This window comes from Mauremys mutica, chromosome 8 (genome assembly GCF_020497125.1).
Source record: "Mauremys mutica isolate MM-2020 ecotype Southern chromosome 8, ASM2049712v1, whole genome shotgun sequence".
Taxonomy (NCBI): domain Eukaryota; kingdom Metazoa; phylum Chordata; order Testudines; family Geoemydidae; genus Mauremys; species Mauremys mutica.
The window spans coordinates 30,455,549-30,743,906 of record NC_059079.1 but is presented as its reverse complement, the minus strand read 5'-3'; the positions used below and the strand labels follow the sequence as shown (position 1 = coordinate 30,743,906).

Below are 288,358 nucleotides of genomic sequence, written 5' to 3'. Positions count from 1 at the left end.
ATAGAAGGGGCATGTTGGAGGGCCCCTCTGGGAGAAACTGTTGGAGTCTTTTGCCTTTCTGTACAGGCACCCCAAGTGCTTCCTGGGTTCCAAGCACCGGGCCAGAGTGCATTCAATGCTGCCTCCTCCAGGCTGGGAAATTTCTCAGTACAGGTGAATGCTCCTGCTGCTCTGGGAGAAGTCTTAGAGAATGGTGTGCTCCGACTACGCATTGCTCACCACCCAGGTGTGGTCGATAGGCCAAGCAGCTGCTTTCGGAACATGAGTCATGTTCACCTGTATTGCTCAAAAGAGTGCAGCACAAAGTCGTTCTGATGTGCTCAGCACAGCTCGCTTCTACCGGTGAAAACAGGGGGACAGGGACCTTTATAGACTAGGTAAGGCTCAGGGTTCAATGCATTGTGGGAATGGGGGGTGAAGAACTATTGAAACTTGAGAACTGGTGCATACCCTTTATCCTTGTCCACACTGCACGCTGGTACAAGTTTGACTCAGGCTGTAGCATGGCCCCATGTACTTATGCATTCCCTTCAGGCGTGCTAGCTTACTCACCCTCTACTCACCTTCAGATACATGCTTCTGGGGGATGCTGTGGACAATAGGGGGGTACTGGCACACCCATTTGCGTGGACATGTAGACATAACCTAAGTAATTGTCGGTAGAAACAGAAAATTTGTGAATGGAGAGCCCTCTTATCTACAAAGTCCACCTCATGTCACCTGAGAAGACAAACAGAACCTCGCTATGGGTCAAATGCATGCAGGGGACGAGCATGAGGCCTATGCACCACATAAGCCCCACTTACAGCCCCAGAATAGAACTTAAATGAGCCTTATGTAACCCAATGGAAGGTATGTGATCTGTGTGTGTCCCCCACCACACTCCTGATTCTGAGGAAAGGAGTATGTTACAGCCTCCACCTACGGCACTTGGCCCTTTAGCTCACACTCTAGTCTAGACTCATAACTTTAGGCTCTGGAAGTCTCCAGTTCAGTCTCTGATGGTGGCTGTCAGACCTAGGCTTTATGCTGGTCCTCTGTATCTGTCTTCCCCTGACCTCATTTCCCACTTCATTAGTTGCCAGGTTGTTCCAATGACCATCTAGTGGAAGAACCTGTTCCTGATTTCTTTCCTTCAATGTCTTCCAACTTTCACTGTGTGTGTTGAGCCAGTTCCCCATTATTTCTTCCCTCTGGGGTTACATCTACATTGCAGCTGGGAGCATGCATCCCAGCTTGAGCAGGGGGACAGACCTAGCTCCGTAGGAGCTAGCGTACTACAAATAGCAGTGCAGCCGGGGGTAGCATGGGCAAGGCTCAGATCTGGGAGGGCTTGTGCTCAGGTGGCTATCATGAGCTGCCAACTGTGCTATCCCTGGCTACACTGCTATTTTTAATGCACCAGTTTGAGAGAGTGAGTATGTCTTTCTACTCGAGCTGGGAAGCACGCTCCTAGCTACAATGTAGACATACCTTAAGAAAAAACAGGTTTGCTGCTGGGTTCATGGGTGTCCTATATATTTTGCAAGGGTGGGAAGGTATTTTCAAAGGCACAAATGGGACTTATGGGCCCAACCCCCATGACTTTGTGCCTTTGAAAAAAATTTTTAAGAGTCCATTCATATGAAATAGAGACAGGCCTGAGCCAAGCCACAAAGTTCAGGTTTTGGTCTTAATTCTCCCAGAGTTTGGGACTGTTCAAATCCAGGTAATTGGTTCAGGCTCATCACGAATATAAAACTTTTGAATGAAAAATCCATTCTTTAGACTCTTTCAAAACTTCATTCATAGCGTCTCTGCTTGTGCAACTCACATTATTTGTTGTAATCCCTCCTGCCATGACTATGGTATGCACTATATAGTTGATTACACAGATGTTGTCTGATGGCCACTGGTAAAGGAGGGCAACATTCATTTACTGGGCCATTACTGAAAAGTTGCAGATCACATTCATTCAATGCAAATTAATATTCAGTGTTACCCTATGGAAGAGCCAAGATACAGTTTGCAACATCCCCCCCACCCAAAAGAAATGCTTGATGAGTAACTGAAATGTTGTTTTTTAATCGATTTCCTCTGCCTTTTGTTTGTTTTTTTAATGGCTATCATGTATGCCAGTTCGGATTCCATTTTTTCACAATGGTGATGTCGTTTGTACAATAAGAATTAGACACTACATCTAAGGCTAATCACATATCTTATTTATTCTATAGTCTATTTTTTTAAAAAAATGCTGTATTAAAATTGGGTTTGTGACTATTACTTATAAGAATTTCACAGAGTCCTACATTTAAAATAATTGGTTTACAAGCATTAGAATTTTAGGGCAAAATTCAGTACCAGCATAAGCAGGTGCCGTTTCATTAACGCTAATAGAGTTGTGCCCACTTATGTCCACGTGGAATTTAGCCCTTGGTCCTTTTGTGTTTACACACAGACCTAATCATTCAAAAACATTTGAGTAAGTGGTACTGATGGAGGTATTTATAGCTAAAAATGTAGGAAAACCTTTATATTTTGGCTCCCCTCCCCCAACATTTTGTTAAACAAGCAGAACATATAGGGCCAGAATGTGTTATCTTTACTTAAACAGGCCTGATCCACTTACTCTATTAAGCAGCAAAGAATCCTGTGGCACCTTATAGACTAACAGACGTTTTGCAGCATGAGCTTTCGTGGGTGAATACCCACTTCTTCGGATGCAAGTGGTGGAAATTTCCAGGGGCAGGTTTATATATGCAAGCAAGAAGCAAGCTAGAGATAACGAGGTTAGATCAATCAGGGAGGATGAGGCCCTGTTCTAGCAGTTGAAGTGTGAAAACCAAGGGAGGAGAAACTGGTTCTGTAATTGACAAGCCATTCACAGTCTTTGTTTAATCCTGAGCTGATGGTGTCAAATTTGCAGATGAACTGGAGCTCAGCAGTTTCTCTTTGAAGTCTGGTCCTAAAGTTTCATCCTCCCTGATTGATCTAACCTCGTTATCTCTAGCTTGCTTCTTGCTTTCTTATATATACCTGCCCCTGGAAATTTCCACTACTTGCATCCGAAGAAGTGGGTATTCACCCATGAAAGCTCATGCTGCAAAACGTCTGTTAGTCTATAAGGTGCCACAGGATTCTTTGCTGCTTCTACAGAACCAGACTAACACGGCTACCCCTCTGATACTTTACTCTATTAAGCAAGCCTGAGCCAAAGCCTTCTGAAGTCAGTAGGAATCTTTCCATTGATCTCAGTGAGCTTTGGATCAGGCCCAACATGAGTGAGCCTATCACAATCTGGCCCAGGGTAAGGTAAGTGTGATTTGTATTAACTGTTGTGTGTATCTAGATTTTAGTACTAATTAATTAAGGAACAGACTTAATTTTTTAATCATTCTAGTTTAAAAAAAAAAAACAGCTATTTTAGAACACATGCAGATGGTCAAATGATCAAGTTACCTGAGACCCTGTTAAGACTATCTGGGTTGTGTCACTTCAGTTCACATCTTCCATGCGTAGGTTTGTGGACATTAGAAAAGAGCCATGTTAGCCTTCATAGCATCTTGCTTAAGGTGACCATTTAAACTGTTGCATGTTTTCAAGCATGGGTGTTTTGAAAGGTATCAAATGTCGTATCCTCCCTCTCCAATTTTTCTCCTGGAAGAGATGGAAGTTTGTAGTTCCATTGGACCAAACTGCCAAAAGAACAGGGAAACTGATCCCATTTGGCTACATCCCTCAACTTTGTAGATAAGCCTCCATGTGAACGAAACTCCCTTCTTAATAAAGAAGGGACAGGGAAATGAACTCTATATCATCACACCCCAGCAAAACAGCCAGAAGCGAGCAACAATTGAGGGTTCAAGTTTCTGCTTATAGAGACAATGCTGACTTACACAGATCTCTCTGGGCATCATGTTTGAGCTAATTCGAGTTGGTCTGGCAGCTCCAAGAGCTGTGGCAGTCCCGGCTTTCTTCCATCCTGCCACTGAAGCTAGAACAGCAAATGCCAGACAGACTCAGCCCACTCAGACATGTGGCCTGACACACCTTCCCCACATCCATGGAGCTTCTCTTACCTCTATGGATTCTGCTTCTTCCATGCTCCTTCTTTGTCCTTTATAGGGATGTTTGGATATGACCTTTGACCCCTACACAGTATTGCTAACTAGAGCTAGTCAAAACATTGTAACAAAACTTTTTATTTGGTTGAAACTGAAATGTTTTGCCAGTAGGGGAAGAGCCCAACCACTGCAGAACACCCACAGCCCAGTGGCTAGGACACACTCCTGGGATGTTTGAGACCCAATTTCAAGTCCTTGCTGTGTAGTAGGTGAGAGTCCTAACCACCAGGTTGTTAGCTATTTCAGGGTGGGGGTGTCTCTCTCATGAAAAAAATCTCAAAAGGCCTCAGTTTTGTTCCTCATCAGAATAAAAATAAACCTCCAACATTTTCATGAAACAGAATTGCTGACGGGTCTCTTGATAACCCTATCCCCATGGAATGCCGTCTCAGGAACTCTGGGTTTTCCACTTATCCCTGGCCCTTTTCCTTTATACATGGGAGAACATGACTGGGACTCAGACTGTTTTGGATTGAAGTTTTATCTTTCTAGTTCAGGTAATGCTATGGATTATACGTCACTTATTCCTAAATGCGCAAGGAACTGAGTATTTTCACTATACCGTCAAAAAAAAAACCCCACTGCAGATAAACAACCGATACTCTATTACTGAATAAAAAGAAATAATAGTTAAGGTACAATAAAACAAGAAGAATGGAAATCATCTACCTAGTCAGTGTTGTCTCTAACCATGGCATGGAATAAATCAGACATGTCTGGTATACTATGATGGCTGACAACCAGACCATGCCTGTCTTTGAAATGTTCGATTTACTTCCACTCTTTTGGATCATACATTTCAACCAGTGGTGGATTAATTTCCTTCCCATATGCAGCACAATAAAAGCTAGGTATTGTTTTATTCATGCACAGGACAATGGCATACAGGTGTTTGTTAAATTATAAAAGTAAATGGGGAGAGGATGTCAGGGGGTAGGGTGGTGTTTTGTTTTAAGAAGGGATAGATATTTAACAGTCAGGAAAGTGTTTAGTTTTGAAATTAATGTCTCCGATGCACTGATACGGCAAAGGCAAAACAGTGGAGAACTATCATAATCGTAGAAATGTAGGGCTGGAAGGTTCCTCAAGAGGTCTTCTACTCTCTAGCCTCCTGTGCTGAGGCAGGACCAAGTATATCTAGAGTATCCTGACAGGTGTTTGTGCAACTTGTTTTTAAAAACCTCCAAGGATGGAGATTCCACTGTCTCTCTGGGGGAAGCCTATGCCAGTGTTTAACTATCCTTATATTTAAAAAGATTTTCTGAATATCTAACCTAAATCTCCCTTGCTGCAGATTAAGCCCATTATTTCTTGTCATACCTTCGGTGGGCATGGAGAACAATTGATCACTGTCTTCTTTATAACAGCCCTTGATATACCTGAAGACTTATCTGGTTCCCTTTCAGTCTTCTTTTCTCAAGATTAATTTGTCCAGTTTTTTACCCTTTCCTCGTAGGTCAGGCTTTCTAAATCTTTTATCATTTTGTTGCTCTCTGGACTCTTTCCAATTTGTCCACATCTTTTCTGAAGTGTGGGGCCCAGAACCAGGCACAGTACTGCAGGTGAGACCTCATCAGTGTTGAGTAGGGCAGGAGAATTACCTTCCATGTCTCACATACAACACTCCTGTTAATATACCCCAGAATTATATTAACCTTTTTTGGAACTGCACCACACTGTTGGCTCATATTCAATTTGTGATCCACTCTAGTCCCCAGATCCTTTTCAGCAGCACTACCACCTGGCCAGTTATTCCTCATTTTGTAGTTGTGCATTTGATTTTTTCCTTCCTAAATGTAGTATTTTACCCTTGTCTTTATTGAATTTCATCTTGTTGATTTCAGACCAATTCAGAATATCTGCTCTCCTTTTTGCAGCCTGCCCTGACTTTAGCATTTCCAGTGAGGGCTACGCCAGGCACCCTAGGTCACATAGTAAACAAAATATTAACTCAACGTGCAGAGGATGTTAAGGCTGGAGGTATTGGGACCACTATAAAGGACAGAGAAATAATACTAAGGCACCTCTTTTTTTCATCTCTAATTTCTATGATTCTAACAAATGTTCTGGTGGAGTGGTGTAGCAGAGAAGCTTTTGCCCCTTTTTCTACTGGATTCCATTTAAAAAAAACATTTCCTACACTTTTTCACACCAGTAATGGGGTCACAGCACATCTGGTCATAGAAGCACAAATCCCCTTAACAAACATGAGGAACTGTGAGAGTAACACCTTGAACACTGCTTTGAAAAAGTGACCCAACAGATTAGTATCTGTAAAGCTGGCTCACAAATATATGAAAACCTAGATAGAAATGTGTCACTCCAACTAGCATAAAGATTACAAACTGCAAAAGTAAAAGTATTAAAGGAATAGTTTGAATGGATGCGGAATGCACCATCCACATGCATTTCATAAGAGTGTAGAGACTCTTACGGCCTGATTTATATTTAAACTAAAGCCTCTTTACCCTGCCCTGATACAAAGTGGGCATCAGTTACATTTACAGCCACGTGAATGCCTTTTTACACTGTCAGGCTGAATCTGACCCTAAGTATTTGGATCGAGCTGATTCTATGCTCCTTGGAATGCAACTTCCCCCCTCCTTTCTTTACCCCCTCATCAGAGATCTTATAATTTGAAGTTTATATATCTCATTCCCATTATGATCTGACTAAATTTGGTGGAGTGGTAATTCACAAGATTCCTAAATTTAGTTAGTCCATCTGATGGTATCATTTTACTTTGTGATGCATTCTATCACAAGATATCATGGCATATCAAACACTTAACTCTGTGTTCATCTAGCAATGAATTCTATCGTCATTATAGCTTTGCGAGTTCACAAAATGGCCCAATTTTGAGGAGAAAAAATGAAAATGTTCATGTTGTTCACCAAAAAAAAAAAAGACCATCATTAAAGTGAAATTAGACACATTTTTTTTCCAAGCAAAAATCTGTAACATTTCAATTTTCCTATTAAAGCAAATAGAACATTCAAATGTTCACACATTCACATATGAGAAAAAAGCCAGATTTCACAGTTGGAAATCAACTTGGACTGAATTTTCAAAACTTTTTAGATAACTTTCCTACACCACTTGTTGTCATTATACCTCAGTTCTGCTTCAGATTGAAATAATATATTATGAGACAATAAACTATATTCAAAATTACTGAGTGGCAGTAACAGCTGTAAAGGAGAAGAAACAGCTTGGGAGGAAATTGTTATTGTTGGAAATTGAAGCTTGCACATAGTATCAAAATGGAAGAAAGAGGCTGTGTGTGTGTGGATGGATGGATGGATGGATAGATAGATATAACAACCAGAGTCAAGACTTTGGGATCTTTCATCACTGACGGAAATGTAGAAAGTCATGAGCCCCCATGAAAACTGAGGTAGCAATATTTTTGGGGGAGGATTTATTCGTTTTCGAATGTTTTGAAAGGGAGGGATATAGTCTCACTTTATCCTGACCAGTGGCGGCTCCAGGCACCAGCGCTCCAAGCGCGTGCTTGGGGCAGCAAGCTGCAGGGGGCGCCCTGCCGATCCTGCGAGGGTGGCAGTCAGGCAGCCTTCAGCGGCTTGCCTGCGGGAGGTCCGCCGGTTCCGCAGATTTGGCAGCAGTTCAGAGGCAGGTACACCGAAGCCGCGGGACTGGTGGACCTTCCGCGGGCGCACTGCCGAAGGGAGCCTGTCTGCTGTGCTTGGGGCGGCAAAAAAGCTAGAGCCGCCCGTGGCCCTGACTCACACTTCTTATAATTCTGCTCTGAAGCAAACTGAACTGAGGTAATCTAGATCCTGGTCTTTTTTACCAATAAGCTTCCACAGGAAAGAGGAAATAAAATGAGGAAAAAAATTGTCAAAAATCAGCATGAGAACATTAAAAGGTTTATTCTGAACATACAAGTCCAACAAAAAGCACCAAAACAAGGCTGCCCAGGGATCATTCACAGCTAAACTGTATAAAGTATTAAACAGAGATTCTTCTGACAGAATCAAGGCCAGATTTGGCCCTTAAGCTGTAATTTGGACACTTTTGGAGTCTCCTTTATCCTAGATACACTGAGCTATTTTGTCCATATTTTTGTGAATATATGCATTTTTCTAATTGAACAATGACATCTTTATTAAAAAAATGAGGAACTAATAAGTGTCTGAAGTTGTATCTTAATCTTTCCTGTTGTGCCTCATGAGACATTCTCATAAGCAAACTAGGGAAACGTGGTCTAGATGAAAATTATTATATGGTGGGTGCAAAACTGGCTGACAGATCATACTGAAAGAGTAGTTACTGAGGGTTTGCTGTCAAACTGGAGGGAAGTGGGGTCCTGAAAGGGTCTGTCCTAGATCTGGTATTATTCAATATCTTCATTAATCACTTGGATAACAGACTGAAGAGAATGCTTGTAAAATTTGCAGATCACACCAAGGTGGGAGTCTTGGGCTGGCCTTGCCAGGCAATCTGAAAGCCTAGCAGCCAAGTTACAGTCCACTATCCCCTGGTGCTCCCTGGGTTCCCCTGGTCAGACAGAGGGGTGGGGGGAGAGGAGGGAAGTGCCCAGACTCTCCCTCTCCACCAGGTCCCAGCCAGGGCCCAAGGGGGATCTGAGTCTCAGTCCCCTCTAACTGGTATAACAGACCAGCCTCCCCTGGGCCACTTCTGACCTCCCCATGTTCTCTTTTCAATTTGGGGTGTGGTTGTGTGCCTCTCAGCAGAGGATTGCTCCCATGGTCACAATAGTTCAAACAGTCAGTTGCATCTTTCCAGTGTACAGTTGCTCCTCCTTGTCAGGAAGAAGCAATGGGGAGGGTGAGATGAGAGAGAAAAGAAGGGGTCAGGCCCTTGACCTCCTGATTGGGTTTTACCCATAGTCTGACTCTTCCCCTGTAGATCCTTCTGTCCCAGTGGCTGCTGCCTGCCTGCAGCCAGTCTCCTCCTCTCTCTCCCTGCCTGTCAGAGTCTCTTTATAAGCAAGCCCTCCATTTAGTTAGAGTGCACTCTAGCTGCTGAAGGGAGGGTCCTTCTTGGCCCGATACTGCTCTACATCTCCCTTGGTCTTAGGGTGGGTCTGTAACCCTCATCACAGAAGGGTTGCTAGCACTTTGTGGAGGATAGGATTAGAATTCAAAGCGACCTTGGTCTGAAAGCTTCTCTGCTAGTTAACACCAGAACATTGGTTAGAATCACAGAAATTAGAGATGAAAAAAGGTGCCCTTGTATTATTTCTTTGTCCTTTATAGTGCTCCCAATACCTCCAGCCTTAACATCATCTGCAAATTTAGTTAATATTTTGTTTACTATGTGACCCAGGGTGCCTGGTGTAGCCCTCACTGGAAATGCTAAGGTCAGGGCAGGCTGCAAAAAGGAGAGCAGATATTCCCAAAACTGATGGGTAACACTGTAGTTAAGCTCCCCAAAAAGTCACAAACTGGGCTTCTGATCCCCCACACTGGTTACCAAGAAGCAAAAAAGAAATCTCACAGCCCCCTTTATTGTATTCCAGTTCTCTGGCTCCCCGTCAGCACATAGGTCCAGTACAGTGAGAAGTTATTTAAAAACTCTGTTCACATATATACAATGTTCTTGTTCTGACCCCAAAATATCAAGCTGCCAGCCAATCCTTTAGTGTCTAAAACAAAAGGTTTATTATAAAGAAAAAAGAAAGAACAAGACGACAGCTGGTAAATGGTAAAGCCATTTGGTACATAAATCAGACTACAAAGTCCATATATCAGGTTCTTAGCAGTATTGGTGAGTTTGCTGGCTTGAGAGTCCCTCTGGAACACGTCCACAGCTTGGATGGGTCATTCAGTCCTTTGTTCAGAGCTTCAGTTTGTAGCAAAGTTCCTCCAGAGGTAAGAAGAAGCAGGATTGAAGACAAAATGGAGATGATGCAGCAGCTGCCCTTTATAGTCCTTTTGCCATGTGTCAGGTACTTCCTTTGTTTCAAACACAAACAAACAAACTCATAGTGCATGGCATTGAAAAAGTAGAGTTCTCTCCATATGCATGTCCCTGCATGCCTTGCTGAGTCATAAGGTATAGTCCCTGATCCTTTCAATGGGTTTATTGTACATTTAATGTCCCTTGATGGGCCATCAAGCAGGCTAGATAGTGCTGATGCCAATCTGTCTGGGGGGGTGTCACCCAGGTGTTTGGAAATACAGATATACCCTACATATCTATAACTTACAATACAAAGGCCTTGGCTACACTGGAGAGTTGCAGCACTGGAGAGTTTACAGCGCTGCAACTCACTCACCGTCCACACTTGCAAGGCACATACAGCGCTGTATCTCCCTGGCTACAGCGCTGGCTGTACTCCACCTCGGCCTGGAGAATAATGACTGCAGCGCTGGTGATGCAGCGCTGCTCCGCCAGTGTGGCCACCAAAAGCGCTGTTATTGGCCTTCAGAGGTATTCGGAGGTATCCCCGAATGCCTGTTCAGCCACTCTGCTCATCAGTTCGAACTCTACTGCCCTGGCCTCAGGTGACCCGCACTTTAAATACCCTGGGAATTTTAAAAATCCCCTTCCTGTTTGCTCAGCCAGGTGTGGAGTGCAAGCAGTGAATCTTTCCAGGTGACCATGCCTCCACGCGCCAAACGAGCCCCAGCATGGAGCAATGGCGAGTTGCTGGACCTCATCAGTGTTTGGGGGGAGGAAGCTGTGCAGTCCGACCTGCGCTTCAGCAGTAGGAATTATGATACCTTTGGGCAGATATCAAGGGCCATGCTGGAAAGAGGCCATGATCGGGACGCACTGCAGTGCAGGGTTAAAGTGAAGGGGCTGCGGAGTGCCTATTGCAAAGCTCGCGAGGGAAACCGCTGCTCCGGTGCTGTCCCCACGACCTGCTGTTTTTACAAAGAGCTGGACGCGATACTTGGGGGTGACCCCACCACCAATCCGAGGACCACAATGGACACTTCAGAGCGGGGTGGGGGGAGGAGGAGGAGGGGGAGGAGGAAACAGAGAGTGAGGGTACTGGGGTGGGGGGAGACACCCCGGAGTCCCTGGAGGCATGCAGCCAGGAGCTCTTCTCAAGCCAGGAGGAAGATAGCCAGTCGCAGCAGCCAGTACTTGATGGAGGACAAACAGAGTAGCGGGTTCCCGGTAAGCGGCTTTTATTTTCAGGATGGAAATTTTCAGGCGAGGAGGGAGGGTTAGGGCTGCATGCATGCATGCCTAGATGTGGAATAGCGCATTGATGTGGTCTATCATGTCGCGGTAATCAGCCTCGGTAATCTCTTCAAAAGTTTCAGCCAGAACGTGGGCAATGCGCTTGTGCAAGTTTATTGGGAGAGCCACTGTGGTCCTTGTCCCAGTCAGGCTAACGTGTCCGCGCCACTGTGCCGCGAGGGGTGGGGGGACCATTGCAAGACACAGGCAAGCTGCATAGGGGCCAGGGCGGATCCGCATTGCTGTAGAAGACCCTCCCGCTCTTCTCAGGTGACCCGCAGCAGCGAGATATATTCCAAGATCAACTCCTGTGGAAAATGTTGGGAGAGTGTTCAGTGTAGGTGCCCCCTGCAGCTGTTTGCTTTCCCCAATGCACAGAAACCCCCCGAGGACAGTACAGCCCTGAAGCAATCAGTCCCCCTTACTCATCATTTTGGGGCTCCTGTGGGTTATGTGCGCTCTCTTTGGTATGGGAAAATTATGCTATTGTGAAGAATGTTACTCCTTCACTGTGTGGGAATAACTGTCTGATATAAACAATGCTGCCTCTGTTAAGTCTTGTCTTTTTTGCCTTTCCACAAGCAACCTTGAGATCTCGGCTGCCCGTGTTATCAACAGCTCAAAGACTCCAAAACCTCCGGAAGAAGCCGCGAAAAAGCAAAGAAGACCTGCTGCAAGCAGTTATGGATCACTCTGCCAGAGAGAATCAAAAAGTGCAGGACTGGAGGCAAAGGGAAAGCAGGATCCACCAGAGAAACGCAGCGGCCAGGAAGAAAAGCACAAAGCAGCTGATAAGCATCCTGGCGCGCCAAGCGGACTCTATCCAGGCGCTCGTAGCCATGCAGGCAGAGCACTACCGCGCCGGCCTCTGCCCCGTCCCAAAGCTCTTTCCCTTGTGCCCCAATGTCAGCTCAAAACCCCCTTCCCCAGCATCCAGGTTCTTACCACCACCAGCTGCCTCCAACACCTGTACGTTCACCAACCAGCCCTGAGAACTACAACCCTTACCCTCTGCACTCAACCCCCATCACCATGCAGTATAGGCATCCTGAAGTGCAGCAGTCATTGCACAGCACTCCAGACAGGACATATTCAAACCTGTGACTGCACAGTTCCCCACCCCACCCCCCTGCCCTTTTAGGTTCCCAAAATGTTGTGTGTCTGTCAATAAAGTTATTTTCTTTTCAATAAATGAATTCTTGGCTTTGAAAACAGTCTTTATTATTGCAGAAAGTCAAAGATACCTTAGCCCAAGAAAGAAACAGGCACTGCAAATCAGCTTAGGAAACACAGAACCACTGCACTTCACTCCCGTGCAAGGCACCAAACATTACTATTGGTTTTCAGCCTCAAATTCCTCCCTCAAGGCATCCCTAATCCTTGCAGCCCTGTGCTGGGCCTCTCTAGTAGCCCTGCTCTCTGGCAGTGCAAATTCAGCCTCCAGGCGTTGAACCTCAGAGGTTCATGCCTGACTGAATCTTTCACCCTTCCCTTCACAAATATTATGGAGGGTACAGCACACGGATATAACCGCGGGGATGCTGCTTTCCCCCAAGTCTAGCTTCCCATACAGATATCGCCAGCGCCCCTTTAAATGGCCAAAAGCACACTCCACAGTCATTTGGCACCGGCTCAGCCTGTAGTTGAACCAGTCCTTGCTCCTGTCAAGCTTCCCTGTATACAGTTTCATGAGGTAAGCAGGGTCTCCAAGGATCACAACGGACATTTCGACGTCCCCTACTGTGATCTTCCGGTCTGGGAAAAAAGTCCCTGCCTGCAGCTTCCTGAACAGGCCAGTGTTCCGAAAGATGCGTGCATCATGCACCTTTCCAGGCCAGCACGGTGATCCATAAGTGCCTGGAGAACCATAGAGAAATACCCCTTCTGATTAACGTACTCGGATGCTAGGTGGGGTGGTGCCAGAATAGGAATATGCGTCCCATCTATCGCCCCTCCACAGTTAGGGAAACCCATTTGTGCAAAGCCATCCACAATGTCCTGCATATTCCCCAGAGTCACGGTTCTTCTTAGCAGGATGCGATTAATGGCCCTGCAAACTTGCATCAACACGATTCCAACGGTCGACTTTCCCTCTCCAAACTGGTTCCTGACCGATCGGTAGCTGTCTGGAGTTGCCAGCTTCCAGATTGCAATAGCCACCCGCTTCTCCACTGGCAGGGCAGCTCTCAATCTCGTGTCGGGGGGCAAGCTCCTCACACAGTCCCATGAAAGTGGCTTTTCTCATCCAAAAGTTCTGCAGCCACTGCTTGTCATCCCAGACTTCCATGACGATGTGATCCCACCACTCAGTGCTTGTTTCCCGAGCCCAAAAGCGGCGTTCCACGGTGCTGAGCATTTCCGTGAATGCCAGAAGCAATTTAGTGTCATACGCGTCAGGCGACTCGCTATCATCGTCGGACTCCTCATCACTTTGGATCTTAAGGAATAGCTCAACTGCCAAACGTGATGTGCTGGTGAGACTCGTCAGCATACTACTCAGCAGTTCGGGCTCCATTTCCCACAGAAATCGCGCTGCACAGAAACCGTTGAGAGAGTCAAGATGTGGACGGAAAAACAGGGATTGCTTGGATGTGAAGCGATGCATCACGGGGCGTTGGGACAGGAAGCAGAATGACCCACACCTTCCGCCCCCTTCCCACAACCCACGGTGCCAAAATGGCAGGAGGTGCTCTGTGGGATAGCTGCCCATAATGCACCACTCCCAACACCACTGCAAATGTGGCCACACTGCAGCGCTGGTAGCTGTCAGTGTGGCCACACTGCAGCGCTTTCCCTACACAGCTGTACGAAGACAGCTTTAACTCCCAGCGCTGCACACCTGCAAGTGTAGCCAAACCCAAAGGTGATATAAACATATAAACAAGATCATCATACTTGGCAAATTACATCATTTTCGCAGGTACCTTACACAGCATATCTGGTACAACTCATTGCAATTTTACAACATTGGTATTCATAATCCCCCAGATTCCATACAGCATCACAGATCACCCAGTTATGGATCAATAATAAAGATGCTACATAACCTAACCAAACTAGGTCCAAGCCTAACACTGATCCCTGCCTCAGTCTACTGGACACCTCCCACTAACTCTATACAGTGCCCATTATGGTTATAGTTGGGCCCAACTCAGTTGCCATAGAAGGCAATGGAATTTTTGTCATTTAGATCAGTAGGAGGGAGAAGCCCTCTACAGTTAAGATCATACTGAATCATTACAAACCAGTGTTGATCCACCTTCTAACTTGGCCAAATGTAATCTGCCTGAAATTTTTTGTGGGGTTTTTTTTTGCAAGAGGCATTTTTTATTTGGGCGGGGGGATGTATCTGGGGGTGTCTGGGCAGACTGACTCTGAACATACGCTGGCTTTTTTCCATTAGGATCAACCCTTTAACTCTTTTTCAAATGGCAGCCCTAAAAAACAGCTTGGCCTAGAAACTCCCAATTTTCTTTATCATCTACCCCAGGGAAAAATCAGACCTAGCATCCTTTGAATTGTTTTGGAAAGATGTGACGCCCAATTTTTGGAGTTGTACTATCTGCTAGGGACTTCTGAAACTTCTAATATAGTGCATAAAAAGTAAGTAGGAGAATACAATAATTGTAAACATCTACATGCACTATATGAAATGATTTACTGAAGTCCAGATATTACAGTCCAGATCCTCTGCTGGTGTACACAGGCACAGCAGCAGAGGAAGATCTGTCCTGCAACCATTACATTTCTTTCCTCTCCTAATTTTGTAATTGTATAAAAATTAAACCTAATTAGTGTAATATACCTTACCTTGGTTCCTCCTTAGTGCCAACTCCTCCACTGATTCTGGTCGCTTGCTAGTTTTGGTACTTCTTCCTGAGTGATGCCAGCACATTCAATATCCTCTGTCACTGTCTTCTGCTTCCAGTAGCCAAGGTAATTCAGTGCTTGCTTAGCTGAGCCTTCTGTCTTTGATGATATTTTCTGACATGTCCTGTTCTGTCAGCTCCTTACTCTCACATTTGTTATTTTATCTTTCCATGAAATGTGTAATATCTTCCTCAGCCATCTGTGATGGGCAGCCTCCAATCTCTTTTGTTGTTAACCACTGTCATCAGCTAAGTCTCTGATCCTTACAGTAGCATGCTCTGTAAAATCACATGATATAACCTGACCTTTAGTTTGGTGTGGAGATTTCTGTTTGACCAGATGTTCTTCGTCCTTCCAAAAGTAGTGTTTGCTTTTCCTAATCTCACATGAATATTCTTATCACACCCATCGTCAAATGTCATCACACTCCCCAGACAGCAGAACTCTTCTACTTATTCAATTTCTTTTCCATCAACCTTTGCATCTGTTGTCCAGTTTCCTACCTTCAAAATCTTGGTTTTCTCTGCATTTACTTTTAATCCAATTTTTGCTGCTTCCTATTCTATCTCTGAAGTAAAGTCAATCATCCCATTCCACATCACACTTAGGGCTTGTCTACACTTAAAATGCTGTAGCGCTTTAGTGAAGATGCTATCTACACCAGTGGGACAGGTTCTCCTGTTGGTGTAGGTACTCCACTACCCCCAGAGGCAGTAGCTAGGCAACAGGAGAATTCTCCCATCGACTTAGTGCTGTCTACACCAGGGCTGAGGTTGGTTTGACTGTGTCACTCAGGGGTGTGGATTTTTCACACCGCTGAACAACAGTTATATTGACTTAATATCCTAGTGCAGATTAGGCCTTAGTAAAGGAATGTAACTCATCTCTGCTAACCCATTTTGGGGGAAAACAACAACAGAAAATGTGGAAATGGCAGAAATGCTAAATGATTTTTGTTTCAGTTTTCACCAAAAAGTTTAGTTGTGATTGGACATCTAATTTAATGAATGCCAGTGAAAATTAGCTAGGCTCAAAGGCTAAAAGAGGGAAAGAACAAGTTGAAAATTACTTAGACAAGTTAGATATGTTCAAGTCACCATGTCCTGATGAAATACATCCTAGAATACTCAAGGAGCTGACTGAGGAGATATCTAAACCATTAGCAATTATCTTCAAAAACTCATGGAAGACGGGATAGATTCCAGAGGACTGGAAAAGGGCTAATATAGTGCCAATCTATAAAAAGGGGAATAAGAACAACCCAGGGAATTACATACCAGTCAGCTTAACTTCAGTACCCAGGAAGATAATGGAGCAAATAATTAAGCAATCAATTTGCAAACACTTAGAAGATAATAAGGTGATAAGTAACAGTCAGCATGATCCACCTTCTAACTTAGCCAAGGGTATGTCTTCACTACCAATGTTAAAGCGCTGCTGCATGGCTTTAACGTGGCTGCGTAGTCACAGCACCAGTGCTAGGAGAGAGCTCTCCCAGCGCTGTGAAAAAACCACCCCCACGAGGGGAGTAGCTACCAGCACAGAGAGCATGACTCCCAGTGCTGGTGCACTGTCTACACTGCCACTTTACAGTGCTGAAACTTGCATCGTGCAGGGTGTGTTTTTCACGCCCCTGAGCGAGAAAGTTGCAGTGCTGTAAAGAGGCAGTGTAGACAAGGCCCAAATGTAATCTGCCTGAAATTTCTTATGTGTGGTTTTTTGCAAGTAGTATTTTTTACTGTGTGGGGGGGAAGGAAGGGGGCTTAATATCAACCTAATAAGCTTTCTTTGACAGGGTACTGATTCCCCCCTTGTGGATGGGGGAAAGTGGTAGATGTGGTATATCTTGACTTTAGTAAGGCTTTTGATACTGTCTCGCATGACCTTCTCATAAACAAACTAGGAAAATACAACCTAGGTGGAGCTACTATAAGATGGGTGCATAACTGGTTGGAAACCCATTCCCAGAGAGTAGTAAATAGGGCCAATGGGAGCTTCAGGGGCGGCGCCTGTGAAAAGGGCAGCATACAGAACCACCTGGCCTCGAGTCCGCGTAGGCGCCAGAGGCGGGACATGCCGCTGCTTCCTGGACCTGCTTGAGGTAAGTGCCTCCCGGAGCCTGCACCCCTGACCCTCTCCTGTGCCCCAACCTCTTGCCCCAGCCCTGATTCATCTCCTGTACTCTGAACTCCTCATTTCTGGCCCCACCCCAGAGCCCGCAACTCCAGCCAGAGCCCTCACCCCCTCCCACACCCCAACCCCCAATTTCATAAGCATTCATGGCCCACCACACAATTTCCATACCCAGATGTGGCCCTCGAGCCAAAAAGTTTGCCCACCTCTAGTCTAGATAATATTTGGTCCTGCCATGAGTGCAGGGGATTGGACTAAAAGACCCCTTAAGGTCCCTTCCAGTCCTACGATTCCATGATTTTACACCCTTTTGTTGCCCACTTCTTCAACCAGTCTATTGCTAATACAAAGGGGATTGGCGATTACACACACTCTCATCTAACTCCAGTCACAATATCGAAACATTCATCCAAGCCTATATCCAATCTTACTGCGCACCTACTTCCATCATATCAACTCCCTATGTTGATCAGTTTGTCTGGTATCCCATATATTCTAGAATATCCCACAGGGTCTCTCTGTGGACAAAATTGAATGCTTTCTTAAAGTCAATAAGACGGGGGGGTTGCCGAGCAGTACCTTTTTCAATTATGTGTAACATAGTTTGTTTTTTATAAACCCATAGTATTGATCATAGTTTCATTACCATATACAGCACACAGATTTTATTTCCTTTTAACGTTATTTCCCCATTTCATTATAGCACTTACTGGACAGTAATTACCAGGATCTATTATTTGAAGATCAGTACCACACTTGCTTATTTTGAATTTTCTGATATAGTACCTCCCCACGTCTCCTTGATTTTTCCAAACTAACTGTAAACAGTTAATTAGCTTAGCACTCTTAAGACCCTAAGATTTTATTGTTCAGATTGTGCTCATTTGCATATATTCATGTTTTCCAAGTTTTCTCCAACCTGCTTTTTAGTCAAACAGCTGTTTTTGCAAGGACTCCATTTCTTCATAATTGTCAGTCCTTATTATTTTTGTTAAAGACTGATTTTTTTCCTTTAAGAAAGCAGCTCTATTGCTCATCCATTTGAAAATCATATTTAACTTCATTGCCTTCCTTGTTTGCTAATGGGTCTATTTTCTCTGCAGTATTTCTTTTCCCCATAATAGACTTACAAAACCATCTCTTATTTCTCGTACCCCCTTTAGCTAGCATTAACCCATTCGGTGGGGGTGGGAGGGAATTCATAACATAACACTTAGCATTTGCACAGCATTTTATACTTTCAAAGTGTTTTACAGACATCAACTAATTACCTCTGAAAACATGCCAATAAGGTGGATGAGTATTATCATCAGCTTCATTTTGCAGATGGGGAAACTGAAGCAGAGAGCTTGAATGACCTACCCAAGACCCTCAGGAGTTGCTCTCAGATCCAAAATAATTCAAGAATTCCTAGCTCCCAGTCATGTGCTCCGACTACTACGCAATTCCTTTCTTTCGTGTACCAAAGTTATTGTGTCCATTCCCATATTATCTAAAAAGTCAGAAACAGAATCAGAGTATAAGGCAAAATCTCTCTCTCTATCTCACTTTTTTAACCAAATCCCTTAGGAGGCTACATACTTATATTGTTGTCTTTAGATCCACCACTAGATATCCCAACAATACAAGGAGATGCTCCCCTCTTCGTATTATCAAATCTGGTCGAAAAAACTTGGTGGGTGAAGTCATTAAGGCAGTGACCTTATTTGTCTTTTGAATTGCCTCTGCTGAGGACTCTTGTTCTGGTGTGAGTAAGGATGCAGGCACTCACCTGACAAATGTCTCACGTGAAAACATAGAAGGTCATTAGTCTTTGAAATATAATTTCAAAACCATAAGCTCAAGCAATGTGACCTTAGATTTAGCTAACTCCATGTTACGCATGTGATCCAAGTGTCAATCTACATTTTCTTGTTGTTTTTGTTAGCTTTGTGTGTGTGTATTATATAGGGGGAGACACACACACACACACACACAGCAATGTGTTTTTATGCTCTTTACAACTATATGCAATTAAGTGGCAGTTTATACATGTCATTCCTTTATAGTGTCTTCATGTAACTCTTCCTCTCCCAAGTTTCTCTCCAAAGGGTCTTCATCATTACTGGTAGAGCTCTGAAGATACTTCCCTTTCTCCTATTTTAACCCTCAATGCGTCATAACCAAGGGATGCCGATCAGGACCCCGTAAAAAGCCTGTCCATGTTGTTGTTGTAAATTTACATGTTCACATTTATTTGCCACAGAGGACACTATTTTGCTACATTAAGAACTATTCCCAACCAATACAGACACACCCAGCTGTGCTTATGAGGCCTGATTCTCCTCTCACTCACACTGGCATAAAGCAGACTAACTCCACAATAGCCAATGAAGTTACACTGATTCAAGGGACAGGAGACTCCAGCCCATGATTTATGGGGCGAAAGACTGTGAGAATAGGAACTCTGGGACGTTATTTTCTTGCTCCTGTGGTCCCTTGACAGAGGAAGGAAGGTGAGATTTAGTGGTAAGTTTCCTCCCTCTCCAATATCCATTGCCACAGAGAGATCAAATTAGTTCATGAGGTACAGAGCTTGTGGGAGACTTGGTTTGGTTATGTGAAGCAACAGAGGCTGAGTGTATATAGACTGTTTAGTGCTTCCAAGCTTTCCTGGCCAACTACCCAATTCAGATGTTTACAGAATGTTCTTTCCGAGGAATGAAAGCTTGCATCTGTGCTTCTAGTTCAAGTTCTTTGGACACAAAGCTTGTAAACTGTAGCATCTCCCAAATTACCCCATCTATGTCACTATTGAAACCATATCCAAATGGTTCTACACATGCACACCCCCATACCTTCCACATAAATGACCTAAACTTTGTCAGGTTCACATGTCCCCAGAGATGATCTCATTTCACTGCTTCAAAAGAGCTTTGGTCTGCACAGCCTGTAGCAGCAAATTTACACTTCAAAAAGCAGACAGCTTTTTCCACATCTTATTCACTTAATGGGTGAGAATGTAAAATTAGTTCCGTTGCTGATGGGGACCTTGAGCCAAATGAAAAGTGTTCATTTGTCAGCACAGACTTACAGCCTGAAACATGATTATAGAGCTAATCCAATAATGGGGTTTGATGCTGAGCATTTATTTATATACACACTGTCTTGTTATCTGTTGATAATCAGACTCTACAATTTACTTTTTTGTGTGTGGTTAGAAATAGCAACATCTTCCAGACATATTATAGATGCCTATCAACATACAAACACACACACACAATCGCAGTGACTAAAATACTGCATTTGCTTATTTGTTCTGATTTTAATGAATCAATGTATGCATTTGAGCTTTTTTATCGTTTAAAATATTAATGGTGAATAAATCATTTTAGGCTTAAGAGCCTCTTCATATCTTAAAAATGGTAATGGATTAAAATTTAAAAACACAAATTTTATTTAACTTCAACTGTTTTATGAACTGATTTATTCTTTGTTACCTTCCCTGAATACTAATATTTGATTATCTTAGGTATAGTTTATATAAATGTAGCAACCTAAGCCTAGAAATATGAATTTTAATACCAGACAGTATCTTAGACTTGCCCAAATTCACTAATAATGCTGATGGCTCAAAAATTTTAATTTTGTTTACAGCATAGCAAATAGAGATCTCTTGTTACTATTGATACTAAACAACTCTCTTACATCCAGTATATTAAAATACAATCTAAAAAGGAAAAATGCTTTTTCAAACTTTTGTGAATAACTTGCACAGCTACTTTATATTTCTCCAGCCTCGTGGATGAATGTAAATGTCTATCACTGAAATACAAGGACAGTTAACTTCTAATACAAACATAAAATCCAACGTTTAAAACAGGCAAGCACTTTAACGGCTATTGTAGAGTACGGTACATTGTAATGTATTCCAGATATAATAAAGCCTATGGGAAAGGAAAATAACTACAGTATTAAAAGCTGAGTTAATTGCAAATGTGGGGCACACCTGCAAACTCTGTGAAAAATCCCGCAACACTATTGGAAAATCAACACAACTTGATTTCAGTGCTGGAGGATAGATCTGCCTTTCACAAAATCCCTCTGAGGTTTGGGTGAAGCCTCATCTAAATTTGCCAGTTAGAAACCTTTTAAAAGTAAAAACTAGCAACTAAAATGAACCTTAAAGGACAGAGCAGATCCAGGATCTATGTATGAAACCAGAGGTGTCTGGGCCTGATCCCACACCACTGACTTCACTGTGAGACCATTAATTAACTTCATTGTGATGATCAAGCCCCTCTAGGAACTTCTGTTTTGGGGGAGTCTATTCTACCATAAATGCTTAAATATGGTTGCAACGTGATGTTTCTTTGGGCTGCACTAGTTTACTAAAAACAGCATGTTGGTAACAGCAATGCTTGTGGCTTAGTCTGTAATTCATTTGTGCATGTTAATGTATTGGGAAAGATGGGATATGAGATAATCAGGCAAATTAAGAAATGACTGTATTCTGTATCTGCACATATATGGTATACTATGGCCCTGTTCAGACAAGCAGGTTCGAGTATTTTTACTTACTGGGTAATTCATTAGATATTCACTTGGGTAAAGAATAAATGAATATAGCATACATTACATTCTAACTTTAGTTGCAGAAACAAATCTTTCTTGTACCAGCCAATGTAATCTTCAGAGTTTTAGTTCTATAAAACACCTCAAGAAAAATGCACCTTGGTAAGATTTACACTTTATTACTCTAATGATTCCACAAACACTGCCACAATGTGATGAAAGGCAAAGCAGTCCTGATCTGATTGAGAGCTAATAAAAATCAGTACTGAAAACTGAAAATAGCACCCTTATCATCTTTCTTTCATTTAGACCTGATTACTAGGGGATTATAATGCAATCACAGCTATGTGTGAGAGGTAGCTATGGGAACCAGTTTTAACTGTTTATCTAGCCAAAGATCTTAATTTAAGTTTGAACACTCTGATTCATTTATATGTAAGACACCAAGGAGACAAAATGCAGAAGAAACAGATGCTCACTTGTTCTTTCCATTTAACTTCATAAGCTACCAGCCAATTTGTCTTTCAGGGACAAAATTAATTTCTGATGACAATGTGAGCGAGTAATAAACTAGGAGTTCCTGTCCTGGGAAACTTGTTAAGGCTGTGTAATGTTCTGGAGTTATTTAGAAAAAAACACAATTTGCTCATAGACTTGCAGGGACATCTGTAACAGAGTTTTCTTTGTCCCTGTGCTGTTATTCATTTCTGGGGAGTTTATGACACCTTTTCCAGAGGTTGATTTGAAAAAGTTCAAAAGGAAACATATTGCCCATTATTTCTTTCCCGTGGGGTATTTTTTAAGCTGCTCCTTTTTTCTTCATATTCAGAAATCATGCAAACCTCAGCCCAGTTGCTTTCCTACTTTGACTTCAAGAGATAGTTGCCAAAAACAAGAAAAACAACCACAAATTATCTAATGAAACCATTTTGTCTGCAACAAAATGGCAAGCAGACACCTGAAAACATCGTAGACACAACACAAAGGAGTCTGTTATCCATTTAGTGTGTGGGAGCTTTACCCATTAGTGCAGTTAGTTGTGTTAATCAACCACCATCAGTGGGAGAAAAGATGCCAAAACCCTGTAATATGCATGACGCACCTTGGATTCTTCATTATTGTACCCCAAAGAACAACTAAAACAGCACGTACATGTTCACTTACTTAACTGACACAATTTACAGTTTCCTTTACCTCAGTTGATATGACCCTATCTCAATATTTACTCCATGGGTACAGTATTTCACGACTCTGGTAATATTCTTCTATCACTTGGCTAGGCTAGATTTATTCAACAGGTTATCGTTTGTCCCTCTACCCTTCTCCAGCTGTGTCTTTCGCTCATGTAACTTCCTACAATATAATGTCCATTAGTGTGTTTAAAAACGTTGCTATCTGTGCTTAACACTCGTTTACAGTTTTATATGCTTCATATGCATGTTCCTTTTTCAGCAGCTCTTTTGAAGAAAGTTTCAAGTAAGTTGCAAAGTGTTTCATTTTCATCTAAACAGGGAAATGAATTTAAGAAAGGAATAGAAGAGCCTGAAGGCTTAGCTCTTTCAACTTTCAACAGAATTCAAAACACTGTTGGAACACACATCACAGAAAGCAACAGAGCACCTGCATTTAAACAGTGACATTAACTTCCTCCTTGATAAAGGCTTACATTAGCAGCATTTTTAATCCAGATCAATCCCAAAGCACTTTCCCTCTATACTGTAATCATTTCACTTACCACTGAAATGCATTTGCTTCTGGAACGAAACTTGGCAACTGTTTAGCAGCACACTGCACAACAATTTAAAACAAGGAGTGATTAAAACTTTAGTCAACTGAAACTACAAGCCAGGGCGATTGTAAGCAGGCACAATATAACTACCCAACTGGAGTTTATCTGGCATATGGAGTTTAACAACCCAAACTCTTGGGGAAAATGTCATGAGGTCTTAAATGTAAGTACGAGAGATGAGTAAGTAGGTATTTATTTATTTATTATTTATATGTTGATAGCACCTAGGAGCCTTAGTCATGGACCAGGATCCCACTGTGCTAGGGGCTGTACAAACACAGCATGAAAAGACAGTGCCTGCCCCAAAGAGCTTTGGGAGAAAGACAAAGAATTTGATACCATGTAACTTTACCAATAATAGCAGGAATATTTCCGTTGCTATTTAAATAACAGAACCATACAATGAAAACTTGACTGTGTCTCAGTGTTCAATATGCATCATGAATTCATATCTTTACAAATATATTTCTTCTGTGGTTAAACTGACTGATTATTCCCCACCACTGTACATTTACTTCAGCTATTTTTCACTGATTGAGTTAGTATTGCATCCCACTGGGCATTCCTATACAATTATGGTGATTTAACTTTAAAGTAGACACCAATAGAAAAATATCATATGCAACAAACATGGGGACATTTTACCTGTGGAACTTACTTACATTTGTAAGGTTTCCTAAAATTCCTTTTAGCACAATCCTGTCTATGCTCTTTTGAAGGCTAATGCCCATAAACAATCTATGACCTCTCCAAACAAAACAGAAAATTAATTCACACATCAAGAAAGGATTCTAAGAAAAAAACCTCATCTGTATCTTTATGTACATTACATAACCTTCTAAAAGAAATTTAGTGCTCATAAGAATGGTTAGCTCAACAGCTCAAGAGAGTAAAGTGCTCTGATCAAACCAGTAGGTCATAGGTATACCATAGAGATGAGAGAAAAACAATCCAGATTAGTTTTTTTAAGGGGGCAGGATTGGTGAAATTTCCCACTTGAAACATTGTGTGTGTTTTGGGTATATTGTTTTTTGAGGGAAATTTCTCTTTAATCAAAAAAAAAAAAGTAAGGAGGTAAGTGAAACAACTTGATGAGGTGTTTTGTGAAGGACTGCAACAAGATGGTGAAATTTAATTTTGGACCAGAAGTAGCATAAGTGTCATGTTGAAAAATAGCCTTTTCTGGGTTGTTGGGTAGGAGGTGGTGGTGGTTGTTTGGGCAGGCTTATATCTTTTACATTATATTAATTTTCCCCCAGGCAAAAAGTTAGTTAACTTGTACTTAAGGTAGAAAGTATCCATTACTTACTCTCCCCCAAATTCCCTACGGTAACACTATAAGCTAATCAGAAAACAGAAATTTTAGAAAAGCTGAAAATCCAAAGGAAAGAATTCATGTTACAAAACACACACCACCTCTGGAAAGTGTGCAAAATGCATCCGGGGAGGAGCTTGAGGGTTGGGAGATAGTTAAAATGCAAGTTCCTAAGACCTACAGGAGGGACTGAGGATAATGGTTAGCTCCTACTGATTTTAGGATTCACAGAAGCACAGCTCCTACCTAATTCCTCTCTTACTAGGGTATAAGATAGGCAGGAACGTTACAGCGCACACAACTGTGATACATGTTTTCCAAATTTCTATCAACCTGGTGATTTGCTCTTAAAGCACATTTAGCCAGGCAGACACTATTATAAATGTGAAAACTGATGTTTACATCTAAATAATGCCATAGCCAGTTTTGAAAGACAGGCAGTCACCTCATTCTGCCACAAAAATGAACAGAGCAAAGCAGTTTAGGCTTTTCTAGATACAAATATTAAAAGTTACGATCATTTAAAAAAAAATTAAAGGATAGGTCAATTTTTAACTTCCACAGATAGGACATTTCATGTGATTTGCCCCAAACTTTCCAAAAATTACATCCTGAGGCAAGATTTGGCAGTAGAAATGTCAGATTTGGCTTGGTTTTGATAACAGGGGTAAAAATAATGGGTTTTATAGTAGGAAGGTCTCTTCAACTATAGCTTCTTTAGATCTACATACCCACATACCGTACACAGACACTCTGGAGGGAGTAACATAGCCAGAAAAAGAAGTGGATTATCATAGAAAAAGGTGTGGAAAGGAAGGATGCCGAGTTCACTGCAAGGGAGGCTTTATCATGAACGTGGCACAAGGTAGGTGCAGTGCACACATTGTACAAAGACGGTCAGCAATGGACCTGAGACACATGCAGCAATGGTGGCAATAAGCACCCACAAAGAGGTATACTTGGACTTATACCCAAAAGCTCATTAAATATTCCAAGAAAGGAAAGCCACCAGTGTCACAGGGGCAGCAGCTGAGTCTTCTAAAGGAGTGGTGCTAGATGTGGTAACACATCCAAGCAATGGCTGACCAGTCAGTAACATTACAGTGAGTAGAAGGGAGCATGAGCTCTGTCAACACTAGTCATAACAGTGGCAGGGAATGTGGGACCACTTCTCTCGATGCTGCTACTGAAAAGTGTCTACATTTTCTGAACAGCATCTGCAGTTGAAGTCAATGTCAATGAAATTAGGGCAATATTGAATAATAAATCAGTAATAACAGATAATTCCAGACAATAGGACTACTAGTCTTGGAGCGTAGACATCTACTAGGCCAGGAATACCCAGGCAGCAGGCGCTAGTCCCTTCTACGATGCCTCAGTAGAACTGATCTCTCTCAGGAAGGGAATATGTTCATTTGTGAAATGGAAAGAATAGAAATAATGAGTTTAGAAATCTCAGAGACTATACAGTATATCAATTCCTGTGCTGATATAGTACAGGGAATTCCAGAGGGAATACTAAAGCAGGGAAATGCAGCCCTTTGCCAGAAATACATACAACTGACAGTACTATAATGCAAATTCCAGTTGAAGTTTTTCAGCTGGTTACTATTGGTTTCCCTGCTAATAACTAGATTTTGGATTACAGCATTGAGTCTATTGATCTATCCAATCCTGATCTTCAGTAGAAATTACAGAGACTAGCTGAGGATTCTAAAGGAATCTACGGGATTGCCACTGGGACATGCCTTGGACTTCTCTGTTAAACTACAGATAGCTCTTATACAAGGATAACTATTTTGAATGGGCTCATGGAGATGCAGAAAGACTGTCTGCAGCCTCTCCCTTTGAGAAAAGTTAGTGAAAATAATAGCTCCCCTGCTCTTCCGGTTCATATTGGGGAGGCTCAATGTCACTTCAACCAAGTAGTCAACACAGCTTGAAATTAGTCAATATGCATCATGAAAAGTGCTCTTAAATTCTTGCCTGTGACCAGTAAGGTTGCCAGTTAGTGCTAACTGAGGTAGATATGTATCCACTAGGAACTAGACTAGTAAGACCACCAATTCATCTTCCATAGCCAGACACAACCCGTAAAAGTAATTACTGTCAGTCACTACAATTCTGGGGTTTGCACCGGTATAAATCAAGAGTAGTCCCCCTCCATTGAAGTTAGTGGAGTTACACTGGCATAAAGCCAGTGTTACTGAGATCAAGAATCAGGCCCCAGGCCAAGAATCCCATTGTCAATCCCCTGCTTCAACCAGTCCCTGCTAACTTTCCTCTAACAAACAGGTAGCAAAATGCAGAAAAGAATGCAAAGTTATGGCCTGGGCAGGCCTTTCTGAAGGATTGTAAAGCACAGTAAGTTATTCACTAACTTCAAACAGTCTTGGCCTTACCATGGCTGAGACTCAGGTAGTGTATGCTAATGAATCTATGCTAAAAGATCCTATTATTTTCTTTATCCTTTCCTTCCCTCCTCCAACCCACTTGGTTGTCTCATGAATCTGTTATGTCTTGTGTTTTCGATTGCAAGTTCTTGGAAACAGTGACTCTCATTTGCCAGGGGGCTGAGGTGTCTAGGTGCTACCACACTATAAATGTTAAATAACTAATAATGAATTATTATGGAATCCCCTTTTTCATTGCAGGATTCTTTCCATCAGCTAATCAAAACCTAACAAAATTATAAAATCCATTGTGGAAGCATGCAAGCTTGAGTAGCCAAATAAATCAAGGAGGACAGGAAAGCTAGGGCAAATATTTTGATGAACATTATGGAGAAGCTTGCAATGCCATTTTCCATACCATAACTGTTCCGTGGTTAAAGACAGTACTTACTTCTCCAGTGTTGTCAATCCAGTACCTTCCACAGGCATTAAACTTGCTTTAAAAATTATTATATGAAAAAGTATACTCTGATTATAGCATTTCTGTTGGCCAGTTATTTAATATGAATCTGATACCCAGCTTCCTGCTGTATGGATTTGTATCATGACTATTTAATACCAATTTTGATATTACACACAAAAAGGACCTAAAACATAACACACAATTTAGCTAACTGTATAACATTAATGCAAGGCATGATTGTAAAAGTAGCAAGGAAATTGAAGGAGTAGAAGCTATGTTAGGCTTCCAAATGAAGTGTGGATTGGAACTAGTCACTTTGGCATTTCTGGTTCCTAAAATACTGTTTGCTTGGCATAAAAATTCCAAAGTTCAACCAATTTGAATAGGATGGTCTTTGTCTCTCATTTCAAAATGAGATCCAAATATTCTTTAATTATAAAAACATTGGCTTTGAGGGAAGCTTAAAACAATCTAGTTGCCATGCTGGACTGGAATAATATTTTGAATATATATAGCAATACAGGAACTTCTAGCAATAAATGGATATTTATTTTCCTTTTCATAGAGTAACTCACTGTCCTCTTTAGCTTCTCCTTCCTCTACAGTGCAATAGAATTTAACTAATAGAAATAGACAATCATTAATTTTCTATTATTCACATTAGATGTTGAGAACTCTCATTTTCTATTTCTCTCATTTTCTCTATTTCTTCAGCTTTCTTTCGTCTAAAGTTTTAAAATTCCAGAAAGTTTCTGACTTCAAACATTCTTTTCCTAGTTGTCTTCCTTTTGCAGAGAATTTTTTCCCATTATCTTTAAACCTCAATAAAGATATTTGATGTTGCATTTAAGTCACATGATTGCTTGGGGGTACATGGATTCAGTTGCACAAAATATCACTCTTGCGATCTATGATGCTATTTTCCACCTATTCTTTTTTACCCGTCACCTTCCTGAAACTTTTGCTGTCATACATAGCTTTTACATGTGTCAGACCAGAGGGTTTATCATTAGAGTTTTGGAATTGACACTACTTTATCCAATACATTTAGCACTTTTTTCTGTTTCCAAGTTATTTGCAAATGAGCTGTGAATTTTATGACTATTTAAGTTTTTCTTCATTGTTTGATGAAAATTCATGCAAACACGTTTTGGCCTGTCTTGTTCATGAACTAGTAGCCATGACCATTTGCAGTTTGCGATGTGATTGGTCACCTAGCTGCACTGATATTGTGAAAGACCTAAGCTTTACAAAGAGGAAGAGTCCCACATTCTGGCCATGAATTATCCACAAGCAGGTTATGATTTTTGGAATTTCTCTGCTGCTTGTAACTGTTCAGCAAACATACCTGTTAAAGCTGAAGGGCCAGAAATCTGGAAATTTTACATAAATAATATAATTGCTCAGTTTACATAGTCAATGAATATACATTACCTTATTTGCATAAATGACAGCAAATGTTCTGATTACCAGAACTTAAATTGCCAGAACTGCAGCATGGAACGAGCTTTAGGAACACAGGGATTGCTGTGCTCCTGGCTGGCCCTGGCATCTCCCTGGGAGGGTGTCTAATCAACTCTGGTGGCTCCTGAGTGTTCTGCCCTTGGTTACTTCTTGTCCTGGATGGGAGTTAGATTCTGGTTGGTATACTAGCTCCTGCTGCTAGTCTTGGGCTGGGAGTGGGTTATGGCTGCTTCTCACCTTCCGCTGGGATGCTCTAGCTGAGCTGTTGGCCATGACTAGCTGGGTGCCCAGCTCTGGCTGCTCCTTGCCCTCTTGGCTGTGGGACAGCTCTAGCTCTGGCTGTTGCTTGTTGATAACTGCATAGAAGGCCCTGTGTCCAGGGACATTACTAGAGCAGTGTCCAGTATCACTCTAGCCATAGCTCCATGGACTACATCTGGATCTCATAGCTACAGTCCTTGGGTACTGTAAACATAAAGGTCCTAGGTCTTGCCTAGAGCAGCCCTTCCCACAGAGATGCAGCTGGGAGCGTCTTCTCAGCTCTCCAAAAAGGGAAATAGTAGTTCCTGGTTGTGAGTGGGGGAAAACATAGCTGAAAGCAGGAGTCTCCCAGCCAAAACAGAGCATCCAACAGTTGTGTGAGGGAATCATAGAATCACAGAAGATTAGGGTCAGAAGAGGCCTCAGGAGGTCATCTAGTCCAAACCCCTGCTCAAAGCAGGACCAACCCCAACTCTAGTATGAGCTCTAGTATGAGTTGAAAGGGCCTTCCCCTAAGGCTTTCAGCGCTCTGACAGTGCCAGTGCTCTCTGCTTGCTCCAGCAGCTGCTTTTCGTCCCTCTGAATGTTCTTGTGGCTGAAAACTCATGCACCTGAGTGCCCACAAACAGCAAAAAAAGAGGCCAGAGATACTAGCTAGTGCCTTTGGCATTCATAAATACATGTTTTGCTGAATTGGCACCGCTCTAGTTATTGAGAAGTGTTGCTTGATTTAACAAACTATGGGATTTCTCATGCAGGAGAAAAAAACATGGATTAATGAATTATCTCTAGCAATTTTTACCAAGATCTGAACCAGTTTGTCACATCTGTCAGTTGTATAGACAAAAACAATGCGATAATTGGTGACTCCTTATTGGCCGCACTATAGAAGACAGTAACTACCAAAAGAGAGCAGAGCATAGAGCAGGGGTTCTCAAACTGGAGGTTATTACACCGGGGGTCACAAGCTGTTAGCATCCACCCGAAGCCCGGCTTTGCATCCAGCATTTATAATGGTGTTAAATATATTAAAAAGTGTTTTTAATTTATAAGGGGTGGTGGTGGCAGTTAGAGGCTTGCTATGTGAAAGGGGTCACCAGTACAAAACTTTGAGAACCACTGGCATAGAGCATCTTATTTGTGTGTACTGAAGTGTCTCTGTAGCTTGTGCTACATTAGAAAAACTTCCCAAGAACTTGCGAGTGCTATAAAAAGAGGTGAATTGGATTTATCAATTAGAAGGCAAAGCACATACACACTTAACTTTAAGCATGAGTCCCATGCAAGCCAATAATCATGTGCTTAAAGCTGGGTAAATTCATAAGCATTTACAGGATTAGAGCCGTAGTCACCTAAATATCACTTGTTCTGTATGGAATATGCAGCCATTTAAAAAAAAAGTAATATATTTCATATTTTAAATATTGAATGACTAAGGGTATATGAAAAAGCAAGGGACTTAAAAACAGGGTTGATCACAGTGAAATTAAAATATGTTTTGCAAGGGATACCGCAGACTAAGACATGTCCATGCTGCTGAAGAATTTCACAAATGTGTTTGTGCTTGGAGACTTTAAATAGCATATCACTGATTGCTGTATAGCAAAACTGAAACTGATGCTCCTAGACAATGTTTTCATTTGGCCAAGCTTCACGTGGGCAGAGTATTTCACAATGCAATGAAGATCCTATCAAGACAATGGGACATTAGGAACAGCATGTAAAGAAGACAGATATGAATCTGGAGAGAGACCCTTTCCCCACAAACAGGGTCTGCACATAGGTGTTACTTTTTTTGAGATTAAAAATGTGCAGCTTCCTCAAAATGAAGGGCGATTCAAAACTGCACATCTTCCAGAGGCAAGTGCAAACCTTTTAACATAGCTACCCCACCAGTAGCCCAGCAAGAGTAACTTTCACAACTTGGCAGCTGGACATTGAGATAATCCTGCGGATATGGCCACTGATCTCCCTGCAAGAACAGATAACAGAACAGAAAAGAGGCAGATGCCAAGAAGATATTTGATTTTTTTTTTTTTGCTAAATTGTGACTTGCAATTTATCACATTAAAATTGAGCACCAACAGGTTTTGTTCTCTTTTGGTGTGAATTCTGAAGGAAAATCGATAACATCAGCACTCAGCTGTCTCCTGTTACCACTGTCCTGTCTCCTGACACAACAGCATCTTATCACTTAGACCTCATGGAAGCCTACTGATCTTGATGGGTGAAGGGCTGTGGTTACACAAAATGATTGCAACAGAAAGAATGACTGACCGGAAGGTGCTATAAACCACAGGACTAACGTTATGTATAACCCACAGCACATTATAGATATGGTATCATGCTTGGCATCATGTATCTTGCCTTGATCTGTAACTGACCAGGCTATTGGGGAGGTGCCTAGGGTATAGGAACACTTCTAATATAACACTGGTCTTTACTCTCTCTTCTGCAGCTGGGAGAGTTTCTCCTTCTAATAAAGAGTGAAGTGGCTACATCATTAAGAGACCTTGACTGTCCTCAAGCAATCTCTTAGATTTCCACCCTATTACCAATCCACATTTTTAGCAGAGGTTATAGAATGGGCAGCATCTTTATAATGTCTTCTTTATGATGCATCATTTGAAACATTTCAATTAAGCTTCAGATCAGGCCACAGTGCTGAAACCGCTTTAACGAGGGTGAGTAATGACCTTGTGTTGCAGGTGGTTTCTGGCACACCATCAGTTTTAATTCTTCTTGATCTTACTGTAACCCTTTGATACTTTGGATCAAGAGTGCTCTTGGAATGCTTCAAGCACATCGTAGGACTTTCAGGGTCTGTTCTGACATGGTTTCATTCCTACTTGTCTCAGCAGAGCCAAACTGTCATCTGGAAGTTCTCCAGTAAATTCAAATTACCAAAGATTAAAAGCTGCCTGGAAATCTGGTCTGTGTGCAGAACAGTGGGTATCTACAAGTGTCCCTGAAGCAAGTGAATTTAAGGAAGATTCTGCACTAAGAGTAAGGTAACTCCTTTGATGTTTGATGCCCAACCGGAATATATGATGATTAAAGGCAGCAAGCTAGCGAATAGTAGAGTACTAAATTTAATAAGACATACTAAGAGATGGACTTTCAGAAGTTTTGATCTAAACTTCGTATTTGGTCCCTATCTGTATATCTTATGGGCCAAACCAAAACCTGAGATCTAAAAACACTTGTCGTGAAATCCTGGGCCCATTGAAGTCAATAGCAAAACTCCCATTGACTTCATTAGAGTCAGGATTTCACCCTTGAACTTAGAGGATACTTGGATCTGGCATACTTGGCAGCTTGAACTAATATCTAGATAGGCTGAATGTCTATGAACTGGATACTCTGAAGTTTGCAGACTCTTTCCACAATCAGTACTGCTTTTGATGGACTCTGATTCACCTCTGGGGTAAATGATGCAGTAATTTAGTCCCCTAACTGAAGCATTCATCTCACATGCATCTTGGAAAAAGTTTCCCAGAGTCCTCAAAGTCTCGACCTATTTTGTGGTATATTTATTTCCCAAGGTGAGAAAAAAGGGGTCTTACTTGTGGTCTTCCTAACACTGACACCCAGGATCTGGGACCAATACATAAGACCATTCAATAGGTAAAGACACTCACCAAATCCTGTAGTAGATTTTAGGTATGAACATTGAAAATGTTTCAGCATATGAGTTTCTCAGTGTAAAAGATGTATAGAGTCATGCCCAAAACAGTGCAATTCCCATTAATGACTTCAGTTTATTATTCCTGGCTGTCTCCGTGCCCATACACACGGAAAATGGGTACAATGAGCTTTTCCTGTGCCAAGCACAGGCTGTAGGTACAACCTCTCTGCTTGTCCTGCTGCACAAGTCAGGGGACTCCAGTACCAACAGGGATGCTAGAAACCTCATTAAGATGGGAGAAAGGCAGGGCAATAACTCCGCCTCTCTCCTTGACAGTGGAGGTATGCCAAAGCAAGGGGAACACACACTGCATCTTGTGTCATGGTATAGCAGTGCATACCCCACACCAGCCCATTACTAGCTGTAGCTTAAAGCCAGAATCTCATCCTCAGTCTTCCCAGAAGAGCCTTTTCTCATTCACACTGGATTCGGATTGTGTCACTGAGCACAGTGATTTACTCCACATCGATGTAGACTCAGATGTGTTCCAAAAAACCAGAGCAAAGCAACAAGTTTAACAGTTCCACTACTACTATCATCTACAGATTGTCACCCCTAAAAGCAATGGGCTGAGCCATTTACAAATAGCAGCTTCCTAAGCCTTTTTATTCTCGGAGCTCTTTTTCCATGCAACATGAGGAGGGTTTATCTGGAAGGGTATCGGAGAATTCTATGTTTTACTGCAGTTAGACGGCACTAGCAGACAATTGAAAAAGCCTTAAAAATTGCTATCAATCATTTGATATATATATAGGCTGTGATCTATACTGATATGGCTCCAGTCACCATCTGAAATGGTTTGTCTTTCATTTTACCCTTTATGTGAGGGTTACTACAGTGCAATCCACTTATACCAGCTATGGCTATTATGGACAATTGGTTATAATGGACAAAACTGATTTCCCAAACCAAACATATTAGATACAATACATTTTTCATGGGATAATGAAGAGACGTATGTTTCAGCTGACATTTTCTTGGGGAATAGTGGGTAGTTATAAGCAAGGCTACAGTGCTCTAAGCTGGCAGGTGCAGAAATGAGACAAGGAAACTCCAGACATTAAGCAGCACAACTTATTTTGCTCAGTGGAATTTGACAAGTAATATTTTGTACTTACACTGCCCCTTCCAACTGAGATGCTCATCGTGCTTTACACACACTGATGTATTTAGTCTAACAACTATGTGAAGTAGGGTGTAGTATCATCCCATTTTGCTGATGAAGGAATCATAGAAAGGCTAAGTCGCTTACCTGGCACCCAGGAAGTCTCTGTGGTAGAGCTGGGATTATAACCTAAATCATCAGATTGCAATTCTGTGCCTTAGCCATAAAACCAACCTTCCACCTCTGTACATTCTCCCTCATTGGGAAGTGAATGAGACACCTGAGCACAACTGGAAGTGCCTGTCTCTAGTGGAGCTCCTAAAGGGTTAGGAGGGTCTAGTGGGTAGGGCATTAGACTAGGAAGGTGGGCCTGCTTCCTGCTCTGCCACTAACTTGCTGCATGACATTGGGCCACATCATTCTGTGCCTCTATTTCCCCTCTGGCCCTTTGTCTTGTAATAGTAAGTAATAAGTAATAATTGGAGATATACCAATCTCCTAGAACTGGAAGGGACCTCGAAAGGTCATCAAGTCCAGCCCCCTGCCTTCACTAGCAGGACCAATTTTTGCCCCAGATCCCTAAGTGGCCTCCTCAAGGATTGAACTCACAATCCTGGGTTTAGCAGGCCAATGCTCAAACCACTGAGCTATCCCTCCCCCCTGTCTAAATAGATGGTAAATTCTTTAGGGTAGAGACTGTGTGTTTGTATAGCACCTAACACAATGGTGTCCTGATCTCAGTCAGGATCTCTAGGTGCTACCATAGTATAAATAATAATAGGTTGCACTCCATGTTCATTCTGGCCAACCAGCCTGAGACAGGTATACATTTACTTCCCCATCAGTTCTCTTTCTTCTGCATCCAATAATCACCTTGAACAGTACATGAAACACAGTGGCCATAGAAAACAAAGGGAACAGAGCTACCTATCATACAACAACGCTGACATCCTAAATGCCTTTGAGCAATGGAAGAAGCAGACATTTCCCCAGGGAGTGTTTCACATTAGTGCTGTGGTATCTACTGTGAACCCCAGAAAATGTAAACTAGGAGAAGTGGTTGAAATGGATGTACCCATGTTTACCAGGAACCATCAGGCTTTTCACACAGGCACTGTGGTTGAGGTAGGCAACCTTAAGACCCCTCTTGACTCAGTTGTAATCAAGATACTATCTACTTAAATAAGCATTTTTACTCCAAGAGACCTTAGAAGATGATCCCATTACCATGGTAAATATTCCTGAGACAATGCATAGGCCTAGACAAAGTTACTTTCCATTGGTACAGTACCTGTATCCAGGGGAACCTTAGGAATTTCTTGCCCAGTGGATACTAATAAAAAGCCTTACTTAGGTCTAAGTTTGCCAGAAAACCACCTTTGCAAACAGGGACTTTTAAATCTTAGACACTGTTCATGGGAAACAGCTTGCCAATCAAGAAAATATTTAAGATGTTTAGATTTGCTGGGTGTCCAGAGGGGTTGAACCAGCTCCTGTATATCAGGCCTACCAGTGGGGAAAACAGATTCACATGGGTCACTACAGAAACTAAAAACTAATTTCCCCAGGCTAATTTCCCCCTACTGTTACTCAGACCTTCTTGTCAACTGTTTGAAATGAGTCACCCTGATTACCACTACATTTTTTTCTCCTGTTGATAATGGCCCACTTTAATTGAATTGTCTTATTAAAACTGACCCCCCACTGGGTAAGGCAACTCCCATCTTTTCATGTACTGCTATATATATACATCTTCCTACTGTATTTTCCACTCCATGCATCTGATGAAGTGGGTTTTAGCCCATGAAAGCTTATGCCCAAATACATTTGTTAGTCGCTAAGGTGCCACAAGGACTCCTTGTTGTTTTTGCTGATACAGACTAACACGGCTACCTCTCTGAAAAGATGCACAGGTGACATAACTCAATAAGACAAAGTGGGGAAGGTGTTCAGCTACTATAATGATGGAAGAAATATGAAAAGCTGGCAAGATTAGCTAAACCAATAGAAGGAACACATGTCCGTGTGTGTCCTAGCTCATCTTTAGGACTACAGGTGCTGTATTAGGTCAGAAGAGTCTTCCTTGGAAGGGAAGGGCAGTCAAAAGTTATGCAGTCCCCTTTTCCTGAGAGGAGTTGGTCTCCAGTCACTGCCCAGAACAGGGAGTCAGTGCATCACAGAAAGTTCAGGCAGTGGGCGTGGCTCCACTTCAAGCATTTTACCACCCTCTTCTATCCATCGCTGAACCATCTGGCCAGCAGGAAACATCCATGAAATGGTAGGGTCTGCCAGGCTCCATTCTTCTCAGGCATAATGGAGATGAGTGGAACTGGCTCAGGCCACTGCATAGGAAGCCATATTTGAACGTAGGAGCAAATTCTTCATTTGGTAGCAGATAAGAAAAATGGGCAAGGAACTAAGTGAGCCCTACAGTTTTGGGATAAACTAAATGGCTAACTAGAGGAAGACCACCATAAAGTTTTAGACATGAGGGAAGCCTCCACCTGACAAGTGCTTAAAGGGACAGGGGACACCTGATAATGAAAAATATTGTTGCATTATTCCTCTCTGTTTGAATAAAGGCTGTTACTGATAGTAACACCATGTTCCTTTTGCCCTCTAGGAACCATGTGACTATAGAAACACTATGTATCACAGGAGCTCTGCATATATTCTGCCTCAGAGGACTTATTTAAAAACCAAGGGCCAAATTCTTCATTCAGTCATGCACCGCTGTTGAAGTCAGGAGGGATGCACAAGTGCAACTCAAGGCAGATGTTGATCCATATTAACTAAACAATTAATTTTCCTCTGCCCTCTGAAGTCCTGTCCCACTTCCTCTACCTTATATGTATCTAAAGTTCATAGATACTGAACCAGCTGCTGACTGTTTACAAGTTTCCAGGCCACCTACTCCTTTATGTCTTCTATGCTGCTTCTACCACGTGACTTTATTTGACAAATGTTAAGTGAATATTTTAATGATTTTAACATTAAGGACAGAGGAATTGCCTTTATCCATTTTTATCTGTTACTCTTTTTGATGAAGGGGTGAAAAAATTGCAAAATTGCAACCGAGCGACACAAGTAAACAAGGCTCTCTCTATACTACAGAGGTTACAGTACCATAGGTGTGTTGGTGTAACTATGCACCCTATTGCAGAGACAGCCGACACGGACAGAAGTTGTTCTGCCAGCATAGCAACACCATTTCCCCAAACAGCGTTAGCTACAACAGAAGCACTCTCCTTTGACTTAGCTATATCTACATTGGGCGGTTTGTTGGCATAGCTATGTCAGTCAGGAGTGTGGGGGGTTTTCCATGCCCCTGACTGACACAGTTATGCTGATATTAGCGTTAAGTCTTCAGACTGAAGGCTAAGTGAGGCAGTAGATTAATTTACCAATCTTTTACCTCAAGAAACCTGTATTGAAAGAATAAGAATGAAAGTGGCTTTGATGGTCTCAGACTAGACCCTAGTGGATGTTTGGCCACACGACAAAATCACTGCACAAATTGACAATGGGCAGACTTTCTCTCAGGAGGCCCAGAGTTGTGCTAGAGAATTGTTGTAGGAAGAAGTGTGTGTGGAAGTTTGCACAGCACACCCCTGCACTATACTTTGTACTAACCAGTAACCTCTGTCCCATACTCTCCTGGGCACTGAATACACCCATATTTGGAAATAATAAAATGAGCTGCAAAATAATTGTATTTAATCGTGTGCTTGGTCACTGGAAAGGAAAAGGGGATATTTTCGCCCAGGCTTGTAATTTCTCTGTGTACAGTGAGCCTGATTATCTACTTCATGACACCAGCGTTAAGCCAGTGTAATGCCATTGATTTTGGATCTCATTACCAAGTAGGGAATGAGGCCCAGCACTGTGTGTCTGTGCTTTTCTAATCCCACCCATTTTGTGGTGCCCATTCTATAAAACCAGCTTGCTTTTTTTGAATCATGTTTAAATATCAGTACCATAAATTGTACTAAAAAAAATAGTCTGTAGAAAAGGTCTTACCTGAACGCAAAAGAATTTTTTCAATGAATGGAGTCCTTAATATTTAGTGTTACCTAATGAAGCAAGGCATGAATGTAAAATGATTGCTATTCCCTTAATGTTCAATCCACACACAAAAAGTGTAATTCATGGAACCTGGCTTTAATTTTGTATATATAAATAATTAATGCTGCATTTAAAACATGTTAAAATGTTTTATTTCTTAATCAGCTAATTTGACTGCCAAACAAAGCTGCCTTTATTTCCATTTTCCTTGACTAGAGTTACTGTAGTAAAAGCTCCCCTCCAGCTTTGGCCTTCACTCATGCGTTTGCTGCTGCCAATTAGTTTTCTAAAGTCACTATTTTACAGAATGCTTTTCACTTTCTACAAACCGTCATTGAATGTCTGTACATCACAGAGTTTCTTGTGTTGAGACACAGGGTGTTAAACATTCTTCGGCTTGACTTGGGTCAGCTTTGAAAAATCTCAGCCCCTGAAACTTGAGAAGCAGTCGTGTGCTGTAGTGTTTTCTCCACATCCTGTTAAGTATTAAGTGGTTATTTAAAATGGAGTTGTTATACTCAGCAACTGACTTAAAGGGCTCTATATAGTTTACAAGATGATTAATTAAATGAGAGTATTGCATGTGATGCACATGTATTTCCATAATCATTCACATTGGCCTATAGTTGCCCTTTAATTTTCATACTAATTAAAGTAGCACATTGAACTGCAAATTGTAAATGGCTGCATTTCTCAGTAGATGTTAATACTGATGTAAGCTGAATGGTGAATTAAAAAAAGCAACACAAAAACCAAGAATTAAGCAGAGTGCTTTTTGACTCTGATCCACTCAAGTTTCCCTACTCATTCCATTACTAACCAAGTCAATATTTTAACAAGACTGCATTTTTCTGAGTTTTCAGCCCCATATTTTTCTGGGGTGCTATGTGCTTATTTTACTACTATTATTTCTAGTTCGTTAGTTTCTATTTTAATACAATAGAATGGTTGTGTAGGGTTAGTTTGTTTAAGCAGTGGGGTGGGACTGAGGTTTTGTAATCTGATGGGCAGAGTAAAATAAAACAAATGTGCAGCTATTTTGCCAGTAGTTTTGCCTGTTAATTACATTTGACCCATTATCCTCCTTGATTCTAGTTCAAATTCTGACACGGCTGACTTGGAACTTGAAATGTAAACTGAAGGGCTATATTTTCAGGTCAGATCATGCTACGGGAAGTTACTCCCTAGAACATTTACTAAGTCCTGGAAAAGAAAAGAAATAGATATGTACAATTATCCCATGGCTCATGGAGCTGCTGGCATTTGGGCTTGGCACAAACATTGACAGGAATCACTCCATCTACCTCGGACAGTGTCTAACACGTAATGGACATATGGTAATCACTACTGACTGAGGAGTAATCTTGAACTACAGGTATGTGAAAGACACCTAAAAAAAGGAACACTGTCAGAGTCAATAGGCTCAAAATTTAACAACTAATCCCTCCTTTCAGCATGTCTTCCATCTAATGGCTTCCATTATGAGGGTTTTTTCCTTTCAGCAATGAGCATTATAAAAGATTTCTTTTTAATTTAAAAAGAAAAATTCCTCCATTCCCAGGTGACCCATCCCAGAGAAATAATAATAAGCACGCCATTGCTCAGAGAGCATCAGCCCGCACACACATTACAAGGGCGAGCGTTCATACTCAGTTACAACCCCTCCCCCAGCTCCTTTCCTGCTGTGTGTCCTATCTCCGGATCCCAACTTGGCTCAGGCTATGGGGTTATTTGTTAAAATTAACTTTCAGATCAGGCTGGAGACAGTGTTCTTGGCAAGAAGGGGAGGAATGAGAAATGAAAGGAAGGGAACAGCTCTTGGAGGCAGAGAGGGGAAAGCAAAGGAGGAATTTGGAGTGGGGATTTTCAGCTAGGCAGGATCTAGCAACTGAGAGGAAGTGATCGGGCCACAGCTGCTGCACTTCTCTGTGGCGACAGAAACAGTATCTAGGCTAAGGGAAATGAAAGAAGGTGGTTTGCTGCATCTTTGTGCCTATCAGCAACTAGCAGCAACAATAGTGGGGCAGGGAGAGGCCTAGCCAAGACACTTACCCCTTAGTGTGGCAGATTCAGCTTCACCTGGCATCTCTCTACACAGGCTCCCATCCCACCTAGTGTCCCAAGCACACAGACAAGGGGGAAGAAACAGCAGGACCTTACAAGGTGCAGTCAGTGCCCAGAAACAGCAGCTACTTCCTCAGCAAGTCAGTGGGGCAGGGTGAGGCCCAAATGAGGGTCTAACTCTGCCCCACTGACTTGCTGAGGAAGTACCTGCTATTTAATATCATCATAGAACTGGAAGGGACCTCGAGAGGTCATCTAGTCCAGTCCCTTGCACTCAAGGCAGGACTAAGTATTATCTAGACCAGGGGTCGACAACCTTTCAGAAGTGGTGTGCTGAGTCTTCATTTATTCACTCTAATTTAAGGTTTTGCGTGCCAGTAATACATTTTAACCTTTTTAGAAGGTCTCTTTCTATAAGTCTATAATATATAACTAAACTATTGTTGTATGTAAGGTAAATAAGGTTGCTCTTCTCTGGACTTTCTCCAGTTTGTCCACATCTTTCCTGAAATGTGGTGCCCAGAACTGGACACAATAGTCCAGTTGAGGCCTAATCAGTGTGGAATAGAGCGGAAGAATTACTTCTTGTGTCTTGCTTACAACACTCCTGCCAATACATCCCAGAACAATGTACGCGATTTTTTGCAACAGTATTACACCATTCACTCATATTTAGCTTGTGATCCACTATGACCCCCAGATCCCTTTCCGCAGTACTCCTTCCTAGGCAGTCATTTCCCATTTTGTATGTGTGCAACTGATTGTTCCTTCCCAAGTGGAGTACTTTGCATTTGTCCTTATTGAATATCAGACCATTTCTCCAGTTTGTCCAGATCATTTTGAATTTTAATCCTATCCTCAAGCACTTGCAACCCCTCCCAGCTTGGTATCGTCTGCAAACTTTATAAGTGTACTCTCTATGCTATTATCTAAATCATTGATGAAGATATTGAACAGAACTGGACCCAGACCGATCCTGCAGGATGCCACTCATTATGCCCTTCCAGCATGACTGTGAACTACTATAACTACTCTCCGGGAACGATTTTCCAACCAGTTATGCACCCACCTTATAATAGCTCCATCTAGGTTGTATTTCCCTAGGTTTTTTTTTTATGAGAAGGTCATGCAAGACAGTATCAAAAGCCTTAGTAGAGTCAAAAGATATACCACATCGACCCCTTCCCCCCTATCCACAAGGCTTGTTACCCTGTCAAAGAAAGCTATCAGGTTGGTTTGACATGATTTGTTCTTGACAAATCCATGCTGACTTATTTATGACCTTATTATCATCTAGGTGTTTGCTAATTGATTGCTTAAGTATTTGCTCCATTATCTTTCCGGGTACAGAAGTGAAGCTGACTGGCCTGTAATTCCCCAGGTTGTCCTTATTTCCCTTTTTATAGATAGACACTGTATTTGCCCTTTACCAGTCTTCTGGAATCTCTCCTGTCTTCCATGACTTTTTAAAGATAATCGCCAATGGCTCAGATATCTCCTAAGTCAGCTCCTTGAGTATGCTAGGATGCATTTCATCAGAAGATTTGAAGATATTTAACTTGTCAAAGTAATTTTTGACTTGTTCTTTCCCTTTTTTAAAACTCTGATTCTACCTCATTTTCACTGGCATTCGCTATGGTAGACATCCAATATCCCACCCCTGAAACCTTGGCAGGCTCTGGATGCAGGACCGTCCCTAGCCATTTTGGTGCCCTACGTGTCTCTCACCCCCTACCCCACGGAGGGGCTATGTGGGGCCCCAGACCTCCATGGGGGAGGCGCTGGGGAGCAGGGGAGAAACTGCCCCCCCAGTCCTAGCCCGCTCCACTCCCCTGGCTCCCAGGTTTGGGGGGAGGGGGGAACCACCCCCCAGCACTTGCCGTGGCACAGCTGGGAGCCAGGGGAGCAGAACAGGCCACTTTTTTATAACCCCACTGTTCTGAACCCCTGCCTTTGATGCGGGGCATCACCAGCTGTTTTTAATGCTTCTGTGATAACTTGCTGTTGCTCTAAGACAGGCAGTAAACAAAAGCTGAAGGAGTGATAAATACAATCAATGATTTAAAAAAAAAGTCATAAAAATCCACAACTTCAGCCCCTTTAAAAAATATTAAAGACACTTCTCATCAAGCTCCACAAAATAAAACACGTGCAGTTTCTAGGCCCTAGCATTTTACTAGTCTTCATTCCCCCCTTCTGTCATCTCCCCCCCCCACCCCAAAAAAGGCAGAACATTTTTCAAAAGTGAATTACAGGTCAATCTTCAAATATCACGTGCCTGATTCACTACTTCATTGCTCCAATTTTACTCCATTAAAAGTCCATTTTTGCCAACCCAAGCAGTCAAAGGTACAGCTGAGTAAAATTTTGCAACCAAAACGTCTTTGGCTGAAAAATGCCGATTCTGGCTGGATGAAATGTGTCAATTTTGACAAATTGTTTCAGTCAAAACAAGAGTTTCAGGCTATAGGACAGGGGTCAGCAACCTTTCAGAAGTGGTGTGCAGAGTCTTCATTTATTCACTCTAATTTAAGGTTTCGCGTGCCAGTCATACATTTTAACATTTTAGAAGGTCTCTTTCTATAAGTATATAATATATAACTAAACTATTGTTGTATGCAAAGTAAATAAGGTTTTTAAAATGTTTAAGAAGCTTCATTTAAAATTAAATTAAAATGCAGAGACCCTCGGACTGGTGGCCAAGACCCAGACACTGTGAGTGCCACTGAAAATCAGCTCGTGTGCCGCCTTTGGCACCTGTGCCATAGGTTGCCTACCCTGCTATAGGGTATTCTAGGGGATGGGTCTTCTCAGTCTCACCTGTTGAAGCTATTCCACTTTGTGAAAGTAGTTAAATATTCACTGGGCCAGAGGGAGAGAATGACTTTATAGCACAGTGCTTAGGGCACCTACCCGGAAGGGGGCATATCCAGATTTCGGTCCTTGCTCCAATGACTATCTATACAAAGTGGAACAGCTTCAAGAGGAGTGACTGAGCATAACTCACTCCAGAATACCACAAAGCCTAGTGGTTAGAGAGCACTCCTCTGGGATATGGGATATCTGGGGTCAAGCCCCTGCTCCAGAGCAGGGATTCAAACCTGGGTCTCCTACATCCCCAGTGAGTGCCTTAACCCCTGGGGCCATGGCTATGGGAGGGGCAGCAGCACTCCTTCCTCCTCTGACTTCATGTGGTAATGATGCAGAATACACAACCTTATGCCTTTTACTGATTGGTTTTTAACCAAGTTATGAAGAAAACCTCTCCTCTGGGAAAAGATATGCCTGGCAAAATTTCAGGAAGATTGAGTTGTCTTGAGGGAAATTTAGGGTGAGAGGTGGGAAATAAGGCTTATTACGTGAAACTAGCTTCAACTTTAACTAAGGGGCTGCTCCATTATATGTACACCTCTACCTCGATATAACGCTGTCCTCAGGAGCCAAAAAATCTTACTGCGTTATAGGTGAAACCGCGTTATATCCAACTTGCTTTGATCCACCGGAGTGCGCAGCCCCACCCCCCCGGAGCACTGCTATACCGTGTTATATCCGAATTCGTGTTATATCGGGGTAGAGGTGTATGTATATAAAATTACATAAACATTAGATTAATTGCCATAATGATACTACATAAGAGTTTCCACATAATGGTTTAATTACAAGTGCACTATTTCCAAAGGCTACACAACATTTGTCAGCAGCTGACAGTTTAACCAAATACCTGATCAAAAATGTAGATTCCTGGATACACCCATTCTTGCCCAGGAAAGCACATTCCTGTTTATGAATGACTGCAAACGTGCAAACACACACACACCCAACAAAACAGTAATAGATTGGGGTTGTTTGGATTTATTTTTCTTGAGGCTAGTAACTATGTAGTGTAGTTGTGAGTTTATTGTCATTGCTAGGCTAATTAATTTTGAAAGTGCTTTGTAAGAACCAGTTACAAAGAAAACACTATTGAAAAAGAAATCCCTCTAAGGCTTCTAACTGCTTGCGTAACAGATGAACTTGATGCTTGATCCAGTTCAGCCAGTTTCATGTTTCCACAGGAAGCCCTCTGCCCTGCCCCTTTCTCCCCTAACTTCCCTTTGCATGCACCTACTAAATATAGTGCACGCGCTCTTCCTCTTTGTTGTAGCTTGCAAGTATTAGTTCAAACAGGATACAGCTTGTTAAAGCAAAGTCAGGCTATTTCACATACCGGCAGAGCAAAGTGGTGTTCACTTTGCAAATTGTCTCTGCTTCTAATGGAAACAAGGTGAGAAAGGAAATGCATCTGTAGAAATCCGCTTATAATGGAAACCTGAATTAAATTAAATTAAAAGGTGCTGTGTAGGGTGGGTTAGGTGCTGAGCATCAAGGAAAGGTAGTGACAGTAAAAACAAAGGGTCTTTGAAGTATCAGTTCTTTCACCAGTTTGAAAATCAGAAACTTTTCACACAGATGGACGACACCTGATTACCATTTACTGATGGAAATTATTTTTTTTAAGTTACTCTTGGGCACAGATATAACACTCTGATTCAGGAAAACATCCAGACTTCCATAGGAAGTCAATGGGTTTAATGCACCAGCTTAAATAATGTCCTGCATAGAGATGGACTTTGATACACACCCAAATGTTCTCCTGAATCAGGCCTAAACCAGGTGCTTCACTATTCAACCACCTGTTTCCAAAATAGTGACACTGTATTTTGGATTTCTGCAGGACATGGTGGTTCTAGACTAGTTAACTAAGGTTGACAGGGATACTGTTCTGAGAACATGCTGCATCCATACCATGCTACAGATTATCCTGCTGGGCAGTCTGAAGTAGGATATTCTGTAGTACAGTGTTTATAATCAAGGTCAACCAAATCGCAGTCAAAAATCATTTTTTTTTATAGCAAAGTTCTTCTATCAACACAAGAACGGGGCCTAAGAAACACTTTCTTCAGCCTGTAGTTAGGACTTATTGCCTTTTAACACTATCTCCAATTCTTGTGAAGGCCTTTGTGCATTCATAGTGTACCCCCTATCTGCTTAGTTGGTGATGAATCTGATACAATAAATTAGAATTCACTTATACTAGAAACAGAGGGACATAGGGCCAGATCTAACAGAACATATTTATGACATTCCATACTGTACAAGACAGAGGATCCTGTCTCCAAGGCAAGCCAGAGTGATCAGAGAAAAAGTTAGCATGCTGGGGAAAGCCAACCTGGGTTTAGAGAGGTAAATTGCAAAGAGCTCAGAGAAATACCATTTTCTTCTCCCACTACGCTACTCTGATGATCCTCAGTCTGTTGAAACGTCCAGATCTATAGAGGAGTTACTACAGCTTTAAGGTTAGTAGGGGGATGGAGAAGTTCCAGCCTCTGGTCTCATCCTCTGCTGAACATGCTCCATGCAAGATCTATCTCCAGAAAAGATTTTTGGCAGTTTCCTTTCTCTCAATGGCATTAGATTTTGAGGGAGAGCGGCAGGAAAGGACTCCTGGAATTCTGAAATACTAGCGGTGGGTGGCTCTTTCCCACTCTCCTTAGGGAAAAGGTTAACTTTCAAGCCACACTGCTCGTTTCTTGCTCTCCTTGGCTGACATCAGCGTGGCAATATGGGAGGAGATCCTTGGAGAGTAGCATGGCTGAGAAGTGTAACAGTAGGAGGAAGCGCAGCCAAGACGTTCAACAGGAGGTAGCATGGAAGCTGAGCCTTTTTGGTGAGAAGCCCCCTAAACTTAAGCATGATGTTGCAGTAAGTGATCGAACAGTGTGGTCCAACCAGAAAGGTCAGATTAAGAGGAGCTTCTGATCGCGGGGGGGGGGAAATAGGGGAGCTGGACAACATCATTATTGTTAAATATTTGTTAAGCAATAACCGTGTCCTGTGCAAGAAGCAAAAATAAAGAATAGGACAGGCTGGAAAATGCTTAAATATTTTCCATGAAAAATTTCCAACAAAACAAATATATTTCCACTGTTTATCTTGGTTTTTCAATTAATTAAAATTAAAAGGTTTTTTTTGGGGGGGGAACTTGAGGGAGGGAGAGAGGAGAGAAAGAAAGCGGGGAGAGAAACAGGGGGATGGAAACCACTGACTGTTATAGGTTTTCATTGAAAAAATGAATTTTTTTTAAAACCAAAACAGTTCTTCCATGAAAATTTTTATTTAAGTAAAAAAAACATTTTTCCATTGGAAAAGTTTTTGATCAGCTCTAATGAAGACAGTCCTTGTCCTGAAAATCTTACAACCTAAAGGACACAAACAGAAGACAAAATGCACTAGAAGACCCACTGGGTGTGTTACAAAGTTTTCTTAAAAAAACAGTTAAAAACCAGTCCTCTCTTTATTACCCTTAATTAAATGGAGGGGCCAAGGCAGAAGATCCAGACAGAAGGACCTGTTTGACTATGTACTACAGCCTTACCTCAAAATGATTTGAGGGAGATCTGTTTAGCCAGGTATTAAGTTTGAGACAATCGTCGTTCTACATAACATAAGCATTGTTATCTAATCATTAAAAATATATTGTATTAAAGTCTGAATATTTTTGCTGTAACATTTCTTCCAAAAATGACTATTGTGAATATCTCCCTATCAGCTTACTTTGTATGACAAGTTAGTTTGATTTTGACCAATTGGCCAGTTTGAATAAAGAAAACCATATGTTTGTTTCAGGTTCTGACTTATCAGCATTAGTTATGCACCATGTATTGTGAACTTTAGAGAACACACTGTTGAACCAAAGCACAAGCTACTGGTGCCATTAATTATGAAATGTATATTAACCATAATGGGCTTGGACAATGAAAGCACAGTGCTGACCATTTCTGAGCGCTCCATTATCCTAACGGTAACTTTGCTTTTGCATTAACTGCATCTTGATATTAAATTTAAAGGCCATGGCTACACTATAAACTTACACCAGCATAACTACATCGCTCAGGGGTGTGAAAAATTCACACCCCCGAGCGATGCCGTTATACCGACCTAACCCCTGGCATAGACAGCGCTATATCGACAGGAGAGCTTCTCCCATCAACATAGCTACCGCCTCTTGCGGAGGTAGATTAACTATGCTGACAGAAGCATCTCTCCTGTTGGGGCAGTAGCATCTTCACTAAAGCACTACAGTGTGGCCGCTGCAGTGTTTTAAGTGTAGACTCGCCCTAAGAACTCCAAAATCTCTCCCAGATTCTGTCCTTATTTAAATGGGATAAGAAAGATCATGGGATAAACTCTCTGCTTATTTACAGTGAACCAATCTCATTAAAATTAGTAAGGCTGAAGGGTCCGATCCTCCAAACAATGCCAGGCATAGTCCCTACTTCCATAAGCACCATTAATGTCAATAGCAGAAGATTATGTCTGATGGTAAATGTTAGTGATACTGAGCCCCAGTAGCCGAATGTGGCCCCAAATCAGCAGCTGTTTGAGGTATATGAGCTCGTTATTGCTTTCCTAAAACAAACACACAGATAAAGAGTAGGTAGGAATGACATTTCAGAAGGACACAGAGAAGAGTTAAAGTACCCTGCTTTGAAGATGGAAATCACTATGTATCTGCTTATTACGAAAACATTCACACCCTACAGAAGTGCTATCACTGCTGTTCACAATATTAATCCTTTACGTTTCCAGTCTTGCCCAACCCTAAATGAAAGCTTGAACTTTGTGGCTCAGCCCTGCATATGGAGCAGCTTTGAGTTGTGCCACCCCAGGAGGAAACATGGGAAGGAATTGTGACTCATAATTCCTCCCCTGCTTCCTTCTTGGACTGGGGAAGTAAGTTGCAACATCCCTGTTTGGGGTTCAGTTTAATTCCCCATTTCTGCCTGGGCAGCTCTGCTGGCTGGTGCATAGTGACAGTGAGGATCCATGTCTCCACTCATTCCCAGTCCCCTCTCAGCATATTAGCTTCAAACGGGGCAGTATTGGGTGTGTGCTCTTGCTCTTTCCCCTGCACACAGACCCAAGATCCGGGAAGGTCCACAGAAGAGAACGAGGGAAGTCTTACTCCCTTGTTGGTCTGGGAAGGAGCAGGGAACAACCTTGTCCTAAAGCTGAATGGTTAAATTTTGACCTGTGTAAGTACCTGTCACCAAAGTATTAGAAGTTATGAGGCAACGCACAGCCATCAACTGTGAACAAAATCAGGCTCCTAATGTTTAGCATATAAGTAACATATAACATCCTAAATATGCTGTTCGTGATTGTAAACCTGCTGTTAGAGTACTGTCTGACTCATTTCCTTTCATCACTGGGCCTATCACATTGTTAAGTGAAGTACTGTATCTCTTCTCTGAAGAGCTGGAGACGAATTGCTCTTAGACACAGCACTGACAGCATTGTACCAGCCGTTTAGCCAAAGGAGAATGATAAACTCCCAAAACATCCTTAATGACTTTGTGCAATTTTCATGTTAGGCTTTTGCAAAGAAATAAATATTACTGAGTTACTCTTTAATACCTTTCCTTATTATTATTTTTTGTCTCTACTGCTTAAACCACTGTTGCGTGTGAAAGTTAATATTGCCAAGGCACTGGGTGGGATTCCTTTCCCAGAAAGCGAGTTCTCAACGGGAAACCAAAATAGTGCTGGAGAGTTATCTTAAGTAGATTTAAATAATTAAATTCAAAATTCTCAACCCACTTGCTGTTTCAGATTTATTTCTTTAATAACAATCTCGTTTCAGCAACACACTGGATTAGGGTTTCATTTATTTGAAATGTAAGGTCTGTCCCACTCTGAGTGTTATTTTAAGTATTTAGGGGAATTTTTGTGCTTATGAAAATGAAGAGATTGTTGCATTATAAATTCATTTCCTCTGTTATTGCACAGGCCATGCATGCTGCAGCTGTGAAAGCGCCGTAAGAGCCCCAACAGTGTCCTCAAGCTAAACCCTTAAGGGCTACACCTTTTGTTTTCATACAAGGGGTGAGTTAGCCCCTGCTAGGAGTGTGTTCTAAACAGCGACTGTCAACAGGGCTCAAACCTGAATCATTAAGGAGCGTTTAATGATGTTGAAGACTCTCCAGTAGGGACTCAGGCTAAAATAGTCATCCTGGACCTCCAAAATGAACTCCAGCTATGTCACTAGAGTTGGTCAAAGGCCTCTGCTGCATGAGTCAAGCTAGTCAGCCCCACCAATAACATGTTATATTAAATTCAGTAAGTGGAGCTGTTCAGCTAACAGGTGTTGCATTGTAAGTAATAGCTCAGTGGTAGTTACTATTCACACTAACAATTTTACAAACAAGTGAGTTTCTTATACATTCTTCATCACCTCCAGGCATTCGTATTCTTTTTAAGTACAGGAACATTAATTAGATTTTGACCACAGACCCTGGATTTGACTTACCCTGACAGGGTTTCCATTAGTGTAATCTGTGGGGGAATTCACTGTTTTAACATCTGTGCGCCTGAGGCCTATCTCACATTTACTGCCGTAGTCTGAAAAGCCTCCCTTGTATGGTTGTATGTTTCTTCATGCTCCCAATTTCACAGAAGTCATTTCAGCACCAAACGGTAATTAGCAAAGGGATGGGCCTCGGCTGACATGAATGCAATTTATTGTTTTCCACAAGGCCCTGAACCGAGCAAACAAAGAACACAGTCTTGCTGTCTGGCATTTTATTAACTTGTATTGTGCTAGGTACCTTACTGAAGGGAGAGCTCCAAGTAAACTCAGCAGCTAATATGCAGTAACGTGCATGCTTCTGAAGAATATTAATTTCAGTTCAATTAGGCAAGTTTTGTGGGACCTCAGCCTCTAATATAGGACAGCCACTTTTATAATTATCTTCGGTATTAACTTTATCATCACCAGACTTTTTACAGAAATGCAACCTTTCATCTTTAAAATGCCAACACTTCGTCAATTTTGGCAACAGTACAGCATTGCTAATTATTTGCTCATTATGTGTGGTTAACTGATGAATCATTAATAAATGAATGAATGGCTAATATATTTTTATGGTAATTGGAGATATAACTGATTGCAGACTTCCTTCGGTTCTCAAAACTGCACTGAATGAGCAGTAACTGCTTAATTGTTTACAGATGATATTTATGCCACTGACAAGCTTTTCTCACAGTTGTGGTTTATCACTGGTGAATTATCTTACCAGGACGTGTTCTATACCAATAATCACTAAGTGCAAAGGGCAGTAGGCAGAAGAATGACCCGCACTATTTTATTATGTTTCTATCACCTAATTTGTTTTATAGCTGACAAATAATCATGTACACGATTCATATGGCTTTCCTAGCAATTCCAAGTGTTCACATGAAATCCATGTGCAATGGCATTGGCAGTAACACATTTAGGCCTTGTAAAATAAAATCAAGCCATCTTTTGGAGTGTTCTTCATCAGTGCCAATCTCTGCAGCCAGTAATACAGCTAAAGCAGAAAAATCAGGTTTCAGTGACATTTTATTTTAACTCCACATAGTGTGTTACAGTAAACGATTTATATAACCTCCGTCTGCCAGTGCATAGTTAATGAATTCAGTGATAATTGCTGGGTTTATTTATTTATTTAAAATAATCTCTCCTTCCATAAATCATTCTTAGGATATATAGCTGCAAAATACAGCATTTAAATCTGCTTGGCAATTCAAATAAAAATGAAAAGGTAGCATGATGGCTAAACAAGGCGTGTTTAGTTTTATGCACACATCCTGAAGATCAAGTTAAAAATGCAAAGGAGATTACCAATTCTTAATTATAATTATTTAACCAGGTGGGTAGTTTCTCTAATGAACATTTCTATGAAAACAGAATAACTAATGATGGTCTTAAAGAAGTCTTTGTCTTTCCATGTACTAATGATCACATTTATAAATATGCAGGAAGGCCCCCGTGTACATTGCTAATGATAAGTAATTAAGCACCGGGCATGGAAAGCTATAGAAAAGGGTCATGTTAATGAAGGAGAAAATTAAAAACACAATAAAATAAGTTGTCGGTAAAAGATTAAACTTCTGACTTCCTCAGCTCTTGATATGAAAGAAATTTCTTCCCCCACAGTACAAACCAAGGCTGGTGGTAGGAATCAAAGCAAAATGCTCAATGTATTTTCACTTGCTTTTAGTTACTTCTGTACTTGGTACTCAATTTTTAAAAAAGTAAAACCACCAGCCATTTAAAACACACACCTTATTCAGTCAAATTGCAGTTTCTCACAATGTTTGTAAAAGATCACTACAGCCAAGTTTGTCATTAGTAATAATCTCTTCTGTAGAAGCAGTTCAGAACTTCTGGCAAAAGAAAACAGGGACATATTGAGATTAAAATCTTAATTTTTATCTCTCAATTTATCCATAATGATGCTGTGATTCCATACTCAGTGGAATTGCCACCAAAGAATACTCTCAATTTGAGTCTTTAACAAAAATCCAGCTCAAGGTTAAGTCTTTGGTTTAGAAGTGAATTGAAATCACAGGCTGTTATTGAGCATTAAAGGCAATTTTGAAATGAAAAAGTGGATCTTCTTGGGTAGCACAGAGAGACTTGTGTTTGTCTCTCTAAAGCCTTTAAATATGGATAATACTGAAGCCACTTTTTAAGAGTCTTAGAAATCTGTGACAGTGAAGATTTTTTTTTCCAGACATTTCCGAGCCATTATTCTAAAAAGTCTCTTAGATTTCCACATTCCAAAACTCTTCATTGCAGTTAATCCCTATGTGAGGAAAACTAATTATCTGCTGCCGTAGTTCAGAGTTCAACAGGATGACAATCTTGGTCTGAGGGAAATAATTTACTCTTTCTTTTTTTTTAAACTGAAAGCAAAATTATTTTTTTTTAAATCATGTTGAGAAAATAGTAAATCTCAAATGGCAGGAGATACAGAGCAACAGAAATGTAAATGAACGACTTCGTTTTTACATGTAACCCATGAAAAGGCCATGTTTCTTTTGTTACTAAAGTACTGTCATCTCTAAGTCTTCTTGACTGTTTTAAAGGCAATTTAATACCACAGAGTTATAACAACTGAGCACAAGACTTAAATTTGCATTACAAATAATGACAGGCAATTGAACTCTGAGACAGGACAGGCATTAAGTACCTGGCAATACTTGAAGGTGAATCTCCCATCAATAATTCAGCCTGTTCAATTTGTTTAGTGTGGCTATGTTTTACAACTGCCTTATTTTATTGGAAAAATTCAGAACAGTGGCATATTGCATTATACTATGGTTATCCTGACGCCCAGTGGCTGGACACATCATGCTGCTCTACATACTCCTGTCTCTACAATTTACAGAGATAAGGTGGGTAAGGTAACATCTTGTATTGGACTAACTTCTGCTGGTGAGAGAGACAAGCTTCTAAGCTACACAGAGCTCTTCTTCAGGTCACCCGCCATGTCTCTCTAATATCCCGGGACTGACACAGCTACACTGTCTACAGCCCAGAGATCACCAGAACTTTTGTTTTGCCTCTAGAGATTTACTGGGCCAATCCCAAATTACAATGTAACCAATCTATTAATTTCAAAACCACACATTCCCCTCACGTTAAGAGCTGGAGCAAAAGTTAGTATTATTTACAATTATTGCCATGTCATTTCTTTAAGGTGAAACCAGTAAATTTTACCTCGTCCTAGCCTAACTTTTTTTTGGGGGGGGGGGGGGAGGAGGGGAAGGAGACACCTTAATAGTAAGTTTCCAAACTGGCTTTTAATTACTTTACTGGCTATTTCTACCACCATACATTGGTTCGGTCTCAGAATCTAATATGAAGCACGATAAATAGTACACTGTGTAAGCTTTAACGGGCAATGCAGTGCACATTGACAAGTCAGCTTGGTTTTAGTTTTTATGGGCTATGTAGCCCAGGCTGCCTGTTCAAGCTGTTTCATTTTGTCTGTGACCAAAAATCAAATAACCTGAAATAAAGCCCTGATGGCTAGTCGCTATGGTGCAAGCAAGTAGGCTTGGGCCTGCGACAGAGGAATACATGTTGTTGAGACATGCACACAATATGCTGCCAAACTCCATGGTGAGGTAGGAACTTAAATCCACCCTCAGGATTTGCGTTTGGATTTAAACATTCCATACAAAAGTACGAATACGGGCTCCTTGATCCTCTAATATTTCATGATACCCCTAATGCTGTCACCTCCTTCCCTCCAGCCTGCCACACACACATACACTTCTCTTCTGCCTGTCTGATTTCATAGGACAGTGTCCAAAAAGAGCACAATTCAGCCAACCCCTTTTGCAGCTTGATCTTACATTCTGAGTTTGCCATGGCCATCTACAGGCAGATGGCAAAGAGAAAGCCAGAACTCTTCTATTGAGGGAAATAATGAATTCAGTTGCAGCTGGTGTTTAAAGGGACAGAAGACTAATTTCTGCATTGCTGTTCATAACCACTAAAATATAAAAAAGGGTCAGAAGGGCAAGTTTTGAATTACAGATATCTTCAATTAAATTTTTTTTTTCATTTTTGGGAATACGTATCTGTTACTGACAAGCTCTGAAAACCACCACTCCAAGCTTGTCAGTAAAACCAAATGTTAAATGGAAAATATTTGCCAGGATTTAAAATTAGACCCACACATTACTTACAGATGTTTCCGTGAAAAACACTTGAAACTCAACCACCCCAAGTAATAAACCCCACAATGGTGTGTGTGTGTGTGTGTGTGTGTGTTATACTCCAAGTTAATTTTTATTGTATAAGTAGCCATACGAAGAAGCCATTGCATATTGCTTAAATTAAATGTGGAGGAATGAAATCAGCAGTATCCCTTTACAGCATATGGTCCAGCAAATCAAATTACAAAGCTTTCCACATCTCATTAACTGCAATGAGTACAGTGAGTTTTCTAATAAGTCACTTCTTTTTCATGTGAGTGGTGAGCAGTGACTTATTGTAAGTATTCTCACAGGATGACCCTTGTGCTGAAATTAAGAACTAATCTAAAATGGGAAAGGTCATTTGGTCAAGTCTGATCATAACATTTCCTCATTATTGTTTTACTTGGCATTGAAGCATATGCTTTCCCGGTGCACCAACTGAAAAATGCCTTTGATAATCTCACTGACAGCGAGTAACCCACACACTGCCATTAAATGAGTTTGGGCAGGATTAGTTGACAATAAAGAGTACAATATAAATGTTTTTAGAGAATGAATTTTTCAGCTGTAAAGTTTCATGCAGACATCCTCAGCTAATTTATTTTCGTTTACTATTGAGATGTCAGTCCAAATAATTCTCAAGGTGAAAATGTAAGGTCCCCAGTTAGACTACCTAATCGTCAATCTCAATATTGCAAATGGGAGGGGAGATGCACACACTTTCCACTTGGAAACTCAGCTTCAGTTAGCTGCATGGGCAAGGGAAAGACAACCTCTGAAAATCGACACCCTTCTCTGAGACACACACAAAAAATATTTTACAATTGCTCATCATGTGGCTTTCATTTCATATGGATTCCTGACTTAGTGGCAAAGCTGGGACTGAAACTTCAGGAGTTCTTGGCTCCTAGACCTGTTCTCAGATCACTAAGCTGAATCCACTCTCTCTTTCATTGTAAGCTTAAAACTATGTGCTATAGAATACACAGACCATAAAAATACAGCACAGTGCACATTGAGAGAAACATCTGAAGATACTGGATAAAAGAGTAAAGCTCCACCATGCCAGCTGAACCATATGGGTTAGGGGAGAGGAGGAAAGTCAGAATGTTTTTTTTGTTTGTTTTTTGTTTTTTAAGCAGTTACAAAGTTTCTGGCTAATCTGATGTAGTTGGGCAGGAAATTCTGCAGTTTTTGGAAGCCATTGACACAAATGTTCTGGCATTTGCGCTCTCTGGTTCGTATTTCAAGAAGAGTTAATGTGCTGTACCCAGGACATTCAAAGGGCAAAGTAAAATGGAGGCAGAGGAAAGTTTAAACCAATAAATAGGGACATGTAAAGTCTCTCGTGTTAAAAGAAAAATATTGCAATTTATTCAAAACTTCCTGTGATGCCATAATAGTGCTTGTAGAGCATCAGTGATATGATCATTCAAGCCAGGATATTTCCACATTACCCTTGTGGTAAAATTCTAGATTATTGAAAATGGATCCTCTACATTTGGATTTATTAGTTTAAAAACATTCCTTCACTTTTGTGCAACTGCCACTTAGAAGCTTGAAACCAAGCTATTGTTTAGATCAAGCTGTTATTGTGGGGTTGCTCGTGTTGAGTTACTAGCATTTCTTGTTAGAAAATTTAACAACAAAGCATTGGTTTTGAGAATATATTTATCTGTAAAAAGTGACATGGACTCTGCAGAAAGAGAAGGAAAGAGGCAGACCGAATTTTGAAGATTACGCGTAGCTCTATCAATGTCGGTGTTTCAGCTCTCTGAAAACACTTTGGTCAGTCAGGACTCACAACTGCTGTACATTTCTAAAGCAGAAAGTTGGCCTATGGCCAGGATACAAATCATACAGCAAGGGACAGATTCAAGCAGTGGTCAAAGGCCTGGCTCTGGGCTGAGTTAAGCTTGCTTGAGATATTTATCTGGTGCCCTTGACAAATTCAGACTCTACAGAAGCAAAACGTTATTTTATTTTATTTTATTTTTTAAAGGCAACATTTTTAGCCCATGTAGCTGCTGTTGTATTTTTCGGAGGATTGAGTTAAAAAGAATTAGGGGACCTCTTAAAAAGTCTAAGCCTCAGGTCAGCCAATCAGGTTCATGCACTCCTCCCTGCCTTAGAGTTCCATGGGAATGTCATAGCTAACAAGTCACAGCAGCAGACTCAGGGCCAGACCTGAGCAAAGATATTGTTTTCCAAACACTGAACTCGAACTTGAACTGTTTACCTGTAACAGCCACTCAGCCTCCCGTTAGCAGAAAATTATATGCATATACTATACTATACTACTACCTATATGCATATACTTTTTGTGTGTCCGCATATATTTACTTTAACATATCTCATGCATGTGTAATATGGACACATACAAAAGTTCCTGGACAATTGTTCTTTTAGGAGTAACAACACACAAATACATAAGATGATTCAACAGTGGACCACGCATTTGATGTATTTGGCATGATGCAAGCTATTAGTATCTGTGGAGTCATCATCTGAATTAGTTCCTGGCTGGCTCATGTTGTTTCTCCAGTTGAACGTTAGTCAAAATGTTCCTATCACCTCAGCAGCAATTTAATATGTGCTATTTTCTCTTAGCAGAAGTAAATGATATTGCAGACTTGTGATTATATGTTATTTGAAGCTGGCAGCGTTAAGGCCCTGTGTGATAATAAAAGGTAATTGTTTATCTTTGAAGGTGGTATCAGTGGCCTTCTCTGCATTACAGGCAATTGAGCTTGCCAACCACAATGTGGTCCCCTAGCATACTGTAACACACATCACAGACACACCCAAATGTACTCTCAACGGGGCATAAATATCACAAGCATGAGAACCATGCTGGTGCACTGATTCAGAACTGAGTCGGAAGAAAGAGTGTCATCTACTGAATCACCAATACCACCACAGCAAATAGGTTTTCTTTGAAATCGCATACTCAAGCACTAATCCAACTCAGCTAAGGAGAACACAATCCAACATGGTATTTCTTGTGTTTATAGAGCAATAGTTCATTCATTAAGCAAAAGGGCGGAACAAAGCTTCACACATCTAAGTGATTTGAACAGCCAATGCCAAAAGCCGCAGCCCCAAGGTCCCTAATGACAAACTTTTGAAAACAACAAGATATGCCAATAAAATAAAACATTCTCAAATCAATAATGAATTCCATTATCTAAGAGGCATATTAGAATATGGACAAAGATATACTGGAACACTAGTATCACCCTTGTGACACCATTAACATTTTGTCAGCTCTCATAACCCAGTATTTTAAGGAATTTAAAATTATGCAACCAAAATCCCCCTGGAGATAAGAGGAGAGATGTCAGCATGGATTTTTTTGTTTTGTTAAATTCTTCCCTCCTAAACTCCATAAAAATCCATATATTCAATTCTTAAATAGAGGCATATTCGGGTTTTGTGAGGCTTTGGATCCGTTATTCTTCATCTTTTGGGGGGACGAGAGGGGGAATGGCATATTTTCTAGACACACATGCCTGGATATTTAATAATAATATAACCAAGAAATAGTGGCTTCTTGTGAAACAACTGATTTTAACTGAGCACATTTTGGTTGAGCTGCTCTGTTGGACACACTGCCAGATGCAACAAAAACAAGCCCCATTGAAACCAACTGAGGAAGTGTCTCATATTCTGATTAGTAACAGCCTTACAGATTATTTCAGGGGGGAAAAAAGGACATTTATTAAAAACCCAACTGACAGACTATTGCATTAAGGTTCAAATTTAAACCCACTGAAACGTTAATCCTTACCAAGGAAGAGCCATAAGTGAAAGCAGATCTTCAGCACTGGCCACAGAAGATGTCACAACAAAACAAGAGGAAGCCACTTACTGTAACTCCTGTTCATGGTCAAAGAATGCAAAGAAACTGTGGCCCAACGGGATGTCTAGAAAAAGAAAAGATTATATTTGGATTGAAATAAACTTTAAGAGATTACACCATGACTCCCACCCACAGGGAGTGGGACGGTATGAGGCTAGAGTGAATGCAAGTCCCGGGTAGCCTCCATTGCTACTCTCCAGAGCACTAGGAAGGAATTTCAGCCCATTATCTCAAGGCCCTTGGAACAGTTTAGCCCTTGTGTGTCTGGCCTGCAAAGTGACACTGAACTCAGCTGACTTGGAACACTGTTGGTTTGTACGTCTTCATCCCATCAGACAGAATTCTTCACAGTGGAACTATCAGAAAACATGGCAACATGGAGTCTAGGAAACAGGAGAAAGGCAATTCCTTGTGGAGCAGAAAGCATGCTTTCAATATGTTCTGTCCTGCTGCTAAGTTATGGATGAGTAATCTAAACTGGAAAGAAAATAAATGCAAACACATGGCAGTCAAAATGGATTTCACAGAAAAGAAAATATTCTGTTGTAGTCAATATAGGGGACCAGGCATCCTCCCTTGTGTGTGTAGGGCACATTCTATTATTTGTTTTTGTATAATCTTCTGCAGTGTTATGGGGACATATTAATGTTATGTTCTCAATGTACACACAGAGAAGTTAGATAAAAAACAAACTACTCTTGCTGGAAAGTTGCAACGTACACTACTTTAATTTCTCAGAATTCAGAACAACACCACACAAGAACCCCAAACAGACACACAAAACAGGCTGATCCTTAAATCAGAGAGGGTCCAACTCACCCCACCTTACTCTAGGCTGGCTGGCTGCAGACCTAATGCTGGTAGGCGGGGATGGGGTAAGAAACTCATTTTGAAACTGCTCCGATATCTTGGTTTTGAAAGTTTGTCTTGTATGTTATTGTTCCACCAGGGAGAGTGTGTTAAAAAAAAACCCACACAAAACTAATGAGAAGCAAAGCAGGGAAGAAAAGGAGACAATCAAATGAAACTAGGATAATAACAGGGGGCAGAGGGGAAAAAATCTAATGGAAAAAAACATCCATTCTATCTACAGCATTACATACAAAAAACTATCTAAACAACTGGATTAGGCTGCAAAGTCAAGCAGAAATGCTAGTACTAAGGTTGCCTGTGAAACCTTATTTCAGCTCCCTTGTTAATTACATTATTATATACTTATTTTTCCACAGGATCCCTGCCTCATTCTCTGCAAAGGATGGATGGTGCTCAGGGAATAAATTAGGATTGGGTAATGAATGAGGCTAATGAATCACTGCCTCATTTGCTCTAGAAGGAGCTTTTGGGGATGTGGCAGGTGTTCCTCTTTTGGAATGCCACATTGAAATAATATTTAGGAGAGGAAAAAAGAGCGCTAGGAATTGGAGCAATTCTTTATTCAGGCAATAATTATACAAATTAGATCTATGAAAGCCAGAGAATGTCTGTGCCTTGAACCCTGTCTGTGTGCATAGAACAATGGAGAAATTAATAATTAAATCCATTACATATGCTCATAACTCAGCACAAAAACATACCTCACTAGTTCAAACACTTCTGCATTTTCATTTGAATAAAGCTTTCACACATTTTCCTCATTATATATGTATTATATTTTAAATCGAACAGCTTATTTTGTTGCCTTTATGCTTTGAATTAATAAGGCCACACTTTAATGCACTAATGTTGAATAGCATTAGCTTGCTTTATAGTTATTACTCTGGGGAAAGAATCCTTAGTTTCCCAAAGGTGAAATCAATTTACCCCATAAAAAACAGTTACTTACCTTTCTGTAACTGTTGTTCTTCGAGATGTGTTGCACATATCCATTCCACCGTAGGTCTGTGCACGCCTTGTACACAGTTGTTGGAGGACTTTTCCCCTCAACAATGCCCACTGGGGCAGCTCAAGCTTTAGTTTTTAGTGCTGGATAGACTCTATAGAGAGGGGAAGGAGGGCAGGTTGTGAAATGGGTATTTGCAATACACCTCAAGGAACAACAGTTACACAAAAGTAGGTAACCATTTTTTCTTTTTCAAGTGCTTGCATATGTCCATTCCACTGAGGTAACTCACAAGCAGACAAACATGGAAGTGGGCTCAGATTATACCTGAACAATGATTGTATGACAGCTTGTTCAAAATTGGCATTGTCCCCGGACTGATGGGATATGGCATAATGAGAAGCGAAAGTGTGGACTGATGATCAGGACACTGTGTTACAAATGGGTATTGGTGCCAAGAAAGTTGCTAAAAGGTGCATGTACTCTAGTAGAATGTGCCACTACTCTAGCTGGTTGGGTTATATTAGCCAATTGACAGCATAAACGCATGCACAAAGAGATCCAGGATGACATTATCCGAGTGGAAACTGGTTGACGCTTGGCTTTGTCCACAACCACAATCAACAACTGCATGGAGGATCTAAAGAACTTTGTACGATCCAGGTAGAAAGCTAAAGCTCTTCTCAGATCCAACAAATTACGTCTCACCTCATCTCTACGTGTATGTGATTTCGAGAAGAGAGTCAGCAAATAGATTGCCTGGTTAACATAAAATTAGATACTACCTTCATGAGAAATTTTGAGTGAGAGCAGATATAAACTTTATTCTTATGGAAAACGGGTTCGGGAGGCTCTGACACTAGAGCTCTCAACTCACCCACCATCGTGGCTGAGGTAATGGCAACTAAAAATGCTACCTTCACAGAGAGCTGGAGCAAAGAGCAAGTTGCAAGGGGTTCAAATGGCAGTCCAGTCAACTTTGCTAGGACCACATTCAGGTCCTAAGGATGGATAAGGTCTTGCACGTGTATTTACAATCTAACCAAGTCCTTTAGGAATTTGGTAACAATGAGGTTGGAGAAAAGAGATCTACTATCCACCCAGGAACTGGCTGTGATAGTTGCCAGATGAACTCTTATAGAGCTAATGGCCAAACTCTGATGTTTTAGGTATAGAAGATAGTCCAATATGAGGTTCAGGGATGCATGCCCTCGAGATAAGCCTTTCTGATGGGACCAAATGGAGAAGCCTTTCCATTTAGCCAGGTAAGTGTCCCTAGTTGAGTGTTTTCTACTATACAGAAGCACTTTCTGAACCTCCTTAAAACAGGATCTCTAAAGGTGTTAACTACAAAGCATCCACACTGGCAGGTGGAGGGCTTGCAGGTTGGGATGGAGCAAGCAGGCAAGCTCATGAGAACTCACATCTGGATCCACAGGGAGAGTGTGAAGGCTTGATTGACAAGATCAGTAGAATCAAGTATCAGTGTTGTTGGGGCTACAAGTATAAAACAAGCATGGTCTGATTTGACTTTGAACAATACTCTGGGCACAAGGCATACTGAAGGGGATCCCTTCCAAGATAGCAGAAAAGCATCTGTCAGTGAGCCTGGGCTGAGAATTCCCTGAGACCAAAACTGATGGCATTTTCTTTTTGGGCTTTGTTGCAAGCAGGTCCACTTGGGGAGGTCCCCCAGAGCTGGAAAATGGATCTGGCAATGTCTGGTCATAAAAACAGTCATGGTGATTGGAGAAGGTCCTGCTCAGTCAATCCACCAATGTGTTCTGCTTCCCTAGAAGGTAACCCTCCCTGAGATGAATTGAATTGGTTATGCAAAAGTCCTAGAGCCAAATTGCCTCCTGGCATAACTGGATTGGCCACACTCCTCTGTTTATGTAAAACAGTTTCTGAGTTGTCTCCTAGAATTAACAAGTTCTTTCCTACTACTTACAGGAGGAAAACTGAACAGGCTAATCACAAAGCTCTTGACTCCCTGACATTTATGAGCCATTCATGAAACAATCAGAAACCTTGAGTCTGCAGGGACCGCATATGAGTCCCCCAACCTAGGGCTGAAGTGTCTGTGACTAGAGTGAGGATAGGTAGCAGGAGGATAAAGGGCACCCCCCCTCCAGACTTCATAGATGTGCTGCCGCCACCACCATGCACTTTGTGAAAACCTGAGGAAAAGTTGAGAGACTGAATGGGAGCACCATGAACTAATAATGGGACCCATTTGCCACAAATCTGAGAAACTTCATATTGTGACATGGAAGTAAGCATCCTTTATGTCTCGACCAATGCATCAAAATGTCTGTTTGGATGAAGTGGCTGGATGGGAGGAGCTCACTGATGCTGAAAAGAAGGGCAGTGGATGTTGTCTCTCATAACTACTTTCTCTTCAATGGATATTGAGACCAGCAAGCAAAATCCTGGTGTCTTTATGGCAGCTGAGGATGGAGCTATTTCCTCTTTGATGCCAGAGTATAGATTCCAAGATATTTTAATGTCTCCCTGGAATCTTTTAGGCTATGGACCCTATCATCTGTCTTATCCAAAAAAACAAAAAGGGACCTTCAAAAGGCAAGTCCTGGACTTCTGGGGGAGCCCAGATGACTGTAACTACAAACATCTTCTCATAGAAATGGTTGATGCCCTGGTTAAAGCCACCACATCTGTGCCATCTAAACTGTTCTGGAGAGCAGTCCTGGTAACTAACTTGCCCTCCACCACCGTTACTGCCAAATCCTGCCTAAGTTCTCTGGTAACTTGTCTTTAAGTTTTATAATGTTTTCCCAGAGGGTGAAGTCATAGCAGCTCAGGAGTGCCTGTTGGTTTGCAAACCTTAGTTGCAGACTTGCTGTAGAATAAAGTTTGCATCCAAATAAGTCCAGCCTCTTTGTCTTTTGGTGTTGATGCTTAGTGTCCTTCTCTCTCCCGTTCATTAATAGCCACCACTACCAAGGAATCTGGGGAAGAGTGAGAGTTTAAATGCTCAACCTAATGATATTTTCCAGGCAAGAAATAATTTACCCTTAGAAATACAGATTGTTCCATTAGTCCTAATAAAGAATCATTTTCCTTTGGCCTTCTGGTAGAGTGGCAGAGACTTGTGGGACTGCCATGCAGGAAACATAGGTTCAGAATGGGAGCTGGAGCCTGTGGGTGTCTCAAGGGGGCTAGTGACTGAAGGAATTGGCCATATGCAAATGTTATAGAGGTGACCAAGTACCATCTCTGGCACAGCTGGAAAAAAAGATTTGCTGCAGGGCCTGAAGCATTTGGTGGGGGCAGAGGAGGCCCACTAGGAGAGATTTCTGATTTTAAAATTACAGAGAGCTGCTCCCAACTCCTACCTTCTAGATGAAGCCTGATTTCAGGCTCCTGCAATCTGCAGCTGACGCAGGCCCTCCAAAGAGTGCCAAGTCAACTAGTGCTAATTGCACTGCAGATTTTAGCATAATTAGTTGTTCTCAAAGTGATTTAACCAGATTGAAGCCTCTACTTCCATTTTGTTTTGGGATTGTAAGCAGTGAGCATATTTGATTACATTGACTTCAGGAGTCAAATCAAAGGGTGACAATGGCTTATTCAGAGACCTGGGGAATGTGCATTCAACTCTGACTGCCATGAAAACAAACAGAGATGGCAAGTAAATGAGCAGTAGGGAATTAACGAAGAGTGACTGCTATTGCAAAGCCACTGTGGACATAACTGCCCTTCCCTGCCTTTTATAATAGCTCAATTAATCTCTAAAGCTTTGATCCTGGAATCTGACCCTCATGACTGGACCTGTTTGGCTATACAGAGCACCACTGGCTTTAGTGGCAGTACCAGTACCTGAATTCAGTTTTCTTAAAGAATGCAGAGTTAGTGAAAGGTGCCTGGTTGACAACCCTGGAAAGCAAAGTCTGCCTGTTGTCACCAACCAGGTGCAGCATAAGCCATTACAGTTCAAGTTCCCCCACCTGTCATCTGGAAAACTCCAAGGAGAAAAGAACTCTACTTTCTGGAATGCCAATGGACAGAAATGCTAACAAACCCTCATATCATTCATATAAATTGTGAAAATTTCAGTCCCCTTGAATAGCTATTCAGGATGGCTATCGCCACCCCATCAGCTGCAATGTAATATACATTTGGCATTGTGGCATCCCTTTCCTTGGTATTTCAGCAGAAAAGAAATGTTATTCTGTCTCAGTTATCTAAGCAGAAAGGGCATTATCATTCCTTCATACTATATGAGAGCTCCCTAAAGGGGCAATATGGGGCTAAGCAATTTGCCGAAAAGGTTTGGGAAAATAAACAATGTTAGTTTGCCCCTTTAAATACTATCATGACAAATTTTCAAGGCATTTAGTGAGAAAATGCAGCTCTTTAAATGCCTAACTAATCAATATAGAGAACCAAGTGTGCAATCCGTTTTGTGAGAAAAGGCAACCTTTTCAGGTTAATTCTTCACTCTCAGAGACAACACCAGAGTCATTATATAACTTAAAACAGCCCTTTTAAAATATAAAAATAATTAGGTCCCATTTAGCACTAAGAGACCCTCTGAAACTGGCCACCAGAAGCAGACAACCCGATAAACACCCAGGGGAATGAGCCTGAAAAGAAAGAAAGAAAGAAAGAAAGAAAAAAAAACCCTATGCCTGTAATTAAAAAAAAAAAAAGAAAGAAAGAAAGGACACAATGCTATTGCATTCATCCAGAGTTAATAGCAATTCTAGCAATTCTGTGAATATGAAACACACCACCTTTCAGTTGCAGGAAAGCTGTTCGTTTATGTGAAATTAAGCTGGAATGAGGTTAGCAGCAAGAATCCTGACCCTTTGTAAAAGGCAAACTTGACAGCAAAACACAAGTATTCCATTAAACCCAGGGAGATGGCATCACGTGCTAGTGAAGCCTTTCAAAGTGCCAACATGCCTTCCTTCTTTGAGGTGTATATTCCTTTTGCACCACCTAGCGACTGAAATGCTACATTATCCACATTCTTTGTGGCTTACTGTAGAAGCATCAAATTCACAATGGGACTATTTTCTGGCTAACAAACTCAAAATTAGGTTGTTTCTTGCTTAATATTTAGGTATGCTTAAAAAAATAAAGTGTAGACAGTAGTTGAGGCAGAGGCAACAGACAGGGTAAAGCTATGAATGTGTCACTGCTTATCTATTACGGTCCCTAGTTGTGCAGCTAGATAATTGCCTCCTGATAATAGTTCAGAGCTTGATAATGACTGAAGTTAGGCAGCTAACAGTTTATCTGTGTCTAGGTGCAGGTCTGTGCAACTTTAGATTAAAGAGCAGGCACTTTGGCAATAGCTATAGTGATAAAATGTGCAGATGATCTTCCTGATTACTGGTCATGTTACAGCATAACTGCCATTTCCTAATAAGGAGGTAGATCAGAAGTGCAGCTGGACCCAAGAAGTGACTGGGCCTAGTGCAAAGGTTTATTTTCATATGGTACATTACATAGTATGCAGTCTAGCAGTCACATAGGTCTCTTCACATCCAGGGACCCTCTGCCCCACTGCCAAACAGCTGAGAGCTCCAGTTAAGAAGTGTTGATTGACCATCATGCTGTCAGAGCCCTGCAGCCCCTCCTCCATCCTCTGTTTCCTTCCAATCCAGCTATGTTCTGACAATACTGTTAGGAAGGGGCTGTTTAGAGATTTTATTCCTATTGTCTCCTATCCTCAATTTGTTTGTGTTGTGCTCCCTCTGCTGGCTGGCATACATGCCCAGATACCTCTGTCCTCATTAGGCAGCCAACTTCTAGGGCTGAAGGTTCCAGAGCTCACGAGGTGACAGGGAGAACACCTAGATAAAGCGTAGGGCCAGCTCTGGTGGCTTAACGCATGGCCTTTCTTTGCAAGGACTATTTCAGCTCTCCCACAAGCAAGCAATTGCTGGGACATATCAGTCAAGAAGAAAAACAGAAGCCCTCTATTTTAGTGTTTTCATTTCAGTGTGTGATGCAAGCCCTGTGTTAGTGTCTTATATTGCAGCACTGCTAACTGCCACATTGTTGCATACCTTGCATAACCCCATCTTCTAACATGTAACCTTACAGTCTATATAACGTCCACCTTGCACCTTCCGTAAGTACTGCTTTAAACCACTAAATAAGGACCCAATGTAATCGACTTTCTGTGCTGTCTGTTGCATACAGTAGGTACTAGAGTGTGTTAAGGAGAAAGAAGCAGCTCGTTAAGGCAACCTGCAAGTACTATGAAAGATCAAATACGATGTACTAAATGTCCCAAATGAAAAGGGGCATTAAACATATTAGGAATTTAAACCCAGGTTTGTATGGTCTTGTGGGTAAGGCACTAGGACTAAGGCTTTGGCACAGACTTCCTATATGACCTTGGGCAATTCACTTGATTTCCCTGTGCCTCAGTTTCCTATTGTACAATGAGGATACTACTACTTGCCCTGCCTCACAAGGGTGTTGTGAAGATTAATTAATGTTTCTGAGGCACTTAGAAGATGAGGGCCATACATTGCTGTCCCACCCACCACCAAAGAGCAGTGGAGCCTTCAAAGGCTGCCGGTGAAGAAGGATAAGTGCCATTAAACAATCATCACTGCACCACAGTTAGAAAACCTTTTTAAAATGCCTTCTTAAGTTCTGTCCCAAAAAGACACCTGGGGAGTGCAGGCACCAGCAGAGAGTACATGCTGGGGTGAAACACAGAGCAGGAAGAAATTAATAATCAGCTATATTTAGCGTTGTCTTATACAGGCCCTTGCATCCATGGCTCTCAAAGCATTTTCCAAAACATTAATGCATTAAGCCTCACAAAACAAATGAGTTAGGGAAATATTAATTGCATTTTGCAGATTGGGAAACTGAAGCACAGAGCATTTAATATGACTTATCTCCAGTCACACAGGAAGTCTGTAATAGAGCTGGCCGCATAACTCGGATCTCATCACTTCTAGTCCTGAACTTCAGCCACAATTCCATCCTCCCTAAGCCTATGCTCAGAAATGCATCTGCACGTCAGGACCTGTGAAAAGGAAGAAATGTGAGAGATCTGAATTCTCAGTGTGCTGAATTGCCCCTCTTTGCTGATTTGTGACATTTCTTATACTGAGATGGTTGGATTGTCCTTAAAGGTGAACTGCAAATGCACAAAACCAAGAGTTTCAACCTTAATATTACATTTCTTTGCCTTTTATAGTTTTTATCATGAGATTAGCATTATTTAAACCTAGCACATGTCTAGGAATTTCCTTGGTTTAATAAGTCACAATAAAAGTTTTTAAAAGCCACAAGCTTTCCTGTCAGGTTATAAAACCTAAAACTTATAAAATATACCTAAAAGATCAGTCTGAATTTTCTAAGCCAATACAAGGATTTTTTTAAATAAAAACAAGTGAAATATCTTCCTCCTCTTCCATTTTAGTCACTTGTGATGTATAGGCAAACAGAATCTGTTTATTAATCTAATTCATTAGAAGTAGGAACAAAAATAAACCCAAACTCTAGGGAAGAAAGGCAGCGAAGGAGTGTGGATCCATCCTAAATACTTGCTTTGGAAAACAGTTACAGGCAAGTGATTTACCACTTCTTCAAAGTTCAGTACATTAGCATAGATCCCTACTGTAGGAGATTTAGCACTTAGAGCAATCACATACCAAAGACATTCATCGGCTCCATACAAGGATGAACGGAAAATGCAGAACAACAGGATGTTGCTGTACAAGCAAAGAGTGAAACACCAAGAAGATTGCCTGACAGCTGTGCACTTCTCATGAATGGTTCAGATGTAATACACCGTGTACAGGAAGGGAACTCCACTCCTATATAAAAGAAAAAGCTTCTTTTGAAAAAACACCAAGCAGCGAGACATTGAGAAACCCGGGTTCAAACAAAGTTTTATGAGGAGAGTTAGAGTGCACTCAGCCTGTAAAATAGACTAACAATGATGACAGGCCATAGCTTGATGTGGAGTCTAGGCAATATCATCTCATAATAGTATATAATGATCCACTGTAGTTTTTATGAGATGGTTACCATTGCCAATAAGTGATTGAATGGCTTTTCATATGGCCATCAAGTGATGAATCTTGCTAGAGAATAGAAAGGAGAAAGGCAGTTAGAGGGCCATTTATTTTGACGTTTCTTTGACCCACGCCAATTTAACTGTGCGTGTCAAAAGAAAACGCAATGCATGGCTTTTGTCCATTTCAGATAAAAATCAGATGGATCTTTTCAGATCAGTCTTATCAAGTAGGCTCTTCTGCCAACATAAGCATGCAGAGAAGGGGTGAAATACAGGGTTTGTAGGTAAGGCGTTTGCCTAATTAGAGTGGACATGTAATACAAGCCTGCCCTTCTAAAACATGGTGCAGAGTCGATCCGTCTGATTTTTTAGTTCACTCATACTGCTACCCAGCCACAGGGCACCATAATAAGAGTTTAATGAGGGCCGGATTACATGACATTATGGGCTTTTCAATAGGTGGCTTTAGGTGCAACAAGCTCTTGCTACACCAGACTACTAGCAAATGCATGGAATCATTTCCCCAGTTATTAATGAACATATAATCTATAAATAAGCAAAATGATCACCCAAGAAAATGTACTCAGGTTTGCATATAGAAGAATTTGAGTTTCAGTACAAGGTATTATCTCAACCACCTTGTCTCTCATACTCTGGGAACAACATAGCTCCAACAACACTGCAATAAGATAAGTAAACCAATTTACTACACTTGCTCAGACATGACAGTCTCCTGATGTCACAAGTATAAATGTTGTGAGCAAAAACAGTTACACAAGATACATTGGGGGGAAAACAAGGTTCCCTTAGGTATTTTATTTTGGTTCCCAATACAAAAATCTTAAACAAAGAGCATCTTTTCCCATTGCTAAGGTTGTGCTAGCCTTCTATTGTATGATCAGTTTCACCCTGTCCTCTTAACACCCTCAAAACTAAACCAGTGTGCCATTCACAGAGCCCTAGAGCAAGCACTGTTACACAGAAATTCCATGAAATGAATTAAATAAGAGTGAAATGTATAATACTATGCCAGAACAGACTCTCTCTGTGTGAGAGGGGATTAGGGATAGTAAGACAATTTGACAAAAGGAAGAACCTTTGATATTTAAACCTGTTATTTAGGGGATTTTTGGAAAGTCAGACCCAAGATCATCTTGGCCAACTGTCAGGGTTCCCTCCCCACTCTGAACTCTGGGGTACAGATGTGGGGACCCACATGAAAGACCCCCCTAAGCTTATTTCTACCAGGTTAGGTTAAAAACTTCCCCAAGGCACAAATTCTTTCCTTGTCCTTGGATGGTATTGCTGCCACCACCAAGTGATTTAGACAAAAATTCAGGAGTCACTTGGAATCCCTATTTCCCTAAAATATTCCCCCAAGCTCCTTCACCTCCTTTCCAGGGGAGGCTTGAGAATAATATACTAACCAACTGGTTACAATGTGAGCACAGACCAAACCCCTTGGTTTTTAGGGCACTGAAAATCAATCAGGTTCTTAAAAGAAGAATTTTATTTATTAAAAAAAAGTAAGAGAATCACACCTGCAAAAATCAGGATAGACGGTAACTTTACAGGGTAAAAAAGATTTAAAACACAGATGATTCCCCTCTAGGCTCAGCTTCAAAGTTACAAAAATGGGAATAAAACTCTCTCTTAGCATAGGGAAAATTCACAAGCTAAAACAAAAGATAATCTAACACATTTCCTTGCCCTTACTTACAATTTTTGTAATCTTAGATGCTCATTTCAGGTATGTTTTCAGATGTTTTTTCTGCCTGGTCTCTCTCTCTCCATCCAGAGAGGGAACAAAAAAGAGAGCACAAACAAAACCTCCCCTCCCAGATTTGAAAGTATCTTCTTTCCTTATTTGTCCTTTTGGTCAGGTGCCAACCAGGTTAGTTGAGCTTCTTAACCCCTTTACAGGTAAAGTGATTCAGTACCTCTGGCCAGGCGGGATTTTATGTTATTGCATAGATAAAAAGTTACCCTTTCCTTTATATTTATGACACCAACACAAATACAAGTCTGGTTAATTCTGCCATCCACAATGAGGATTTCTGCCTTTGATATTTTGCAGCGGTATTTAAGACAATTTGGGGAAATCTCTGAGGCTCAACATATCTTATGCATGAACTGTGATTTCTATGGTCTCATTGTATAACAATGCCTGTGGGTGCTGCCTGTGGCTATTGTCATCCAGAAGTTCTGGCAGGTTAGAACAGTAGATAAGAAAAGGTGCAGTTAGAACCATGAGCAGCTGGAAGGAGGCAGGAGCGGCTGACCCAGAACAGGGGACCCACTTTGGTAAATTGAAGCTAAGCTAAACTCCTCAAAGAACATTATTATTTAAAACCCTACAATGCTTGGAAATGCCACATTAAGGTAAAAATGACCAAAAATGCACATACAATCCAAAATCTGGCACTATTTGGCTGGCCACCACTGGAATACCCTGTCCTATTTACCTGAGGAGGCAGGATCCCTTCTCCAGCATATCAGAGCCACTCCCTAGCTGCTGTGTTTCTGATGGACATCAGAGCAAGTCTCCCTTCTAAAAACCAAATCACTTATTTAGGCACCTAAATATGGATTTAGCACCATAACTTTAGACACCGATTTGTGAACATTTGACCTTTTCATTTGTTTTCTTGCTAAGAATGGCACATTTGGCTGCTTTAAATGCATAATGAAAATTCTGGTTACTGCAAATTGGAGGGGACCCCTAGGATTGAGAAAAGAATTTGATGGTACCAGCCTAAGGGCGGGCCTGTGACTTTTGTAAGGTGTGCAGGAGGGAAACTCTCTCTGACGCCCCTTAGGAATTGCACAGGTTGGGAGGGATGTGCTAGAGGGGCTCCCACCTGTAGGGCTCCTAAAGTGCCTAGCACAGGGTGTCTGGGTAAATGGGCCCAGATTATGGAATTTACATGCCTTGTTTGAAGTTTTTGGAAGCCAGGAAAATTTTAAAGTCCTAGAAAAAGAAGCCCCTTTTTTTCTTTACCCATCTTTCTTTTCATAAAATCCCAGAGAAACCCATAGAAAAGACAATGTTCAATTTGCATGCTGAAGTACCAAAATACTAAAGTTACAGCTGTGCGTGGAATGTTAACTCTGCCTCCATGTGCAAATGCATTATTATAGAGCTCTTAATTTACATGATTACATATCATACAGAGTATAGTACCATACAAGTCCAGGGTGTGGGAATAAGATTCATACTGTCAATGTTAGAGGTGCACACAGGGCACAAGCATACCGTTGCTTCATTTTTTGCTGAAAAGTGGGCAGGAATACCGGGAGCAGAGTTAAGGTTCATTTTGAGAAATCTTAGTCCAGCATCTTTATATTTTCCATATTTTAAAGGTTTTACCCTTTTTCTTGGCTTTCCACTTTTTTTTTTAATTTAAGAGACTAAAATATTCAAAGTCCCCCTCTTCATTATGTATTCACGGCTTTCATGTTTCTTGGCTGGGGTATTAGCAGACACACTTTTCTTAATACAATGTGACTTTTTTCTAAATTTTTTCCATTTCTTCCCATGGGTAGCATATTTTGCCACGTGGCTATCTTCAGCATTCACTATAGACGGCTCTGAAAAATGTTGTCCTTGCTGGCTCCAATACAGTTGTTTAAGAATGTCATATTGCCTTCCACTGCTTGCACTTTCTCAGGGTTTTTATATGGATATAGCAAACAAATAACTGTAATCATGGCAATTTTTTCCACCCCACAAAACCACAGAAGAATCAGATTTGGAAAAATTAGTGCAGTAAACCCTGCAGGCTAATTCCCTAATGCTAGTTGCTCACACATCTGTTGTAGCCTGACCCTTTTCCAAAGGGAGGGTCAAATTTGCTGGTTCCAACTTTCAGAAACTTGCTGCTCACTGCATTTTTATTCCCAGCCTAATTAGAGGTTTTGTGATTCAACCTGAAGCCCTAGGGAGCATATACAGTACCCAGATATGATTCCAGCAAGCTACAAATAAAAAAAATAAAAAAAATCCAGGGCATTAACCTTTTCATCATCAAAGAACATGGAGTTTGTGTCACCTACATCTTGCAGTGTTCCACAGGAACTCTCAGGTATCCTTTTACCATCATGCTTTAGGCAAATGAAAAAAAGAGCCAAGTACAAAGTTAGACTATATGAAGGCAAGGGGTACTATTAATTTTTTTAATCAAAAAAATTCAAAGCCATGATGTTTGTTCAGAATAAAGCTGATGCCAGAGGAGAGAGATGTTTGAGAGAAAAGATGGCTCAGTGGTTAGGGAGCTAACGTGGGTCTCAGGACACACATTTAATTTCCTGCTCCGCCACAGACTTCCTTGTGACTTGCCCATCGTCACACAGTCTCTCTGTTCCTGAGTTCCTCATCTGTAAAATGGGGATAAACAGCTCCGCCCTACCTCCCAGGAGTGTTGTGGGGATAAATACATTGAAAGGTTCTGAGGTGCTCAGCTACTATCGTAATGGGGATCACATAAGTGTTTAAGATAGATAGATGTCCTATTCCTGGTTAATAAAGGACATATCAATATTGCCTAGAACGATAAAATTTGGAAAATTAATGTTGTTTTTGACCCATAGTATTGTTTGTTTTAAGCACCAGCTGCCCTACTGAGCAAAGTGCAGAATCCTACAGGTTGTGTTGAACCAGAAACAGGAAATGGTAGTGGTAATGAACAGTCAGAGTTTCTCTTCTGTTAGAATGAGAAAAGATCCCAACACTAAGCCAACTGTCACCAAGACATCTAAAGGTAAACCAGAACCTACTGCACTCTATAGGGAAGACTGCTTGCCACATAGGAAGGCTTGCCTTAGTAGTGAACAGAAAAGCAGTCATCTGGAGAGGGGATGGATGTAGGAATTCATCTTCTTTCTCCATATACACGAATTAATCTGTTTCAAGTGCTCATCTCTAGCTAATGAATAATTGAGGAAAAGTAGCCTAAACTGTGATCCATCCTTGAATTATGCTACACATATGGTTCTAGACAAAATAGGGGTTAGGAAACATCCATTCTATCTTGAACAGCTACAAATTGATGGAAAGGATGGTGGCACCATCCCATTATTACTAAAACCCACATAAGAAGACTCACTATATAGTAGGAAGATTTTATGTTTATCCTTCATTCTAAATTATACAAAATACAAAGAATAATGTAGCATGCATTAAATGTATTGGTGTATGATTTGACCATATTCTGCCAGCCATCCTTTCTGAAAGTAGAAAGGAATGGCCTAATGGGCCATTGGTAAAGATGCATCAGCCAGAATCTTGTGTCTCAAGCTGATTTCAAGGCAGTAATAGACCTTTTAGGGTCACCACTTTGTTGTAGGTTTAGCATTTTAAAATAAGTAAAAGAATGCAATGATTGTTTTCTTTTGCATTGCAATTTGATGTTCCTGTTCAAATGCTCTGTGTAAATCAAACCTGTTTTGTGTGTGAATGAGGAATGTGTGTGTGTTAGAAGATAAGCATGAAGGCCATCACTGGACCAGATGTTCTAGGGAGGAATCAAGGACGGACAGGTAAGGGCACCAGGAAGATTGCCCCTATTAAGATGTCAGAGGAGGGCAGATTGATGACTTTAAAAGATGTGGCAGCCACCTATCAATGAGGACAAGATAGCTGTGATCAAAACCAGCATGGGGTAACTTTGAGAGACTAATGAAAAAAACAAAATAAAGAATAAAAAGAATAATTTAAGAAAACAAGCACTCGTCAAACGACAATTGATTACAGCAAGACCGTGCAAAACTCATTGGTCCCAATGAAGGAAAGTCACTATATAATCAGGGTGCTTTGCAATGAAACTTTGGGTTTATCCTTCCAAGACTTCCCCGGAGCATCGTGTTGCGACTGACAGAACCCAGCTCCTCTCTACCCACTAGATTGATCCGGACTCTGGACTGGTAACTATAACATCAACTGGAGGGACAGAGTGTGTGTGTGATTGAATGCATATGATAATTGTTATATTTCCAATAAACGCGGCGTCTTGCCTTTTCCCCTGAAAAAGATCCCATGTGCTTCTTATAAGCATAACAACTTTACCTCCACAGCACAAGTCTGTAACAACTATTTGGTTCTTCTCTTCACCTCTGTACATTTTTCTGATAAGAATTTATCAAAACAAAAAAATCTCAGTGGAAGTCAACACAACATTGCTAATAAAAACACAAACTTGATGTCTATATTATATAGATAATAGAGGTCTGGGGGAAGCCTAGGAAGGAGCAGTAAACATCTCAACACTATTCCAACTGACTTCTTACAGTGCTTCATTTGCAGACATACGTTTGGATAGTCGAGGATCTGGACTCAGAGTAGCATTTTTTTTTTAATTGGTATGGCCGAAGTTGGTTTGAGCATTTTTTTTAAACTTAAACGATATTTCCTGAAAGCCTGAGTTCTTTGAGTTTGGTTTGGTTTTGTTATGGCTGTGACATCATAGGGAAGGTAGTTAAGGTAGTTACTGCTCCTTGAAGGCGATTTTTTTTTTTTTTAAGATTTGGACATAACGACAGCAGTATGGTTTCTTGATTTATGTGGAAAGAAGAAAACACCTTAGGCAAAAAGTCTGGAATCAGCAGAAGCAGCACTTTGTCTTCAAAGAGTTAGATAGGAGGCTCTCAAATGATTAATGCTTCTAACTCACCTTTTTTTTTTTTGCAGATGTGATTGCAAGCAAGAAGATCCAGAGAAAATGATAAAAAAGTTTCAAAGTTTGAGAAGTGATTTTAATACCAAGTAGAGACTTAGTAGAAGAAGAAAGTTTTCTGGGTAATTTTTAGAGGCATAAGGCCAAAATTTTCAAACATAGATGCTTAACTACAGTCACTGAAATTGATATTTAGGCACCAAAATAAGTGGCATTGTTTTCATTGGCTTTGATAGGAGCTGTGGGTGCACACCACCTCGGAAAAGATCAGTTTATTTAGATAATTAAATATGAACATAGGGGCCTACCAATTAGGCTCCTAAGTTGAAAATTGTGGCCTAAATGTCTAAATTTTGAAAAATAAGCAAAAGATGAAATATTGTCACTGCCAGGTTCTCAAGTTAATCATAGTGCTCTCAAATATCTCACGTTAAATCATGGACAATGAGGAAGATTACAATATACATTTATATGGCTGTGATCCCCGATGGGAGATGGAGATTCCTTCCGATACTTTTGCACTACCTTTGGAATTGATCAGTAAGAATCCCAGCCACCTAAACTCCATGTCTGATGTCTTGGATCTGGATGAATGAAAAATCATCTTGGGAGGGGTGATCTTTTGAGAGCTGAGGAAAGATCAATTTAGGGTAAAAGGAGAAGTAAATCCGTGCCTCCTTTTGGATAAGATATTTGATCAGAACTGTTTCACACCCACAAGAAAACACATTTAAAAGAAAAACAATGGTTCAAGCGTATAACTCTGAGAAAGAAAAGCAATACAAAGAGACAGACCATTTAAATGGTAAACAAAAACACCTCTCCATCACACAAACATACTGGGTATGTCTAAACAGCGTGAAACAGGAGACTGTTCCAGCCCACGTCGATAGACTTGGGTTAACAAGGCTCATGTGATTGCTCTAAATATTGCAGTCTAGACAGCATTTTGCAGTTGCAGTTCAGGCTCTGACATCAGGGGAGGGTTCAGAGCACGAGCCGCAACTTCAAAGCGCTTCTACACAGTTACACAGCATGACCCCCGCTAGTCAAGTCTGTCGATCCAGGCTAGGAGGCTTGATGCCATGGGCTGTGTAGACAAACCCCTCAGACCTCATAAACCCTCACTAGAGCTCAACTGAGGTCCAGTTCTGTGACCTGTATCTATCCTAATTAGATTCTTCCACCATACCCACCACTCTTATAAGTGCCTCCCAGTGGGGTCTCAAGTGATGTAGCTACCCAGAGTGGAAATTACATGCAGATTTAAAACCAAATTAAATTTCTACTTATGTATGACGTGCTATGCATGATTACTAGCAGAGACAAAGTTGAAGAAATGTGCTTTGCGCTTGGAATGGAAAGTTGTGAGGTTTGTGGTCATTCTTAGCAGCTAGTCCAAGAATATGGAGCAAACTGCCACAGGAACAAATAGTGCTCTGTCTCCTGGAAAATTATTTTACATGTTGTGGATGAGGATTCCATTGTGCCAGAAAAGCATGGCCGGCTCACAGCATGAGGAGAGCTTTTAGGTACAGCTGGCCCAGATCACTGAAAGCTCTGAAGACAAGGACCGAGGTTTTGAACAAGGTGCACTATTATAATAGTATGCGGCAACAGATGTTCACAGAAGCAGTCCCACCGAAGTCTCGATAAAATAGAGAAAAATGTAGGAATTGCTGACAAAGGAAAAAATGTATACGAGACTTGAAAAATTTAGTGCTGGAATGTCACTCTTTCCATAAAGTCCATCTGATCCATAGGATAAGTATTTTGGTGATTTCACCCAGTTACTATGTGATCTGGTGAGGGTGGATATGGTCACTTGCATGCCTATGGAATTCCATGCTATACTGCAAAATCCAGAAAAAGTATGTGGAGGGAACATTGATCTAGTAGAAAGAGCAGGGCTTGGGGTGGTGTTTTGTTTCTGAACTTTTAGCAGAGATTTATTATTGCAAACAAAACTGACCAATTTCTACAGCAATCTAATAAAAAGTGGCAAATCTATATTTGGACCAGTGTTTGAGATAATTTCAACAGACCATTCATGAGATTAGAGTTTCTTCCTCTTCACAAGATCTTACAGGCTGCATCTAATTTAGAGAACTTTGTTCTTAAATTTATTGTTGGGCAAGCAATTTTCTAACTCTGAATCATAGAATAAAGTGGCTTCAGTGACGCTAGGACACTTAGAAATTATTGGGTTCCAACATCAAAACAGAAGTTAATACAAGAGATGCTCATTGGATCCAGACAAAAGGATTAGGTACATGGAGGAACCCGAGTTAATAGAGTATAATAGGCTCCTAATCAAATTTTTGTTCTCTAGGAATGTCAACATTTGACAGACCTAGTTTCTGATAGTCACAATCTAAGTTGCTTTCTTCTCATTAGTTGCATCTCCAGTGGTCTTCGTATGATTGGTTTTAGAAGTACATTGGTGTAGATCTTCTCCTGTGAGAGAGGACACTAGAGGAAGGACAGGTAATAAAATCTCTCAGACTTTGGAGATGTTTCAGCACTTTCACATACAGAGCTGAGCAATTAAGGTCTTTAACTTCTCTATTAGTTTGTAATTCCACTTACCCTCCTTAGAGGCAAAACATCTTTCTTCCTCTGACACTACAGGTGAGTCAATATGAGAAAAGAATGACTAGATATAGGAAGATATCATACAAAAAAAAAATCCATCTTGATAGATAATGCCAGGTGGGAAATATAGAGCCTGAGCCAGGTTGTGCAGAATAACGGCTGAGCTGGCTGAGATGCTTTTAGTGAAGAGGCTATAATTTTTATCACAGTTAAGATTCCTGTTTTCTGTTGCATGGACTCTGTAGAAAGATGAAACTTCACAAGGAGAAACTACATGTCTAAATAGGTTAAGTACGAGATGGATCACTTGATGATTACCTGTTCTGTTCATTCCCTCTGGGGCACCTGGCATTGGCCACTGTTGGAAGACAGGATACTGGGCTAGATGGATCTTTGGTCTGACCCAGTATGGCTGTTCTTATGTTCTTAAGTAACTGTCAAATATCTGAGGACATTATTCCAGATCTCATAGCAATGCCTAGGGAGATAGAATTTGTACATGGGCCTTAGTGAGAGATGGACTTGTCTCAGAGCATTGTATTAGGATACCTAGGATATCCTAAAGTAAGGAATAGAAACCCCTGCATCTTCTCTAGATTTGAACAAGGTAAGGCAAAGAGAACTAAAGCAAAAAAAAAATGGGTTTTGTACTGTTCAATAGTTTCATATAGGCCTTGAAAAATCATTAAATGTTAATGAGTTTTGATTACCAAAACTGAAGTCTGAAATGCCATCTTCTCCAAGAGAACAGACTATCGATTCTCCCTCCATCATCTTATTACTGATCATGATCATCTTCTCTGTTGAAGTGAACAGCCTGGATGAAGGGTACCAGACTATCCTAGCGTTGGTTATTTATTTTTATTTTTCCTTTCCATGATTGCAGTTTACTTGCTTCTCACAGCTCTGTTAGAGAGTTTTATTTGGGATTCAAAATGGAGGATGATCCATTTCTCACTTAAGCTAGAACTCATATTTTAATAGTATTGACCCTGATGGCTGCAGTCTGGAATTAGCTCTAGAAAAGGAAGTAGCTCAAGATACACAAACTGGGTAACTGAAGTTGAAGAAAGCCACCTTAGCTGTTGCCACTAGGAATCCCCCCAGTATAAATGTTAAATAATAATCTTTGTATAGAGACTGCATGCTTGGCTTGACATGAGTAACTAAACATGGGTGAGGCCTCATTTCTTGGGAGACAGGATTAGGGAGGTAAATGAATCAGAAGGTTGGCAACAAAATGTCTTTATTACTAAAATAAAGGGGGCGTACCCAATGAACAAGATAACAATGGATAAGATAAGTCTGGAATGTAAAATGAGGTAAAGAGTAAGTTGTGCATGGACAATGCGTGCTGTATAGAGATTGATTCCTACAAAAGTGACTAAGCCAATTCCAAAACCTGTGATGCAATGTACACTAAATGCAATGTAATGTGTAAATTTGTATAAAGGAAGAGGTTTGCTGTGTAACTTTGGATGTGATATTCTCTATACCCACCTGCGCTTAAGCATTCTCAAGTGTGCTTTAATTGTATGTTAATACAGAAACCTCAGTGATGAGTTCAAAGTTGAGCTAAGTTCTTGGGAACCAAGTGGATAAAGTCTTGGATGCTACTGAGAGAGGACAGGCTCTCAGAAGCTATCCCAACATACTCCTGAGTGGATAAGGTCTCAAAGGCAACCCCAAGAGAGACTTATGTCTTTGCTCGTACTTTATCTGTGTTCATTGCATATTGGCTTCACACATAGGACCACATATTTTGTGTTACACTCTGAACTGGATTACATAACTGAAGTTGCATTCTCTTTCCCTTCCCCACCACATATTGACTACACTGACAGTCCTGACCAAGCCGGGCAATAACTTAAAAAGCGTGTCAGTCATCTGAGCCATCCATCATTTTAAATTTTATTTTATTCTAAATAGGGAGGCAAAAGACTAATACTTTGTGCCAACAGACTCAACCAATGTTTATCAAGGTAAATTTATGGTTTTTAAGGCTGGGAAGGACAAGTATGATCATCTTCTCTGACTCTCTTGCACAACACAGGCCATGGAATTTCACTTAATTCCTGCATCAGGCTCAAAACTTCTAGTTAAGCTAGAGCATAGAAACTTCTGTACCAAATTTGCAACATTTGAGACTTCCTGGACTTACACAAAATAAACAATGAATTCTGTTTTGTTCCCAACATAGGAAAGTGGTTTTCCTTTATTATTTAAAATTGATATCAGCATTAGAAATAAGAACCACGATCAAGAAACATCATTTTAACTCAGAGGACAAATTCATATCAAATTGCAGGATGTTCCAATACATATAAAGGGTGTTTGAGCAGTCTACGGGTCAAATACATGCAAATCAAATATTTCTAAAATATCAAAGAAATATGATCCATACAAACTACAGCCACAATTCCCAAGCCTAATATTACTATTTTATGTGTGTGTGTGTTATATATATATATAATATATATATATACACACATACACACACACACTCACTCTATTTGGCTTGAAATTCTTATTATAGTTACTGAGACGTGTGGGTCATTCCTCATGCAGCCATATTTATATTTATATCTATTCTTATTATAAAAAGTTAATGCTTGAGTGTGCAGCAAGCCCAAGAGTGTAGTATCCAGAATAAATCTTGTAAGTGTCTAGAAAATGGACAGAGTCTATTTACCACAGTATTTTTCATTTGTTTGGGTGATACAGTGGGTCACTATGACAAGGTGAAAGGTCTTTAAGCCTTCATTTTTAAGCCACAGGTGTTCTTTGTAGATTTTTTTTTTAATAAAAGACTATTATTGGTCCTTTAAATTAGCTCTTATTGCAAGTTACCACATCTGTGCTATGTGGTAATGAAGCATGGAGAGAGGTCATAGCGGGGGACTTGTACTTGAAGAAAACATCTGGACATTGCTTTGAGATTCACTAGCAGCTTATATTTTATTAAGCAATAAGGAAATTTATACTAAATTCAACTGTAAGATTTAGACAGGTTAATAAAAGTAAAATGAAAAAGCAAGAAGTGGAAAAATTTAGCACAGTCTTTCCAATTAATTCCAATTCAAGAGATTAAATTAGCCATAAAATGGCAGCATTCATTTTATAAGATTGCTTGGGCAATTAATATGCTGATATATTATTGTGATATTTTCTCTTTTACAGTAGAGCTCACATTAATTACTAATATATTATGTAGTGAGCTATATGCCTCTTTTGGGGCAACAGTTATTTCTGTTACTACATCGTTCAGTTCGGGAAAAGATGCCTTTAGAGGATGAACTTGTATCCTTTTACAGGCCACAGTGTGTCTCTCTCTCTCAACTTCCCATTGGTTGATAAAAGGCAAAAGATATACAAGTCTGTATGCAACAATTGCACCTGTGAGGATAACAAAGATCAGTTTTAAGGCTCGATTTTGTCTATCTATCTAGAGAGATATACATATACATAGAGAGAGAGGGGAATTCGGGAAAAAAACTACTCATCAATGCAAGAGACATTTAACCTTCAATGGACTCCTCAGCGGAAAGTAGCACTAAACTTAAAGAGCTGAAATGCTATGTGACAGTTGGTTCTCAACTCGTAATGCTCTGGCTAAATATTTAAGAACTATCCTATTAAGTAATCAAAGCTAACACATTGGCTGGGTCAGCTGACTGACTATTCAGCTACTTGAGACAGCTGCTTCATGGAGCAGAAGGGCTAGAAATGTTTATAATACACCTTTAGCAAGTCCTACATTGAGAATACCACTGGATGGTGCGCTCATGAGACATCTCATTTGAAGATATTTACATTTGCAGCTGCCAATACTACATTTCTATTGTATATACCACACTCATCCACATAGTATCTGAGCACCTTCCGGTAAAGCATTAAGCAATGTGATCAACATCTCTCACATATATGTTCTCTCATGCTCACCTAATGGTGAGAGGCACGTGTATTTCAGTCCATTGCTTAAATGTCAACCTATTTCATTCTTACAAATCTTAATTTTTTATTACACAGAGCTTCTTTCCACTGACACTTCCATTATAACATACACCGTATATGCAATTTATTAATTTCCAATCAGAGATTCCAATGCAAGTGATACAGGGCTATATTTCAGTTTACTCACAGCAGTTTTAATAAAATAATCCCACAAACAAGTTATAAAAACTTTTATAGATCAACCACAATGGAAACTGCTCCAGCAACAATGGCTGCAAGTGAAGTTCATTATAATGTATATTGATGCCTGCTAGAAAAATATCAGTGCGAATGGTACATGAAAAATATTAAGACAGGACACAGGACTTTTTTTCCCCTTCCCACTGGGTGTTTTATTTTATAGCATTTGCATCAGTAATCAACACTTCAACAACAGAAGCTGGCATGATAGTGAGGAAAATTGAGTAAATTATCTCAAACAAATGTGACAAAATGATTTCACATTGGGATAATATTGCACAAATGAATCAATATATGGAGAGAGGAAAAAGAGCAGGAGTGAGCATCTTCAACATGGATTGTGAGGAAAAAAGGCACTATTTAGCTGTGTGTGTGTGTGTGTGTGTAGTTAAAAAGTAAAAGTAATGAGGCACAATCCATGTTTCTCAAAATTACATTCAGTACTGCTTTAGAGATGCTCACAAACCTAACTCTCTTAATACAGAAGCTACAGAAAATTTCTGATCTAGTATTAGACAGTACAAGTGTCTAAACACATTTATAAGTACTGTATGTGCTATCAAACTCTTCACAAAGAGGGCTCAATTTATAAATAGCGCTGCAAGGGTTACATAGCTGCATGGGCTTAAAGTACATAATATATCCCAACAACTAATCACCCATTACAATTTCTGCAAGTCTGATCTCCAGTAGTCTTAAAATAAGCTCCACTTTTAAAGAGCTAAGCTGGCAGTGCACTTTGAAACAGGTTTTTCATCTGGCTGCCTAAGCAGCATAGTTTAGACAGCATCACAAACATCTCTTTTTATACATACCTTTTCAATACCAGTGAAATTGATGCAAAAATGTAATAGCAATTGGACCTCCCTTGACATAAACAGCACTAATGTAAGGTTATAGTAGGCAAATGTATACTACTGGAACGCAGAAGCAGCTGAACATCTTAAGAAATGTGAAACATCTAGGAAAAGCATTCCAAACTCCCAGACGGACTGCTTCTCCTTTGCTACATTCTAAAAGTATAAACTGTGATTCCTGTTTTAAATTATCTCAGAGGAATTCATGATGTGTATAATAAACAGACTATTTGAACATAAATGCACGCACTGTACACAGCATTGATTTTGGGGCTTCCATTTCCTAAAATATTTTAAATATTGTGCATGAACACAAAGGGTGAAATCCTGGCAACATTAAAGTCAATGGCAGAGCTCCCACTGACTTTAAAGGGCCAGAATTTCACCCCAAATTGCTCCCATAAAGCAAATCTCTTCCTGCTACCTTTGCATACAGCCCCCATTGACTTCAATGTGAGATGTGCATGCAAAAGGCTGCATAATCAAGTCCAATGATCACACCATCTGCAAGTCACTAAATTTCACTGGACTCATTAGGGGAAAAGTATTGAGACAAATTGTCACTTATACACTGTAAATTACTTTTAATAACCAGTGATTTGGAGAATTACAGAATACAAGAATAGAGTAGGTTATTAAAAATGTGTAAAGTTGGTTATCCCTTTAAGAAGCAGAAGTTTGAGGTCAAAGGATTTTAAAATACTCTGACTGAATTATTTCATATGATATAAAAGTAGCCACAATTGTGATTCCTCCTCCACCCCAACATGTAATATGTTGAATTAATATTTTTAAATTAGTAAGTTTCTAAAGAGATGCATATTTCTGTATCACCACTCTCAATTTTATCAATTCACAGCAAGTAGGGGACAGGAGTTATATTATTATGTGAGGAAATAAAATATTTTTTCCATGATTTGAACTATGAAAAATAAATGTCTCCTTTAAAATGGAGACATTTAATCTATTTTTAAGATGACTATTGGCCGAAGAGGAGCAGAAGTTCAAAAACTATATTTATATGATTATATCCAGGCAAAACTTCCACTGATTTCAGCAGGGCCAGGATTTCACCCATAGTTTTCTTCTCAAACTAAGGCATTTGTTTGTATGTTTAAATGCCCTATTTCGTTAGCTACTTGGGTACTGTGTTTTCACTTTCTATCTTTGTTCAGAGATATTCTGAAAATTTTACAAAAGGATCAAGAAAATAAGGTGCTTTAAGCAAATAAAACCAAATTATATGGGGGACAAAATGTGATCTGCCCTAAAAATGTTCATTTTTTTTAATGATAAATATCCACTGTATTTCCAAAATTTACCAGTCTAAACAGAAAATTTCAGAACTGCAATAGCCACTCTATGATGACTCTCCAGTACTTCTTGTCCAGCTAGACAACCAGCTAGTAGAAGAAACATAAATCAAGTAGCAAATCCTGTTCTCCAGTGATGTGTTGGCATCATTAATGAAGCTGATACACAGGAAAGGAATCAAGCAAAATCCTGTCCGGGGCATGCTACATAAATCAGTAATGAGAAAGGAAAACACATCAGTACCTAATTGAGGAGAACAGCTATTAGAGAAAAGTGGGTATTTTTAAATCTCAAAAGAGGAAGGTCCAAAGGATAGTAAAGCAAATTTAAAATTAGTACTGGACAGTGTATCAATTAATCCTTTCATAATTGGATCATTGCATTTTTGGCAGCAAACATCCAATGTACACATGATTTTCAACTCCCAATCATTTTCATATTACAAAAAACAAATGCATTAAAGAAACTCCATCTTAATAACTTTACACTATTGTTTTAAGCACCATCCTTAGGGATTCAAATACATGTCACATTATCTCCTTCTCCCCACCCCAATCAAACCCAGAGAAACTAATTTTTATAAACTGAAGGTGAAAAAAGGGGCAATTACTGTGATTTTTTAAAAAGTTACATGTAGGTATTCACTGCAGTTTGTTAAAACACAGTGTCCCCAGTACCCAAACGCCTGTTCACTAATCTCAACTACATTTAATCTACCAGGTGTTTCAAGCTGCTAATAACGGCAAATCATACAAGTTTACAATAGTGATGTAAGGCGGTTACATAAACACATTTATGTCAAGTTCAACGTGTCTCAACCAAACTTTTGATTTTGTTAGTAAAGTTGTAGAGGTCATTGAAGTGCATTTCAGTGATGTCCAACAGTTAACTAAAATAGGAAGCCGAACATCAGATGAGATGGTTTTTACTTCACATGTAACAAAACTGGTGCAAAAACCACTTTCATCTAATTACTTGTAACCTTTTGGTCCAAATACATAAAATATGCAGTATTTACAGCATTTTACTCCTTTTGTAAATGCAATGCTTTAAAACACATTATAAAGCACCTTAGTAAAAATATTCTACAGGTAAAAGTATAGAAGAAGTAGGAAAACCCAAACCATATCACAGCTCATTAATGGAGTCATAATATGGATTCACCAATATCTCAGTTTACAGTCATTACAAAGAATCCATGGAGCAACTTGATATTGAATTTACTAGGTTTTTTTTTATACTGATGTATAAGCATTAACTAAAACTGCAGGCAATGCCAACTTTCTTTGCAGAATTTTCCCAACTTCAGTGGCAGTTGGGGTGAGGGAGGAAAAGGAAATACTGCCTTGATTCTCTTTTTACAATATTAATATGGAAATTATTTTTTAAAAACACTAAATGATTAGTTATAACTTTTCTTTTTAATAAAACCACATTTATATATATGGGCAAATCCAGCATCAGCATTTCTTAGCAGAACACGATTGATCATTCCAATGAATATCAGGTAACGTGACTCACAAAAACAAAGCACAGATGTCAACCAGTTATTAACACTATTAATAATTGTATACAACCAAAATCTCCATGTAGAAGCTGGTAAAACAAATTATTTCTTGTTTATAGAAGTTTAAATGAAAATAAATTGCTCTGAGAATCAACAACAGCATAAATAGAAGCATTTTTTGTTTGTATTTTCAACCAGAACCTCTGTGCAGTTAATATCTGTAAAGGAAAATGTAGGTTTCTTCAGGGAAAGGGTAGTAACTCCCACTGAAACTATTAGTTAGATAAAAGAACTGAAGCTTAAGTCAAGTATCCAACACCTTTGGTGTGATCCACAGCCCACTTTCCTCAGCTCTAGAGAGAAATGCCTCAGCGGTTTACCAGCAAACTATTTTCCAGGGCTGAGAACTAAGATGACAAAGTGACCAAAGGTTTAGTCCATTGATCTAACAGTATACCTCGTTCTTAGTTCGACTTAGGGTATATCTTTTCATAGAAAAAGTTTTGAGCCAGAATATACAATTCTCCATCTTTTTCCCGAACTGCATGTGCTCTGACAAACTGAAATTGCTCCAGTGCAAATTCATAGAACTCATTCTCCATTTTCCAAATTTCCGACTGCTGCAGCTTGGCAATGGTTTCTTTTGTTGGGAGCTTTTTCTCTGTTGTTTTCCTAAGATGAGACTTTTTTCCTAAATGGAAAATGAAAGAGGTTATAACTCTACTTGCACTTACAAGTTTAAATAATTCCAGAATTGTACCGTACAGGCTGAAGTTGTTTTATTTGCACAGTTTCTTCAATCCACATTTTGATAAACTGTATCAAAATTGATAGAACTTAATCCCGAATTTATTAATATAATCATGTGGGACCGGTAAATTGAAACCTCCGCCACTAAGCATTAATGCATTTTGCATTAGTGTTTTCTCAGAGAACCTGTTCCTCACTCCATGCAAAGGACTCAGTTAATAAAGCCCCAAACAGGAAATGATCAATTAGTGAATTGTGTTACCCCATATAATGGACCTGTAAGATCTTTATTTCAAACTTCATTAATATCTACTTGGAAATTACTATGGATACTAAATACTAAGATATTAAGAAAATTCAAAGCCAGAAGCATCTACTATCAGGAAAGCTGGTTCAGAGAACACACTTTCTTTAAGGTGCAGCTTTACTAATTTTAACACTCATAAGAGTGATAGTTGAATGATTAAAAAAACTGCATATAAAATGTTAATTTTGCATATTTAGGGGCTTCTAAAGAATAATCTTGTCCCTCTTCCTTTTCAGAGGCAGAAGTCCTGCCCAGAGTCCTACATCATCACATGCAGCAGGGCCAACTGAGGCATCAGCAGCTACCTAGAGAGGGTTCAGCTATTTCTAATGGCAGCAGTCTGTGATAACCAAAGGAGAGGAGAAACATGCATCTCTAAGTCCATAGCGCAAACAATCTGATGCAGGATGGGGACAAAAAGCCCTTGCAAAGGTAAAACAGCAGGGCAAATAGGTAGGAGCGTGCTAAAAACAAAACAAACCCCAGCAGCTAGGTGTCCAACTTGAAATAGACTTTGGGAGGCTGTAAGTCTCATGGGGTATGCCTTGGGTCAGAATGGAGCTCAGGCTCTGAAGCCTGGGGAAAAAGGTGGGCTTCAAAGACTGAGCTCCAGCCGAAGCATCTATCCAGCTGTTTTTAGCACCCAAGCACAAGCCTGGGTCTGTAGACCTGGGCTCTGAGACTTCCTGCCAGAGGTTTTAAAACACGGTGGAGACACACCCATCATGACTTTATGGGCCTCCAAATGTACAGGTACCTTCAGACACAGGTAAAATGGGCATTTCTCTAGACCTGCAAGAAGGGGATTTAGATTTAGAATAATCCAACGTCATGCTCTTTGGAGCTGTGAATGTTTCTTCATCTTGCTTTGGAAAGTGTTCGCCACTTGGGTGCTACAACAGTAGAAGTAATAAAAAATGGTTACTAGCCTTTCTGTAACTGTTGTTCTTTGAGATGTGTTGCTTATGTCCATTCCACATTAGGTGTGCATGCACTGTTGCCAGAGATTTTTCTCCCAGTGGTATCTGTCGGGTCGGCTCACACCCTTTGGTGCCACATACTTCTACACCAGTATAAGGGGCGTCATTGGCCCCGCACCCTCTCAGTTCCTTCTTGCCAGCTAACTCCAACAGAGGGGAAGGAGGGTGGGTTGTGGAATGTACATGAGCAACATATCTCAAAGAACAGTAGTTATGGAAAGGTTAGTAACCGTTTTTCCTTCTTCGAGTGCTTGCTCATGTCCATTCCACATTAGGTGATTCACAAGCAGTACCCAAGGAGGTAGGCTTGGAGTTCATGGGCATGCGGATTGTAACACTGCTCTCCCAAACCTGAAATCACCTCCTGCCTGATGGGTGATGGCATAGTGGGAGGAGAAGGCATGCACTTGAATCAGGACCTGCGCCAGAAATGCCGCCAATGAGCCCTGAGCTCTTGTCGAATGAGTAGTCAAGATAGCAGGAGGTGGAATATCTGCCTGCTCGTAGCACACTTGAATACAGGAGGTTATCCAAGATGAAATTCTCTGGGCTGAAACTGACAGGCCTTTCATCCTCTCTGCTACTGCCACAAAGAGTTGTATAGATCTACAGAATGCATCTGATGAAGTGGGTATTCACCCACGAAAGCTTATGCTCCAATACATCTGTTAGTCTATAAGGTGCCACAGGACTCTGTCGCTTTTTACAGATCCAGACTAACACAGGTACTCCTCTGATACTTGACAGAATGGATGTCAGATGTTCCCTAGCCTTTTACATTGAGAGGACTAAACCAATGATTGAAGCTGCCATTCTTCTGAATTTCTGTGTGGTTTCATGTAGAAAATTGGCAGGAAAATGGCCTGGTTACTATCGAACTGCAAAACCGTCTTTGGCAGGAATGCTAGGCGGGGGCACAGTTGAACTTTGTCCTTGATGAACACAGCGTATAGTGGTTCTGATGCAAGGGCCTTGATTTCTGAGACACTTCTGGCTGAGGTAATCACTATCACGAAGGCAGCCTTGCAGGAGAGAAACAGCAGAGAGCACGATGCTAGCGGCTCAAAGGGAGGGCCTATGAGTCTTGACAGGACCAGGTTTAAATCCCACAGGGAAATCAGCTCACAAATCTGAGAGTAAAGTCTCTCTAACCGCTGGAAGGCTGAGATTGCCGCTAGGCGTACCATGATAGATGCAACGGCCAGACCTTGCTGTTTTAGGTGGAGCAGGTATTCCAGTATAGATTTAAAGGAAGACTGAGTGAGTTGGAGACACACCTCGTTAGGAAGACAATATTGAAAAACGCATCTAATTGGCCACATAGGTAGCCCTAGTAGCTGGCTTCCTACTACCTAGCAAGACCTAGTGGACTTGTTCTGAACAGGTTTGTTCCTCCAGGCGCAACCATGGAGTTTCCACAAGATCAGGTAAAGGGCTCCGAGGTTTGGGTGGAGTAAACAGCCCTGGATCTTTTGAGATTAGGTGCATTACTGACAAGTCTAGCAGCATGCTGAACCAGTGTTGGCACAGCCATACCAGGGCTATTAAAATAATGCTCGCCTTGTCCTGCTTGATTTTCAGAAGGACCTTGTATACAAGAGGAACTGGAGGACATTCATAAAATAGGAGATCAGTCCATGGAAGCAGGAAGGTGTCTGAAAGGGAGCCCGGGCTATGACCGCGAAGCGAGCAAAACTGATGGTATTTCTTATTCTGCCTGGTTGCAAACAGATCTATCTGGGGAGATCCCCACCTTTGGAAGATGAACCTGGTGGCCTGGTGAGAGGAGAAAGATCAACTGAGATGATCTGCCAGGGCGTTCTGAGCTCCCAGAAGATGGATAGTCTCATGGTGAATGGAGTGCTTCATGCAGAAGTCCCATAGAGAGACGGCCTCCTGACACAGGACAGAGGAATATGCTCCTCCCTGCTTGTTGATGTAGAACATGACTCTGTTGTCCGTAAGTACTCATACTACTTTTCCTGTGATTTGGGGAAGAAATACTTGGTAAGCTAAGCGGACCGTTCTGAGCTCTCTGACATTTATGTGTAGGGAGAGCTCTTTCTGGGTCCACCGACCCTGTGGTCTTAGGAGGTCGAATGGGCTCCCAACCTAGATCAGAAGCATCTGAAATTAAGGACAGTGATGGCTGGGGGATGACAAAAGGAATGCCCGCCATAGCTGGCTGGGGTTCCTTCCACCAGTTGAGAGAGGCAAGGACTGGAGCTGGAACTGGAAGCACAAGAAGCTGAGACGCAGTCAAGTTGCTGAGCCCTGAAATGCTTCCTTGAAGCATGAGGAGCACAGAGGCCCAGGGACCTGAGGATAGCCCTGGAGTCGTTCAGGCAATGAAGCTGTGTGTCCGTTTGCTCTGAAAACAATGAGGTACCCTCGAATGGGAGGTCTTGGATTGACTGTTGGACCTTTTATGGTAGCCCTAAGGATTGCAGCCAAGCACTAGCCTCTTGCCCACTGTGGAAGCCATCGTTCTGGCTACTGGGTCAGCTACGTCCAGGGTTGCCTGGAGTGAGGCTCTGACTATGTTCTTTTCCTCCTCTGAGAAGGTAGAGAACTCTTGCATGAAGCCCTGAGGCAGCGAGTCCTTAAATTTTGTCAAAGAATCCCACATATTATAATTGTACCTCTCCAGCAGGGCTTGCTGGTTCAAGATACGAAGTTGCAATCTGCCTGTTGAATAAACGTTTCTGCCAAACAGATCTAGTTTCTTTAAGCCTTTCTGTTTGGGGGTAGTGCTTGTCTGGCTCTCTCATTGGGGACTCAGGAGGAGGATGAGAATATAAGTAGTGGTACCAATTGGTTGGCACATAGTATTTCTCCTCTGCCCTCTTCGAAGTGGGAGGAAGAGAAGATGGCATCTGCCACAGGGCTCTGATCAGACCCATAACAACCTTGTTGATGGGAGGGCCACCTCAGATGGTGATGCAGTGAGCCATTCAGTCAAGAAGGTCTCATTTGGGGAGGAAGAGGCCTGTACCGGAGGGGGAGCTTCCTCTGCTTCTTCTGCCCTGATTACATCCACTGAACACACATCTTGAGTGTTGGTACTGGAGTTGGTACTAGAGTCGGGGTCCGATGCTGAATGGAGCCATGCAGGAACCCACCTCTTGGACACCACTGAGTCGGACTGGTGGGATGTAGGATGGATAACAGCAACAGCTCTTGGGATGGGTGTAGGGCTCCACCTCAGACTGAAGAAACGTCCTCCTGAGGTGATCACAGGGGACCAGTACCCCTCATTTCTGCCAGTTGGTGCCGAGGGTCCAGGGACTGGTGCTGGACCAGGAACAACCTCACAGATGAAACATGGCCTGGCTTGCCTTTGGAAGGTACATGGGTCCCGGGTACCAGGAAAGGGCTTGGAGCCCCTTGCTCTTTTCTGCTCATGCTCATCAGAGCCGGAGGTTGTGGCACTGGAGTCGGCGGTACTAGGAGAGAGAAATCCCTGGCTGCTGCAAAGGCCTCTGGGGTAGAAGGCACTGTGATGACATCCTGGCAGCTCCGTGGGGGTGGGGCAGAGGTGGGGGGGAGGGGGGAAAGGGGGTGGGGTCTTGCACCAAAATCAATGGCCCTCAAGGCGGAGACAACAGTGCTGCCATTGGACTGGGGTGGAGCCCCTCTACACTAAAGGAGGGGGACTAATTACCTACACTAGTATTATTTACACTAGTGCTAACTGAAGACTAAAACTAAGCTGAAGAGAAAATACCACTGAAACACCTTGCCAAAGCAAGAGATGTTCCAGCAACTGTCACGGGCAGTAAGAAGGAACTGAGAGGATGCGGGGCTGGCAGCACCCCTTATACTGGCATATAAGCACACAGCATCAGAGAGCACAAGAGCCAGCCCAACAGAGATCGTTCAGGGAAAAATTTCCAGCAACGGTGCATGTGGCATGTGTGCACCTAACGTAGAATGAACATGAGCCAGCACTCGAAGAAGAAATAATCATATGTTTGTGTAGAAATAATTGTATACATAATACATATATAAACACACAAATCATTCAAATACCACCACTTCTAGAAGATTATATTTCTGAAAATTACACTGTGGCAAAGGAAGTGCCAATTTGCTTGTTCTGCAGTGACATTCCTTAAATAATTATTTGCTTTCCTGGGACAATACTTCTGGAAATGTCCAGAAATACTACTAAATATTTTTTGTCTAAAGTCAAAATGATACTTCTCGCTTTAAATATGTCAACATTTAAAAAAAAAATCACTTAAAAACAAAAGCGTAGCTTCAAGGAATCAGTCTGAAAGAAAAAAGTGCAAGCTTCCCCTTTTCTTGTTTAGGGCTGGCTCTCCCTCCTCCTTCCACCATCCCCTACTTTTCTATTGTTTTACGCCTCAGTTTTGCAAGCTGATCCATGCAGACAGACCTCCATGTTTGTGTAGATGCTCACTGACATACAGGAGTTTTATACTGATTAAAGGATCCTTTAGTGGGGCTCCACCTGGGTGCAGATATCTTCCAGTATAGAGCAGTTTGCAAGATCAAGGCCCTAGCGTGTCAGTTCCTCTTTGGGGCTTGGCCCATATTACTGCAGAACTGCTGCACAGACTAAATGCTCCACCCTGGTTGTGTGTAATGCACATAAGTGCTGAAGATTCTTGGCTTGCATGGTAAAACTGATAACAGAACTCTTTTGGAATGATTCTGCCTCCTGCATAGTATCATCAATCAATTGAGAAGCAACCCTGGCAGAGACTCAGGACTGCTCAGTCAGGTCTGAAGAGGTCATGTGAAAGCATAAATGAAAAAGGGGTGAGGAAGAAATGAAAACAGCTATTCAAATACCTGTCCGGTACAGTTCTGTAGCACCCCTAAAGAATCGGGGCAAAGTTGCCTCCAATAACATAATAAAGTCTTCAAGCTCTTCAGTGACTCCCACTAGGAAGTATTCATTAATCAGGTTGTACTTGGCTTGTTCCAAAGCCCATCTGCTCCCCACATTCCTAAAATGATAAAAAGTAATTACAGCAAGGTTCTGAAGTCAGCCAAGAATTCTTGATTCCTAGATGTAGTTTTCTTCACATCGGCAAGAGAGACTCATTTTAAAATCACACCCATCTCTAATTTCCTTTACCTAACTTCCCCTCCCCAATTGCTCTCACCTGTGACTATGTCAACACCAAACCCCAACGTCATGGATTATGACTTTACAAGGCTGCTCACAACAGTCTCTTGCTAATACTAACACCTCACCCACTAGGGTTTAGCAATTATATGGTTATTCCTTTAATTAATTAAATTTCTAAAATTTTACTTTTTCTGTGCCTCAAGAATTAAGTGGTCAGAACTACCATTTTTTGCCTACTCAAAAAATGATGTGTGGGGGGCACATGCCCATCCTCTGATAAATATCATCTCATGTAGCAAGTCTTATTCATTACCATAGTTAAATACCCACATAAAAGCAAAGCTGGCCTTACAAAGGAGAAAGAATAGAGCTGTCATCTCTCCCATTCTTATGGTTTCATTGCCAGAGAGGAAAGGTGGGATAGAGGGGCCCAAAGCTGCTGCTTCTTCAGGTCCCACTGTCAGACTGGGGTACATGGGGCTTGCCCACATTATACAGAGTTTGCACTTGAGTACAAGTCCCCAAGTGGCCACCTGCTTTGCCAGTGATTAAATCCAGCAAATTTAGGGATAATAGAACCTTTCAGTATATTTGTTTCCACTGATAGCAGCTAGAAACTTCTCTATCACTGAGTGTTAAAAGGATTTGAATGGAATTGTTGTACACGAATAAGCCACTTTCAAACTTATATTCCCTGGAGACTTCCTTAAAGTACACGGCTCTAATATAAGAAACAAAAATGCTTGATCCACATGTACAGTTAATCCTTATCAAATTTCATTTCACCTTCTAACAACTAAGCTGCATTTATTATTGAGAGTTTGGCAAACAGCTTAGCAAAACAGCATCTCAAACCAAGCTACTTATATCATTTTCCCTCCGTATAAAACTCAAATAGCTTGAACAGGAGAACACTTAGTTCAGACAAACATGTACACTAAGATTTAGCCTGATTCAACAAGAAATTGTCAATATTGAATCCGTAATACTGGAGTCTATAATGGAAATGCTGATTTTTAGTTATAGAATTGTTTGCACACTTCTATAACGTCTATTACAAAACAAATGTATTTTAAACTTATTCCTTGGAAAATAGTTGCACGAATCTTTTAAAGTCAAATACCTTTGGAAGGTAAACTCAAAAAGTACACACCAGTGAATTACATGCTGGTATACTCCAGATGCTCTCATTCTTTCTCAACATCTAACCCTGCACCATACATTCACTTATTAAATATAGATTAAAGTGATAATATACTTGATTAGCAGCTTAAGCCAATTTTATCTCCCTACCAGCATTCTGAGCTGTGGCCACAGAAGAATGGAATTTGAAGCCAAAGTTTCTCTGGAGCACAGTCTGATCCTCCAGCTGCTACACATTCATCAAAGGTCTGGAACAAAGACAAAATTGCATAGTGAGCTATAAACCCCAGCCTTACATATCAAACATCTTACCGTGGTTAGTTGTTAATGTGCTGGGGATAGAGGAATATAAGATGTGGGGGAAAAAGAGAAAAAATTTTTTTTCAAGCTTTGTTTTCAAAATACCTTATAAAAAGAATTTATTGGTCTTAACATTTTGTGATTGAAATTAACTGACTACTTTAAGTCCTACTTGTATCCTCTGCAGAAAAGTGGATTCTGTCAGAACCAGCAAGACTATATATGGTTAGTATTACAGATTTCCTTATTAAAAAAATCATAACAATGGTCCCAAATGCTGAAATAACATTACTGCAAAATGGAGTGGGGATTGGATAATAACTCTATAATACAGTGAATTTTTTTTTTTTTTTTTTATAAATGATAGGTTCAATAGTCTACCACTATTTTACCATACCAACAAATTACTGGTATCTCTTTTCAAATCTGAGTCCGTAAAAGACTGTTACTTACCTGCTTGCAACTGTTATTCTTTGAGATGTGTTGTTCACGTCCATTCCAGTCAGGTGTGTACACGCTGCGTGCACAGTCGTCGGAATCTTTTTCCCTTAGCAGCTTCCATCGGGTCAGCTAGGGAGCCCCTTGGAGTGGCGCCTTCATAGTGCTCAATATATGTCCCTGCCGACCCAACCCCCCCCCTTCAGTTCCTTCTTGCCAGCTACTCCAACAGAGGGGAAGGAGGGCAGGTATTGAAATGGATGTGAACAACACATCTTCAAGAACAACAGTGACAACAAGGTGAGTAACCATCTTTTCTTCTTTGAGTGCTTGTTCACGCCGATTCCCAATCAGGTGACTCCCAAGCTCTCCTCCGGGGGTAGGATTGGAGTTAAGGAATCACTGACTGGAGCACCGCTCTACCGAGAGTAGTGTCGTTTCTAGCATGCTGGGTGATGGCACAATAGGTGCTAAATGTGTGCACCGAAGACCAGGTTGCTGCTCTGCAGATTTCCTGGATAGGTACCTGGGTCAGGAAAGTGGAGGACGAGGCTTGAGCTTGTGTCGAGTGGGCTGTAATAGACGGGGTTGGGACCTTAGCGAGGTCGTAGCAGGTACAGATGCAGTCTGTGATCCAGGAAGAAATGTGTTGTGAGGAGACCGGAAGCCCCTTCATCTGGTCTGCCACTGCTACAAACAGTTGGTTTGACTTCCTGAAAAGCTTTGTGCGCTCAGTGTAGAATGCTAGCGCTCTATGAACACCTAGTGAGTGAAGCAGCAGCATGTGGCTTGGGATAGAAGACTGATAAAAAAATGTCTTGGCCAATGTGGAACTGGGATACCACCTTGCGCAGGAAGGCCGGGTGTGGCCTAAGCTGTACTTTGTCCTTATGGAAGACTGGGGGGGGAAGAGGGGAAGAGGGGTTGCAGGTTAACACTTTTAAATCTGAAACCATCCTGGTTGATGTGATGGCAACCAGGAATGCCACCTTCCATGAGAGATACAGAAGGGATCATGTAGCCAGTGGTTCGAATGGGGCCCCCATTAGCCTAACGAGGACCAGAATGAGATCCCAAGCAGGTACCAGTGGTCGGGACTGTGGATATGGTCTTTCCATAGCTTTCAGGAAACAGCCCACCATAGGGGTGGCAAATACCGAGCGCCTCATTCTCCTGGATAGAATGCCGAGATGGCTGCGAGGTGTACTCTGATGAATGGTCCTGCCAAACCTTGCTGCTTCCGATGCAGTAGATACTCCAGGATGAACGGTATAGATGCCTGAAGTGGAGGTACGCAACTATGCTCATACCAACACGAGAACCTTTTCCACTTAGCTAGGTAAATGGCCCTGGTGGAAGGTTTCCTGCCACCAAGCAGCACCTCCCTCAACGTGCATTGGACCTCCACTGGGTTTAACCATGGGTGGAGCGGTAGAGCAACTGGGGTGTCCACTGACAGCTCCAGAAGCGTGGTGTACCAATGTTGGGGTGGCCACACAGGAGCCAGCAGAATTGCCTTCGCCTTGTCTCTGCTGAACTTGAGCAGTACCTTGTGGACGAGATGGTCTCCCCAGGGTAGCATGAATGCGTCCGAGATAAGAGCCCGGACTGTGCTTTTGGAAAGAGCAAAATGTTGGACACTTTCCTGGTGATGAATAGGTCTACCCGGGGAAATCCCCACCTTTGGAAGATGGAACGTATGATGTCCGGACGGATGGACACCCATGGTTGCAGAATGACCTGCTGAGGTGGTCTGCAAGCTCGTTCCGTACTCCAGGGAGATAGCCCACTCCATTCACCTGGAAGCATCCTATACAACAATCCCACAGCTGGCGAGCCTCTCAACAGAGAGGAGAGTAGTGGGCTCCGCTCTGTTTGTTTGTGTAAAACATGGCCGTGGTGTTATTGTTAGCACTGCCACACACTGACCTTGTAATCGGTCCGGAAGGTCAAGCAAGCTAGTCTCACCACTGTAAGTTCCTTTATATTGATGTGGCTTGGGACTAGGACTGCGGCCACCGGCCCTGTGTCAGTAGATCTCCTGCGTGGGCCCCCCAGTCTGGGTCTGATGCACCCGTTACTAAGATCATGGACAGTTGACGGATGTTGAATGGGACTCCTTTGCAGACCATGCAAGGGTCCAGCCACCAGCATAGGGTATCTAAGACTTGCTCCAGCACTGTTACTACCAAGTCCAAATTGTCTCGACCTGGGTGATAAGCTGAGGTGAGACATGCTTGGAGTGGTCTGAGCTTCAGCCTGGCATGCCTGATCAAATAAGCACATGCCACCATGTGTCCAAGGAGACTGAGGCATGTCCTCGTAGTTGTGATGGGGTATTGCCTGAGAATCTGAATGATGCCTGTCAGTGCTTGAAATCTGGACTCTGGTAGTATCGCTCCTCCCTGAACTGAGTCCAGCACCGCCCCAATGAATTCTGTTCGTTGGGTCAGTGACCGCATTGACTAGTCCACACTGAGGAGGAGTCCTAGTCTCTGGAAGGTCTCTCTGATTAACTGGAATTGGGACTCCATCTGCTCCCTGGAGCGCCCCCGGAGCAGCCAGTCGTCGAGGTAGGGATAAACCTTTCTCTTGCAGAGAAAGGCTGCGACTACCAACATGCACTTGGTGAACACCCAGAGGGACCTTCGATGCACTGTGAACTGATAGTGTTTGTGGTTGACAACAAACCTCAGGAAATGTCTGTGGGCCAGCCAAATGGCTACATGAAAGTGCATCTTTCATGTGGAGGGCAGCGTACCAGTCCCCTGGATCCAGGGAAGGGATAATCATGCTCAGGGAGACCATGCAGAACTTCAACTTTACCATGAACTGACTGAGCCCTCGCAGGTCTAAAGTGGGTCTGAGATCCCCCTTTTGCCTTGGGGATTAGGAAATAGCTGGAGTAGAATCCCTTGCCCCTTAGCTCCTGAGGAACCTCCTCCGCTGCCCCTATGGTGAGGAGCGATGCACCTCCTGGATAAGAACTTGCTCATGAGAGGGGTCCCTGAAGAGGGATGGGGAATGGGGATGGGAGGGAGGGGAGGAGCAGAATTGGAGAGAATATCCCACTTCTACCATGCGAAGAACACAGTGGTCTGCTGTTATATGGGACCACGCACGGTAGAAGTGAGATAGATGGTTCAGAAGGGTAAGAACCCGGGATAATGGTGGGTATACCATCCTTGGGCATCCCTTCAAAACCCTTGTTTGGATCCCGACAGTGGCTTGGTTGGGCCTTGCCCCTGGCCTGAAGGTGGGTTAGAAGGTCTACGCCTATTGTTCCTGCCCCTACGGCGGTATGTGTCCTACGTTGGGTGAGGCTGATATTGTCTCTGAGTAATAAGAGTTGGCCTCCGAGTCTGAAGATCCTGAAGGCTATGACCACTGTAGTGCTGACAACTCCTGCACCAGCAGTAGGTGCCGTGAAGAGGTGGTCAGGGAACGGTGCTGTGACGATCACATCGAAGGCTGGTGCCGGCTATCCTGCGACCGAGACTGGTGCCACGTGTCCGGTGCCAGGGAAGGGCCGCTGTGCTCCGGGGCCACGTGTCGGTGCTGGCCCTGTGATGTCCTAGATCAGTGCTGACTCCTCGGTGCTGGAGATATAGATTGTCATGCTCCCAGTGCCATGCGATCTTGTACCGAGGCTGGTGCCGGGGAGTGTTGTGGCGATGGGGACCTGGAATGGTGCCGGGAACAGTGCCAGGCCAGCGATGAGGAGGAGAGAGCCTCATCATCCTGGGCTTGCCTCTAGATGGTACCTGTCTAGGAGGTGCTGGAGGCTTCTCTCTAACAGCCGATGGCTGAGGCACAGTTATTTCAATGAGCTCCTTAGCAGCTTCAAAAGTGTCCAGAGTGGAGGGGGGCTCCAACACCTCCACCAGGCACTGCCCCACTGGATAGTCACTAAGTGCAGTCTGGGGCACTGGAGTCAATGGTACAATCCTCTGGAGCAGCAAAGCCTCCCCTAATGGTGTTGCAGTTCTCTGAGGACAGAGCCCTCTGTCTTCCTTCTTATGGCGCTTGTGGGGCACCGGAGACGGGGAACAGTGCCAGGGCACTGCTCCTTGCTGTGGTGCCGGGGATCTTCTGTGCCAAGGGTCTATTGCATCAGAGTCCTTCCTTGGCAGTGCAGCTTCCATAAGTAACTGTAACAGAAGTCACGCTCCTTTCTAGTTCTAGGCTTGAAAGCCTTACAAATCTTGCAGTGCTCAGACTGATGCACCTCTCCTAGGCACCTCAGGCACAAGTTGTGGGGATCACTATTAGGCATAGGCTTTGGGCATATGCTGCAAGACAAACCCTTGGACTTGAGGCATGCCCCGAAGCCAAAGGCAGAGTGATGGGAGAGGAACAATTCCACGCACCAATTTCTATGCTAACTACTAAAACAAGAAACTGGGTAGAACTAGGTACTAGACTACGGGAACACTTGCAAGCAAGCGAAACGCAGTTCCAATGTTACCATGGATGGTAAGAAGGAACTGAAGGGGGAGGTTAGATGGGTCATGTATTGAGCTCCAGGAAGGCATCACTCCAGGGTGCTCCCTAGCCGACCCGATGGGAGCTGCTAAGGGAAAAAGTTTCCGACGACCGTGATGCAGCGCGTGCACACCTGATTGGAACTGACGTGAATAAGCACTCGAAGAAGAACTTAAAATACTATGGCTCCATGTCAGGGTACACATGAAAGTAAGATACTACATCCAACTTCACTTTGAAGGAAAAAAACTAGATACATGACATCATTCTACACACATGGATACCTGTAGTGAAGCATAGTGTTTAGTATTAAAATATTAGTATTAAAAACATGCTATCCATACAGTAGTCAAAAACGCAAGTATTTATGATTTCTCCAAGCCAGGTATAAGATACATATTTAGAGTACAGTACTGTTTTTATTCTGTGGAAGTATAATATTATACTTTGAAGACCGCTTTTTACAATATTTCTTGTGTTCTGTGCAATTAAAAACATTACTGTTTTGATAAGTTCATCAAACCTATAAAATGAAAATAAATTGGGGAAAAGATTTTAAAAAAAATATAAGACTTGTATTTGTTTAATTTTAACTGACTATAGACCAGGTAAGATTTAGGACTCTACCACTCTTGTAACTGTTGTTAGGAATCCAACCCAAGATGCAGACACTTACAAGCAGATTGCTTGAAATTGCGGCAGCTTGGTAAAATCATGCATTTCCAAATAAAGGTCTGCCCATACTTAAGTAAAATATATTTGCGCATTTTCACTGGTGCAGAACTTTAAGGTGTTCAGAATTCAGCACTGATAACAATGTGGCATCTCACTGAAATGATGCTTTTCTGAAAGATAAACATGTTTTAACCTGAGTCACAAAACAACTTAAGAATCTGCCCAGCTCAGAATGAGGAGGTTAGTATCTTAAAAGTTGCCAGAGAGAAAGATTTATGCTTGAAATGACAGAGGAAAAAGATGATTTTCTTTTTTCCTCTTTCATGAGTGCTATTTATCCACTCTACATATTTATACAGCATCTATCAACATATCTAAGCATTGACCTGTCCTGGGCACATTTCCCGACCTGTGCAGACATATGCCAAATATGAGTTGGAGTTTATCAGCCGATAAGATTTCTCCTGCACCACAGGTCACTTTGTAGTTAAAGCTAAAAACAGCGAAATAATTTCCTAAATAAAACAAAATGAAGACATCCACCTCCCATTCTCTCCTCTACCTACATCTTGACAGCTATATCAACAGAAATTCTAACATAGAAACTTTTGTACTTAAGAGATTCTGTTCTCATAGCCAAGGTATTCATTTTACTCTGGGATGTTCAACAGAAAGATAATAGTTCTTCCCTGTCCATGTAGCAAAATAAGAATGCCACTCAAATTACCGTACACTCTAAGTCCTCTATACTAGCTGAACCTCTATTATAATTCCCTTAAACCATGATGGGATATCAGTAAGAGGAACTGCCATGCAAAACACTTTTTTTTTTTTTTGGAAAATGGATAATGATGAACTCCATCTGCATACGTATAATGGTGGTGGTGATGGTTGTAAGGTACATAGAGACTAATTAAGGATATAACCAGCTTTCATTATAATGGTTATTTTTGTTCCTCAATAATTTTAGTTTGGAATTAGATTACATTTGTTTACCAAAACAACTGCACTATTTTATCAAATACTTCACATTGTTGTTCCTTGATAATAATGTTTTGTATGTTGTTTAATAAGAAAAGCATATAACATAGTCAGCTTATAATTACATTAGACATACACGTGGACCTACATTTGAGGTTGGTCAATATGTATGTAATTATAGGTGTCTTTTAAAAGGGTTTGTGCTTTCTGTGAGTTTACTGATAAAAGAGCAGTATTTATTTTGGGTCAGAGTTAAGGCTGTACTGTAATGAATATGCATTTGGAACTTGGTAAGAATTATTACTACTAGAAAGCCTGTGCTGTCACATGGGGGTAATTTGTAAAGTCATGTACGTAAGGAAAGTCAAATATGTCTGAGAACTTAAGTTGGGTGGTAACAGACTGTGAAATCCAGTGATGACTAAACCTGGTGATACTCTGAACTTGCTTGTAGATATTTCTATTGTTTTTGACTCAGATATTCTAGGCTTCAGAGTGACAAGCTTAGAAGCTTATTATACAGATATAGGCTGGGTAAAGTTATATCATCCTTAACTAGTTGCTTATTTACTTAAGAATTTTTAAGTAACGTGATTAATAGGAGAAAAACGTAACTCTTAGCAATCTTAACTGGTTTTCTAAATGTAAGTTTTTGGTTTTGGATTGTATCAAGAAAAATCATATCAAATAAGCAGCTAAACTGTCTTGCTGAAAGAAACATGCAGAAGATGCTATAGTACTGTTAATGCTTAAATTAGTGGCTCTTTGGAAGTTATCTAAAGTCATATGTACAACGACACAATTCAGATAGGATTCAGAGATATATTGTGAATGATTATGGTGATGGATACTCCGGTTGTGTTAGTCAGTTGTTGATCTTTCTGAATTTTATATCTGATGCAAGTAAAATTGTCATCCTCTTGTTAAGCAAAGCTTCCTCAAAACACTTTGAAAAGGTTGCATGGGCAGCATTATAATCCGAATTATTACAAAGAGTGAAAGAAATTAAAGCTTGGTGACAAAATTTTATCTGGGTAGAATAGGGTGCTTGTGGGACAACTCAAATGCGTATGGTAAAAACAGTAATATCTAAAATCAAAATACATTTATGTTAGCTAAAGTGACATGATAAAGATTGAAAACAAGAGCCTGAAGTACAAGAACAGAGAATTATTATGTAACACATTAGAAAGGTTTAAATTGAAACTAATGATAATAGCTCTAATCTCTGAAAGAAGTTACTTAAAGTGCATTCTATTCTGAAAAGAGATTCCATAGAAGTAGCATTGTGGGTTTTTGGCTTATTGGTTCTTAATAAATTACACCTAAAATGATGTTTTTATTTTTTGTTTTTTAATTAACTTCCAGTCCAGTAAACTTATCCTGGACTTGGAATCAGAGTTAGGCCTGGTCTACACTACAAGTTTAATTCGAATTTAGCAGCGTTAAATCGAATTAACCCTGCACCCGTCCACACAATGAAGCCATTTACTTCGACATAAAGGGCTCTTAAAATCGATTTCTGTACTCCTCCCCAATGAGGGGAGTAGTGCCGAAATCAACATTGCCATTTCGAATTAGGGTTAGTGTGGCTGCAATTCGACGGTATTGGCCTCCAGGAGCTATCCCACAGTGCACCACTGTGACGGCTCTGGACACCAATCTGAACTTGGATGCACTGGCCAGGTAGACAGGAAAAGCCCCGCGAACTTTTGAATTTCATTTCCTGTTTGTCCAGCGAGGAGAGCACAGGTGACTATGCAGAGCTCATCAGCACAGGTAACCATGCAGTCCGAGAATCGAAAAAGAGCACCAGCATGGATTGTATGCGAGGTACTGGATCTGATCGCTATATGGGGAGAGGATTCCGTGCTAGCAGAACTACGTTTCAAAAGACGAAATGCCAAAACATTTGAAAAAAATCTCCAAGGGCATGATGGAGAGAGGCCACAATAGGGACTCACTACAGTGCCGCGTGAAAGTTAAGTGAAAGCTCAGACAAGCCTATCAGAAAACCAAAGAAGCAAACGGAAGGTCCGGGGCAGAGCCGCAGACATGCTGCTTCTACGCTGAGCTGCATGCAATTCTAGGGGGGTCCGCCACCACTACCCCACCCCTGACCGTGGATTCCGAGGAGGGGGTAATGTCAGCCATGGCTGAGGATTCTGCGGACGGGGAAAAGGAGGAGGAGGGGGACGACGAGCTTGCGGAGAGCACACAGCACTCAGTTCTCTCCAACAGCCAGGATCTTTTTCTCAGCCTGACTGAAGTACCCTCCCAACTCTCCCAAGGCATTATCCCAGACCATGAAGCCATAGAAGGGACCTCTGGTGAGTTTACCTTTGTAAATATAAAACATGGTTTAAAAGCAAGCTTTTTTTAATGATTAATTTGCCCTGAGGACTTGGGATGCATTCACGTCCAGTACAGCTACTGGAAAAGTCTGTTAACGTGTCTGGGGATGGAGCGGAAATCCTCCAGGGACATCTACATGAAGCTCTCCTGGAGGTACTCCAAAAGCCTTTCCAGAAGGTTTCTGGGCAGTGCAGCCTTATTCCGTCCTCCATGGTAGGACACTTGACCATGCTATGCTAGTAGCAAGTAATCTGGTCCCCGTGTTTGCTGGCATTCAAGCAACATCCATTCTTTATCTCGCTGTGTTATCCTCAGGAGAGTGATATCGTTCATAGTAACCTGGTTGAAATACGGGAATTTAATTAAGGGGACAGAGGTGGCCGTTCCTACTGGGCTGTTTGCCTGTGGCTGAAAAGAAATCCTTCCCTGCAGCAAGCCAACCCAGACGTGTAAGAACGCGGGGGGGAGGGGGGGGGGAAGGGAAGAGGCTCTCCATGTCCAACTAATATATGCTATGCTAATATATGCATATTTTGTTTAATCTGAGTTCAATTGAATCAGTCATCCAAAAGAAAAGCCAAACATCCATGTATGAGAAGTTTTATAAAGTGAACATTTTTCTAGGTGGTCTTGAATAATGTTTTAAAAGTGAATGTCTTCATGATGTTATGTAAGACTATAAGACTGGCCACACAAGGGTCAGACCAAAAGGTCCATCTAGCTCAGTACCCTGTCTTCTAACAGTGGCCAATGTCAGGTGCTTCAGAGGGAATGAACAGAACAGGCAATCATCAAGTGATCCATCCTGCCGTCCACTCTCAGCTTCTGGCAATCAGACAAATCTATTCAGTCAATATTAATTTTTGTTTTTACTGCAAACGCAAGGGAAATATAAAACTGAGCCAATTTAATGCCTTAACTGATATGATTTTTTTTAAAGCAACCTTAAGATACCAAAGTATTCCTTTCATACCCAGGGTCTGATAGAAGACAAAATGGTATACTGTAAGTGGAACGGTTTTATTATACAATACTAGTTTTAATTCTGTCAGATACCTGTCCAGTGAAATAATAATAGTTCAGTATTTAATTTGCCAAATGACTTTTTTTCAAACCATTTCCAATCACTGTTTGGGGTTGAAAATAAAGAAAACCCTGGATCTAATATCTTCCTATATCACTTCAGGACAGATCATAGCAGAGAATGCACAGAGGTGGACTTAGTGCCCACAATCTGTATAAGGTGATGAGTTAGAACTTTTTAACCATCGGTGGAGTAAAAGCAGCTATACACAAAGGAACAGAGTAGGTTAGAAAGTCAAGACCTATACTCCTCCTTTTTAAAAAATAAATAAATCTGATATGTATCATACCATCACAATAGCGAGTCTACAAAAACACATTTTAAATCCTTATTTTTCAGTTACTGTTCTGTTTGAAGTTTTCATGCTTATTCTTTAACCTAGAAAAGATTTTCCCTAAGGAAAGATTATAGGAAAGTCATTAGGCATATTTTGAGTTAGTTAAGTGTTAAAAATGCTTTTCAACAGTAAAAGCACCTGAACAGTTTCTTGTACTCAGAAACACAAGCAATCTTCAAGTTATCTTCAAACTTAGCACATATGTTGTTACAATCAAGGCTTTGCAACATTTGAAGGTAACAAACTTGAAATAAAGTTCAGAATGTTCGAAAGCTTACGGGTAAAAATCCCACACTTAAAAACACAAATGTCTTTATTTGCAAAACCCTCTCTCTACTCACATGGTAGAGTCTGGTGAGTGGAGGTGGGATGCAGGGGCAGCAGATGGAGCCAAAGCCTTAGTAACAGAGGCAGAGCTACTTCTAACTAAGGAAGCAAGGAGGAGCAGCAGCTTCCAGATTAGTGGTTTTACAAAAAAAAAAAGCAAAAAAAAAGCTAATTTTAGAAAGTAAACACTTACTATGTCATTGTTTCTTTGCATTTGGCTCAGCTTGCATAATGAAAATAATCTATTTGGTTTGACTTTTGTTTAGTCAGTTTCACTTTCGGTTTTCCAAAGTATTAGCATAACGGTGCACTGTTTAGATTGCAAACTTTGCTGAAAAAGTTTTTTGTGTTTCCACTGAAATTGGAAAAAAAAAGAATGGAAAATTTTCAGTTCTTAAGTTTTGTAAAAAGCTTACTTTTACAAAACTTACATTTTGGGTCAAATTCAACCTCTTTAAAAACAGTGCATTCAGCAAATATATTGCATTACTTTGTTTACTTATATGCAAGTACTATCCAAAGTGAGGCATTCCAACAGTATATATATTATAGTAGATATATAAATGCATCCTGGGATAAATAAATTATGGAATTAACAGGAAGCTGTAACAATGCTTGAGCAAGTGAGGTCTTGCTGTTTGAATATGCTAAGTTAGGTCAATCCCGGTCAGTTCTAAAGAAGGGTACGAAAGCACAGAACATGTATCTCAAACACCACACTTTTCAAATAGTGCACTTTGCATATGTTAAAGCCCTATCACAATATTAAGTGTTCAAAATCAACAGCGTGATAGCATGTTCTTTTAGCATGACAGCTTTTGAGTGCAGGTTCAGTTCAGCTTCTTACAGGAATGGATTTCTGGATGCCTCTGATAGAATAGTCTTTTCATTTGATGCTTATAGTCTTGAATATTTACAACAATGACATTTAGGCTGAGATTTTTCAGACTTTTTAGCCCTAAATTAATTTGTTTGCAAAGTTTCAAGAAAATTCTTTCAATTTTTTTCAGAATTCAAACAAACAATTGTTGACAAGAAGTCAGAATCTTGGATTTACACTTCTTCAAAGGTCTAACAGCATATGGAGTTGTACACCTTGATTCAAAACCAACACGAAGTGGAGCATGCCACCTACCAAAATCACCAGCATCACCATTGTTGATCCAAGAACAGCTCTGATTTTCAAACTTAACACAAATTCAATGGTGTAATTTCAACCTTAAACCCACTAATATTTTGGAAAACTTTTTTTTTTTTTTAAAGAAATATGGCTTTTGCCAAACCATATATTAAAGCTATTTTCAGATCAACTTTAGTACAAATAAAATATGAAAGCAGAATCTAAAGCTTAGGTTACCTTTTTATCCCCCTGTTTTCGCCTTCGTAGCCCTGGTCTGTAATCATCTCCAAACCGCAAAAAGTAATAATAAGAAACTAGTCGTTCTATAGGATCTCTTATGACATTAATGTAAATTGGTTTCTTTTTAACACCAAATCTGAAATAGAAAATAAATAAATAAAAATGTCAAACCAACATTTTTCCTGCAGTATCTCAAAAATGTATTTACTGACATTAGGTAAAAGTGAAAGTGTATACATATTACAGACAGGAAATTTTAATCTTTAGTGCCAGGAAGTCAGTATTTCACAATAGGGCTACTTCTAGAGAGGGGTTTAAAGTCTACAAACCAAAAGATCTTTACCCTCTGAGGTCTTAGTTAATTGTCTGAGTGGAAAGGAGGAGGAACACAAGTGATGCGGAATATGGGCATGATCTTGCACCACTGAAGCCAATAAGAGTTTTATTACTGACTTCAGTGGGAGCAGGATTAAGCTCTACAAAGGGGAACATCATTCAGTGTATTTTCTATGTATTTTTTTAAAGATAGTATAGCACAAAAGTGACCGCTTTAATGTATTGGTACGTTATTAACTGAGGCATGTTAAAAACTAAATTTAAAGAAGTTTAAAAATGTATGGTGAACCACAAACTTCAAAGTAACCAAACTGAATACCAGTTATGTGGTGTTACTTATTAGATGTGGTGTGTTTGGGAACCGACTTCGTCTAAACTTCTCAGCCTGTGAAGCATATCACTAGGATGACACACTCATCCTAACGAGCTGAAATTCTCAGGCAAAGGCACTCCTCTTGCTCAACCAAGGAATAATATTGCTAACTTGTGGAGTCAGGTCCTAAACAATGAGTTAATTCTTTTTTTATCATGCAATAAACAGGTCAAAGTTATACTAAAAATCTAAAGGGAATATTGCTATTTTGAAGGACACTCAATGTTTGAATTTTTTTAAAAATGGCTGTCAGATTCTGATCACTAGAGGGCAGTAATATTTAAGATGGATCAACATAATCTACTTGAACTACTGGACTCCACAACTGAAAGATGGCAAAACTATCATGTTTCGGAAGGAAATATTTTATCCACTGTGTAGTTTTAAGAATATAAATAGTATCAACCATTGTAGATGAAACAAATCATTGGGTAACTTACTTTGCAAAATCCAAGTAAGATATATGTCCATGATAAAATCCTGGTTTCATTTCCTTCCAGGAAGTTACATTCTTCACAAATCGCACCTACAAAAGTAGAAAACAGTCAATAGTCCAATACTGTTTGGAATGGCTGATGCTTAGCCTACAATAATATGTTCCATTCAATAAGTAAAACTGAACGATGCATTATGATAAAAATCCATCACTATGAATATTACCAAAAGACACATGACTAACTGAAAAGGATACTTTATTTAGAAGCACATGGCAATTGACTCATCTTAGAGAGCCACAATTTAAAGCTAAAAAAAATATGAAGCACAAAGTAGCAATCAGAAAGGCAAAGAAAGCAAAGTCAGAAATATGATCAATACAAACAACTATTTAATTAGTACTTTTTGTTAGCCTGAAACATAGTTTGAAGGCACTCCCTCAGCAGTGAGCAACAGGGACCAAATCCATCAATCTGTATTCAGATTCCAACAGATTTTCCACAAGAAGGGAACGATTTTGTCTTCAAATGTGTTAGGTGAAACTTTCTTTTTTTTTAAATAGGATCTATTTCACAGGGACATGAAGGCATCAAACCTGGTGGACCATTTGCTCAAAAGGAACAAAATTCTAATTTTTGGATGGACCATCCGCCAGACTGCATTTCAGCACTATGTTTAGTTTAAGGTTCTGCATTCTTCTCTGGAGCTTATTACTAGGAAAAATTAATTTAAGCCCAAAAGCTCAACACAACAATCTAAATCTATTCAGGGATGGTGTCCCTAGCCTCTGTTTGCCAGAAGCTGGGAATGGGCGACAGGGGATGGATAACTTGATGATTACTTGTTCTGTTCATTCCGTCTGGGGCGCCTGGCATTGGCCACAGTTGGAAGACAGGTTACTGGGCTAGGTGCACCTTAAGTCTGACCCAGTATGGCCGTTCTTATGTTCTTAGATCATACCAAGGCATGAACTAGCCCTTAGACAAGAGCTGATCAAGATCTAAGCAGACTCCATAATAGATAGAAACAGACCTCACATCTGGAAGATGATCATGCAGTACAAAATAAGATACATGGCCCAAATTGCAAAGTATGATCACTTTAAGATAAAATAGGACAGCCAAATGCTGATAGCTTAGTTTTATTAGATGAAAAGAGTCTTAACACCCAGAACAATAAAATTATGAAGATTATTTAATAGCTGGTGCATTGGATTAATAAAGAAAAGTTGATAAATTTGAATCTCACCACCTGTAGGGCAGTGATATGCCATTTCTGAAGCTGAAAATCAGAGGGTAGATCACTCACATAATGAAAGGAAATAGTTAAGAATCACACTTGGATATTAACTGAAGTACCAGGAACTAGCCTTGTACTAAGCTCAGACAGAATGATGGCCTATACAACTAAACCACAGAAAAAAGTATCACAGAACACTTCACAGAGTACATATATACAAATAAAGTAGGGAGACTGCAAAATATTGTACATAAAGCATTTATAGATGTGGAAGGGAACAGCAAAGACCCGTTACTTAGCCAAGTTTCAAAATCAGTGGAAAATTGAGAAGCACAGGGAGGAGAAAATTGCTTGCAAATCCCCTCCTAAAGCCAACCACTTCTCACTAGGCCTGGTGACTCCTCTCTCCAATGTGTCAGTGAGGCAGACAGGTGCAGTGGTACTAAAGAGACACAAAGATTCAGAAAAGAAAAGTCTGGTATCTAAGGATAACCTTAGATCATTATCTGATGATAATCTGAACAAATGAGCCACTGATAAAATGAGCCACTGAGGAACATGTGCTGAATTCAGAAATGAAACAAAGCCAGTGAAGATTCTGTAAGGTTATGCTGCTATTTCTTGGAATGGATGGCATCAGTTGTCCATTGTCCTGAGGTTCCTTTGAACCACTGGCTCTTAAAATTCCCAGGTAGAAGTGGCTCATGCTACTCTGTCATATGCAGCTTTTCCTCCTTTGATGCAGAGCTTATGTATGGCATCTCCTAAATGGATTAAAATAATTTGTTGGGCTTAATGCTACCCTTGAAGTTAACTTTCATCAAGTCTGGTTGAGGACAGCAAGGTGTTATTATAATGCTGCAAAGCAAACTGCACTGGCTTCCCATTTGTTTCAGGATGCAACTCAAAGTTTTGATTCATATCTATAAAACCCTGTATTATTTAGAACCTGGCTAACTCAAGGACATTGTTTCTGTGTACTACTGTGATGAAACAATTTTGCTGACCATATGGAAGCACGTGCTTCAAGATCGCAAGTAAGTCATTTTCAGTGGAGGCTCCCTTGACAATGGGGCTCTCTTTGTCTGGTGCTCCATGGATCCAGAAATTTACTAAAGAAGTGTGTAGTGCAAGGCATATCTTTTTGCAATAAATAAGCATCAGTAAATTATGTATTATTGCACAGTGGGTGCATAAACATAAATGTGGGAGGCATGAATCTGAAGTCAACTCAAATACTTTTTTTTTAAAGGAACATACCAGTAGGGTAAGCAACTAGATAAGGGTTGGACACCTTAACATACCCCTTGTGTCCTTGGAGATTGGTCCATATGGGACTTCACCACTTTAGCAGATGTTCATGAATTTGGGAGCCACATTTTTGTGAGGGACGAAGGGGCTGCTACTTGGATTAGGTTTCTGAAGGAACATATTGTTCAAACACGCTCTATTTAGTAGGGTGGGTATTCCAAGGGCTAAGAATACCTTACTGGGCTATGACCTTTATACCCTGCCCTAAAGGACTCCTTATACAAGCCCAAACCTTTAGTGACTGGACCTCTTCAATGACCAATCTAAAAGATGGCCATATGGCTAATATAATGGTTGTGAGCTCAGTTTCTAACAAACCACGTCAGGGGATTGGGTTCTCAGATTCCAGTTGGGGAGAATAGGCAGGAAATGACCTTTTAAGTGTAGGTCTGGTAGTCAAATCTTTCTCTTTGGTCCCAGTGGTTTGGACTGGCATCTCATCTCAGAAGTTCAAGGCATTAGATAAGATGATGTTACTCACCTGGCACAGTAATGATGGTTCTTTGAGATGTGTCCCCCTATGGGTGCTCCACGGTAGGTGTGTCTGCATCCCTGTGCTGCTGATTGGAGAGCTTTGGTAGCAGTGTCCATTGGGCCTGCACATCTGCTGTATCTCCTTGTGCTGCACCATGAGGCTAGGCAGTGTGCCTGGGCTAACCATAGTCAATTCCTTCTCTACTGCAGAGTCATAGCAAGAACTCCGAAGCAGAGGGGAGCAGGGCAGGTAGTGGAGCACACATAGGGACACACATCTCAAAGAATCATCGTTACTGCACAAGGAGATAGCTTCCTCTTCTTTCTTTGAGTAGTGTCCCTATGGGTGCTCCACTGTAGGTGACTCCCAAGCAGTAACCCCCTTGGAGGACTGGGACTTTGGAGTCACGCTCATCACAGCTGACAGTACTATGTACGTGTACAGATAGAGTCCACAGAGGACATGTTACGAATCTGGTAGCACTGTCTGATGCAATTTGAGATGCACTTGGATAGTCTTTGGGCTGGTATCACGGAGCCCTTAGATCTTTCCGTCATAGAGAAAAATAGTCTAGGGAACTTCTTGAAGGCCTTTGTCCTAACGTCTAGGGCATGCAGTATGGCCTCCCTATTGTCTCAGTGAGGCTTGGGGTTGAAGGCAGGAAGGTGAATAGACTGATTCATGTGCAACAAGAAGGTTGCTTTAGGGATGAACCTTGAATATGTCTTAAGTGTAACCTTGTCAGGGAAGACTACAGTGTACGGGAATGTGCCATCAGACTTGCTATTTCCCCTATTCTTTTAGCCAAGGTAATTGAAACAAGACAGACAGTTTTCACTTGATAGATATACTAACAAATAGGTGGCCATAGGTTTGAAGGCAGGCCTATTCAGCCCTTTCAACACTAGGTTTAGGTCCCATGAGGGTGGCAGGAAGTCAAGGTTGAGGGAAGAAGTTTGTGACTTCCCTAAGGAACCTTTCAGTGGTTGGGTGCAATAGTACCGAATGCCCCTCTATGGGTTGGTGAAATGCTGTAACAGCTGCTAGGTAGACCCTAAGAGAGCTTAGGGATAACCCCCGATTTTTTAAGGGTCAGGGCATATTCCAGAATATGGGAAAGAGTTGCTGACGGGAGAGATTTGTTGGGACGTGCACCAAATCTGGAACCTGGACCATTTCTGCAGGTAAGTGCGTCTTGCGGAGGACTTTCTACTGCGTACACTGTGTCTACTTGCACTTCCTTTGAGCATGAGCTTTCTAGGTTCTGGAACACACAGGATCCATGCCTTGAGGTGGAAGATCCCCAAGCTGGAATGTATGATACACCCTGTGTCCTGAGAGAGGGAAGGTGCAGAGTGGCTGGAACGGAGATCAGTGGGCACATTGCGAGCTGCAGGTCTGTCTCGGCCATGTGGGAGCAATCAAAATTACATAAGCTCCGTCGCTCTTTATCTTTAGCAGGACCTTCAACAGAAGAGGAAATGGAAAGAAGGCATAAAGAAGGTCCTTGTCCCATGAGAGGAGAGAGCATTGCCCAGAGAGTGCCGTTCAATACCTGCCCTGGAACAGTCCGGTGGACACTTCCTGTTTTGGTAAGTGGTAAACAGATCCATGGACGGTGTTGCCCACCGTGCAAACAAGTCATGAAGTACTGATGGATGCATCTCCCACACGTGGTCATGCAAGAAAGGGCCACTGACTTATCTGCTACCACTTTCTGCATGGTAAGCCAGGATCAGGTGATGTTGTGAGAGTTCCACAGTTTCACCAGTTCCACCATTTCATTGACTCTGGGCATAGAAAGGGTGATCTGGCTCCTCTCTGGCAGTTGATATAATACATGCAGGCTATGTTGTCCATCAGGACCTTTATATGTGATCCTGATGTCAGTGGGAGGAAATTGGCACAGGAGATTGATGTGCAGGGACATCTCTGCAGGTGACCATTTGCCTTCTGTTGTGATATTGTTTAAATGCATGCCCCATCCTATGAGGGGATGTGTAGTGGTAAGGAGTTACGAAGGTGGTGCCTGTAAGAAGGGGATCCCTTTGCATGCATTGGCCGGGTTCTTCCACCAGTTCTTGATCCTGGTGGACAGTGACAGGGCTTTGCCCAGATTGTCCCTGTTTGGTCTGTAAACCGAGCTGAACCACAGCTGTAGGCATCGCATGTGAAGTCTGGTGCGTGGAATCACTGCTGTGCCAACTGCCATATGCCCCAAGAACTGGAGGGAGATTCTCATTGGCACTTGGGGACTGCATTGAGCCATGTCTATAAGCGACACCAGGGATAGAAATTTGTCCTGATGTAGGAAGGCTTTGGCCTATAGCTCATCAAGGTCGGCCCCTATGAATTCTAGGCATTGCCCTGGTGTGAGGGTCAACTTCTGGGAACTGATCTGCAGGCCCAGCTTTATGAACAAGCGTATCGTGTCTTCACTGGCTCGACGAGCCTCCTGAAGGCACTGGGTTCTGAGGAGACAATCGCACAGGTAAGGGTAGATCATTATCCCTTGAGATCGTAGATAGGTGGCCACCACTGAGAGAACTTTGGAAAATACTCTGGGTGCCGATGGAAGTCCAAAGGGGAGGAGTGAACCTGAGGAAACATCTGTGAGCCAGTAGTATTGAGATGTGAAAGTAGGCATCTTGTAGGTCGATGGCCGAAAACCAGTCTCCCTGTTCCAGTGATGGAATTATCGTCAATAGGGTGACCATCTTGAACTTTTGAGCTTTGACAAACTTGCTGAGAGCTCTGAAATCCTTTCCTGGTGGGAATGGGAAAGTAACAAGTAGAACCCCTTGCCCTGTAGATGCTGAGGTACTGGTTCTATGGTTCCTAACTGCAGAAGTCTATCTCCCACCATAGTAGACTCTTGTGAGAAGGGTCTCTGAAGAGGGATGGGGAAGAGTGTTGTGGAGGGGATAGGGAGGTGAAGTGGATGAAATATCTGGATCTGATGATCTCTGAAATTATGCACTCCCAGGCACTGTGGAATGTTGCCAAATCGATGTGTGGTCACAGGTAGTAGAGGGGAGTGATCTCGTGGTGTCACAACCTGCCCGTCAAAAGTGATGCTTAGGGGCAAGTGTTTGGGTCAAGGACTGGTAACCCAAAGACTTTCATTTTGAGAACTTTCCCTTTTTCCTCTGTGGCTCATAGTGCTGCTATGACGGGAACTCAGATGAATAAGGCCTTTGTTGGTATTGAGGGCTGAAGTGTCTTTTGCCCCAGTGTATAGATTCCCAGTGACCTGAGAGTGGCCCTGGAATCCTACAAGGAGTGGAGAGAGGCGTTGATCTTCTCGGCAATGAACCTCACCTCCTCCATGGAAACCCAAGAGGGGAAGCCACAATGCTCGTCTCATCATCACAGGCTTTTTTACTATCAGCTGCCATTTCTGGATAATGGCCTGGAAGGAATCCTGGGAGCTATCCAGCAGTTTATCAACAAAGTCTTGTAGTTTATTGCAACAAAGAGTCCTGTGACACCTTATAGACTAACAGATGTATTGGAGCATAAGCTTTCGTGGGTGAATATGCGTCTGACGAAGTGGGTATTCACCCATGAAAGTTTATGCTCCAATACATCTGTTAGTCTATAACAGGGGTCGGAAACCTACAGCACACGTGCCAAAGGTGGCACGTGAGCCGATTTTTGATGGCACACGGGGCGGACTGAGCCACTCAGCCTGCTGCTGCTCTGGGGTTTCCGCTGCTGGCCCCTTGTCAGCTGGGGTCCCGCCGCCAGTCCCACTCAGCATCCACTGCTGGCCTGGGTGAAGGAACCCCAGGCTGTCAGTGGGCTGAGATCCAGGCTGACAGGAGCCGGCGGCTGAAACCCCAGAGCGGGGGCGGGCGGAGACGCTCAGCCCACCTCCGAAACCCCAGAGCTGGGCGGGCTGACCCACTCAGCCCGCCCAGCTCTGGGGTTCCGGCTGCTGGCCCCTGGCAGGCTGCATGCGGCCCGTGGGCCGCGTGTTTGAGACCCCTGTTATAGACTTATAGAGAGACCTTCTAAAAAACGTTAAAATGTATTACCGGCACGCGAAGCCTTAAATTAGAGAGTGTATACATGAAGACTCGGCACACCACTGCTGAAAGGTTGCCAACCCCTGGTCTATAGGGTGCCACAGGACTCTTTGTTGCTTTTTACAGATCCAGACTAACACGGCTACCCCTCTGCTACTTGTAGTTTATTGTAATTTGTATACTCATACTTTGCCATGAGCGCCTGGTAATTGGAGATTCGAAATTGTAAGGTGGCTGAGGAGTATGCCTTCCTGCCAAAGAGATCAAGATGTTTCCAATCTCTGTCATAGGGCGCTGTCCTAAACCGGTGTTGTTCACCATGAGCGTTCACAGCATTCACCACAATGAAACTGAGCAATGGGTGAGTAAATAGCAACTCTCATTTCTTTGCGGAGACATAATTTTTTTTTGTCTGTCCACTTGCAATTCGAAGCTGGGATTTGCCACAACATCTTAGCTAGGTCTAGGATGGCCTCGTTAATTGGCAGAGTGATTTTGGAGGTAGATGAGGCACGGAAGATATCGATAAGCTAGTGGTGCATATCTTTAACCTCCTCCAATGGTATGTGGAGGGTGTCCGCCACTCTCTTCACCAGCTTGAGACATGTGGAAGTCATCCGCCATGGACGGTGGCAACAGCATGACTGCTTCATCCAGTGAGGAAGAGGATATGGCCGTGAGTGTGATCTCCTCCTCTGTGTCCACCTCTCGCTCCTCCACTTCCAAGGCATGCGATGATGTAGCCAAGGGGCATGCCTGGGAAGCTGTTGGGCAATGCTCGGTGTCTTGAGATGGGCTGGTGGTGCACCACCCAGGTGTCCTAGTATGGCCCCTGCGGGGGCATATGGCCTGGCAGAGGTGCCCACGGATGACCATACCAAGATGGTGGCGTGCCATCTGGTGGTACAGTCACAGACCCTGTTGATATCAGGTCCCATATAAAGCTTAGGAGGAAGAGAGAGAAACCCCATCTGGCTCACTGTCCGATCCCTCACTTGACATCAGAGAGGCATGGAATGATTGTGCGGAAATCCCTTTGGTTGGCCATGCTCTGTGCTGTGATCTCGATAGCGAGGGGCAGAGAGTCAGGAGCTTCCGACATAGCCAGGTCACTGGCCTGATGAAATTTTGCCCGTACTGAGCATCCCAGCATCAGTAGCGGTGCTGGGAGAGATGAGGACCTCACCCATACCGATCTTTCCAATGGCAGATGGGCCACTGCCGCTGATGGTACCAATGCATACCGAGAATGTCTTAGAGCATTTGACCTTGTGTCTCTCTACCGAAGATTCGATGCCCATGCCCAAAGGATCTGTGGGCTTGTCAACAGTACTGGACACCAACAGAAGAATCTCAGTAGGAGCTGCTGGCAGAGGGAACACTTTTTTTGGACGTGGCCCTTGCTAAGGCAGCAAATGCACTGGGAGTGCACCGGGACTGACTTGCTGCAAGTGCGACATTTCTTCAGGCCTGGAGAGCCAGGAATACCCTTTTCATGGGGTCTCCTCCCACCCACAAGGGGTCAACACAAGAACAAAATCTATTCTTTTTTCTAGTTTTTTTTTTAAAAAGTCAAGGCCAAATAAAAGTCAAAAGAAGGCTAAAGGGTTTCTAAAAGCTAAAAAAAAGGCTCCGTCTCTAACCATGGGCGTGTGAGAAGGAACTGAGGACGGCTAACCCATGCGCACTGGCTAGCCTCGTGCAACAGCACAAGGAAACATAGTGCATGTGCAGGCCCAGTGGACACTGCTACCAAAGTTCTCCGATCAGCGGCACAGGGATGCAGACACACTTACAGTGGAGCATCCATAGGGGCACCACTCAAAGAACCACCGTTAATTACTCTTTGTTTCATACTGGTCCAGGCAAAACCCATGGCTAAGAAGGTTTTATCAATCATAGCATACAGTCATCATGTATATCAGAGGCCTGCTTAGATGATTTAGCCAGGACTTTTCTTAGCTTATCTTTCAACAGATGATACTCAGTCCAGCACAAGCCAAGACAGGGTAAGTGAGCTGCTGTACACAACTGCATTTGGCTTAAGATGTGGACCTGTACTACAAAGAACTTCTGAAGTTTTATGACAACCCACAGCCATGCTGGAGGTAAATGATTTTTATTCTCATTGGGTCACTGATGACTATTTCTTACAATTCTCTGTCCCTCTCTCCTGTTGAATGGGGGTTGGCTTTTGTTTGCTTGTTTGTTTTATTTTAAAGGGTTTTGTAGCTACTGGGGCTCACAAAAGAGTGAATGATTAAAGTTTGTGTCCAAACTAAGTAAGATCTTTGAGGTTATTTTGGAAAATACAAGTAAGTGTGAATGAGTTTCTATTAAAGTGTTTTCCAGGTATTTTTAGAAAAATAAATCAAAGGCTATTTCAGAGCTCCTAATAGGTGTTAGCTCAGCTGAGCTTCACTGAATTGAAAACTGGATCAAATGTACTCAGAGGAGCTAAGAAGTACTGCAAGGTAAACAGGAATGAATGAAGAAGTTCAATTTTCTAGGTAACTGGAAGCTTAAAATGATTCCAGTGATCTAAAAGGAGGGGCTAAAAGGTCCTACATCAACTCAGCAAAATAAGCCGGGGAAAATTTACATTAAAAAAAACTGAATACAGCACAAAACTGGTGTCCTACTACACAATTTACTCCCAATCCACCAATTACCTCTCCTTGTCCCTAAATCCATCCTTCTTCCTCTCTGCAGTACTGACCAAATATGTAGCTTTTTTCCTATGACTGTCTGTCCCAGGAACTTCTTTTGAGACACCTGAATTGTTCCAGCTTTTCATTATGATGTTGGCTTTGTTTATAACTTCTAAATATTTGTTCAAGACATATTGCTATACTGAGTAGAATTAGCTGTGTGTTCACCAGGAACAAACAGTCCAGTAGAATGAATGCAGTATGGGGTGAAGAGAAAATTCTAAAGAAACTACCAAAACTGTCTTTTTGCTCAAGGTGAATGATGATGACATTTGTTCAGTGTTTCATGATGAACTTATTCAGAGCACTACGTTAGTGGAAAATATCCACTTTGGGAAATACAGTTACCTTAGTCTGAGGCCTCTTACTTCCCAGGCTGCATGCGTCTCTTGTCAACAGCAGCAGCTGCTCCACTGCTATGATCCTTTTCTCCCAATAGGCAGGGCTAATCATTTTGCTATTGCATTGCTGCTTCTTCCCACTGCCTTGCTGTTATACACCTCTCTTTCTCTGGCTGTATTTTTCCTGCTGGCTATTTTATTATTCCTTTTTCTGGAGATAATTTCCTCCCCCGCAGTGCCATCTGAGTTGCTTATTGGAGGAAGGGTGGAACAGATGACCGTGTAGGAGCCTTACTGGCTGGTTCTAAAGGGAATGGAGTCACAGCAACCAGCCCTTGACTGGCTGCCAAAAATCCAAAAATTTGCAGGAGACACAACAAGGGGTGGACAGAAAACCTGTGACTCCCCAGTTCTGGGAAGGACTTGAGGAAATCATGACAACTGACCACTCTGAATTTAGGAACACAGATTGCTACACTGAAGCAGAACAGTGATCCATCTAGTTTGGTACCGTGTTCAGGATCAAGAGGTAGAAATCCTACGTAGGCAGGAATGGCATAACCTGTCACCAAGAAAAGTTTCATCACCCCAAAAAGTTAGGGCTTGTCTACACAACCTAATAATTTGGGCTACGGGAGTGTGAACTGCAATGCACACCAAAATACTCCAGCTCCCTGATGGGGATGCTCCTAGTGTGAACTAAAAGGTATCTAGTTTGCATTAACATAGACCTGTTTGAAGAGGACTACATTAATGTGAACTAGGTACCTTTTAGTTTGTGCTAGTAACAGCCATATGGTAGAGTTAAGCCCATAGAGGTTGCCCTGAAGCTTGAAGGCGTTACATCCTTTCCAGAGTTTTTATTTAAAAAAAATATTGACTTATCAAATATTTACTATATAGTTGGCAGAAGCCTTGGTATGAAAACTACTTCAGTTTCTTTAAGTCAGTGATTCATATTGTCCATTGAAACACTGCTTTCTGAATTTAAATTATCCAAAATTCTGAAATAAAACCAAATATGTTTCAATCGTAGGTTCTCTCTCAGAGACAGACACACACAGTTCAATTACTTGTTAAGAAAACAGCTCATTATCCCCGTCAATGATTATTCTTACTTTATTTTACCTATAACTAAGAGCTACTGAGGTGAAACAATAATGCAGAATCTTGATCCTGACTTGACAATATGCCACAAGCAGCTATAGCATTACCAGTAATGCTATATTTAGTTGATCCATGTTCACTTATATTACAGAAAAAATAGGCTAACAGAAATTTGGGATCTGATTTTTAAAGTCAGGAATGTGCATTTATGAGACTAATTCAGGCACATGATTTCATATGCAAATTGGACAACTGTATACTTTAACAGGTCTAATTGGTCACTTGCATATGCAATTACATTTGTGAATTTACTCACAGTAACTGCATTGCAAATTAGATACACAACTGTGCACAACTAATTTTGCAAGTAATGATTTTCTGTTAAGTTAAACACTGTAAGCAGAGCAACATTATGCAGTGAGGGGTTTTTAAAGAATAGGGTTTAAAAAAGAACTTAGAAATATTCAGGGACATAGAAGTGGACTGAAAACTTGCTGAACATTATATAATATAATGCTGAACATTATATAATACTTCCTAATACAATTTTCCTTGAGATGTTCATTGCATTATGTTATTTCATCTCTAGTAATTTATAACTCACCTAGCTGAATGAGCTTTTTATTCTTCTCATTTAAAATACATTTTTGGAGAGTTAACTTTGATACACATGAAAGTGGTGAAATGGAAGCACTATATACAGCCAAGCATAACGTGAATAAACGATATACTAGACAAGTATTACACATTGCTATGCCAATGCAGGTCAGTCCTGAGCCACCGTATCCCTTTTTATTCTAGTCTTTGACCTTTAAGCAGAGACTTCTATCATGCCAAGTAGTGTGGTAAATTAATCTTGTTACATAATGAAACAATATTAACTTTCTCCATATACAGAGAAAATGTCATTCTAATTATAAATTTATTTAATAAAGCTACATTCTAATGGCACCCAATTCCATCTGTTCCTCCGGTTATATTTGTAATAGCAAATTACTATTCTTTGTGGACGTATGTACACACTCAAAATGCTTTTTCCTGAATAGTGCTGAACACACAATAAAATATCTAATACATTAAAACTGCTGAAGTGGCTAAAAACCCATACCATCATCTCCATAAATTTAACTTACCTGATCTTGCAGTGACATAACAGGATTATTTTTGGTTGTATTGATATGCAGAACATGATATTTGTTCTTTGCACAAAGGTCATAGGCAATATTTGTGAAGGATGTGCTTGCAGTTTTAGGTACTCTGTTGTAAATGATCACCACATCATCATCTTCATCCAGTGTTGCATCTTGTCGAGGACCATCTATTGTATGACGTTGTTCTATTTCTCTGACTTCATGTCTTGCAATAGCTCTTTCTGTAAAGAGTAACAGAAAAACTAAGCTTTCAGTGATAATGAAGAAGTAGATAGTGATCTTGAAACTCAGTCCTTAGAATTAAAATGACAAAAAAGGTTAAAAACCATCTTACTAATAAAGAAAACTACTAATTGCTTGTTTTTTAACGCCTGGATTTAAAATTTTCCATTCCCGCTCATTATGTTTTTATAGATTAAGCTAAATTATGCTTGGAGACAGAATATGTTGTCTGGAAACTGATAAACAGTGAGTGATATTCTTTCCTTTGACTTACGTTAGCATTAAAAAAAGCTACCCTATTTTCTTTAAAAAGTTGTCTCTGATGCTGTATCAAAATGGTAACACTTCTCACAAGTCCCTCCAAAAATCCTATAAAATACCCAGTACTCAGAAATGATACTAGGTAAAAGGAATAATTAAATCAAATATTAAAGTAAAGTATAAAATATGTATTAAAAAAAAACAGTAAAATCACTGACCATAGATGGTTTAGTCAATTAATGGTGAAGAGGCACTGGGAGTTTAAATAAAAGAACTATTGTTCTTATTCCAGTTAAGACAACTCCCCATGTGTAAATACTACAATGTATGGTTTTGCAAAAATCTAATTAGCTGTATTACACCCAAATTTGACAAGAAAAGAAACAGGAGACGCTTATGAAATTATTTACATTAGGGGGCAAAATTATTGCCCTGAATACAAACCTATATCAAACCCAAGGAAGAGAGAGAAAAAAGAGAAAAGCAAGCCCTGAATAAGACATTTTTTGGAGAGGTGGGTAAGCTACAAATAAAAATAAAAATTCCTTTTACAAGAATTTGTAAAATTTGTAAAAAGCTCTGGACAATTGGTCTCCTCTTCAAATATCAAAGCTACTTGGAAAATGAGAAGCAGATCGTTATGGCTCTACAGCATGCCAAACATACTTTGTGCTGACCCAGACAAAATTCAAAAGCTTTGTTCTGTTCAAGCTAAGTAGAGCACCCACCACCATTCACAATTTAAATTTCAAAGCATCTTTTTAGAATTATGCATTATGATACTACTGTCTTTAATGGTGTACCTTTTTTCCCCCACATGGGTAAACAACAAGGTTTGAGCTCAGGATCAAGAGATTCACATCACAAACCTTTTCTACTTGAACTAAAGGAGTAATTATTAGTAAAAATAAGCTGTTGTCCTTTATATGGAGTACTTCCTAGAGCAGTGGTCCCCAATTTTTTTCTGTCATGCTCCCCCCTTACCAATAGTGGAATCTGTCCATGCCCCCTGGAAGCCATGGTCAGACGTGGGACCAGGAGCAGGGCCACAGTTGTAGCCAGGGGTGGGGCAGAGGCCAGGAGTGGGGCCAGAGCTGCAGCCACGGACTGAGGGCCTAAGGTTGGGAGCAGGGCCTGAGACCAGGAGCTGTGGCCGGGGCTGGGTGGTGTTCCCTTCTTGCCCCCTGTAGGGGCTGGCCTGGTCCCCCACCGAAAGTTCCTACACACACACACCCCAGAAGGGTTTGCCCCACAGTTTGGGGACCACTGTCCTAGAAGGATGTTATGACTCACACTCAGTGAGGCACAGCTATGTGTGACAACAGGGGAATGTTAGTTATGATCCTGGCTTCTCTTCCTGGCTCAAGGGCAGTGTGGTCTAGTATTTAGAGCAGTGGTTACAGACCGCATAGCTACATATATTGATTTGGCACATTCATTCTGAAAGTCAGTGTGACAGAATGGGTGAGAGTCTGCTCTGTCATACTAGAGACCTGAGTTATAATCCCAGGTCTGCTTGAAGTGACCATGGGCAACTTCTCGATTACCTTACTTGTAAAATGGATAATACTGGTCTTCCTCTTAGCTTACAGATATGAAGCTTTGCTCAGTGGTAAGGGGTATGAACCGGTGAGACAAGAATCTAATGTTCGATCCTGGCTCTCAGCCCAATGCACTTTTCCTCTAGGCCAAATGGAGTTCAGGGAAAGTTTCTCGCTCCCCACTCTCATATATGCATAAGATTTTACCTGCAATGCAGGCAGGTGTGACAGGACTGCCAAATATGAGATTGCAATGAAGGATGCATGGCACTTGGTAGAACTGCATCCTCCCCCTCTCCTTTCCCATTCCCTATCTCCTCTTCCATCACCTTTGGTCTTCACTTTTCTTCCTCCTCTTGTGCTCCTAACTCACCATCTCATACTGTTCTCCTTCACCCTACCTCTATACCACAGTTTAAATGTGAAATATTTTAAAAAAAACAATGTAGAACTATCAAGCTGTGCACACAAGTAGCCTATGAAACCAAATATTATCACTGCCCTCAGCTACACTCCTACAACTTCTCTCCTACTGTTTGTTACACACATTTCCCAAGTCTTGTTTTCGACTGCAAACTCTTCAGGCAGTACCATCTCTTCCAAAGTACCTGTACAACTCCTAATACAAAGCCCCAATCCTGAATGGGGCCATTGGGTGCTACCACAATAATAATATTAAGAAGAAAGAAGTACAGATGTATGCATCTCTTTCTGCTGTGCACTCAGTCTTGAACCGAGTAGTGCTGGCAGCACTGTAACCACTGACAGACAAGGTTTCCTCTTGCAGCCCAGATGGGTGTGAAATTGCCTGTAAACGATTCATGTATTTCTCAATTGACAATTGAATATCTAGTCTTACCCATTTGCCTGAACTGAAAGATCTAGAAAGAAAAGAAGAATTTTGTGGGTTTTTTTTCCTAGAGTAAGTCACTTAATTCAGCAAATAGCAGATTAAAGGAAACCTAATGTTAACGTGTTAAAAAATAGTAACTTCATCTAGTTGTGTAATGATGTGGCTCATTAGCACATCCTGAATATCATTAAGCTAAAACTCCAGAAAGCTGCCATGTTCCCTGCGTGATTTCAATTTGTGAAATAGTCTGCCTGGGAAGAATATGTCTGGAGAACCAGTTAAATGACACCACCACAATGACACAAGATAGTGGAAGGATCTGTAGCTGAGCTGTTTACAACTCTTTTTGTTAACATATTAGATAAATGATGTCTTTGTTAAGAACTCAACACCCTGGCACATTCAATTAAGAAGCTGGAACTCACAACAAAATGAGTTGTGACACCAAGGAAGTCTTCCAGTAAAATTAGGAAAGACCAGATTTAACATTCCTACGGTCTTGTCTAGCCAAAGTAGTTGTATCACTTAACTTTACAAGCACAATTAAATCGGTGCAACTCCTCTAGTACTGACACCACATTACCAATATATAAGTGCTTATACTAGTATAACTGCATCCATGCTAAGTGTTGTGCTGGTATAACTATTTCAGTTTAAAAAAGAAATCATACTCCTAACCAAATTAATTATACTAGTATAAAAACTGTGCGTAGATCACAAAAGATAACCCCTTCGGCATGTGCAAATATCAAGAGTAGATGTGGAATTTGAATGATGATACCACCACACAGCTGAAGGGAGCATGACACACATAGGTTGATCTTCCCCACTTCCCACAAGACAGATACTGCTCTGTTGCCCATAGTGGCACAAATATGGAACAGCATCTCAGATGGCAGAAATCAAACAGAGATAATCTGCACTTCTCTTACACCAGTGCAGCATATCTACAGCAGGGTTTGTACCAGTGTAGCTACACCAATGCAAAGAACTCCAATGTAGACAAGATTAGAGTATGCTGAAAGAGGAGCTCTGTACATGTGCCAGTATACAGATAGACAGCTTCACTGGAGGCAGAATCAGTAAGGAGGAAGGAAACAAACAAAGAAACCAACACATCCACATCCAGACACTCCTTTGAAGAAATTGCCAGAGAACTTTGAGCACTCAAGCTTACCATTTTGCACAAAAGTGTTTTAAGAATGCAACAAGCCTGAAAAAACTGCTAAATCGTGCTTTTCAATCAGCTAAAAACATAGGCTATGGCTACACTACGAGGCTTTTAGCGACACGGTAAGAACATACAAATGTTTAGCATATCCTTGCAATGCTGGCTACCAAAGTGCCATGCAAATGCTTGTTCTCACTTTCTGGTGACATTGTAAATAAGAAGAGGGCAGCATTATCTCCTGTAAATGTAAACAAACTTGTTTGTGTTAGCGATTGGCTGAAAAAGAAGTAGGACTGAGTGGACTTGTAGGCTCTAAAACAGTGGTTCTCAAACTGGGGTTTGTGAACCCCTGGAGGTTTGCAGAACATTACAAGGGGCTCGCAAGAAAAATTTCACTAACGGTGACCAGAGAACCCCAGCATTGGAGGCAGCAGGTGGGACCCGGTTGCAGGGCAGACAGCCTGAGCCCCAGGAAGAGCGGGGCCGGGCAGTTGGGGCTGGCAGTCCGAGCCCTCCCCCACCCTCAGCGGGGGAGCTGGCAGCCCGAGCCTCAGGAAGAGCGAGGCCAGGCAGCCCGAGCCCTGCAGCCCGAGCCCCAGGGAGAGCAGGGCCTGGCAGTTGGGGCTGGCAGACCGAACCCTGACCACCCCCCCGTCAGTGGGGGAGCCGGCAGCCCGAGCCAGAACGGGGCTGGGCAGTTGGGGTTGGCAGCCTGAGCCCTGACCCCCGTCAGTGGGGGAGCCGGCAGCCCAAACCCCAGCGCTCCGCGTAGGGCTGGCAGCCTGAGCCCCAGGGAGAGCAGGGCCAGGTAGTTGGGGCCGGCAGCCCGAGCCCTGGCGGTCAGCGGGACCTGCAGCACAAGCTCAATGGGGTCCAGCAGCAGGAGCTCTATGGAGTGCGGATCCAGCAGCCCAGACCCTGGCGCGGGGCCAGTAGCCTGAGCCCTGTGGTGGGCAGAGTGGCAGCTGAGACCCCCAGACCCGCAGGTGGCAGCTTGAACCCCTGTCCTTGTCAGACAAGGGAAGTTGGTATGGAGGGCAGAGTGAGCAGGAGCCAGGCTGTACATGGGGGCGGGGTGTACACAGGACACCCTCGTAGGGAGAGACCTCATGGCAGAAGAAAAGCTGTTTGCAAACCAAACCAGCCAGAAGCATGTTGAAGCCAGTGTAGCAGTGTTAAGGTGCCTCAGTAATTGTCATTCTCTCTGCAATGCTGTTTTGCTTCAGTGACACTTGAGTGAATCTTCTCATTTTCTAGTTTGTTGGTTGTTAGCAGTCTCTCTGTGTTGTTTTTATTAGAACTTTTGTACACAAGTTCAATGGGTAAGTGGCTGAAAAAGGAAAGTGTAAAAACGCAAGAATCAGCTAGTGTTTCCTCAAGTCCATACTGTAGAAAATCTAAGTCTAATGATTATGATGGTCCTGGAAAGTCACTTACAAAGAAAAGACGACGATTATATAAAATATGGCTTTACATGCATTGGTGATCAAGAATGTCCAAAACCACTGTGTGAGATTTGTGGTGATGTTCTAGCAAACAGCAGCCTCAAACCTTCTCTACTTCAGCGCCATTTAGAAACTAGGCATCCTGCACAACTCGACAAGCCTGTTGATTTTTTCAAGCGAAAATTAGCTGAGAGGAAAAGTGACATTACCAGTTTTATATCCAAAGCAAGTACTGATAATGAAAATGCACTTGAAGCATCATACCGTGTGAGCTACTGAGTAGCAAAAGCAACAGAAGCCCATACCATAGCAGAGAGCTTGATTGGTCCATGTATAAAAGATGTAGTTCATTGCATGCTCGGAGAAAAGGCTGCAAAAAGGATTGACATGATACCTTTGTCCAATAATATGTTGTCACGAAGAATTAATGACGTCAAATAATGTAGAGACCACAATTGTACAGAGAGTGAAAAATAGTCCATATTATGCTATACAGTTGGATGAATCAACTGATGTAGCTAATCTCTCTCTTTTGCTACTGGTTTGTATGTTATGTGAATTAATGTCTGGTTGAAGACGACTTGTTGTTTTGCAGACCATTGGAAGAATGTACAACTGGAGAAGAAATAGATTGGTTTCATTGCCTAGGCATTTGCACTAATGGGGCCACATCAATGACAGGGAAGTATACTGGATTTGTAGCTTGAACAAAAAAGGTTGCATCAAAAGTCTCTTGGATTCATTGCAGCATCCATAGACAAGCCCTCGCAACAAAACGTATGTCTGAGGGACTGAAGGAAGTGCTGGACAATGCAGTGAAAATGGTGAATTTCATAAAATCACGGCCAACAAATTCAAGAATATTTCACGTTCTTTGTGAAGAAATGGGTAGTATACACGATTGTCTGTTGACCCATGCTGAAGTTAGATGGCTTTCACTGGGCAAAATCCTTGTGCGCTTGTTTGAGCTTAGAGTGGAAATCCTAGGGTTTTTTTTTTCAACAGCCACCCTTTCCACCTTGCCAGCTGTATGGAAAATAACGTCTGGCTCCAGAGCCTAGCTTATTTAGCAGATATTTTCTCAAGAATTAATGACCTAAATTTCTCTCTTCAAGGTCTCAATATAACAGTTTTCAATGTGCAAGAGTGAGTTGAATCCATGATAAAGAAGTTGCAGTTCTGGGAAAGTTGTTTGGAAAACAATCAAACTGAGTGTTTCAGTAATCTTCATGACTTCCTGGCAGAACATAAACTTCAGTTGGATCAGTGCACTAAAACCAATATAATTACACACCTAAAAGGACTTTGCACAACTTTCAGGGATTGCTTTCCAACTATGTAAGGCGATAATGACTGGATTTGCAAGCCCTTTTGATGATACCACTTTCTCAACACATATATTGAACACTGAAGAAAAAGAGAAATTGAATGAGATCTCCTCCTGTGATTACGAACTGAAAAGGAGTTTCAGAAATCTGTCACTGATCAACTTTTGGCTGAGTTTATGAAACGAGTACCCCCTTCTGGCAGAAAATGCTGCTGCAGTTTTGTTACCATTTTCAACAACACACTTATGCGATAGAGCATTTTTCTCGTATGCACATTTGAAAACGAAATACAGAAACAGACTTGATGCCAAACCAGACCTGAGACTTTATCTTTCTCCAGTGGTTCCGGACTTCCAAGCTATGCAGAGCAAAGCAAGCGCATCCATCACACTGAGGAAATTTAAACTTAAAATCCTGGAAATATTCATTTTTAGAAGGGGGTTCACGAGATTTCACAATTTAGACAAATGGGTTCACGAGCTCTTAAAGTTTGGGAACCACAACTCTAAAGTTCTACATTGTTTTGTTTTTGAGTGCAGTTATGAGACAAAAAAAATCTACATTTGTAAATTGCACTTTCACAACAAAGATTACACTACAGTACTTGTATGAGATGAACTGAAAAATACTCTATCATTTTTACAGTGCAAAAATTTGTAATAAAAATAATATACTTTGTATTCTGTGTTGTAATTGAAATCAATATATATGAAAATGTAGAAAACATCGAAAAAAATTAAACAATAGGATACCAATTGAAATTTAACAGTGCAATTAAAACTGCAATTTTTTTAATCACAGTTAATATTTTTTCATCACATGAGTTAGCTGTGATTAATCGACAGCACTAAATTAAATACATTTTAAAACTATTTGAGCTAAGCTGGTGAGAACGCATGTGTGGACACATTAATTTAAATTGGTCTTCTACTGGTTCTGTAAATTTAGTTAAACCAGTGAACTGTGTGTAGATCAGGCATAAGGGTCAAGTTAGGTTAACGCTCTCTCACTAGAAAGAGATCCTGCAGGCCAAAAGATGGCCTCCCACAGGGACACCTCTGTAGTCCCACTGCCTTCAATTTAAACCTAGCTTTATAGTTAAGCTAAATCATATGAGCCAGATATTAACTGAAATATGAATGTCCAACAAAAGGTTTTGCACTAGCTTAACTAAATAGTTTAAAAACCACACTTTCACTTAAATCCATGTAACTTTGAATACGGACAACGAAGGCCTTAGTCTTTGTAACAATATACTATTCTGTTGATGCAAAAGAAGAAATATTTTCTAGCTTCTTAACGTGCTGGCTCTTAGTACCAACAGGAATAAAAGCAGTAAAGTCTGTCTCTCCTTAGAGCAAGTAGATATGACTCAGTTTATACAAGAAACAGATATATTTAGTCACTTGTAAGACTTTAAACCTATTATGGAAACATCCATCATATATTCATTTTCCTTTCCCAAACTGTAATGGCAAAATTATTCTTCATCCAGAACGAAAATCGCTCTTCTGTGCTCTTTATCTGTGTGCAAATTTCCACTGATGTCAATGAAAATTCACACACAAAAGATATAATATATGCAGTGGGGGCCGAAGAGAAGATTTTGTTGATTGTTCACCCTCAGAGAAAACTGCCTGCTGGAATGCAACAGTTGAAAAGGCAGCCCCCAATGAGAGAGACATCAGCACATATAGTTTTGAAGGAAACAGAACAGTGACATTCTTCTAAACAGGTTTGAAAACCCAGCTTAAGAATTTTTTTTTAAATAAATAACTCTTAAAACTAATCATTGTGATTTTCTTTAACAATACTTGTTAGCATCCTTTCCATTCTCAAAAAACTAATGCCTTTTTAGTCATTAAAAACTAAGTTTACACTAATATTTAGTTCATGTATGCAAGTCCTAATTAGGAACAAAGTATTATGCTCCCAAACTAGATTTAAAGATATACACTCTACTTAAAGAGTAATGAACTAAATTTTACAAATCTTACATTTACTGTATAGAGCAATTTTTATCCTGAAGGCTCCAAAAGAACCAGGATTTAAGTTTATTTTTGTTGAGACCCTCTCCTTCCCCACAGCCTAACATTATCAGAGTATTTGAGCGTAAAATTAATTTTTTTGAAGGAGATAATATCTGAGTTTCTTCCGTCTCCCAATATAATTAGTTGTTGAAGTTAATTGAATAACTAGCAGAACCCAAATACACATCCCGCCTCCCTAAATGGACGTTATTCTTAAATTGAATTAAGGAAACTGAAGTGGATGTATTTACCAGCTCTCAGATCTTGCAGAATCTTATTGAATCTACTTTTATTTTTAAGAACAATCTGATCATATGAAATATTCTAATGCCATAAGCTTTTAATTTAATGTCCATGCTGAAGTACTTGTTGATTCAAAAGAGCTTGCTTTTGTCCACTTCATCTTGGCTATGATGATGGAAACAGAGAAGTTTTCTATAAGGCTCAGAGTTCTAGAGGCACTGTACCTAGCTAACAAAAACAAAACAAAACAAAACAAAAAAAGACTTGTAGTCAAGCATATAAAAATTTTACTCCAAAATTATGATTTTAGGAAGGAAAGCCCATCTGTTCTGAAAAAGTTAGACTCTATGTAACAGGGCATAGCAGTGCTCCCTTTGCTCCTGCCTCTGCTTTGCTCCAAAAACCACTCCGAGACCTTCTGGCTCAGCAATCACTGGTGCAGTTTATTTTCAGTGTGCAATTCCCACCACCACCTCACCCCAGCCAGCCTGGGCGATTCTGCCTTAGGGACTTCTCAGTCTCTGCAACCAGGAGAGAAGAGCGCCCACTCTCCTTCCATTCTCTGGCTTCCCCTTTTCTGTCTGCCCCCCTGGCTTCCTTCCTCTGAGGCTTTTATGCAGCCCCAGGCTATTTAGGGGGACAACTGTTTCCCCTTTGTCAATCAGGTAAAGGTGTCTCTAGCCAGTTCCAATTTATCTCCCTTAACTGGAGTTGATGTGACAGAGGGCTGGCTCAGGAGTCCCAGCTCTAACCACTCCTTTCACACAGATTTTATGTAAAAAAAAAAAAAGGCTGTTCAAAATTGAGCTTCTGAGTTGCAAAATAAGAGGGAAGTTATAAGCATCTGTCTGTAAAACAGGAACTGTCCCTCACTGGGCACAGCTGAGTGAATGTATGACTGGTGTGTTCCTATAATTTCAGTTCCGACTTTTCGCTTACCTCGCATTTCTAAAGGTATTTTAGAGCTAGGACTTTTGGGGATTATTGAGACAATGCCTGTGGATCAACTTTGCTGATATAAAGCAAAATCAGGCTGTAAGCTATAGGCAGACCCTGCTCACAGAACAGGGCTGATATTGCAAAGCCGCACATTCCTAAGAAGTGCTAGGCACAGAGCATTCACGCAAACACATTCCAGAAGGATGGTACCAGAACACCTCGATACCAACACATTCCCTAAAGATAACAGGAACACGCTGACCCATCCTAAAGAAGGTCAGGATGACTGTGATGTACAGAGATGGACAGGGTGATGGGTAGTAACCGGCTATGTCAGAGGGTGTAAACTAACTATGCCAGAGGGGCAGTACATAACTAGTTTGTACTGATGTATAAAATGGGGTCTCGAAGGCAATGTCTCTGGCCAGCCTAGGGGGGAATGGAAAGTCCCGCCATTCACTGAGCTGTGCCCATTGTCACGGGCATATATGTGCTAGTGTAACTGTAGACATTGATCCGGGGAGCTAGGACTGTGCTTCATCGACAATAAACCTGGCCGGGTGCCTTCGTATCGTAACGGATCTGGGCGGTTTGCTCGAGGTCTGCTGTGCCAGCTGTCTGGGAAGATACACAGAGAGAATACATACACACACAGCCGAACATCTGACCACAGCTGCCTCAACTGGTATCAGAGCTATAGTCTCAACATTAGTTTCAAACTGGGAGTGATCTGACCCTACCTATATCAGTAACTGTGATTCTTCGAGATGTGCTGTCTACATACATTCTTCTTCTGGGTGTGCATTTTCCCCATTCACTCGAGATAAGAAGTTTCTGGACAGCAGCCGTTGGGGTAATGCATGCATCCTGTGTGTCTTGTGCTTGTGGGTATAAAAGACTGGCCTAATTACAAATACCAAATCCAGGTTTTATAAGCCTCTGTAGTAGCAAGGAAGGAGGGCAAGTTGTTGCATACATACGGATAAGGTTAAGATTTTGTCACTGTTGTTTTTAGTAAAGTCATGGACAGGTCATGGGCAATAAACAAAAATTCACTGGAGCCTGTGACCTGTCCGTGACATTACTAAAAATAACAGGGGGGCAGGGCTAGTTAGGGGGAGGAATGGAGTCCCATGGGGGGGGGCAGGAGGACTGACAGGCCGAGCCCCAGCTTCAACAGCCACAGCGGGGGGTGCATAGCCCCCGCTCCGGAGCTGGCCACAGCTGCGGGACAGGGGTGTGCAGTCCCAGAAGCAGCCGCCACCAAGCCCCAGCTGGAGCTGGGCATGGGTGGGGGGCTCATGGCCCTGGGACGCTGCAAGGGGGCGCGCCAAGTGAACTCCAGGGAAACTACTAACCCTGAGCTCTTTAAGATTAACAAATAATCCAGGATAGCTGAAATTTGGGTGCCAGTAGCAGGTAAATGGTGCTAACAATGTCCAAAATATTTCTTTTTTCTAATACTGGATAAAGAATCTTTAGACTAAAGGGGGAAACAAATGGTGTTTACGACAATCTATAAAAAACAATTATTTTCACACTCCAACAAAAATCTGGTCCTTCGTGTTACTGGTGGGTGAAAAACACAGGAGCAAATAGGACTCTGCTCTTGCTGGGCTTTGAGATCATTAACTAAAATGTAATGTAGCAGCTGTCTGAAATTTAGAACTACTGATGCTGAAAACCTGCTACTGTTTCATTAGTGTTTAATGCTCATTTACTTTCAAGATAGAATTTTTGTCAGAGCTTTATTTAGAACAAGAATATAAAGCCATACTGTATGCTATTCAACTACGCACACAGAAAAGTGTTATAAAACAGTTAAAGGTTTGGCTTAAACTATCTAACTAGAAAATTCTGTCCTAAAGCTGAAATCCTCTCACTATTCTGCACATGTATTATGTCTAAACTAATCTGATCATCAGATTCTACATTGCCCACTGTTCTATAGATATTTGACAGAAGACTTGTCAGTTGCAATTTTATGCAACACGGAGTTCAGGATTAAGTTTTGGTCATAATTTTTTATTTCTTGGTGGACAGTGAATACTTTCAAAAGTTTACAACTGAACATTGACTTAACACAGCTTTGAAATTTTACTATTAAGAAGAAAAAGCCCCCCCCCCCTTTTTTTTTAAATTTTTAACAGTACTTGTTAGGCCTTCAACTAAATGTTTTACTTACAAATTCCTGTTAAATATACAATTTGAAAGATAAAACTTGAATTTGAATTTTATACCAATCCAGATTTCTTCTCCCAAAACACATTTTGTTTTTCCATAGAGAACACAAGCCAACATGGTTCTATTTTATTTATTCATAAGACTCAGGAATGATGTCAACCAAGCTCTGGAAACAGAATCCGTTATTGTTACCTTGCACGTTCTCATCCACCTTTGCATTAGCACCAGCTGGTCATACACAGTAGGTATTTTGTTTCATTTAGGTAATTTTTCAGCAAGTATAGGTTAAAAAAAAAATATCACAGATATCTAGAATCCCAAAGTCGGGTCAAATTTACGGACCAAATTACTTCATTGTGTTCCTTTAAATAAAACAGTCAGACATCAGGAAAGTTTACAAACAATCTTTACTATGGAATTACATTATTTGCAAGAAACTTGTTGGTATGGGTGACCATACAAAGTAAACTGAGGGGGGGGGGGGGACAAGGGGACGACGACAATAACAACAACAACAACAAGTGAACTGAAGCCCCTAAAGCAGGGGTTGGCAACCTTTCAGAAGTGGTGTGCCGAGTCTTCATTTATTCACTCTGATTTAAGGTTTCGCGTGCTAGTAATACATTTTAACATTTTTAGAAAGTCTCTTTCTATAAGTCTATAATATATAACGAAACTATTGCTGTATGTAAAGTAAATAAGGTTTTTAAAATGTTTAAGAAACTTCGTTTAAAAACTAAATTAAAATGCAGAGCCCCCCGGACCAATGGCCAGGACCCGGGCAGTGTGAGTGCCACTGAAAATCAGCTTGTGTGCCACCTTCGGCACCCGTGCCATACATTGCCTACCCCTGCCCTAAAGTATTGCTTTTTGGAAAAAAATTGTAAGTACTTGAAAATAAAGGCTTATACTAAAAGTGCCTCTTCAACCAGAACTACAGTATCTTGTGATGCTATAATGATGTAGTTAACATTCATTACAAATTTACATAATGAAATCATTACAGAAACGTTTCAGGCACCATAACGTACAGTGGCAAGATTTACTACTTTTGCATAAACCAGATGCCAAATGGCTCTGCAAACTCTCCTACTTTAAACTGACCTTACTCACAGCATCACCACATATGGTATACATGAAATACACGATAAGGAAGGAATGCTGAAGCAGATAGAATAGACACCATTCAGCTCCCTTTTTCATCTCTGTAATTTCAGCCTTTTTTTATTATTATTATTAAGAAAACAAACCTTGTGAGATATTTAGTCAGAAACAGAAATAACTGATCATGGAGAGAGGCAGCTTGATGCTTCTGGGATTTGCCAAATGCTTTTCATGGCGAATTGTTACAAAGAACTGTAACTACAAGAGCTACAGTGAAAAATTCTGACAAGTCGGGGTAGGATTTGTTCTGTATATACAAAACTGTAGTTTATTATTTAACAGTGGAGCTTGTTCTTTCTTATTACTGTCTCTTCACCTTGCAATGCAGTTTTTAGCTGTTAACAGGAAAAGTTAATGGAGCTGTTTTATATACGGATAAAATTGTCACAAGTGTTCCAGTATACAAATGTGCTTGTCATTCCCTGAAGCAAAATCCAATTTCAAAGAATGAAAAAAAGCAAGATCAATATAGATTGCCTGACTCCATTTAGTAAGAAAGGCCGGAGACAGATTTTATACAAGCTTTCACCAGACATGCAGTCATTTACTTTTTCCACTAGGGTACCCAGCTAGCATGGAAGGGAAAGGGATTATTAAAAATTATTTTTTTTAAATCACTTAAATATCACTTTAAGGAAAAATATATGGACAATATTATGCTAGGATAAATCACAATTGTATCCCATGAAGCTATGATTGCAAAGACACACAGCCACTCCAATATGTTACATTTACATTCTTGACGGTCTTCCCTTCTTGGCTAAATTAATTTAATTTAGGGAAAAAATACAGCCAGTTTGTCCCCACATGAGCATCAGACAATACAGGAAACTGCATCTCCTGTTGATTTAGCACAGCAGTTGACATACCTTGACAAAAGATCGAAAGACTTTAGAGATCTTACGAATTTGTGCTTACCAATGATAATTTTACCACAATTATATCTCTGGTATCTGTAGATGGATATGCTACTGGCATAACTAATACTATTGACTATGTAAGGGCTAAGTATTTATTATGATAAACACTCTAGTTCTGGTTACAATAACATTATAAATCGCTTATATAACAGCCCCTTGCAAAAACATGAAGAAGTCTATAGGGTGAAATAGCATCAGCTATTGGAAATCATAATAGAATTAAAAATAATTTCAGCTCCCAAATGGATGCTCTATTGATCAGGCCTGCACAACATGCGGCCCGTGTGGGCTCACTGTGCGGCCCGCGGGCAAGCAGCAGGGTGGGGCTGCCGGGTTTACCCACTGCTCTGGAGGGGGGAGGGACCTCACAGACCCGCCACGCTCCAATCGCCCTAATGGCCAGAAGCGCACGTGTCTCTGTCTCCCGCTCCCCCCGCCTGGCGTACAGTGTGTGCGTCACTTCCGGGGACTTCCGTCGAGTGAGGGGAGGGGCGCCCAGCCTGGGCTCGAGCAGGACTGGGCCGAACGCCCCCCCCAATCCTCCCTTTGGTTAGGGGCGGGGTGGCTACTGCGCTGGTTGCTCCCACGGCGGCCTCCGTAGTGATGGGGGGCAGTGCTGTAATAAGGGCGAGGGGCGCAGAAAACGGCGGAGAAAAAAAAAAGCCGCTGGCATGGAGATATTTATAACCCGGGTGATCTCCCCGCGCCTCCCCGAGTGTCCCCCAGCCTCGACTTGCTGCAGGGAGGCAGTGTGGAGCTGCAGAGGAGAGATAGGAACTCTCTGCTCCAGGGCCAGGAAGGTGGCGCGGGGAAGCAACTGCTGCCGCAGGGTCCTAGTGCCCCCCATCTCTGAGCCTGCCCTTCCCCCCTCAGACCCTTTCATTTTCCAATGGGCACCAGCACAGCCCCGCCCCCCTCCCGCCCGCCTGCAGTCACCGCTCCTGCCCCACGCTGGACAAGGAGGCAGTCCCATCCCTCACCCCCAGTGAGGCTACAGTCAGCGGCAACATCATGGAAGGAGACGCATGCAGCACCCCCCCTGGCACCCACCACAGGGGAGGTGAGGGAGATTCCTGGACCTGAAAGGGGCACTAGGAGCACATGCAATGACAGTGGTGGGGGTGAGTGTGCTGTTGGGGGGGCAGGAAAAGGGGGCTCCTCCCCCAGAGCTTGCTGCTGCCAGCAGGGAAAGGGCTGGGGGGAGTCCTCCTCTCTGGCCCCTGTCCTGGAGCAGCCTGCCTGCACCCCAAACTCATCCCTAGCCCTGCCCCACCCCCCAGCCAGAGCTTTCACCCCCCCACCACACCCTCAACCCTCTACCCTAGCCCTGAGCCTCTCCAACACCCCAAACACCTTATCCACAGTCCCAGCCAGAGCCCTCACCCCCACACCCCAACCCTCTGCCCCAGCCCTGAGCCCCTCCCACACCCCAAACCTCCCATTCCCAGCCAGAGCCCTCACCCCCCACACTCCTACTCTCGCCCTGAGCCCCTCCCACACCCCAACCCTTCCTTTTCGCTCACAGCTGTTTCGGCGGGGCAGCGCTGGGGAAGGAGCGTTTGTTTACGAGAGGTGGGCGGTGCTGGGGGTATGTGCTGTGTTTCGGGGGGGGGGGCTGGGGGCATGTTTTGGCGGCGCTGGAGAGCGGGGTTCAGCCCTCAGCTGTTTTCTATGGAGTAATATGGCCCTTGCCGCTTTACGAGTTGTGCAGGCCTGCCCTTGATCATACATCTATAGTTTCATTTTCTTTGTTGAAATCTATTGGATCTTCATGGGGCCCTTCATAGTTTAGGTCTGAGGATTTCATACTATGGTATACCCTGGTTCCTTTATATTCAAATCATCAGTAATCAAGTATTTATTTTCATATAATACCTGTTAAAACTGATTCACAAGCAAAAAATTCATTGACTTCAGTAACTTAAATAGCAATAGATATAAAATCTTCTCATTTTCCTCTTGGAGATCTGTACATTGAAAACCTATCTACTTAAACTGAAATGGAGCAGAAAAAAGGTAGCAAGGACAGCAAAAAACAGAATGATTGTTAAGTTGTGCAGCAAGCTTGTTTTGTTGAATTTTACATTTGTCCATATTAACCTCTCCTGTGTTCAAAAATTACATTTTATAGCTACTGCATAGTAAATGAAAGAGTGGGAAACTTGAATGTGTTTTTTATCCATTAAATACACTGAATATTAAGAAAATAAATTGGTTCTTTAAACCTGCTCTGTAAGTCTCTGCTTGCTATATCACAGCATGACACTGTGCACCTTTGGATCATAACTCAACTAAGCGGAATGGGACTAAGGTATGTAGGCTGCCGACGACCTGCTTCCTCTCTGAAAAACAAGATTTCTTCACAAGCAAGCCAAATGGATACCTCCTCACTGGTTTGCGAATGAAGACAGAGCTATTGTTCTACTGCTCAGCTGAGGCAATAAGAGGAAAGATAAAAACAAAGGTTTGCAAGTTTTTAGAATATTTTAAGACTATGCACAGTTTCCTCACACTGCATAATTCTCCATAGATTTGAAATAACCATCAATTCTTCCACATTTGCCATGACAACAAACGGGAGCTAAGGCTAACTCGTAGGGTCGGCCAGGTGCCCGGGTTTCAGCCGGAAAGTCCAGTTGAAAAGGGGACCTGACCATGTCCAGTGAGATCTACCAAAGGCTGGTTACTGAGAGTGGGGGAGGCGCCAAATCATCATCTGCTCCAGCCCCATTTTAGCTAGGGCTGCCTCCTACCTTCGTTGGGCAGCTGCAGCTCCAGCTCCTGCTCCTCAGGCTAGTCCCTCCTGACACGGGGTGGAGTGGGAGGGAAGAGGAGTGGATGTGGTGGGGAAGAAAGTGGAGTAGGAGCAGGGCTCCGCAGGGAAGAGGGAGGGCAAGGGAGGCTCCGGCACTCCTTCTGGAGTGTCCGGTTTTTAAATATTACCAAGTTGGCAACCTTACTAACTCAGTTATGTTTTTTGTAGAAAATATTTTCCCACGGTCTTAATCATAAAGTTCATATTGGGCTTTCCTGACTCAGATCAGGTTGAACCACCAATATTGAATCTTCTTCTAAAAGTTGTATTTTGAACAGCACAGAGGCATATGCTGCCTGTACTATTGCAAGCCCTCAAGGCTCATCTTCTCTGTGCTGATAAATAGTAGCAGTCGCAAAAGATAAAAATATAATCAGCTAAACATGCTCAAATAACACACCAACTCAATGAAGAAAGTGCTCAGACACTAAGCACTAACAAATCTTAAAACCATATAGAGACAGTATATATCAAGAGTTGTAGCTATTTGATAAAGGCACAGAACCAGGCGAGCAACAGGTTAGGTATGCAGATAAAATGTATTTGTACAGAGAAGTATTCCAGTTGGTAGCAGTGAACTGGCTGCTTTTCCAGAAATTCTGGGAGCTAATCCAGCTTTGGGTTGGATTAAGCTTTTAATTAAAATAGTCTGCATAAAATAATTATTTTGATCTAAAAATAAGTCTTTTCTAACAGCAAGAAATATCATTTGAAAAGTACCATTTGCTCATAATTTTTATACATATAAAAATGAGTACACAGGGCATGTTGGACTGATGCTGCATGAGGGAAGAAACCTCAAGTGTCAGGCTTAGATACTTGACTCTCTGAGCCAACAAGAGCTAAGAGTGAGGTAGTTTCCACCAGTCTCCAACAATTCATTCTGACAATGACATGCAGAACTGTTGACTGTATAAAGAGGTGGCAGCCACAGCCCGATGTATCCAGGGGTTAAGATTGCAATGAAACTCAATGCAGCTGAAATGAAGATTAAAAAGGGGGAAAAACCCCTTGAAAATATTAGAACAAAAATAAGAGCTAAAAATATAAAAAAATGTAAACGAACAAATTAATTCAGGAATGTCAATTTTACTAAACCCTCGAGAACAGCCAAAAAGCTCATCTAGTTTTAAAAACCACCTTTTTGGCCCTTACTATGGAGTTAACAGAGCAAACTGTACTGAGGCTACAAATACAGCTAAGCGATCTTTGGAGTGGGGGGGGGGGCTTATTTGCTCATATTACCTTATTCAACGATTTACATGTTTAAATTAAATTGTTAGATTTTACTTTAATACAAGTAATTTAATCTGCTTCCTACAACAGTGAATAGCATGAAATCCAGCATTAGCACTTATCTAATACAGCTGGGATCCTCAACCTCCTTTTTGCTGCCATTTATAAAGACAATGATTGTATTGATAACACTACATCATTTAGGAACATATTTTCTTAATTTGATGTCAATTAACATATAGCATCTTGGATAAGGATGTAGGTAATATATTGCCAAAGCTTTTTGTCATAATGTGCAGGGGTATAGGGAAGGTAAGTAATTACAATGTTTATTAAAGTAATACCTAAAGACACACAGGTTCCAAAGCAGCACAACACCTGTGGCCTTCTGGACATGCAAGTCCCAGAGGGCTGTAGATGCTGGATTCACAGTAAGTCCCAAAAGTCAGCCTTTCCCCTGAACCCTTCCATCTCTGTGCCAGTGTAGATGAGTTGCTCAGGAGTTGCAGCACTCCTTGCCTCCTGACCTTCACAGCTCCTTACGCTAAATCAACAATTCACGATTTTCTTTTGGAATTAGAAGTAGTTAATAAGTGTTGCCATCAAATTGTCCTTATAATTAGAAATCAAACATTCTTTTCCCTTTATCATTTCATTCACTACTCTTTCCTTTGCCTGCTACCCCTGGCTTTTATATGCAGAAAAACAGTTGTTGTGGCAAAGATGGGCCTGGAGTTTTTATAGCATGCTGGGGGGAGGGAGAGGGAGCTCCAAAGGAAAAAGGTTAAGAACTCCTGAGTAACAAGAGGGTGGAATACTAGATTTACTATTGTGCAGCATTAGGGTGGTTTCTCCAACTTCACTCCAAATTTACCCCCATAAATTACAAAGTTATAAATCTTGGGTGAAGCTTAGCAAAGCATTCATTTTCTACTGTGATGTTTACATATCACACAGCGATAGGCACCTTCAAATACCAGAGCTGTTGGGGGGGAGGGGGCCACTTGCAGCTACCATAAAAAAAAAAATCTGTTTGGACATAATTCACTAATGTTGACTATTAAAAGCAAACCTGACCAAATACAAATTTATGAGAACATGTTAATGATAAATAAAACAGTTGAGCTGTGAACAGACCACTTCAGGTTAACAGAATAACTCTGATAGTTATTTTAAAAATAATTAAAAAAATAATCAGGAAATGCTACCAAAAAGTTGATCTCTCAGAACACTGAAATTTAATTAATTTAAAAACATGAGTTGGCAGTGACGCTTTAAACTTAAGCAGGTCAATTATGGAACAAGGGGCCACCAATTGAAATTAATAGGTAGCTGGTTTAAAACCAACACTAGAAAGTAGTTTTTCACGCAATGCACTGTCAACCTCTGGAACTCCTTGCCAGAGGGTGTTGTGAAGGTCAATACAATAATGGGGTTCAAAAGGGAGCTAGACAGATTCATGGAAGATAGGTCCATTAATGGCTATTAGCCAGGATGGGCAGGAATGGTGTCCCTAGCCTCTGTTTGTCAGAAGCTGGGATTGGGTGACGGGGCATGGATCACTTGATGATTACCTGTCTGTTCATTCCCTTTGGTGTACCTGCCATTGGCCACTGTCAGAGGACAGGACACTGGGCTTGATGGACCTTTGGTCTGACCCAGTATGGCCGTTCTTATGTTCTTAAGTGATCCAGTGTATGTTACTATTAGTAGTAGAAGTACTGCAGTAATGTCCAAAGAATGCAATCAGGATCATAGGTCAATTGTACCAACTATTGTGCAAACACATGGGAAGACATTAGCCCTACCCCAAACACCTTAAAATCTAATTTAAGAGATAACAATGGCATGAAACAAACAGATGGGAAGGATAAAGGAGGACAAGATTAATGGCAATAAGATCACATGGTTACATAAATTATTATGTACAGCTTGAGGATTCTAAAACAGAACAATGGAAAGTTGCCGCCTCCTCCTCTATTTTCATAAATAAAAAAGCAGAACATTGCCAAACTCAAACATTCAAAAATCAAGTGTCAGACCCTTCCCTCTCCTCCATTCAAAAAAAAAATCATCACTGGTTTAAAATCTTGAGACTAAAAGAATAATAATACATCTGGGTTCTTTTGATTTACTTTTCGGGTTTTTGTCCTTTAAGGTATACTTTTTTCAAAACATTTTCTTCAAGATTTTCTCTACAACCACGAGGAGCAGAAACTTACTTTTGTTTTTTTCCTCTCTCAGTCACTCAAATGAAAACTGGGATTCTCAAGTAATCACTTGGATCCAGGATTTAGGGCTTAAAGAATACCACCACCATTTGCAAGATTCCTGATAAAATCATGAATTGGCAACACTGTCACTGTAACCAAGAGGGCTTTTAAAAGCATAAATAAAATCAACAGAAGTAAACTTACTACATTCAGTAAGATGGGAAAATGTTAATAGATTAATACATTTCCAGATCATGATCTTATAACTGGATCCATGCAGGCAGATCTCTGAACATTAATAAAGCCCAACTCCCTGCCTACATGGATCTGATTGAAGGATCAGGACTTAAGAAGTGTCTAACTTTTAGTGCAACTGAATTGCATTTTCATTTGAAACTTTGCCCCTTTAGGTAGTTACTTGTTTTTAATACAATAATCAATTCTCAGAAGTGAATACATAGTCTCCGTTTTATGTATGTCATCCTTTCAAATAACGCCTATAGAATGCCTTGCTGTCATATTTCTGTGTACGACATTTACATGCCTGCATTGCACTACCATTATTTGTTTTGATTTTGGTTAGTTGAGAATGACCCTCTCACTTTGTTTGCAAAAATACGTGACAGCGAATCTGTAACTAAATATGACTTTATAATTTCCATCTGTTCATGTGTAATAGTGTTTTATACTGAAGTCCAGATTGCAGTCTGTTAGAAATGCCCTATTACAAGAGAGAATTTTAAGTGGTCATTGTACATACTAATTCTTTTTTTTTAATGAGTGCTATATTTAATTTCTATGCAGAGTGAGAAAGTTGTCCATAAAATGGATTAACTCATTAACTGCAAAAAATGCATCTTCTACTAATTAATTAAAATAGTGCTTCATTTCTCATTTCAATCTTTTAAAAAGATTCCGAGTATCCTTATAGTTACAAAAACATTGCAGTAAAACTATTCATGTTCACTTCAGAAGTTAGGGGAAAGTATTATACATTCTTCCATGTCTCTCTGCAAAGTTGACTTCTGCTGTGATGCCTACCAGCTATCAACCAATCAATAGTGGCTAGATTAAAAAGCAGTTAGGGGTGGTAGATTTTTCTTGTTCATGGGCTGAATTCAATGGGAATTGAAGTCCCCTTACTTTGGGACAGACACTTTTAAAAACAAGTATTACAAGTTTATATGCTATGAATATTCAAACATGATAAAAGGAATCAACACAAGAAATCACTTTAAAGAGACTCAGGGTTCAAAAATGACTGGTGTTGTGCATTGAGGTTGTCACTTGTTTGGGTTTTACCCAGACAGTCTGGTATTTGGCTTCTGTGTCTGGGTGCCAGTCCGGTCGAAAAGGGGACCTAGCAGTGTCCAGTCATAGGCACTGATCAGACACTAAAAGTCTGGTTACCACTGGGCAAAGGGAAACATCAGGTCATTAACCTGCACCAGACCCTGCTCAGCCAGGGCTACTTCCTACCTGCAGGCAGGCTCCTTGTCAGGCTGCAGCAGTACAGATCCGGAGAAGAGGGTGCCCGGCTCCAGGAGGGGGTTGAGGAAGGTGGAGATGATCCAACATGCAATGGGGGCATCTCCGGGGTGGCAGGAACAAACGATGGAGGCAGAGAAAGGGGCAGAGTCTTGGGAAGGCAGAAATTAGAAGGTGGTAACCCTATAGTGCATCCTTTAAGGGGGGGAAAACCATACCTCAAATTGCTTATCATACAATATTCAATGAATTTTATCCAAGTTAAATTATAACTTGTGTAAATCACTCAGCTCTCTGGATGGATGACTGTTATAAGCTTAAATAATAAATAATAAAGCGCTCAAGTACAAACATTTCTCTAAGATTATAATAAAATATTTGTATTTGCAAAGAAATTAAAATCCAAATTAAATATTCATAAGTATTAAGGGTTATGCTTGCAGGGTTATGCAGTCCTCTTAAGTCATTAAAAGTATAATTTTAGTCTAAAATTATCTTACTTTTACTGCTTTTCTCTGAAGTTTAACCACCACACAAAATTCCTTCCAATGTCATTTCTTCCCATTCTCTACCCTGATCCGCTCCATGACTTGGTGTCTGCTGCATGATAACCAGCAGTGAGACAGCACACAAAGAGCAGCATATAAACCATTTTTCATTTTGATCGGCTTATATTAAAAACTTTCACTCAAGATGAAAAAGCCTTTTTATGCCCTGCCAGTGACCTGCACTGGGCTTTAAATAATATAGTATATTTTAATATAATAATAGGCTTTAAGATAATGATTATTCTAAATTAAATTAGTAACAACACTTCACATTTAGAGCACTTTACAATCATGAACTGCTGAAGCTTAACATTCCTGTGAATTCAATAGGTCAATATATGTTAAACATCTTCAAAAATTTTCTTCCCAAGACTCTTTGAAGGTACGTCATTTCAAACTTGTCACAGCAGTGAACATGCTGCAATGTTGCGCATCACATGCACTGGAGAATGGAGCCAGTGTAGAGTTACCAACCCTCCTGAATTGGCCAGGAGTCTACCAGAATTGGCCTCAACCTCCCAGTGACTACTAAAAGCAATCCACAAGATTTTAATAGGCCAAGAGTCTGGTCGGCAGTGCAGCGGGGCTAAGGCAGGCTCCCTGCCTGCCTTGGCTCCGCGTGGCTTCTGGAAGCGGCTGGCATGTCTGACTCCTAGGGGCAATAGAGGCCGGAGGAAGGGAGGTGCGCGTGCTGCCTCTGCATTCCGCCCCAAGCGCCAACTCCACAGCTTCCATTGGCTGGGAACTGAGGACAATGGGACCTGCGGGGGCGGTGCCTGCAAGCAGGGGCTGCGTGCAGAGCCACTTGGCTGTCCCTAAGTCTAGGAGTAGGACATACAGGTCACTTTCGGGAGCTGCCAGAGGTAAGCGCCGCCCAGAGCCTGCACCCTTCCTCCCCTTCCACTCAAATCCCTACCTCTGCAGTCTTGGATGATGACCCAACACATGTTGTTCTAAGAACACTTTCACTGCAGATTTGACAAAATGCAAAGAAGTTACCAATGTGAAATTTCTAAAGATACAGCATTCAACCCAAGGTTTAAGACTCTGAAGTGCATTCCAAATCTGAGAGGGACAACATGTGGAGCATGCTTTCAGATGTCTTAAAAGAGCAACACTACAGAAACTACAGAACCTGAATCACCAAAAAAGAAAATAAATCATCTGCTGGTGGCATCTGACTCACATGATGAAAATGAACATGCTTTGGTCCATACTGCTTTGGATCATTATCAAGCAGAACCCATCATCAGCATAGACACATGTCCTCTGGAATGGTGGTTGAAGCATGAAGGGACATATTAATTTTTAGCGCATCTGGCACGTAAATACCTTGTGATGCTGGCTACAACAGTGCCATGTGAATGCGTGTTCTGACTTTCAGCTGACATTGTAAACAAGAAGTGGGCAGCATTATCTCCCACAAATGTGAACACATGCTTCTGTCTGAGCGACTGGCTGAACAAGAAGTAGGACTCAGTGGATTTATAGACCCTACAGTAGTACATTGTTTTGTTGTTGAATGCAGTTATTTTTGTACATAATTCTACATTTGTAAGTTTAACTTTCATAATAAAAAGATTGCACTACAGTACTTGTAATGGGGGAATTGAAAAAATACTACTATTTTACAGTGCAAATATTTACCAAAAATAAATATAAAGTGAGCACTGTACACTTTGTATTCTATATTGTAATTGAAATCAATATAGCTGAAAATGTAGAAAACATCCAAAATATTTAAATAAATGGTATTCTATTATTAACAGCATGATTATTTGAGCAATTAATTGCGATTAATTTTTTTTTAATCACACTGACATAGCTTGCACACCCTCCCCCCGGTACAGGATGCCACCTGTATTGGGATTTCACTGAGCCTCTCTTGCGCTTTCAGTCTGGGTTCCCACTCTGTTTTGCTGAATTAGGCTCTCCAGCCTCTTGCAGCACACACAGCCAGTTGCAGCCAGAGGCTGAAGTCAGCTCTGTGTGACAGGACTCCCTTAGCACTCACGTGCACACCTCTTTTGGGAGACAAACCCAAAACACTACTGTCTTACACTGTACAGAAATAGCTGTACAGCGCAAGCTCATAAAATGTGCCCTCTTCCTCAATGTGAAGATAGAGATGCATGACTTCTTGTCCCCCTCTCCTTGTTAGAAACTGCATAAACTGGGTTGAGTAATAATTTTTATTACCTATAAAAAGCAGATTTAAGTGGTTCAAGGGATAGCAAAGAGAACAAATCAGATTACTAAGCAAATGAAACAATACACACAAACTAAGCTTGACACACTAGATCAGGGGTCAGCAACCTTTCAGAAGTGGCGTGCCGAGCCTTCATTTATTCACTCTAAGGTTTCGCGTACCAGTAATACATTTTTACGTTTTTAGAAGGCTAAAGATCTTAGCCTGGGACCATCACTCACCCTGAGTGATAAACAGACTGGCATATTCTTAAGGAACAAGTTACCTTGACTTTCCCAGGTTTTCATCCACAGGCTATTCTTAGCCTGGGACCATCATTTCTCACAGTTCAGTCTTTGTTCCTCCGGTGTTTTCAGGTGTGCTGTTGTAGGGAGGGTGAGGACCCCTCATGTTGTCACTGTCCCTCTTTTATATCTTCCCCACACTTGCTGGAAAACTTTTTTGCTGCGATCTGGCTCAAACAGTTCTCACTGTGTAGAGCTATCTCTGAGAGGTTTGTATTGCACACAAAAAGAACAGGAGTACTTGTGGCACTTTAGGAGATTAACAAATTTATTTGAGCATAAATTTTCGTGGGCTACAGCCCACTTCTTTGGATGCATAGAATGGAACATATATTGAGGAGATATATATACACATACAGAGAGCATGAAAAGGTGGGAGTTGTCTTACCAACTCTGAGAGGCCAATTAAGTAAGGGTACGTCTATACTTACCGTCCGGGTCGGCGGCTAGCGTTCGACTTCTCGGAGTTCGATATATTGTGTCTCATCTAGACGCGATATATCGAACTCCGAACGCGCTCCCGTCGACTCTGGAACTTCACCACCGCGAACGGCGGTGGCGGAGTCGACGGGGGAGCCGCGGACTTCGATCCCGCGGCGTCTGGATGGGTGAGTACTTCGAACTAAGGTAGTTCGGGTTCAGCTACGCGTAGCTGAACTTGCGTACCTTAGTTCGATCCCCCCTCCCCCCTTAGTGTAGACCAGGCCTAAGAGAAAAAAAACTTTTGAAGTGATAATCAAGATAGCCCAGTACAGACAGTTTGATAAGAAGTGTGAGAATACTTACAAGGGGAGATAGATTCAATGTTTGTAATGGCTCTGCCATTCCCAGTCCCTATTCAAGCCTAAATTGATTGTATCTAGTTTGCATATCAATTCCAGCTCAGCAGTTTCTTGTTGGAGTCTGTTTTTGAAGCTTTTCTGTTGCAAAATTGCCACCTGCAATTGCACCCAGTTTCTGGGTTAATTCTTATGCTTATGTGCATTTCTTCAATAAGTCACTAACACTGTTTGGCCTCATCCAACACAGCACACTTGAAATACAGAGTCATGGTCTATATTCCCAGCTTCAGATACAAAAATGATACATGCGTATAAATTGGATAAACACATTCAGTAAATTATAACCTTTCCCGTGATATCTTATAAGATCCATCTTACATAAAGTATATCTTAGTTATACCATATTTCTAAGAAGAATATAGGGTGTAATGTCACATGCGCTATTAATCACGATTAATTTTTTTAATTGCCTGACAGCCCTAATTATTTTCTATTTCAAAGAAAAGACAACAATGAAGGAGAAAATCAAAGTGAGGAGCTATCCTAGAGGCCACTAAAATATTCCTTGCTAACTTACAAACAACAATGAAGGAAGAGGCGCAGTCCTTCAGTTCAGAATGGGTGCACTGGAGGTCTGGAAACACATATAATCCATCAAGCTGGAAGCTTTTAGATAGCTATGAATAGATCTGAATGAGATCAGTAAGAAGACAGAGGCCTGAAAATCCAATCTCTGAACCATCAGCATTATGCCATCCCTTGTCTCAGCCTGTTTTTTCTTCTTTTTTGGTAGCTGTTTTGTCAGAGGATGGGCAAAAATGCTCTTGTTTGAAAAGCCTAAGGAATGTTGGGAGAACGGACACATTGCTATTTGGCTTCCTGTGTACAAAATTACAGATTAGGACCATCTTTTCCAATTTGGGGTACTAGGCCTTGTCTTAATGGATTTTATTGTAGTACTTTACAACTCAGAGGTAACGGAAGATAGGCACACAAGGGTAGTGGCAGTCTGAAAATATTAGAGACCTTTCACCTGAGCTCCCCTTATACTTCCCCCTCCACAATTTTCCTCACTACAAAAAACATCTGTTTCTGTAAAAAAACAAAAACAAAACAAAAAAAAACAGGCTACCCCTCTGCTTGTACAGTATTAGAGACTGGAAAAAAGGTATGTGCACAAAGAACTACTGATCTCTCCAGAGAGGCAGCACTGGTGGTGGGGAGAGATATAAAAAAATGAGAAAGGAACTAGATGGCACTAAACTTTATGCTGGTATTTGGGCTGGCAAGGCAGGCAACTACTTGGGATTCCATGCAGGCTTGAGAATCCCAGAACTATAAGGGAGGCAATTTATCATCCAATTCCTCTCGAAGCTATAGTAGTGGAAAGGCAATGCATGTTATCACATCTTGGAATAATTCAAGCTGTTACACTTGTCTTGGGTTCATTTCCATTGATGGCAGGTGAAGAGGAGTGAATGCACTCCTAGAGTGATGATCTGAAGGCGCAGAACTACCCAAAAAAGAACCGTAACTTGACAGTGATATCAGTCTCTGCTTATTATCTAGACTCATCCCTCCCCTCCTGTAAATATTTTATTTTCAAAACGCAAGGTTTCTTCCTTCTAGCACCCATTAAGATCTGTTCTTCTTTAAATCAATTTTGTAGCACTCACTACCATGCTGCTTTAAGGTATGTCTACACTTAAAATGCTACAGTGGCACTATTGCAGTGCTTCTGTATAGACACTACCTGAGCCAACAAGAGGGGTTCTCCTGTCAGTGTACGTAATCCACCTCCCCAAGAGGCAGGAGCTAGGTTGATGGAAGAATTCTTCTGTTGACCTAGTACTGTCCACATGGGGACTTAGGTTGGCTTAACAACACTGCTCAGAAGTGTGTATTTTTCACATCCCTGACTAACATAGTTAAACCGACCCAATTTTCAAACCAGCAAACCAGGCCTTAGGCTACGTCTACACTAGAGACCTTACAATGGCATAGCTGTACTGATGCAGCTGCGCTACTGTAAGGTATCCCATGTAGCCAATCTATGCTGATGGGAGAGAGCTCTCCTGTCAACATAATTAAACCACCCTTAACGAGTGGCGGTAGCTATGTCAGGGGAGAGAGCGTCTCCCGCCGACATAGTGCTGTCCACACTGATGCTTCTGTCTGTGTAACTTATGTCGATCAGGGGTGCGTTTTTTCACACCCCTGAGTGTCATAAGTTTTACTGACAAAAATGCTAGTATAGACATTGCTTTAGTGATTTAAGAATTGTTTTGTAAAGAGAGGGCTGCTGCACTCCAGGAACTACTAACAGGCTGGCTTTCCAGTTCCCATGGCCCTACCCACCTTCCACTTATCTATAAATAGCTCCTCAAATCCACCACAAGTCCCGTGTTAGCTAGGGAGCTAACCACCTCTTTGGCTCCCAAAGTCAGATCCCTCTGCTTCAGCATCTGCTGGTATTCTTCAGCTTCCATAAGCTTTTCTCTCCTCCTCCCCGTAACTGCACCCCCTTTTCCCAATCTACTGAATGCTACTCCCCCCAACAAAGAAACACCCTCCACAAAACACCCACCCTACTTCCGAGATGTTGCCACCTAACCAGTTTCCCCTTTACATTAAAAGGGGGGGGGCAGAAAAAGTGAACAAAAACCAGGAATGACCTCATCATCATGATGCATGGACATGGTTTCTGCATTACTCTTCTTATTATCCCACACTTTATTTGTGGATGCCAAAATTGTCTGCAGCTTAAGTTAAGGATAGTTGCAACATAGCCTCCATGAGGAATTCATCTATACAAAAGTGAGCCTAAATATAAGCATTTTTGTTGATTAAGGAAGCAACTTAACTTAAATAGTGCGCTTGATACATTAGCCCAATTCTTTCCTGCAACGATTTGAATAATACTTGCTGCAAATAATTTTATTTTGGAATGCTTCATTTGTAAATGGATGCTTCCTGTAGACTTTGAAGTTCACACCCAACTGAGAGTGGACAATGACTAAGGGCTTGGCTACACTTACAAATTTGCAGCGCTGCAGCAGGGTGTGAAAACACACCCTCTCCAGCGCTGCAAATTGCGGCGCTGCAAAGCCCCAGCTGTGGTCAAAGCCCCAGCGCTGGGAGCGCTGTCCGTTATTCCCCACAGGGAGGTGGAGTACGGACAGCGCTGGGAGAGCTGTCTCCTAGCGCTGGCGCTTTGACTACACTTAGTGCTTCAAAGCGCTGCCGTGGCAGCGCTTTGAAGTGTAAGTGTAGCCAAAGCCTTAGGGTACGTCTTCACTAGCAACATTAAAGCGCTGCCACAGTAGCGCTTTAATGTGGCTGTGTAGTCGCAACTATAAAAAACCCACCTCCACAAGAGCAGTAGCTACCAGTGCTGGGAGCACAGCTGTCTACAATGCCACTTAACAGTGCTGAAACTTGCAGTGATCAGAGGGGTGTTTTTTCATACCCCTGAGCAAGAAAGTTGCAGCACTGTAAGGTGGCAGTGTAAACAAGGCCGAAGTGTCTAGCAGCTCTTTTACAAAGGTCTTGTGTGTACTTCAGGAACTGAGATAATCACTGTACTGCAAGAAACAGAGCTATTCTTTTCCATTTGTTTTCAGCTGTGCACTTTGTTATACTACATTATAGTAGGAGATTTGTCTCCCAACGAAAATTAGCCACAGCTTTGTATTTGTGCATTTCACCAAAAAATCTATTAAAAAGAATGCCAAAAACCTGCATTTCAATACAGCATGAAATACTAATATACTAAGCATGTTTATGGCTAATATGCAAATTAACTATGCCAAATCAAGTCCCCTAATCACAGCTCCCTACTCAAATGTTTTTAGTTGCATAAAATGAAGCCAACCTGACGCTGAAAAATAAAAATACCAAAAAAAATAAAAAAAACCCACCAGAATTAAAACAATATTTCAAGTTGCAGATACGTAATACACAGCTGCTGGCAGTGGTGGTATATAATTATGGAGTACAGGTATAGCATAACAATTTTATTTGCATAAATGCTAAGTGATCAATTTCTTGATCTTCAAAGTGCAGAGACACAATACAATATGTCTGACATCAAAAGAGAACTTCCTATGAGCATGAAAGGATTTTTTGCTGGGGGGGGGGGGGGAATATAAAAGCACTGATGCATATTTGAATGAATGAGTCAAAAGCTACCAACCTTCTGATGTCAAACTGGGAATTGTAAGTCACACAAACAAACAAAACCTCCTCAAACTTACACCAACTGATTCATTCAGTCTAACATTCAGTCTAACTCCCAGATCCCAGACACCTGTAGACCCGACGTCTCTCCCATCCCAAGGGACAATGGGCTTCTGCACACACATGCCTCCGCACCCCCAGCCGACTCTTTGTCGCTTTATCCTTAATTGGACTCTATGATCTTTCAAATGTTTTGGATAACAAGGTTTTGAGGAAAAAAACATTTACATATTTCATCCACTATCTCTGATTCTAGTGAATGTCCCAATGGTTTGGACCAAGAAATAACTGCAACCAGCCTGAAGACCCATGCATGCACTGAGGCACTATGCCTTCACACAAAGGAGTCAAAGCAGAAGTTGGGCACACCAGTATTTCCCAGACAATCTGTGAGCTCTGAATCCTTACATTTTATTAGGATAATAGCCACCATATCTGGGTGGCTATGGTTAAGAGAAAGTAAAGGTACACTTAAACAAAAACAAAAGATACCTGCGGCAGCAGCAGTGAATCTCAGAGCCAGGTCAGTTGACCTGGACTTGGTCTTCCTGCTCAAGCAAGAGCCTGGGCTGAGACACCCACTTCCCTTACTGCGTTTCAGAGCCCAGGCTCCAGCCCAAGAAGGAACATCTATACAGCTATTTTTAGTCCCTTATTGCAAGCCCAACTCAGTTGACCCAGCCTGAGACTCACTGACACAGAGGGGTGGGATTTTTTTTGGCAGTCACTTGTTCACTACTGTTATTTAGCGCTTTGCTCAATGTTAGCTTCTCCTTTTTCTGCTGTTCGCCCACTCTTGCAGTCCTTACACAAGCAAAATTTCCCATGTGAATCAATTCCTGTATGATCTTACAAGAGTAGAAGATGCACCCTCAGGCCCTGCTAATGGATTATTTCTCATATGTTTTCTCCCATTAGGAAGTTAACAGAGGACTGTGGTTTATACCTAGGAGAGACAGTCCCCCTAAGGAAGGCTGCATGAAACAACCAAATGACTTAATCCCCTTTGCATTTTTGTGACAATTATAATTGGGGAGCTGGACTGGCACACTCAGTGTCATCCAATTATAACTGAAAAAATTTAACTGGTGTTTGGACTAGACACACCAAAGGAAACTTGGGTACAGTTGGGCCTGCTGGATGACAGATTTAACCACAGCAATCCAAAAATGGGGTGTGTCTACATTAATTGTCAAGCTGCTCAGAACATGGGGGCCCATCTGCACAAAGCATACTTGAGTGCATAGGGCAGGTACCTTAATAAAAGTACAGATTCACTAACAGTCCTGTCCCTACCATAAGCCAAAAAGTCCCTGACAAGTTTCTCTGCTTTATTCTTTATTTGCCCCAAGATGATGATAAAAGTACATTTTAACTGCTTCTCCTTTGGATTCCTTCTTTCCATGTTTCTTTCTACTGTGTATCTTTTCTTCTTTCTTTTTCAGAGTTGGCTTTCCCACACTGTAATTCTTCGTAATAAGTTTAATAATTTAAAAAAGAAAGTCTAATCTTCTCTGGACACTTCTCTCCAACCACATATTATACAGTCCTCACCACCACAGTATCTGAGCACCTCAAAATCATGTATTTATCCTCACAACTCCCCTGTGAGGTAGGTCAGTACTATCCCCACTTTACAGATAGGGAAACAGACATGTGGTAGATTAGGTGATTTGTCCAAAGTTACACAAAATTTCTGTTGCTAGATGGAAACTAAACCTAAGTCTAGAGTCCCAGTCCAGTGTCCTATCCACTAGACAACCATCCTTCTTATACTGATTTTGGTTTACTCTATTTACTTCCTCCCTTCTTAACTGGGTTTCCTGCCAAAATTCCTCAGCTCTGGTCTGGTAATTAGCCTTTCCTTCTCTCTTTATGCACCTTTGCTCTTGGGTTTTTTTTTCCAACTTCTCTCCATTGTTTTCTTTTTTCTACATACCTTCTTCCATCCAGATTTTCCACCTCTCAAATCCCTCTTTCTCCCTTTCACACATCATGGCACCTATCTTCAGGTGAAGAGATATTAATTCCAATAGAAAGAGACAGTATCTATTTTCCCTATCACTCCTGCTCTTTCTTGATTACGGAAGGCAAACTTCCCTGCTTGGTCCTGTGGCTGGGGGTCCATTTGCTGTCACTCTCTTCACTGACTGAGCAAAGAAGGAGCACTCCTGCCTGGGGTTGGCACTCCTCCACAAAGAGAAAGATGAGGATTAATTACACGCAGAATAATTTCTGTCTTGCTCAGTCAAAATAGGGATCGCTCTTGTGATGGCAGCTCTGCCAGAACTCAGGAGCAAAGCTCCTATTGTGCTTCTACTGCAGACTAAGCGCTTGTCTACACTTACCAAGGGATCAACATGCGGTGATTGATGCATCGGCAGTCGATTTAGTGGGTCTTCTCCCCCGTCAACTCCTGTACTCCACTGGATTGAGAAGAGTAAGGGGAGTCGACGGGAGACAACATCGCGGAGTATGGACCCCACGGTAAGTAGATCTAAGCTATGTCGACTTGAGTTAAACTTTTCATGTAACTCAAATTGCGTAGCTTAGATTGTCTTTTTCCTGTAGTGTAGACAGGGCCTAAGCAGTGTAAGCAAAATCTGCAGTGAGGCAGCTGTTGTTTAGGCCCCTTTTGGAGTGCAGGCCTTGAATACATAGATTGGTCACTGCTGTCAGTATACAGTCCAATTTGATTTTGGTTTTAAATAAAGACTTCTGCGTCAGCCACAGCTACCTTCTGGTTTGCTTTTCAACAATCAATAGGGGCCAAACTTTCACAGTTAAAAGAACATCCTTGAGAAGTTCATTCTTTCACACATTTATAATGTGATTTTGATTTCCTGAAGTGCTGATTCATATGCCTATCCTTCATTGTCATAACCCTAAATACTTATTTCTTCCAGAAAGAAAATGTTTCAATAAGGGAAAATGTAACAAGCAACATTTTCTGCTTGACTCAGTGGAAGGCACCAGAAAAAGAACCGCTTAGTCACATCTTTCAGTTCATGGAATTTTAGACAAGACACAACTGAAATGTTTTAAAACAAGAACATAGTCAGTTGAATGGAAATAGCTTAAATACTTAAACATTTTCTACATTCTGTGCCTTGATAAGATTTTTTTTGTTGAACTTAATAAACAATTAAAATTTGAATGCTACCATTTCCTATATCCAAAGGGCACAGGAAAAACTGGCAAAAACAAATAAAACATTAGTCGATAACAGTTTTCTGACTCCTACTTGACAGAGGACAGATTATAATGTATATTGTGCTATAACTCTGCAGAAAACTGGACAATTTTTAAAAGACAAAAATGAGCTATTCCAAGAAAAGACAATGAGATGATCCCTTGAATATATCCATTAAAAGAACCCTCTCATCTTGCAATGTCTCATGGTTGCCAAAGCATCCATTATTCTTTTTCTACTATGAAACAGTAAATTTAATCACCCAAGTACTCTTTCATGTGCCCCCATTTACTATTTGGACACAAACCATTTATACTGAGAAAGTACAATACTGTTGGCTAAAAGTGACCTGCTCTTCTAAATTCCAAGTTGGTTCAATTTTACATTTAAATTCAGAACAAACAAAAATTCCCATTGTTTTTCAAGATGCAACACCTGAAGTAATTTTTAAGGTTGATTCTGACTGAGAGCTTAGTCCTCACCAGTTGCCTGCCAACACCACCACACTATCAGCAGAGCCATTGTTATACAGACAATGAAAAAACTGAAGCTTTATGAAATCTAAAATGTATGCAGAAAAGGGTCTATTAAAATTCATCCCATTCTCCCCAACGAGTGATCAAAATTTAAATGTTTTCTATAATTAAATATTACAATATAGAATCTAGAAAACATTTTTAAAGAGGTATATTCAATATATAGCATGCAGGATGGACAGTGTTACCAGTTTCTACTGTATAAGTAATTCATAGTTTAAGCAACTAGTTGCTGAATTCATGTATTAGATACAATAGAACCTCAGAGTTACGAACACCTTGGGAATGGAGGTTGCTCGTAATGCTGAACAAACATTATGATTGTTCTTTCAAAAGTTTACAACTGTACATTGACTTAATACAGCTTTGAAACTATACTATGCAGAAGGAAAATGCTGCTTTTAACCATCTTAATTTAAATGAAAAGCAGTTTCCTTAACTTGTCAAAAAATATTACTTTCCCTTTTTTTTTGTAGTTTACATTTAACAGAGTATTGTACTGTATTTACTTTTCTTTTCTTTTTCTTTTTATTTGGGGGGGGACGACGGGGCGGAGGGTGTCTCTGCTGCTGCCTGATTGCGTACTTTTGGTTCCAAATGAAGCGTGTGGTTGGCCAGTTTGTAACTCTGGCATTTGTAACTCTGAGGTTCTACTGTACATGTACAGATTAAAAATAAATTTAAAGTCTTCCCCCAATGCAAAGAACAGGAGCTTGATTAGCATTATGTAAATATATTCCCATTTGGATCATGACCAAGCAAAAAATGTTCATTAAGATGCAAACACAATGTGCCGAGAAAGTGGCAGTCCACTTCTTTGCAAATTATTCATTAGAATCAGACAAATTACTTAACTTAGATATGATAGTTACTTACTTGAGTTGGGATTCCACTAATAGAAATATCTGTCATTTATTAAATTAGCCAGATTATATCACTTACATCCCCTGTCCATATACTCATTTTTAAAAGTATTAAGCAATAAAGTAACATTAGCTAAGACTAGTTCACAAGAGCAGAGATTCTCAACTAAGACAAAGTCCACTTTTCAAGTTTCATCTAAGGCTATCCATTTTTCCTTGTGTTGCTGCAGCACAAAGAATGTCCAATACACTGATCACAGATACCACTAATACTTACTTAAAATATACATTAAGAGGGACTGCTATTTTTGGTGGCTTTGAAACAGACCTAATCATTTTTGTGGCTGAAAAAAATCTTTTTACAAATCCTGTAACTTCAGCATTCACACTAAATTAGGTTTCCTTAAAATTAAATATTTAATTTAAAATGTACAGTATTAATTCTGAACAGCACGAAATAATGTATACCAAGGTTATTATTTCTCCAAATCAAGGTAACAGTGCATCGTACCCCAACCCACCACCCCTTTGGAGGTTGAAGGCAGGGGGCAGGGTTTGAGAGAATGGAGATGCAACACAGAACACATACTAGGTGATTCACTTTGGAAACATTTATTCCTTACCCATAAGAAATTTTCTAAAATGAAAAGCTGCAATTCTGTAAGTAAAACACATCGTTATTTACTATATGTGTTTGTATAAATCCTAGGATAATGGGGCACAACTTGGTTGTGGCCTTTAGGTACTACCTCAATATAAATAAAAAATAAAATAGTCAAGTTCCTAGTCTACTAACTAGTGAGGCATACTACTCTTCTGTATCTCCCCTTACCTACTGATATACTTGTCAAATTACTTCTTCATTCAGCACCTTGATTTCTACGAACAAATGTTATTAAATATCGATTATATTAATCAGAACATGCTAAAAATGTGCTTAACTGTTGCTAAACTAGCAGGATACAAGTGTTAAAAATTCTTCATATTCTGAATTCAATTGTCCTGTCTTCTGCGATTCTACTTATACAATTTTCCACAATTTTGGAACGTTAATCTTCCTTTTTTAGTCAACTAATCATGAGGCTGACTACGCCTGTAGAAGAACTTTAAACTTCTACAACGTGCATTCGTACTACATTAGCTGTGCCTCAGAAATTGAAGAGGACTGCATCTGTGAAGTTCCCATTTCTTTCATTTTATTTTCATTACTTTGAACAAATGTTGAAGACCTCTGTCATATTTTCCTCTGCGTTCTTGAATGGCATCTTGAGCTACTGACAATATTCTGAGGGTTTTTCCCCCAGATGTTGAATCAATAGCATTAAATAGGACATACCATTCCCTCTATAGATACTTGTGCCTATTTGGAGATTATTTTTTTAAACTGTTTGATTAACCTTATTTGTCAATGTTAATTCTTTTAGGTCTTCCTTTACTTTGTCCTTCTATCCCCCACAGCAAAATTTAAGTGTGAACTTGAAAGTTTAAATCTATCTAGAAAAGTATTATACAGGGTAAAGTATTTCAATCACCCATTTAAAGTAAAAAGAACAGGAGTACTTGTGGCACCTTAGAGACTAACAAATTTATTTCAGCATAAGCTTTCGTGGGCTACAGCTCACTTCTTCGGATGCATAGAGTGGAACACACAGACAGAAGATATTTATACATACAGAGAACATGAAAAGATGGAAGTACCCATACCAACTGTAAGAGTCCAATCAATTGAGATGAGCTATCATCAGCAGGAGAAAAAAAACCTTTTAAGTGATAATCGAGATGACCCATAGAAGGTGTGAGGAGAACAACATGGGAAAATAGATTTAATTAGTGTAATGACCCAACCATTCCCAGTCTCTGTTTAAATCTAAGTTAATTGTATCTAATTTGCATATTAATTTGAGTTCAGCAGTCTCTCTTTGGAGTCTGTTTTTGAAGTTTTTTGGTTGCAAAATTGCCACCTTCAAGTCTGTCACTGAGTGGTTAGAGAGGTTGAAGTATTCTCCCACTGGTTTTTGAATGTTATGATTCCTGATGTCAGATTTGAGTCCATTTATTCTTTTGCATAGAGACTGTCCGGTTTGGCCAATATACATGGCAGAGGGGCATTGCTGGCACATGATGGCATATATTATGTTGGTAGATGTGCAGGTGAACGAGCTCTGTCCACATATCTATTCAAGTGACACTATCATAGGACCTAACCACAATCAGCCACGCCATCAGGGGTTCGTTCACCTGCATATCTACCAATGTGATATATGCCATCATGTGCCATCAATGCCCCTCTGCCATGTACATTGGCCAAACCCGGACAGTCTCCAAAGAGAGACTGCTGAACTCAAATTAATATGCAAATTAGATACAATTAACTTAGGTTTAAACAGAGACTGGGAATGATTGGGTTGCTATTCTGAAACCTGTCATTTAAAGTACTTCTTTTGTGTTATACTGAAGGTGATGTAAGCAGAAAACATTGCAAGTTTCCTCTCAAGCCCAAGTCCTTCCCTTTCAGATGTTTTAAATGACACTGTTACAGGACTGCCTTGATTGAACGCTCATAAAAATATGCAGTCATACCTCAGAACCCCCTGTGCCTCTGAGGCAACGCTATGTGTACACTATGGCTTATGTTGGCAGTCACTCAGGAATGTGAATAAATCACGCCCGAGCCACATAAGTTACAGTGACATAAGCGCTGGTGTGGACAGTGCTATGTTGGCGTGAAAGCTTCTCCCGCCGACATGGCTTTTGCCACTCGCAGAGGTGGTTTTAGTATGCTGATGGGAGAGCTCTCTCCCATTGGCACAGAGCTTCTTCATCAGATGCAGTACAGCACTGTACATATAGACATTCCCTAAGTCACATACCATACAACTCCAAAGTAAAACCATCCCTTCTGGGGCTGTTTTAATTCCAGTACTTGCTCAGGAAATCTGCTCCTGTCCACACTTTAACCTCAGGCTTCCACAAACAGGATCTGTGTATAGTCAGTCTTCCTTTGTATCTAGGTTCACGATAGTCCTCCTGCTCCTTGGGAGCAAGGGCTCTCCAAAATCTGAGGTCTGAGAATAAGCATCTCTTCCCTCTTGGCTAAAGAAGTCCAAAATTATCCCAGGCAGTCCCTCTGCCCAATCCCACTCAGACTCCTTTCCAGAAAGCTTCACAGCGACAGTTGTCCTTCAGATCTCCCCCCAAATGAGCAAAAGAACCTGCCTTTTATTATCTGTGTCTCACCCTAGCTAGACGTTGCTCACCATCTCTTCAGATAGTACTTGTCTTCACTGCAGTGTTAGCTCAGGTTATAACCTAGGTGTTGCACCCAATCCAACTTCTGTGCACACAAAAATCTCTAGCTTGACTTAAGAGGTGCTTTAAACTCGAGTTAGTTGGCCCATCAGAGCATGCAGGTTGAAGCTTGATTGCTGCTGATTCTCAAGTTAGTAATGCAGTGGGACTTAGTCACTCTTGCTGCTAATCCAAACATTTTGTGCTGCTCATGTGCTTTGCAATGTGACTGCTCTCATTTGAGCTAGGCTAACTTGAGAGGAGTTCGTTCCAGTTAGCTACGCTTAAGTTAACACTGCGGTGAGGACAAGTCTTAGGGTGTCTCTCACTGTAGCTGAGAGGTATAATTCCCATCTTGTGTAGACATGTGCACTGCTTGTGTAGTACCTAAAAATAGCAATGTGGTTGCAGCAGTGTAGAGGACAACTAGGAATAATCGCCGAACTACAACCCTGCCCATCCCCCAATGTACTTGGGTGGCTAGCCTGAACCACTGCCACACTGTTATTTTTAGGCACAAGAAGGGCAACTAGCATGTGTAGATTTACCTGAGCTGGGAATTACATCTCTCAGCTGCTGTGTACATGCTGTTAAATCAGACATGCTCCCTAGGGACAAGTACCAGAAAGCCTGGATTTAGCAATTTGAGACCTGCCTACAGGGTTGCTAGCTTTCAGTGCCTTGTTAAGAACATAATTACTGGTCACTGCCATATTTTGAGTGTCACATAAACAAAGACTGTTTCCAAATGAAGCAGATACTGAAGAGCTGTTGGAAGACCTAAGACAGAAATTTAAATCATCACTGCTAAATTTTGATGATGAAAATGGTGTCGATATGTCCCATTTGCAGGGGGAAGTTCAGTGTGTTTTGCTCTTCTACTTGGACATATTTTTCAATGGCTCATTTGTTCTTGAAAAACTCAAACTAAGCAATTTTCTACACTTTTGGAGAAAGCATAAATCCTTTACATCTTGCTACTTAATTTGTGACATTCTTACATTTTACTTTAGAAGGATTATCTGTTTTAATTATCTCAGTCAATTATATCCTTTGTTTCTTAGCATCTCCTTCAAATAAATCCATACACTGATACAGAGCTTGTTGAAAAGGTAAATAAAATTGTGAAATTTTTCACAGAAATTCCATTTACATTTTTCCAAAAAGTTTCAATCAATTTCAACCAGCTCTAATATTCATTTGTTAAATCAATCAGCAGCACTCACATTTCCTACAATAAGAATGAGAAGCCACCCATTGTGAAGACTAGAAAATAAGATAAGCCAGTCAGATTTTTACATAACTATGTTATAAGAAGTTTCTACATTCTAGCAAAGCAAACCCCCTCCAAACATTTTGAGTTTACAACTCTATCCACCTCTGCTCTCTAACATCTAATGGTGACTTATTCCATGAAGTACCCATGTCCCTAACCACTAAACTCCACCCATTCCCCCTTCAGGCTTCTAGACAGTTTAAATTTTATTTTTTTTCCTAGTAGATTGAATAGGCATAACAATAGCCTTGATGTTCTAATCACTACCCTTGAAACTTTATGCTAAAAATTTTAAATCACAAATGAAATTAGTCCCTGATTTTTGTAGTATCAAAAATGTTTCAAGTATAGGTTATGTTCCCAAAAAAACTCCATAGTAGTGTAGAAGTTTTTAAAATTTTATAATAAAGCAATGAAAAAAAGATATGATGAAAACCACAGAAAACACATACTGGATTGTTCTCTCTGAAACCTTCACCCCACCGTTTTCCACAACCCTGACAATACACATTTACAGGTAGTAATCCATAGTCCCAAAGTAGACTAAATCAATAAGACAATGAACTAAAATTCATCTAACAGAGAATTACCATCTATACCTCTGACAATATGAACCAACTAAAACTTATTAATCACTAGACTATGCACATAATTACTGATTCGTTATCTAAAACTAATACAATCTTGCTGTAATGGATATGATCAATCAGAAAGTCCATCTCTGTCTAGGCAAATCAGCCCCAGATGACTACTAAATGCTATGTGTGCATTATTTACCTTAATGTCCTTTTATTAAGAATTCCCAGTGTATATATCCTGCATTATAATAGTAAACTAATACAGCAACTAATATGGCTCAAACCATTGCTACAACTCTTATTGAGTTTTTTGGCAGTAAAAATGAGCTGAGCTGGTAATGTCAATGCTAAAGCCTTGCCTTAATTCACCACTATTCCCAAGTGAAACGACTGTTATGACTACTGCACGTATTAAGGTAATGGAAGATACTCCCAGGAAAACAAGAAATATGTTACCATAGCCATATTGATGCACTAAAGAGCCTGTCACAGGGTTTCCAGAATTTCATTAAAATTTATAGTAAAACAAAAGATCTCCCCCTTCCTCCAAATTTAGAAGAATGATTGCTCGATATTATAATCACAAAACCCTAAGAATTTTTTTAACGGCATTATGCATCAAATATATGAAGTGAATACTCAGTATTAGTCTTTTTTTCTCATGTTGATGGTATTGTAGCTCTGAAGCTTATAAGTAAATATTTTCATCAATATTTTTATAATGAACATCTTTAATAAAAATGCTTTTTAAAATCCTTTTCTTTGCTGTTTCCACAACCAAGCTTATTGTGAATGCACTAATAGGGGGAGCTTATATTACATCTACTCAAATGGAGAACAGTCCTGGAGTAAAAAACAGACATTTGGATAATTAAAAGAAAGCTGCTACTGGGGAGGGGAAATGATTACTCAACCATTATCAGCAAAATTAAATTTTCTGGCATTTCCATCCAACTTACAAGAGGACTTCCATCACAAGCACATCTACACTCACTTATTATGATGTTTCCTGTCAGAGATGTCACAAACATGAGCACACACAAGATACTTAAGGAGATAGAAGTGCTATTAATAAAGTAGTCATATTTTAATTGGTTCTGGAAGTCAGTTTGCTTCTCTTTTTATGCCACTCCCTTTCTCTATATTTTAGTCCCCCTTCTTTGTTTTCATTGTAGTCAAATGACAAAACCTGATTCCTACAGAATAACTCCATCAATTTGAAAATTTCTTTTGTGAAAATGTTACACCTATTAATTATTACAGGTAACACCTGAGATTATAATAATTGAAAAATTAGAGAAACATTTCTTCATTTTTCACGTTTAATTTGTGCATTTGGTGTAGTCAATTCCATTGACTGTGCATTGATGGTCCATTGCACTTTTCTTCTGGACTAGCAAGAAGTCATCACTCTTGCACTACTTTAGAGGTAGTTTACATGCATATTCTTATCCATGCTCTGCAAAAACATGATTATTAACAGCACAAGCAAGAATAAAAATTGAGGGGTAACAGGACAGAACAAGACGACAAAGGAAGCACAAGTCTATTTGATGCTGTAGTTCTCTGACCTGGTCTAAAACACCTTTCTAAACTATAGTTGGGGTGCAGAAAAACAAATACAATTTTTATTCTTTTTAAAAACCTATCTACTTTTACGGGGGTACTCTATCAAAACTTGTATGTTTTAAAAATAAATGTTGAAATATTTAAAAATCAGACATACAGAGCTTCAGAAACCTGAACTCTAGTCAATTTTGAAATGCTGCCAACATAGACATCACATTGGAAACTTAAGTCTTGCTCTCCCCCACATGAAAAAGTATCAGAGTATCTTGTAGTTAGGTTATCTGTGCAAATACAGTATCCTTCCTTACAAGAGATGCTCATATACTCCCACACTTTGAAAGGAAAGACAGAATTACAAGGAAAAGTGGTCATATTTAATCAAAAGATAGTCACTTCGGGAATGTGCATTGCTGCTAAATTTTGTTTCTTGAGTGACATTTTTTGTCAGCCAGTTGATTGTTCAATGAAGGAGTAGGTTCCAGGAAGAAATGTCTTCATATGATGCATGTTTACTACATCCTGCACAACCTGCAGTTACATTCGGTGAAATCCTGCAATTCACTTTCCCATTCCCTCCCCAGAAAAGTGACATAAATGAGCAGATATTGAGCTATTAATAATGAAACTTAGTTCTTTTCTCTCTTCTTGGTTTGCCATCATATTCCCTCTCAGAAATAACTCAAACTTTTCTTTTTCAGATGCTGATTTGTCCTTTCAGTTGTCACATTGTTGTGCCTCCACAGGGAAAAATTTAGTTAGTTCAGCTGAATTAGCTTAATACAACTGTAAATCCCCGTTTAGACACAACCTAACACATCTGAAAGTGCATTAGCTGGCAGCATTGCAACCTGTGGGGAGAGCCTGTGGAATAACTTAACCAACTAATATATGTTAAAACAGTGTGAACAAACATGGCCCTAAGAGGGCTTTTCCTATCATGTTAAGCTAACATGACTGAGCCAACATGATTGAAAAACATCTTTTTGCTTATCAAGACAGAGCCTGTGATATATCCTGTATTCTAAGGCTTTGCACACGTAAAAAAAATAGGAGTAAGGCAATCAGGCATTTGTTTATTTGGCACTTTACCTACTTAAACAAAATAGGTTTAGGTTGTGAAATAAATTTAAAGTACCAACTGTATATATATTGAGCTCAATTTGTGCAAGTCAGAATGGGGGATGGGTCTGAGCCTGATAATAATCAACCTCAGAAAGTTTGCGTCAAATAAGTAATTTCAGAAATCTGCTTCAGTCCAACAACAAGAAATCTATGCATTAGAAAATAAGAACAGCCATACTGGGTCAGACCAAAGGTCCATCTGGCCCATCTTCTGACAGTGGCCAGTGCCAGGTGCCTCAGAGGAAATGAACAGAACAGGCAACCATCAAGTGATCTATTTTCTTAGTAATATTCATCCCCAAAACAAGTCATCTCTGATAGGGATGATCTAGCAGTAGTTAGAGGGGGACACTGCCCTCTGACAGGGTAATCACCACAACCCTCCCCTTAAATATTTCAGCACAGCATTATATATATAAGAGAAGTATTTCACAAGAGAAGTATTTAATAATGATCTTTTCTGAAGGTTACTTTAAAGTTTGGTTCCACTCTGAAGAGTAATTAAAGGCAGCGTTGTGGGTTAAAAGTTTATTATGATATCAGTGGTTTCCATATAATTTTTTCTCGGTTTATAAAGTAAAATGTTCTCGCAGCTATCTCTACAAGTAGCCAGGGACCTTAAAAAAAAATCAAGTTTGATTCTTTACTCACTTCTTACCATTACAATAATAAAAATGTGAGAATAACCTCATTATCTTAAAGTGATGCCCTCAGTCACTTTTGGGTTATCTTGTCAGAAGACAATGGGCCCCAGGGTAGTAGAGATACAAACATGGAACCCCCAGTGCCTTTTTAGAGAGTCACTTTTCAGAGTGCTTTAGAGGAATTCCTTATGCTGTGTAATGGATTACATTGGAAAGAATCACCACTAACAACATGTTACCCTAGTATACGTTTTTTGCACAGTAGTGTGAATGTCAAGTTGACGGTGTGCCTTTTGAGATAAAGACCCTGTTAAGGGCCCTAGCCCTTGTATAATCAATAGCACAGGAGGAAACTGCTTCATATAACTTAAAAGGTGTGCCATCACTTCAGTACTTTGCTGTCTTTAAAAAAAAATACATTGAGCCATTAAAACAAAGGAATTTGGTCCAGAAGTCAATCTGCTCTTGTCAAGCAAGATGTAAGCATGTCTAATCAGTCCTGTCTTTTACCCTGGTAGACAGCTCAAAAACTGGGATTCTGAAAGGAAGGAGTATAGAAAGGGTGTCTGTTAAAAAAAACCCACCATGTCAAAGCCCCATTTTGTCCATCTACCTGTGAGAAAAGAAAAAGGTATCCATCTACATAGACAATTAGACATTAAAAAGTAACAGAAAAAGTCACTGTTCTTCAAATTAAATCAAGTTTGCTAAAAATCTTAAATCACGTTCCTTACTTAAAGGAAAGATGGAAGTTTTATTAAATCGTTAAAAGGCCCACATTACTGTGATACTTTTCCAGAATTTACTATCTGATTCAAGTTTGATTAGTTTCTACTCAGTAAATATACAGCAGCAGATTTTAGCCCAAAGAAAGTTATTGCAAGCATGAATTTTAGATAATTAATGAGCTATCAACTGTCCAGTTTAGTGCATGCAGTCTTCAGTGGGAGTTGTACATATGGATTAAATACAGAATCTGGCCCATAAAAACTGTTTTCATTTATTTTTTCTGAACACTGAAGGAGGTAAAATATTTTTAGGTCAAAGACATTCCCATTGCTAACCATAATAAAAAAAATCAGACAAAAGCTTATTTTTCTGAAAATGCAAACACCACTCAGAGCTGGTTTATTCATAATCTAAGTCTGGTTACTTTTGTAAACTAAACCTTGAGGCTCATTCTCTGCTAGAGTTATTCAATTTGTTTTCATATAACAATTGATTGTAAGTGCTGAGGACAACAGAGTTCTTTCAAAGTGATGGATGCATTAAAAGATCTTCAGGATCAGTAGCACCATTAGTGAATAATCAAATACATTCACCATCCAGATGGACATACTGCACTCAGCAGCACACTTTTACAGGTCAGTGGGTTTTCCATAGTGCTACTGCTGAGAACTACTTCTAAAGTACCTTCTCAAATACGCTTGTCTAAGTCAATATGTCTATTTCACAAGTAAGCTGCCAGGCAATAAATAAAGAAGAATATTAGACAAGCTATTTATTTATTTCTCAGACACATTATGGCTCCGTATTTCCTTTCATGTATAGTGTGCAATACTTTTACCATATATAGTTCTATTCCAAACACAAACAGCAAGGTCAGCTTTCTTTTAATGTATGTCACAAAATTATGAAACCCATTATGGTTTAATTGTTTAATCCCTGAAAAAGTTTTTTTGTTTTTTTGCAAAGTATTGGCAAGTGTATTTTTAAGGGCCTACAAAATCAACACGAATATCTAAATTCCAATAAAATCCTAAAGCGCTATTCAAACTTTTTACTAGTTTGTTGTAACTAAAACCTAATGGGCACACTAAAAAAACCTTTACATTTTTTAAAAGTGCAATAAAACAACATTCTGATCAAAGAAAGTTGCAAAAAACAAAACAAAAGAAAAAGCCCCGGATCAAATCCCAGATTTTAAAGGAAAAGTATCCCTAATACTGCAACAACCACATTTAATGCAATCTCAGTAAAATAAACTTTAAAAAAAAAAACAGCTCAAACACTGATTTAGCAAAATAAGCATCAGCAGAGTAAGATTCACAATCTGATGAAAATTTTGCGTGGACACTGAAATGTGCTGCTTCCTATTAACAAAAGGATTGCATTATGTTTGATTTTCACTGAAGATTGCTTTTTTCAGAATCCAAATCAATTTAAAGTAGGTTTTCCCCAAGCTACGTTAACAGGTCCTGAAGCAACTTTATCCTTAAATTGCTTACTTTAAAATCAGCACCCGAGTGGTTTCAAAAGCCATACTACTAAAAATGTTATGTAATGAGATACCAGTTAAGTGTATTCATCCTATTCAAGGTTTCTGTCAAGCAGCTCAAGAAGTGAGAATTTCAAGTAGCAATGTGACTCAGATGTGTTTTTGAACAAAAAAGCCCCTTCTTGCTCTAACACAATTAGTCAAGTGAACACTTAGACTTTGCAAAATCTGTTATACTTGCTCCTTGGACGACAAATAGGAGAAGTGATGAAAACTAAGGGGGAAAATGTTCCCATTGGCATCAATCACATCATTCCACACTTTGTGAACAGCTGCTTATTAGCAGTAAGGCAAAATACTAATTTACAAAATTGCTATTTTAGTTTCAGAAAAGGGTTTTTTTAGAATATAGTGTCTTTTGTAAACAAGGTATCTCAATGCTTCTTATTCACAAACATATAAAAGGGCACCCATGCACCCGAATATCTAGTTTATTTGGGCTGTAAGTTCCTTGGGGGAAGAACTGCCTTTCTGTTCTGTGTTTATACAGCACCTAGCACAATGGGCTCCTGATCCATGATTAGGGATCCTACGCACTATGGTAGCACAAATAAATAATAATAGTTTCAATTTCTACAATTAATATATGATATTTACAAATATTTGTTCTGTGCAATAAAATAAAAAATTGATACCTCTCTCCAAACAAAAGAAAAGCCCTACATGCAAGCCATACAATCTAAATACAATCTAAAAGGATCTCAGTGGACAAAAAGGACAGGGGAAATTACCAACCCACAAAGACAACTGTGATCAGAGAGATGCATATTTTATCTAGCCCTGGAAATGGCAAGATTCAGGTTCTGATGGAGGATTAGCCAAAATGAACTTTGGAAACAGTCTTGTTTTTTTAAGAACATTCTATTGCTTGTTCCCACAAGTTCCAAAGATGCATCAGAAAAAGCTGATCTCAACTGTCATGCTTGACCACAGCACGAATGTGTCATAACACATGACTCATAATTGAGTCCTTGACTATTGAAACACTAGGTAATCAACACCTTAGAAGTTATACGAAGAGCAAATTGGCAGATAGTGCAAAATACAGAACCTAAGTGTGGGCAGTCGCATTTTACAACAGTTGGACCTTCCAAGTGGTAGCCATTAACATACATTCATGTAACATGCATTGTAGGAGTCAAGCCTGAAGGTGACAATGTGTGGATACTTATTTTGGTTAAGAATTTCTTATATCTATTTTCTTAAATTAGATTCCTCACTAATTTAAGTTAAATCAATAAAGTTATCTTAACCAAAATAAGAGCATCCAAACAATTATATTGCACCAATTTCACTACGTCAATTTCTAAACTGTTTTAGCCAAATTAGTACAATTTTTCTTAGGCCTTGTATAAATGGGAAAAAGTATATTTTTTAAATAAACTATGATAGTACCTAGAGTAGACACCATAAAACGTACTAGCAGGTAAGGAACCACATGAGTGGAGAGTTTCAATATGGATTTAGACATCCAAGTTTGAAAGATTTTGTCAAGGTACAAATGTTGAGTATTTGGAGTACTACAAGCAGTAATAAACTATTACTACATAAATTATTGCAAGATACAATCTAGCAATGAATTCACTAAATGCACTTCCTTTATATTAAAGCCTTCAATATAATTTTCTATTATTTGCTAATGATAAAGGACACTTTCTAAGCTGCTTGCATTGTGGGGAAAATACTTTCTTCATGATGCATTAAATTGAGAAATAATTGAAATAAAATCTCTTCTGCAATCACTCAACTAAAATTGACGGTCAGATCTCTCAAATGTCCCTCGTTTTACCCATGTATGCCTTCTTCCTGCAAAGACCTGCTATAATGTCAGCTACTACTGTACATTTACATTAAAAATTCTGAATGGAACTGAGGAAATGGAAAAGCTTTACATTGAGGAAATGAATTCTACATTATTTCCAGCTTCAAAGATTAGTGTCTGTGTGTCCTAGATTTAAACAGAGACAAATTGTGAGTTATTCTCAAAGAAAGCCATCTGATGCCATCAGAAAGGGGCATTAGGCAAATGCATTTTGAATCCCAGAAAGAAACATTAACTTAAAAGAAAATGTATCTGATTCCCATTTCTACAAAAATATCACTGAAAACTACATAAATTACATTAACTGAGGAACATTACTACCCATTTACACAAACTCCCGTTTACTAAATTGCATCAAGAGAGAAAATATAATCACAGTCAACTGATTATACAATTATGATATAATTATGTTGCGTTTTCCCTCTTGGTGCAATTTAGTAAACGTGAGTTTATGTAAATATGAAGAGATGTTCCACAGGTAATGTAATTTACACTTAATTTTCTATGCCTTTAGTAGAAGCATCACAAAGAAAGTGGGAAAGAGGCATATATTTAAATGCAAGGACAGCATGTTAATAAGCACAAATGTCAGCATGGAAATGCCCTTCTGAACTCCTGCTATTAGATTTAAATAAAGTTATTTTTGTTTTAACTGGAGTAAATGGTATATATTAAAAACCAGAATGGCTTATTAGCCATTTCCTAAAAATGCAGTAACTAACAGCTCCACAGTGAAGGAGGTTAACAATATGTGGGGAAGGCTGTTTAGTACACACCTTACAAAGTATCTTAGACTCAACAATGACGGAAATTGTGCTGACCGATTTAGATAATCTATTCTCCTTTCCCTATGTTGCTTGCTGCCAACGAGCATAGATCCCTAATGTAATAAAATATAAATTGAGATATTGCATGTTTGTATCCATTGAGGTTGATATATAAAATATAATAAAACCTTTTTAGAAAGTTAAGTAAACACTCAATATTTCCAGCTTCTGCTATAATAAGGTTCTTCCCAGAAAAGAGAAATATTATACTCAGTTAGCATTCTCAATGCAAAAGTGTGCTGCTACGGAGTTGTAAAACAAATCAAAGAGGATTCTTTGGAGCCTCTACAGTCGTTGAATAACTATAAATCACCCTAGCTTGCTTTGGGTTTTGGTTTTTGTTTGCTTGTTTGTTTTTTAAACAGTTACTCAAAGAAAAGTATGCACATAAAGTTAATTTTGGGTTAGTCTTGAGTGTAGAAATTCAAAAAAATTTTCACTTCCCCTCCTGAAGCAGCTTCTAAGAGCTAAATTAAATAAAATGTACATTCTGCAGCCCTGTGGCGACAACCATATATACAATATTACATCTCAAAGTAAACCCTCACTTGTGACAAAGAACTCTTATAAACGTTAAAGTCTAAACGCTCTGAGCTTTTATTGAAAACATACTAAAAGTGAAAAAATAAGTGTTATCAATAAACAAGAGGTTCAATAAAAAGATGATCCCCAAGAGCACTTGTTAGCCAAAATCTGCACTACTGTGCTAGTGCATAAGAACTAGAAAGTGAGATGAATTTGTCTTTTCATTATCCCTTTAAGATGTGTATACGATGATTTTTTTAACGGGGTGGTTGTAAAGTAATTAAGCTCTTTTGTTATGCTCATGGATTTGAAAATTAGACAGTTAACAGTCTTGTTTAACAGTTCCTTGCTATTAGCCCAATTCTTTCTTCCAAAATGTGTCGGTGTCATTGTTACAGGACTAAATGCATCTCAGTCCCCCTTCTGGTCTCTCCTAGCTGCAGCAGATACATGCGGACGCCGGCCCCCCACGTGCCGCCTGATTCCCCACTTTCCATGCTCGGGCTCTGCGGCTCCCAGGCATGTGAGCCGCCACCGGAGCTCACAGGGCGAAGGGCCCTCAGCCTGCTCCAGGAGGGGCAGCAGCTCTGGCGGCTCATACTCCCAGGAGCCGCAGAGCCCGAGCACGGAAAGTGGGGAGCCAGAGGGTGCATGGGGGCTGCCGCCCGCAGCCCGGGCAGGCGCACCCCCCGGCTCCCCCATTCATCACACTAAGGTTCTGCAGCTCCTGGCATGTGAGCCGCCGCTGCCCCAGCACTCTACAGGGGAGGGGCTGTGCACACAGCAGCCCGTTTTGCCTCCATGTGGAGCCAGCATCTGACTGGCATGGGCATGGTAAGGGGAGTCCCGGGGGGGCAGTCAGGGAGCAGGGGGAGGGCTGGATGGGTCGCGAGTTCAGCAGGCAGGGATGTGGAGAGGGATCAGAGCAGTCTGAGAACAGAGAGATGGGGGAGTTGGATGGGTTGGGACTTCTGGGGGTCCTGTCGGGAGCAGGGAGTGGTTGGATGGGGCATGGAGTCCCGGGGGTCTGTCTGGGGGTGGGGGTGTGGATAAGGGTTGGGGCAGTCAGGGGACACGTAGGCTCCTAGGGGGGGCAGTTAGGATGGGGGGGGTCTCAGGAGGAGGCAGGGCTAGGGCGGGGCTCCCCCCCATCCTCTTTTTTGATTGCTGAAATATGGTAACCCTAGGTGACGGGGGAGTTGGGAGGTGCATGGCGGCCGGCACCCACATGCATCTGCTGTAGCCTGCAGGAGCCCCCCTCCTGGGAGGGGTGCACCGGGCCACAGCCTGGGTTGGAGGGGGCGCGGATGCTCCTTGCTAGTGGTGCTGCTGTCTTTGCAGGGCTGCTGCCCCCCTGCGCCGCGCCAGCTCCTCCATGACTGGGGCTCGCCACTGCCGCAAGCGGGACACTTTGGCTCTCCAGTGGCTCCGGAAGGCGCCTCCTCCCTGCCGAGCTGCTGCAGCGGCCCAAGCCCGGCAAAGCCAATCAGTGGACTTGGGGCTGGGGCCGCCGGGGTGGGGGGGCCGTGTATCCTCCAAGGGAGTTCAGGGGGCGGGGAGGGGGGGAACCTGGCATGGGGAGCAGCCCCTGGGCACGGCTGGCCCCGGGGTCTATAAAGGCTTGTTGGGATTTGCCCCTCAGTGAACTGATGTGTGTGTGGCGGGGAGGGGGTTGTTGCTGCACAAGGTGGAAGTTTCACCTAGGGCGCAAAATATCCTTGCACCGGCCCTGCCTGCATTGTATTGAGAAACAGAAATACAAGATTATTACTGTTCTTTGTTATGTGTTAATTACTGACACTGGGCTCTGTACATGACTGGCAACTTTTTTTTTTTTTTTTTTTTTTTATGGGGCGGGCGAGCCCGCCCCATGCTAACGGAACCCCCCCCCCAGCCTAAGGGGAGGTGCCACAGAGCCTCAGAAACCCACTAATTGCGGGGGACAACTAATAAAAGAACAGGGACAGGAGTGCGGTCAAAGGGTCATAAGAAGGGAGCCTGACGGTGACACCGAGCAGAGAACCCCGGACAGCGCCCACTGCTCCTCGAAGGCGTCAAGGGAGCCAGCGGACGCCGCCCAGAGGAACTCCGCCCGGAGACGTGAGCGGACTAAGGATCGGAAACAAGCCCCACAGTCGCAGGAGTCTCCATTGGCCAACCGCCTCTCCCTGGTCGCGTAGATGGCCATTTTTGCCAGGGCGAGGAGGAGGTTGACCAGGAGGTCCCGCGACTTCGTGGGGCCACGGATAGGGAGTGCATGGAGAAGGAGGTGTGGGGAAAAGTGCAGCCAGAAACGCAATAGGAGATTAGTGAGGAGCCGGTAGAGGGGCTGCAGCCTGGCGCACTCTATGTAAATGTGCGCCAGGGTCTCCCTCACGCCGCAGAAGGGGCAGGTGTCTGGGACAGGGGTAAACCGCGCCAAGTACACGCCCGTACTCACGGCCCCGTGGAGGAGCCGCCAACTGATATCCCCGACGGGCCTCGGGACCAGGGTGGAGTACAGGCTGGCCCACCGGGGCTCCTCACCCTCCAGAGGTGGCAGGAGGTCCCGCCACTTGGTGTCGGGGCGTATAGCAGATATCTGTTCCCAACGGGTCTTTTTAGTCAGAACTACTTAGCTGACAAGTACAAGTTCATACTACTGCTCGCTTTTGCTGCACAGCCACTATAACTATGGCAAAGACTCATTCTCCATGGGTTGGCTACTAGGGGAGTGTTCCTACTTTAATTGATCATAAGTTATTTTTAAACAGTGTTGCTGCCAGGATTCAAAAAGAAAGATGGAGTGTTGGGGGGAGTGAAAAAGAGAGACCCTTAAGTATTTATTAGGGGGGAAAAAAACCAATGTGTTGGTGGAAGAACAGCAGTTAGCTGAAGGGGAAAAATGACTTGAGAAGTGTTCTTCTTGATTTTTTTTTTAAGGTAATCTTTCAGTTTGTATATGCACCAACTTGCATTTAAGGACCTTTCAGGGTAGGAGATTTCTACGGTACAATAATACATCCCCACTAGGAATTTAAATCTTCTGTACTCAAACAACACTGACAGTTTTGTAAATGGCAATTATTTCTCTCGCATACACAAACCACCCCACTCCTGCAGAGAGAAGTGAATTTTTAAAGTTCTGTTATACAGAGCCTGTTATACAATACAGTAGCTATTTTAACAAAGATTATTTTGAAAAGGAAGTTAGCTACGTTTCATTACTCTCACAAGAGAGAACATGTGCTTCCTCACAGGGCACCTTGGTTTACAATGAGGCATCTAGGGATCCAATGATGAAAATTACATCCTGCATTGACAAACTGCAGCATACATTTTTTTATTTATTTCAGCCTTGTGCCAAGGCAGGTGAGGAAGAAGAAAAAAGGGTTCTTTGCCTCCACCACACTGCATAGTTCTGATTAGCAGAAAATTGTGTCAGGCAGCAAACAGCGTGGACATTCCAGCTATTGCACAGAAACAGACTTGAGTGTTTCTTGCTGTGTTTCCAATTTACTTTGTGGAAATCAGTCTAGGCCAGCACCATGTTAACATATCTATGACAGAAAGGATTTGAAGTGAAGGGTAAAATTTTTTGAAGCATCTATGTGCTTCTAAACATTTTACCTGAAGTTCTCTCTGCTTCAGTCCCATCCACTTCCACTCACTAATGCTCCCAAAATGCTTAAGCAGCCATATGCTGCACTTCTGATTTCTATCGATTCAGCTCTTCAGGCTGGTGAATATTGCTTAGAGACACTCAGTCACTACTGATGGATTTGTCAATGCCTCCCTTAAAGGAGAAGACAAAGTGCCCGTATCTCTTAAACAGGTGACTGTTAGTTTGAGCCAGGGCCTATCTCAGCTATTGCCATCTGATTTTGCTTTATGGGATTGAGAAATTTGTGGCAACAGTATCTGCAGTCTTTGATTTCCTTGATCCTTTTCAGTCTGGATATAGTACACACTATGATATTTATATTGGTTGACTATCATTTTGTGGCAGGGGACAAAGATCAGCCACCCATGCCAACTTTGTGTGTGTGTGTGTGTGTGTGTGTGTGTGTGTATACATATACATATATTTGTGTGTGTGCGCGTACACACACACACACACACACTAATAAAATGTACTCCTAGGGCAATTCTGTATCGCTGCATGTGCACAGAATTCACATCTCCTGCAGATTTCTTTTCTTCCCTGCAGAAAAAAGACTTCCGACAGGGAAGCTGCAAGAGCAGACATGCGCCCCTCCCCAGTAGCACAGGCAGGTTGGTTCAGGCACCTGGAGCAGCTGGTAGAGACACAAATCATCACTGAGGGAGGAGGAGGGGCTGGGCAGTCAGGCGAGTGAGAGACTTCTCTGTCTCATGAGCATGTCTGTTCTCCTCAAAGTGAGCCTTGGCTTGGTGTATGGTGCTACTGTGTTCTGTTCCGTGCCAAGTCTTCCCAGTTTGTTGGGTTGATTCCTCCCTTTTCAAGGTGTAATTTCAGTATGTCTCTGAAGCGCTCCCTCCGCGAGCCCTTCTTCCCTGACTTAACTGAGAGAAGAGTACTTGCTTCAGGAGGCAAGTGTCAGGCATGTGGACACAGTCGCCCAGCCCAGCAGCCCATGACATGCACTTCTACACTGCTGATGTTGGATTCAGAGAGAATGCTGATGTTAGTGCATTGGTCTTCCCAGCTGATCCTGAGCATCCTCCTGAGGCAGCGCCACTGGAACCACTCCAGCTGCTTGAGATGTTGTCTGTAGGTTACCCAGATCTCACACCCATAGGGAATGATGGGGATGACAACTGCCTTCTAAACCAAGACCTTGGTGCCTGTTTGCAGATCCCTATCACTGAAGACTCGTTTGAGTAGTCTTCTAAAGGATGTCCTGGCACAACGGATTCCTGTATTCAATTTCTGTTTGAAAGAGGTGGCTGCTAAATTATGGAAAATGGTCCAAAATGGTCTAATGCTATTTCAGATACATTACTCCTGTGCTCCAGAGATTGCACTGCCATTAGCTACCCAGTGCAAGTCAAGGTGTTTATTTGGTCATTTGACCTTTACAGCTTAGACCTTGACTGACGGTCCCTAGTTTAGCATATTGAGAAGAGTATTCTCAGTAAAATGTTCTACAGAGCGAGCGAGCGAGAGAGAGAGCACAGATTCCACTCTGACAGCTTGAAGAATATAGCTCTTCCAGGCTTGCTGCAAGACAGATCTGTTCACGCAGACTTTTCAGCACAGCTGGAGTTTTTACTGACACTATTATTAAATACTGATCTCCAGCACAGGTATGCTCAGCGCTGTACAAGGCTCAGAAGATCCCATCCCAAGAACTTATCACAATCTAAACCTAGTGTAGATTGTGATATGTTTTTACCAGTTTAGTCCACTGTATGCGCTTTAGAGCGGGGATACTCAGACCCAGGCTCACGAACCGCAAGCGGCTCTTTAATGTGTCTCCTGGGGCTCTTTGCAGCACGATAATTAAATCACACAGGTTTTTAATAACAACCAATCAGGATGCTTTTATTATGTTATCAACCAATTGTAGTTGATAAAATAATAATACTTGGTCAATCATTTTGCTGTGAGAATTATATATATATATATAAAAAAATAAAATAAAATAAGTATTTCCTGTCATACTGTTTAAATATGAATATATTGTACTATAGTTAGGGCCCTACCAATTTCACGGCCATAAAAAAACGGGCCACGGACCATGAAATAAGCCCTTCCCCATGAAATCTGATCTCCCCTGACTGCTGGGAGTGCCCTAGCCAGGACTCTTAGCTACAAGTCCCTGCTGGGCTGGGGAGAGACAGGACTTGTCCTTTCCTTGCACGGCTGCTCTGGTGGGAGGAGGGGGAAGAGATCAGATCCACCTCCAGGTACCTTTTGGGTTGGGACCCCCTTGGTGACAACATAGTAAAATTTCAGATGTAAACATTAGAAAATGTGAAACTGACCAATTTTTAAACCTCTGGCCGTGAAATTGATCAAAATGGACCATGAATATGGTAGGGCCCTAATTATAGTAAATAAAACAATGAATTCACACTACTGTGGCTCTTTTGGGTAATGTTGATCGCTAATTTGGCTCCTGAACCACTGTGGTCTGAGTATCACTGCTCTAGAGAATTGAGCTGGACACATGACATACACTGAAAAAAAGATATCATTTTTTGCTGTGTACCTAATTTTGAAACATTGAACATTATCAACACTTTTTATTAATACAGTACTTGGATTTTATGCCACTTGAAAACAAACCTTTTGGGCTCAACAATATCCAAATAATTATAGTTATTATAGCATATTGCTATGAATTTTGTAAGAACAGCTGGTGCATGTAACTTGTAATATGTATCTGCAAATTTGAGGCTAGGATCAAGACTGAAGTAGCCAAAAGTTATAGCATATCAGCAATGTGATGACATTATTGAGAAGTTACAATAAAAATGTGTTAAAGACAAAACATATATTTATAGAAATGTAGCTTAAAAGTTATCAAAATACTTATTCCAACATTTCAAATATTACTTGAAATGTTGAGCCTTAAAGTCTCATATTGTATCCTTCATGCATAAAAACCTTTAGTGCTCAAAAAATAAAATCATCTTGCTAATCTACAGATGTGCTCTTACACGGGTTTATTCTTATAAAAATAATCTAGTTGTAGAGAAAATTATATATTTTTATTAATATTTTCTATAGCAAAATTGAAACCTAGTGTGTTTGCTGGGTAGATACCTTTCTTCCCATTTCATTACCTTAATCCATTTATAATTTGAGTATTTATATTTTAAATGTAGTTTCATTCAGCTATATACTGAAAGAATGTGATTTGCTATTTCAGTTTAACTCTTAGAGAACTGGCTTGATATCCAAGTAAAAATGCATTTGGTAGCCTCAATCTAACTGTCAAGTGAACATTTATTCACATGAGATGGCTACCACACACTCTGGCCCAATTAGCACTATGCTAAATAGAGAGAAGATAGCCCTTGAGTGAAGAATATCTGGAAATCTGCATAAACTACTATAGATCTCACTTTATGAGTGGTCTCCAATCTGACATCACCAAAGGAGTGGTTTCAGCTACCATACCTACGACTGCTACTCACCCTATGAGCAGGTGGAAAGAAGACAAAAAGGAGGCTCTGAGCTCCCAGGGCTGTCTTTCTCCCTCTCTCCTTCCACTCAGCTGTAGGCATCCAGCTTCACTCCCCTGCAACTGGCTCTAAAGCTGTTCTTACTTCAACAGGCATGGACTGAAGATGGATACAGCAAAGAGAAGCAAGCATTAAAAGTATGAACAATAATACATTTGGAGTTCTTTTTATTTGCCTTCTGGGTTTTGAGCCTTAAGTGCACTTCATTCACATTTTTAAGCTTTTTATATACCAAAAGAAAAGAAACAAAATGAAATGTGGGGAGATACCACGTGGTGTTAGTGTAATAATGTTTAAAACACTGTTTAAGAAGAGAAGTAAGTGGGTGGAAGAGGCACCCCAGTGGACTAAAGTTAAAGCCCCTTCTCTGTTAGAGAAGGAGATTATTGCATTTGGGACATACCCTTGGATGGAAGGTGCAGTGGAACCGGATATAATACCTGATACCTTAGAAAACATGTTTGAGAAATATGTACAGCTGTAGAAGCCTAATGCTAGTACAAAAGCAAACTGCCATAGTATAGCAAGCTGTAAAAAAAGCAATTGCTTGTAAGGGGGAAATCTGTGCGGATTTACAAACATTACAAGATCATTTTAAAAGTTGCTGGAAAATTTGGAACAGGAAGTGAGGCAGGCACATATAATGCACACTCAGTAAGAACAAATGGGGAAACAAAATAGGGAATTGGAGAAAACAATGATGGATTGGGAAAAGATTAAAGCTGACAAAGATAAATTAGACCATCAAGTGATAGGAATGAAACTGTTAATTTGAGATTTGACTAAGGAAAAGGAAGAGGCGATCACAAGCATTTCTCACAGTTGGTGTCAGAAAACTATAGCAGTATTGAAAAAGCAAGTGAAAATACAGGAGCTGCAAGTTGCGGCTGTGCGTCAAAACGAGAGAGATTTGGATTCCAGTGATATCTGATATGGAGAGAACCTGCGAGGGTGGTCAAGAGAAAAGGGAATTTGACCAACCTTGAGAGGGGTTTTATACTAAGTTGAGGGAAGAGATAAGAAACTGGCCGGGAGAGCCTAAACCAGAAAAGTCTGTAGCACTGATAGAATGGAGATCAACCATTAAGGATGCAACGGGGGAGCTACAGTCAGAGCAGACACAAGTAACTCCTGCAAGTTCAGACTTACAGTTGATGGTAAAGTCATTAGGCCCAGTGAATATGAAAAATTTACCTGCATGGTTAGTACAATGGGCAGAATTAGGAGGAACAGAATTTAAATATGAGTAAATCTTACAGGTTAATCAGGGCAGCTACCACTGGAGAGATTAGACAGGCAGTAGATCCAGTGAAAAATGCTTTGGACAGCCAGCGAGAAGCACATCAACCGATATCTCTTTTCCTAACAGCATAATAAATCGTGGTAAGTCAAAGACCCTGTAAACGGGTCAACTCACCCCTGCGGCGCCTCCTGCTGGTTGCTCTGTGAAGTTAGCTCAGTCCAGCCCTGGAGCACCCTCTGCAGGCTGGTGATCCACCTGTTCGTAGGCCCCCGTGTCCCTCCCTGGACCCGGTGCCCTTTTACATGGGGTGCTGCCCCCTAGCAGCAACCCCTTTCTCTCTGGGTCTCCCTTTCTCTCTCAGGGAACCCCCACCCTCTATCCCTACCTTGCCTCAGTATTTGGCTACTGCCAGTCATTGTCTAGCCCCACACTCTGGGGCAGACTGCAGTATCAGCCTACTCATCACAGGCAAAGTTGGGTTTGGACCTGCTGCCTTGGCCTACCCCTAGGTTGCCCTCTGCAACCCCCAGTACCTATTGGCCTACTGCTAGGCCGCAGCCTGGGGCTCTCTAGGCTGGAGCTTCCCAGCTCCTCAGCCTTCCCCAGCCCTGCTGCACTCAGGTATCTGGTCTCAAGCTCCTAAGCAGCCAGGCCCGTCTCTCTCTAGAGCCAGAGAGAGACTGTCTGGCTCCTGGCTTCCCTGGCCTTTTATAAGGCCTGTGGCTCAGTTTGGGGCGTGGCCCCAGCTGCAGCCACTTCCCCCAATCAGCCTAGCCTGAAGGCTGTCTTCTCAAGCCCTGCCAGGCCACTTTTTAAACCCCTTCGGGCAGGAGCAGGGTCCACCCTGCTACAGACCCATGAAGGTGTTATCCAGTGCAGATTACATGAAGCCTGGAGATTCACCCCGGGGATTACCTGTTAAAGAGAATAACACTGGGATTATTGTCTGGAGAAATACAATGGATGACTAATCCCAGGGTGGAGGTCATCAGACATCACAGCTGATTCTTTGATGGCAGTTGATTTGAATCAGAGAAAATTGTGGAATGATGTGTTTGAAGGCTTGGACAGAAATTTATTAGCGATGTCTACTAATTTCATGAACCAAGCAGCCCAGAATGAGGGGTTAACTGTTATGGATGCACCGGAGTTCTGGACAGTATGCCAATGAATGATGAAAGGGGGAAGCCAGGTAGAAGGGTTAAAACCCAGAGTACCTTTTGTTGAAGCAATAACAAATTCAAATGAGAGTGCTTATATGTCAGGATACCGTGAGAGAGGAAGAAGTCGTAGTAGAAGACAGAACACCCCACCCCAGGGAGGTAGAGGGTGGAATAATCAAAATGAGCTCCAGAAGGGAGTAGATGCGATTCGGAATATCACTTGGAGGTATTTGAAATTGAGGGGAGAAGATATGGATAAGTGGAATGGGAGATGTACTGACGAATTGATCAAAGAAATGCAAAGGATGGAGGAAGAAATGTTTAAGGAGCAGAAAAAGGTTTCAGCTATGCAAACTGAGGATTCAGAGAAACCTGCTCTATAGGGAAGCCCCGGTGCCAAGTTGCTTCCACTGGAAATGGGTCCTCAGGAGTGGGAGATGGTAACTAGATTAAGATGGGATGCAAACAGGGGCCTAAGACAACTGTCATTGTGAGAGATAATGGACCCAAAGATGCCCTATTGGATAGTGGGGCTGGTGTAAATATTGTAAATAGACTTTGTGATTTGACTCAATGTGTGTCAGAGATAATTACAATAGCCTCTTTTATTGGGGAAAGAGTGGCAGGAAAAATGTATCATTCAGTAGAAATAGCTATACCCAGAGAGAGAGTGGGGGATTTTTGTTGTGAAGAACAAATGCTTCAGATAGATCAGGCGGCTGAGCCAGTAATATTGAGGACTCCTTTTTTGAAGATGAATTGGTTAGTTTTGGATTTAGCTAATGGAGTTCTGTGGCATATGCCTGGCTGGACAGAAAGTGCCATGGCAGCAGGGTACATTCCAAGAATATGTGCTGCAGATGCAGTGAAGGAGATTATGCTAGATCAACAGGATGTGTGGGTAACGGAGTTTCCTGATGTATGGATTAAGAATAAAGAAGAATGTGTTAAAATCAAAGCATTTGTTCAAATCGTGGGAGATGAAGTGCCACCACAGAGACAATATAAATATCCTGTGCAAGCAGAAGCAGGAACTGAGAAAAGAACTGAATTATTAGAACAACAGGGAGTGATTGAAAAGGGGAATTCCTCATACAATAGCCCAATTTGGCCTGTATTAAAAGCCTCAGGAGATTGGAGATTGACAGTGGATTTTAGACAAATTAATAAACCTACCCACCCTACAGCACTAATAGTAGCAGATCTACCTCAAGTAATGGCAAGAATATAGGGGGGCCCTAAATGGTTCTCTGTCAGAGATTTAGAAAATTGTTCTTTTGCCATCCCTTTGCATTTACTTTTAAGGGACAACAATACTTACTTAAAATAATTCCCCAAGGCCTACATTGCACTCTGGCTAGTGCACAACAACATGTGGTGTGAATGCTGGATCAATTATCCAAAGAGGATCGGGAGAATGTCACCTCATGTGTAGATGACATATTAGTGTGGGGATTCACTGAAGGGGAGGTGACTGAGCTGACTAAAAAAGTGTTGAGACTCATCCAGGAAACAGGTTTCAAGGCTAATAAAGAGAAAGCCCAACTAGTGCAGAGGACAGTGAATTATTTGGGGGCGACCCTAGGGAACAAGGAATTCAGGTAGATCAAACAAAGATGAAATCATTAATGAATTTACCAAGACCAGAGGATTCTCATGCGTTGAGGGTGATGTAAGGAGGTAACTAATTAAGGAAACACATTGGAATTTTGACATTATAACTGGACCTTTGTGGCGTTTACTAAGTAGAATGGGAGTGGGGGGCCTGAACAAGAAAAAGCTTTCTGTAATTTAAAACAAGCCTTGATGCAAGCTCCAGCATTGAAATTCCCAGAGATAAACAAGCCGTTTGTGATTAAGTTGGCAGCAACTCAACATCTAGCAGCAGTATCGATGCAAGAAATTGACAGGAAGTTAATACCATATGAGTCTAGAAGATTAACCCCCACGGAGCAGCAGTTTGGGATGTGAAAGAGAATGTTTAGCTGCTGTGTGGGCCATTGAAGCTTTTGCTTTGACTACTGGCACAGCCCCTATTATAATACAAACACCTAGCTCTCCCCTGAAGTATATTTTATCAGAGAAACTGCCGAGGAAAGGAGTATCGAATACCAGGATGGCCCAATGGACCTTGATGTTAACTAAGAGAGATGTTACTTATGAGAATAACTAACAAGCAATGATGTTACCATAAGCCTTCCTGACAGAAGGAGAGGCGTATGAATGCCCACCTTCAGAAACTGAAGGTAAGTTAGCTGAAGAAGCACCCCCAGTAGATGAAGTGTTAAGCCTCGGAGAAAAAAAGGTTTGGTTTACAGATGCTAGTTCATAACTCTAAGAAATATATGGCATCTGCTGCTGTACAAATTGATGGGGAACCTATTTCTGGTTCTATGAGTACAGCTTCAGCTTAGGGAGCAGAGGTCAGAGCTCTTAGTGATCTGCTTAAACAGAAACATAATGTTGCAGACTGTCTTTATGGATTCAGACTTTGTGGTACAAGGACTGTTATACTGGGCTGGGATTTGGAAAAAGAATAATTGGGAAACAGCTAAGAGGAAAAATGTGGTTCAAAAGAAGGATTGGAAATCTATCCATGACTGGTTTTGTGGGGGGGGGAACACGACACTCCCAAGAAAAATAAGAGTAAGACATTAAAGGTCATCAAAAGCGAGAAGGGAATGAAAAATATTGGAATGATAAAGTTGTGGGAAGTAGTGATTAGTAGATATGGAACTCCAAAAATAATTGATTCAGATAATGGGCCACATTTTGTAGAAAGAGTAATTCAAAGTTTACTAAAAGCTTTAGGAATAAAGCAATAACTACATATCCCCTATCAACCTCAATCATCACGGACAGTCGAAAGGATGAATCAAACTATTAAATGAGCTCTACATAAAGTAGTGCAAGAAACTGGCAAAGACTGGGACAATAAATTGCCAATGGTGTTGGTGGCAATCCAAAGTAGTGATAGGCTGGTAGCCAATACCCAATCAATCAAATTCTCTTTGGAAGGCTTATGAGATTGTGGAGCCCTTTCTTGTACCCAGAAGAAGAGGAGGAGGTATCAGTTACCGAATGGGTAAGGGAGTTACTAATAGAACTTAAGAAAATGGAATTTAAACTGACTGACGCCATTGAAAAAGCAAGACTATGTGGATTCTTGTATGGCTCAGGACAGTAAATTATGGAAAATCGGAGACAGAGTAATGTATTTGAAATTAATATAAAAAACATCATGTCCTGAAATCTAAATGGGTTGGACCATTTTCCATCATGAATAAAATTTCACCTACTGTAGTGCAGATTAACAAAGGATAAAAAGGGAAACTGGGTCCACACATCACAATTAAAGTTATGGCCTAAAGATTAAATAATGTTCCTTCCTTTTTCTTTTAGTTTCTTACAGAAGGAAAGGAATGTCCAATTGCACCAGAGATTATCCTATACGGACCTTGGATTTGGAGTGTGGATTGGTGCTACAATTTTTGTAACTGGTTTATTGCTATGCTTGCTTTGCATTTTGTGTTTAGTAGAAGAATTGTGTTGTGTGCATTATATTTTAGGAGGAAAAAAATAATACCGGAGCTCGAGTAAAGATAGAAGACGTTAGTGTAAGTATTTAAAATAATATGGCCGGACGCATCGGACATTATTCCTATGGAATAATGGCCATGGCTTCAATATTGAGGATCCTCATAATTAAAAAAAAAAGTGGAAATATAGTTTTTGGCCTTTTTGTTTTTTTGGAATATTTGGTTAAATTTAGGGGTACATGGATATACATATGGGAGCACCTCCAGGATGGAGGTATGGATTAAAGGGAATAATACATTCGACTATTTATGGGACAGAATGAGAAAAACAGGTCCAAACAAAACCATATGTAAAGAAAAACCTTTTGAGGTAAAATTTGAAATATGGTGGAAAGATGGCAAAAATGTGACATCAGAATATCTAAAGCCAAAAGATTTGGAAGAGCAATGGAGATATTTATACATACTAAGAGGGGGGAAGGTCACCTAAGGTTTAGATTTAGTTATGATGAGAACAATCTGAATATGAGTACTCTGAATTGTACCTTCTGAAGTCTGAGATTTGATGTAGTCACCCTAGATGTGACTAATCAACAAGAATTGGCTAATACTCATGTGGGATGGAATGAGTCAATGGCTCCTAAATTATGGGAATATGGTGTAATAGCAAACCCTTCCCTAACTATCAGCTTGAGTTGCTTTAGGAAAATTAATGGGGGAATATATTTTCGGGGATACAGTCTTTTTTTTTTTTTTATGTTCATTGATCAGATACCAGGAACAAGATTGCACCAAGAATCATGGAAGATGAGCACCCATATAGGAGGGAAGAAGTAATCGAAGCCCCAACTATTGTAGATCAAACTATCTGGTTGGAAGGAGAGCAAGTAAACGTAAGTGCACAACATCCGGAGTGTATGCCATATGCCTTGCCTCTATTACAAGCGTGGCAACAACAATGGGGAGACGGGACTATGCGAAATAAGAGAGGTATAGGAGACTATATCATAGGTATTATTGGAGCTGAAGCTTTAAACTCATTTGATATTGAGACATTAGAAGGGAAAATGTCAGCTTTGGGTAAGATTTTGGGGGCTATACAAACATATGTGAGACAAAATACTGGTGCATTAATCGGAACAAGGAATAGGAAGCATGGAACGCCAATCAAAACAAGCCCAAGCCTTGAAAACGTCTCTAAATGTAAATCTATTTGGTGTATCTGAAATTGACAATAAAACTGTAGTAGCAATACAATGTGTACAGGTGCAAACTTATGGGATACAATACATAGAGAGAATGGTTAATCTGTTAAGTAATGGGCAATGGCCTTTTGCATGGTTCAAAGATACTCTTATATGAAACCAACGAATTACAGGATGAAGGAAATACGTGGAGTTTAATTGGGATCAAGCCACTCTGAGGGGAGAGTGGAAAGACAAAATGCTGTTACACAACACAGGGAAGCAAAGAAAAGCAGCAATGGCCTGGGTGTTGCCAAAAATTATTAATGAAGAGTTATGGCAAATAGAAATAAGTGGGACACACTTGATTCAAGAAGTGGATTATAAATGAGTAGAATTAACAAAACATTGTGAAGAGTGGGGACGAAACATATGGGTGTGCCCACAACTAAACTGGTCCCTAGAGGGATGTCATTTGAACCATTCAAGCAGACAATGTACCATGCAATATTTAGCTTCTAATGGCACAGGAGTGTTTGATTTAGGCACTGGGTGTATTTTGTGGTAACTACAAAAAACATGTATTTTGGGGAAGTATAACAGAAAAAGGCCCAATTGAGTCATGTAAATGTAATGTAACAGAGGTCAATATTAATGGAATTATTTACCGAGGTCCCCTATTTTTAAAAAAGGAAATTGTTTGGGAACCAAAAGATGTGGACTGGTCCTTTGATTTGAGGATACATTGGGAACAATGAGGAAAACTGATTGATGAAAGCAAAAAAAAAAAAATCAGGCAATATGAAAAGGATATCTCTAAGTCTGCTCAGCTGGGAAAAATAAATATTTTGATCCACAATGGTCAAATATTAAAATTGGGGAAAGGAGGAGAAGAATTGGTAATTTCTCACTGGTATAATTTTTTTAAAGGATGGTCTCCCAGTATCACAGCTCTTCTAAATGTAATACTACATCCTATTGTGATATTATTAGCATTAATGATTTTGTTAACTTTTATTATGCTATGTTTATACTGCCAAATAAGAAAGCGACAAGAAGTTTTGGAGCAAGTGATATATCAAATTTAATTGCTTGTCAAATTATAAAGTGATACAATAATTAATGGTATTAATCATTTAATGTTGGGAGACAGATATCTATCTATCAATATACATTGTGATTCATATATCCATGTAATATGTTATAGGTCATTGAGGCCTGGTATGAATGACAAGTGCTTGACATGAATGCGTGTGTTGCAAGTTAGCAACCGAAGCAAGGACTTTAGGTAAAGGACTGTTAGAACTCTGTGCAAAAACAATCTTATGCTCCGAGAAAAATACAGAAAATCATCAGAAAAGGCAATAACACCAGCTGGACTGATATAAAATTGTATAAGAATTGGAGGAAATGGCACGCCTTGGATCATGGCAGCTCGCCACCCAGGATTGTCTCTTTGGAATTGTGTCGGTAGAAGGTTTAGTAAACGAAGGCAAAGAACCGATCACATGGTGGAATGGAAGACTATGATTTCTGCAAATCGGAGTAGCTTATTGATCCAGAGTCCCAGGTGGATATAGACGTGGTTTTCGCCGGCTCTCTGCACCTTATGATCTTATCCTGATAGAAGGAACCTCGACTGGCCATCGGGACCATTCAGACCTTTGGACTCTGGTATAGCATGTTTGGGGTGTGACTGTGGAGTGAGTAAGGTTTGTTTTATAATCAATAAAGAGCATTTAGAGTAGTATATACCAACACTGTGTCCGGTATTCGCTTGCTCCCCCTCCCGTAGGGGTCTAACACGCTTCATGAGCTGCTGCCGATCCAAAGTGCCTGTCCTCTGCTCCCACAGGTGCACAGAGGCACTAAGGGATCTTCTCTCTTCTTACCTCTAGTTCATGGATACCTCTAACTAATGGAGAAAGGGACTAAACGAAGCTATGACATACCCACAAATAGTCCCAGTCTGTTTCCAGAGACTAGCTGAAGGAGTAAGCCGGGGCAGGAACAGCTTCTTTCCACTCAGCTGTAGGCATCCAGCTTCCCTCCCTTGCAACTGCCTCTAGAGCTGTACTTACTTCAACAGGGCACGGATCCAAGATGGATGAGGCAAAGAGAAGTAAGCATTAAAAGAAGGAACAACAATACATTTGGAGTTCTTTTTATTTGCCTTCTGGGTTTGGAGCCTAAAGTGCACTTTGTTCAGATGTTTAAGCTTTTCACTGCAACGACAAGGACTAGAAATTTATTTTAAAAAAATGAAACCTGAAATTCTTACATCACTTGAGTCCAACAGCTGGAATTTTACCAAAAAAACCACACAAAATATTGCAAGATTAATAATAAAGTCTCAAGTACTAGCAACATTGCTTTTGTAAGCACCAAATTAACACACTGTAACAGTGCACTGAGCCTTGAGACAAATGTCTGCTGGCCAATGTGCCTGCTATGTCCCTTGGGACCTTTAAAGCAAGAATCTGTAGTCATAGGGCACATGACTAGGAGCAAATGTGCAATATACAAGAAGCCAAATATATGCTTCCTGCCTTAGACAAGGGTAGCACCAAGGAAAGAGCCAGTGAAGGACCTTGGAGGATGCTCTCCGTATTAGACAGGAAGGGCTACCTAGGAGGCAAGCATGTGCCCTTCTCTCCTGTCTCCACCCGCCAAGTTTGTAAAAGAAGGAAAGTCTCTTCATCATTTATATTACTTTGGGCCTTTTGCATCTTGTTATTTAATAAAACCTGCCTTTAGGAAAAGAACATGGAACTTTACTTGAGTATTTGGGCTTTGTTTGGACTTCTCAGACTGGTGAATCCACACAACCAGGTTACAAACCTCTTCCCAAATTTACGTACCCCAGAAGAGAAGTATTTAAACACTATAACTACCAAACCAAGGTATTTTCTTTCTTTTGTGTGCAGCCCACCCAACCCCATGCTTACTGTACAAGAGGCACAAAGGGCCAGTAAGTCTGTCAGCCTGCATCCACCATATTGCATTTATTGCTCACCATCACCAGCGTAGTCCTCTAATGCATTTATGAAATTACATTTGGAAAAGCTCAACTTACATCACCAAAGAGTTTATCCTTCTTTAAATTAGCATTCTAGAATATGATGTGTGAGCTCTATTACCACCATTGTGGTCTGTCAGCACGAGGGAGCCGGAGCAGAAAAAGCAACTATTCCATTATTACACAGGAAAGAAGGTATGAACTCTTCAAATCGAAATAACACCAACCAGTTACAATAATGGGGTTACTGAAAGTTCAGCTCCATTTTTAAGGGTTTCATGAATTATAAGAGTGCTGCTACTTAATTGGAAAAGAATGACTGTGGTTTCTATTTCCGCCCTCTCTTAAATAACAGGCCTCTGGTTCCTAAAAAATAAAACGTCTACATTACCCAATTTTTATTTTTAAACTAAGAATGTCCTGATGGGCTTGGAAAATAGCCAAAAAAGGAACCAGTTGAAATACATGTTTCAGCCGGGTGAAATAAAGATTCTCTGTTGGGCAATCTGAATGAAAGAAAATGACTTACAGATGGATGCAGTTAATCCATGCTTGGTTTATCTGTATGCCTGGGAATTCAAAAAATGTAAGTAGTAACTAATCTTCTAAAATTCATGTTCCAGTATCACTTTAATCTAAAATCCAAATTTAAATAGAATTAAGTGCAAGAAATACCTTAATGCAACTCTGTGATTATATAGGACTTACCATACTATTGGTTCATCAAGTTTGATGTCTTGAGTGACGTATGCAACTGTATGAAGATATACACAAGTGTGTCACAAGATGAGGAAGCAGCAGTTTGGAGAGGGAAAAGAACGAATTCTCTCCTAATGTGGTTGCAATTTTATAGCACTATAGTCAGAAATTTCAAAGCTCTGGTTCCTAGAGGAAAGTATTTTAATATTACTAAACACAGACGTGCACAAAGGCAGACTAAGTACATTCTCTTTTCCCTTCCAACTCTCAGAACCAAAGTTAATCAAAAACTCTCTCAACTGTTTACCACAGAAAATTCTACTTTCTGATTGTAGCCTTATACCTCACTTGATATTCCACTCTATCAGACACAGTTATTCTGGATACCAAAATTCCACTCCCAAGCAACCTATACTTTGCAAGTAGAAGTGAGGAGAGAATGACACTCCTCCCTCCCATCAGGTAGGATGTGAGTGCAAAAGACTATATATGGCACTTCTTTAGACCCATGTATAGACCCCAAAGGATCCCAGAAATCATGCCACCAAACTCTGGACTTGTGAATGGCTACTTCCTTAGGGTTTTCTACATGATGCTTTAATCTAGTGATTCTCAACCAGGTGTCCGAGGCCCCCTGGGGGGCTGCGAGCAAATTTCAGAGGCTCCGCCAAGCAGGGCCAAGGTTACACTCGCTAGGGTACAGGCAAAAAGCCAAAACCCTACCACACAGGGCTGAAGCTGAAGCCTGAGCAATGCAACTTAACAGGGGGCCCTGTGACGTGGGGTCCCAGACAACTGCCCTGTTTGCTACCCCCTAATGCTGGCCCTGGCTTTTATACGCAGAAAACCAGTTATTGTGGCACAGGACGGCATGGAGTTTTTATAGCATGTTGGGGGGAGGAGGGCTCACACCAGAATAATGTAAATTGTAGTCTGCACTAGCACGTTACATAGTAAGAGATCTGTGTGGACCTTGCTGCGTGCACTAAAAGTTCTCTAGTGTGCATTAATGTATTCCTGTTTCAAATAGTACTATGTTAACACACACTAGGGATCTTTTAGTGTATGCCAGCAGGGTCCATATAGGTCAGTTAGTGCATGACACACTAGTAAGCACTGGAATTTACACCTCGCTGGTGCAGACTAAAGCACTGTGTAGACAAGCCTTCTGTGAACATGAGCTGTTTAGCTCAGGGCTTGGCTACACTGGAGAGTTGCAGCGCTGGTGGTGGGTTTACAGTGCTGCAACTTAGTAACTGTCCACACCTGCAAAGCACATCCAGCGCTGCATCTCCCTGGCTGCAGCGCTGGCCGTACACCTGATCTGCCTCAGATATAACGAGTGCAGCGCTGGTGATGCAGCGCTGGGGAGCAAATGTAAACAGTGATTAATCTTACTATGCTGTAACTGACCTCCCGAACCTTCCCAAAATGCTTTAAGTACCAGATAACATTCTTTATTTTGTTGTGATGCCTCTTTGTTTTGTTGTGAACTCCCGGCTCGCAGAGCTGCTTATCTAAAACACAAACACAGCTCCTGTTTGCTGGAGCAGAGGCAGGCAGGGGAATTCCTTTGGAATGTGCACAGCTAGTGTTTGCTAGTGTTTGCTTGAGGAGAGAGATAATTTGCTTGAGGAGAGAAGGGGGGGGGTCCGTTTTGAAATAGCTGCTTATGTGGTCTGAAGGCTATTTGCATTTAGTGAATAAGAGAGGGGTGGGGGAAGGGGTCGAAAGTTTTAAAATGATTGAAGGTTGGTGCTGTGTATCTTCCAGTCCTTAGAACTTGCAAGGCAGGGAGCTCACAAAAATCGGCTCCAAAAATCCACTCTCTCTGTCTCCCCCACGCTCCCTGTCACACTCCACCCCACCCCCCTCTTTTGAAAAGCAAGTTGCAGCCACTTGAACGCTGGGATAGCTGCCCATAATGCACCACTCCCAGCAGCACTGCAAATGTGGCCACGCTGCAGCGCTGGTAGCTGTCAGTGTGGCCACACTGCAGCGCTTTCCCTACACAGCTGTACGAAGACAGCTGTAACTCCTAGCGCTGCACACCTGCAAGTGTAGCCATGGCCTCAGTTATAGTTGTGGAAATGGTAACTAAATTTTCTGGTTTTAGTATATATATATATATGATATGATATTTTAGCCATATGTTGCATTAATGTAGGTTTTCTAACTTTAATTTCCTCAGAAAAAGAAGAAAGGGAAGTGAAGGGAAAAGCTAAAGGATTCCAATATCCAAATACACCCACCAACCATATTTCAGTGCATGGACAGACTGGCAAATACATACTTCAGGATAACCACATTCTTAACTCATATCTGTGAGGGAAATACAGTACTGTGCATATGCAGTACACTATTTTTACTTGTTTGTAAGTTCTTAGTTCCTCAGTAGTTTTCTAAGGAACCTGGCCCATCATGTGTGTGACATTACGCCCCATATTCTTCATAAAAATATTGTTAGTTATGCCATATTCATATTATAAGATATGTTTTATGCAAGACGGGTCATGTGAGGTATCACTGCAAAGGTTACGATTTACTGTGGGATTATCCAATTTATATGCATGTATCATTTCTGTATCTGAAGTTAGGGATATTGACTAGGTAACAATTACAACTCTGTGTGCACATGGGGGACGCCCACCAGACAGTATGCAATCAGCCTCGATGGGTCATTGGCGGACAACAGGACTTTGAAGATACTAATCTCCCTCCTTCCTGAGAAGTTTCCTGGGATGCTGCTTTGACACTGCAGGGTCATGTGATCATGTCACCTGGTACAGGATACCATCTTAAAATGCTGGTATTTTTCTACAGGATGGGAAACAAAGGATTCCCGTCATATGCAAGTCCTATTTAAGGCTGGGAAGTGAGTTAATCTTGGCTCTTCTCCACTGCCTCCCAACCCAAGAAGGAAGACTGATGAAAACACCTGAAGAAACAAAGGAACTAAGCTCGGGGAGGCAGGGACTGAACCCAGATGAGAACGATCAGGCTGTAAAAGGAATCCCTGGAGATTTAAGATGCAAGTGTAACACTGACAGACCCCGGTCACTGGCAAGTGGGATTGAACCTGGGACTTAGTGCATGAGCCTCTACTGCATGATCTAAAAGCCATATGGCCGTTAGCTAAGGCTGCAGAGCAGACTCATTAATCTCTCTCTCTTTCTCTCTCTCTCTCAGTGGTCTCGGTGCCACTTGATGGGACAGAAGACCACACTCAGGAGGTGTGTGGGTTACACAAGTGGTGCAGTTTATCTTCAAGAAACTCTGCAACCTGCTTGAAACAACATTTAAGAGAGAAATTATTATTTCTAGCCAGTATTCCTTAATGTATTAAGCTGTTTGCGTGCTTTGTTTTATCTGCTCGCTAATCTGCTTTGATCTGTTCGCTATCGCTTAATAATCACTTAAAATGTACCTTTTGTAGTTAATAAACTTTTTTTTTGTTTATTCCAAACCCCAGTTTGTGCAATTCATAACAGAGGGAGCAAAAAGCTGTGCATATCTTCCTCCACATAGAGGGAGGGGGAAAATGTCAGGAGCTTACGCTGTATAGATCTCTATACAGTGCAAGACAATATAATTTGGGTTTACACTCCAGAGGGTGTGCACACCAAAGTGCTGGGCAATTCCCTGAGCTGAGTCCTCCCACACAGAGCTACTCCTGAGGGCATTCTGCGCCAAAAAACTAAAAATTCTGCACACAGTATTTTAAATTTCTACAAATTTTATTTGTCAAATAAATGTGGAAGCTCCAGCATGGCAATGGGGAGCACAGGCCACTGGCTGCACAGAGGTGGGAGATCACTGTACAGCACCCCCTCCTGCCTCCCGGGGACACACACTCAGCGGTGAGGCTGCACCCAACCCTGACAGAGCGCAAGGACTGGGTCTGTCCCTGGAACACCCCAGGGCTCTGCCCCTCCATGCCAGGTGCACCAGGTGTGGGCAGGCAGGCTCAGCAAGGCAGGATCCAAGTGCGGAGGAGCTTAGTGTGGAGGGATCCAGGTGTGGGTTGAGAGGGTTCTGTGTAGGACAATCTGGGTGCGGGTGGCTCAGTGGGGAATCCAGGTGCAGGGGGGATCTAGATGCATGGGGGCTTGTTGGGGGGGGGTTCTGGGTGCAATAGTAATGTGACTATGCAGGGCCATCCAAGTGAAGACGCTTGGGGCTCAGTGGGGGAGTCTGAGGGTGGGGGGAATAGAACTTGGCAGGTGGGTCTGAGTGTGGGGAACTCAGTGGGGGTGTCCAGATGCTGGGGGAGTGGGGCTCAGTGGGGTGGGGATCCAGGTGCAGCTGTTTGGGGCTCGGTAGGGTGGGTGTGGGTGGCTCAGGTGCAGGAGGAGTAGGGCTTGGCAGGGGGGGGTTGTGTGTGTGAGTGAGAGAGAGAGTGGGGGGGCTCAGCAGGAGGATCTGGGTATGAGGGGGTCTGGATGCATGGGGGTTGGGAGGAGGGGGGAGCAGTTCCCTGTACAGTGATCCCTCACCCTGCAGCTGAGAAGCGATGGGTGCATAAAGCATGCGGGGGCAGTTTGCAGACCTTCCTACACCAGGGGGAGAAATCTGGGAGTGGGTCTGACAAAGCCCAAGATGCCGTGCAGGGGAAGAGGACACAGCAAGGAATAGCAGTGAGCCCAGAACAGAATAGGAGCCTCCAGCCAGGTCTTCCCCAGTCCTGCCCGACTGACCGGTAGCTGTCTGGCATTGCAAGCTTCCACAGGGCTATCGCCACTCGCTTCTCAACTGTGAGGGCTGCTCTCATCTTGGTATTCTGGCGCTTCAGGGCAGGGGAAAGCAAGTCACAAAATTCCATGAAAGTCCCCTTATGCATGCGAAAGTTTCACAGCCACTGGGAATCGTCCCAGACCTGCAACACTATGTGGTCCCACCAATCTGTGTTTGTTTCCCGGGCCCAGAATCGGCGTTCCACGGCATGAACCTTCCCCATTAACACCATGATGTGCACATTGCGGGGCTCGTACTTTGTGAGAAGTCTATGTCCTCATCACTCTTGTCACTGCGCTGCTGTCGCCTCCTCACCTGGTTTCGCTTTGGCAGGTTCTGGTTCTGCATTTACTGCAGGATAATGCACATGGTGTTTACAGTGCTCATAATTGCTGCGGTGATCTGAGCGGGCTCCATGTTCCCAGTGCTATGGCGTCTGTGCCGAAAAAAGGCGCGAGACGATTGTCTGCCGTTGCACTGACGGAGGGAGGGGTGACTGACGACATGGCTTACAGGGAATTAAAATCAATAAAGGGGGTGGCTTTGCATCAAGGAGAAACACAAACAACTGTCATGCAGAATGGCCCCCTCAAGGATTGAACTCAAAACCCTGGGTTTAGCAGGCCGTTGATTTCACCGGGAGAGGGTGAGGAGGGGAAGAATACAAAACAAAATCGGGTCTATTTCTTGATTTGATCCACGCCATCTATCTTTTACGTCTTAGGATGGCAGCAGATGGTGCAGTACAACTGCTAGCCATCGTCATCTCCTGGGTGCTTGGCAGAAAATGGGCATGACCTGGCTGAGTCACTCCCAAGTCTGCCCAGGCGCCCCTGACCAACCTCACTGAGGTCGGATAAAAGAGCACCCAAGAGTATGACGACAATGGCTACCAGTCATAATGCACCGTCTGCTGCCAAAAGGCAATGAGCTGCTGCTACGTAGCAATGCAGTCCCATGTCTGCCAGCACTGAGGAGACGTATGGTGACGGTGAGCTGAGCAGACTCCATGCTTGCCGTGGTATGGCGTCTGCACAGGTAACCCAGGAAAAAAGGTGTAAAACGATTGTCTGCCATTGCTTTCAGGGGGGGGGGGGGGAGACGACATGTACCCAGAACCACCCGCGACAATGTTTTTGCCCCATCAGGCATTGGGATCTCAACTCAGAATTCCAATGGGCGCCGGAGACTGCGGGAACTGTGCAATAGCTACCCACAGCTACTCACAGTGCAACGCTCCGGAAATCGATGCTAGTCTTGGTATTGTGGACGCAGTCCGCTGACTTAATGCACTTAGAGTACATTGTGTGGGGACACACACAATCGACTATAAAAACGATTTCTAAAAAAATGACTTCTATAAATTTGACCTAATTTTGTAGTGTAGACATACCCTTAGTTAAAGAACAGAATAGTAATATAACATTACAAATGCAAGCATTAAGTTTAGAAAAACTAACATGCCATGCTTTTTAATATTTCATTTGTGGGATAGTATGCAGGGCAGACAGATTGCTATCGCAGATGGTACATAATCTTCAACTTTTTTTCAATAAAGTTTTCTAATTGGCATAATTATTTTATCCCCTGAAGATGATTTTCATAATCGACTACATTAAAATTCATTCAGCCTGTTGAGTTATCATGCAAGTTACACTTTAATATCGTTCTATATAATTATTCAAAAGCCATGTGCACTGCACTATTTGATCATTGAAATACTAAGTTTGGGGACTGGAAGCTCATCTCTGGACATCCTCTCAAGACAAAAATAACTGGTTCCTAACATATTGACTATAACCCTAAATGAAGTAGCTGGCTGTGAAGACTAGAAGCCAATATCAAACACTAAAAGTAAATACGTACATATACATGCATTACTGTCTTATAGGGTCAACGTGTACTTAGAAAAGCTCTTCATAAACATGTCCACTTTGTTAAACGTCAATTTTATACTTTGCCTACATTAACATACATATGTAAAGGCAATGCTGAAAAAAGCTGAATACCTGAGTGCAGTACATCTAAGGGTATTCCTCCAGTGTGAGATGCAAAGGATGAAACAAAGTAGGAAAAAGTGAAGAAAGTAGGGTTGCAACTTGCCAGGTGTCCAGTTTTTGACTGGAACGCCTGGTCGAAAAGGGATCATGGCGTCTCTGGTCTGCACCACTGACTGGGCCGTTAAAGTCTGGTCGGCGGCACAGTGGGGCTAAGGCAGGCTCCCCAGAGCCTGCCATGGCTCCGCACAGCTCCCAGAAGCAGTGGCATGTCCCACCTCCAGCTCCTAGGGATAGACAGGGGGCTCCACATGATGCAACCTCTGCCCCAAGCACCGGCTCTGCAGCTCCCATTGGCTGCGAACCGCAGCCAACAGGAGCTGCGGGGGCAACGGGCAGAGCTGCTTTGCTGCACCTCCGTGTAGGAGCCGGAGAGGGGACATGCCACTGCTTCCAGGAGCTGCATGCCTGGAGCCTGCATCTCTGGCCCCCTCCCGCGCCCCAACCCCCTGCCCCAGGCCTGATCCCTCTCCCATCCTCCGAACCCCTTGACTGCAGCCCAGAGCACCTTCCTGCACTCCAAACCCCTCATCCCCAGCCCAACCCCCGAGGCTGCACCCCCAGCCGGAGCCTCACCCCACCAGACCATGCACCACAACCCCGTCTCAGTCTGGAGCCCACTCCTGCACTCTGAACCCCAGCCCAGAGTTCTCTCCTGTACCTCACATCCCTGGGCCCACACCTCCAGACAGTGCCCTCCCTGTCTTCTGTACCCTGAAGTCCTCATTTCTGGTCCCAGCCCAGAGCCCGTACCCTCAGTCGGAGCCTCACCCCACCCCACCACAACCCCCCTGTCCCGCACTCCGAACCCCAAAGCACTCTCCTGCAACTCTCATCCCCAGGCCCACACCAGAGCCCATACCCCCAGCCAGAGCCCTCACCCTCCCCCCCGCACCCAGCCTCCTGAGCCAGCCCAGTGAAATGAGTGAGGGTGGGGAGAGCGAGCGACAGAGGGAGGGGGGATGTGGCCTCGGAAAAGGGGCAGAGCTTCTGAGGAGGGGCAGGGTAGGGCAGGGCCAGGGAAAAAGTGTTCAGTTTTGTGTGAGTAGAAAGTTGGCAACCCTAAAAGAAAGATCCACGTGCGTACCCAAGTCTGCATGCTCTCATTGTATCTGATAGAAGCCCACGCATCACAAAACTGTCAACACTGGGGGTGGGTGTTGTTCGTTTCCTTGCTTTATTAGAAGGAGGGCGATGAGGGAGGAAGAGGAGAAAACATCCCCCCCCCCCGCAAAAAAAGAATCCCCACACCACCACATACATGGTTTTATCTATCAGTTTTAAGAGCTAGCTGTTTTAAGCAGGTTGCTACCAAACCAAGAGTTAGAACCAATAGCTCTATCATACAAGAGGAAATGTATTAACTAACTACCAATTTTACCTTCTATAGCAGGGGTCCTCAAACTGGGGATCAGGACCCCTCAGGGGGGTCGCGAGGTTATTACATGGGGGGGGTCATCACGAGCTGTCAAACTCCACCCCAAATCCCACTTTGCCTCCAGCATTTATAATGGTGTTAAATATATTAAAAAGTGCTTTTAATTTATAAGGGGGGGATCGCACCAAGAGGCTTGCTATGTGAAAGGGGTCACCAGTAAAAAGAGTTTGAGAGCCACTGTTCTATAGTATCTCTCTCAGTTTGGATCATGGAATCTAAGAAGTAAAAACATAAAAGAGTAGAAAAAACAGCTGCTTCTATACCCAACACGGCACATATTGTCAATAGACAGACAAATAAAAGTACTCTGAAAACTATAGACTGCTTACCATCAGTGAGCCTGTCATGCATGTCTGTCTTGCGAAGCTCTACTTGCCTATTCACATGGCGGGCATATTTTAGGCTTTTTTTCTTGATATACATAAGTTCTTTAAGGCAGATGCTGACTACATGGTTTGTATAGTGACAAAGACAAACAGGTCCTAATATCAGTATTATTGTCTAAAGTGGCATGAATATAAATAATAAACAAATTGTTAGAAACAGAACAACTCTGTCTCAAAAAACTGAAAGAAGGGATAAAGACTGGCTGCTCTTGACAAGAGTCTTCAGTAGTCTTTCGCCTTTTGGGCATTTACAAAACTATAATGACTGCTCTTGATATTTCCAGTGTCATCGTGTGTCATGAAGGACATATATACAACAGCTAACAGACTGCACCACCTCTGTACTAAGGCATTCAGCTCTCAACCATTTTCTAACCATTTTTCATTCTGAAGTAGCAAGGAGCTTCCAAGTTTTTTTATGAGAGATGAAGAAAGATATTTGTGGGACTCCCCAAGTATGGAAAAGCAAAGATGACCATTTTGAGGCTTCCAGTCTCCTAGACTCAGTTTAATCAATGTGTTGTGCCTTGTAGCAAGGACCACCAGGTGAGTAGCAAAACCATAACATATACTAGTTCCTATTACCTCTATGAATCATCATGACCAACTATTTTCAATAGCTTACCCTGTATCCAAGTATGGGCTGCTAAAACCACCCTTCCTACCAGAGTCTTGAGCAATTTTGATAGTATAAAACTGGATTTGTCATTTACCAAAAGGTTTCTGTTCAATCAGCAGTTCACAAACTAATCTGTAAAATGGCTCAATGTGTGTTCTTCAGTCCTACATCATGGGCAAAGATCTATTAAGCATGCAAAAATTCTGTGCACTCTTGACTACAGCAGCCAAGATACAAGTCAAAACTTCTGGCTTGCTGTTATGAAATTGCATTCCAGCAGATGGTACGGAACATTGCATGAGCAGCAAATCTGCTTCTTCTACACTTTCGTCCTACACAAGAATCAATTATTGGAAAGGCCTCGGGAAAATTATAGACACTAACTTTGTGGGCAAGTTATTCCCACAGTGAGTTTTCCACCTATTGGAAGTGCTTGGTGTAACTTCCCCAGTTCAGGCCGGCACGAGAAGAACACACTCTGAAATAATTTTTTCACAGTTCAAAACATAAATAACCATATTGCAGTCAAAACTACTCTTATATGTAAGTATTATTTATTATAGATTTGAGAGTTTTCAGTTTTTGGAAGGAGCTAAAGATAAATAAAAAATCTATTTCAATTTTTCTTATAATCCCCAAAAAAGCAAGTCTTCATATAGAAAAAAGTTATAAATGTCTGATTGTGCTGCTCGATAGTTACAACTTCCCCACACTGACCCCAAAAAACTTTAATTAAAGCAATTGAACAATTCAGTGTTCTCACATGAAGGCTAGAAGCCTGAGCACTGAGGTCAATGGGTGGTGCCAGGTGCTCAGCACTTCTGAAAATATGGCCACTTATTTAGATGCTAAATATTGATTTAGCAGTCTTACTTTATTCTCCTACTTTTGAAAATCTTAGAGATTTTATACAATTGTAAACGGGAGGTAAGTCAGTCTGGACAAGAAGACTGGTAATCCATGAGGATCTCTCCAAAAATATATGATCTACACTATGAAGAAGTTTGAGAACCCTGATATAGAACTACTGTTTATCTTACCCAAAGGATATCTATACATTGCCACTCTACAAACACTGCTTCCTGATTAATATTTATTTAAAAAGATCATACACAATTACACATCAAGTTATTATCATCAGGGTTCTTTTCACCTGTGAAAGCCCCCTCTCTCTCTCTAGTTTGTTTGATGCTGCAAGCCTTGAAAAGTTTGACCAAAGAAAGATGACTTAAGAATGGTCTACACTGTGGGGGCGGGGGGGGGGGGGGGAGGTGTTTCGAACTAAGATACGTAACTAAGAAGTATCTTAGTTTGACTTACCTGGCCATCCTCACGGCAGCTAGCCAACTGCCGCGGCTCCCCCGTCGACTGCGCTTACTCCGCCTGCTGAGGTGGAGTACGGATGTTGATTAATGGATCAATTTATCGCGGCCAGATGAGAGGCAATAAATCGATCCCCGATGCAGCGAACACTACCCGCCGATCTGTACCCTTAGTTGACTAAAAATTTTAGAATAACCATAAAAGGATGTTAAAATCATGCAAATCTAAATTCCACTGACCACCTCATTAGTCCTACTTATTAACCTTATAATGTTTTAAAAGTCACAGCTAGTATGTCTTGGTATCATAGACAGAACTAGTAGCACCACATATTAAGGCTGCCCAACACTTCCCATTATAACAGCCTATTTAAAGTTGCTTACAACTCTGCTAATCTTTATCATTTGGGCTGAATTTTCCAGGACAAGTGTCTGCCTCAGGCTAAATTTTTTTTGCAGAAAATTTCAGACAAAACAGTTCAGATATTTCTGAGAACAAAGCTAGGGAAAAAACAATGTTAAAAAATTCTGGCAATCTTTTCTTTGAAAAACCTCTAGCACCCTAGTACAGTAGAGTAGGGAGTTGGCCCTTGTGTCAGGAATGTGACTTTTGCCATCTCTGTGAAAATACATTGTAATTTCACCAAGTTAAGCTTTTGAACAAAAAACACCCTGCAGTTTTCATGTGCTCAGAAAAGACTTGTTTGATTTTCATCAGCTAAATTCTCTGAAGATTCTTTTCATACTGAGAAAGCTCAAGCCTCTCAACTTCCAGTGCTGACCAAACTGAAGCCTGGTCTACATTACGCGTTTAAACCGGTTTTAGGAGCGTTAAACCGATTTAATGCCACACCCGTCCACACTAAGAGGCCCCTTATATCGATTTTAATGGCTCTTTAAATCGGTTTCTGTACTCCTCCCCGACGAGAGGAGTAGCGCTAATATCGGGATTAACATATCAGAATAGGGTTAGTGTGGCCGCAAATCGACAGTATTGGCCTCCGGGCGGTATCCCACAGTGCACCACTGTGACCGCTCTGGACAGCATTCTGAACTCTGATGCACTGGCCAGATAAACAGGAAAAGCCCCGCGAACTTTTGAAATTCATTTCCTGCTTCCCCAGCGTGGAGAGCTCATCAGCACAGGTGACCACGCACAGCTCATCTGCACAGGTAACAATGCAGTCTCCTGAGAATCGAAAAAGAGCCCCAGCATGGACTGCACGGGAGGTACTGGATCTGATCGCTATATGGGGAGAGGATTCAGTGCTAACAGAACTGCGTTCCAAAAGACGAAATGAAAAAGTATTTGAAAGAATTTCAAGGTCTATGACGGATAAAGGCCACAGCAGGGACTCACTGCAGTGCAGAGTGAAAGTTAAGGAGCTCAGACAAGCCTACCAGAAAACCAAAGAAGCAAACGGAAGGTCCGGTGCAGGGCCAAAAACATGCCACTTCTACGATGAGCTGCATGCAATTTTAGGGGGCTGCGCCACAAGTACCCCACCCCTGTCCGTGGATTCTGAGGTGGGGGTTGTAATCTCTGCCATGGCTGAGGATTATGCGGACGGGGAAGATGACGATGAAGAAGAGGAGGACGAGCTAGCAGAGAGCACACAGCAATCCGTGAGTCCCAACAGCCAAGAGCTTTTTCTCACCCTGACGGAATTACCCTCCCAAGCCACTACCCCAGACAATGAAGCCATGGAAGGGACCTCTGGTGAGTGTACCTTTGCAAATATCAAACATTGTTTTTTAAGCAAGCGTTTTTTAATGATTGATTTGCCCTGAGGACTTGGGATGCATTCGCAGACAGTATAGTTACTTAGAAAAGTTTGTTAACATGTCTGGGGATTGAGCGGAAATCCTCCAGGGACATCTCGATGAAGCGCTCCTGGAGGTACTCCAGAAGCCTTTGCAGAGGACACTTTACCACGCCATGCATGTAGCAAGTAATCAGGTATCATTGCATGGCAAAGCATAGCTGCGTATGGTCCCGGTGATTGCTGGCATTCAAGAAGCATCCGTTCTTTATCTCGCTGTGTTATCCTCAGCAAAGTGATATCGTTCAGGGTAACCTGGTTGAAAATCAGGAATTTAAGTAAGGGGGATGGCCATTTTCCTACTGGGTTCGTGGACTGCAGCAGCTTAAAAAAAAAATCCTTTCCTGCACGTAGCCAAGCGGGGGGAGGGGAGGAGTGAAATGCCGATGATCTTTTTCACGTTTGGTCAGCGGGGATCTTCCCAGCTACCAGCCACGCAGTGGTCGGGGGGAAGGGTGGTGATTAGCAGGGAGCTAGCATGCGTTGGGGGGAGGGGTAAATCACTGCAGAAGCCGAAAGACAGTGGCTTACCATGGCCGCATGCAAGCTGAATTCTGATGCCCGGACCTGTGTCTGTGAGATCTGTAACCCCAGAGCTGCAGGCACTCAGTATTAAGATGAAAAATGCGACCTTGTAGGGAAATCACATGTGCTATGTAAGGTGAATAGTGCTGTTCACTGTGAAAGACTATAACCATTGTTCTGTAAAATGTATCTTTTTAAATACTTCTCTCCCTCATGCAGCTGCAAATTTTTCAAGCGTCCCTCCTCCATCCCAAAGGCTAGCCCAGATAAGGCGGAGGAAAAAGAAGATGCGAGATGAAATGTTCTCGGATATTATGGAAGTTACACGCAAGGAAAGAGCTCATCTGAATGAGTGGAAGGAGGTGGTATCAAATTACAGGAAAGATGCCAGTGAACGTGAGGACAGGAGGGACACCCGAGATGAGAGGTGGCGGCAGGAAGATCGGCGGTGGCGGGATGCAACTCTGGGGCTGCTGCGTGATCAAACTGACATGCTCCGGCATCTGGTGGAGCTTCAGGAATGGCAGCAGGATCACAGAGTGCCGCTGCAGCCCCTGTATAACCACCCTCACCATGTTCCACATCCTCCTCACCCAGACGTGTAAGAACGCGTGGGGGGAGGCTCCGTGCACCCGCCCACTCCATCCCCGTAGACAGCCCAACCAGAAGGCTGTCATTAATGTGAAATTTTAGTGGCCTTCTCCATCCCTCCTATCCTCCTCCCAAACCACACCCTTACTTCTCTCCCTCTTTTTATAATGAATTAATAAAGAATTCATGATTTTTAAACTATAGTGACTTTATTTGCATAAGTAAGCTGTACTCGAAGGGGGAGGGGGAGTTGCTTACAGGGAATGAGTCAATCAAGGGGGGGTGGGTGTTCATCAACAAACAGCAGTCACACTGTACCCTGGCCATTGATGAAGCTCATTTTCAAAGCTTCTCTGATGCGCACCGCTTCCTGGTGTGCTCTTCTAATCTCCCTGGTGTCTGGCTGCGCGTAATCAGCAGCCAGGTGATTTGCCTCAGCCTCCCACCCCGCCATAAAGGTCTCCCCCTTACTCTCACAGAGATTGTGGAGAACACAGCAAGCAGCAATAACATAGGGGACATTGGTTTGGCTGAGGTCTGAGCGAGTCAGTAATGTGCGCCAGCGCGCCTTTAAACGGCCAAATGCACATTCCACCACCATTCTGCACTTGCTCAGCCTGTAATTGAACAGATCCTGACCACTGTCCAGGCTGCCTGTGTATGGCTTCATGAGCCATGGCATCAAGGGGTAGGCTGGGTCCCCCAGGATAACGACAGGCATTTCAACATCCCCAACTGTTATTTTCTGGTCTGGGAAGTAATTCCCTTGCTGCAGCCGTTTAAACAGAGTAGTGCTTCTGAAGACGCGAGAGTCATGAACCCTTCCTGGCCATCCCACGTGGATGTTGGTGAAACGTCCCTTGTGATCCACCAGTGCGTGCAGCACCATTGAAAAGTACCCCTTCCGGTTTACGTACTGGGTGCCCTGGCGCTCCGGTGCCAACATAGGGATATGGGTTCCATCTATCGCCCCCTCACAGTTAGGGAATCCCAGTGCAGCAAAGCCATCCACTATGGCCTGCACGTTTCCCAGAGTCACAACCTTTCGTAGCAGCAGCTTAGTGATTGCTTTGGCTACTTGCATCACAGCAGCCCCCACAGTAGATTTTCCAACTCCAAATTGATTCCCGACTGACCGGTAGCTGTCTGGCGTTGCAAGCTTCCACAGGGCTATCGCCACTCGCTTCTCTACTGTGAGGGCTGCTCTCATCTTGGTATTATGGCGTTTCAGGGCAGGGGCAAGCAAGTCACAAAGTTCCATGAAAGTGCCCTTACGCATGCGAAAGTTTCGCAGCCACTGGGAATCGTCCCACACCTGCAACACAATGCGGTCCCACCAGTCAGTGCTTGTTTCCCGGGCCCAAAATCGGCGTTCAATGGATAGAATCTGCCCCATTACCATCAGGATCTCCAAAGCAAAGGGGCCCGTGGTTTGAGAGAATTCTGTGTCTACGTCCTCATCACTGTCATCGCTGCGCTGCCGTATCCGCCTCCTCCTCGCCTCGGTTTGAAGGTCCTGGTTCACCATATACTGCACGAGAGTGCGCGAGGTGTTTAAAACATCCACGATTGCAGTATTGAGCTGAGCAGGGTCCATGCTTGCTGTGTTATGGCGTCTGCACAGTTCACAAAGCAAAAAAGGCGCGAAACGGTTGTCTGCGGCTTTCAGGGAGGGAGGGGTGAGGCTGTACCCAGAACCACCCGCGACAATGATTTTTGCCCCATCAGGCACTGGGAACTCAACCCAGAATTCCAAGGGGCAGGGGAGACTGCAGGAACTATGGGATAGCTACAGAATAGCTACCCACAGTGCAACGCTCCAGAAATCGATGCTAGTCTCGGACCGTGGACGCACACCACCGAATTAATGTGCTTAGTGTGGCCGTGTGCACTCGATTTTATACAATCTGTTTTACTAAACCGGTTTCTGTAAATTCGGAATAATCCCATAGTGTAGACGTACCCTGAGCATGCACCATCGCAACAGAGTAAAAGGGCATGGTCCATCCCGTCACAGCTTCTATGTGTGACCAGACTGTATATGCACCTGTCCCATAAAGTGACACTAACCTCAGAGCCATAGAATCTCATAAGGGCTTTCCCTGTGATGGCTGTTCCAGTCCAGAATGGGGTCAGACACTGAAAATGAGAGCAGGGAGCCTCTCTCTCTTGTGCTCCCAATGACTCATCCCGCTCTCCCCGGCTGGCAGCCAAGCAGCATGTAAGAAGCAGCTGTGTGAGGAGAGAACTGAATCTAGCTAGCAAAGAGCTGGGAAACAGAGCTGGGGGGAGGACCTGCAATTGGCTGGGCAAGGAGATTGCAAGTGGGGAGGGAACGAGAGGGCTGGGATTCAGACAGCAAGCCTAAAGGACAAATGACTGGTAAAAGGAGCAAGCGGTGGGGAAGAGACTAGACTAGAAACAGGACACGGCATAAGGGTTCAAGCTTTGGTGGAAGGGGAGGTTACAGGCAAAAAATGTCTATTCCCCCTTGAGCATGGAATGGAACCCAAGATTCCTGAGTCTCACCCTTCCTCTATCGCCAGCAAATAGCCGTGAAACCCACTGTAAAAGTTTCTCATTCTCCTCTAGTGTTGATCCACACTGAAAATGACAACCCGCTACTGCTATCAATTACTCCATTAGTTCCAGTGGCAGAGGTCTGTGCAGTTGATCTAAAGGGTCCAACCCTGTTGATAACTCATGTGGGTGTCATTATGATTGAATTTCTGCTTTTTCAGTTTTTAAAAACCCAAGGAATTACACACACAAAAAGTATGTTATTAGGATTGCAAAGTCAAGCACTCAAAACATAGTAAAAGCCAGAATTAAGAGTGCCTGTGCCCGTGTCTTCAGACTCTGGGGTCTGATTTGCAGAACTGCTTAGCACTCATATCTGCAACTGAAGTGAATGGGAGCTGTTCTTTGAACATACAAAGTGCTTATAAAATGCTCAGTACCCTGAAAAGTTAGGTACTAGTCATCTCAAATTGGACATCCAAAATTAACAAAAATGTTTTACCTTAATGGGTCCCTCAGATCCCCATCTCTAAAATGGGAATAATACAACCTCTTCACCTCAATGAGGTGTTTGAAGATTCATTGTTTGTGATACACTCCAATACTATAGTGATGAGCATAATAGAGAAGCCTGTGAAGAAATTAATAATTCTGTCTTCGGAGCAGGGTTTGAGTAGTGCACAGGGTTTAAATAAGGCCTGGGGCCATACACTGACCAATGAGGATAAAACAAAATATTGACTAATTTAACTACCCATTAAGTGAGCACATAACATTCCGTGCATCGAATGAGGCCCAGGTCCCATGGCAAAAATTGTATGTGATCATGTAATTAGAGACTATACCATAATGAATATGCATAAGGGAGCCAAATTAAGATCACACAGGCAACCTTAATTCCAGCATTTACTACACTTTTGAGTGCTTGACTTTGCTATCTTAATAATGTTCTTTTAAAACAACTGTCTGCGCGCCATCGTTTATAAATTTCTTCACTGGGACCAATACACAAAAGACTACAGTAAAAACAATTTTAGCAGTTACTGGGGCTTCTCTGCTAATTTGCCAAACTGGTTTTAATTTGTTCAATTGATTGTGAGCTAGTTGATTGAGAATGTGAATATTTATATGAATTGCTACTATAACCTAACATCTTGAAAGCAAGGTTCAGAAGTGTCACAGTAGATTAAGTGTGATTTCAAATTAAGTCAAGTTTACATTGGTTTGTTATTAGGTAAAAACATACTATCAGACCTAATTAACTCTCCAAAGTTCTTCAACTCAATTTTAAAGATACTTTTGAACAGCAATTTTACTAACTTTAAGCAGATCTACTGACAAACTGATTACACTTTTAAAGTAAATAAATCAGCTCTTTACTAACCAATTTATAAAAAGTCAGTAAGAAATACAGCACAGTTTTATTCCAATTACTGTGAAACCAGTGCAGCAGACCACCCTGTGCTTACTAAGTTCTATTCTACTACACTCTTATAACACCAATAGTATAGTTCAAAAGCAATCAACTTGTTTTTTGGTTCCCAAAATGGTCACTTAAGAAAGGAATTGCTGCATTAGGGCTAGGCAGTCCACTCAAACACACTCGGCATCAGCCATATGAAAATGACATTAAGTTCTATGCCTTATTTTCTACAGAAGCAACCACAGCCACTAAGAAAAAAAATCATTAATTTTAGGGCCAAAAGGCACCACTGAGATCATCTACTACTTGTTCCTTCTGCATAACACAACTCTAGAATTTCTCACAGTAATTCCTACATCAAGCCCATAATTACTGGCTGAACTGAAGTGTATCTTTTGGAAATTCATCTAGTGTTTAGCTGAAGACTTCAAGTGATGGAGAATCCACCACTTTCCTTGTAAGTTTTTCCAGTGACTGATTACCCTCACTCAGTGAGGTGGTTTAAAAATGGAGCAAATTACTAGTCTGATTTTATTTAGCTTCAGCTTCTGGCTACTGGATCTTGATATGCTTTTGTCTTCTATTTTAACGAGCCCTCTACTATCAGAAATCTTTTCTCCTTGTATTACACAGATCAAGGTCACTCAACCTTTTCTCTGATAAACTAAATAGATTGAGTTTCTTAAAAGACTCTCTCTATAAAACAGATTTTCCAGATCTTCATTCTTACAGCTATTTTCTGAACCCTTTACAAAGTTTACAATTTCTCAATATCCTTTCTAAGTGTTAGTGCCAGCAGTGGACACAGTATTCCCATAATGATCTCACCAATGCTCTATTCAGATGCAATACCACCTCCCTACTCTTACTCAATATTGCCCTGGTCATTCAAAAGATCAAGTTAGCACTCTTAGTGCATTGGAGATCATGTTCAACTGGTTATCCACCACAACCCCTATGTCCTTTTTAAAGTCACAGTTCTCCAGTATACAGTCTGATCCAGTAAGTGAGGACATTAAATCCATGCTTCAGTTGTTCTACTGGCTGTCAATCAGCTTCTGCTGCAAGTTCAAGGATTTGGTTCTGATCCACAAGCCATTAATGGAGCAGATTCCAGCTATATTAGAGAGCAAAGCCCAGATCTTCAAAAGCATTTAGGCTCCTAACTTCTACTGAAATCAATGGGAATTAGCTGCCAAATACCTTTGAGGATTTGGGCCTAAATTTCCATCTATGAACTTCCAGGAGAATTGCACTCCTTTAGGAAGCAGCAGTTCAAAAACAGAGGATTAAGAGCCTGAGAGCTACAGATAAGGCATTTTTAGTCAGAGGGATCTTTTGTTCTTGGAACAAAACACCAAAAGGGATGAGACAATCCAGAGTCTGAGTACCTGTAGGTAGTGTTGCATGATCAAAGCAACGTATTTGATCAAACCTTTCCATTCTAACCAGAATGAAAAAGCAACAAATTATGGTCTTCTACTGTTCCATACCACCACCAAGAATAAAAACAAAACAAAACCCCAGAACTTCCCATCATCAGAGAAGGGAAAAGAAATAAAGACTTTAGTGGATTTCATGAAGACCTCATTTTGCCCATTTTCTATGGAAGATGCTTAGATTATGGGAATGGGTTCCAGTACAAAGTCCCAAAATTAAAAATTGGACACTAACTTTGGAACTACTGCTGTTGACTCATAGTCCAGCCTTGTCAGGCAGTTTCCAGAACTTCTGCTTTCCTACTTCTTTCCACATTCCCTCCAGCTTCCCTTTTTTCCCTTTAAATAAAAAAAAATCTTTTTTTAAACATACAACCTGCATAAATGTTTGACTGTAAAGTAAAACTGATTGACTAGAATGTTAGTCAAGGCATTTCTGCTCCTTATTACCACACTATTCTGAAGCCAGTCACTTTCAGTACTTTGCTGCCCTAGCTGTACCTCAGACAGGAAACTGACTATGTGCCTAAAAGCATGACGGCGGGCTTATACATTTCCCAATTGCCTCCATTTGAAAATCATTTACTTAGACAGATGTACAAATAGCAAGTCAAACAACCACCCACTACATACCATAGAGTAATCTGAGGAAGTCTTCATTACTATTCCCAGAAGCAGTACTTAAATTTTTAAAAATATTCCCTTTTCCCCTTTAAATGTACTTTTACTGTTCATACTAACTTGAAAGCCTGAAATGAACCCTAAAGGATTCCTATTATCCATATATCCGCCGGTTGATATTATTAGGCTGTCCATAGTTGCTAGACTTACCAAATTAAAAAAGATGAAACATTTAAGCAATTTTATCACTATGCAGATTTGTAAACTGACAGGAGAGAGATAACTGTGAGAAAAGGTTATGGTTGAATATAAAGCCTGTCAATCATGACAACTGCCTCTTAATCAAAGTTGAAATATCCACTCATCACTGATTAGCACAGCGACCACTGTTCCCTCTAAGCTGTGCGCGTATGAACGTGCACACAGATCCTGATCCTAAACCCCACGCACTCGGCGAAACAACTGCGCACACAAAAAATGAAATACTAAAATCGGAGCCAGGCCAAAATATCATTTATGGGCGACTTTTGACATTGTTCACCCACCATCTATCAACACAGCCAGATTCTACTAGCTGGCATGGGGGGAAGGGAAAGGAGGGCAATGAATGGTTCATACCCCTCCCCGCCAGCATTTCGAACATTGATCACATTGGGACCCACACATCTCCTTGTAGTCTGTTCATTTGGCTGTGTACAAACTCAAGTACGTGCAAATAAGTCAAAATGCCTGGCTGTAGTTGCTAAGGAACTGCAAAGATTTCCCAGAAATGAACAAAGGTAAGTGTTGTTTTCGTGAAATCTTTCAAAAGCATTGGACTTCATACATTTACTCATGATGTTTTACCATTTTCTCTTGTTTTTGGCAGCATTTTTTTGCTATGCACAAACTTCCGGTATCCTGATCTGAATGATCTCCTGTTTGCCCTTTTGTCAAGTCACACTGTTAAGCACATTGAAATAGCAGCCATATAATAAAAGTATTACATTTTAAATAAACCAATCTGGTAAAAAAATCAATCCTGAAATGTCACTGTGTTGAGGTCTAAAGCACAAAACAGCAACTTCATTTAAATCTGGATGGCCGGATGAGACTATAGAGACGGTTACTCTGAAGTCACATAGTATAATGCTTGTTAAACTTCGTGGAATATTCCAATATGATGAGGACAACCAAGCAGTTTGTGTATATTGTCGCGATGCCAAAGCTTCAGGAGAATTTTCAACAGGAACAATGTGGAACGATGTATGGAAATTGGATTTCTTAAAGTGTCATCTGTCAAGTAAGTCTCATATAGATGGTGTAACAAGACTTAGAAAACAAAAACCCCTTCCTTACGGAGTGGATTGCTTAGCATGATTCTTGAAAGACCAGCTGAAAAGCAGAGGAGGCAAATTAATCTCGAACACAAGCACTCAAACCCAGAAGTAGTTAAGGTACTTATTGACAGTGTGCTGTTGGCTATTAAAATGAACAGTTCAGTGCTTTCTGTTTAGGATATTAATGACCATATGGAAAAGTATATGTGCATACCAGTGAGCTGGAGAAGTAAAATTTATGCTTTTGAATTTCTTGAAATTATCAACTTCATTGTCCAAAATGACCTCATGCATGAAATAGCATCAGCAATGTTTCATACTCTAGCTGTTGATGAAAGCACTAATATATCCATTAACAGATACTTGATACTCTACTTTAAATACAGATCCATAAATTCTGCAGACTATAAAACTTCGTTTGGTGGACTATTATGATTGCAAGAATGTGATGCTGTTTCAACAGTGTCTGCAATCAAAGAGTTTTATAAAAAACACCAACTTGATCTAATGAAAATGGTGATGTTCACATGTGATGGTGCCTCCATGTCGTTAAGCAAATGGGATATTCCACACTTAGTCCAGCAACACTGCGTTGCACAGGGAAGACTTGGGGATTTCTGATGCATGGAAAGAGGTCAAGCGGATAAGAGACATCGAAACCTTAATGAGAAGTGTCTACATGGTGTTCTTCTGTCAGTCATCCAGGAAAAAATGCAAATTTCAGGGAACAGTGTATACTTCTGAATGTGAGTCGGTGGCTTTCAGGCCACTCAATGAAGTGCGCTGGTTATCTAGACACTTTGCACTTCGAGCAATTATTCACAACTATAATCCTTTTCTGGAATATTTTGAGCAAGACAAAGATACTGATCCAGTTTCTAAATACTGCCACAAAAAGCTGAATACCATGGAATACCGAACAATAGAAGTTTTGAATGATGTTTTGTGGGAGCTGGCTTCACTATCCATGCTGCTCCAGAAACGGGGTCTTACACCTCTTGAAGCATTCCACCTTGCTCGAGGTAAACTGAACAAGATCAGAAGACAGTACCTTGGAGATTCAGTCTTATGGAGTGACAAAGTTAAGGCTCCCTGAGATATGAGCTCTCAAGAAAATAATAAAATTGATTCCAGTTCCATAATAACTTTCATTAACATCTTGTGTGCACATTTGGCAGACAGGTTTCCAGAGGATGAAGTCCAGGAGTGGTTTGCTTTTGATTGTACAGCAATATTTAAGTGTGACTTCAATTCTGGAGTTCATCAGGTCAAATCCCTATGTTCAAAATACAAAGACTTGCTGAAGAGACAGTTATAATCAGTCAGTACAATGACTTCAAGTTTGTAGTAGCCGGAAGAATCAAAAGCCAATTGGTTTTAAGTTTCCGGGATATGGTGACATTTGGTTACCAGAACCAACAGTTTCAGGATCTTGCAAAGTTGATGGATATTGGAGGAACATTCCCAGCATCAAGTGCAGACTGTGAGCGTGGCTTTAGCCTAATGAACACTTTAAAAAACAAACTACAGAATCATTTACAAGTAGATCATTTGGACATGTTGATGTGTATTAAGAGTTACTAGCTGGATGGAGGACTGATAGATCTGGACAGAGTTTATATTGAATGGGCAAATGAAAAAGATCACAGGGAAAAACGGTAAGGTTAGTTTAGCAGTCTGACATTTCGACCAATAAGGAAATTAAAATGCATTTGTAATTGCATAACTTATTCTTGGCTGATAATCATTTATTGATATTTTTTAGGAAAAATTTAAAAACACAAACTCGTGTTTTTCTTTTTTTTTTTACTTATGATGTCACTATCTGAAAACCCATAACACCCATTTTAGACACGTGTATAGAATGAAAGGTGAAAGTGGACACCAATGGACAGAAGCCTATGGACTGATAATGATCATGATTAATATGTGCTTGATATATGCTCGTGATTGTCTATAAAAAAGATCATAAAGTATAATGCTTAAAACTAACTTCTGCTCCATGAAGAATGGTTAAATTTCCTTTTTCTAAGGATTTAAAAATGATATTTATAAAATAAGGGTGTAAAACTATTATCACAAACTGCAAATTAAAACTTTTTAAACTTATAAGCATTTTATCACTTAGGTGCATTTGCCTCATGGCACACAAATTTGAACTCTGCTTCAAAAATGTGCACAGAAGAAATTTTTTGCACACACAACCTGTCAAAAATTAGAGGGAACACTGACAGGAACCCATTATTTTTTGCAAAAGTTAAGCTCTTTTTAAGTAGTTTCCAGTACTCAGTTGAAAAACCAACCTTCCAAATGAGAAAGAATGCAGTGCTATCCTCCGGAGTCAACAGGAAGACAACTCTGGTGCTTCTGCAGTAGCTCCTAGCTCTCCCAAGTAGCAAATGTGTGAAATTAACAATACTCCAGTCAGTTTAAGAACCAGTATTCTTAATCCCTGGGCCAGGAAATAGAATATTAACAGAAGCAGAAAGACAGGCACTGGCGCCTTTACAGTCAGAGGTTTAAAAAAAAAAGAAACAGACCACAGCACCTAGCTATCAAGTGCTTATTATAGCTGAAACCCAAGATTTCCCATTCCAACACGTAGCTACATGTTGGCATAACAACTTGAGTAAGATTCAACCACTGCCTCTCACATGAAAGTCTTCTTGTCCTCCCCCCTCCCCCGCTGCCAACTGGCTGAAGCTTTCTCCTTGACAGACTTAAAAAAAAACCCTATTATGTCTCAGATTTCTTCAATTAAGCACTGTTAAATCATCCCCCTGAAGAAATCTGCAGTATTTAAGATACTATTAACTAGTGTATGAAAGTATTTTAGACAGTTACTTTTCCACATTCAATGCTGATACTAGTTTTTGTAATTCAAATAACTTTTCATTTATCAAATACTCTGTGATGACTGCGTTGGTTCAGAGTCGGAGTAATTTAGAGAGAAGTACCAAAGAGCAATTTAGCAAGCATGTATCAATCAGAAAGTATTTTTATAATTAAAAAAAAAAAGAATCAAAGCGCAACTAATTTTTACATTTGTAAAATCAGTTCTGCTGTCAAGTTAAGTCTATAATAAAAACAACAGCACTAGAATGTATAGTTGTCAGTATGCCTTAGTAGTCATGATTTGGCAAAGCCCCAACTGTCATTTGTTAGTTATAGAAAATGGTTAGAGAAATAGTCTAAATTACCAAAAAATATTTTGACAACTAATTTATCTGCTCTTTGGCACATATGCCATTCAGAAATTTTTTGTTGATCTTCAAAACTTTTATAAAAAATAAATGCTAGATTGCATCATTATAAAGAATTCTAGATAAGACTCAATGTTCACCTTTTGTCTGATCAAACAAGAAGCAATGGTAAACTTAAAATATTGTGCTCAAATCACATATTTTCTGTCTGCAAAGCAAAGATTTTTTTTTAAATCATTCCGTAAAACCAAACAAAGTAACCATTTAGCTGTATACTTAATGTAGAAAACCCATAACAAATTCTCTCAATGATATGGGGAGGAGAAATAATTCACAACCGATCAGCATAGAATAATGTATTCAATCTTGTATTGCATGTAGTTACTACACTTTTTCATTTCAGTTACCAAGTACAGTATGTTAAATATTACCGCAAGTTATGACAAGTTCTATGGATGTTATAACAAAGCGGAGTACTTTTAGAAATCAGCATTCAGGATCCTTTGTACGGAATTCTAAACTCTGAATTGCCTGAGGTAACATTAGTAATAACAAATTGAGACAATGTTTTTAAGTTAGTAAGGGAAAAGTTATGTCACGTTATAAGCTATTAGACTATACACTGACCCTAGGAAGCGCATGTCTAGCTCACAAATTCGAAACATTTTTCTTATGCGTTTCTCTTATTGCAGTATGGTTGCATAAAACATGCTATTTAAATTTAAAAACAGCCCTTTCCCCCCAGTAGTTTTAATCTAGCCAAATAACTGAGTTTGTTAAAGTTAACCAAACTCTGTTGTATTTTACAACAGGAAATAATCAAAACTTTAAAGTATTTTATCCTAGCTGTTCTTATATTTGTGTGATTATTTTCTTCCAGATTAAACCTGACACTGTGCAAGACTGAACATGTTTAAAAATTATCCCAGAAAATGTTAACAAATCTGATAAAAATGTGGCCTCTATTATGATGTACACCTTCAGTTTCATTAAGAAAACTGGAATAATTTACACATTATTGTAATTTTATACCTCTAGCTTTCTGGAAATAAAATGTGTTCTAGACATTAAAGAACAAAGCACAGCAATATACTGTACACTCATTTCTTTAGGCAAGCAGCTTTGATGATGTCACACCTGTACATAAGGGGAAAAAGACGGTTACTCACCGTTGTAACTGTTGTTATTCGAGATGTGTTGCTCATATCCATTCCAGTTAGGTGTGCGCGCGCCGCGTGCATGCTCGTCGGAAGATTTTTACCCTAGCAACACTCGGTGGGTCGGCTGGGCGCCCCCTGGAGTGGCGCCGCTATAGCGCCAGATATATACCCCTGCCGACCCATCCGCTCCTCAGTTCCTTCTTGCCGGCTACTCCGACAGTGGGGAAGGAGGGCGGGTCTGGAATGGATATGAGCAACACATCTCAAAGAACAACAGTTACAACGGTGAGTAACCGTCTTTTCTTCTTCAAGTGATTGCTCATATGCATTCCAGTTAGGTGATTCCCAAGCCTTACCTAGGCGGTGGGGTCGGAGTGAGACGTGGCAGAATGTAAGACTGCTGAGCCGAAGGCTGCATCGTCTCTGGATTGTTGGACCAATGCGTAATAGGAAGCAAAGGTGTGAACGGAAGACCAGGTAGCCGCCCGACAGATTTCCTGGATGGGAACATGGGCCAGGAAGGCAGCAGAAGAGGCCTGAGCCCTTGTAGAGTGAGCAGTGAGATGGCTAGCCTGAACCTGAGCCAGCTCGTAGCATGTCTTGATACAGGATGTCACCCAAGACGAGATCCGCTGGGAAGAGACTGGCATGCCCTTCATGCGGTCCGCTACTGCCACAAAGAGCTGGGGCGAACGCAGAAAGGGTTTCGTCCGCTCTATATAAAAAGCTAGAGCCCTACGGACGTCCAGGGTATGAAGCTGTTATTCCCGGCGCGATGTGTGCGGTTTCGGGAAAAAAACAGGGAGGAAGATGTCCTGGTTTACATGAAAAGCAGACACCACCTTGGGGAGGAAGGAGGGGTGTGGCCGAAGGTGCACCTTGTCTTTATGGAAGACCGTATATGGCGGGTCAGCCATCAAGGCGCGAAGTTCTGAGACTCGCCTCGACGAAGTGATAGCGATGAGGAAGGCCGTCTTCCAGGAAAGATATAAAAGGGAACACGTGGCCATAGGCTCAAAAGGGGGCCCCATAAGTTTGGCTAAGACCAGGTTTAAGTCCCAGGTAGGGGCCGGGCGCCGGATCTGTGGGTACAACCGTTCTAGCCCCTTAAGGAACCGGGAAACCATCTGGTTAGAAAAAATAGAACGCCCACCCTCGCTGAGTCGGAAGGCCGAAATGGCTGCCAGGTGCACCTTTAAGGAGGAGACCGCGAGGCCCTGCTCCTTGAGGGACCAAAGGTAGTCCAATATCTTTGGAATAGACACCAGGTGAGGATCGAGGCCGCTCTGATCGCACCAGTGGGCGAAACGCTTCCACTTGGCGAGGTAAGTCGACCTAGTGGAAGGTTTCTTGCTCCCCAGAAGCACCTGCTGTACCGCAGCAGAACAACTCCGCTCCGCTTGGGTCAACCACGCAGGAGCCAAGCCGTGAGGTGAAGAGACTGCAGGTCTGGGTGGTGAAGCCTGCCGAAGTCCTGCGTTATGAGATCCGGCCATATTGGCAGGGGAATGGGATCCGCCACTGATAGATCGAACAGCAGGGTGTACCAGTGCTGTCTCGGCCATGCCGGGGCAATGAGAATAAGGTAGGCCCTGTCCCTCCGGAGCTTGAGCAGCACTCTGTGAATGAAGGGAAAGGGTGGGAAGGCATACAGCAGGTGACTCGTCCACGGGAGGAGAAATGCGTCTGAAAGGGAGCCCGGGGAGCGTCCCTGGTAGGAGCAGAACCTGTGGCATTTCCTGTTCTCCTTGGAGGCAAAGAGGTCTACTTGGGGAAAACCCCACCTCTGGAAAACCGTGTGAATGACGTCGGGACGGATCGACCATTCGTGAGACAGGAATGACCTGCTGAGACGGTCTGCCAGCGTGTTCTGTACTCCCGGGAGAAAAGACGCTACTAAATGTATGGAGTGGGCTATGCAGAAGTCCCACAGTTGGATGGCTTCTTGGCAAAGCAGGGAGGATCGCGCCCCGCCCTGCTTGTTTATGTAGAACATTGTTGTCGTGTTGTCCGTGAAGACGGACACACAGCGTCCTTGTAGATGGACTCGGAACGCCTGGCATGCCAGGCGGACTGCCCTCAGCTCCCTGACATTGATATGTAGGGCCAGCTCGTGGGGTGACCAGAGGCCCTGAGTGTGTAAGATGCCGAGGTGTGCACCCCACCCCAAGGCCGAGTGTAGCAGGGTGGACCCTGCTCCTGCTGTGAGGGGTTTAAAAGTGGCCTGGCAGGGCTTGAGAGCAGTGGCTCTAAAAGCTGGGCTGATTGAGGGAGTGGCTGCAGCTGGGGCCACGCCCCAAACTGAATAGGGCCTTATAAGAAAGCCAGAGAAGCCAGAAGCCCAGACAGTCTTCCTCTGCATGTAGAGGGAGATGGGCCTAGCTGCTGTGAACTAGAGACCAGATACCTGAGCGAAGCAGGGCTGGGGACAGGCTAAGGAGCTGGGGAGCTCCAGCCTAGAAAGCCCCAGGCTGCGGCCTAGCGAAGGGCCAACAGGTACTGGGGGTTGCAGAGGGCAGCCCAGGGGTAGGCCAAGGCAGCAGGTCCAAACCCCTCCTTGCCAGTGATGAGTAGGCTGATACTGCAGTCTGCCCCAGAGTGTGGGGCTAGACAATGACTGGCAGTAGCCAAATACTGAGGCAAGGTGGGGATAGAGGGTGGGGGTTCCCTGAGGAGGGGAGACCCTAAGAGAAAGGGGTTACTGCCAGGGGGCAGCACCCCATGTAAGAGGGCACCGGGTCCAGGGAGGGACACCGGGGCCAGAGGACAGGCGGATCACCGGCCTGCAGAGGGCGCTCCAGCGCTGGACAGAGCTAATTCCCAGAGTCACCAGCAGGAGGCGCCGCATGGGTGAGTTCAACCCGTTACACCGAGGCATCTGTGGTCAGCGCAATGGAGGGTTGGGGAGGGTGGAATGGGACTCCGGCGCACACTACCGCTGGGTCTAACCACCAGTTGAGGGAGTTCAGGACTGACCCCGGAATCGTGACCACCGTGCCTATACTGTCCCTGTGCAGGTGGTATATGGACGCGAGCCATGTTTGGAAACTTCGAAGCCTGAGCTTCGCGTACAGGGTCACGAAAGTGCATGAGGCCATCTGACCTAGTAGACTGAGGCAGGTGCGCACCAACGTTGTCGGGAAGGATGGAAGCTTTGAATGATCGAAGCCATGGCGTGGAACCGAGGCAGAGGGAGGCAGGCTCTGGCCAGACTGGAGTCCAGAACTGCGCCGATGAATTCTATCCTCTGCGTTGGAATCAATGTAGACTTTTCGGCATTGACCATAAGGCCTAGCCTGTGGAAGAGGTCTGTGACCACGCTCATGTGCTGAGACACCTGCTGTTGGGAAGTCCCGCGAACCAGCCAGTCGTCGAGATACGGGTAGACGTGTATCCGACGACGGCGGAGGGCTGCAGCGACCACAGCCATGCACTTGGTGAAGACCCTCGGCGCCGTAGAGAGGCCGAAGGGGAGCACCGTGAACTGGTAGTGCTGGTGATTGACGACAAAGCAAAGGTAACGTCGATGAGGCGGGTAAATGGCGATATGGAAGTACGCGTCCTTCATATCGAGGGTGGCATACCAGTCTCCCGGATCCAGGGAAGGAATAATGGTCCCCAAGGTTACCATGCGGAACTTGAGCTTTACGATAAATCTGTTGAGCTCTCGCAGGTCTAGGATTGGTCGTAGACCTCCCTTCGCCTTGGGGATTAGGAAATAGCGGGAATAAAACCCCCTGCCCCTCATGCCTTCTGGCACCTCCTCTATGGCACCCAAACTCAAGAGAGTCTCAATCTCTTGCAAGAGGAATTGCTCGTGAGAGGGGTCCCTGAAGAGGGACGGGTAGGGTGGGCGAGAGGGAGGGGGCGAAACAAATTGGAGGTGGTATCCCGCTTCCACCGTGCGGAGGACCCAGCTGTCGGATGTTATCTGGGACCACGCCGGGAGGAAATGGGAGAGACGGTTGGAAAAAAATGGGAAAGGATCCGGTAGCGAAACTGGTGGGCCGTCCTCGAGCGTCCCATCAAATGTTCTGCTTCGACCCTGAAGCAGGTTTCGGGGGCGGCTGGGTTTGGTTCCCCTGGTTGCCCGACTGTCTCCGCCGGTTCACCCTGCCACGACGCCTGGTGTCTGGTCGCAGCCTGGGCTGATTGTAAGGGCAATACAGCTGGGGCCGGAAGGACCTACGTTGGGTCACCAGGGTGTGCATACCCAACGAGCACATCGTAATGCGGTTGTCCTTGAGACTCTGCAGCCTTGGGTCAGTTTTCTCCGAAAAGAGACCTTGACCATCGAAGGGCAGATCCTGAATTGTTTGTTGTAATTCAGGTGGGAGAGTCGAGGCTTGGAGCCATGATATGCGCCTCATTGTTATACCAGAGGCCAAGGTTCTGGCTGCCGAGTCCGCTGAGTCCAAGGAGGCCTGGAGGGCCGTTCTGGCCACTTTTTTACCCTCTTCTAAAAGGGCCATGAATTCTGGACGGGAGTCTTGTGGCAGAAGCTCGGTGAACTTGCCTACAGACACCCATGTATTAAAGCTGTATCTGCTCAAAAGGGCCTGCTGGTTGGCCACCCTCAATTGAAGGCCGCCAGCGGAGTAGACCTTGCGACCTAAAAGGTCCATGCGCCTCGCCTCCTTTGACTTAGGCGCCGGCGCCTGCTGGCCATGCCGTTCATGTTCGTTGACGGGCTGGACTACAAGCGAGCAGGGAGCAGGGTGAGTGTACAGATACTCATAGCCCTTCGACGGGGCCATATACTTTCTTTCCACTCCCCGAGCAGTCGGTGGGATGGAGGCCGGTGACTGCCATATGATATCTGCATTGTTCTGAATAGTGCGGATAAACGGCAGGGCCACACGAAGGGGGGCATCCGCCGTTAGTATGTCCACCACCGGGTCCTCAACTTCCACTACCTCCTCAACCGGCAGATTCATATTTTGGGCTACCCTCCTCAGTAAGTCCTGATGTGCCCGAAGATCAATAGGAGGAGGGCCCAAGGAGGATGTTCCTGCAACTGCCTCATCAGGGGAAGAGGAGGAGGAGGAGGAGGAGGAAAGGCCCGGTACCAGAGGGTCCTGTGGTGGATGAGTGAGCGGCGGAGGAGCCTCTGCAGCGAGAGGAGCCTCAGGTTCCTCAGATGCCGGTGGTGCCTCTTCCACGGTGCCTTCTTCTTCTTCTGTGGGAGGAGGCCTGCTAACAGTGGCTTCTGGAGCTCGATGGTCGGAGGGCCTCGAGCGCTGAGCCGCAAATGGGGCACCTTGCGCCTCGTGGTACACCCACGGGGTCCAGAAAGCCCATTGAGGAGGGCCTTGGTCCTGGCCTTGAGGTTCGGTCTGCTGGTAAGCAGCACTGTCGGCGTGGGAGGAGACGGATGGTTGTCTCGAAGGCCATGGCGGTGCCAAGAAGCTGTGCGGCGGTGCCAAGAAGCTGTGCGACGGTGCCGCCGATCCAGCCGTTCTGTCCCGGGACGGTACCGGGGAACGGTGCCGGTCTTGTCGGTGCCGGGAGTGAGATCGGGACCATCTACCATGCCGGTGCCGGAAGGTCGACCGGGATCTCGAGTCTCGATGGTGAGAACGGCTGCGGGACGAGCGGTACCGAGATCAGTACCAAGAGCTGGACCAGTGCCGATATCGTCTGTCCGGTGACCGGGATCGGGAGCGTCTCCGCGAGTACGACCGGTACCGTGATGGAGAGCGGTACCGGGACTGCGAGCGGTGCCGGGATCGAGAGTGGCGTAAGCGGAACGTCTCCGAGATCGAGATTTGGAGTGACGTTTCTCCTGGTGGTCAGGGGAAGGAGGCCTCATTATGGCCGGCTTGCCCACTGATTTGACAACCCGCACCGGCGGTGCCGGGGGTTGAGGCTGCGTTGGCTCCATCAACGCAATCAGCTCTCTTGCCGTCGAAAAGGTCTCAGGAGTTGACGGGAGAGCCAGCTCGACCGCGGTGTGCAGAGTGGGGCCAGGGAGCAGAGTGGGACCTGACTCGATGGCCCTTGCGGTGCCGGAGTCGACGGTGCTGCGCTGGGAGCTTGGACTTGCGGTGCCGGCGTAGGTGCCGCCGGTGTAGGTGCCGGAGTTCGGCCTACAGGCCTGGATGTAGAGTCCTTTTTGGACGACGTCGGCGGGGAGCCGGTGCCGGCTGATGTCGGTGCCGGGCGTCGGTACTCGAGTGGGCTGGTGCCGAAGGCGCGCTCCTCACCGAAGCAGACTGCAGGGCGATCGGTGCCGGCGCCGCAGGGCTAAGTGCCAACTCCATTAGGAGCTGCTTTAAGCGAAAGCCCCGCTCCTTTTTTGTTCTAGGCTTGAATGACTTGCAAATGCGGCACTTATCAGGAAGATGAGACTCTCCTAAGCACTTCAGGCAAGATTCATGAGGGTCTCCAACTGGCATCGGCTTCTGGCAGGCCGAGCACGGCTTAAACCCCTGTGCCTTGGGCATGAGCCCGCACCGGGTCGGGGGAAAAAGGGGCTAGTCCCCCAATTCCCCAGTAAACTATACACTAACTACAACTAAACTAGTAAACTAACTAACTATATTAAAATTGAACTATATACAACAATAAGGTAGAAACAAGAGCGAGAAGCTAGGGTTGTGGAGGACAGCGATGCCGCACTCCACTGTTCCAACGACCGTCACGGGCGGTAAGAAGGAGCTGAGGAGCGGATGGGTCGGCAGGGGTATATATCTGGCGCTATAGCGGAGCCATTCCAGGGGGCGCCCAGCCGAACCACCGAGTGTTGCTAGGGTAAAAATCTTCCGACGAGCGTGCACGCGGCGCGCGCACACCTAACTGGAATGCATATGAGCAATCACTCGAAGAAGAACTTCTTATTCAGTTAACAATATTAACCTAAGTTCTCTTTTTATGTTAGCGAAGTTAAAAACAAATTAAAGAAATTCCGTTTCATACGGAATAAGGGCACATTTTAATTGCTATAATCAAATCCTAATCAAACAGGACCACTTGTTAAATCTTTGCTACATATAAAGTTTCCTTGTACAGTCCAGCCAGAAAAGAAAAAACACGCCAACGCCAACCTACATGCTTGCCCAGTCAAAAAAAGGAATCTGAGATGATCAAAGGTTTCAGAGTGGTAGCCATGCACCTTCTGCTAAGCACCATGCATTTAACACAGTATTTGCTGCAACAGGAAAACTCTCTCAGGACCATCTGTATCCTGCACAGGGCAGGTAGGAAGCTCTTGAATTCTTAATACTGCTCCTATCCATGGAGAGAAGCCTCTCCATTCCCATGCCACGGGCTAATCCTGGCAAGGGAGAAGGGGCTCGTATTGCATCCTCTACAGAAAAGATTTCTGTGGCTCCCTTTTCCCCTTGATGTTCTTCTCCCTGAGTAGAGATAACAGAAGTAAAAGATTGCAGAATTCCTCTTCTCCAGGTGAAGGGACTTACGGGGCTCTCTTTTTCCATCTGCTCAAGGAAATATGCTCCAAACACCCTATAATTGGTGTAATTTCTCCTTCTCTCCTCCTGCTCTTGTCACCAGTCAGGCAGGAAAACATATCTCACTAAAGATGCATCTTTGACAGACTTAAGTATTTTGTAACAAATAATTTGGAGTTTAATATTTCTGTTCATAAATTTTCTGTAAATAGAATGCAATTTTCTTAATGTATTCTGTTTTTTAAATTTTAATAATTTTTACAAATAATTGTCTGTAGATTGCTCATGTATTTGATATTCAAAATTTTAGCTGCTTTGAATGGATCATGCAATCCCGTGGTACTATTTCTGCTCAGACTCTATGAGTACTACACCTCTACCCTGCTATAACGCGGTCGTGGGGAGCCAAAAATCCCTACCGCGTTATAGCTGAAACCCCGTTATATCGGGGTAGGGGCTGCAGGGCTCCAGTGGTGATTTAAAGGGTCCGGGGCTCCCCGCAGCAGCTGGAGCCCTGGACCCTTTAAAGCACCGCCCGAGCTCTGCTGCCACAGCCCCGGGGTAGCAGCAGCAGGGCTCCAGCGGTGATTTAAAGGGCCCGGGGCTCCCCACAGCAGCCGGAGCCCCAGATCCTTTAAAGCGCCACCGGAGTCCCGCTGCTACCGTGCTATACGTGAACCCGTGTTATATCGGATCATGTTACAGCAGGGTAGAGGTGTACTTTGAAATCAGGTTTCCTGTGGGAAAAAACCTAAGTCCCAGTTCAAAAAAAAATGTATTCAATTATTTGGAAATATTCCCTGAAACTTGCTTTGGCAAACATTTCCACTAGTCAACTTGTTTGCTAAGCTGTAAACAGAAAGCACAGACATGAGGGACCCAAGCCCAGGTCAGGTGAATTTGTGTAGAAGTTAAAACTTTTATATTTTTCCCCCCTCAGTATTCACCCAGTTGTAAATAACGGACATTCAAAAAGTCAATGTGATATAACTACCTGGAAGTTGGTTACTTAATATATCAAGTGCTTTAAAAAGCTTGGTGGGCGTCATATCCAACCTGAACAAATGCAAGATGTAGCCCTTTATTTGGCTTCCCTATAGCCTTAAGAAAAAATAAGGTGCAGAAATTAATTCCAAATATTTGATTTCAAGGTATCACTAATGTTTCCCAATTCAAGCTTTCATCTTTTAAGATTACTATTTTAGTTTGTTTTAAACCTTACCTGGAACCTTTTCTCACCATCTCCTGAAAATTGACAATGTCTTGCTCAAGTTTGACAGCACAAATATATATGTAAATTTTATATAAACTGTGTGCCATGAAATTCTGTTCAATGGGATTTTACAAACAACACTGTTAAAAGCTTATCCTGGACAGCCTGAAGTACTGTAGGCTTTCAAATTACATACACTATCATGAAACCTCTGCTTTTCCTTAACATAAAAAGATGCCTAGTAGTTCCAAAAAAGATTTTCCATACTTTACATGATCATTCAGTTGCTTCATGTCTTCCGTTCTAGTGCATGAATTTTTGGCATTGAAAGTTGTGTTTACATTTGAATAATTTTCTCATGTTTTCTTCTGATTCACAGACTAACGATTCTCTCACATCTGCATTACCTACACAAACATCAACATCAATGTTCGGGTTTGCTCTAGTGACAACAGATGTGTTGTTTTTTTTAAAATGGCCTCAAAGTACAGTAACTCCTCACTTAACGTTGTAGCTATGTTCCTGAAAAATGTGACTTTAAGCCAAACGATGTTACGATGTTAAGTGAATCCAATTTCCCCATAAGAATTAATGTAAATGACAGGGTTAGGTTCCAGGGAATTTTTTTTCACCAAAGACACTATATATATTACACACACACACATTTTAAACAAACAATACTGGTACACAGTGATGATGATTGTTTGAGCTTGGTTGAGGTGGAGGAGTCAGAGGGTGGGATATTTCCCTTACTGCTAACTGATGAACAAGCAATTGGCTGAGTCCTCAAACTCTCTCTACACAAGGCAGCAGGAATGGAGGAAGATATGTGCATTTCCTTTAAGTACACTGTCTTGTTAATTAGATTAGCTTGCTGAGATGCAGCTGCTGCAAGTTCCCTCAGCCCTGGTCTGTCCCCCTTGCTCTATGGAAGATGGGGTAAGCGGGGTGCAGGAGCAGGGGAGAAGGGGACACTTTGACATTAGCCCCCATCTTCCTTCCCTCCCCCCCGCACAGCAAGCAGGAGTCTCGGGGAGTAGCTCCAAGGCAGAGGGCAGGAGCAGCACATGGCAGTGGGGGGAGGGACACAGCTGAACTGCAGGCAGCTGCTGCAGAGGGAACTTAGGGGAGCAGGGAGCTGATAGGGGCTGCCGGTCCACCCTGGTTCCAAGCTCCCACCAGCTAGCTGCAACGGGCTGCTCTTCCTGCAAGCAGTAGACAAAGCCAGCGGCTATCAAAGGACATTAGAAGGGAGCATTACACAACTTTAAATGAGCATGTTCCCTACTTGCTCAGCAACAAAACAAGTTAACCAGGACGGCTTTAAGTGAGGAGTTACTGTAGGACTAGTTTAGTGGGCAAGACTATGTTTTCCAGAGCAAGGTTTGGAGGACATAGACAGGAAAGCCAGAAGAGTCTACATAGAAGGCTTGTGCTGCTAGTTTTACTGTTTTTTTTTTTTGGAGGGGGAAGGTTGTCCAACCATTCCCCTTGATTTTGTGTATGTCTTTCACATGGGAAAAGGGGAGGGAGTTTGTTTGTTTAATGAATAGTACTGTAAAACCACAAAAGCTGGGTCATGGTCAAGTAAATTATTTAACTCCTTTCCTGAAACATACTAGGCTTCAAGAAAGTTCCTTTAAATGTAGATTTTGGCTCCTCAGTCCTCATGTCTGACCCAACAAGGCTACAGGTCAAAGAATTCTATTACCTCATGAATATAAACAAACATTTTAATTGCATAATTCCCCATACATGCATCCATTCTCCACTACTTCCCTAAATAACCTATTCTATCTTCCTCTAGTGGTTGTCTTCATACTATTCTCTATTCTGACCCTTATGATTGGAATCCTTTCCTCCCGACGCAAGTTTATCTTTAAAGTAATTTGCAAGAGAAAATTAATTGAACTGGTGATCCTTTTTGCTTATGACATTAAAAAAAAAGTCATGAAATGATGCGATTTCCTTCTTTAGCCTTAAAGATATTTTTTCCTCAGATTGTTATTAGAGGGAGATTTACTTGAAAATCCAGTCTTTTTTTAAAAAATGATTCAATAAGTTATTTCAGGTACTACCCATCTGAATTACATTGCCAATAATTTTATTTTACATTAATAATTTCCTATTTAAAAAATAACGGTGCACCATGGCTAAAAAATATGTTTGTTTTAACAGATATGGTGTGGGTCAAGGTAAATGCATTGCAAGATAACTGTATACAGACCTACAGAACATTTTGACAAGCCACATGCATAACTAAGGATCTCATGAAGAGGTGCCTCTCCCTGAACTGTCCTATCCATCTTTTTAATATAGAAGCCACTGGTGGCAGATGACAAATCAGCCATATTAACAGAAGAGATTTCTTCTAAAATCTGAGAATTTAGAATAAGTATTGTACCAATTCAATTAACTCTATGAAAAAAATGTTTTGCCTCTTACTAGCTTGTATCTGCACATCAGCAAAACAAATTTCTTCCTTTAGTTAACTTCATAACACCCATTATTTGTACTCTAGTAGAGCAGAAGTCTATCTATTAAAAATTACAGGTCATAAAATTCTGCCACATGTTAAGTGCAAGCTTGAGTGGCTCCCTCTTGGTTATTCACCCTTTGGCTTGAAGCTCAGCAGGGTTGTTGGTAATGCAATTCAAGGCTTTAAAAATAAAAGTTTTTGTAGCCTACAGGAAGGAAAGATTTCTCAGTATTTCCAATTGCAGCCACTGCGACTTAAAATTTTTCTCATGTGTAAAGCATTTACCATCATCTCTTCTAAAAATCTGAATAAAAGCATTCACCACATATTATTTACCAGAAGAACTTTGCTTTTTGCGTTGTGTTTTTTTTAAGTTTGATCAATATCTGAATTTATATACCAAATGTGTCCTAATGTCAAATGAGGACTTTGAACCTCATACAATTTCCATGGAAAAGGGAAGCAGATGCTCTCAGCTCCAGCACCACCTAAGCCAAGCAGTATTTCCATAAATATGTATGCATTAAGAATTTATGAGAAAGACCTGAAACAAGCTTTAGTTTTTAAGCACTAAGGAGAATGTAACTATAAAATATTTTGACCCACGTAGAAGGTTATGTATCACAAAGGTGGGGATCTATGTGAGGAAATTCTCAACAAAGAAAGCAGAAATAATTTACAGATAGCCACTCTTAATAGTATCTTGGTAAACTGAATGAAGATTTAAAAAAAAACAAAAAAAACCCTACAGTCCATCCATCTTCCATGTACTCTTCAATAATCAAAAGGGACGGCAAAATCTAATTGTTTCCTCAAAGGGTAGCAAGCCACTTATTGAGTCCTTACCTAACGATTGCTTTACTGGCAGTCAAATTAACACAGCAAAGCTCATTTGCCCAAAAACCTATTAAAAAGACTAAACTCATTTAAAATAAGAGACATTTTAGTGCATTTAGCAAGTTTAAAAACAAAACATGGATATGCTCTGTGGGCTGGAAGATGTTTAGTATTCAAAGGGCACAAATTAAGACTAAAGGCTTGCCTACACTGAAAATGCTGCAGCTGCACCGTTTCTGTGAAGACACTACCTACACCAACCGGAAGGATTCTCCCATCGGCATAAGTAATCCACATTCCTTAGAGGCAATAGCTTGGTCAATGGAAGAATTCTTCAAATTGATCTAGCACCATCTACAGCAGAGGTTAGGTCGGCATAGCTACATCTCTCTGAGGTGTAGACTTTTCACATAGCTATGCCATGTAAATTACCACTGTAGACCAGCCCCATGGAAAATGGTTCTGGTGCCTACACAATTTTCAGACATTGCAAGATTCATCTTTAGATAACATGCCTAGTACTCACTGTAGCTTTTAAAAAATACATAAATAAATACAATGTTATAGGCTTGTATGATACCTTGCTCTCAACTAAAAAAATCTCTGGATGAAATTTTGACCACCCATGAAGTCAATGCTAGTTTTTCCAGTGACTTTGGTTTAGCCAGGATTTCATCCTCTGGTCCCTTCTCAAAATCATAAAATCCAGGTCTGAAAGATCACCATATCTCACCCTTTAAAAACATATTTCAGGTAGATCCTATTATTATATGTATGTTTGTTCTTGGCGAAATCCATACTCAAAGATGTAAAAAAACTGCAAGGGGAACCAATCTGAGTCAAAACACATTTGTGAAGATGCCACTTTGTGGCTTTTAATGGGATTCGGTACTTTAAAAAGTTCTCTTGTAAAGATTCTTAACACAGTCACTCTGACAAGTGGTGATCCTGCCCAATATTTGACAGTGATGGGGATAAATCCTACAACTCTCAAACACAAGCCCCCAAAAAGAGCAGCCTTTAGAAAGTACAGCTTGATTCAGCTCAAACTAGCTATTTTTTATTAGATAGGGCAAGCTGTAAGAAATAAAAATATTAGGATTCTATCATATTTAGGATATGCTCTGGCACTATGAGAAATTAGAATCTGTAAATTTACTTTATTACGAATGCTCTTAACTGAGGCTTGTAAATGATGACCCAATAGCCACAAAACATAAGAAAGTATTTTCCTTTTGCTCTGAATTGATCAAACAATCAAGTGTGAGGAACACAGACAAGTTCCTGATTCTTCGAGTTGTATTTTAGATAACATGACAAAAAAGATGATTTTACATAAGAAATAAAAATACTGGTGATGTGTGAGTAATTTCAACTGATGCAGAGGATAAAAAAAACTTGAACTCAGATCTTACCAAGTGCAGATACACATTTAATATATTGTTCACGTTAACCTGGGATCTCATAAATAGTTCTTTGGGGAAAAGTGTTTCTATTCATTTTAACTATCAGACTCAAAATTTGTTAAACATTTTGTTTTTCATCCTCTTTCATTTGCAAATCCTTGTCAGAATCACTTAAACACTTTCATCTAAATCTACACAACCTAATCTTGATGGGACAATCAATGGAAAGTCATTTCCATTGTGTTTTGTAAGTCCAAGTGAATCCTATTCATTACTTGGAATTTGAGAAATTGATTTTTTTTATTGGACAAAGAATTTGCAACTGATGAAAGAGTTGGTCAGTTTGAGTGATGCAGGCTGTGGTGATTCAGCTTGCCAAAACTTATTCCCATAAGCAAAACAGACTATTATTCAATCAACAACTTCATGTCAACAAGTAGTAATTGCACTTTAAGACACACTAGCAGATTTCAAGAGGATAGAATTACTCTTTTGTGCTCCCTCACCACTTAGGCTCACAACTTCTAACAATTTTTCAACTGAAACATTAAATGGTTAACTAAATATTTCACATGCCAAATTCCTTGATTAAGGGGAAAATACATTAGGTGTGGCCAAACTACTGCTAGTAAGATTTCCAAGCTGCAGCCGGTATGCTGGATGTAGCACACAAGCAGCTTTTCTGCCACTTGAACTCTTTCCGCCACATACACTAAAGTAAATCACAGTGGATAACAAAAAAATCAGCTTTTATTTAAATAAAATGCATTTTTGTTTTTAAAACTAAGCCTATTGAAAATTAAATTTGAAACTATGACAACTTATATTAAAGCTAAACTTACTAAAATCATTTAAAGAAAATAAAAATAACATTAAGCAATACACGTTTGCTGCCCAGTTTTAAAGAAAGTCAAAGCACTAAACTGGTGGAAGTCATTGGCTAAGTACGTGGTGCCAGAGTCTGCTAAAGTGCTTCACAAGCTTATGTCAGCAGTAGCAAGGGCAGAGAAAATATTTTCTTCATTTCAGTTTACTTAACTAATTCAGTTCAATGACTAGGTCATTCAAAATTAAACAACTAATTGAAAAGGGTGAAAAAGCATGAAAGCTTATTTTCCTCTTCCAGTTCTCAATTAAAACTAGGTGGGAGAGGATGACAGCTACAAGTTCTAAAATCTTAAAGGATATGATGACCAGAAACAATCACTTCAATTCACTAACTGTAGACAGTATTCTTTTGTTAAATCAGTTTGTTTTAAAAAGCACATCAGGTTTTGATAAATTTATTCTTCTTATGTATCTAGTGCATTTAAGGTAGTGTTATTTATTTAATAAAAATTTAAACACTGTTTTTGCACATTTTTTAATTGAATTCCAATTTCCACCCAAATACAGCTTTACATAAATCACAAGTACCGTATTTATTGGCGTATAACACGCACTTTTTTCCCCTGAAAATAGGGGGCAAATGATGTGTGCGTGTTATACGCCGATATAACCACCCCAGGCAGAAAAGAAAAGCGCCGCCCCCCCCCCCAGCGGCGCGGAGCGGCGCCCTAGCCCCCGTCCCCCTCCCGAGCGGCCCGAGACCCCGTCCTCCCTCCCTCCCCCGAGCGGCCCTGGCCCTAGCCCCCGCCCCCCTCCCGAGCGGCCCGGCCAGAGCCGCCTTAGTCCCCGACCCCCTCCCGAGCGGCCCGAGATCCCGTCCCCCCTCCCCCCCGAGCGGCCCTAGCCCCTGCCCCCCTCCCGAGCGGCGTGGCCCGACCCGGCCCGAGCCCCCGTCCCCCTCCCGAGCGGCCCGAGACCCCGTCCTCCCTCCCTCCCCCGAGCGGCCCTGGCCCTAGCCCCCGCCCCCCTCCCGAGCGGCCCGGCCAGAGCCGCCATCGCCCCCCCCCCGCTCCCGAGCGGCCCGCGATCCCGTCCCCCCTCCCCCCCGAGCGGCCCTAACCCGCGGAGCACCGCCCTAGCCCCCGCCCCCCTCCCGAGCGGCGCGGCCCGGCCCGAGCCCCCGAGCGGCCTTAGTCCCCGCCCCCCTCCCGAGCGGCGCGGCCCGGCCCGAGCCGGCGAGCGGCCTTAGTCCCCGACCCCCTCCCGAGCGGCGCGGCCCGGCCCGGCCCGAGCCCCCGAGCGGCCTTAGTCCCCGACCCCCTCCCGAGCGGCCCGAGATCCCGTCCCCCCTCCCCCCCGAGCGGCCCTAGCCCCTGCCCCCCTCCCGAGCGGCGTGGCCCGACCCGGCCCGAGCCCCCGTCCCCCTCCCGAGCGGCCCGTGGATCAGTAGCCGCCATCGGTACCGGTAACTGCTCAGGCAACCCGCGCCTTCCTCTTCACGTCTAATTCTCGCGGCCGGCGGAGCGTAACCACGGTAACGCTCTGCACGGTTCGCGAGAGTTTTCAGCCTCGCGAGAGTTGTCTGAGGCAGGAGAGCTTGTACCCGTCAGGTACAAGTAGAGTACAAAAAAAATAAGTGAGTGACGTCACCCGCTGCCTGACAGGGGAAGGGGGGAGCTAAGAGATGCACACTAGCAGGCAGGCCCCCCTCCCTGCAAAGGCAACAGTGTGCACCTATTTAAAGGGGACCAGAGTATCAAAAGAAGCCTGCCAGGGGGGAGCAAAGAAACAATGCCTGACAGGGGGATGGGAGCTGGGAGCTAAGAGACACACACTAGCTGACAGGCCCCCCTCCCTGCTAGGCAGCAGTGTGCACTGGTTTTAAAGAGGACCTGAATAGCAATAAATCTGCCGGGGGGGGGGGGGGGGGAGCAAAGAAATACGGTACTGCTTGATAGGGGGATGGGATCTAAGTGATACACAGGACCCTCTCCCCCATCCCTGCAAAGCAGAGTGTGTGTCTATTTGCTCCACTCCCCCTTTTAGGCAATGGGCGTGTTTGGATCGAGCCCGACAGGATCCAGCGCTGTACACCGTCAATCATAGGTAGCGTGTGTATGTGAAGCTGACGTTCGGGAAATGCCTCACTACTTATGATTGGCGGTGTGCAGTGATGGCTTCCTGGGGGGCTCGATCTGAACACGCTTGAGCCATCCTTAATTTTACCATACCATACAAACACATTACCATACTACACACAGCCATGCTACAAACACACACTACACACAGCCATGCTACAACACACACTACACACAGCCATGCTACAATGCACAGATATTACAACAGAGTAGCGGTAAATGTACACACCCCTGATACTACCTTACTCTTTTTTTAATTTAAACTTAGGTAAAAAGTACCGTATACCACTGCAGTGTGACTCATCCTGACATTCCGACGCTAAACTCAGTTGAAAAACTGCATTCATTACCGTACTTAGGGTATTTCCCTACTACTGGTATCCCTAATGGATTCAAAACAAAAGCGTGGAGCGTATACAGCTGGTTTCAAGTTAAAGGTCGTGGAATATGCCAAGCAACATGGAAATAGGGCTGCAGCAAGGCATTTTGGAGAGCCACCAACAGAATGCACAATACGAGAGTGGCGAAAAATGGAAGAAAAACTCAAGACAATATCAAAAACAAAATGCAATTTTCGCAGCGGTATTGCTAAATGGCCAAAATTAGAAGAACAGGCGAAGGAGTTTGTACTTAATCATAGAAAAGCTGGTATTGCTTTATCAACCAAAATGATCATCATTCAAGCAGTGAAAATCAGCAAAGAGTTGCAAATACAAGATTTCAAAGGGACAGCATCATGGTGCCAAAGATTTATGAAGAGGCATGAGCTTCGGATGAGAACAAGAACCAGGATTTCCCAGCGTATGCCAGACGATTATGAAGAGAAGATAATAAATTTTCATAACTTTATTATCAAACAAAGGAAAAGACAAAATTTTGAAATTGGTCAAATAGGCAACATGGATGAAGTACCACTCACCTTCGATGTTCCTTCAAACAAAACTGTGGAAGCAAAAGGTGCCAAGACAGTAACAATTAAAACTTCAGGGCATGAAAAAAATCATTATACTGTGGTCCTTGCTGTCACTGCAGATGGAAACAAGCTGCCGCCATTGGTCATTTTTAAAAGGAAAACTTTTCCTAAGGAGAAAATTCCAAGTGGCATACAGGTGCATGTTCACCCCAAAGGTTGGATGGACAAAGAAGGCATGAGGCTTTGGATTAGAAATGTGTGGGAGAAGCGCCCAGGTGCTTTGTTAAAGAAGCCATCCTTGTTAGTACTGGACTCGTTCAGATCTCATCTTACAGAACCAACAAAGAGAGAATTTCAAATGTGCAAAACAGAAATAGCAGTCATTCCAGGAGGACTTACATCACAATTGCAGCCATTGGATGTTTCCATTAATAAGCCCTTCAAAGCCTTCATGCGTGAAGAATGGAATAAATACATGTGTGATGAAAGCCAACATGAAGTTACGAAATCTGGGCGAATGAAAAGACCTGGCATTTCAAAAGTGTGTCAGTGGATAAAGACTTCGTGGGACGCAGTTAAAGAAGATATTATTATCAAATCTTTTAAAAAATGTGGCATAAGTAATGCTTTGGATGGGGAAGAAGATGATCTGATTTATGAAGATAGTAGCAGTGAAAGCAGCAGTGTTCATTGTGATTTTGAAGATAGCAGTGAAGATGAAGAGTTTCTTGGTTTCCCAGATAGTAGCGATTTCTGAGTAAACTTTTGTAAAAATATAGAATATCCAAGTTTCTTTGTTAAAACAGTTGTTTTTACTGTCCTTTTACATTATTTACCTTATAAGTGGTAATAATATTAATAAAACAAGTTCTGAGCTACCCTTATTTTGCTTCAAAGTCCTTTATTTGAAATTTAAGTTTTTTTCCTGAAATTTCCCCCTTAAAATGAAGGTGCGTGTTATACGCCTGTGCGTGTTATACGCCGATAAATACGGTAAAAATTAAAAATCCAGTAAATCAGAAATGCATCATTTACCATTTTCTAATATAATTTTAAAAAGAAAAAATTAGCAATCTGAATAAATGTATGCTAAGCTATGTAATTTCATAAGTAAATATATATAGATATAATGTATTGTCCTGGTTAGCAAAAAGTATCAAATTTAGTGTAAAAGATATTTGCAAATCAACACGTTTTAATGGTTACCAACCACAAGAATCAACTTTTCTTTAGGAAGGTACTTAGAAAGTACAAATGCAAAACAAGATTAAAATTAATTATTTAAAATCAAGGTTTCCAGCTTACTGAGTTAAATCATGATTAAAACTGGAGTTTAAAAATCAATCCACCCTCATGACAACGCACTCAAAGTACGTGGTAAGAAATGTGGGCTTAAAAAAGAAGTGCTTTTCCCACGATTGCATTTGCATTCCCTCTTCATCTTCAGTAAAAGCGTATAAGGAGAGGGGATAAAATATCAGGAGAGTGGAGACTTCTGGAAGAGGATTTTTTTTTTTTAAAGTAACAGACAAAATGAACACAGTGGGCATAGTTTTTCTCTCCACTTTTCAAAAGCTTGGAGGGATATGAGTAATCCCTGTTTCTGTGCTCCCATGTGTCCAAGTTGCTTAATTTTCTCTGCTGCTTCTATTATCAGCTTCCCTTCATCCCTCCAACAGTCTTTTATCCTTACCTCCAGGTAAAGGAGATGTTCTTCAATCTTTTTTCCTCAGACAAGCAGTGCTGTACTGCATATTGGAGTAGAAGAGGTATTCCAGACAAAAAAAGTTCAGATAAAATTAATGATTTATATAAAAACAAAGAACAGAGAAATAAAATAAGGTCCTTGGGGGCAGGGAGATTCTTGGTTTCTTTAACTAAAATGCAGGTCTTTTTCCATTGACCTCAATGAGTGACTAATACTGTCCCTCCCCCCCCACACACAGATCTTGCAATTTTAAGGTAATTAAGCAGGTTTGAATAAACACTTCACAATCATATTTTAATAAATCAATACACCACTTTCACCTGTTTCAACATAAATTGGTAAATCACTGACATAAAAACTGCCATTTGTCATCATCTCACACCTCAAAGGTGAAGGGGATGGGGAAAGAACAAACAGGTTTAGCCCAAAGTGATAATAAATTTCTCGCTTTCCAAGCACCTTTAAAAAAAATCATTAAAATGTATTCTCTGACTTTACTTATTAACTGTTTGGTGAATAATAAAATTAGCCATGAATGATTAAGAATTTCACATATAATAATAAAACTTTGAATTTTTATATATATGGAGCGCAACATGCAAGAATCTCAAAGCACTGTGCAGACATTACAGAATTAAGTCTAATCATACTTCAAAAATAAGACTATATCCCCACTTTACAGATGGGGAAAGTTGAGGCAGAGAACAGTGATTTGCTTAAGATCATGCAGCTAGTCTATGCAAAACCAGGAACAGAACCTCTGGAATAGGAGCAGCACAGACGTATCAGCCAAGGGGAGGAGGGACTCTGGTGGCCTATCCTTTATGCCCTTATGTAAATAAAACTTAAAATCAAATTCTAGTAATGATTTTTGCAACAAAATTAGTTCCTGAAATACACATCTTGACTTTATTACAGAAAACCCAACATTACTACTTTAAAGCAAATAAGAGTGGGGGAGAGAAGCAGTTTATTACAATATCCAATTGCAGTGGCAGTGTACTTCTGTGCTTGACTTGGAAGGAATACACTAATTAACAACAGGCAGTTCAGTCTCTCTGCCAATTCACATCCTTGGCAGAAACTGCCAACATGGGTAAGAATCAGTATCAACTGTAGTGGTTTTGAGACCTGGACATCCACATATCAGAAACTAAACTGTTTCTGCCCACTTATTTTACATAAGATGCCAAACATTTGTGAATAATGTTCAGCCACTACTGAATTGGGCCACTCAGGTGTATCTTACAGAGATCAACAGCCAACCTTTTATATTTATCTGCAATTCTTATGCACACCATTAAGATATGACATTATTAAGGAATAATGCCATGCAATCAATTTAGGATAATATATGAAAGTAACATAAAACCGAAGGTGGGAGGGTATCAAAACCCATTCAGCATTCACAACCAAATACACTCTTCTCCCTTTCTGTACAACAATTATCTAAAACGCCCTTTTGCAACAACATTTCCCTAAACTTCCCTCTCATTGTTTATGCATTGCTCTTATAAGACATTTATCCTGTTTCTATTCTGCTCCAGTCAGAGTCCATATCTCTTATTCAGATATCATTAAGCCAAAATGTGTAGCCACCCAAATCTGTTTGTTCTTATTAACACATTTTCTTTCAAATAACCTTCATTCTCATGAAATCTGAGTAGGCTATTTCCAACACTGAAGATCCATTAAATAGAAACACAATCACAAAAATGTCTGCCTGGAAGGGATCATGAGAAGTCAAGTTTACCCTTCTGTGCTGATGCAGGACCAAGTAAACTTAGTCCATCCCTGACAGGTATGTCCCATCTATTCTTAAAAACCTCCAATGGTAGGTATTCCACAATGTCCCTTGGAAGCCTATTCCACAGTAGAACTACCCTTATAGTACAGAAATTTTTCCTAATATCAAACCGAAATTTCCCTTGCTGCGCATTAAGAGCATTACTTTTTGTCCTATCTTTTAGTAGACATGGAGAACAACTGATCACTGTCCTCTTTATAACAATCCCTAACATATACGGAGACTGATACAAGGTCCCCCTCAAGTCTTATGCCCAGTTTTTTTACCCTTTCCTCAAAGGTCAGGTTTTCTAACCCTTTTATCATTTTTGTTGCTCTCCTCCTCTCCAATTTGCACATATCTTTCCTTAAGTGTGGTGCCCATTTTCAAAAACATCACTTTCAGTTACAATACAGAATAAAAAGTGCACAGTGCTCAATTTTTTTATTGCAAATATTTGCACTGTAAAAAAAGACACAGTATTTTTCAATTCACTTAATATAAGTACTGTAGTGCAAACTCTTTATTACAAAAGTTGAACTTCCAAATGTGGAATTATGTACAAAAAATAACTACATTCAAAAATAAAACAATGTAAAACTTTAGAGCCTACAGCTCTACTCAGTCCTACTTCTTGTCCAGTCAAACACTCAAAAATTTTGTTTACATTTGCAACAGATACTGTAAACAAGAAGGAGGCAGCATTATCACTGAAGATTCATATATCCCTTCATGCTTCAACCAACATTCCAGAGGACATGCATCCATGCTGATAGTGGGTTCTGCTCAATAACCATCCAAAGCAGTTCAGACCGACTCGTTCATTTTCATCCATCTGAGTTAGATGTCACCAGCAGAAAGGTTGATTTCTTTTTTGGTGGTTCGGGTTCAGTAGTTTCTGCATCAGAGTGTTGCTCTTTTAAGACTTTTGAAAGCATGCTCCACACCTCGTCCCTCTCAGATTATGGAAGGTGCTTCAGATTCTTAAAGCTTGGGTTGAGCGCTGTAGCTATCTTGTGATATTTCACATTGGAATTTGGTACCTCCTTTGTGTTTTGCCAAATATGCAGTGAAAATGTTCTTAAAATGAACCACATGTGCTGGGTCATCAGTTGAGATTGCTATTACATGAAATATATGGCAAAATGCAGGTAAAACAGAGTAGGAGACGTACAATACTCCCCCAAGGAGTTCAGACACAAATTTAATTAATGCGTTTTTTTTTTAAACGAGTGTCATCAGCACGGAAGCATGTCCTCTGGAATGGTGGCCGAAGCATGAAAGGGCATACGAATGTTTAGCATATCTGGCACATAGATACCTTGTGATGCCGGCTACAAAGTGCCATGCAAACACCTGTTCTCACTTTCAGGTGACATTGTAAATAAGAAGCTGGCAGCATTATCTTCCATAAACGTAAACAAACTTGTTTGTCTTAGCAATTGGCTGAACAAGAAGTAGGACTGAGTGGACTTGTAGGCGCTAAAGTTTTACATTGTTTTTCTGAGTGCAGTTTTGTAACAAAAAATATACATGTGTAAGTTGCACTTACACAATAAAGAGATTGCACTACAGTACCTGTATGAGGTGAATTGAAAAATACTATTTCTTTTATTTGCCATTATTACAGTGTAATAAAAAATAATATAAAGTGAGAACTGTCAACTTTGTATACTGTGTTGTAATTGAAATCAATATATTTAAAAATGTAGAACAATATTTAATAAATTTCAATTGGTATTCTATTGTTTAATAGCGCAATTAAATCGATAATTAATTGCAATTAATTTTTTTGAGTTAATCACGTGTGTTAACTGCGATTAATCGAAACCCCTACTTATAACCCTATTATCCTCCTAGTAATTTGTTTCAGTATCTTCCAGGTATTGAGTTAGACTGACTGGTCATAATTGCCCAGATCCTCTTCCCCTTTTTAAAGACAGGTATTTGTTTGCCCTTCTCCAGTCCTCTGGGACTCTCATGTTCTCCATGATTACTTAAAGATCATTGCTAATGGTTCCAAAACTGCTTCAGCTAGTTCCTTAAGTAGCCTAAGATGAATTTCATCAGGCCCTGATGACATGAATACATCTAACTTGCCTAAGTATTCTGTAACCTGTTCTTTCCCTATTTTGGCCTGCATTCCTTCCCTCTTGTCAATATTAATTCTGTTGACTATCTGGTCACCATTAGCTTTTTTAGTGAAGACTAGAAGCAAAATAGACAAACTCTCAGCCTTCTTGATGGCATCAGTTATTAGCTCTTTCCCACTAACTAGAGGACATACAATTTATTTCATGTTTCTCTTTTCCTAACGTAGTTAAAGATCTGCTTCTTATTGCCTTTAATGTCTCTTATTAGGTGTAACTTTTGTGCTTACCCTTTCTGATTTGTCTCTACATGCTTATGCTATTCTTTTGTGTTCTTCCTTAGCAATTTGTCCGTGTTTCGACTTTTTGTAGGATTCCTTTTTCATTATCAAGTCATTAAAGAGCTCCTGCTATAGTCATATTAGCTTCTTACTATTCTTCCTATCTTTCCTTTGCATCAGGATAGTCTGCAGTCATGCCTTTACTATAGTCTCCTTGACAAACTGCCAGCTCTCCTGAATTCCTTTTTCCCTTAGATTTTCACCCCATGGCACTTTACCTACCACTTCCGAGTTTGTTAAAGTTTACCTTTCTGAAGTCCATTATCCTTGTTCTGTTGCTTTCATTCCTTCCTATTCTTACAGTCATGAAATCTATTATTTTATCATCACTTTGCCTTCCACCTTCAGATTGGCAACCAATTCCTCCATATTGATCAGAATCTACTCTAAAATAGCTGTCCCCCCGGACACGTCCTCCACTTTCTGAAACAAAAACTTGTCTCCACATTCCAAGAACTTATTGGAAATTTTGTGTTTTGCCATATTACTCTTCCAACAAATGTCTGGGTAGCTAAAGCTCCCCACTACTACTAAGTCTTGCATTTTGGATAGTTCCATTATTTCTTCTATAAATGCCTAATCCACCTCTTCTTCATGATTTTGTGGTCTGTAGTAGACTTCCTACCATGACATCACTCCTATTTTTTACCCCTTTAATCTACACCCAGAGACTTGACTGGTCTGCCTCTCACCTCTTTCTGAACCCCAGAACAAGTGTCTATCTCCTTGACACATAATGCAACATGTCCTTCCTTTTAATCCTGCTTGTCCTTCCGGAACAAGCTATACTCTTATACCAATATTCCATAGCTGAGAAAGGAAAACTGGTCTACTGGTAATAATGCTAGCCTGGAACTCTGCCACAGACTTCCTGGGCGTCTTTGGGTGAGTTACTGAGTTTCTCTTTACCTCAATTCATCTTCTGCAAAATGGGGATACAGGGTAGTCCAATAAATAAATAAAAGATTGTGAAGTGTTAAACACTACGATAGTGAGGGCCATAAGTATTTTAGATACCTAGTTTTCATACATTCCTACAATACACCATAAAAACCCAAACTAAAAAAATGAAAACGTTTTGCAACATCCCTATCACGCAATGTTTGTGTGCTTCTAGTTGATACTCCAAGAAAGAAGTCAGACTCAAAATCTAATTTAACTTTGTTTCTAATTCTACATGCAAAACTAATCCATAAACCCAATTATTCATGAGTGGAAAAGCACAACATGGTGCTAGCCTTCCACAAGGTGCTTTTAAGTAGCTATGATATTTTTATGCTATAAATAGTTTATGATGGCTATCAATGGAATTTGAATCAGAAATATGTAGCATCATAAATAAAGCCATTTATTTGGGGAATAAAAGATAGATTTACATGGATATGAAATGTAGGAATGTCCATAAGCAAAAGTATTTTGTCCATATTCAGGCAGTAATTTGCTTATATAATGTAAATTAAGGTATCTGAAAAATGGTCCCCATACTTAAACTAACATCATACATATTAAATAGTCCCAATATTGCTAATAACAAGTTATATATTCTAAAACTGAATAATGTAGGAGAACAAAGTCTGAACCTAATTCTGGTTGAAAATATTGGACTTAAGATACTTCAGACCATGCAGCCAGCATATACATGTGGGGTCAGGCCCTAGACGTACACAAGCCAAAAGGACAGAACTTCTAAAATGTGTCAGGATTGGTTCAGGGGCAGTGGGTGTCATCCATAAAAGGATGGACTGGAAGCAGGCCTCTTCCTGTTCTGCCCATACCACCATCACTTTGCCTTTCAGCAGTTCGTAAGAGCTTGCCACTCCTTCCTTCCTTCCTCTGGACAAGAGATACCACCTACCCTCACCCTTTCTATTTACTCTTCTAGTTTTTTTCCCTATATTCACCTGATAAGATCCCCCGGATGTTCTCCCCCTATGGATCACTGGCCAAGATATCCCTTGGAAACACATGCTGCCTCAATAGTTTGGTCAGCAAGTCATATGGTGGGATCAGCTGACGCCTTGGAGCTATGAGCTGCAATGGCTGATTCTCCTACCCCAGTGTCTCATCATCCACCTTAGGGACAACAATATGATTAAGACTAGGGCTCCTCCGCCACCTGGAAAAGGATTGGGCAATTCTGAACTCCTTCTTTCCACTCACTGTGCTGTATGGTCTGAGCTGCTGCCATGCATATTCCAGAGGACACATATCCACCAGGCTTCTGATTAAGCGAGAAGCCAGACCCTGAAGCCCAAAAGTATTTCTTATGACAACGCTGAACTCTTTCATCATGATGGTGGGCAGCTCTGAAACACAAGAACTTATATGTTTAACATGAACACTGTCACAGTTCAAGTCAACAGCCCCTGTATTCCCTATTTATGGTTCAGCAATGACACCCACTCCAGGCTGCTCAGCCATCACCTCTCTTGGGTGGAGGTGCATCTCTCTGCATTTCCACCAGATTACACAGTTCACTGACTACACCATGATATCCCCAGCAAAAGACAGTCTAACTAACAAGGCCTACTTTGCTCCTCTCTTCAGAGACGGTACACATATAATTGCCACAGTTAAGTTACTGCACCGTTCTTTCTAAGCAAGCACATTTATCTTTAAAGTAAAAGCATTACAGTGAAAACATACTAAAAACAATAAAATAACCCACATGCATGTTAGTATGCTTACCAAATCGCACGGCCCCATCTCTACAAGCACAATAGTCAGTTCCAGTCTTTCTAACCCTTCCCCTAAGGACTGGGGCCCTCCGCTGGGACAGAAGATCCTGTCCATATGCTGGATCAGAAAGAAGGCCCCGAGTCAGTTTAAACTCAGGTTATTTATCCAGAAGTCCAGTCTTTGTCTGTAGGTCTCAGGAGCATCCAGTTTGAACCAGTGAACCTCTCTCCAGGGGGCAATAGCGCTCTGGAGTTGTTACAACTGAGTTTATTTGCCTAACTACCCCCTACTGTACTTAGTTCCTGGAGGCCTGTGGTCCATCTCCTCCACAAAATTACATACAATCCCTTAGTAGCAATAAAAAATTGCATTTTTAAAGCAATCAACTCCTAAAAAACTTAATTCAATAAAATTTGTCCAGGATACTGTCATATCTGTCACAAACATTTCCACATGTACTGAGAAGTGGTGACCTAGTACGCTGCTGGGGTATCCAGCTAAGCTTAAGGCTAGTAGCATTGGTAAATCTTGGCAGCAAGTGTGCAGATCTATTTTATCAAGGAAGTGACGGGGGATGAGGGCTGATTCAAGGCAAAAGGTCAGGAGGCTGTGGTCAAGCACTTTCACTATGATTTAAGCAAAGGGTTGGATTCACTATACTAACAGGTTAAATGATTTCTTTAGGAAGGTGTCTGCCCAGAATTCTGGGCTATGAGCAGAAGCTCTAATTCAGCCTTGATTTTAATTAGATGGTTTAAATCAATAGGATTATATTATGTTTGGGATTTCAGCATCAAAAGGCAGGCAAGTTAGTGACAGCCTGAAGCAGATGTTACCTGCCCTTCCCCCATTTTGCTGTTGCAAGGACAAGTTGCTCTCAGAAATTATCCTGTTTAAGTTTGTATGTTTAAATAAAGTTGCAGCCATTTGGACAAATTCCATGCATGTCTGTCTTTATTGACCCCCTGCCATTCACAATGGTTTATCTTTCATTTATGACTGAAAAATAAGGGCAAGCATTTCATTTCCCAGAAATGTTAAACTATGCCAACACCATCCCGTTGAAAAATACTTTTTTTGCCAAGTTAAACATTGAAATGTATACAAATAAATAGCACCACTTCTCAAACAAGCTGACTACCAGCACTTTAGCAGCATTCTGACAAGGTTTTTGTACACTTTACACAAATGACATTAACTACAAGTTACACATATTTTCACAAACAGATAGCTTTTTGGATCAGCTAAGTGGCAGTATGTGGAAGCTTTGACATTTAGAAGTCTTCTACTTCTAAATTGTCAGAAAAGTCATGCAATACCAGAAGGCAGGATAAGCGTGGCCAGAGTAATTCTAAGAGTGATTCATGGTTGCCATTCGGTAGATATGGAAATGACTGGCTCGCGAACTGTTCAAATGTCCAGTTAGCTTCAACAGCAAGGGGCTGAAACATACTCATCTCTCCCACCTCCTTGATGTAATAAATACTCTCTCTGTGAGCCCAAATTAATATATTATGCTACTTCTACAGCAAACAAGCATCCTTTTTAATAAATAATTCTTTTACATTTTTATATAATTAAACTAGTACATTTTAGTTAAAGTATAAGCAACTGTTCTATCTAAATGAAGTCCAATTAGAAGTAATGTACTAAGGCATACTACTTTCTACACTGTCAAGGACAATTAAACAAGATTCCTGACATTGTTTAGAGTGTTTGGTTTAAGAACCACACACTAAACTGGCAGTACATGACTGAAAAGTAGGCTGCATCTGATTAAAGGAAATAAAGGGATTTAAAAAAAATACATCTAAGAACAGTAAAATATGTCAGATTTTTATACAATACTAGAGTGGCAAGGGTTAAAGTAGGCTTCAAGATAAACTGCGGATTCAGTGAGAAGTTAACCTGCACTGAAGCACCTGGAGGAGCCTCCAAGTTGCCTGAAGGGTATAAAGAATAGAACCTTCAACAAAACACAAAATATGGGAATATAACAATACTCTTTTCTATAATTATCACCATCAACATGACCAGAATTTTCATGAAGCCAGCCTTAAAGAAAATCAAGCTTCACAGGAGAGGTGGTTGTTCTGTTGTAGGTTCAACCCAAAAATATGAAAGATTTCTGTAAATATTTCTGCATCTGCACTCAGATGACTCTAAGCTCCTGAAAAGTTTTAGTGTTGACAACGGCCAGTGACCGTTTCCTTCTCAAGAATGGCAGTAGGGAAAAAGCTTCTCCAGTAGGGGAAAGAACAGAATAGTTTAACTCTCAATGTATACTTTTCACACCCATTGTCAATGCTGTACCTTCTTACATATGGGCAACCGCCTACATACATCTAAAATGGAGGTCTCTAATGTATTACTAGGCCCCAGAATTCACCAAAGAATTGTACTACAGAATTTAAACATTTTATTTATAATAGAAACATTTACATTTCTAGTCCTTATGGTTGTGAAGAAACTCATATATGAACAGTGTCCCAATAACGCAATATCTTTGGGATCATGTACAGAAGGCCTAAAATGGTAGCTGTAAGAGGTGTTTAATGACCCACCATTCACAGTGATGTGCATGTACACTACTGAAAATATTAACAATGTAAGTAATGTTAACTTGAAATACCAATACTTTCAGTCTCCCATGCCTTCCCTGGTGCCAAAAACATAAATGGCCTCCATCCAAACACTACAACCTACAACTTTCACCTAACAAATTCTAAGTTATCAATACACTGTACATACAACATTTTACATTGACAACTGAAAATTAGGGGGCAGATGGAAATTTTAATAGAGAAATAAATTATGTGTTGATTTTTCATATTTAATTCCATAAACCTCCATTTTTAATTCTGCTAGATCTGCCACAAAATTCTGAGTCTGATGTACAAACATGTCATAAAATTTATGCCCAGTTATCCAAAGAGTCACAAAAAGCTTTTAACATAAGGCTATTCTGGAGCTCAAAATAATATGAATCAGCAGAGACTTACTACAGTAGTTTAAAATGACAGAAGAGAGAAGCACTGTTTTGTATTTCAGCTTGAAGAATCAGTATGATGTGTTGCACATTCCCTTCAAAAGTAAAGGGCATGGAATACTGTGCCACTCCTACTGACCCATTCAGTACGAATTCAACACAGGTAATTTTTTCAGCGCATTTCATAAGATTCTTGATGCAAATGGGTGGAAATGCCACAAGGATGCCTCACTAATGTCTGTAGATCACAAATCCAGCAAAGCCATAAACAGAATCAGTTACTGAAAAAGTATGTTTAGAATACGCTCATACTTGACCTCACTGTTGCCTAAAATGTATGCCCAGATATACAACAGGGCGATCTGTTCCTAGCTCAGTCACTATATCACAGCAGCATTACACAGATGGGTCTGAGCCACATGACCCAATTCCTGCTGGAACGCAGGAAACTATAAGCACCTTTCCCTTCAGGGGTGATCAAATAAAATGTGCACTATCGGTCAGTCAATATTAAAGTGAAATTAACTCTTTGTTAATTAATGTTTTATGAACATGTTGGAGTCAGTTGGTAGCACCATCATTATATAATAGCTACCAAATGTGGGTACAGAGTGGGAAATTTAACAATATTATGGAATGGCCCAGGGAATAAATCCAGTTATAAACTCTGAGTTGATTTTGGTAGAAAGTAAAGAGAGGCTTACGTCAAAGTCATGTTTACCTTCACAGAACCAAGTTAGAATTCAGTCTTCTTACTAAATAGTTAATAAATAAGATTTAGATATGCTTAGTTAGAAAATTGCAACAACGCAAATTAAGTTTTGTCATAAATTTTAGAGAATAAATAAATACATTTTAAAAATGTTTTCTATAAAATTACGGATATAATCGGGATTACTGATTATATGTTAATACCCCACCCAAAGAGGTACCTGAACCTGGGTTTTGACACCAGAAACACTCTGAAAGACAAATAAAGTAAGTACTAAGAATTGCTTGCAAAAGGCCAGCAGACCCAAAGAGATCCATCACTTTCTGGGACCATGCGGCTTTGGAAATAGCCAATATTTAATACACTACAAGAAACTAATTTAGATTAATATATGCCTAAGAAGTGAACCATAAACAACAAAAAAGAAAATCGGGGGGGGGGGAGGGAGAGAGAATTGTTTTCTTTATTCTCTACTTGATCTGTTCAATTAGCAAAAAGAAATCCCATTTTCTCAACAATTAACTAAGAAAAAACAAGATTTACCAGGGTAGTTTGGGGCAGGAAGCAATAGTAAAATCCTTTTCATATTCAACTAGCCCCTTAATAAATACAGGACTCTAAAAAGGTTTGCTATTCTGTCCACATGAAACAATAAGACAGAAGCCCCTTGAAAAATAAGAATCCCGAGACCAACCTCTCTGATATTAAAGCAATACTTAATTTTATTTTTTAACTGAAAAAGATTTCCCTTACTTAGGAAACAAGTGTTGCCCATGGTGGGCTCATCAGTTATTCAAAAGAAAACATCAAACCAAGCTCACAATAGCACTATTTAAACATTTTTAAAGGCAACATTAGAAGAGCACAGCAATCTGAATAATAAAGGAGAATTTAGCCACAATGTGAGAAAAGCAAATGCCCATTACAAATTAACTTCTGCAGTCCTCAAAGAAAGAGGTAAAAATTATACATAATAGTGACTTTGGAATTTAGCTGCAAGAATGAATGAATTATACTTGCAAGAAAATAAAACTGCCCCTTTTTCTCTGTCTCCCATAAAGATGCACCCATTTCTCATTTCATGTGAGTTATTTTATATTAATCCTGAATCAGAGTGAAAATCTTGTTGCAATATAGAAACCAATGGAGCTTGCATGTCAGGGAATCCTGTTCCATCAGAAAGTATCAGGAAATGCTGTTCTATGAGTTTTGCTCATAAGACTGTAGAACTATTTTCTGCTATCTGTTCCATTTAAAGTGACATACTGTAGTTTGAGTCAGAATGTAAGTCATGCAGTTATTCATTTCTACATCCCATCAAGACATGGTTTCTCATGCGATATAGTAGATACATATAATTCAATAATATGGGACTTAAACCAAATTACATATTGTTTGTACCATGTTAAGAGCAATATTTAATGTCACAGACTACTTTCATAGGCCTTTCAACTAAATTGCAGTCATTATTCTAAGCAGTGCATGGAATTACTAGTCTTTCCCACCCCCCTTCTTTTTCTTTACGTTCACTCTTCTAAACCAAGTGCATCGGGCCAAAATTGATTAGTTTAATTTAGCAAAACTACGTTCTCTGTATCACAGTTGGATGGAAATTGTACTAACAGATACAGAACGTTTCTAAAATGAAGACAAAGTTATCAATTTTAATTTTTTTTCTTTTAACATGCACAAAAAAAATCAGAGGCATCTTTTGGTGGACATCATTGTAGCAACAGGTCTTTCATACAAAAGTACTACCTCATTAAGATTAAAAACACACATGATCAACAGGGTGTTAAACCCATATAGAATAATTCAACACTAAAAATAAAAAGCCCCAGCTTCTCCTCCCACACAAACTTTGACAGCCACTAACAAGTTCATTATAAGGCAAATTTTCCCATTATATTTTAATATCAAAGCTCAGAAACAGAGTTTAAGCATTCTTAAAAAATAAAAACAGCAACAGCAAAACATAGTGATATGATTCTTTTCTTGAGGCAGACTGAACTGTATATTTCAATCTTCTAAATATGTAACTTAATCATGTCCAATGCATAGCTATTAAGGAGGAGCAAAGGGTTAGAAAATCTTACCAGCAATACTCTTTACTCTCACATTGCATTATTTTAATCCTTTTGTGGCAGGACTTGGATTTTCCTGCATGACATCCATTGCCAGCATTATATACACTGAAACCACTAGCGCCGAACAATTAAAAATAGACTTGCACAAAACTCAACTAAACCTCCACTGCTCTATCAACAATATCTGCTCAAAATATTCTCTGATTCCATAACAAGTATTTTCCTTTTTTCACTTAACCATTGCTTAAAAATTTAAACTATGAAAAAAAAATCACCCTTTAAATATTAGTAACTTTTAGTTGAATAAGTAGAGCTCAAGAAGACTCAGACCGCCCATCCAGTCAATCACTGCCTTCTCACAAGACACTAACTTCCATTACCTAGTCCAGATAACAAACCATGTCGAATGTGTGTTCATCATTTTGAGCATTACTCTGATTTCACCTCTTTTATAGGCTTGCAACATTAAACTTCTCATTGCACTCAAAATCCATTTCTAGTCTTATTGCTAGTAAGAATATTGTATATTCATTCCCTTTTTTCTTGGATTAACCCATAAACATTCAAATATTAAGAATCTTACCACAAACTACTAATATTGAGTAGATCAGGCAATTAGAAACGTGCGCTGAAGCTGTTCTCAGCCCATCACACCATGCCTAGGTATTTCTGGGGTCCCACTGCTCTCCAATTACAATTCTTGAGTAAATAAACTGTATTGACTTAGAAATGATATTTCCTCATTTTGATCAGGTTTAATCAGATGCTTGTTGGTTCTACAGTTTGACATTTAATGTACACATGAAGTAGTAAAGTGTCATTTTAGCAGAGAAATCACAACTGAAAAGTGAAACTTTTTTTTACAGGAAAAAATTTTATATGGCAGTTATTAGGACCTAGTTGTATACTGTTTAACTACTGTTTCATAACAGAGCATATGAGGCTAGTAATAACACCAGCACCGCTTGCTAAATAGAGGTATTTAAAGCCTGTGTTCAGTAAGGGTAAAACAAATCACGTGAATTTATAATTACTGTGATTTAATATTATTTTCACCAAACATGCATGTTTTAACTATAAATATCTTCTGTAATTTTCTTTTTTATTATGTCAAAATAAAGGCGATTAGGCTAAAAATGTGCAGCAGCACACGGAGGAGGAGGAGGAAGCAGAGCTGGGCTTGCTTCAGGAGGTATCACTGCTGCACTTCAATCTCCAACTGCATCTCACACAACACACACACCGGCCAGCAACTGCTAACAACACAATACTGATCTTTAACTTTCCTTTCCCTTTCTGAGAATGAATGCACATTTAGATTCTTTACTATACATTTTCCCCAAACACCAATCTCTCATTGGCTTCACGATCCTGCATAATGTGCATACAAATAAATAATGTGCATACAAACTCAAAGGTCACGGCTGCTTCCTCTACTGTTTACAACCTCTTTTGCAGGGTCCCCCAAATCACATCATTCAAGTTACTTATAATGTCCAAACATGTAAACACAAGAGCCATCTGGGAGAAGAAGAGTTGTGTTCCCATATGCCACATTAGTGAGTTCAACATACGAAGGGGGGGGAGGGGTTACACTTTCCAATGCCTCATCCTCCGGATACTGCTCCAGATTTGTGCACTGCCATCTCTCCCCTTCCCCGCCAGCTCCACCTTTGTTCACTGTACCCTTCCCTCCCAGCTCTGTGCAGCACCCACCCGCCACACACCCCCATACGTGCATAGTCCCCGTACCTCACCTATGCCCCCTTCCCGCCTCAGCGCTTCTGGCCCTTGGGCCTCGTCTCACCTCTGAGCTTGTGGCCCCAGCTCTCCCCCAGCCCTGTCCCCCAACCGCAGCAATAGCCCCAACCCTTCCCCTCCATCGCCCCTCCATACCAAGCGCCCCCAGGCCCCGGCCCTCTCGCACTCACCGAGCTTGCCGCGGGACTCCTCCAGCTTCTGGATCTGGTTCTCCAGGAAGAGCACGGCCACCCCGAACGTCAGCACCGCCAGCAGCTGCAACTTGGGCGGCAGCATAATCCTGAGCAGCCCCATGAGCAGCAGCAGCAGCGCCGCCCGCCCGGGATCACGACATAACGTGGGGCCCGGCCGGAGAGGCCGAGGGGAGCCTCAGCCGGGCCGCAGGGACGCAGCGCGCGAGGGTGGCAGTGAGCGCGCACGGAGGGACACACACGGCTCTCACATCCCTCCAGAGGCCCCCCGCGCCAGCCCGCCCCTCACTAGCCCCACTCCGCGGCCGCCAGCCCGCGCCCCTCCCCCCGCCTGCGTGCGCTGCTCAGCAACCGAACGCCCAACCGCACACACGCCCACCAAACCCCACCATTGACTAGCAAAACACACGCTCTGCCCACGGCCCCTCCACCATTGGGCGGCATCTCCAGCGTCCCACCCTCTCCCCTATCCCATTGGCCGATCATCCAATACACCGCCCACCAATGCTCCACCCCCAATAAAATAGTTGCACTGACCTGACGCCCCTCCCACACGCGTTCCTTCTCCATTGGATACCTATTCTGAAGTCCAGCCCACATATCTATATATTATTGGACATTGGCACCGCGGCAATCAACAAAATCGCAGCGCCATTGGTCAATCTGGTTGCCCATCTTCAGGATGTAGGGCTGTGCGCTGTTGAGCTGTAGATTATAAGAAGAAAAAGGACCCCTGTGGGGTTACTATGTTGGTGCCTGAGTTAAATTCCGAAACGATACCTCCAGCTACATTCTAAATCCCTTCCCTGGATAGGGCCAGGTAGCTCCGCTTCAGATTCTCTACATAAAGAGCCCTTGCCTCGGCGCTGTAAGGGTCCTACTCGTACATTTGGCTTCCTTCGCCGTAGGCAGCGAAGGGTCACCCTACGAGGGTGGGGTCTTGAGAGCCGCCTCCGGCGGCGGCGCCGACAGAGCAGCATCGCACTAAAATGGCGGCGGTTACAGGATTAACGGCTCCGGGGCTCTGGCCCCTTTGGTTCCTGGCGGTGCTGCAGGCGGTGAGGGCAGCTTCCCATCTGGTTGGGCTCGAGGGAGGGGGCTGCCGTGGGTGCCCCTCCCTAGGGAGACTAAAGCCCATAGGGGCTGGCGGGCAGCGAGATGCCGGCTGGGGCGGGGGCAGCGGCAGCGAGTGACAGAGAGACGTGGCCTAGCGGCTGGGGTGGCTCTTTTCATGCTCGTCTCTTCTCCCATAACTGACACCCGCACGTTCCCGTTCCCCTCCCCCACTCTCTGTTCTTTCGCCCTGCCCCCGCTTGTGCCGGCCAGACAGCGGCGGTGCTGATTGCCCCGCCCGAGGGGAGGGCTTGGTCCTGCACTGGCTGGCGCCCGTGGTGGCTACACTTGAGGAGGGTGGGTGGTTCTGATGTGGGTTGGAAAGGTAGAGTCTCTCCTCTCCGGGCTACCCTCTCGGCTCTGACCTGGGTTGACTATAACTAAAAAGTTGCTGCTCTGGAGGCTGAGCGGTAAGTCGGGAAATGAGTTTGCTGGTCTTCTCCTTCCAACTGGATGTTGTCCCCAGGCATCCCTAACCCGACACCGTACCGTAGTATTAGTTAGAGCTTGGCGCACTCAGTACCAAGAGCAAGGTATGGTTTGGCTTTGGAAAAGGGCTGTGTGGTTGCCCCTTTCGGCTCATGGTTTATGGATGTTGTGAGGAGAATATTGTGTTGCTGCTGCCCTTGCTATATCTGATCTGCAAGACTTCTCCCTTTTCATAGTGTTGATAAGCAGTGATGGCTTAAATTACCGAAAAACCCCCAAAAAATGTAGTTTCCCCATCTGCCTGTGCATGAAAAATGTAGGATTGTATTGAATCCAATATTTATCCTTTTTTACTGAGCTGCAAAACACACAGCTACTGAAAATACCATAGGAAGAAAATTAGAGGGAATGTTATGGAATCATAGGACTGGAAGGGACCTCAAGAGTTCATCTAGTCCAGTCCCCTGTGCTCATGGTGCAGGACTAAGTATTATCTAGACCAGAAGTTCCCAAACTGTGGGGCATGCCCCCCTAAGGTGACATGGAGGAATGTTGGGGGGGCGGATGCAGCGGAGGCCTGGGCCAGCCCCCATGCAGGTGGTGAGGGAGTTCCTTCACCACCTCATCTCTGCTCCAGGCCTGAGGCCCCAACTTCTTGCGCCACCCACACCACCAGCTGGGGCCCCCTCCTCATGGAGCTTCAGCCCTGCCCCAGCTTGGGGAGGGGGGGAAGCACCTGAGGTAAAAAGTTTGGGGACCACTGATCTAACCTGCTTTAATAATCTCCAATGATGGAGATTCCACAGCCTCCCTAGGCAATTTATACCTTTTAACACAGGAGTTCTCAAACTGGAGGTTGTGAGGTTACTATATTGGAGTTTGCAAACTGTCAGCCTCCACCCCAACCTAGCTTTGCCTCCAGCATTTATAATGGTATTAAATATATTAAAGTGTTTTTCATTGATAAGGGGGGGGTCACACTCAGAGGTTTGAGAACCACTGTTTTAATGTGTTCTTTCTCCCATTGAAAAATGAAAATATTGAGGAGTAATAATACTTAATGCATCAATCATTGCCAAGTCTCATTTTGGGTTCATTATGTTCTCTGCCTTTTTTTTCTTCTAAGCGTTTGTTTTATTTCTCTTCCTATTGCTCCCTTCACTCATCTGAATGCTGTAATCATACTGTAATGGGCTGAACTGTCCATGGTAAAAGCTGTGTGGGGCCAGAATGTTTTCCCACAGCTGAAGTGTGTTGTTCGACCATGCGCGCACGCACACATCTGAACTTGTATGCAAGAACAGCTGTACTGGGGCCTGCTTTGGAGCAGGAAAGCAAAGTAGGCTTCCAGAAACTGCTCACTGCTACATCCTCAGCAGCACATATGCTACAACTCTCCATTGCAGCTCTACAGTGCTACACGAGTTTAAGTGATTTACCTAAACTGAAAAAGCAAATTAGTTGTAGAGTCAAGAGTAGAACCCAAGAGTCCCAACTAGCTATTAAACAGCATTCCCTTCCCACAACTGCAAATAATTTATTTGAAATGCTAAAATATGTAATGATTGTTTATTCACTTTCAGATATCTGTGTATGGGGCGCAGTTCTCATCAGAAGCATGCAGAGAACTAGGCTTTTCCAGTAACTTGCTATGTAGTTCTTGCAACCTTCTTGGACAATTTAGTTTGAATCAACTAGATCCATTCTGCAGGGAGTGTTGCCAAGAAGAAGCTCAGTTTGAAACCAGAAAGGTAAGTTTAAAGCAAACCTTCACAATGCTTTCTGAAACTTTTAAAATAAGCTTCCTAGGCTTGTATAAATACTCTAATTAGAACCTCATTTAAGTCATAGGGAAATACAGCTATTTCAGGACAGTCCAATATAGAGAGGATCTGAATTTGAAGGTTTGGCACAGGTCAGCTTCTGAGATAATGCTCAGGTATGAGTGCGACCACCTTTTGTTTTTCTACAGTAGCCCTTCTGGTCAGTCAGGTACTTCTAACTAGCTCTGGTGGGAACCCTGTTCAGCTTTGGTTAACTGGAAGAATGATTGGGATTTGAGCAGAGAAGGGACAAAATGAAGGCTAGGAAGAATTGTTCTTTTGTTTTTGGCAGCAGCTATTATTGCTGTAATGACCTAAGTATTAAAGGAAACTAAAGAATTTTTTTACATTTTATTTTAATCTCCATAGTTTGCAAACCAGAGCAGTTTGAAAATAACTTTAATCAATAATTATAATTATATCCAGAATTGATAGATACCAAGTATACATCACATTAGTAAACCTAATGATTTCAGTGTTACTAAATTCCAGAAATAATTTCAGATTTCATTCCTCTGGTTCTGAGAGAGCAAGAAATTAATTTGCTTTCTTTTTACTTTGTGCCAGTATATCAAAAATGTCAGCACGTTTCTGGGAATTACTATAGCTGGTAAGCCAACAGAGAGAGCATAAGTATAAAACACTTCCTGGACTGGGTCCACACAGAAGTAACTCTCAGTTCAGTCTGACAGATTGATCTCCTTTGTTATTTAAAAAAAAAAAAAAATCTGTGTGTGACTTCACCCTACTGGTGCAGTGAAAGATTTAATGTTTGTAAATCCAGTACGAGATCCTTAGAAGTGTGCTACCATAAAAAAGGTATCTTACATGAAGAATGATCTATTACAGTAGATAGCAAACTGCCGAGGACCACTCAGTATGTGTAAGCTTTAAGGAGTCCAGCCTCTTTACATGCTTTATTTTTGTGAGAATTTCTTGCTATTCTGCTCTTGCTCTCACTTTATATCTGTGCTAGCAACACTGAAGGAAGACATGCTGACAGTCAGTTGCAATTCACTAAAATCCAGCTGTCGGCATTTCACAAGATAATTCTAGGAAGTTTCACGTGACTGGAAAAACAGACATAGAAATATTAAATAAGCAGCTGATGTAGGAAAAACTGTGGTGATGGTATAGGCACAAATTGCATGATAACACCAGAGCAGGTCAAACTTACTGACCCTCCAAGCTGTATACGACAATCTTCAGAAGTTCAAGAGCTGGGGCACGCCTGCTGGGGCTCGGGGCTTCAGCCCTGCTCTTGCTGACACCCCGAACCCCAGCAAGCACACCCTGCAGGGCTGAAGCCACAGGACCCACCTCCCAGTTGGGTAGAAGACCTTACCCCACCACCCTGCTGCAAGGCAGAGGTCCTGAGCTCTCTCCCCACCCCCCAAAGTCTGGTAGGTGAAGAATTGGGGGTGGGAGGCTATGAGGGGCTTCGCCAGCCACACTTTAGCTGTAAAAGAGCATACAAACCAGGACTTGCTTTTTGTGTTAAGGTTGTGGGAGAGGGAGAACAAATGTAAAAACATTGAGTTAACAGGAATCAGTTATAACAGGTGACTGATGCAAGGCCCCCCAGTATTCACATCCTACACACTATTATAATAATCTTTGTACAGAATATGCCTTATGAGTTATGTTTTTGGCAGACTTCAAAGGTGCTTGATATTAAATCTAAAAACCTTAATGTTGTGTTTTATAACTTCAGTTTCCAGTCCCTTGAATGCTTCCCTTCTCAACCATAGCATTACGTTGATATATGTTTTAGCTTAATTTTCTATGTACTAGTGGGACAAGATCATCGAAGGAGGGAGGAAAACTATATATGCAAATATTCTCTTCCACCCAGTACTAGCTTAAAGTTCTCTCACGGTGCACCATCCATCTGAAGCATATGAAGTGAAGATTTAAAGTGGCAACTGATGGTGGTAGTAGAATAACTAAAACATGATGAGAAGATTTTCATATCTGAAGTGTTGTAAGAGAGAGGTATAATTTGTGAAGTAGTTAAAGAGGTGGCAGTATGCCAGTGCCATACCAATTAACAATCAACTTGGTGCTAGTGAGGTTGTGCTAGAGGAGAAGCTGCTCCCTTCCAACTGTGTTAAAGGACAATTAATAAAAGAATTCCTGGACAGACACTCAAAGTGTTTAAAATCTTCCTGGACACTTCACTTTAGAGTGACATTGCAAGACCTTGGATTTGAAGATAATTTGCCTTGATGCCAGGTTCATTAGTCTTGAAGCTGAAGTTTTGGCAGTATGGCAAGCTGCTTAAGATGATAGTTTGATGTTAGTATAGTTAGTTCTTTCATTGGAAAAAACTGATTCTTCTATTCAATGATTTAGAGAGGTTGCACCTCTTCAATTCCCAAACTAAGTATTAGATACATGAGCCTCTTTGAAGGCCCATCCTGTGTCAGGGACAACTGCAAGGTCCCTCCATCATTTTGTGCTGAGTTTATTTGTTCTGTGATTATTTTAGCTTTATCTACAATATGTAAATGTCTGTCTTTGGTTATTTTTTCCTGTCATAAAAATGAAAAACATTCACACAGCTATTAAATAAAACATGTGTCAGATATATTTAAATAAAGGGGATCCGAAGACTTGTAAAGGACAAACTATCTAGACAGAGAATTCAAAGTGGAAAATCCAGCATCTTCCTTTCCTGTGGCTAGGGAACAGTTGAGTGAGAACATGAAAATAAGGAGGAGACTTAGCAGTCATCAGCAGCTAGTTAATTTCAACATAATGTGAGAAAGGGTTCAGCGAATGCAGTAGAAGATGTGTATTAGATTTCAAGAAGTCTAAGTATGGGGACTTGAAAAAAAATCTAATATTGTACAGTTAGAGAAATTATTGAAGTGCCTTAGTATGAAAGCTGGAAAATCTGAAGACAGTTAAGGTAAAAGACTATGGTTCCTTTGGGAATGAAAGAGAATGTCAATAAAAGAGGCTGATGTAGTTCAAAAAGGACTGCTCAAAGATGAAGTTAAAATACTATGCATCATGTTTACTCCAAGAATGTTCTACAACAAATTCAAAATATGCAAGTCAGTTAGCTATGCTACTTGATATCTGAACAGATCTTGTTCACAATAATGCATTTCAGTGCTCGGGGCTGGAATAAAAAAAGAACTAAACACACACCCAGAGATAGAACCTGAAGAAATACAAGAATCCTGCAGTGGGGCGGAAGCAGTCCTTGACTGGTATTAAGGATCTGTATTTAAAACATTGTATTACCTTTTCTCCATAAGTGAGATTTTTCAAAAACTCGACCATGGACTTCAGTATAAGCAGGAGTTAGACCTCTGAGGAAAGGGGGACTGGGCATGCTGAGAAAAGATGACCAAGGGGTGTGGGGGGGGGGAAACCTGATACGTCTTCAAATATGTTAAGGGCTGTTTTACAGAGGACAGTGATCAATTGTTCTCCATTTCTGCTGAAGGTAGGGTGAATAGTAAAGGGCTTAATGTGCAGCAAGAGAGATTTAGGTTAGCTATTACGGAAAACTTTACTAAGAATAAGCACTCAAATAGGCTTCCCTAGGAGGTTGTGAAATGTTATTGGAGGTCTTTAAGAAGAGGTTAGACACCTGTCAGATGTTATACCTGGTCTTGCTGCAGCACAGGTGGCCAGTCTAAATGACCTCCCGAGAGTTCCTTTCAGCCCTCCATTTCTAGGATTATATTATTTTAACTAGCTGGGTAGATACAGTTTTTACCAGTGGGAGTAATTTATGATCAATCTGACAATGTACAGTGAAGTTCAGATAGTTATCAGATGAATTCTTAATATTCATGATGCTGAGAGTGGGCCTTCTCACACATACTGCAGAGGTCTTCCAGAACCCTGAGATTGTGTGTTCAGTGTTTTGAAAACTCTCCACTTTAGGAAACAAAACTTGTTATCCTGGACTTCTTTCCTGAGATTTAAAGGTTAAATTAATTGCAAATGGAAACTTGTTGGCTTGAGGCAGTGTTGCCTGCCCTCTTCACTGCTATTTATCATAGTTGAACCCCTGGCTGCTATCAGAGACGGCATACTTGGAGTTGGGGTGGGGAGCGTCAAGAAAATACAACATTGCTCTTTGCAGATGTTGCTGCTGCTTTTATCCACATTTTTCTGAGTTTCGTTAGACTATGTTCAGGTCTCAATTTAAAATGATTATGAATAATTAAGATGTCTTCCTACTTGCAGGCTTTCCAAAAAAGAAATTAACTGAAGGCTATGGAACTAATTAGTATTCCTCTCTCTCTGGCTACAGCACAAGCCAAAAAGGAAAATGCTACTCAGCCTTCTCCCTTTGATGCCTGTACAATGGGATAAGGATTTATGGTTTGTCACACAGATTAACAATATTTTCTCTGAGAAAATACTTGAAGAAATATTGCAGTACAGTCATTGTCTGGTTTAATGTGTATGACCTTGCGTTTTCATCTGACAGTGTTTAAACTGAATTTAATTAGATTAATTTTACGTAAATTCTGGAAAATGCCTGTATTTGCTTTATACTAGTGGAAAAGTTTTGTGCATATTTTTTTTTTTAAACAGGTGGGAAATATTACAAGTGGGAAGAGAAGAATAAGATCATTAGTGGTATATGTTGTGAAAATTAGTAGGAGATACAGGATCCCTGTTGATGTGACTACACCTCTACCCTGATATAATGTGGTCCTTGGGAGACAAAAATCTCACCGTGTTATAGGTGAGACCGCTCCCTGTTCCTTGTTCCCAGACTGCCCCCTCCAAAGACCCCTGTCTCTAATCACCCCCAGGACCCCACCCCCTATCCAACCCCCCTGCTCCCTGTCCCCTGACTGCTCCTACCCCTATCCACACACCCCACCCCCTGACAGGCACTTACCAGCAGTGGCAGGAAGCAGAGCAGCCCAGCCCCAGCCTGCTCCACTCTGCCACCTCCCAGCCGCGACACTCCTCTTCCTGCCATTGGTGAGTGCGGGGAGGTTGGGGAAAGGATGCCCCCCATACTCACCTGCGGTGGGAAGCAGAGTGCCATGGCTGGGAGCTGGCAGAGTGGAGCGGGCTGGGGCCAGGCTGCTCCGTTTCCGCTGCTGCCATTGAGTGCAGGGGGGATCCCTTCCCCCAAACCTCCTCCCCCGAGCGAGACGGCTGGGGCCGGGGCAAGGGAAGCAGAGCGGGCTGCTCCTGGCCCCCACTAATCCCTAGGGCCACTCTGGGACTGTGGGGCCACCAAACGTGCCTCCCCACAGCTCCTGCCTCCCTGACCACCCGACCACCTCTGAGACCCTCGGCCCCTTATCCAGCCCCTTGGCCCCGGCCTGGCCCAACACCCTTAACACGCTGCTCAGAGCAGCATGTCAGAGCTTTACCACATTGTATGTGAACCCATGTTATATGGGGTCGCGTTATATCGGGGTAGAGGTGTACTTTTCAGCTGCAACATTTGATGTTTTTCAGCTCTGACTCTAACCCATCCTATATGCCTACTGAGAGAATGCTGGGGTAATTTTCCAAAGATATATCTTATAGAGGTCAGACCTTGGACACCATTGCACTAGTAAAATCTGTAGCCAAGGTTAAGTTACCCAGTGAAGATCAGTGCACTCTAGTACTCATTTGAAGCTTAATTGTGTAACATCAGTTCTTTGCACTACATAGTCTGTTCACCAACTATAATCAGACTCTGCAAGACCATTTCTCAAGTGTTATAAATGTCACTCCTCTGGGTTATTGTGTTTCCAGTTTGAGAATGCTTTAGATTGGACATAACCACCAAGTTGGATGTTGTAGGCATATGCATCTAGATGTAGCTTAGTCATTCCCTGAGAAAAGACAACTATAATTTCTAACAGTTGGGGGTGATGAGATGCCACCCTACCTGAAGTTAAAGAAATCTTAATTTTTACATTCAAGTGTCCAGTGAATCATCTTAACTTTCTTGTACTAAAGGGCATATGTTTAAGAAAATTCTCCAATCTACACAATACTAGTATTTTGTATAGCATTTTATTTCTAGAGATATGCAAAAATAAAACATTTTACATTGATTTTCTTAATTACATCTAACAAGCTAACACAGTGTGAAAACTTGTTTCAATATTCATAGTCATGTATTCCACAATAATTGCTCTATAGAAACACAGCCTGGAGGTTAATTTGGGCAGTGAACAATTTCTTCATTTAGAATGTAGTGTTTAAGAAAACCATATTTGCTTGTATAACTATTTTTAAGAGTAATAAAATTTTATACTGGGACATGCTGAAAATGTGTGTTGTAGAATTAGAGGGATTTCTGAAGCTGTTCAGCTCTTTGTGGTAATTCATTTCTTAGGCCTTCCAATTTTGGGTTCTGATGTTGCAAAGGCTTATTTATGTATGTATTTAAACTTACAGCTGGTGAAATTCTAGCTCCATCCAAGACATTGGGAGTGAGGGGAGTAGAGCAGATCAGTAGTCACAGTGACTTCATAGAGACTACAGTGTGTAAAGTTAAGCATGTTCACAAGTCTTTGGAGGCTCAAGGCTTTACAGTGTATGTCAAGAGTTTCCATTTCAGTAAAGCTATTCAACAGGATATGCTGTATATTCAAAGGGAAATAGAAATGATATGAGGTACTACTTGATAGCTTTCTTTCACCAGAGAAATCTTTTTATATTGATTTACTCTGCCACAGGTTTCTTGCTTGGGTTTTGTGGCAAGTTCATTAAAGAAATGACACTGGTAGGGTTCTGTACTCATTTTGAGTATCCTTCTGTCCTTTCTTACTCAGTCTGCTGCCTTGTTGAAGAAACTGTCAAATCATGTTTCTGATTTGAAGCTGGCTCATTAAGTACCAATTTGATAAAGCCCATGAGACTAGGTCAGAATGACCTAATGATTAATCAAGGAAGCGCTAGTACTAGTTGCATTTACAAATTGGATAAGAAAATAGACTGACTTTTCCACTTATTTCATATCTAATGCTGGATTTTTTTACTATGGTTATAAGATACAGCATCATGTTGTAGTGATCTTTTAAAGATCACTTATATATATACACACTTCAGAAGGTTTTATCCTGTTAAACTCATGTGTAAAACCATTGCTTGGAACGGCACAGCCTGGATTTGCCAGGGTTTTAAAGCTCAATCTGAAGAGAAGACTAACCCAATTTGATAGTGGTGGAAGGAGTGAAAAGTCTCTTCTGATTTTTAAATCTGTCACATTTTCAACTGAGTGGCATAGTATCATAAAAAGACTGGCTTCAAAATAGCTACAGCATTTGCTTTGTAAATGAACTCCCATTATAAGCATCAGTTCCCAAAGATTTAGTATAACACTGAAAAGTTCTTTAACGGTGATGCAGTTGGTAATACAGTTTAACCCAGAAGCGAATATTTACAGTCTTGTAAAAACCATTAAATTAATTTTCATTAGACAGCACCAGAAAGTCTCAGTGATTTCTGATGACTTGCTCACTCCAGCAAAAGAAGTTCTAAAACAAATGTTTGCCTGAAATCCTTTTACATGTACTTATCTTTTTATTTTAAGACAGCCTTACTAATATTTACTCACAGTGAGCTTCCATTGCCAAAGCCAGGACAATAGCTGAAGAACTTTTAAAGAAATCCCAACCTGAACTACCATTGAGGAAATATTCAAGATCCTTGATAAATTCATAATGGATGGAAGGTCTTAACTTGGTTCTGTGTGGGTGTGACAGGGTGCTGGCTAGGAAACCCTGAGCCAGACCTCTGTCATGCGAGCTCCAATCAGGAAAGGGGAATTGTAGCTGGCTGAGTAAGCCTAGGCCTAAGTGGCAGATAGGGAACAGCTGCCGGCCTCCTTAGCAGTCCCTGAGGCTATGAGGCTGATGCTGTCTGTAGCTACAAGGTAGTAGGAATTTATACTATAAATAAAGAGCACGGGTGAGTGCACCAAAGCAGAAATCTCTGGCTGGTTTGTGGGCGCAGAAGATAGGCTTGCCTGGGCTCTGTTACAGTGGGGCTCTGAAAGATGGGGAAGCAGCCATGACCATAAAGAACAGTGAGGCTGCAGCATGAATAAAGAGTGGTACTAGCAGCAATTTTGCATGATTAATTGCTGAGTTTTGGTGTGGAAGTTGCAACCTGAAGTACAAAGTCCTCACCACTCTTATTAAAATTGTTTATAAAATCCCAAGCAGTTAACGTTTTCACTTGCTGTGCAAACAGATAGGCTCTGAACTTCTGTTTCACAGAGAAGTCAGGTGGTTGTCACATGGGAAATTGTTACAATGGTCTTTGAATTTTGTGCAATCAGAACTTTCCTCCTCTGAAAAAGAGACTTGCAGATTGCATGTATAATGTGGACTTCTTGACTAAGTTAGCTTACCTGATGGACATATTTGATCAACTGAATGCTCTGAACCTAACATTTCAAGGTAGGAATACAAATGAATATGTCAGACTTCTTTAAAAAATGGACTGACAGTGATCAGAATGCTATTAAAGACTAAATATAAAGTGGATTGTATTCCCATTTTTGATTACTTTCCTGGAGTTGAACACACATCTCCAGATACAGAGGGAGTTGAAACCCATTCTCAGTAAAAGTTTACTCCATTCCAACCTTAAGTAACTTGGCTCAAGAAACTATCAAAATTGTCACGCTAAAGACCAATTTTTCAAATATAAAACCAGGAGTTCTGTTACATGAGAGTATGAAGAATTCAGTGACGCACTGTAAAAGTGCTGTTTCCATTTGCTTCGTTACCTCTGAGAATTCAGGTTTTCAGCCATGATTTCTGTGAAAACTAAATAGAAAAAAATTAAACTCTGAAAACAACTTACATCTGGCACTATCAGATTCAACCAAATGTTGTACAGCTATGCAATTTGGAACAGACCCATTCTCACTGAAATCTTAGGCTGTCCCCAAACATGCCAAAAAAATTCATGTTTTAAAACCCATATTGGATAATTAAACTTATATGTAGCTGAAAAAAAGTTGCAGTGAGTTGGTTTAAAAACTACTTAATTGTGGGGAGCCACAAACTTCTAAAATATCTAAGGGAAATGCAGTACTAAAGTTTGGGAACCATAGTTCTGAAGAAAGCAGCAATGTGTTGTGTGGAGCAGCACTTCCATTATTCTAAATAATCATCAAATATGAATGACTGCAAGTTGTGGCACAAGAACAGTAAAATTTTCCAAAAGCATAAATGTCTTCACCATAGGGAGTTCATAAGCTTACAACTCAGCACCTGGATTTTAAATTGCATTGTACGGCACTTGGACTGTACACTCTGAGCTGCCAATAATATGGGCAAAGGAATAGTTAGAAAAATATAGGTTAGTGATGTATTGGTATATTTAGCCATTTGAACTGAGAATATCGAGAAATTCAACATCAGCTTTTTCACCCTCATACTGCTTAATGCAGTGGTTCTCAAACTTCTGTACTGGTGACCCCTTTCACATAGCAAGCCTCTGAGTGTGGACCCCCAGCCCCCATAAATTAAAAACACAATGTATTTATCGCCATTATAAATGCTGGCGGCAAAACGGGTCTTGGGGTGGAGGCGGACAGCTCGTGACCCCTCCCCCATGTAATAACCTTGCGACCCCCTGAGGGATCCTGACCCCCAGTTTGAAAACCACTGGCTTAATGTAATAGTGCAAGAGGTTAAAAATGTGTAAATTTGGCACTTGGCCTGTTTTATGTTAGCTAAGAAACTTTAAACTTCACATGCTGTAATGCTTGAAAATTTGTTTTCTACATCTTTAAATTCACCAGTTTGGGTGTTTTATTTCTTCAAAATTCTGTAGCAACATTGAACTATTAGTCCAAAGTATTATTAAAATTGCCTTCTTTGATATGTTAGTCGGCAATCGAGGCTAAAGCATTTCTGAAGTCCTACTTCAGTTAGCTTCCTGCTCATATCCGGTTCTAGGTTCTGCCTGACACTAAAGTAGTTATAGCATTTGTGATTCTGTTATTTGGCTGTTAATTCAGTTAGTTCCTTGTACCAAAACCCTCTTTAAAATTGCAGACAAGCAGAAGGAAACCAGAACAAGATTCAAAAGCACTTCAGATTTAGTGACATTTAGCAAGATGGGGCCAGCCTTCTCTGTTCTTTGTTTCCCACATCTCTCACATTCTGGAGATTGAAGAAACAGAAGTTGAAGCCTCCTTCCCAGTCCATATATAGCACAGCAAGAGATCCTTCATTGGAGTCTTTTGCTTTTTCCTTCCATCAGATGATTTTCCCTGATCAACAGAAGTCTCTGCAGGGTATATCTTCACCAGAGTTAGCAGGATTGATTGGTGCCCAGATGTGAACAGCCACACTGCAAAGTCATACCCAAGTTACTGTTTCTTCACTAGTTATTTAGAAGTTGCAGTAAAACTGAGATTGCATTAAGTTTTTTTGTTTGAATGCAATTGAATTACTTTCAGTATATTTGTCAGTATTGCACTGAGTGGTGAAATAGGGAGCTGCAGAAAGGTAGTAGCAATACAATATACAGAGAAAACAAGTTTTGTTATTTAAATAGCACATACGTTTTTCTGTGTAACAAAGGGCATTCACAAAAATACTATTTAAGGTTGCTTTCATGTATAAATAAAAAAAGAAATGTAAAGTTAAGGATGAAAAGGTTAGGAAATGCCAGAATGAATGTTGCCCAGGAAGCCTTAATTCAGCCCCTTTGTGCATGCACTTTGATACTGCCTTTAATTACATGCAGAAGTGACTGGGGTGAGTTTTGTGTGAGGGCATAGCTGCACTGTAATTAGACACCTGTGGCTGACCCATGCCAACTGATTCAGGCTAAGGGTCTGTTTGTTTATTGTGGTGTAGACATTTGGGCTCAGGCTACAGCCTGAGCTCTGGGACTCTCCCATCTCAGTGTCTTAGAGCCTGAGCTGCAGCCTGAGCCCGAATGTCTACACTGTAATTAAACAGCCCCTTAGCTTAAGTCCCACAAGTCAGAGTCAGTTGACACGGGCGACTGCAGGTTTTTAATTGCAGCATTGACATATCCTAAGTGACTTGACTGACATCACATACGAACATGGTGGCAGAGGCAGGGACAGAATCAAGTCTCCAGGATGGCATTCAACTGCCCTTACAAAGACCATCTTTTCGGTTTGAGCATTGGCCTGCTAAACCCAGGGTTGAGTGTTCAATCCTTGAGGGGGCCATTTAGGGATCTGGGGCAAAAATCTGTCTGGGAATTGGTCCTGCTTTGAGCAGGGGGTTGGACTAGATGATTTCCTTAGGTCCCTTCCAACCCTGATATTCTATTATTCTTCCTACGGTCCCGCTTCATTCACAACAAACGTGCCAACTTCTGCAACAAATTAGGTCCTACAGCCACCCCTTCACTGCACAACCCCAGTTCACCGCCAAAGCAGATTTGAGTGTATTGGGAGTCCTGTGAAGATAACAATCACATAATTAGATTATCATAATGCATACTTACAAGGGGGTCAAATTAAGGTTGTATGGGCAACATTTATTCTAGCATTTCCTAATTTGAGAAACTTGACTTTAGAACCTAACTTTATATTTCCTAATTACGATTTAGTTTGATTAGAGCAACCTTAAACTAATGTAAAACCAAGTTTTGTTTGTGACTATTAAAGATGTTTAGTATTAATACGAGATTCAATTTTAGAATAGCCTCTTAAAGCCCCAGCTTCCTGTAACTGTTCACTTTCTAAATAGACTGTTATGGGTGATGGAAGAAGTAAGGGAGACGAATTTGAACAAAAATTTGAATACTTTCTCTGGGTTGCCTAAAGAATCTACAGTAGAGTAGCTGAATGATTATAGAAAGCATTTTGTGCTTTGAGCTAATTCTACTTTTGAGGGACCTGATTTAATTTAATTTTTAAATTGGGTTTGTTCTCTTAAGTGCTGCAACAAAATAAGGATTATTTTTGTCTAAGTCTAAGCAGCCTGAGTTCTGTTCTTGTCAATATGCCAGAGATTCTAAATACATGGTTTCTAGTGAGACAGTCTCATCTGGCTCATGATGGTGTAAATTGAGTGAAATTGTTAAGAGTTCACTGCAATTACATTAAGTGTAAAATGGGTGTAATAATCGGGCCCACTAAATTGTGCCAGGTGAGTGGAAATACTAGTTTATTTCCAGCCCATCACAAAAAATCCTTTGTGTATGCTATGTCTTGATGCACACTGGTGAAATTCCTTTAGAGGATCAAATTGTGGCTTTACAAAGTTGTAGCCCTCGCTTCCAATACGTTGCATGAGTGGGGGTTTTCACATTGTACTTCCATGTAAAAGGAGTTAAATATTTGTTCAGTTATAAAGTTATCCTACTTTTATTACAGATACAATTTTGAAATTGCCGAATGAGAGCTAAATGGTAATTTACAAAGCTAACAACTGAGTCATGATCTTAATTGCCTACTTAAGGCTGAAAGGTCAAAATAACTCAACTTTCCAACTTTTGTTTTTTAAAAAACACACCTACAGTTTCCATGTGTAGTCCATATATGGAATAAATGTTTGTTTTTAGGGGAGTGCAGGTCAAATTGGGGATAAAGTCAGGTAGCTATGATCTTCCATGTTCTGTCCACTTGAGATGATAAAGGAGATGCCTTTAATAAAAATTGTGCAGATGTTCAAACTGATCAGGCACACAGAGTTCTTCAACTTTGATTCCCATTAAATGAAGTTCAAATATATATACCCTTGATTGTCTGGGCTCATTAATGGGATTTAGGTGCCCCACTAGGCTCTGTTGGCATGGCTCCTAGATTGGAGTGGAGGGAAGAGGTTAAATAAATGGTACTCTTCCCAAGCCCACCCACTCACTATAATTCTTAGTAATATGATCCCCTCTCTCTGCTTTAATACTTTAATCAGTAGTGGAATAGGCAATGTTGACAAAAGATATGTCTAGATTAGGAAGAGAGATTGGGGCTAGGTAATCTGTTTTTAGGGCAGACAAGTTTACCACCTTTTAGGTGGATGAGATCAACCCAAGGTAGATCTCAATCAGCTAAATCAAGGTTCAGAGATGCTAATTTGTGTCTGTAGTAGGTAGAAAGTGGTGACTGACCTTGACCTCTTTGTCTAATCTAGACATAGTGGTGGAACATTTGTCTACATTAGGAAACAGAGGTTGAGGAGCAGAGGGAATCGAGGATAGAAAGCAAGGTTTAAAAAAATTGTGAATCTGCATCTACAGTAGAGAATAGGATGCAGTCAGCTAACTCTTAACCTAACCTTGTCGTCTTTTCATAATCCAGACATACTCTTAAAGTATTACTGTTAACATCTGAATGAATACCCAGTTAAATGAATGTGAACAGTCATACCTTAATGTTTTATTTGACTCTGCAAACAAGTACACAACTGCTTGTTTACATTTGTTAACATTTTCAAGGTTCTTAGCAGTCATGCTAGACCCTTTTTTTTTAACCAAAGAGATCCTGGAGAATAAGGAGGTAGTTTTGTGGGCTGTGCTGGCCCTCCTGGGATGAGGGACGTTAAAAGTTATTTAGACAATGGATTCTAATGTTAATACTGCAAAATTGATAGTTTTCCCGTACTATGCCAATTTACTTCAATTACATTAACTGAACTTCGTGAACAGAACCAGTTGTTATTTTATACTAATTTTCAGGGATGACTAGCACATAGACCTATGGGGTGGGGGTGTGCCAACATTTATTAGTTACATATCTGTAGGGTTTGTTTTTTTTTTGTTTTGGCAAGTAATGTTTAACAGACATCCATCTATATCCTCTAGTTTTCTACTTTAAGAAAAATCTAGCTCTTAATTGCAACATAGACTTAACATTTGTCTTTCATCCATAAGTCTCAAACATCCATAGAGGTAGGCAAGTAGCACTAGCCCCACTTTTACCACTAGAGAAAGATTGTGACTTGTCCATCCTAACACTGAGTCAGTAGCAGAGGTGACAGTAGAACCCAGGGTTCCAGTATGATTTTCTATCTACTTAAACATGCTTCCCTTTGGCTCTCACCTCCAACAGGTGTCCAGTCTTTCAGGGAATGTTGACATGGACATCATCCCTATTTTTAGTAATGAATAGGGCCCTACCAACTTCACTCTCCATTGTGGTCAATTTCACAGCCAAAAAGTTTTTTAATTGGTCAATTTCATGATTTTAGATGTTTACATCTGACATTTCACAGTCTTGTAACCATGGGAGTCATGACCCAAAATGAGATCCTGGGGGGTTGCAAAGTTGTTATAGAAGGGGTCCCAAGATTTCAACTGTCACTTCTGTGCTGCCTTCAGAGCTCCCTGCAGCTAGAGGAGGTTCCCAGAGATGGAGGTGGGTAGGATCTCCCCTATGCTGCTGTGGGTTCCTAGCTGCTAGTCCACGCCAGGGACAGATTAAGGCAGGCACCCCTGGCCAATTTGGGGCTCCCCTGGAAAAAATAGGTGCCCCAGCCCCAGAAGAAACCCCAGGGTGGAAGCCCTGAGCGGGTCACTCCGAGCCCAGGCTGCCCCAGCTGGGAGGTGGAAGCCTTGAGCTCAGCACCTAGAGCCACAGCAGAGAGAAAAGGGGCGGAGGGAGGGGAGGAGGAGGAGAATGGAAGCCTGGAGCCCAGCTCCCAGGCTGCTGCAGCGCAGAAGTGAGGCTGTTCCACCCTCATTTCTGTGCTGCCTCTGGAGGTGGATCTGAGCTCACTACAAGGAGCAGGCATACAGGACGACGACAACTCCTGTCCCTCCCCAGCGTGTGGAGACTAGCAGCTAGGAGCCTGGGCTCCACGCAGCAGGGGAGATCAGATTTCATGGTCCGTAACATGTTTTTCACAGCCATAAAATTGGTATGGCTCTAATAATGAAACTTGGTTTCCACCACTGGGACAATGATACCCTTCATTCTATCTGAGAAATATGAAAAAAAATTATCTTGAAAATCAGAGGTTCTGCTTTGGGAAGGGGCTGTTCTAGGGACCTTCAAGACCATCATAATCCAATGGAATTTCTGGTCCTGTGTAGCATAGGGTCTTCCCTTACCTGTTTCACTGAATAAGACCTCAGTCCAAAGCTGTTGCTGTCTGCCAGAGAGGGATGGGGCCTCTGTTAGAACTGTGTAAGGCAGCCAGTTGGTCTTTCATGTACACATTTTTTGAAGTATTACAGATAAGATGAAGCTAAACTCTGCAGCAAGGCCCACTAGTTTTTTAGTAAGTCTAAAGAAATGCATTGATTAAATATGAAGATGTGTAATACAATCAGGACCGTGTTAACTTACTTTTTAATATTCAATTTTACACTGTCCCTAAACTTTCAGTATGCTTCAAACTTTTGTAGTCACAAAGCATAACTACACTGCATACGTTGTTAGGCATGCTGAAGATTTTGGCAACAGGTTAGCAAAGAGTTGGGTGCTTGGGCACTCAAGAACTAGATGTTTCTGCTAAAATGAGGAGCAGTGTTTGTCTGACAGTCGTCATTAGCCCTGAGAAGTATAAATTGCCCTCATTTATCTTAAGGATGTTAACTGGTATACATTTTCTGTGTTTGGGATGCTCTTTCAAAATCAAAGGCTAGAATTTAAACTTAAAAAAATGAAAGTTTAGATTCTGCAGCAGAGTTCTGCTACAAGGGTTGATTTGCAAATTCCTCTGAATACACATGGCCATGAAGACAGGAACACCACCAGACAACAATGCCTTTTGATCATCTGACCTTTACATTCTTAGCTCTCATTTAGAGCCTGACTTCTCTCCCCCCCACACCCCTAACCCCTGGGTGAGCTTTGAATGAGAGTGGTTTTTGTCACCAGATTTAGTCTGATGCCAAGTTAGGAATTATGCAGAAATGGACTTTTGGCTCTCTCATTTACAGAGCAATAATTCATAATACCCCTTGGAACAAGGTTCTCCTATTACTTCCTTGTATTCTACTGATTCCTGTAAACTTTGTGTGTCTCGGGAAGATTAGGATAATTTTGGCAACATGCATAACCTAATCTGTTTAAATGACCTCCTCCAGAAAGAGAGGACAATGTATGATTGTTAAATCAATTACCCTAGTTCTTTGTCCATATGTTGCAGTATCTTCAAATTAAGAAGAATTATTGCTGTCATACTAAAGGATTTCAAATGTCATTGTGGAAAAAACAATAAAAAAAGAATTAGAAAAAGAACCTGATTTAGAATTCCAATTTCATATAAGGCAGTGTCAGTCAATTTGGTTTGTGAAGAGATGGTTTGTGAATTATTTTACTAGATTATACATTTGTAACTGAGGCAACTGGAAATTGTCAACACGCTCTCGTATTATTTGTTACTTCTCTTTTGGTAAAGTTCAGGATTCTTATTACCAGTACTTTTAAAACATTTTTTGTCAAGGTCTTTAAACCAGTGAGTGCAACAGATAGGCAAATGCCACAGCAATTTTTGATTTCAGAAGTCATTTTGGTTTTTTAAAAAAGTGGTATCCATCTTTAAGTACCCAGATAATCTGATGTTAGTTGACTATTGTATCTCAACAATCCATCTTATGTTTTTAAAAATATCACTATAGTGTTACAAACAACCATAAAATAAGCTATGTCTGAGTTAGATGTTGGTCTAAACAAGATCATGCCAGCTCAGTATCTGGATAGAAAACTTGCATGGAAATCATAGGTACTATAGAAAGTAATGTTGGCAATACGAAATGCTCTAAGGGCTTGGCTACACTTACAAATTTGCAGCGCTGCAGCAGGGTGTGAAAACACACCCTCTCCAGCGCTGCAAATTGCGGCGCTGCAAAGCGCCAGGCGCTCCCAGCGCTGTCCGTTATTCCCCACAGGGAGGTGGAGTACGGACAGCGCTGGGAGAGCTCTGTCCCAGCGCTGGCGCTTTGACTACACTTAGCGCTTCAAAGCGCTGCCGCGGCAGCGCTTTGAAGTGCAAGTGTAGCCATAGCCTTAGTTAGCATTGATCTAAACCCATAGCAAGATGATGGGGGGTGATCTGTGCTAGTTGAGGTGCTATATTTCATATGAGAGCAGAAATTCTATTCAGTTCACTAGAGATTCTATGGTAGTTTTTCTAATTCAGATGTAAGCTCCGTCAGAGGCCCTGTCTATACTGTCAAGTTTCTGTGCAGTAAAGCAGCTTTCTACGCTTTAACTCCTGAGGTGTACATGCTGCCAAGCCACTTAGTGCACAGAAACTGCGCAATTGCAGTGCTGTAGAAAAACCACCCCGCTGAGAGGCATGCAGCTTTCTGTGCTGGGGCTAGAGTGCTGCGGTGCCAGTGTAACAGTTGGAGAGAGGAGGCTGTCTAGTCCCAGCTGCGCTCCAGCAATAGGAATTATTACAGACAGATTTCATGATGAATGAGCGAAAGGGGCCATGACCGGGACACACTGCAGTGCAGGGTCAAAGTGAAGGCGCTACAGAATGCCTGCCACAAGGTGCAGGAGGCAAACCGCCGCTCCAGTGTTGCGCCCACGAGCTGCCAGTTCTACAAAGAGCTGGACCTGATACTCGGCGGCGACCCCAACTCCACTGCGAAGAACACTGTGGATACTTCGGTGGCTCACGTGCCAGTCAAGAGTGGACTGAGCCAGGAGGAGGAAATCTTGGATGAGGATGTGGAGGGGGAGGGAGGACCCAGAGGCAGAGGATGACTTGTAGGTCAGAGATGCATGCATCCAGGAGCTCTTTCCTACCCCAGAGGAGGCTAGGCAGTCACAGCTGTCGGATCTTGGCAAAGCGCAAACAGGAGAGGAGGCCCCTGGTACGTGGATTTGATTTTGGGAATCGCTGAAGCGAGTTGTTGGGGGCAGGAGGGTTGCAGAAAGGTTTGTGTCTCACCACATGCCTAATCTGAGCAGTGGAACAGGCTGCTGATTGACTCCCTCACGTCACAGGAATTTGCCTCAGATCTTCAGGAAACTCTCATGGAGATACTGGGCAATCCGCTGCTGCAGGTTCTTTGGCAGAGCTGCTTTGTTTCTTGCCCCATTAATGGTAACTTTCCCATGCCACTGTGCTGTCACATAGGGGAGGGGAGACACCACTGCTGCACACAGGCAAGCTGCATAGGGACCAGGGCAGAAGCCACAGTCTTGGAGAAGACCCTCCCTTGATTCCCTGCTCACCCTTGGCAGTGCGATAGCTTCTATAATGATTATCAGGCCCCCCCTACAGTACTGGCTCTCCGTAAGAGCCACATGCCCAGTGTACAGCAGGGTCCAGGAAGAGTGATTTACCTTGCCCATGCAGCTACTCACCATTTTGGGGGTCTTGTGGTTCGTGTGCTTGCCTGGGGTCAGCCAGTTAGTGTGACAAGTATGAGAATACTGGCTGTGTTTTAAATCACTGAATCAGTGGTCTGTGTGTTGCAAACAAGATTGCTTCTGTAAAATATTACGTTTAAACTTCCGAGATGATTTTGGGAGCCCAGCCTCCCTCTTTATCGGCGTCTGAACGGCTGCGCAGAATAAAAAAGCGGCCAAGGAGAACTAAGGAGGACTTTCTGCGTGATGTTATGATGCACTCCATGGCTGAGAAACAGGAATTGGAGTGGTGGGACAGTGAGAAGAGGGACTGAAAGGAGAAGGTGGCATGCCAGAATGAAGCCACGCAGCAGCTCTTAAATACCCCTATTTAAATGTTACGGAGCACCAAGCAGACACGCTGTAGTGTGATGCTAGCACTGCAAACCGAGCAGCACCATGCCGGCCTTGCCCTGCAACTGCTGTAGCAAAACTCATTCCCATGCTCCCCCCAGACACTCCCAAAACACACTTAACCTCCTGGCTCCAGTCTATACCCACAGCATTCCACTCTTCCCCCTCACAGTCCAGTGCTGCGGGGTCCCAGTACCCACTACACTCACCCATCCCTCTGCAGTTTGGCCTTGCTGAAATTCAGTACCCATTGCATTGTACTCCGAAGGAGAAAAGTTGGATATGATCCCTGGACACGCACAAATCTTTAGCCATCCTAGGACCCCACCTCCTCCTGGGACCTTCCCTTCCTCTCACTGCTGATGATTGTTTTGTTTGACTCTCTACTTGGGTGGTTGTTTTTGAATAAAAATTGTGGTGCTTTGAAAGCAATCCTTATTCTATTAATTGATAGCAAACAGAGCCCTGCTAAGCAACAGTTATGTTAAACCTTCATATTGCATCGTCTACACCAATCACAATCTCCTCCTAGCATTACAAGCACTCCCAAGCATAGCAACAAATATTAGTGGCTTTCAGCTTCAAATTGCTGCCTAAAGGCATCCCTAATCCTTATGGCCCTGCACTGCACCCCTTTAATAGCCCTGGTCTCTGGCTGTTCAGACTCAGCCTACAGATCCAGCCCTGAGTGAAGCTTTCACCCGTCTCTTTACAAATATTATGGAGCGTACAGCATGCATCTATAAGCATAGGAATCTTGTCATCAGCCAGGTCCAGCTTCCCAGTGCCAGCGGGCCTTTAAATGGTCTCAACCACACTCAACAATAATTCTGCACTTGCTCAGCCTATTGTTGAACCACTCCTTGCTGATGTCAAGTTGCCCCGTGTATGGCTTCATAAGTCATGGCATTATGATGTAGGCAGGATCTCCCAGGATCACAATGGGCATTTCGACTTCCCCTACAGTGATCTTCTGGTCCGTGAAGAAGGTCCCTGCTTGCAGCTCCCTGAACAGGCCAGTGTTCCAAAAGATGTGTGCAGCATGGGCCTTCCCAGACCAGCTTGTGTTAAATGTGTGTGAAACGCCCACGGTGATCCACAAGTGCCTGGAGAACCATTGAGAAATACCCCTTATGATTAATGTATTCGGTGGCTAGATGGTCTGGTGCCAGAATTGGAATATGCATGCCATCTTTTGCTCCTCTGCAGTTAGGGAAGCCTATTTGTGTAAAGCCATCCACAATGCCCACTGTCACGGTCTTTCGGAGGAGGATGCAATTAATGGTCCTGCACACTTCCATCAACAGGAGTCCAAAGGTCAACTTTCCCACTTTGAACTGGTTAGCGACCGATAAGTAGCAGTCTGGAGTAGCCAGCTTCCACAGTCCAATCGCCACGCGCTTCTCCAGTGGCAGGGCAGCTCTCATTCTTGTGTCCTTGCACCGCAGGGCTGGGGGGAGCTCATCACACAGTCCCATGAATGTGTCTTTCCTCATCCGAAAGTTCTGCAGCCACTGCTCATCTTCCCGCATGCATCACTATGTGATTCCACCACACTGCTCGTTTCCCTGTCCCAAAAGCGGCGTTCCACTGTGTTCAGCACCTCCGTGAATGCCACAAGCAATCTTGTGTCATAGGTAGTATGCATGGAGAGATCAATGTTGCACTCCTCTTGCCTTTGTAGTTTAAGCAGCAGCGTACTGGTCAACATTTGGGGATCCATTCCTGCAGTCCGAAGAGGCAGAGTGTGCCATACATAAACCATTGAAAAATGGTGCCAAATGCAGACAGAAGCACAGGGATTGCTGGGATGTGAAGCAATGCATCACACAGCATTGGGACAGGACCCACGATGCCCGGTGACCCCCTCAGTCTTCCAACAATTCTTAGCGGCAGAAGAGGAAGAAATGCTCTGTAGAATAGCTCCCCAGAGTGCAACACTCTGAATACCGCTGCAAGTGCTGTGAGTATGAACACACTGTTGTGCAGGCAGCTGACTGAACACACAACAGCAGTTTCCCTTCAGTGCTCTGAGAGGCACTAACTGCCAGCATAGACATGCCCTTACCTGGAAACTGGCTAATTGGATTATGTCCACCGAAACTATTTACAAGTGACTGGGAACTTCATTTGACGAAATTACTCTTCAGTTCACCTCCAGAAAAACTGTTGTGTTGGCTTCTTTGCCTTTCAGTGGTGGATGATTTGTACCAGTGTAAAACACTTTGATATCTTCCTGTGAGTGGCATTCTATAGATAATGTGCACTATTTGTTCTTTTCTGAATAACCATTTTTACTTCCATTAATGACATTCTGCCTCTCTAAATTTAAAGGGCCATGATTTCTACATTAGCATTTAAGTGCTTAAAAAAAAAAAGCTTTTGAGTGAAATCTTAACTGAAGTTGATGCTCTGTAAAACAGAGAGAGAACTTCAAATTTTAATGTCATGATAACCCTTAGTGGGGAAGAGATATTGAGAATGTTTAAATAATTTAACTTCTGCTTGTGACTATACATTACAGCAATTTCAAATTTTAAAATGGACACTATAGTTGGTTGTAGGAAGTCCTTTATTTCATTCTGTGACATTAAAATGACTTTCATAAAGACTAAAAGCAAGTAAGCATTTTTTAAAATGAGCCAACTCATTTAAAAAAATAAGCATTGTGTAATGAACAACTGAGTCAAATTAGATGTGTTCTACTTCTATAATAGAGTGGTGTATCATTCCCTTATGTTCTTTCTGAATAATACTTTAACATAGCGAATTGGTTCACAAACAAGTGTTGTGGATTTAATTACTCTAGTCTGGTTATGATGGAATGGCAGCAGCAATAGATGTTAATAAGTACAGCATTGTGTGCTTGTAAATGATGCAAAGGATCTATGTATCTCACAAAAGCAACTTTTGTCCTGAGTTGTAAATGAAGTTGATTGACTGTGTCTAACCATCTTGTGAAAAATGGCACAGAGCAGTTTGTCTCATCATGAATCAACTTTTCTGTAGCACAGTTGGACTTCAATTATGGCAGATTTAACCAAGAATATATGCATGAAAAATTGAGTACTTGCTATGTAAGTTGAGGGGAGTGGTTAATTTTAAAGCTAATTTAAACATGTGGATTACACACACGATTACAACTAATTCCTTTTTTCACAAGGGGGGAGTTAATTATATTCTTATTTATAACAATCAGATCTAGAAGTTGATAGTCGTCGATGATACTTTACTTTGCTATGTGCAAATGTAAAAATGTCGATTATGGTCAGAAAGTGATTAGAAAGAGGCACCTTGTTACTTTGCATATCTGTTTCATAATCCCATCTATTTACTTTAAACTTGTTGCACAGGAAAAAAGTTTATTGCTGTCAAATTTAGGGCTAGTCTACACTTTAACGTGCCTTGTGTGGTCAGGGCGCAGCACTGGGAGAGGGTGGGGGGAAAAGCTCCATGAGGGGCATAGCTCCCAGCGCTGGGAACGCTGTTTACACTGGTGATTTACAGCACTGCAACTTGCTGCGTGGGGGTGGGGAAGGTGTTTTTTCACACCCCTGAGTGAGAAAGTTGCAGCGCTGTTAATTGCCAGTGTAGACACGCCCTTAGAGCCAAGCACTTTACAATCTATTTTGCCTTATGCATCAATTTACATGCTATCTGAAGTCTAAATCCAGAATTACTGTTGATGTACCAGGTAAAAAGAACAGCTCGATTCAGATACTACTGGGTTTGCATGAGCAGTATTTCATTTGTAATGACATTTATTGGGAATATGGAACACCAAGATTTAAGTTTGTGAACTTCATTTTTCTAATATTGTATAAATACAGTTTGTCCAATGTTTAATCAGTGAAGTTAGTTTTATTTAAATCAGTGTCACTACATGATTTAAAACTGAAGTTAGAAGGCACCAAGCACTGCTAATCTCAAATGCTGCTCTACAGAAATATAGAGGGCTTTAGCAGGAGTCAAAATGCTAATTTTAATTTTAAAAACTTCATTTCCAGATTCAACTTAATTTAAATATGGTCAAAAAGTGCTTTTATCAAAGCAAACTTCCAGGATGCAGCACTGAGCAGATAATGTAGCTTTATTTTAACGTGTTTGGTTCAGTTTCCTGTGGAAATGACTGCTGATTAATGCAGATCATACAAAATCTCTCAGTCCTTTATGAATGCCAGTAGTAGCATACTTTGAGATTGATAATCTACAAAATAAGAAAGAAATGTTTCTTCTATATTCAAGAAAGAGGTTCAGAAGCTAAGCTGAAAATCCATCCTTAAGTCAACCTTGTAATACCTTACTGTAGGTAATGAAGCATAAATAGTCATTGTTCATTATTTTGAGACATCTGTAACACTAGACATACATTTACTTTGTGGCCAGTCAGTGTTAATTCAGCAGAAGTAGTAATAAATTAAAACTGAATGTCACACAGTGATTATTTAAATGAGGAAAAATTAAGTTTATTACAAGCTCAGAATCAAGCCAACAAATGTAAGCAATTAATATAATCTGTGCACTTTACATCAAACCTTATGCAGTTCTGCTGTGAAAACTGGATTGTATGGGTCCTTCATTGTCTCACATTTTTTACTTAGAAAATAACATTCTCTGTTTACAATTGCCAGCCTTCAGTAGGTTAGCTGAGGTGTAACATATTTGAACTTGAACTGAAAAGCAGTTGTGCTTCACAGTTATCACTGAGGGCTTGGCTACACTTACAAATTTGCAGCGCTGCAGCAGGGTGTGAAAACACACCCTCTCCAGCGCTGCAAATTGCGGCGCTGCAAAGCGCCAGTGTGGTCAAAGCTCCAGCGCTGGGAGCGCGGCTCCCAGCGCTGTCCGTTATTCCCCACAGGGAGGTGGAGTACGGACAGCACTGGGAGAGCTCTCTCCCAGCGCTGGCGCTTTGACTACACTTAGCGCTTCAAAGCGCTGCCGCGGCAGCGCTTTGAAGTGCTAAGTGTAGCCACAGTCTAAGGAGCATCATTTGGCCTGCAGAACCTTTAGTTATGATGCATGAGATTTAAAGATGGAAGGCAGCCAGCTTGACTGAGCCCAAAGAGCTCTAGAAATGTATATTAGCAACAGACTTGTTTATATTCAAGATGCAACAGAATCTGTAGTTCATTGTATCTTAGCAGTGTTGTGAAAACAGTAGAAAGCAGTAAACGCTTATTTTTTGTCAGAGAAAAGATGTTTAAGATATTGTTTTTACATAGTTATTTTTCAAAGTAAAAATGTACTTGGTTTCAACATAATTACTCACTTTCGGTGAGAGATGGAAGCTATGTCAGCGGGAAAGCGTCTCCGGCTGACACAGTGCAGTGTAAACACTACTTTAAGTTGATGTAATTTACGTCGCTCGGGGTTGTTTTTTTCCACAACATAAGTTGCATCGACTTAAGTGGTGGTGTAGACAAGCCCTGAGTTGCAAGGAGGATTCCAGTGGCCTAAGCGAGAGATGACTAGTTCTAAATCTAGAAAATGTTTCACTGAAGTCTTCAGAATAATTGATTGATTTATAGCATTGGAAACTTTCTTCTCTGTTTGCTAGTTTTATGGATACTCAGGCCATGTCTACATTACAGACTAATATTAGTATAACTGTCACTCAGGAGCATGAAAAATCCCAGTGTAGACAGTTTCTCCCATCGACATAGCATAGTTATCCAGCTGCCCAAGAGGTGGTAGCTGATGGGAGAAGCTCTCCAGTTATAGTAGCATCTTCACTAAAGTGCAACAGTGGCACACTGCTATACATTAAGACAAGCCCTAAGTAAAATGGACAGCAAAACGTTCCTGCATTTCAGTAACTAAGTACAGACATGTTTGAATGAGTCAGGATTGTTCCTAATTTGAGCGATAGCTTCTGCCTTTTTGACATAGTGAAACTTAGCATTTAGCCAGTCTTCATGCAATGGCTGTGACCCCTTAATTATCTATTGTTATATTAAAATATTCTAATACTATTTTAATAGAATATCTGAAAAGTAGATTTATTCCCATTCTAAAATTAAAAATCTTGCTGTGGAGGAATTTTCTTTTGTTGTATTTCCTTTCCCCTCCCCCATTCATATTCAGTAGTTCTCAACCAGGGGTACGTGTACCCCTGGGTATATGCAGAGGTATTTTCGGGGGGTACGTCAACTCATCTAAATATTTGTCTAGTTTTACAACAGGCTACAGAAAAAGCACTAGCAAAGTCAGTACACACTAAAATTTCATAGACAGACAATGACTTGTTTATACTGCTCTATATACTATACACTGAAATGCAAGTACAATATTTTATATGCCAATTGATTTTATAATTATGGTAAACATAAGTAAGCAATTTTTAATTAACTGTGCTCTGTGAAACTTTTATATTTGTCTGATTTTGTAAGCAAGTAGTTTTTAAAGTGAAGTGAAACATGGGGGCTATGCAAGACAAATCGGACTCCTGAAAGGGTACAGTAGCCTGGAAAGGTTGAGAACCACTGTTCTAGATAATATCCGCATGGATATAGCCATTGCTGTAATTTGTTGCTACAGTATTGCAACTGGAATTACTCTATCCCATTTTAAACAAGGATGATGAAAGGAATGGGTTAAAAAGAGCAAAGGAGTGATCTTTCTGAACAAAGAAACAGTTTTAATAATTAACCACTTAAGTCATTAAAAATGGGTTGCTAGTAAGATGACTTCTGCTTAAAAAGTATCATTTAAATTATCCACGTAATGCTGAATTTTCCCAAAAAGTTAATTAAGTAGATGCAAAAATAAGTAAACTAGTAGTCTGAACTTAATAAATAGAAAATATTTTTTCTATTGCAGCTCTATGCAGGTGCTATCCTTGAAGTGTGTGGATGAAAATTGGGAAGGTTCCCTCAAGTTCAGGGTAAGTAAAGGTACCACTAAATCTTCTGTCAATGTATATATAAAAAGATTTGATCATTCAGCTATGACACTATTTAAATAGTATTTTCTTTATTAAAGCAAGTTGTAAATTTAATAGGAAAGTGCTTAAAAATTGAGTCCCATAGAGTCTGGACTACTGGAACTAAGGCACAATAACTTTCTGTATTGTTACATGAAGCTTACTAGCCATTTTATGGACTATTCTTAACCCAAATCCTGATGTAACTGCCTGCTCTCTCCATGGATAAGCTGACTAGCATGACTGGAATACAGGAGTGTAAAAGGGAAACCATGTCAGTGAGTTTCAGGGTTAAATCTATAAAGAACTTTAATATGGAAATGTTTGTAAAGGGGGAGAGGATTTAAATGGCTGCAGCCCTTTCATCTATTTAGTAAGTTCTTTATTTTGTTTTATTTAGATGTATTTCTAGAAGTACTTATCCTAAACTTTAGTCGTTCAGCTATGGACTTTTATCCTGATGGACCTATCCTTTCTAATCAGTCTTCTGAAAACAACAATCTATTATCGGCAGGGTTGATAGCGTTGTCCGTTAGGTATGCCCTATATTTCATTTGCTGTTTATAATGTGAAGATGTTGTATAACTGTGTCAAAACTGGAGTGAATTTTTTCATGCCAAGAAATGGTATGTAACAGCCAAAACAGATCAGCCATTTTAGAGAATGAGACCTGGCAAAAGTAAGTTTTACCCATGTTAAAATTCTGGTAGCTTTTTCTTTTAAATGCTCTAGCACCACCCTACTTTGGAGAGGAACTTGAAACTTGCCGAGGTGCAGCCTTTGTGTAAGGGATATGCTTTTTGCTATCCCTGAGAAAGTCTGGCCAAATTTGGCCAAGCTATAAGCCTTTGAGAAATTGCTGTTTGGACATGTACAGGACAGGCTTCAGCATTAGTAACACAAAATCTCTGCAGATTCTGATCCTCACTGCACAAGCTTTAAGACTCTCTCAGTTCCTACATGTGACTGGACTGTACTTGTACCATCCCTACACACCAACAGTGCATGCTCCAGCCTCTCACAGGTCCTAGTGCTGACCAGACTGTACATGCACAAACCCCACAGAGTAACTCAGTGTGCTCTGGCCCCTGGGTTGCAGAAACTCACTGGGACTTGCCCTATAACTGCCGCTCCCAGCTGGGACGTCTGGGCACTGGAACGGAGAGCAAGGAGCACTTGAGCAGTACTAAGAAGGGGTTTAAAGAGCACAGTCAATGTGGAGGAGGAAGCTGCCTGATTTAAATAAAAGCTTAAACAAAAGCCTGACAGGAAGTAGATTGTTGGGAGATGGGGACTGGGAGTGGCTGGGCAAGGAATGAGGGAGGGAATGTAAGAGGAGACAGATTGCATAAGAGCCAGGGGGACTGGGAGCCTGTGGAGATGGGATGGAGAGGCAGATCAGGTGGGAGAGGAGGTACCAGCTGTGCTAAGAGGCTGGGACAGATTGGAGAGGATGTGGCTGAAGACTCTGTCCCCACTGGAACACACTCCTGCTCCAAAAGCCTAGAATGGAACCTGGTGGTGGAAGTTTCACTATTGCTCTGCTGTCAGCAAATATCTGTGAAACCACTGGCAAAGTGGGTATCTCATCCCCATGTAGTGCTGGTCCATATGTAGGATGTTGCTATCAGTTACTCACTTAGCTTCAGTGCCAAATGTTTGAGGTGGATCTAAAGGTTCCAACCCTGCTAATGACCTCATGTGGGTGTCAATACAATGCCATATGTTAAAAAGCTAGGAAATTACACACACACTACATTAAAAGAACATCAAGGTTGCCAAGTCAAGCACTCAGGCTAGGAAATACCAGAACTAAGGTTGCATTAATGCCTAAGCAACATTAACTCAGTCCCTTATATACATACATTATGATGATCTAATCACATGATCACATCCTAATATTTTCCACAGGCGCCCTGCCTGATGCAGTGCACAAGATGGTCCAGCTCAGGGGATGAATCAGGGTTGTGTGGTGAAAGAGGCTGTAGAACTTCTGCCTTATTTGCTATGGTAGAAAACTGTGTAGTGACTCAGAAAATGGGACTGCAGCAAGAGAAAGGAAGATCTCATGGTTAAGGCAGTTGAATGTTGCCATGGACAACTGGATTCTATCCTTTCTTCTGCTGTAGAGTTCCTATATCACTTAATCTAGACTTTTCACAGATGGTAATTAATTGTGTTCCTCATTTTCTTGGTGTCTTGCAAATCAGACCCTAGGGTCTTGCGTCAAAGTGCTGATCACTTAAGATGCAACTGATGTTAATAGGAGCTGTTCTTTGAACATATAAAGTGCTATGTAAGGCTAAGTATTCTGAAAAAAATCAGGTTCTTGGTTTCTGAAATGGGCAACCATAATTGGACACTTTGTTGTTCTGCTTCAGTTCCTCCCTATCAGTAAAATGAGAATCATTCTCCTTGTCTCATTATAGGTGAGCTGCAGTTTAGATTGTTTTTAGTCCTTCAGGTGAACCTCACTGGTGATACATTTCGCTACTTTAACTCATCTCTGGACAGAACCATGTGATCCTACCAATTTGAGACTGCATCTCTGGGATGCATCCATTTACAAACTGTTATAAATAGACAGGCCTGACTGTATTTGGCACCTGCATGCCCTCTTTCTTCAGGAGCCTGTGACTGATTAAAAGTCCTAGTTTCTTCAAAACAAAGCACTACTTACTCATCAAGCAAAGCAAAGATATACAAACAGAAAGCCTGTCTGCCTGGATCTTAACTCCATTCTTTCCTTGCAGGATTTGGGAAACTAAGTTCCACTAAGCCCACAGACCCCTTGCTCTGGGCCTGGTGGAGACTGCCATATTCTGTCAGACTCCTGTCTAGCTGCTGCTGCCTGTTCACCCCATTTCCTCACTAGGCTGGGTTTTTACTAGCTTAGTGTCCCTTTGATGCTAGCCTTGGGCCAGGGAAAAATTAACCTTCTAGCCTGGTTGGTGCACATTCCCAATTAGTAGAGCGCTCATTGTTTTCCCCATGCAACCTCCCTTGGTACATGCCTGAATGACATGAAGTGCATAGGTTTATTAAATACAGATAACTCCACACATCCCCATTTAACAAGGATGTTGAAGATAAATATAGTATGAGTGCTTCACAAACTAAGTGAGCACCATAGAAAAGCCCCTGATGAAATCATTCTGTCTTCAGAGCAGGGTTTGAATAGTGTGCAATAAATAAGGCATGGAGAGACACACTAAACAATGAGAATAAAAGAAAACCTTACAAATGAAGGGCTAGAAGGACTCCTGATGTTATCAGGTCCAGCTGCTCATTAACTGAGCACGATCCATCAAAACACATATGCATTAAGGTTGCACAGCTATAAAATGACTTCTGTTCTATTAACCTATCTTAAAATAGAAGTGTACATGCTCTTCTTCCTCACTCCACCCTCTTATGAAAAGCCCAGGGTCCTCCTGAGACTTCCTCTTCAGTTAAACCAGCTTCAACATCCTGTTCCCTTAGTCCCCTACAATTTATACCCATTTTGGGAAATAATGGTGAACATACAGGAAGACACTCCATCGAGGGGCTGGGGATAATTATCCTGAAAAGGAACTAATTAAAATCAGTTTCTCATTCAGGACCTCTAGAATCTAATATCCTGGAAGCTGGCTCACCATTAGTAATCAAGAGTCCTTTCTCTTAATCCTTGTTTTTCCTAAACAAGTTCATAGGTTTCCTTAATTCTACTAAACTTAGCTTGCTTTTTAAAATGATTGAAGGTATTGTCTATATTGCAATCATGGTGTGATTGCTGCTTCATGTAGACATACCAGAGTCAGCTTTAATCTAGCTAGCTCCAGTATTAGAGCAGTGAACGCATGGCAACACATGCTTCAGCATGAGCTAGTCATGCAAGTAATTACCAGTGTTCCAGGTTGGTTTGTACAGCCCACGCTGAAGTGCACGCTGTTGTAGCTTCAGTGCTCCGGGTACACAAGCTAGCCAAATTAAAGCTAGCTCAGGTATGTCTGTGTAATCTGCAGTCACACTAACTTCAGTGTAAACATACCATGACGGAAGCTTGGGAGCCTGCCAATACATACTCTCATTTGACTGGCAACCCTTCTTTTGTACAATGGTAATAGAGGAAAGATTACAGGTACATAATTTTCTCTTGGTCATGAACTTTCATATAATTAGCAGATCTAAATGTGTCCTGATAACTGGTGTCTTCAAACCAGTTTTGATACAACCAGCGTTCTTGTTCCCACATACTGTAAAATCTTTAGAAGCACAATGTAATACTGATTTTATTTCATTTGAATTTATCCTCAGATTCTCAAGTATTGATACCTTGAGTTTTCAGTATACTTGCTCATTTGTTTTGGCAGGAAGTAAAAATGATCATTTTTATCTTGAGAGATTCCATCTTAAAATTTAACATTTTGGGAACCTTAAATTTATCTAAGGGCTCTATATATTTCCAGTTGTCACTTGACTGTTTGTTAAGAAGTGAGGTTGACTGAAGGTCATGCTGCTGCTTCTGAAGCTTCAGGAGTGCTGGTATTTTTAGGTTATATTGAACTGTGTAACCTGTCATTGCCAATGCTCTCATTACAAACATTCACTTCAGTTTGATTCCTGTCTGATGGCTCCCTCTAGGATTTATTTTTCTTGCGGAGTGTACACAAGATGGCAGCACTAATTGCTGGATTGTGAATGTATTAGAATTACATAGATTACTGTGTTAATTCTGTAGATGACCTCAAGTTCTTTATTTTTAAGTACTTATAAAACATGGATTAAAATTTTATCACTTGGCTTACAATTAAATCTGATGGTGCAGTACCTCTGTCTTGTTTTTCTCTTTGTCCAGAGATGATCTTCACTGTACAGAGTTCTAGTTTTAAAGTTCTTGTTTGTGAAATAAAGTGAATTATTGTATGACAATGAAGTTATACAATAAGGAGAGAAACCATTATTTAACCACTGGTAGAAAAGAATAATAAATGCTCTGGTACTGATGCATCAAATGGAACTCTTATTAGTACAGTAGTTGATTAATTGCTTTTTTAAATTTAGGGAAAGGTCAATATTCAAGAAATGTTTTTTTTAAATCTTTCTAGCTAGAATAAGCTCAAAATGTAGTCAGTGGATATTAAGCACCTATAAGAGTATGAGAGACAATGAAAAATCTTTAGTCCCAGCAAGTTATTCTGTTTGGAAAACTGGTTGCTTATTGATTATACAACACTATATTTAAAAAAACAGCCATCTTCCAGAAACATTTTAAATAAGTGTCTTTGTACATATTGCCAGAATCACCCATTATCTGTCATATAAACAGCTTTGGGTATACAGAAAGACACTGTTTTTCTGCAAATATCTGTACAGTGATACTAGCAAAAATGCTGGTGAATTTTCCTCAAATTGTTCTGTTATGGATACACGCACGCTGTACTCAATTTGTACTAAATGAGATTAGACAAAATTTCTACTCTAAATATTAAACATTTTCTGTATGATCATGTAAATGTATTCATTCACAATAGAAAGCCAGAAAATGTATTCCCATTTGACTGACCAGTCTAATTATTACATCTGAACACAAACTTTTAAATTAACCAATCACTGAGTACTCTGTTTACCTTCAGGTGGAACTTCAGTGGTAGCCCAGTTTTGTTAATGAAGGAGATAAAATTGTGATATTTAATGTATTAACATTCTTTCCATTGTTATAATAAAGACATTCATTGAATGTTGCTGCTTTCCCAATGCATTCAGTTGATCAGCAAGAGAACAGCCAGCTCACCTCCTTATGAGACTGGTTTTAATCAGGCAATTGGTACACTCCCAGCAAATCTGTTACACAGAAATCTTAACCCAATTCTCAAATAGCGGAAATGTCTTGTTTTTCATAAAATCCCATTGATTAAGACTTACACCTTGCAGGTATTTACTAAGATCCCTTCCATTTTCAATATGGCCTTTGTTCAAAAAACTCCCCCCAAATACTAATGCCCTTTATCACAGTCTTCCTTAGCCAGAATATTATTCAGATAAAATAAACATCACGCAGTAGGAATGGTCAAAACCAGTGCTCTTCAAAATCAGAACTGTAGCAGAATTATTAGTCATGCTGAGTGGGAAACTGCAAATGCACACCCGCATCCTTTTTGTGATGAATCACATTCCTCATTCCAGATATCTTGAATCAGTTTTTGAAAATTTTAGTTCTTTGTAATCTATCAAATTCCTATTCCGAAGTACTTGTTTTTTCATAGAAACTTTTAGTCCTCAGTATGCCATCCACATTAATAAAATACTTTTTTCTCCAGAGTTGAGGCCCCACAAGGAAAATGACTGAGCCTGTTAAAGTCTAGATGTGCACTTCATCTTTTGTAATTTAGTCTCTTCATAAAATTATATGGGTCATTATGGAGGTTTTGAAGCAGGACCATGTTATTTTCCCTCCGGCCCCCCAAAATTTTAAATTTACAGAAGTGTCCTTGCTGGAGGAAATTAAGTCTGCAAACTTTACTATTCAGAATGATTTATACATATTACTAGCCAATGCTTTTTTGCCATTTACTCAACAATTCATTGTATCTTATCTTTATAAATAAGGCATGAATGTCTACACGTAATAGGATGAAGTTTTATTTTTACTCTTCTGTGCAATCTCACTTCTTGAATGTTCCCTTTGAAAACTAGAGGCTTAAATGTTCCTTCTGTGATGACAGTTGAATAAAATCTTGAGTAGTTTGTTAGTCTTGGTAGATCCCCCTCCTTCTCTACTGATTTTTCTCTCTCTTGTGACCTAGCTGACTAGAAAATGAAGGTCTTGTTTCTAGTAATGTTATTCAGCTGAATGTTTTTATTTTGCTCCCCCTGATTTCAGCTTACATTGGCTTCCGTCCAGTGTTGTGTGTTTGCACTCATTTGTTTGAAAATTCTGATCTCCTATATTTACTACAATATATACAGTACAGTTGTTGCTATACAGTGAGATTTTGGCAAACCAGTAAAGTGCCTGAAACCACTATGGCTTATTGCTAAAAGCAGCCAAGTCAGCAGGCTGTAAAGTGGCCATGTAGGGAGCTCAGCTTGACCAAGGCAGGAGGGGAGGGGGTTTTGGATGCCACAGGAAGGGAAACTTGACCTCCCATCCTTCCTGATAAGAGTTGTGTAGAAGTTGCTGATACATCCATTTTAGAAGAGTAGGATGTGCCCCAGGAATGTCTATTGGGGCCTCAAGGCTGCAAACTCTGGAAAAGCCCATACCTGGTTAATCAGTAGGAACCTCTTGTGACACCATTGAAACTGCTAGCTTAACAAGTTTTCTTTAAGGGACATGTCATTGTGTTACTAATGTATAAAATAAGGGGCAAGAGTTCGGGGGGAGGAGGGGTCCTTCAGGACTGGACTCTCCCTCTGAATGGATGTTGTGTTCCCCACTGGCAGATGGGCTGCCACTATGCCACTCGAGACACACACTCAGATTTGGTAATTATCAAGGTTTGGGGATGTTTTACTAACCTGTTGCGGACGTGTGTAAGTGCTTGAGAGTAAAGTTTAGCTTTAAGTGAAAGCACTCTTGTGTTGTCCCCTTTGTGCCAGCCATCCATCAGTTGGACAGCCGTGCCTCCCCTGATTTATTGCCCGACACCACCTCACAGAGTAAACGTTACCAAGAGCTTTTAGGTTGAAAGAACCCGGGTAACAGTTGCCAGTCTGTTAGGTTTACTTTAGGGTATATGGAGTCCTCTTATACATTAGGATACTCTAAATCAATTATTCTTTTATATAATTTGAAGTTGCACAAATCATCATGCTACTACTTTAATGAAGCTTAACCTCTCAAAGGAAAGCTGTAATGAATATATCACTGTAGTTATGAGTGTTTTAGAAATGTTTTTTTGCTATTTCCATTGTGAAACAGTACTGTTGTCTCAATGAAAGCTATTCCATCACAAATACTACACTTCCCAGCAGAAAATCCCATCTTGTAACACTTAGAGATAGGAATTGTATTTAAGTCAATTTAAATGCATTAGCAATTCTTAAAAAAAAAATTAAATTACTTTACACCAACATTGAAAGAGCCTCCTCCTTTTTCATGTATGTAAATTGGTAGTTATCTTTTGAAAGCAACAACATGAAGTCAAGAGATGCTGGGATTAAAACTTGTAGAGTTCTGGCACCTCTCCTATAACTGTCAACTGCAGTGGAGCTAGGATCTCTTAATAACTTCTTATGAGAGGCATTCCCGTAAAGGGAAAAGGCCAGCTGTAGATGGTCTCACTCATAGCTGCATTCTTGGACTGGCAGGATACATTGGTCTGAAGAGACCCTTGACATCTTGGAAGAAAATGGGCCAGATGGTTTCTAAAGGATGGAATAAAAAGGGGAGGATCTGAATTTGACTGATTTGGGAGTCCTGGGAAATTCTCAAACCTCCTGCCTCGAAAGTCAGCTTGAACAGAAGGATTTCTGCTTTTTTTTTTTGTAGACGTTTAGGGTTTCTCTGACTGCGTGTGCACGAGAGAGACAGAGAGATGACTAGAGACATCCCTTCCTCCTCCACTCACAAAACTGAATGCATTGTCAACTAGGCTTCAAACTAATGTTCTTGCACATTAGCACCTTGTACTAGCCCTAGACTGCCCTCAACAATAAAATATAAATCTCTTAGGATTCGCCTTCAGACATGGAAACCACGACTGGCATTGGATGTGCTTCCAAGTGTTTGGGGGAAAAAAAGACGAGATGTATTCAAAGTAAAAACATGGCTTTTTCCAAGTACAATACATTCCACAACTGTTATTGCTGATTGATGAGGATTTTAATGCTTGTAGCAGTATAGTTTGGAGGCTGAAGCATGTATTCATAATCTAAAAGTATATCTGGAAAAATTACATCTCCAAATATGCATTTATTTAACGTAAATGTGAGACCACGTAGAAGGAGAACCTAGTTTTGTGTTCTTTATAGAATAATGATTCAGTTGGTTTTCTTTGTTCTTTCTTCCAAACTTCAGCTTTTGTCAGGAGTGACAAACCTAAACTATTCAGGGGACTGCAAATCAAGGTGAGTAGCATTTTTTAAAAACATTTTAAAGTCTGGCTTAAGAGGAATTAAACCTATTTGAAACCTGTCCTTTCACACAGTGTTTAGTACTTGCTTATCAAATAAACCTGTATCCCATACAAAGTGTTTGTACATGGAGTGTTGATGTAAATGTTAATGGCAGGAGTTCTGGCCCACCTATAAATAAATTGGGTGAAAGCCTGGTATTGTATCCATTGCTAAGATATGATTGCTTCAGTAGTGCTATTGGTTACTAAATAGCATTTACAGAAATAACCTGATCTATGTAATAGCACATGGTTTATGTACTTCAACTATGCTGACTTGCTGGGTGTGAAGTATTGGAATTCTGAGCTTCCTGCTATAGTTCCAGTTCTCGTTTTCTGTATTAAGATTCCTGTGTTCCTCTCCTCTTATATATACTTCAACCCCCAATCAGCTACCATTCCCATCCATCCATCCTTATACTTCCTTTCCACATAAATCTGTTCCCATTATTTCCTCTTACTCCATCCTTCCATGGTTCACTCCTCCTGTTCTCCTGGCCTCATTCACCTTCCCCCACCCTTACCTCAAGTCTGTCCTCCCTCCATAGTCTGAGTCTTTTACTCTGTCCTCACTGCAGACTTCGTATGTGGTGTTGACCCTCTAATCATTTCCATTCTTCATCTCACCTTGACTCTGGCACCAATCTTTCTTCATGGTCTGGAAAGCTGGGTGTTGAACTCCCTCTTGTGCAGAATGCTGCTGCCTGTCACATCTAATCGGGGCAGAGCAGCACAGTCCCGTTGTTCTGTACTCAAACAATTATGTTGTCTGTCCGTTCATTCCAAGATCCAGTTCAAATTTTCAGTTGTCTTTAAAATGCCTACATGTACTTATTTCAACTTGCCACACAAAATTTGCACATTTATTCTCCTCCCTCCACTCACCAAGAAACAGCCTTCTATGTCACTTCATAGTCTGAACACCTAAGTGTTGTAAGGTGTTGTAAGAGAATAGTGTTCTCTTAAGCAGACTTCACCTGGAAAAGACTCTGTATCTCTGCCTCATGCATTCTGTGTACGTTCTCTCAAAATCTCTGAGCATCTTTTTCCTTTGCCTCTCAATTTCTCTTCGGCTCTACTTTTAATTTATTTTAATTGCATTTGTAATACAATTTAACTTCAAAGCATTCTCAGCTAGAATTGGTATGAAACATTATCAGTTTAACCCTTTAGCACTCTTGAGTCTGGTATTTGTTCCACAATCCTTTTGGGAAACTGATTAGTGATGCCATTAGATTAATTGTAGTGACTTGTAATGGCAAACTAAAACAAGTTGACTAGGTTAGCTCAGAGTAAAATAAGATTCCCAATGCAATTGCTCTAGAAACTTAATTGTATTTAAAGAACCTAACCCACTGAAACAGAAGTTGTCATTTGGACTTCCCTTTCCCCTTTATTTGCTGAGTCTTCAAAAGTGTGAAAATATTTTAGCAGCAGGTCATATTAGCAAAGGATGCATTATAGCCTGAAGGCACGTCTTAATAGCAGAAATCTATAGTACAGCAGTGAACTTGGATTAGAAGAGGTGACCAGGAGTAACTAGAAAAATATGCCAGTTACATTATGAGAACACTAGTGGATATATGGAGAAGGAGCAATTCAGATAGTTGCCTAGTTACTACAGGTTGCAAACAAAGTTCAATTACAATTTGTTAATGACTGAAGGAGAATACCAGTTCCCTGAGCCATCCAATCTGTACCCTCCTTCCCTCTCCCATGCTGTGTTGTGTAATACAGTAGTTGTTGAACCTTAACAGTTTGAAATCCTGCCTCAGTAAGTAGTATGATGAAGAGGTTACCATATTACTACAGTTGCTTAGTTCAGTAACTTTTAGTAACTGGGACCTTTTGTTGCCAGTCACAGGAAAAAGGACTGAAAGAGCATCAAAACTGAACTTTGTGATGGTCTCTCACCTATGGGTTTGACTCCTGTTGACGGGCAGTATGGGAAAGCTTTTATGCTCTCTGCCTTCTAGGGTTGGAGGACTCTAGTTTCCATGACTGGCAACTAGGCTCTTTGCACAAGCACTAACTTAAATTTTTTTTATAAAAGCACTGAAGAAGCAAAGCAAATATCTGGGGCCTTCTGTAAATATTATGCAATCATTAGGTGATATATTCAGGGGTTGAGTATCAAATGTCTGCCCTATATGCATATCACTTCAGTTAACTTGTGGTATCTCACACTTGGAAAAATAAGATCTAGGGAAAAGTTTTTAAAAATGTGGACTGAGACTATTGCTCACTCAGTTTTGTTGAGGTTATTTTCTACTTTTTCCTTATTTAAGAATACGAATCCAGTTCAAGATGGATGCTAGGCACTGTTTTCAGTGTTGGAGCAAATGCTGATAAAAAATTTCAAGGTTTTTTAAAAACTTTTACAACCTTACCTAAGGCCTATCAGGAATGACTATTCCTAAAATAAAGATTGGATTTTTAAATTAGCATAAACCTCCCCATCCTCCTCCCCCACCCCAAAAAAACGAAACAAAACAACACTATGCTTAGATTTCCCAAATTAGACAAAAACTTTGCACTTTAGTGCTTAGTATTAAATGTCATTCAGGTGTTTTTTGGTTTAAATTTAATTCATTTTTATACCTGCATATAAAAAGTAATTCAATTTGAAATTGGTATTTCAGCAACTGTGGCATTTAATTTAAAGCTGATTTGTGAGGTGGGGGGGTAGGGAATGGGATTTCTAGACAGAAGATAACTAACCTTCTCTTTGTGCAGTATGTGCGTGGTTCTGATCCTGTACTAAAGCTGCTGGATGACAGTGGGAACATTGCTGAAGAACTGAGCATCCTCAAATGGAATACAGATAGCGTAGAAGAATTCCTAAGTGAAAAACTAGAACGCATATAAATCTTGCTGCTTTGTCCTTTCCTCACATTTGATCCTGGTTATCTTCTGAGATAAACTGCTACACCTAGCAAATCATTCCAGCTTCTACATTATTTTTAAAAAAAGATATTGTATGGTACTAAATATCTTTTAATTAGGTGAAGCCTCAGCACAGCATACATCTGACAACTTGGCAAGCTGAACAAATAGTTTGTGCTAGTACATATCAGCTCTGTGTTTGTAACAATGCATTTCATTAATGATAAACTCAGTTAATTATGCAAATCCCTAAGTTCGTTGTAATTGGACCAGTTTTTACAAACTTTAAAACTACTTGGCAGTTCCAAATAATTGAGATGATTACCATGCTTTTTGTATGTTACTTTTCTGTGTACAGGAAGTCAATCAAATGTGAGATGTACTCTGCCTCCAAAAAGAATTGTCTGCTAGTCTTCTCTCGCATTTTGTATTTCTCAGCTGTCCTTTTTATAGACATTTACAGTTTATAACAAATACCTGGTTCTAAAAGTTTTGGAAATTTCGTTATGATGGAGGAAGAACTTACAATCTGGAGTGATTGTAAAACATGAAGTAGGTGCACTTTAGTGAAGACTACATAGAAAACCTGTAAGGCATGTGTAAGTCTGATGTCAGGTGTACTTTACACCAAGTGTTTTACTTTATTACTGTAGATCTGAGTTATTAGAATAAAGTGTTTCGATGGCAATAAATCACTTTCACAAAACTCTTGGATATGCTTTATTGAATTTATAAAACTTCTTTTTAAAGCATCTATTTTCCCTCTTTAATCAACTCATTACTGTGAGCAGAGAACATAAATTCCTGTACTGACAGTATACCAAGACTTGAGACCCAGTGTGAATTGTCAGTTTTGCTAGTTGAGTGAATACATACATTAAAATAAGGATAACTTATGAAACGTGGACTTAAACTTCAGCTTCAGTATAAATTGATGAACAAGTCTCTCCCTTCAACTTATTTACATAAGTTTAAGGTTTTTGGATGGTTGAGGTATGTCCTCATGCAACCTTAACTACCACTCGACATAATTAAAAAAAAAAATCCTAGGTTTTTTTTTTTTTGTTAATACAACTTTGTATCTCAATGGATAGCTCAGAGTAAAGGAGAGAGCACTGCACCTGCCTGGAAATCAAAAGGGAGAAATTGTGCAAAATGCTGTATTAATCTTGTATGATGGATGGAATAGAAAGTTTATCTGTAGCAAGAGGAAGTGAGGCAGAATCTGCTAAAATGAAGCATTTTCAAATCAACAGGCTTGGATAACTTGCACCCAACAGTCTTAAAGGAACTAGCTGTGGCACACTCTGAACCACTGACGTTTATTTTTAACAGTCATGTTCAAATATTTGAAAAAGGGATGACTGCGGGACCTATGGATTGGTTAAGTAATGGAATGGTTAATTCAGGACTCAAAAAATTAAAGGCTAAAATTATACAAATCATCTAAGAGAGGTGTTCGGAGTAGATAATCAGTGATCCCTTCTAGCCTTATAATTAAGGCTAAGACTTTGTCACAGGTATTTTTAGTAAGAGTCCTGGAAGCCTGAGCCCTGCCCCTGGGGCAGCTTCAGGTTCAGTGTTGGAGCTCAAGCATCCCCTGCAGCCCATGGCCTATAGCAGCTGGGGTGCCCCTGCCACCTGCAGGGGCTGGGAGCTGAGGGGTGCCCCTGCTGCTCACTGCAGTCAGGAGCTCTGGGGGCTGCCAGAGGCAGCAGGGCACCCCACAGCTCCCAGCCCCCAGGGGGGGCAGGGGACCCTGCAGCTTCCCAGTGCCACAGGCGGAAGTCACCGTTTCCATGATTTCTGCAACTTCCATGACAATCAGTCTGTTTTATAATCCATGAATATGGTTTCATGGAAGGTAGGTCTTGTCAATCAAATCTGTCTCTTTTTTAAAATAAGGTGATGGTTTATTTTTCCAAGCATTTAATCTAGTACCACAGGAAACTGATTAAAAACAAACTTGCATTAGATGGAACTAACAAAGCACACATTAGATGGGACTAAAAGCTGGCTCACTAACAGATCTCCACATGTAATTGTTAGTGGGGTGACTAATTAATTGGGTTGTTTCTAGCAGGGCACCCTAGGAGTCAGTTCTTGGTCCAAACACTGCTCTGTTGAAAAGTTACTATTTAAATGATATACCGGTACAATTTTTGCTGTCAAGTTTGCAGATGCCAAAGATTGGTGGGGTGACCTATAATGACAGGTCACTGTTGGTGATCTGGAGTGCTTGGTTAAGTGGTCACAATTCAAGAAGATACATTTTAATAGCCAAATGCAAGGTCATCTCACAACAAAGAATGCAGGCTATACCTCTATGTGGCGACTGTCTTGAAAAGCAGTGTCTCTGAAGGGCATAAGGCTCTTCACAGGTTAACTGTCAATGTGAGCTTTCAGTGCAATTCTGTGGTAAAAAGGGGTAGTGTAATCCTTGGCTACATAGACAAGGGAATATCAAATAGTAGGGAGTGACCTTGCCTCTGTACACAGCATTGATAAGACTGCTATTAGAATACAGTGTCCAGTTCTGGTATCCACAGTTCAAGAAGTATGTGGAAATACTGGAGAGTTCAGAGGGTCACAAATGATTCAGGGACTGGAAAACAAACTTTGACATAAGGCTTAAGGCGCACAACCGATTCAGCTTTAAATAAGTTTGAAAGGTGAGTCGCTGCAACATTGAAAAGAAGAGATTGGGGGGGCGCTCTTCAGTCTTCCTGATAAAAGCATAAGACGATCCAGTGGCTGGAAGTTGAAGTTAGACGAATTCAACCTTGAAGTTGTTGTTTCCTCGCAGTGAGGGAAGGTAATTAAATATTGAAGCCATTTTCCAGAGAAGGTGGTAGATTCACCATTGCATGCAGTCTTTAAGAAAAAGCTTAGATATGTTTCTAAAAGATATGCTTTAATCCAACATCTGAAGGAGTTGGAGACTTCCAGGTCTTGGAAGAAGTGTACTACTATGGGAAAGCATTTCCAAGGCTCCTATTGTAGGATCTAAGCACCAATTACAGTAGTTAGAATTTCTCTAGATACCCATAACAAACTCTGCTTCACATCCTCTTTTGTTTG

General features: G+C 41.6%; 2 protein-coding genes across 3 annotated transcripts; one reads left to right on the top strand and one right to left on the bottom strand.

The window, feature by feature from the left end:
* Positions 1–79,013: 79,013 nt before the first annotated feature.
* Positions 79,014–244,689, bottom strand: HS2ST1 (heparan sulfate 2-O-sulfotransferase 1). The gene is made up of 7 exons (XM_045026723.1): positions 244,370–244,689; positions 118,985–119,223; positions 106,642–106,727; positions 105,490–105,628; positions 93,301–93,398; positions 91,725–91,882; positions 79,014–85,557 (listed from the first exon to the last, which is right to left on the bottom strand). The coding sequence occupies exons 1-7, from the start codon at positions 244,491–244,493 to the stop codon at positions 85,331–85,333; spliced, it is 1,071 nt and encodes a 356-aa protein (XP_044882658.1). The 5' UTR covers positions 244,494–244,689; the 3' UTR covers positions 79,014–85,330.
* Positions 244,690–245,272: 583 nt separating this feature from the next.
* On the top strand, positions 245,273–285,983 carry SELENOF (selenoprotein F). Of its 2 annotated transcripts, XM_045026725.1 has the most exons (6): positions 245,273–245,448; positions 247,516–247,683; positions 273,188–273,251; positions 273,691–273,826; positions 282,295–282,344; positions 285,128–285,265. In XM_045026725.1, the coding sequence occupies exons 1-5, from the start codon at positions 245,380–245,382 to the stop codon at positions 282,308–282,310; spliced, it is 453 nt and encodes a 150-aa protein (XP_044882660.1). In that variant the 5' UTR covers positions 245,273–245,379; the 3' UTR covers positions 282,311–282,344; positions 285,128–285,265. The 2 variants fall into 2 exon arrangements, with proteins under 2 accessions (XP_044882660.1, XP_044882659.1); XM_045026724.1 differs by lacking the exon at positions 273,691–273,826 and having other exon boundaries at positions 245,292–245,448; positions 285,128–285,983.
* Positions 285,984–288,358: the final 2,375 nt, after the last annotated feature.

Bases quoted from the DNA above. Each gene is read 5' to 3' on its own strand.
- HS2ST1 (XM_045026723.1), bottom strand. From the start codon at position 244,493: ATGGGGCTGCTCAGGATTATGCTGCCGCCCAAGTTGCAGCTGCTGGCG. The intron at 119,224-244,369 runs GTGAGTGCGAGA...TACTCTTTACAG, and splicing joins GGAGTCCCGCGGCAAGCTCG to AAAGAGCTATTGCAAGACAT. The intron at 85,558-91,724 runs GTATTTGAATAG...TTTTCCATTTAG, and splicing joins TACAGAACTGTACCGGACAG to GAAAAAAGTCTCATCTTAGG.